The 288,358-nt window shown below is 40.5% G+C and overlaps 2 protein-coding genes and 1 non-coding gene across 3 annotated transcripts; 1 reads left to right on the top strand and 2 right to left on the bottom strand.

Annotated features, from left to right (window-relative positions):
• Nucleotides 1-112,184: 112,184 nt before the first annotated feature.
• On the bottom strand, nucleotides 112,185-222,708 carry LOC148037824 (protein disulfide-isomerase 5-3-like). The gene is made up of 16 exons (XM_087676781.1): nucleotides 222,448-222,708; nucleotides 174,839-174,929; nucleotides 165,633-165,723; nucleotides 165,382-165,476; nucleotides 163,935-163,992; nucleotides 163,632-163,825; nucleotides 154,809-154,866; nucleotides 154,418-154,458; nucleotides 154,213-154,287; nucleotides 148,593-148,649; nucleotides 147,810-147,876; nucleotides 124,141-124,278; nucleotides 113,451-113,663; nucleotides 113,114-113,272; nucleotides 112,896-112,973; nucleotides 112,185-112,798 (listed from the first exon to the last, which is right to left on the bottom strand). Exons 2-16 carry the CDS (start codon nucleotides 174,898-174,900, stop codon nucleotides 112,721-112,723), a joined length of 1,464 nt encoding a protein of 487 aa, XP_087532907.1. The 5' UTR covers nucleotides 174,901-174,929; nucleotides 222,448-222,708; the 3' UTR covers nucleotides 112,185-112,720.
• LOC148037826 (U6 spliceosomal RNA) lies at nucleotides 143,328-143,430 on the bottom strand. Its single transcript, XR_015690815.1, has one exon. It is a non-coding gene; the product is annotated as a U6 spliceosomal RNA (small nuclear RNA).
• Nucleotides 186,973-187,656, top strand: LOC148037825 (uncharacterized). The gene has a single exon (XM_087677163.1). It carries the CDS (start codon nucleotides 186,973-186,975, stop codon nucleotides 187,654-187,656), a length of 684 nt encoding a protein of 227 aa, XP_087533289.1.
• Nucleotides 222,709-288,358: the final 65,650 nt, after the last annotated feature.

Below are 288,358 nucleotides of genomic sequence, written 5' to 3'. Positions count from 1 at the left end.
AGTTGGTGGATAGAGTATTCTTCATAACATACACTATTGAAACCATCAGAATAAGCTGGCATTACTATGATGATGGCACCACAACGATTCGCAGAAGAATGAATTTCGATACCTTCAAAATGCAATATCTTTCCCTCTATAGTGGACTGAAAGCTGAATTTAGAGACATTGAAAAGAAGAGTTCTCCAGAGAGTGAAGTCCCCCTCTGATTCTTTTCTATTGCGCATAGACAAATTGGGTGAAGTTAACTCCCTAATGATGAATGATGCAATCAAGAGGCAAGCATTAGAATGAGTCCAAAGGTACGTGAGAAGAGAAAATGCCAAAATCAAAGTTGAGAATGAGCTAGCAAAAGAAGCCTCCTTTGTCACGCTAGCAGCACTCTTTATAGAAGTCCTCATGGCGACTCAAGGTCCCCTTCCTAGTCAGATCCATCCTGGAAATATTGATGACAAGTCAACAAATGTAGTCACGCTGCCTATCTTTTAGGGAGAGTACAATGAAGACCCCGGCCTTCATGTAGTAGAGTTCATGGTAGTGTTTGTGGCTGACAATGCTAGAACCCCTGAGCATTGGTTGGTAATATTCCCTGCCACTTTCAAAGGCGTGGCGTTTTAGTGGTATGAGAGATAAACAACATGAACTTTTGGCACATGGGACGTTGGCCTTCCTCACTTAACTCAGGCGTGAAGGTTTTGAAGAGCAGATGTGAGAGGACTTCATGAACCTAAGTCATCCTCTAGTGAATGAGTGGAAGCTTATGTCTCTAGAATGGAATCCATACTAAAGAGATGGACTAACCATCAGTTGGATGAAGGCATCTAGAAGGCATTTTTCCCTAGAGGCCTACAACCAAAAGCTCACAAGTTTGTGGAATTGAGAACACCAATCAATCTGCAAGGTGCAAGACTATATGATGAAGTTGAAGCAAGCCTATCAATGACCTCAGGAAAAGGAGTCCTACCTCCTTCCATGCTAGGAATGGCATATCCACCAAATGTAATCCTAGGGACAGCTCCCTACCCCTACCCTCAGATGCAAACAATGGCGTAGTATAGTGCACTGAATCCACAATGGCCGCACACAATAGTATCTCAAATGATGGTTCAACCACAACAACAGTGGCCTCAAACAGTTCCTCCAATGGCAACTCAAAAACAATGGTGGAACCCTACTAATTTTTGGAACCAACAACCCCCAATCTCAACAGGAGCTTTGAATCAAAACCAGAATAGAGGACCCTTTGGATCAACCCAACCAGTCTATGCAATGATTATAAAGGCTTCCCAAAACCCTACTGCAGGTACTCCAAGATGTGAAAATTTGAAGGACTACCTGTCCAATTCAATCGCAAGAATAAAGAAGGAGCTTATGGATGCGATTACACAAAAACTATAGATGCTAAAGGTGAATACCTCCAATATATCCACTCCTATGGGAGGTGGGAGAGATGTGATGTGTTCTAATACATGGTGTGGAAAGTGCCATCAAGCGGGACATTTAGCCACTGAATGTACCCACCAAAAACCAACCATTCATGGAGCCTTCTATTCGTACTATTTGAGGATGAACCATACAGAGGATATTTGATCTTTGAAGGAAATGCACAAAAGAAGAAAGAAAGATGAAGAAGCAAGATTCAACTTGCTAGAATCCAAGATGACCACCTAGAATATTGGACCAAAGCCTAGAGAGTTCCTTCCTAATTTTAGCCCAAGGAGGTTTCCCTCTTAGAATTACAAAGGATGGCAGTTTGGTAGTGGCCAGAGATCAAAGGTGGAGTGTTACAGATGTGGAGAAAAGGGGCATATCTCGCCAAACTATCCAAACCCTAGAAGGTCTATGGACTACAAGCCCTTATGCAATTGATGCAAAGGAGAAGGCCACACTGCAAAAGACTATCCAAGTCGAGCCCCTCTAAAAGCTACTCCTGATACCCAATAGAAGACCCAAAACCTGCTTTCAATTTGGTGGAATTGGAGGTTGCTACAAAATAATGCATGCTAAGAAAGGAGAATCCACACTTCCAAAAGAAAATGTTCCCTCTGCTAAGACAATGAACTTCAACCTTCCCTAGGAGAAACAAAACAATGTTGCACAAAACAATGTAGTACATAGTATTACAGAGCCACAAAGAGCTACAAAGACAGTTGTAGAGATAGGACCAAAGGTCCAGAAGATAGAGGATGCCAAAGTATCTCCTTAAGGAGAAGAAGCACAGAGGTTGCTCTAGAAGAAAAAGGGAAGATAAAAGTGGGTATTGCCCCATTCCCTAGCCTATTGGAGAAGCTTACAGATTCTATCAAAAGAACATGCCTTGGCTAAAGACCTAAACACCTTTAAACCTAACCTAACATTTTGACAGCTTGCTGATATTGTCTCGAAGGAAATTCAAAAGCATACTGATAAGAAGAAGAGTCCTAAGGAATGCTCCCTCAGCAACAACCAAGCCTAACAAAGCGCCAAAGCCTGTGAAGGAAGTGGATGTGGCTAATGCCTTCTTGGATCCTGGAACCCCAGAGATTGGTGTGTGGATTAAAGGGTACTTTATAGCAGACGCATTGATTGATGGGGTTTCATCAGTGAACATTATGACGGATGTGGCAATGAAGGATCTAGGCTTGCAAGGAATGCAACCTATGCATTGGCTTATCAAACTGGCAGATCAAAGCAAAATTAAGCCTTTGGGCATTCTCCCATACATGAAAAAAACCCTCGTAGAAAGAGATTATTGGTTGATATTTCAAGTGGCCAAACCAAATTCCTACGGGACCTCATACCCTCTGTTGTCTGCTGGGAAGACCATGGATTTTTGAAGCAAGGGCACAGAAGGATTAGTTCAAAAGAACCCTAACCGTAGGCATAGGACCCAACAAGGTGGTGTTGAAGTTGTATGGATCACAAAAAGACAACAGATCCACTTCCATCTAAGTCATAACACACTCCTCCAACAAAGTAACAGATGGCATGTCAGGAGACAAAGAATGCGTCAAATAGATCTTTCTTATGAAAACAAAGGCATAGTCCTTGACAGTGGGCACTATAAGCCAATTGACTGCTGAAAGAAGTAAAATCTTTGTCAATGGGTGAATATCTCCTATCTAAATCCGAATTGAATTCTAGAATCACTTCTGACAATGATATAGAAGCGTGGATGTACTATTCTCCCTGTTACATGGCCATAGCAAAGCCAGAGACAGACACAAAGCCAGAGACAGATGCAGAGGTAGAGATAGAGAGAGAAGTAGAAGCAAATGACATAATAGAGAGTCTGTTCTTCTCTTACAGAGCCCACACAGAGGTAGAAATAGAATCTAAAGAGAAAAAACATGGTAGTAAGGAAGAAGATTATGAAAGTGAGCTAGAAGAGTCTATCCTACTCGTAGAAAGCACAGATGAGGAAGAAGTTTCAGAAGCTCTAGAAATAGAAAACCCCATGCTGCTAGACAAAATAACTTTGGTACCCTTTGGACTGATTAATGAGTCATGTCATATGCAAAACATCCATAAGAAATGGATTAAGAAGGATAAGCCTTCCTTCAATAGTGGTTCTTGTCACCATAATCCACCCTTCTCACGAGAAGATGATGATGATGCACCATGCCAACAACCACCGATTTGACATCTTGAACATAATGCAAAAGGTTCCTATTATGTAACGTTTTTGGATGCATCCTCTAAAGACAAGTCCTCAAGCCAAGAAGTAACTCATCTTCAAACCAAATCTAAAGCCAGTTTAATACCCTTTCAACTTCCCAAGGAGCAAGCTAAGTCTCTAAGTGAAAGAGAAAGTTGATTCTAATGGATCATCAAAAGAGGATATCACTCCCTTAAAGAAGTCAGATCTATACCTAGAAGCCATCCATGGGACATTCATCTGCGAAGTGGAAGGAGAAAAACAATTAATGCTTGTTGATGCTGACGGTATTGAACGTCACCTAAAGGTGGGTATCAATCTTCCAGAAGAAGTACTATCAGTCATGCATGACCTACTAAAAGAAAACTTAAACGTGTTTGCATGGTCGTACAAATATTTAAAGGATATTGATCCTACAATATGCCAACATCACATTGACCTAGAACCTAATGCCAAGCCAATGAGGCAAATACAAAGGTGCATGAATCCAAATTACTTTGCCCTAGTGAAGGCCAAATTAGTGAAGCTTCTTGAAGTTGATTTTATCTATCTAGTGACCAATAGAGAATGGGTTTCACCCATCATGGTAGTATCCAAGAAGAATGGAAAGCTGTGAATATCTGTGGACTTCCAAAAGCTCAATTCCAAGACTAAGAAGGATCATTTTCCTATTCCTTTCACATATCAACTATTGGACATAGTGGCAAGCCATGAGCTTTATTCCCTCTTGGATGGATTCAGTGGATACAATCAAGTCCAAATCACAGAAGAAGATCAATCCAAAAACGACCTTCACAACAGAATGGGGAACTTATGCTTACAGAGCGATGCCTTTTGGGCTCTGTAACACTCCTACTACATTCCAATGAGTAATGATGGTCACATTTCAAAACCATCTACATGACTTCATTAAGGTGTGCCTAGATGACTTTTGTGTCTGTCTATTAGCATTCGGGACACCTAGAGTAGTGCTTTGATAGATGTTGAGAGTATGTGAACTCTCTTAACACTGACAAATGCATCGTTGGAGTCTCATCGAGAGTTCTTTTGGGCCACATTGTCTCTGCACAAGGAATAGCAATGGACCCTACAAAGATTGAGAAGATAGCAGCCTTAACAACACCTTCTAACCTCAAATAATTGAGGGGATTCCTTGGCCATGTGGGCTATTAGAGAATATTCATTACACACGTTGTGACAAAGGCAATCCCCTTGCATAAACAACTCTTCAGAAAAGATGTAGAGTTTATATGGACCACTGATTGTGACAAGGCATTCAATACCATGAAGCAGTGCCTTATTGAAGCACCTATCCTACAGCCTCCTAATGATTGGATGAAGGAGTTCCGTGTGCACACCAATGCATCAATTGAAGGTCTAGATGTGGTCTTATGCCAAAAGGCCCCCTCAAAGTTAGATCAACCCATCTATTATGCAAGCTGAAAAGTAATTGACAGAGAATGAAACTATACCGTGCGACAGAGCTTGAGTGCCTAGCAATGGTGTTGTCCTTGGTGAAGTTCTGACACTATCTACTATCAACTCACTTCAAATTCTATGTGGACCATGAGGCCCTATCCTTCCTGATGAGCAAGGCTGATGTGAAGGAAAGAATGATGAGATGGATCATTTTGTTTCAAGAGTTTGACTTTGAAGTGGTTACCAAACCTGGTTGCTCCCATGTCTTAGTTGATCATCTGTCATGAATCCCTCAGAGAAATGAAGAAGAGCACAATAATGCTTCCCTTTTTCTAGTCGAAACTATTACCCCTTAGTACACAAACATAGCCAGCCTCTTGGTAACCCAACAGTATCGCTCTAGTATCTCAAGTCGTAAGAAGAAGAAGCTTTTGTTGAAATCATCCCCCTATACCCTGTTAGGTGGTGCTCTATACAAGAAAGGCAAGGATGAAGTTTTGTAAAGATGTGTTGCAGGAGAAGAGATTGGAATCTTGTTGAAAGCATGTCATGATGAGCCATGTGGAGGACACTTTGTGGGAGAAGTGATAGCCCAAAAGGCTTTACTTGTAGGATATTGGTGGCCGACCCTCCACAAGGATGCCTATGCCTATTGTAAATGTTGTGATGCTTATCAAAGGATGGGAAAGTCAACCAAATCTAGTGCTATGCCAATGCAATCCATCCTTCCCCTAAAGCCATTCAAGAAGTGGAGAATCAACTTCTAGATCCTAGTGATCCACCAACCAAAAGGAAACAAATCAGATACATCTTGGTCTACAGACTACGTGACAAAATGGTGTGAATCCAAAGCTCTAAAGCGAGATGACGGCAACAACATGGCTCTATTCCTATATGAGAACATCATCACTCATTTTGGCAATCCCCTAGAGATCGTAAGTGACATAGGTACTCACTTTTCAACAAGATTATGGAAGAGTTAACAGAGTTGTACAAGATACGCCATTGTAAGTTCACACCCTATTACACAAGAGTCAACGGCCAAGTCAAAGTTACCAGTCATATCCTTTGTTCAATTTTGATGAGAACGATTGCCACACATCATTATGTTGGGATGATCAACTTACAAAGCCCTCTAGGTGTACAAAACCTCTTATAAGGCTGCTACAGGAGGATAAACCCCTTTCCAACTGGTGTATGGGATAGAAACCATCTTTCCTGTTGAAGTAGAGCTACCCTCTTTGCACGTGGCTATCAAAGAACACTTGGGAGATGACAAGTCTCTGCAATGCCATCTCTTGTAGCTGGAATGTCTAGATGAGACTCGCATGATGGCCCTACAGTGCATGGAAGCCACGTAAGCTCGCAGAAAGGCCTATCATGAGAGCTTCATCAAGTCGAAGGAGTTCAAAGCGGGTGACTTAGTCTTGGCCTATGATTCCCAATTTGTCAAGTTTCCAAGCAAGCTTTAGCAACAATTGATGGGCCCCTTTAAGGTACTTGCCGTCAACCCTAATGGATCTGTCCAAGTACAGTAGATAATCGATGCTTCTAATGATCCCTTCTTGAGACTATTGGATATCGCCTTAAGACATATTATCCTCCCTAGGGATCCTGATAATCACCATTCAATAGCTCCTTTGTTCTTTGCATATCGGTTGATATGGCTTTACTTATTGCTCCTGATAGTCCTCCTACTGATCATCCTCATGAGGTGGCCTCATTTTGTTAGCCCCTCCCAGCCACCTTCCATCCCTCCTTGGCTTCCTTTCCATTTGATCTACTAGAGGTGGCGAGAATGGTTTTGATATATGGTGCTCTTTCGATTCTCCTCTTTCAAAAGAACAAAAAGAACAAAAAGAGAAAAAAGAGAAAAAAATAAGCATATATCAATCATGGGAGAAAATGACTTTGGTCCCTGTCATGCCAACCTATTCTAAGAGAAAAGGTGGAAACACCCTCAGAAGTAGGGCAAAAGAAAAGAAAAGAAAAGAAAAAATAATTAAAATCAACACTATTATGGGAGAAAATGAAGAAATTCCATGTCGTCACATAACAGGCCTTGTTCCGAGAAAAGGTGACAAATACCCAGGGAGGAGAAGCTAGCTATGGAAAAGGTGGTAACACCCCCCAGTCCAAGATAGTTGAATTACTAGCAAAACTCTTCCAAAAGAAGTTTTCGAGTCGCCTCCCTTGATGCAATGAATCTTGCAACCCCATCGGTGCTTTTAACTCCTCCAATAGAGTTGATGTTTCTAACATGTAATCCAAGTCTCAAATTTGTTGGCTACCTTCGTGAATACACCTATTCATCAACCATTCCAAGTTGACATCATGTAACGTGCCCGCTCGAGCTTTCCTTGGTGGTACATTCTTAGTAGCCCATCAAGAGATGTCCTAGAAAGTGCCATCTAGAATTTTGATGAAAATCCTCGAAGTTTGCTAACTAGGCTCACTTGAGTCTACCCCATAGTGAAAGTTCCAACCGTTCCCATGAGGATTGACTTGAGTCTTTTTTGTCAAATCAACTACTAATGGTTGACTAGCATCAGAGGTTCAAGATTCCATCCCTTGTAGAAATTGCTGACTGAAACGGGCTTATGTTGCGCTAAGTTCAAAGAGAATGGGAAACGAAGGGAAGTATGGCACTTTGATCCCTTTTGCCCATGGTTCTAAAGTGATGCGAGTTAGGCTTTTTGATCTCATAAACAATGTGCTTTTTATTTCTTCTTAGGAAAGCTCTTGGCTTACCGAGACCACCCAACCATAGGTCTAGATCCGTTGTCAGGGTTCTATCCTCCGGCTTCCCTCAAGAAAGTATTTTTAATTACCTAATTACCTACCACTTTAGGTTCAACATATAAAAACGGCTTCTTTGAATTATCTCCTGATACAAATTTATTACATGCCTTTAATTCACAACACAAAAATAATGTAAAGCAATTCCTTCTCAATGTGTTCCTTTAAGAAAAATAACTTTTTACAATGTTTTTTGTTAGAATTAGAATGATGTCAACCCGAAGGTATTATTCTTTCCAAGTTCAGTTCCTCAACTAGTATTGGAACTTCCACAACACTGTCCAAAAATCGAAGGGTAGTTGGCAATTCATAAGAGCCTAAGGAGTTTATGACCATAGCCCCCTGGTATCCTCACCTCCTCCTACCGACTAGAGTTCCCTATGACAATATCTTTTGCGTCATGATTGGTCTATACTCACTAACATGAAACAAAAAAGAGAAAACCCCTTGGAGTAGATTTTATTCATGTTGGCCTTGGGGAGGTCTAGCGCCATCAAGAACGCTACCTCAGTCATGTGGCATTCTGTGCTCACCAGAATACTACCTCAATCGGTGATCTGTACTCATTCATCCATCTCTTAGCTTGATGATTTTAGGAAAGATAAGTACCTAACTTACAATCATGAACATCATCTTCATTCGAATATATTAAACATAAAATTTTAACAAATTTATTTCCAATACAAAATTTTCTTTCCAAAAATAATAACATCAAGGCAAAACTTAGCATAAATGGCAATACCTTCCAATAGTCTTCTTGAATTTCCCCTTCCTCGGGATCTAGTTTGAACTAAACAAGAATTCTATTCTTGAGAATAACTCCCTTGGAGTTTCGTGGGTCCTTGCCTGCGATAAAAAGAAACTTGGTTAGTTTTATTACGAAAAGTATCCTTTCGACAATTCCATCTCAAGTTCTTTTATATACCGAGAATTAGTATTTGTGATTATTCATCCGAGGTTTTGTTAGATTAATACAAATAAAAAATAGTAAGTCTTTTAGGGACAAAGTACCTTCCTTGTGCTCGCTTAGGTTCATTTCTGAAAACCCAAGCTACCCCTTGGAATTTGCGGTTAAGAATTCCTTTAAAAGATTATATGCACGAAATGAATAAAATCATATTTCATGAATGCAGCTTTTGTTGCCAATTCATGGGATTATGGCCTGCTAGTACCTTTATCATAAAAATGTAGTACCTAGGGAACCATGATGAGTGCTTGGTTGATGGTATTTGTAGCTTCATTTATAATCCTAGTACTCGTCAATCCATTTGTAGTGATTGTGTCCGTAGCATTATTGGTATCTCTTGCCTCGCGACCTTCATAACTTTTTTCTTCGAGGCCATGGTCTTTAATCACGAAATCATAGAGGGGATTTTTGGAAAGATTGCTTAGGGTCGTCGCAATTGGATTGATGGGGATCTGATTGATGGGGCAGTTGGCGATTACTAGGAATTTAGGAAAATCGAGAAGAGTCTGATTCCATAAGAAAGAAGGGTAGAAGGGATGGAGAATTCGATTTCAAGATCTCACGGAGTATCCTCGTTGTCTTCATGACGAGAATTCTCATCCTTGCACTTCTCTTGCCCCATTCCCTTTTGCTCTATACTCATAAGAAGGGCCTCTCCTCTCTTGCTCAAGCTGTCCTCCAACGGCTCCTCATGCCTTGTATTTATAGCTCAATTGAATAAGAAGGGTTGTGGAGCTCTTTATGGAGGATATCTTGGCAAATCAGCAATCTAGAAGCTTTCAATATGTAATCTGATGCTGGAAATTTGATCTTTGAGGTCTAAAGAGGTTGTTAGAGATGCCATGGCGGATTCGCCTGGCTCTCGGATGATCTTGCTTCAATCTAAGCCTCTCAACAAACTAGGAAGAGGGGGATATTTCTTGAGTTATCTACTGTGATACAAAAGGAGAATCTAGGTTTTTTTCTTGGCAATCAGGGACTCCAAATAGGGAGCATGAGGTGCCTTTTTTAAAAATAAAAAAAGTGGGTGGGGGGGAGCAGCCTGTCATCGTCATTTTCATCTTCTTCTTCTTTTTGTTCGTAAATTCTTTAAGCTTTAAAGCTTAAAGCTTTGAGACTTGTCTTGCTTTGCTTAGTTTTAAATGGATTTGGTCAATTTCGACTTATGGCCCATGAGTCGCATTCGCATGGTGACTTTCGTGAAGGATGGCTATAGTCCCTATCAACCCGAGAAAGTGTCGTGCTACGAACCTCAAACGATTTTGCTTGAGAATTTCTCTATTTAGTGGTTTAGAATTCTTCAAGTCCAATTTGTGAGAAGTCAGGAAGATTGAAAATAAAGTTAGAATATCACACATCATCAACTAAACAAAGCTGATCTTCATTGTCAAACCTTGAGCGATGCGAGCTATCATCCTAACCCGATGGGGATGTGAGTATAAGCTACCATTTGTATTTATTAACGGAGCGAGAGACAGAGGGTAGGGTGAGTGACCAGTCCTTGCCCTTTATATTCAACAAAGATGTAAGACGTGTGAATGGCATATTGCATGTACTAGATGGGCCTCTCAATGCACAAAGCACGAATTGTTCATGTTCATGGCACTATAAGGCTCCCTGGCCTTCCATCTCACGTTGTATGTTGGCACAGGGCGGGATACATTATTGCACCATCAACAATTGCACACAAGGCATATAACCTTCGCACAAAGTGGTTAGTGGATTCAATCAACAGGGTGTAAGGAACTCGGTTTCCCTCCTATATTAATCAATAGAGAGTGAGACAGAGGGGGGGACTGAGCATGATTGATTTCCCCTTCATCAACTGAGAGGTGAGGATTGAGGGATGTTCCGACACTTGGAGACAGGTATGTTCTCATTTTTCTATGCACCCAGGGGATGGGCCTCCTTGACCATCACGATACACCCCATTCTGTTTGGCACACTGTACGATCAGGCTCCTTGGCTTTCCTTTTACACCTATGCCAAATGGGTTGGGACGATGCACTATTGCACTATCCATTGTGCATGTTGGCATACTCCCTCTTAATCATTCCTCTTGTCGATTTCCAAACTAGATATGAGTTATGGGTTTCAATCATTATTTTTTGAGTCACGTAAGTCATGGGGTGAACGATTGATCTATCATTTCAACAAGAGTAACTATTCAGAATGTGTGATAGATACCTTGTCACTGACAACCTACCGAATGCTTCATCAACAACAAAGCTACCTCCCTGGGTACTATTGCATGGTCCCTGCCATGCTGGATGAGTGTGATGTGGTGAGTTGTGTACCTCTTGCCATTGACTATGGTCCTTGATGCGACAACAATAGTTTACCTCGACCATTTGCAAAATTGTGTCAAGTTTTTCTAACCTTACCCCTTTTACTTACCAAAGTCAATCATATTTTAAGCGTAGGGACATATGTGTACGAGTTGTGATCAAGTGTCAGGTCTCTGTTGATCAAGTCAATTTGATCTATTAAGGTTTTAAGTGTGGGGATGCCTCCTTGCGCATCCGCTTTGCATACCCTCATGGACACATTCCTATCTAACGATTTAAGCATACCAAGTCTGGATCTTGCCCTGATGGGGTTTCCTTCCCCACCCACCCATCCTCTTTTCAACTCATCTTGGGGTTGTTCCTTGATCACTTGCCTTTCTCCTTTATTTTGCAGTGTTTCCATGTGCACACACCCTTCATTCACCAAAATTACAATCTGACTTTACAATCACGTTTGTCCCTTTGAATTGGCTAGTTTTCCTTTTTACTACCCTCCATTCTGAGCCATGGATCATGAGTTATTAATTTTTAACGAAATTTTTGCCAATTTTACGTGTTTTCATGCAAACACACCTTTTTCACTTTAGAACATCAATCTGATGATACATCCTTGACCTATACCTTCCCTTTGAAAATTTTCCTTTTTATTTTCCATCATTTCAATTTCCAGTTTTTCCATGATTAAATTTTCCATCCTTTTGGGAATTTTTGTGTGCATATTTGATTCTTTGTTCATGTGACCATGTCCTAAACACCTCAAAATTCAATTCTGATTTCATAATCTTGTGTAGCTTGCTCCCTTGCCCACTTTTTCTTTTCATTCATCCTATTTTGGCCCACTGAATTTATATTATTAATTTTTTTGTGTTTTTTGTGCTCTTTTTTTCTCCCATAAGAACCCCCCCTTATTGCCCCCAAAACTATGTTCTAACCTAACAACCCTATCCCACAAATTTCCCCTAACATTTTTTCTTTCGATTACCCTTCGTTCCAATGTATGGATTTTCTCATATTAACTTTCGACTCCATTTTTATTTGTGTTTTGCCGTTTTTTCCATGCGAATGCGCCCTATCACCCTTGGAATAACATTCTATCTTACTCCTCTTGTCTATCACTTTCTTGTGGACATTTTTCATTTTCCTTATTCTTGGTTTCGATCGTTGGATTTTTTTGTCTTAATTTTTATTCCCATTTTCAAGTATATTTTTATTATTTTTCCCATGTGAATAGGTATTATCCCTATTGGAACCATGTTCTAATGTGCTAGACCTATGCTTCACATCCTCCTGCCTCTTTTTCCTTTTCGTTGCCCTTCATTTTGACTAACGGATTTACTACTATTAATTTTCGTGTGTTTTCAAGCCTGATTTTTGCATTTTTCCCATGCAAACGTGTTGATAAATATGACATATCCTAAGTCATATCCTATGGTTTTATGTATTTAAAGTACAATCGTATGTAAAGTTTCCTTAAGTTTGGGGTATCTATCTTTTGAGGATACCACTTGTGGTGTGGACTGTTGGAGAAATAGAGAAGAATAATGAAGGAGAAGAAGACATGGAGCTCCTGACTTCTCATCTGATTTTTCTCATGGACTCCCTCCAGTTTGGTTTTTATTATGGTATTAGAGAAAGATATTAACACTCATGTAACACAAAGAGAGGATCAAAGTAATCCTCCGCCATACAAAAACAAGCCTCTGCCAAGCAAAAAGAGAGGAATCCTTGAAAGTCAAACGGTTCCATTTCTAACGCTTCGATAAGGATGGAGATGCATCCTTGAATCAGTGTGTTTGAGCTGAGACTTGTCACTGAATCAGTTCGTTCCTCTAGTAGAATACCCATCAGAATTGAGATTTGTCTAGGTCGTCAAAGTAAGGGTGCTGCTCGGAGCTACTCATTATTCAACTCCTGTGGACATATGGTATGTTGGTTGCATTTTTTGCTTTGGCTCGTAGGCAGCCGCTTTTTCCTGGGGATTCTGAGCTGCAACAACTTCTACATATATTCAAGGTATTAGGAACACCGAATGAGGAGACATGGCCTGGTGTCAGCAAGCTCAGGGATTGGCATGAGCATCCACAATGGCAACCGATAGACATAGCCAGGGTTGTGCCCCATCTTAACCCCAATGGAGTAGAGCGTTTGTCTAGTATGCTACAACTGGATCTCTGCAAGTGCACCTCTACAAAGGCAGCATTACAGCACCCTTCAAGACAGGGCTGATACCAACTCCTTAAAGTTGTGAGAAGCAACCGCCTCACTGGAGTCAAAGGCTTATCAAGCGAAGAAAATGGATACAATCAATCAACAAGATGGATAAAGCCTGGCAGATCTCACTATGGGGAAAATGTTAATGCTCATCATCGATGGAATATAGAACTGGGTGCTCAACAGACATCATATGGTGAAGTTTCCCGCATGCAATCTGATGCAGATTATATCAATAGATTCAGTGACTCTAATCAAAGGTCAAGACAACATAAAGGCTCAAGTCAATCATCTAGAAACTAGTCAGAATATAATAGAAGTTTTGTTTCATCTCCTAGCTATCAAAAAGTGACTGAACACTACTGGTCCTCCCCCATTTCATGGCTTGTCTTTGTCTAAGCAAAAACATAAGAGACAATTACAACTAGCACCACCTGTTGGAGAATCAACTAAAGCGCGAAAGGATGACATCTTGCAAGTGGGAATGCCTGACCTTCCAAACTTGCAGAATGAAAAGGCTAGACCTGCAATGCCTAACAAACATGAAAAGGGACAAGGTCTGGCCAATAGAGAGTAAACTGCACTTTTTATGAAGAGACAAATAAAGAAGATGAGGAAGAGTCTAAGCTTGATTGTGTTTGGCAAGTTGTAACTAGTTGTATAAGAGGCATATCTAAGCAGACAACAAATATGCGTTGTTGTTGGGTTCAGAAGTATTTCTGGCCTTCCTGCAATGAGCCAAAATAGCTGCAAGCAAAGAGAATGCTGCCCTTTCTTGAGTCTCTGGGACTACTGTCATTGGTGATGCCATGATGCATTTTGGGTCATATGGATAACGTTTGGGATCCGAATTGGATGTTTCTTGTTGGGAACTGAATGTATGACATGTTGGTATCATGGATGGATGTATATGACAAATTTTGGACACATATTGGACCACTGATATTCTGGATTGGGGCATACTACTAAATACTATTTTTGGACAGTTTGTATTGTTGTTTTTTTTTGAATTTGCATCAGTCTTAATGTTTGACACGGCACAGATCACTCAGATCGTGGGAGACAAATTGACCAAAGACAACTACAGCGTTTGGTCTTACAGGATGGAGAATTTTTTGATGGGTAGAGGTCTATGGGACCTCATAACAGGTGATGATGAATGTCCAAAAGTTCTTGAACATCCAACTGAAGAGCAAAAGAAAGTGTACAAGGATTGGATAGGGAAGAACATGAAGGTTTTGCATTGGATCTCCATATGTATTTCAGAAACATTGATTCCTCATATAAAAAAGGCAAGTACTTGTAAGGAGGCATGGGAAATCATAGAAAAAATGTATGGAACATGTACAAAGGCTCGTAAGATACAACTCAAGTATAGATTATATGGTGCATGGAGATGCAATCGCAGTATCAGTGACTATGTAGCAAAAATCAAGCAAATTGCAAAAGACCTTGCATCTATTAATGCACCTGTTGATGATGATGATTTAGTGTCAATGACACTAAATGGACTTGGACCAGCTTTCAAATCTTTTGATACCTCTATTTCAATTAGAGGAGGCTCTATGCCTGACTTTGAGGAGCTTATTGGATTGCTACTTACAAAAGAAATCAAGTTGGGATTGAATGCATCTAGTAGTGGCAAAAATGAAGGTGGAGACAGTGTTTTCTATCACCAGAGAGGTCGTGGTAGCTCATCTAGAGCTAGAGGCTCTTCACTGGGTCGTAGTAATTATGGTTTTGCTCGTGGAAGAAGTAACTTTGGTCGTGGTGACCTCATGCATGGAGGTAGGGGGAGATCTTTCCCTAGAGGTAGAGGAAGGTCTAGTCCTTCTTCACAAAGAGATGGCACTTGTCATTATTGTGGGCAGTTTGATCACTTTGAGAGGGATTGTTATCAGAAATAGAATACCATGTCTAGGGGTCGTGGAAGGACCCAATATGGCCACTATGCAGGCACTCATGGTAGTACAGGCTATGGACCTAGAGGTTGATCACCTAGAGGTCACCTATTTGCTATGGAGCATGTGCTTTGGAGCATGACTCACCCTCTTTGTGAGAATGAATGGTTTTTGGATTCAAGAGCTACAAACCACATGACTCATCATGCTGAGTGGTTTGATAGCAAGGAGCAAATGCAGAGTGATGAATATGTTGCCACTGGTGATGATACTTTATAGAAAATTACTCATATTGGTAGTGTGCCACTTGTTACTAAAGATGGGATTGAAAACAAGCTTTGTGATGTACTTTATGTGCCCACAATAACTAAGAACTTAGCTTTGATTAGTCAAATGATAGATCAAGGATTGCAAGTGAGATTCAATAAGTTTCAATGTTTCATTGAAGAGTTCCATAATGGGAGCACTGGCAGGGTGATTGCTCATGGTAGAAAGAAAGGGAGATTGTTTGCTTTGGATGCAGGTACTCCAGTGATTCAAAACTCTATGTATGTTGAGAGAGGACATGGGCAAGATAAGGATGTGGAATCATGGCATAGAAGGATTGGTCATGTTAATTTGCAAAGATTGAAGCAAATGGAATCAAAATAGATAGTCCGTGGTCTCATTTTGGATATGTGAATTTTGATCATGTATGTGAGGCATGTGAATTTGGCAAGCAGTCCAAATTGCCATTTCCAAAGAGGGGGAGAATAAGCAGCTATCCTTTGGAAATAATACACTCTGATATTTGGGGCCCATGTTAGAATGTTTCCATGAGCGGAAGATGTAGATTCTATATCACTTTCATTGATGATTTTAGCATAATGACTTGGGTGTACTTTATGCAGCATAAAAGTGAAGCATTTGAAAAGTTCTTGGAATTTAAATCTATGGCTGAAAAGCAGTTTGGATGCTACATAAAATGTTTGAGGTTAGATAATGGTGGAGAGTACATGTCATATGAGTTTTGTGACTTCTTGAGAGATCATGGTATCAAAAGGAAATTGACATGCATGTACACACCTCAGCAAAAGGCTGTGGTTGAAAGGAAGAATCGGATTATTGCAGAGGTTGCAAGGGCAATGATGAACCAAATGGACATGCCATTGTCATATTGGGCAGAAGTAGTGCATACTACAATTCACATTATGAATAGAACACCTACAGCCTTGACTCATAATATGTCACCATATGAGAGAATGTATGGCAGGACACCCACTGTTGCATACCTTAGAGTCTTTGGATGTGTCTATTATGTTCATGTTCCGGATGATTTGAGAAAGAAGATGAAACCTAAGGCTGCAAAATGCATTTTCCTTGGATATCCTGATGAGAAGAAGGGATACAAATGCTATGATCCAATGAGTAAGGAAGTATACATAAGCAGGGATGTCAGATTCAGTGAATATGAATCATGGTACAATCCCAAAATTGCAGTGGATGTTGATTCCTATGAAAGCAATGATGATGATGGCTATGGAAGGAAAATTTTAGCAAACAACAAGGCTGAAAATCAGCATGTGGAAGATGCTTCAGGACCTCAAGAGAATGTGGAAAGCAGCGGCAGCTATAGTCCATGGAGTGATAGATTGAGAAATGCACAAAGGAGTGCAGAACTTGCAAAAGGAAAGAGACCTATGGCTGAAAGTTCAGAAGATGAATCTATAGATGATGAGTATGGCATTCCGCATGTTAAAACACCTGGCATTAGAAGTGCAAGAAAGTATGTGCCACCACATGCTAGATCAGATGAGACACATGGTAGTGCACCTCAATTGAGAAGGTCAGAAAGGGTAAGGTATCCAATTGATAGATTGACTTATAATGGGTTCATGAAGATGCATTATGCATACATGGTTTCTTATGTACAACATGTGGAGCCTACTTGCTTTGAAGAAGCAGTAGAGGGCAAAGAGTGGAGACAAGCAATGGATGAAGAGATGGATGCACTAAGGAAAAACAAGACTTGGGATTTGGTGAAACTACCTCATGGCAAAAAATCCATTGGATGTAAATGGGTTTATAAGGTCAAATGTAAATCGGATGGTTCTCTTGAGAGGTATGAAGAAAGGTTGGTTGCAAAAGGATATTCATAGACTTATGGTTTGGACTATAAAGAAACATTCAGTCCAGTAGCTAAAATGACGACAGTGAGATCGGTAATTGCTTTGGCTTCTATCTATAGTTGGAAGCTTTATCAAATGGATGTGAAAAATGCATTTTTGAATGGCAACTTAGAAGAGGAAGTGTACATGGATCAACAAGAGGGCTATGTGGATCCAAAATACCCACATTATGTATGCAGGTTGAAGAAGGCTTTATATGGACTGAAGCAAGCACCAAGAGCATGGTGTGATAAAATCAACAAATTCTTATGCAGTATGGGATTTCAGCAGAGCAAAGCTGATTATTCACTTTATGTGAGGCATACAGAAGGTGGTATGGTTGTTGTGGTCATCTATGTTGATGATCTCATTATTACAGGTATACTTGAGAAGGAGATTACTGAAGTCAAGCATGGGTTACATAAAGAGTTTGATATAAAGGACCTTGGTTTGTTGAGATACTTCTTGGGTATTGAGGTTATTGACACACCTCATGGTATATGGCTGATACAAAGGCAATATGCATTGGAGATGTTGGAAAAATATGGCATGACACGATGCAAACTGGTTGATACACCATTGGATCAAAATGTTAATTTGATGGATGATGGATCTTATGTTGAGGATGTCACTATGTTCAGAAAGATGGTTGGTAGTCTTATCTACTTGACCATTACAAGACCAGACTTGAGTTATGTTGTTGGATTGATAAGTCAATTTATGCAGAAACCATGCAAATCACATTTGGATGTAGTGAGAAGAGTTCTTAGATACGTGAAGAAGACAGCTGGATTTGGCTTATTTTATGAAAAAGGAATCAAGCCTATATTGTTTGGATACTCAGATGCAGACTGGGCAGGTAGCTCTATGGATAGAAGATCTACTAGTGGCTATGCATTCTCATTTGGATCAGCCATGGTAAGTTGGAGTAGTAAGAAGCAACCTACAATTGCTCTACCAAGCACTGAAGCAGAGTATAGAGGCATTGCATTGGCAGCATGTGAGCAGACATGGCTGAGATTGATCTTATATGACATGGGGATAGAGATTGATGGTGGAGTCATTATGTATTGTGACAATATTAGCAGCATTATGTTGGCAAAGAACCCAATCTACCATGCAAGGACAAAACACATAGAAGTGCACTATCATTTCATTAGAGGAAAAGTCATTGATGGAGAGATTGACTTGGTCCATGTGAAAACAAATGACCAAGTTGCTGACAACTTTACCAAAGCATTAGATAAAGATAAGTTTGAGTACTTTAGGAGTGCACTTGGAGTCTTATGTGTGTAAGCTCATTTTGAACTTGAGGGGGAGTGTTGATAAATATGACATATCCTAAGTCATATCCTATGGTTGTATGTATCTAAAGTACAAACGTATGTAAAGTGTCCTTAAGTTTGGGGTATCTATCTTTTGAGGATACCACTTGTGGTGTGGACTGTTGGAGAAATAGAGAAGAATAATGGAGGAGAAGAAGACATGGAGCTCCTGACTTCTCATCTGATTTTTGTCATGGACTCCCTCCACTTCAATTTTTATTAGAACGTCCTTAATTGTCTCAAGATATCCCATTCCATTTTTTCTCCCTTTTCCTCTCGACCTCTGACCTATTTTTCCTTTTTTTTTTTGTTTATCTATTTGGTACTCAATTTAATTGTTATTAATTTTTTCGTCTTTTCATTTTCATGAAATTTGGCTTCTTTCCATGCAAATGACCGCATTTCACGATTTTTCACGCATGGCTACATCCGTACCGATGTCCCTACATGACCCCTCTAGTTGTGGTGCTACCTCCGCCATCGCAAATCCCCCCCCCCCCCCCTCCCCCCACTCGCGTTTGCACTCAAGACGGGGCTTTTTTTTAAAAAAAAATAATCAAGAACCTCTAACACAATCATCCCTCCACCCACAGTCTTTCCCCCCAATTGTACCCCACTCCCTAATGCCCGCCCCCCTACTGTCCCACCCAACCTATTGCCCCCTAACTAAACCCACCCTAATCCCTTGCCCACCATGTTCAATGTACCCTAGCTAGCCCAATACTGCCCCCACCTGCCTACGCAGGTACCATAAACTCAAATACCATAAAGACATTCTCTTTTCAAATTTTAAACCAAAAAAATATTTCACAAACCCACACAAACTACACACACACACACAAACCTATGAAAACACATGCACTTTACCTTCAATTTTTCCCACCACAAAACACACCATAATAAACTTACACAAACACACCCCATTCACACCACATTTCCCCCTCTCCCCACCCCTCAACTTTTGGCCCATTGTGTATCTTTCCGTGCGTGATCGTCCTTCCCATCGTCCCATGCATGTATGTCCCTCTCCTTAGCTCTGTTCACATGCGGTGCTTTGGACCTTGATATGCGTGTTCGTGGTTGTGGTCATTCAGTGCAAGGATGCATGTGCAATTTTTTCCGTGGGGTGACGCGCTAGCTGATTTTCACACACATCTAACATGCAACCCATTTTTGTGTACTTTTTTAAATTTTTAAATCTTTCAAAATTGAAAAACACTAAAAAACACATGAAAATTGAAACAATTTGACACTTCCTAAAAACATTTAGAATTTTTCTCACCTCAAAATATCAACAAAAATTTAGAAAACAATTAAAAATCTTCCATTTCATGAAAACATACTAAAAAATGCTTGAAAGATTGTTTAAAAATCAAGAAAATATTCCCAAAATTCTAAAAAATCATAGTACCTTGCTTTTATATTTTTGGATCATTCGCGTATGCTAAAATTATCAAAATTAATTGGGAATCAATTATTTGAGTAATAAACCCTTATTAAACATGTATATTCTTGGAAAATTCTTTTTCAACTCCGAAAAATGGTTAGAAAAATTGTGAAAAATCTATTGGACCTTTGTGCTTAGCTCTCAACCTCCCTGAATGTACTATATATATATATATATATATATATATATATATATATCTCTCTCTCTCTCTCTCATAGCAATATCAAAATCAATTAAGAAGAAAAAATTCTTAGAAAAATCCTAAATTGACAAATCAACGGAAACATATATAGTTACGTACACCTCTATTGGTTATGCAATGGTCATAGGCTTCCTTGTTTGGAAGGGAAATTAGCATGGGAAATTGTAGATCTAGGTATTACTTCATTGTTCAAGCTACTAATTGAGAGAGGTTCCACCAAGACCAAAGAATGTGTTGCTTTCATATTACTTTGTCTTTGTAGTTACAATGAAGATATTTTTTCTTGTGTGGACATGGAAATAAACCTTTTGCTAAAGAATGTTGAATTGAAGAAGAAATGCTTACATTGATTGCCACTTGGTGCAATCATGAGGGTAAAGTTTAACATTCTTTACAAGATATGATCATTTCCTTGGAGTATTATGATATTGATCACATGTTGAAAACTCAAGAGTTAGCCTATGGTTGCATGTATACTATGTATCATGTCATGATGATGATGAGAATTACTCCAATGCACTTGGACAATATCTCTATGGGAATCAAACAAACATACTACTAAATTATTTGATTGTTGAAGGTGTTGATGAAGAAGAAAAGGACATTGAGCAATATGACAGGCAAGATGAAGAACAAGAAGATGACCAACAAGGAGATGAACAAAGAGAGGTTAATGAAGAGGACAATACATATGACGATTACCTAGTAAGTGAAAAACTACATGGATCATTTGTGAAAGAATATGGGTATGTTAAATCTGAAGATTTTGATGCTTTTGATCACTCTTGATTGAGGATATCTTTGACAATGGGTATTATGATTGGAATGCATATGATGAAGATGCACATGAAGATGATGATAGTTATTGTCACTAAATTGATTGCTTATTACACATTCTCTATTTAATAAATTCATGTCAATAAATTAATGACTCGCTTTTCTTTAAGTGTTGATGATGATCTAGCATGGCCATGAGACCATTTAGAGACCAATATTCCTAGTGTATCACTTAATGGGGTGATCAAAGCACTGTGACGGGGATATCTAGTATAGGCAGTACAAGTTATGAAGGGGGAAAGAAGTGTCTGGAAAGTGTAAGAGTGTACACAAGAACCAAGGAGTTATACATAAATGAATATGGATTGAGTTCTAAGAAGAGGAAGTGCATTAGCATTGTGTTATGTATTTATGTGTGCATCCAGGGATGCCTGGGAATGTTTTACTTGTGTGTAATGAGCATTGCATTCATTTGGGGTCATCCTCTCCCCTACAAGTCAAGGTTTAAGGTATTTTCTTTCATTAAGAAAGACAAGAGAGGGAATTCTCTCACTAAGAAAGATGAGAAAATGTGATCCTTTGGAAGTGAGGAGAGAAGTGATTTTCTCTTTCTAAGGTCTAAAATGACACAAGCTTTTGTGTGGAATTCAATCTTGAAGTTGAGGCCCAAGGAAATCTAATGAACTCTCCTTATCTATGACTCAAAGTGGTTGCATGAACCACAAGTTAAGAGTACAGTTTAACAAGTTTTTTTAAAAAAAATCTATTTTTATAATATCTCACAATATAAAAACGATCTCTAAAAACGGGCCGCACGAGTTATTGAAAACAGCGAGATCTACAACTTTTGTGTTGGATGTTTTTTCATCCAAACAATGCACAAAGAGATATCTCGAAATTAGTGTTGCAGAGTGGAACAACCACATTTTGCATGAATAACAACTCAACTCTCTCTCCAAGAAGAGAAGCTCTTGAAAGCCTATAAAAGAGGAGGCTCTCTTTGGGTGTAAGGGAGGGGTGAAGGAAGCATCACTTTGGAAGTTCCAAGAGGAGAAGAGAAGGTACAAGTGCTGTGGAAGCCCTGCTGAAATCAAGTGCTGCGGAAGCCCTGCTGAAATCAAGCTCCAAGAGGAGAAGAGAAGGTGCAAGTGCTATGGAAGCTCTGTTGAAATCAAGTTCCAAGAGGAGAAGAGAAGATGCAAGTGCTGCGGAAGCTTTACTAAAATCAAGCGCCAAGAGGAGAGCCCTACACATATTGTGTAGGAGAGAAGGAGACTCAAGAAGGATAAAAAAGGTGCCAACTTCCAAGTTGTGCAAGTGTTAGCCAGTTGTATACCATGCAAGGAACCGTGATCTTGTTTCCAAGATCTACAAGTAAGAACTGGCTTATGTGTAACGGAGGAGCTTGCTCCTTATCAATAATATAACTCCACAAGGGGGGGGGACTGGCCCATCTTCTAGTCCCTAGTGTGTTGCCAATTTCTCTACCTCTCTCTCTCTCTCTACATCTTTCTTTTCTCTCATCTATTCTCCCTATGTGCCAACATAATATTCGCCATATATATTTTAAGTATATAAGAAAGTCAAGCGTGTATCTCGGATTTTATAATAGGTTATGATTCGATGGAATATGGATGTGATTATGGGGATACTTCTTTCTACCCATTTGATCTAGGTGATCAAGACCATGTGAGTGATAAAACTTTTCTTATCTTTGATCATTATTATGTTGGAATACCTTTTGATTAGAGAGTATTTTTCATGGCTTTTGGATCTTTTTAGGGGAACATCCATCTTCGATAAAGTTTTTAATCTCTGAGAGGTTTATTTGGTTGAAAACTAGTCGCTTTAAGCCTTATTATACTACAGTTAGAGCTTACTTTTTTATCCCATTTTTAATTTTGATTTGATATACATAAGCAATATATATAGCTTGAAACTATGTCAGATGATCTTTCTTTTGACCTATAGCACACTTGATTTGGATAATTCTATCAAAAGATATTTCAGTGTTAATATAGTAGGGTCCATAGTAGACATCATGATGTCTATTATTTGTAGATATCTTTTTATGGAGTTACAGTGGTCAAGTTATTTTCTTTATCATGTAATGTGGATATACATATAGTGGAGTTGGTATTCCACTATTGATTCCATCCTACATGACACATATTTGAGATTTCTCTATTTTTGTAGCCATTGTAACATAGTAGTACATTTCAACCTTTGTACTAAGTCTCAAATTGTTTTTCAGGACAAAAACTTATTTTGGGTGATCAAATATAAGGGATGGAAAATAGGGTAGAAAATAGTGGAAAAGGGAATAAAATATGGCAAGTATAAAAGATGTAACGACTAGTTATTTTTTACCAATTGAATATAGGATATGCCATTTTTCCACTTTATCTCTCTCCTCCTGCTTTCATGGCTAGCTTCACCTTTCTATTATTGTATTTCTTTCTCTTCTCTTATTGTTTCTCTCACCTCTTCCCTCTTTCTCTCTCTTTTTATAGTCTTTCTCTTTTAGACTCTCTATTCAATGGAGAACTCCTAGAGGGTTTCATTATTGCAAGGGATCTACCTACAAGATCAACAAGACAAATCATTAGTAGATGCTAATTTTTTATAGAAACATGAAAACATCTTACAATGATTAGCAACAATACTACTTATGCATGTAGAAGATAATTCTACCTTAGGGAGGACATAGAAGAGGAACCAAGAGAGCATATATTATGACTACATTAGAGTGTAATTGTGTGTTTCTTGTGGTGCTTCCATAGGCTTCTCAAATGTCACAATTCCACAAGAGAGAGAGAGAGAGAGAGAGAGAGAGAGAGAGAGAGAGAGAGAGAGAGAGAGAGAGAGAGAGAGAGAGAGAGAGAGAGAGAGAGAGAGAGAGTGTGTGTGTGTGTGTGTGTGTGTGTGTGTGTGTGTGTGTGATAAAGAGTGAGTGAGTATATGTGTAACCATAGGGTTGCAAGCTATAACTTTCACCTCCTTCTTCATTTCATTAAATGAAAATTTGATTATTTTTTCATGTCTAGATTACCAAAACTATATTTTAATTGTGTTTAACTATTGATATTCTCTCTAAGATTATTAGTAGTTCTAAATGCCTATTTTTAACTGCCAAAAAGTAATGTTAAGTAGAGGATGCACACTTGTATAATTTATTGCATAAGAACATGGATAATAATAGTACTATCCAAATTTTCTATTCCAATATTTGTGCATAAAGGTGAGCATCAATATGGTATCACGGATGATCCATTAATATATAAGAAATACATATGATAGTAGTAGAGAAATAAAAAGTTTGTTTTACTTACATTGTAGCAAAAATAAAAATTAAAAATGATGGAAATAAAGATGTTGGAGATCAAGAGACATATCTCAATCAGTGTATCCCATGTTTCTATACAATGAGTTCCAGCCAAAAATCATTGACCAAGCAATCTTAAGGTACGAGTTAATAATGGGAAAAGTGTACAAAGACATACACTAATTGTAATGTTCTATAATGTGTTGTGTGTTCTTACAAATCTATATAGAGGGATGATGATGCATTGCAAACAATATATCTCTTGCATCCATCAAGAAGGCTTCATAGGCATAGCATGCAATGATCACCTAAGTAGTTGCATATTTTGGAAGGCAATTCCTCTTATGTACCTTCCATATAGAGGAAATGGGAAAACAGCCAAACTCTTCTCAGAGTTATTGGAGTCTATGATAGAAGATAATCAAGGAACTACTATCCATGGATATTAAGTCTTCTAACCCATTGAAAGAGGAGGCTTCCATACCATTGTACAATGAATTCCATGAATATCGCTTAAAGACACTTCTTATGCTCTTGAGTATAAAAGTATGAATGGTGCCATATAAGTGTTATCAAGTTGTTTAGGCATATAATATATTGTTATTATTATTATACATAAATAAATATTATTTTTTCAAATGATTTTTGGTGTTTTGGAACATTGAAATGCCACATATTACCATCTAAACACATAATGCTTGAGTCTTGATGAGACAAGGTAAGTCTTGTGAAAACTAAGCATTGATTACAACAACGTATATGCCTCTATCAATCATTACGACAATTTTGTGATCTCAAAAAAGCCTAGTAAGACATCCTAGAGAGAGAAAATATTTAAGAAAAAATAATTTTTACTTTTTTGTATTTTTAACTAGATAAATATATCTAAAATCATTTAAAATTTACTATTATTACATTCTCATGGCTTATATCAAACCAAGAAATCTAGGCATCCATCAAGGCAACAATAATTGCCCCAATAAAGATCCTCCATTCTCTTCATAAAAGTGAAGTGAATACTCAATTTGATTTTTTTTGGAATTTTGATTACCTCCCTCCATTCTCATTGTTTTCTTTCCTTCTTTAGTTGGATGGAAGGTTATACCCCCAAAGATCCCATAACAAGTAGCACACCTCTTTTCTATAACAAATCATCATTGATGGGATTTATTGATCATGGTTATAATGGATTTTAAGACTATATACTTTACCTTATTGTAGAGATTTATATTCTTAAATTGGAGAATTAGTTATTGACAAAAAAAAAGATAGTTGTTGCAAAAGCTATAAGATTTTAAATAGAATATCCATTCATTAGAGAAATATGTCACCAACAAAACCAAACTATTTTAGGCATTTGAATCTAAGCAACAATGTACCATTTTTTACTTGAGAAATATTCAATATGATTTTATTTGTAATTTAATTTGATTTGTGATATTAACCTTCTTTAGGTCTATTCTTCAATTAAATGCAAGTGCGAGAGATGCTTCAAAGACATCTTAGTTTTATTATCATATTCTCTCTTTACAATCCTAAAGGATATTCCTAAGAGGAAGAAATTAAAAAATACAAATATAAAATGCTTAGATTCTTTCATTGAGCATCATTCTTAGGATATTGAGGTAGTGTAGAAGACTTTAGAAAGTATCAGTATTAATCAAGATGTGTATGCATATTTTTTTCAATTAATACAATGAAATATAAAATAGATATGGTACTTTCAAGGTCATTTGTGGTGAAGACTATTAGATAAAAAGTCAATAAAAATTATTAGAAGTTTTGGGTGAGTTTTTCCCTAACAAGGCTAGCTTCAAGGGCAAGAAAGAATAGATTCTTTTCAATGAATTTAATAGCATTTTTCTTAACTTGCCTACCTTGCAATATTTGATGATTGAATTCCATCACTTGTCTCTTGAATACACACAAAGAGTAGGCAAGTTTGTGATTAAGCTTGATGAAAGTGAGTATTGAGTGCTAAAATGACTTCTTTTTTTGGTTGATTTTTGTGCTGAATGGTTGATTTTACATGATGATTGATTGGTTTGGAAGTGATTTGAGAGTGTTTTGGATAGGGTGGAATGGTTTTGATAAGCCCATGATGTTTTTCAGTAAAGCTATGAGGTTCTATGATGTTTTATTGATGTCTTAACAGTGTCTAATTGGTTCTAATAGCTTCTGTTTTGTTCTATTTTTCTTTTGAAGAGTGTTTTAGGTAAAATGGAAAAAGTCTCATTTCCAACATGTCCGATTCTTTTTAGATTTATTTAACCCCTTTCTGTCACTTGCCTTTTGTAACCCTTTTTTGTCACTTAGCCTAACTTTTGAGTCATCATGGAAATCTTTTTGCTATTTATCATTCTCAATATATGAGGAGGGCTTGGCTATGCGACCAAGCAAATTGGATAAAGTTGAAGGTGTCAAAATTTAGGATCATTCATTGTTTTTGTACTATAAAATTTAGCTCAAACTTTATTTGCTAGAATCTTGACAAGATAAAGGATTGAGTTTTATGGTCAATAATAAGTTACAATGAGCTTATGGGACCTTAATGTCAAAGTTTTTGGCTTTTGTGTTCCCCTTGGATTATGAGCTTTCAACAAAAATTTGAGACCTTAGCTTGGACATGTATACATCCACCTTATCAAGTGTTCAAGTTGAAGAGCATTTTACTCTTATTAATTAGATTTTGAGCCCATGTTTTAGCTAAGATTGTAATCTCTTTTTTCCACTTAGTAATTAGATTTTGTGCCCATGCTTGGCTATGGAAACATCCATCATGGCATGTATTCAAGTTGAAGAACAAACTTTGAGAATTTTAAGTTTACCCAATGGCATTGAATTAAATTTAGTAGAGAATAGTTTAAAACTCTATTCTTTTGACGTTGAGAATTTTAAGTTTGTCCAACAATGTATTTTTTCAACCTTTGCAACAGAAAGGGTCAATTATAATTTTATGGGCACCTAGTGGGCTTAGTGGGACCTAGTTTACCTTTATTTTTTTTCTTTCAGAAACATGAGACAAAAAATTTGAACCTCTTCGTGTAAGAATTTGTATATTTAATACATATATCAACCTCCTCATTATAAAAACATGATACAAAGTGATTTGTAACTTACCTATGTTTTTTGGCATATTAATATGGTATGCACATCAATATGATTACATATTTTCAACTCTATAAGATGCCTTTTGATATATAAAAAGCAAGGTTGTACTCTCCACCTTGTATACCAATATATGTAATAAGAGTTTAGGATCATGAATCTATTAAGTTTTCTAATAAACTCATTCAATCGGGTATAATGTGACTATCGCTTTGACGACAAAGAAGTTTGATGCAATAACTTACTTCAAATTGCCTTGCTTAAAATATTTTAGGGTATACTTTGATATCATTTTGTTATCATCTTTCAATTTGACATTAAAAAAGTTACTCTAACACTAAAATTGGAATCTTGTCAAGCCATGTGCTCAGACCTAGGTGTACTTTAACTTGATTCATGTCAAGTCTCCTTAGAATAGGATACACTTTTACATGTATTGAAAAATACTGAAGCAGAACATTTATGAAATTGTGCTCTCTTTCAACATTTTATTGATCTTAGGATCAAGATTCTCTACATGTTCTAAAGCTAATCTTAATCTCATAAAGTAAATCATTGAGCCTATCCACAAGGCTATGCTCAACTTGAAGAGAGTTTGATTGTATTATTGAGCTTTATCCATGCTGCCAAGTATTCCTACTGCATTAGTATTAACAACCCATCATTTTAATCCAAGCATAGGGGCATAGGGCATGGTCTTTGTATTACAAGTCTTCAGTATGGAACCAAAACTCATGGCCATGAAGGAATGAATTCATGTCAATACTACATAAATATAGTTTAGTCTCTAGGCACCCATACACATAATCAATGTATATACAATCTTAGAGCCCAACAAAAACATACATCATGGATACATACATGGCTCCACTATTTTCATTTATTGATTTGGTATGATTATGAGGTGTCTTTGGAAGATACTTGAGCATGTTCTCAAGCTCATACCCAACCTCTCCTTATGGGAGAGGAGCTTGTCAAGATGATTTCCCATGTCCCCTTGAGGGCATCGAAAAATAGTTTCTTCTTTATCATTGTGAGATAGCTATGAGACGGCATGCTTGAGAATCAAGTTGTACTCAAGCCCTGCCTATTTGGCATGACTTTTTATGTCTTTTGGGATTTAGCTTATGCACATTCTCAAGCTTTTTTAAACCCTCTCCTTATGGGAAGGAGCTTGTTAATGGGGATTTCCTCTCCCCCTCTAAGGGCATGGAAGAAAGTTTCTCCTCTCTCATTGAGATGGCTATTAGATAGTGTGCTTCAAGTATCCTATTATTTGATATGACTTTTTTATATGCATATGGGAAAGAGATTTAGTGTATGCTCAAGCTTTTATCAACTATGTCTTTGTGGGGGAGGACCTCTATCTCTGAGCACAACATGGTAGTATCCCCTATCTTATTGAGATGTTTATGAGAGAGAGCTTGAGCATGTGCTCAAGCTTGTGTGAGTACTATCTTTCTTATGTGAATTTGAAACATGTATTTGAGATAGATCTTTAGCACATGCTCAAGGTTATATCAACTCTTTCTTTGTGGGGAAGGATCTTCACAAGATAGGTTCCTAGTTTCCCCTATCCCTTTTAGATGTATTAGAGAGAGGACTTCAGTGCGTGATCAAGTCAATAGCAAACTTCTTTATTTGATATGACATCAAGCTGGTGTCTTTCAAACACAAGGGAGGTCATCTTATTATATTCATGTTCCTTATGACTCACATCCACTTGACTTTTCTAATCCTTTCCACACAAGTAATATCAATTATGTAAGCATTAGACCATGCTTTTCCTACATCATGTTAAAAGATAAAATGAGAGTCCTATGATGTGAACATGAACCTGTTTTTGAAGCATTTTAATCATCGAGTGGGAATATGGGTTAGGAATTTGAGTTGAACTTTCAAACAAAATGTCGAGTGAAATTGAAAGTATAAGAAAAATTTCACATATGTCTAGGTGATGCCGAAGTTAGAGTGTGCACATGCCCATTTTTCACTTTCACATCATGAAAATTACTCTAACACTATAATTAGAATCTTATCAAGTCATGTGCTTAAAACTTGGTATACTTTAACTTGATTCATATGAAACCCCCTTAGAATAGCATACACTTTGACCTTTTTAATGAAAGTGAATATAAAATGTAGATAAGTTAATTTAAACTATATTAGAATGCATCCACAATGAAAACTTGTCAAATACCCTTAGAGTAGGGTACAGTATGCCATCTTGACTCAAATCCAAGATTGAGACTATGAACAATCAAATCGTATGAATGATTTAAAAGTGATAAAATATTTGTTCAATCTAATACATTTAGTAATCATAAGAGATTTGTAAGAGATCAAATTCTAGACCATAGTCATATACAATGTTAGAGTAGGATTATAGATTTTTTTCATGGCCTGGGTAAGTATTTAGAGATTGAAAACTTGTCTTTTGTAAGGTTTTTGCATGTCATGATCTTCTTCATGCCTTGTTAGGGGAATTGTAATTGATGACTTCCTACTTATGCCACACTATCTTGTTATCTTATTCAAAAGCACCTTCCAGTCAAAGAATCTTCTCCAAGTCATGTTCAGAGTAACATCTTGGCAATCATAGTCTTTGTGTAGTCCCTTAAGAACATGTTTGTATATAATATCTAAATTGCCGCCACACTATGTATACCATCCTGTGGCCTTGTTCCTAAACACTTTCTAGATGAATACTCTTTTCCAAGTCCTGCTCAAACCAACATCTTGGCAATCATGCTCTTCTTATAGTCTCTTGAGAACATGTTTGTATATGTTATCTAAATTGCCACAACATCATATACACCATTACTATATATTAAAAAACTTAATAGAATTTCCTTGATTGTGATTGTAAAATGGCTTATCATACCATAGGACTTTGGAGGAATTGTGAAAATCCTATAGACACTAAGTAGAAGTGACTTAGTGTAAGCTTTGCATTGCAAAGTGCTCCTCAACCACATGAGTAACCATCATTCTATTGAGGAACCCGCAATATACCAAGTTGATAGTTTAGAGTTCTAGCACCAAACATTGTTTGCTTTCTAATGTGGATATGTATAAAGGTTTGATATGTATTTTGATCATTACATACTTTTACATCAAGGTAAAAAAAACTTCATCATTTATATCCAAGGCAATCAGCATTCTTCTCACACAACTGCATTGCAAAGTAAGATAATAGTCATATTTTTCCATTTGTTTGTTTGGCATTTATATTTGTGGAACCAACAATATAGACAATAACCTAGCAAAAAAATGTTATACCTTCTAATTTCAACATGTGTATTTGCTAGTGAGTTGAGCAAGTAAGCTTTCTTGTCATGTAGATCTACTAAAACAAGACTCCAATGCTTGCTACATTATACACATCAAATTTTTGGATTAATAAGTTTTCCATCATATAGATTCACTCAAACAATAAGACTTTAATTTTTGCTATCACGTCAATTTTTTGAATTAGAATACATTCAATAACATCTAAACTATATATGCTTAAAGGGTAAAATGATAATACATGTTGTTATAAGCAAAAATTAGTTTATCAAAGTTCTTGGATTTGTAATGTTGTAAACATTTGCCAACTCTAGATCCTGATCGCAAAGGTAATGACACTAATGGATCTACAACTAGTAGATTTTTTTGTTGCTCAAGATTCAATTCTGATCTTACAATCTTGTTTTTAATTTTTAACACATCAAAATCTAGAATCTTGAACCATTTAACAAGCATACAAGACCACAAAAACACAAAGTTTTTATTATTACCTCAATGATGCAAGGATTATAGGATCTTAAACATATGCATTCACAAATTGCAATATACGTACATCAACTTCTCTCAACTCTACTTTGGTTAGCCCATCTATGTCACATATCTTGATTGTTATGGCACTAGAAAATTGAACTAAAGCCCTTATATCGTTTTCTAATAGCAACATGAAGAAATATTCAATTTCTTTCTATTGGAAAACTGATAAATTCAGAATTTTGAGTCTCTACAAAATTAACATATCAAATTTAATTTTATATTTATGTGCATTGAGAAATACTAAAGCATCATATCCATTCACCATTGTATTGAACTTAAGATTAAGATTTCTAGATTCTCTAAAGCTAACCTCAATCTCATAGAGGATATCACTGAGCTTATCCACAAGGCCATGCTCAACCTAGAGAGAGTTTGATTGCATTATTGAGCTTTATCCATGCAGCCAAGTATTTTCTACTATATTACTGTTAACAACCCATCATTTTAATCCATTTCAATCCACATATAGAGGCATAGAGCATGGTTTTTTGCATAAATACTATAACATTTATAGGCTTTTAGTGTCAAATCAAAGACTTATGGCCTAAAAGGAAGAGATTCATATCAATACTTCAAAAATATAGTTTAGGCTCCATGCAACCATACACATTATCAATATACACGCAAGCTTAGCGCTCAACCAAAAACATACATGATGGATACGTACATGGGTCACTTATTTGATGTATTTCAGAGAGATCTTGAGTGTGTGATCAAGCTTATAGCAACCTTCTTCTTTTGGTATGATTATGAGGTGTACCTATTTGATGTATTTGAGAGAGAGCTTGAGCCCTTGATTATGAGGTGTCTTTGGGAGGGAGCTTGAGCACCTTCTCAAGCTTGTAGTAGCCATCTTCTTATGGGAAAGGAGTCTGTCAAGATGATTTCCCTATGTTCCATTGAGGGCATGGAAAAATATTTTCTCCTCTCTCATTGAGATAGCTATGAGATAATGTGCTTGAGAATGTGCTCAATCTTGTATCTAAACCCTATCTATTTAATGACTCCTTGATATGTCCTTGGGTCATAGCTTGTGCACATTCTCAAGCTTGAAAAAACCTCTCCACATTGGGAAGGAGCTTGTTAAGAGGGTTTCTCCCTCCACATCAGGAAGGAGCTTGTTAAGAGGGTTTCCCCCTCTCCCTTGGAGGGCATGGAAGAAACCTTTTCCTCTCTCATCACTAACACTGATAGCGCACTTCAAGCACTATTGAAGACTCATGGATATGAAGGAAAAAATTCATTTCAATACTTCATTATATTAGTTTAGTCTCAAAGCATCCATACACACTCTCAACGTACACACAAGGTTAGAGCTCAACCAAAAACATACACGATGAATACATACATGGGTCAATTATTTCAACCAGAATTTTCTAGTGATTGTGTACAATAATGATACACGATGGAAATAGAAAAGAAACCATTACAATGAGAACCTATGCCATCATCAAGAACAATTTAGCACATAGCCCATAATTCATAACATATTTCTCAATTAGAGTATATGAGCTATAAAAGTGTATCATTATCATAAGTGTATAAATGAGTTACAATAAGTGGTTGCATGTTGCTTGATACCATCAAAGGTTTGACAATGCCTTTGTAACATGTTGCTTGATTCCATCAGAGGTTTGGCAATGCCTTTGTAACATGAGTGTATAAATGAGTCACAATGCATTTGTAACATGTTGCTTGATTCCATCAGAGGTCTGACAATGCCTTTGTAACATGAGCATTCTTTTGATTAATGTTGGGATGTATTAGTAGTATCAGCTGAAAACACAACATGAAAATGATATAGTTAATAGTAATTTGCAAAAATATAGAGATTTTATAAGAATTTTAACTTGTTATACACACATATACTCACACGATGGCTTTGGAAATCCATATTGGTGTAGCAATCTTTTCAAAAAGTTCTTCGCAACTCTTGCATTCATCCTACTTCTCTTTTTGCAACCCAATCTTTTTGCTAGCCCAATTAAGTCAATTGGTTTCATTATAGGAATTCTATGTTCTTCATTTTGAAGAACTTGTGCTACTTTGTAGATTTTTTATAGGAGACAACCTCTTTGTGTGAAATTTTTGGTTGTACCATCTATTATTCATGTCATCCCACTCACTCATGACTCCTCTAACTTGGTTGTACTAATTGTGATCTTCAAGTAGAGGTATCTTCCCATATTGAGTGCTTGTAATAGCACTTAGCACATCAGACATATCATTCAACACAAGAAGATAGGGGAGTAAATGTCCCATAAGCATATCATCATCCTTTTCTTTGATATCAAAAGTAGGTGGAAAGATGCAATTGCTACGTGGTGTAATACAATCCCTATAAGGATCATCATCAATAAGGATTGACCGTACAACATCACACCCAAATTGCATAGCTATTTTTGCCAAGGGCTTGAACTGTGCTTCAACACCTAGCTTTCCTAGTCTATACATTTTCATTTTGTCATATCTATAGCAGTGATCCTCACACCATATGGCAAAAAACCCTAAACTATATCCTGTTTTTTTGCTCTACACTTCTAACCATTGATACAACATTATGTTCTTGTGTAGTTGACCAAATTCTGACATTGCACCTTTCTAGAAAAATATTCAAGAATTCTTATGAAGTGGTGATGGTTGGATATAGTGCTTGAACAACAAGCCATTCAAATCCAATACCAGCGTTTAGAATGGATTTCTCTATCGTGCTCAATATTGTAGAAACATTAATGTTGCTACCAAATGATTCCTCCATCACTCCATCCTCCATTTGTCTCTCAGTATTGAAAACACTTGGTGACTCTATCTTATATCCTGCTTAGTTGAAAGATTAGTAAATATCACAATGGATTGAATAGTTGAACTCACATCATCACTTACATTATGCACAACACAAGACTTAAATATTCCTAAACTAACTTAGTATTTCTCTTTTAAATAAAATTTTCAAGCTATATATGTAAGAAAAAATGCGTACTCTCTTTGAAATAAATTAGTCGAGTTGTATATGCCATGTATCCAAGATTAATCAAACTCTCTCTTTTTTATGTGTTGTTTGGTCATGTGCTCAATTTTATAGCAACTCTCTTCTTGGTCCCAAGCCTTAAGTAGGTAGATCTTGAGCATGTGCTTATGCTTTGGGATGTGGGCATGTGCTCAAGCGTTCTTCTATGTCCTGAGCATATATCTCTATTTGAGTTCTCTTTGAGAAATAGTTTGGCAAAGTGCTCAATCTTGTAACAATTGTTGCTTTGGTTCTAGTTCTTAAGGAGCCAGAGCTCACGGGCATGTGCTCACAAGCCTATAGAAGTATGCTACAATTTGAGATGTCTCCAAGATCAAGATATTTCCTTGAGCTTAAGTTTAGGTAGAACTTGGGTGTACTTCTAAGGCCAATCATAGAAAATTGACCTTGATCTACTAATTTAATACGATACCATTTTTAAAACACAAGAACTATCAATACATCAAAAAGAAAACACAAAACACAAAATTTAGAAAAAAAGGAGACACAAATCAAGCTTTATTTGGGTATACGAGATTCATAAAAACATTTGTAAAATCACTACAAAATATATATCTAGTCTATATCCATATAATCCTCATGGGCTACAAGGTTTTCCGCACCTTCTAGATCTTCCGAAAGACTTGGTTTTGGAGTTTGTTTTCCTTTCTCACTTGTAGCCTCTTCTATTATTTGAACCTCGTTTGGTTGTCCTGCCCAAACTTTAATGTTTGGCTGACCATGACATCAGTGTTTCGTGTAACTCATCATGGACTTTTGGTCTTTCTACTAAACATATCACAAGTCTTTGAATTTCTAGGACTACCTCTACTATATATCCATAAGAGAAAGTATCCATGATGTAGTCTTCAATATTACAAAATTTTCTTATGCATGTGTGGATCAAGTGTGTCTTCTTTTGTTGGAGATCGCCTTCCACTAGATTGTAAATATTAAGATCCGGTTTATCTTCATTTGAAACACTCAAATATGTATCAAAACTCTCATAATCATGCTCCTTTGTAATAAAGACAAACACTGGCATGATGTCAGGGACATGCTTGAAGGGTGCATGATTTGTTGTTCTTGCCATCCCAAAGAAGATATTATGCTTCAAAGATCCCCGTTTCAAGGATCGTTGCATCACCACAAAGCTCTCCATTTTAACAAAGCCAATAATAAAAGTCTGCTCTACAATGCGCATGAGTGCCTCGAAGAACTTGAAATACATTTTGAAATCCCATGACATTTTAGAATCACATCCCTCAGTTTGGTCAATTATACACATGCCCAAAGATAGACTTTTTGAGACAAAGCATCTGTCTAGGAAAAAATCACCCTCCTTCTCAATACTTGCCATATATATTTTCCATTTGAGGTCTCCTTGTAGCTATTGGATTGCCTCAACTTGGTCTACTAACCACTTTACATATGCTTTAGCATTTGAAGGAAACTTAACATGTGTTCTTCCAACTTGGATCTTGGATTTGATCCACTTAGTGCACATTTCTTGCAATTGACCATACATATTTTCTACAATCATGAATTTTCCACACAACTCTTCCTAGCTATTACATTTTTCCTTAGCAAATGTGTTGAATATTGGAAGTAGTTCCACTTGCACAACTCGATCTTGCTTGATCTGTTTTACCCTATCATCTATGTCAATCTTATATGTGTCCTTTGTACCCTTTGCAAGTAATATCTTTTTTTGCATAATCTCTCTATGTAACATTATTATATCTTTGTTTGTTAATCCAACCAGACAAAGAAAGGTACTTACCGTTGGCTTTTTCCCATCTAGTTTCCCCTCCATTGCACTATCCAATATATTGAGCCATGTCTTATAGATATTTTCTTCACACATACACATGTGGGAAAACCTTTGTTGAAAGCCTTGGCCAATGCTCATTTCAGAAATACTAACAAATTTTTGCATTGACACAAGTACAAGGATCAATTTATTTCTCATAAAAGCTACATAAACAAGAAACTATAGATTAAAAAATCTAGTTGAGAGAATAGTTGATTGGAGATACTCACATCCCATTGTTGGTGACTTTCGGCGCACTTGGTCACACCTGGTGTAGGTTTTGAAGGTCTTCCAAAGGTTATCCACTGGGATCTCAAGTGCTCTAAGGTACTCTTATAAGGTTGTTTCTGAAGGTGCTCCTACATTTCTTCGTTAGACAAGATGGATACGACCACTGATACCTCCGAAGGGGCATCCACAACAATACGTGCAATTCGTCTAACATAGTGTTTCTTAATGCTCTCATTTTCATGCAAGTTCATTTTAACAAGTATTCTTAATGCATAAATTGAGTGTTGACCACCCAAGATGTAGTAGTAATAATTATCTAGCTCCTCCTCTTTCACCAATTCCCTTGGCCTTGGAACAATCTCCACATGATTATTGTTATATATGGGCATAAATATGCACAAAAGGAGGTTGGAGTGGGCTCTGATTGAAACTTTCTTAGTAGATAATTTACGTAGACATGCTCCTTTGGCCTACAAATGTAATATGGTGGAGCTTCCCTACATTTGACTACAAGGATAGAGTATTGCCTATCTAATCCCCAAATGGAAAGTATTCTGCATATGCATTCAGTCTTGAGGCCCTTTACTTATTTTTGAGCTTTGCAACTTGTCTCTCGTCAAATTTTGGTATCAATAAAGGCTCTTGTTCCTTTATTGGATCTAGTGGATCAGTTGGAATGATTGATACAAGTCCTAGTTGTCCCTCTTTTGATGATTGTTCTTTCTGTGTTGATATCTTAGTTTCGGTATATATAACATGTTTCTTTCGTGAGGTTGTCTTTTTCATAGCGTCAAATGATTTGACTATCTCATCAATGGCTGGTATTTCACTGTCACATGTGAGTTCCCATCCCTTAGTAAACATTGTATCTTCAACATCTCACTGCATTTTTTTCAACCTCATATACATCAAGGAGAACTTGATTAATGAATTTTCTGACACTCACATCAAGTCAAGACAACTCCTCTTGAGTTTCAACCCTCCTAGAAGCAACCTTCTTTACTTGTCCAATATCATCCCAACTCACCTCATCATCCACATGATCCAATATGAATAAGTGAGTCTTGTTGACAAGGGCTGAATATGTCAATGTACCAACTCCTTACATCTAAAGATGCAAAGTTCACTATAGGTGTCTCTTCTACAACAACTGATGCCTTTCTTTTCCTAGTCATATTAGAAGCAATCTATTTGGACACATTAAAAAAACAAGCATATACAATGTGGATTATCATACTCCAAAAGATAATTTCATATATGACATGCATTATAATACCTTAATGAAGTCAAACTAAAATAAAAGCAAGATAAATTCACAAAGATAAGCTCAAATAAAACATAATGTTGGGTTGGACCTACATGCAAGAATATTTCAACTAGTTTCAATTATGCGAACATGAAGTTAAGTAGAACATAATGTTAGGCACATGACGCTAAACCCTCGAAATTCAAATAAGCATACTCGTATAAGACAAACCCCATCTTCTAAGGTTCTCCTAATGCCTCAGGTTGTGGATCCAGCCTAGCTCATACTAGGCAACTGGCACACTATACAAATGAGCCCTTCCCACATATGGGTACTCAAGCCTAACTTGAGGGGAAAGGAGATACTAGGAACCTATCTTGTTAAGTTCCTCCCTTGGAAAGGAAGAGTTGATATAATTTTGACCACATGCTCAAGCTACATCTCAAAGATATCTAAGACATTCAAAGAAAAAGAACGTATTGACACAAGCTTGAGCATGTTCTCAAGCTCTATCTCATGGACACCTCAATAAGAGAGGGGAAACTATCATGTTGGACTCAGAGAGATAGAAGGCGAAGAATATCGCCAAGCTCCTCCTCCATAAAGAGGTGGTTCATAGAGGCTTGAGCTTATGCTTCATAAGATCTATCCAAAAAAGACCCTAAGGTCACATAAAAGTAAAGAGGATCTATATAGGTCGTGATAATCTCTCTCAAATAGTTTTGTTATAGCCTTGACAAGCTCTATCCCACCAACTTGCTAAATTTCCCTCCCCCCTATATCAAAGTAACATCAAAAGTCATATCAAATAAAGAAGGTCATTATATGCTTGATCATAGGCTTAATGATGGAGGAGAAACTATTTTGGCATGCCTTCGAAGGGAGAGGGAGAGATTATCTTGACAACCTCTTTCCCCATAAAGAAATAGTTCATATGAGCTTAAGCAAGTTCCCTCCCAAAGACATCTTAAAGCCACATAATAAAGGAGATGGTTGACAGAATCTTGAGCATGTGTCCAAGATTTGTTGTCTTGATTTCTTGCTAAGCTCCTTGGACCCAAGTGAAAGTATTGATGCAAGCTGCTCAATACGTGTTTCATAAACATCTCGGTGGAGGGGGATAACTTATACATTGCTATTGTCATTGTGTCTCACAAACCTCCCAGTGGAGGGGAATAAACTACATGCTCAAGCTCTATCTAAAAGAGATGTTCCCTATGAAGAGAGGGTTGATACAAGCTTGAGCATCTGGTCAAAAAGCTTTGGCACAAAGACATCTTAGGAAGAAAGGTTTATCCAAGCTTGATCACCTGCTCAAGCTCTATCCTAGAGACACCTCAAAGGTGTGTTAAAAAGAGATGGTTATTATGGGCCTTAGTGTGTGTTCAAGCTCTATCTCCTAAGATATCTCAAAGACAAAGATAGGGTTGGACTCTCTTTCCTTGAGGTAGAGCTTGGCTATGTGCTTGAGTTTGTAGCACCTCTTCTATTAGTGGGCTCTATTTAAGAAGGTAGAGCTTATCCATGTGCTTCTATATAGGACCAAGCTTCTATATCTAAAAAACAGTGTGAAGAGGTATGAGCATGTGGTTAAGCTTGAGAGAAGGTTTGACAACACATGTGCAAACCCAATGTTTTATGCTTTCAAGATTCTAATTTTATGGTGTAAAGTATTTAACCTCACAATGATTGCATTTGAACTTCAATGAATTCCAAGTCTCTTGGTTGTACTATTAAATACCACAAACTTTTTAATTTTGAATTTACATCTTAGCTATAAAGAGGTATATCTTTAACAAACCATTTTTTCATTTTCAAGCATTAGAGTTGTCACCTCCCTCTTCTACGGGCTTCAACTAGTATTCAAATTTCAACACAAGGACCGGGAAAGCTTGAGCATGTGGTCAACAAGCTGACACAACGACATCTTAAAGCCACATGATAAAGGAGAGGATTAGCACTAGCTTGTTCATGTGCCCAAGCTCTCTCTTACCAAGCTCTCCCCCTCCCCAAAAGGAAGAGAAATTTATATAAACTTGATCACATGCTCAAGCCCTATCCTAGAGATGCTTGAAAGGTGTGTCAAAAAGAGATGGTTATTATGGGTCTCAGAGTGTGCTCAAGCTTTATCTCCTAAGATGTCTCAAAGACAAAGATAGGGTTCCTCAAAATTTTGAATTTTGAATTTAGACTTTAAGTACTATGAGGTACATCTCTAACAAACAATTTTTTGATTTTCGAACATTAAAGTTGTCACCTCCCTCTTCTATGGGCTTCCACTAGGATTCAAATTTGGACACATGCCAAGAAAGCTTGAGCATGTGGTCAACAAGCTCTAGCACAAAGACATCTTAAAGCCACATAATAAAGGAGGGGGATTACCACTAGCTTGGTCATGTGCCCAAGCTCCCCCTCCCCCCCCCCCCCCCCCCCAACCAAAAAACGGAAGAGAGGTTTATCCAAGCTTGATAAGGTGCTCAAACTCTATCCTAGAGATGCCTCAAAGGTTTGTTAAAGAGAGATGGTTATTATGGGCCTTAGTGTGTGCTCAAGCTCTATCTCCTGAGACATCTCAAAGACAAAGATAGGGTTTGAATCTCTTTCCTCCTTGAGGTAGAGCTTGGCTATGTGCTCAATCCTATAGCACCTCTTCTATCAGTGGGCTCTCTTTAAGAAGGTAGAGCTTGTCCATGTGCTTCTACATAGGACCAAGCTTTTATCTAAAAGATAGTTTGAAGGAGCACGAGCTCGCGGTCAAGCTTGAGGGAAGGTTTGACTACACAGGTGCAAACCTGATGTTTTATGCTTTAAGGATTCTACTTTTATGGTGTAAATTATTTAACCTCAAGAATGATTGCATTTGAACTTCAATCAATTCTAAGTCTCCTGGTTGCACTATTAAATACCTTAAAATTTTGAAATTTGAATTTGCATTTTAAGTACTAAGAGGTACATCTCTAATAAACATTTTTTTTATTTTTCAACATTAGAGTTGTCACCTCCCTTTTCTATGGGCTTCAACTAGAATTTGAATTTCAACACAAGGCCTAGAAAAGCTTGAGCATATAGTCAACAAGTTGTGGCACAAGGATATCTTAAAGCCACATAATAAACAAGGGGATTACACTAGCTTGGTCATGTGCCCAAGATCTCTCTTACCAAGCTCTCCCCCTCCCCAAAAGGAAGAGAGGTTTATCTAAGCTTGATCACATGCTCAAGCCCTATCCTAGAGACGCCTAAAAGGTGTGTCAAAAAGAGATGGTTACATTTTGGGCCTTAGTGTGTGCTCAAGCTCTATCTTCTAAGATGTCTCAAAGACAAAGATAGGGTTTCTCAAAATTTTGAATTTTGAATTTAGATTTTAAGTACTATGAGGTATATCTCTAACAAACAATTTTTTTATTTTTGAACATTAAAGTTGTCACCTCCCTCTTCTATGGGCTTCCACTAGGATTCAAATTTTGACACATGCTGAGAAAGCTTGAGCATGTGGTCAACAAGCTCTACCACCCCCCCCCCCCCCCCACCTTCCCCCCCCCCAAACACAAGAGAGGTTTATCCAAGCTTGATAAGGTGCTCAAGCTCTATCCTATAGATGCCTAAAAGGTGTGTTAAAAAGAGATGGTTATTATGGGCCTTAGTGTGTGCTCAAGCTTGTAAAAAGCACGGATCTAGAGCATAGCAGGAGCTATGGAGGATGGAAGATGAAGACAAGAATCATGTTGGCATAGACAAGGAGAGACCAACTATTACACAAGTGAATTAGGTTCCAAGATGGAAGCTTGGACTCATAAAGACAATCTTGTGTAATTGACTGACAATGACAAAGACACTAAGTGAAAGTACAAAGCATCATGATATTGTATTCATTCCATATGAAAAGTGGTAGTCTACATTTTTCCTCGCTGTGCATATGGGATTCAATTTGCCTACATGTCCTAAGCCTAGAACTGCCTTATACAAAGAGGCTACAATAGGTGTGATTGCAAATATCTCAACAAAGCTCTATCTCCTAAGACATCTCAAAGACAAAGATAGGGTTTGACTCTCTTTCCTTCTTGAGGAAGAGCTTGGCTATGTGCCCAAGACTGTAGCACCTCTTCTATTAGTGGGCTCGGTTTAAGAAGGTAGAGCTTGTCCATATGCTTTTATATAGGACCAAGATTCTATCTAAAAGATAGTTTGAAGAAGCATGAGCATGTGGCCATGCTTGAAAGAAGGTCTGACTACACAAGTTGTGCAAACCCAATGTTTTATGCTTTCAGGATTCTAATTTTATGGTGTAAAGTATTTAACCTCACAATGATTGCATTTGAACTTCAATCAATTCCAAGTCTGCTGGTTGCACTATTAAATACCTTAAAATTTTGATTTTTGAATTTACATTTTAAGTACTAAGAGGTAAAACTCTAATTTTAAAAAAATTATTTTTGAACATTAGAGTTGTAACCTCCCTTTTCTATGGGCTTCAAAGAGGATTCAAATTTCAACACAAGGGCTGAAAAAGCTTGAGCATGTAGTCAATGAGTTGTGGTACAAGGACATCTTGAAGCCACATAATAAACAAGGGGATTACCACTAGCTTGCAAGCTCTCTCTTACAAGATCTCCCCCTCCCCAAAAGGAAGAGAAATTTATCTAAGCTTGATCACATGCTCAAGCCCTATCCTAGAGATGCCTGAAAGGTGTGTCAAAAAGAGATGGTTATTATGGGCCTTAGTGTGTGCTCAAGCTCTATCTCCTAAGATGTCTCAAAGACAAAGATAGGGTTTCTCAAAATTTTGAATTTTGAATTTAGATTTTAAGTACTATGAGGTACATCTCTAACAAACAATTTTTTGATTTTCGAACATTAAAGTTGTCACCTCCCTCTTCTATGGGCTTCCACTAGGATTCAAATTTGGACACGTGCGAGGAAAGCTTGAGCATGTGGTCAACAAGCTCTAGCACAAAGACATCTTAAAGCCACATATAAAGGAGGGGGATTACCACTAGCTTGGTCATGTGCCCAAGCTCTCCCTCCCCCCCCCCCCCCCCAAAAAAAAAAAATGGAAGAGAGGTTTATCCAAGCTTGATAAGGTGCTCAAGCTCTATCCTAGAGATACATCAAAGGTTTGTTAAAAAGAGATGGTTATTATGGGCCTTAGTGTGTGCTCAAGCTCTATCTCCTAAGACATCTCAAAGACAAAGATAGGGTTTGACTCTCTTTCCTCCTTGAGGTAGAGCTTGGCTATGTGCTCAATCCTATAGCACCTCTTCTATCAGTGGGCTCTGTTTAAGAAGGTAGAGCTGTCCATGTGCTTCTATATAGGACCAAGCTTCTATCTAAAAGATAGTTTGAAGAAGCATAAGCACGTGGTCATGGTTGAGAGAAGGTTTGACTACACAGGTGCAAACCCAATGTTTTATGCTTTAAGGGTTCTAATTTTATGGTGTAAAGTATTTAATCTCAAAGTGGTCATGGTTGAGAGAAGGTTTTGACTACACAGGTGCAAACCCAATGTTTTATGCTTTAAGGGTTCTAATTTTATGGTGTAAAGTATCTAACCTCAAAGTGATTGCATTTAAACTTCAATCAATTCTAAGTCTCCTAGTTGCACTATTAAATACCTCAAAATTTTGAATTTCAAATTTACATTTTAAGTATTAAGAGATGCATCTCTAATTAAAAAATTTTGATTTTCAAACATTCTACAAGCTTCAACTAGGATTCGAATTTCGACACAAGGGCCAGGAAAGCTTGAGCATGTGGTCAACAAGTTGTGGCACAAGGACATCTTAAAGCCACATAATAAAGAAGGGGATTAGCACTAGCTTGGGTGGTCATGTGCCCAAGCTCTCTCTTACCAAGCTCTCTCCCCCCCCCCAAACAAAAGAGAGGTTTATCTAAGCTCTCCCCCTCCACCCCCCCCCCCTCGCCCTCCCCAAACAGAAGAGAGGTTTATCTAAGCTTGATCACATGCTCAAGCCCTATTTTATAGATGCCTCAAAGGTGTATTAAAAAGAGATGGTTATTATGGGCCTTAGTGTGTACTCAAGCTCTATCTCCTAAGATGTCTCAAAGACAAAGATATGGTTTGACTCTGTTTCCTCCTTGAGGTGGAGCTTGGCTATGTGCTCAAGCCTGTATCACTTCTTCTATTAGTGGGCTCTCTTTAAGACGATAGAGCTTATCCATGTGCTTCTATATAGGACCAAGCTTCTATCTAAAAGATAGTTTGAAGAGATATGAGCACGTGGTGAAGCTTGAGAGAAGGTTTGACAACACAAACCCAATGTTTTATGCTTTCAGGATTCTAAGTATATAGTGTAAAGTATTTAACCTCACAGTGATTGCATTTGAACTTCAATCAATTCCAAGTCTCCTGGTTGTACTATTAAATACCACAAGATTTTGAATTTTGAACTTACATCTAAACTATAAAGACGCATATCTCTAACAAACTATTTTTTCATTTTCAAGGATTAGAGTTATCACCTCCCTCTTCTACGAGCTTCAACTAGGATTCGAGTTTTGACACAAGAGCCGGGAAGAGCTTGATACTATTGTTTCCCCTCTACCTTTGAGGTCATGGAAAAATAGTACCTCTTCTCTCATTGAGATGGCTATGGGACAACATGCTCTCGAGCTTGGATCCACTCTTCACTGAGGAGGAGCTTGGTAATATTTTTTCCCTCCATCTCTATGGGCAACACAATATTTTTCTCTTTCTTGTTGAGCTTGAGTACGTGCTCAAGTTGGTATCAACATTGTCTTTTTTGTATTGACTTCCTTTCTCTTTTAGATGTATTTGAGAGGGATCTTGAGCATGTGATCAAGCCTATAGGATCCTTTTATGTTTCATATGACTTTGTGAGGTGTCTTTGAGACATAGAGGAAGCAAACTTGGGAAGATAATGGGACATAGCTTGAGCATGTGCTCAAGCTTATATCAACCTTCTATCTAATAGGAAGAGCTTGATAATATTGTTTCCCCTCTGTCTTTGAGGGCCTGGCAAAATCATACCTCCTCTCTCATTGAGATGGCTATCAGACAACATGCTGTTAATGTTGGATCCACTCTTCACTGGAAAGGAACTTGGTAATATTGTTTTCCTCCATCTCTAAGGGCAATACCATAGTTTTCCTCCTCTAATTAAGCTTGAGCACATGCTCAAGCTGGTATCAACACTGCCTTTTTTTGTATATTGACTTCCTTCTCTTTTAGATGCATTTGAGAGGGAGTTTGAGCATGTGATCAATTCCATAGCAGCCTTCTATGTTTCATATGACTTTGAGGTGTCTTTAAGACATATAGGGAGGAAACTTGGCAAGATAATGGGACATAGCTTGAGCACATGCTCCGAGCTTATATCAACCCTCTACCTACAAGGAAGAGCTTGATAATATTGTTTTCCATCTATCTTTGAGGGCATGGAAAATAGTACCTCCTCTCTCATTGATATGCTCACCTTCTTATATCCATGTTCATTATGATTCAAATCCACCTTACCTTTTATAACCCTTATGGCACAAATAATATCAATGAGATAGTGCTTTAGTATGTGCTCAAGCTTGTAGCAACACTATCTATTTTGTATGTCTTTGATATGACTCAACACTCTCTTCATCAAGGAGAACCTTTGCAATACACATTCATGGTATCTCATTTGCCTCTTTGATATGCCTTTGAATTAGAGCTTGAGCATGTGTGCAAGCTTGTCTCAACCATCTCCTTTTGGCAATAATTTTGGGATACCTTTAAAAAAGAGCTTAAGCGTGTGGTCCACTTTGTATCAATCCTCTCCTCAAGAATGTATAACTCTCTCAACATCTCTTTGGGGCAAAGATTGGCCATGTGGTCAAGCTGATATCTCCCCTTTCTTTATGAGATATATCCCATAATAGAGATAGTTGAAATAGGTGTGTCATATAGCCAATAGCTAAAGGAGATATACTTCATGATGTGGCAAGGATTTCAAATCAAAATAAATCATTTATTAATTTTCAAATTGGTCATGCGGTTGAGCTGAATACATTAACTCTCTTTGAGCTTAGCAAACTCTCATTGAGATGGATATTTTCCATGTTTGGTAGTAAACCTTTTCATCACATTAGATAGAGGTTTGATATGCTCAATTGGTTGTATTTTGATATTCTATGTTTGTTTATCTAGGAGTTTTGCATATCTCTATTAGTTTCATGCTAGCATAGTCTAACACTATTATTTGTGTTTTATAGATTATATCTTACAAGGTGGAGACAACGTTTATTTGCCATTGGATAATGTAGAAGTTGGTTTTGGTTCCATATGCTCAACTTGTCCAAATGCAATCTATGGTGGATCAAAGATTGGGATGGGAAATGTTTCTGTGATAGTGAATGCATGCTTCAAAAATGTCATGGTTCCTTTTCCTACTTTAGATGTGAAATATTTGAAACATAATGTGTGGAGAGCTACTCGATGGCCCTTATTGGGTGTAAGCCTATTAGTTGATAAAGAGCATACTACAACTTTAGCATCTCTAGTTGATGATTGTGAACAAATAAAGCAATGTGGTGTTACTCAAAATGTGGATGTCTTACATATGTATGGAGAAAGTACACCCTCTAATGGTTCTATACCGCTTGATGCAATGTCACCTATCTTAGACCAAGATGATGCAATGTCATCTATCTCACTCCAGGAAGATGATTTAAGGATTCGTCAATCATGGAAGGATCAGTGTGTCACCTTATGGGATGAGAGTAAGGTTCACAAATGCCATGAAGGTGTTATACTATTTGTGCACCTGATAATGATGTACATTTTGACCACTTGGGAGAGAGTTGTATTGGGGTTAGCATAGAGTATACTTTCATTGAATATTCTCAGAAGAACTTGCATAATGTGAATAGTCTTGACATAATTAGATTGCCAATTGATCAAGTGACTTTGTTGGATGGTAGTCCACTACCACGTTCTTCTTTTGGACCAATCACTAGTAGAAAACTTAAGTACTTCAACAGGTGGAATCCTAGATATGGCTTCTAATAAACCATTCTCTAAGAAAATGAAGTATACTTTCATCAAAAGGGTTCCAAGAGACATGTCTCAAACAATTGCTAGCACATATACTTCACTTGATTCAATACAATAAGTAGCTAATGTGGATTGTTGCTCTAATATATGTTTCCAATATGCAAATCGTGATTAGTGTGATGCAAATACATAGACAATTTTGGGGGCAAAAATTTGAATCTCAAACTAACTATGTATATGATATGCTTTCCACTACTTGGCACCATGACAGTACAAGGAAGATCAAGTACACCTTCAAGATAGATGGTTCCACAGTATGTTGCAAGGCATGGTACACAATGCATGGAATTCCTAAAACAACCTTTTATCTTTATAGAAGTAAATTTGAGAGTGGAGCAAGGTGTTATGTCCATGGAAATACAAAAAGACTAAAGAGAATTCAAGCACACATTTGAGGATGGCAATGTCATTTCTTAAAGAATTTTCTTAAAAGAATGGAGAATGCCAAATAGAACTAGGACATTGCTTGATGGGGTCAGAGAAACTCAATTGGTTATTCCAGATACATATAAGCAAGTTGACATTTTACATGAGGTGAATTCATCACTGCAACAATTAGGTTACAAAGAAGGGATGTCAAAGTCAACATTCAATAGAATTTGGAATAAAGAGTATCCACATGTGGCATTGAGCAGGTCTAGTCAATTTTCCAAGTGCACCATTTGTAGCTCTTTAAAAGCTCAACTTGAAGCCACAAAGGATATCCAAGAGAGACAAAGAATATCCACAAATAGACAACTTCATATGACACAACAACTAAGCTGTAGGAACCTCTACTACACATGGCGTAGGTACTCAGAGGTTCAACCAAAAAAATATATGTGCATAATTCATGATAAAATGGATCAAAAAAAGACTACAATCCTTAGATTGACTCAAGTTCCAAAAGAGTTGGATTCAGCATGGCAACTCCAAGTATCACTTATTGAAGAAATCACTCATAATCATGGAGAGGTCACTATGGGCACTTTGTGCTAAATGGTTTATGGCCTTTAAATCCTAATCACACAATTGGATCTCTTGCATTTTGTTTGCATAACTTAGAGAGAGAAAATACACATGAGCTTGGGGATCTAGCGACCAATGGTCTAACAAGGGGTAAAAATTCATTGTTTAATGCTTTGAATTGTAGAAATGCACTAGATTACCATATAGCTCATGGTGACAAACAACAACTGCAACCACCCAATAAACATCCTTGTAGTGCTAAGTTGTATATAAATGGCTACTCATCAAATGGAGAGGATATGGTGATTGATATCAACAAATATCAACAACAATAGCAAAGTACTTCCTCTACCTAGGAGCACTCATTTCGTAAGCTCCTAGAAAATTTGTTACTACAAATGGACAATTGTGCATTAGAGAATAAGAATAGATATGTATTCCCATATCTCTCACTTCTTGTTGCAAGGGGGGTTTTCAAAACTCTGCATCTTGGTTTTTTGATGGTGGGTCATACACATGAGGACGTAGATGCAATGTTTGGTCATATTCGGAAGCCTTGAGAATAGAAACAGTATACATATTCCCACATTTGATGGAGGTACTACGAATATCTACATCGTCAATGTCAGCTCCATTTTTACTTACACGAGTTTCCAAAAACTTTAAGAATTTTGTTGATGGATACCTTTGTGATGGACCCGATGCCCTTGTTGGACACTCAAAGCCACTCCAATTTTAGTTTTTTACGTAGGGAACTAGTCCAATCATGCAATATAAAGTGCATCCAAAAATAGTTGATTGGATGCCTAAGGATGGGGGTATAGAGTTATGAAAGAAGGATGCCCAAGGTAGATCACTACTTCTGATCAGATGTCCTGAAATGTTGCCAATGGCTAGTTTTGTCAAGGATCATGAGTTAGTTATACCAGGAATAAAAGCTCATATTGTCAGAGAGAGAACTAGGGAGAGAGAAAGAGGAGAGAGAAAGACTGCAGAGGAGAGAGAAAGACTGCAGGAAGAGAGAGAAATAGAGTGACGAGGAGAGAGAAAGACTAGAATTGGAGAGAGAAAGACAGGAAAGATGAAGAAGCCATGGAAGCTTGGAGCAAGAAGGGAGAGAAAGATTGTAATTGTATTGATATGTCAAAAAGATGTGAAAAATTACAACTTCTCTCCTTATATACCAGTGTCAGTGTGACATGGCATATTATTAACATTCTAAGTATTCCCAGCTTCTTACAATCCATCCCTTCCCAAAAGTTTTTGTCCCCAAAAACAAAACTAGAAAGAGCTAAAGAAAAGATGGATAGAACAGAGTACTACTCTGTTTTACAGCTTAACAAATAGGGAATGAGTGAAGAATTTATCATTACAAGGGCTGAATTTGAAGTACGAAAAGTGGACCCTGTTATATACATGATTTGAAGAACCTTAGAAGCCATTGGAGCCATAGAATCTTCAACAAATAGTTCCAGAAGAAAGTAGACAGCTTGCTGGAATAACAGTCCCTGCTGGACCAAATCAGCCATAACTTTTGATAGAAGTGTCCAAATGAAGTGTACCACATATCAAAACGAAGCTCTTGAAGAGTACTTTAAGCTCATGTAGATAGCTCAATTCTGAAAATGAAGTACGACAAAAACTGTTCTAAAACAGCGTGCTGTCCTGAACCAGTCTGCACCAATACTAGCTCCATAAGCAATAGGCTTCAGCCACTAATGTATCCTTCAAGTATGGATACTCATCCAATATTGAATCAGGTCTCCAAGAAGCCTCTTCAGAGGGTAAACCTCTCCATTTAATCAAATATTCCACAATAGAACGTGATCGAAGCTTCTTTTCACGCTGACCTATAACAGCCTCTGGGATGTACTGAACAATACCATCTTCATCAATAGGTGGCAGCTCATCAACTAAATCCACTGGATCACCATAATAGGGCTTGAGCTGACTAACATGGAAGACGTTATGAATTTTTGTAGAAGAGGGAAGCTCTAGTCTGTATGCCAAATCTCCAATCCGCTTAAGGATCCTGTAAGGGCCATAGAATCTGTGGGCAAGCTTATTACTGGATCCATCTTTCAATGTAGAATACTTGGATTTGGGCACCTTCAACAAAACCAGCTCTCCTTCCTGGAACTCTAAAGGCCTCCTCTTCTCATCAGCATACATCTTCATCTGATCTTGAGCCTTCCTTAGATTCACCTTGCATTGCTGAAGAAGGGTCTGCATTCTATCCAACTCTTCCTTCCCATGAGGGTTGATCTTTTCGTTAAAAATGACTGTGGGTAGGGGCACCTTGTAACCATACAAAGCCTCAAAGGGTGAAACTCCTATGCTCGCATGAGTGGAATTATTATAGGCAAACTCAGCCAGGTGTAACCAAGAATCCCATGAGGTTTGGACATCATAGCAAAAATGGCGAAGATAAGTCTCCAACCATTTATTAACTCTCTCTGTCTGTCCATCAGTTTGGGGATGATAAGCCGTAGATGGAGCCAACTTGGTACCCATAGATGTAAATACCGCTTGCCAAAAGTTACTCATAAACTTTGAGTCCCTATCATGGACAATCACCTGCGGTAATCCATGCAATCTGAAAATATGCTCCATAAACTGGTTGGCCACCTGAGAAGCAGTAAACTGAATTTTTGTTGGGATAAAATGAGCTGCTTTGGTGAGTCTGTCAACCACCACATAAATGCTATTCCACCCCTTCTTGGTAGTAGGTAAGCCAGTGATAAAGTCCATAGTAATATGAGTCCATTTACCCGTAGGAATAGGCAATGGCTGCAATAAACCTCCTGGCTTATGGGTGCTATCCTTATTTTGCTGACAAGGCATACACTTCATAACGAAGTCCTTGACATCTTTCCACAGTCCTTTCCAATAAAAGCTCTTGCTGATCCTGTCATAAGTCTTGAAAACTCCCAAGTGTCCAGCTAAAGGCGAAGAATGCATCTCCTCCATAATTTTTCGCTTGAAGGAAGAAGTAGAGGGAATAACAATCTTGCCCTTCCACCAAATAAGACCATTTTTAAGCTGGTAGTGCGAGTTTTCTTCCATGAGACCTTGCTGTAATTTCTGAAAGATTTGGCTGAATTCCTCATCTAAGAGATATGCCTCTTGTAGCTCTTCAATCCAATCACTATGTAATTCCGTCATGGCTGATACTTTGCAGGCCCACATACGAGAGAGAGAATCAGCCACTATGTTATCTTTGCCCCTTGTATGAGTGATGTCAAAGTCATAATTTTGTAATGTTGCTACCCATCGTCGTTGCTTTGGAGTAAGATTTGACTGAGTAAGGAAATACTTGAGTACGCGATGATCACTATGCACTCTGAATCGGCTGCCATATAAGTAATGGTGCCATTTCTTGATTGCATGCAGAATAGCCAACATTTCCTGATCATAAACATTCATGGCCATCTCCTTATCAGTAAGCTTACGGCTTTCAAATGCAATTACTCCATGCTCCTGAAGCAAAACAGCCCCAATGCCACGGCCACTAGCATCACATTGTATAGTAAACTCTTTAGAGAAATCCGGGCATACAAGAATAGGAGCGGAGGTAAGTAATTCCTTTAACTGGTTGAAGCTGCTATCTGCAAGAGAATCCCAAAAGAAAGCCTCTTTCTTCAACCTGTCAGTTAAAGGGGCTGCAATTGCCGCATAATGCTTTATAAATCTGCGATAGAATGAAGATAGACCAAGAAATCCTCTAAGAGAGGTAGTAGTAGTAGGCGTTGGCCAATCTTTTATGCATTGCACCTTCTTGGGATCAGCCTGTATTCCTTTTTCACTGACTATATGTCCCAAGTATTCCACTTCAGTCTGCATGAAAGAACACTTCTTCTCCTTAGCAAAAAGCCTATGATGTCTCAACACATCAAAAACCCTCCTCATATGCGACAAATGATCCTGAAAAGTCTTGCTGTAGATCAAAATGTCGTCGAAGAATACCAAGACAAACTGAAAGAGGAAAGGTTGTAGAATCTTATTCATCAAGCTTTGAAAGGTAGCTGGAGCGTTTGTAAGGCCGAATGGCATCACCAAGAAATGGTAAAGCCCACGATCAGTCCTAAAAGCAGTCTTGACCTCATCACCCTCTCTCATGCGAATCTGATGATACCCTGATCTCAAATCAATCTTCGTGAAGAATCGAGCCCCCTTAAGCTCATCAAGCAAATCATCTATCCTGGGTATAGGATACCTGTTCTTCACTGTTATCTTGTTAAGATCCCTATAGTCAATGCACATTCTGAAAGATCCATCTTTCTTTTTGACTAACAGGACTGGGGATGCATACGGTGAAGAACTTGGTTCAATAAATCCCATTTCAAGAAGCTCTTTGATTTGCTTGGCTACTTCCTCTCGTTCGCATTTTGATAGTCTGTAAGGTGGCTTATTGATCGTCTTTGAGTTGGGTTCCAAATCAATGGGGTGATCCACCGCTCTCTTAGGAGGCAATGAAGTAGGTACTTCAAATAGATCTCTGTACTCCTCAAGAAGAGCTGTCAAGGCTGGATGGTTTGCTGAATTTTTGGGCTGATCCTGTGTTTCTTTGTTCAAATGCAATACAAATATCTGTGAGCGCTTCTTGTACTCTTTCTTGAGTTGTTGAATGGTGATAAGCTGAAAATCAGATTTACTAGGGATCCCCTGTAAACGGATGAGCTGTCCATTGGAGAAAAACTCCATATATAACTGTGAGAAATCCATAGTAATCCTGCCTAAGGTCATCAACCAGTCACAACCAAGTACAATATCTATGGGCCCCATTTCCAAAGTGATCAGGTTTACTTTGACTTCAAAATTTTCAGCCATCTGCAAAGAAACCTGTGGACAAATCTGTGTGCTGATTTCCTCTTCACCATTAGCCACTTGTACTCTAATGGGCTGCTGTAAGTCGGTGGGAACACAATTCAACTTGTACAAAATGGATTTATTGACAAAACTGTGGGTACTGCCACTATCTATCAGGATGAACACTGGCTTTCCACATATGCTTCCCTTCATACGAAGTGTATTAGGGTTCTTAGATCCCGTCCAAGCATCCATAGAGATAGAACAATTAGTGGCAGCAGGCAACTCATTACAAAATCCACCAGGATCAAATGGGATATCACCGCCCGGATCAAAAGGAAAAGAGTCAGATGGATCATAGAAGTACTCATGTCCACCATCATCCTCGAAATCTTCATTTTCAGCATTGATTGGGACTGCATTAACTTCATCTATGTCATTTTCAAGGTCCTCAAGAACTAGCATACTCTGAATTTTTGGCTTGGCATTTTTGTATACACACTTTGAAGCATGGTCAGGAGTATACTTTTCTCCACACTTGAAGCATAAGCCTTTGTCCTTTCTTTCCTTGTAAAGATCCATGGGAATATTTCTAGAATTTGTATTGGCTGAAGTAGACTTAGGCTTATTGTCACCTTGCTTAAATTCAACCTTTGGACTGTTTGCTGTCCTGAAATTGCCTTGAAGCCTAGAAGCAATAAATGGGGGATAAGTTGGTATCCGTAAGCTCCCACTAGGCATATGGTTGCTGCCATAATTGTTACCAACTTGCCCTTGCTTTAAAACAGTCCTTGGCTGTCCATAACTTGGCTGAAATGAAGATTCTTTCCTATACTTCCTTCCAAAGCGCTCTGCAAGCTCAATAGCCTTGAAAAGTGAAGTAGGATTTTGCGCCATAACATCAGCTGACAAGGATGGTTCCAAACCATACATGAACTTGTGTAACTTGGCCTCATCACTGATGTTTTCCACATACATGGTCAAGTTAAGGAATTGGTTTGTATAATCTCTTACACTTAGGCTCCTTTGTTCCAAGTTGTACCATCTTCGTTCTAACTTCTCTTTCTCAAGAGGTGAAACAAAGACTTCAGCCATAAGTGCCTTGAAAGCTTCCCAATTCTCAATAAGTACATTCTCTTTCTTGATATACCTCCACCAAGTGTGAGCAAATCCTTCTAAGTGGAGGGAGGCAAAATGTATCTTCATGTCATCAGTTTTAGGAAATATGTCAAAATAAGACTCCATCTTAGAAGTCCATTCCTCTAATTCTGATGGTGAAGATGACTGGCCATTGAATTTGGATAAAACAATTTTATCCTTGAATTCTCTATCATGGAAAGGTTGCTGTCCCAAAACTGGCTGATCGGAATTTCTAAGTACAGAACCCCCAAAATGAGATTGAAATCTTCCAACAGGTGGCTGAGAATTACCCTGTAATCTTCCTGTTGGTAAAGCACCCCTAGAATGCTGAGTATGCAGTCCAAAAGCTTGAGTATTGGCGCCATTCAAACTGCCCAAATAGTCATCATGCCTTTGTGAAGCTTCTCCCACTTCATATTGACTATTGGGTATGCCTCTTCTTCCTATTATCCCATCCCCATAACCATTTTGGTTGGATGGCTGAAGTGGAACTGAGGGGTCACTATTTGAACAAGCCTTCTCATTTGCTTCTTTTGATCCCTTTTGTGACTGCATGAGTTGAGAAAATTGTGCCATAAGTTGGGCATTAGATTCTACCAACTTATCAATGGAAGCCTTGGTTTGGGTAGTTGATTCCATCAACTTATCAAGCGTAGACTTCGTTTGTCCATGAGATAAAACCATATGCTCCATTACTGACAAAATAGCTTCATGACGTTCCTTATGTCTTAGTTCATGGGCACACAAAGCGTCATTGAGAATACTAATCTCTCCTTGTTGAGGCTCTTCAGGGTTCTCTTGAAGTGTGCTTTCCATCATAGAATCCCTGATTTGCTGTGCATAATCCTCCTGGACCTTATTTTTGCCTTTATGCCCTGCCATACTAGTGCAGTCCTGCAGTACCCCCTGTCAGTAAAACGGCTATAACTTTGGCTAGAAAACTCCGATTGCAAAACTTTTTTGTGCGAATCGAAGCTTACAATGCCCTCTTCGAGATGAGCTATAGCACGCTATAACAGGTTTAGGACAGAAAATTCTGTAACTGACTTTCAGAGTCTGAACTGTCCAGTCCTGCACCCTGTTTAGACCTGTAAGTGCCCTGTTTTGACCCTGTAATGCAAGAAAGTAACCTCCAAAGGCTACCAAACCCTGCAAAGGGGTATATAGGACCTGTGGGTACCCTGTAGTACCTGCACCTGTACTTCAGTATCAAAGGGTGTACCTGTATCCACCTGTAAATACCCTGTGGGTAACCTGAAAATGCCCTGTTTTACCCTGTTTTACTCCAATAGGTACTTGAGTCGTTGGAAAGTCTTCAATCTTCAATTCTCCACTCGCTGTACCTGTGTGAGGGATAAAACGGCAGGACGGGCTCCCTACACGGGCTCCGAATCACCGGGAGGTGGGCAAAGTTCCCCCCGGGTCGGTTGGTTGCACCCCTTCGGGATCTTCGATAGTGAGGGAGGGTCACCTCTCTTTTGTCCCACTATCTCCCCCGGCATCCACCTTTTTCCTCGGTGGGAATATCAACATGGCAGAGGCTAGTGTACTAAGCAATCAGCATGATATGCATTTGGAAAATATTCATTCAGCCTTTCATGAGATGCAATTGATTGAGATAAAAGAACTTGAGATGGGAGAAGGGTTTTACCTATGCAATTCAGTGACTCACTGATTGCTAGTACTTACCCTTTACAATTTTCCAATTTAGGCAAAAGAGAATCAACCAATCAATTGGATTAGGGTAAGCAAAGGAATCAATCAATGTATTCAGTCCATAGGATTCAAATGTTATGCTGAAATCTCAAATTAAGGCCCTTCATTCACTGATTGAAGCTAATATGCATTAAGCAAGCATTGCATTCATGAATAGATGAATTCAAGCAAAGGTTGGCTGAGAATTTGATGAAAATGTTCAATTCTTTAATCTCTCAGTCAAATGGCTTAAGCTCAGCAATTGGATTAATGAGAGAGATTAAAAATTGAAGAGAAATACCTTGACATGGCTGGAAATAACTTGCCAAATGCTTGATAGGGCTCCCGGTTGTCCAATGTTAGCAAAATAATCCAAGAAGCTTGCTTATCTGATGGTAGAGACCAATCTTGAAGCTTCAAATGCTTGAAATTGAAGCATTAAACCCGTTTCCCCCAAATTTTTGCTCCATGGAAGCTCTTGATCTTCAATCTTAAGCCATCCCGTGCTTAATCCTTGCAATTTGTTGAAGAATCCTTGCTGAAATGATTCCACGGGCCAAAAGGATGAAGAATCTTCAAGAAATTGTCAAGAAATGGAAGCTTGAGCTGAAGCTTTCATGGCTGCCCATGGACTGTTCATGTAAAGTTCAAGAGATGCTGAAGAATCATGAAAGGGAGCTGAATCCTCCTTTGTTTGCTGAAAATTTTACTTGCCAAGGGATCAGGGAGAGTGCCAAGGGCTGATGAGGAAGCAACCTGAGCAGGATGCAGGCTGGAATCAGCCCGAAAATTGCGCCGCAATTTTCGGGGCTGTTTCCTGCTCCATGGCTGAGGCAACACTGAGCAACCTTGTGCTCATTCTGAAGGTCTTGATCTGGGGAAGCTATTCCAAGTAATGGTTGGCCAAGAAACTCAGGGGTTTGAGAGAGATGAAGTGATCTTTAGGGCTGATCTTCCATGAAACCTGCAGGAAACTCCAGGAAAGGGGAAAGAGAAACCCCTCTTTTGAAAGTAACCACAGTTTGTTCTCAAACTAAGCCCGGTTAACCATCCTTTACCCTAGTTACCTCCATTTTTGCATAAAATTTGATGACGTCCAGCCATTTAAGCCTTTACCCGCCATATCTGACCTTGAATATCTCCAGATGTAGTCATTGCTAACTGTAGTTGTCCTGCAGCACTCCACTAGTCACTGTCTTGTACCATTTTTGTCTGAAATTGGTTTTGAAATAGGAAAATGAGAGTGAAAATGGAAGAAAATAATGGATCAAAGACTGAAGCTCTGATACCACTTGTCAGAGAGAGAACTAGGGAGAGAGAAAGAGGAGAGAGAAAGACTGCAGAGGAGAGAGAAAGACTGCAGGAAGAGAGAGAAATAGAGTGACGAGGAGAGAGAAAGACTAGAATTGGAGAGAGAAAGACAGGAAAGATGAAGAAGCCATGGAAGCTTGGAGCAAGAAGGGAGAGAAAGATTGTAATTGTATTGATATGTCAAAAAGATGTGAAAAATTACAACTTCTCTCCTTATATACCAGTGTCAGTGTGACATGGCATATTATTAACATTCTAAGTATTCCCAGCTTCTTACACATATGAGGTTTTGGGAGAACACAAGAAAGGGTCATGATATCCCTTTGTACTTCAAGCATGTTATTGACTAATGTTATTAAAGAGATTGAGAGTCTTGTTAGTCAAGCAAAGTAAAATTTTGCATCATATGCAGACTTTTGACCAAGGGCATGTCAAATAAATGATTTTAACATTACATTAAAAAATGGAGATTCCAAAAAAGATTAAAAATGGTTAGGATTTGAGCAATGGAATGAACACTATTGTGGGTCACATTCTTTGAAACCAAAGGAAGAATTCAAGCCGTATATTGATGTGTGCAGCATGGAGACTTCCTCCTACTACGTCCAAATGACAGCAATATCTATCCCATTTGGCTTCCAATTGCTAAGTCAAATGTTGAGGTGGATAGGACATCACCAAACCACCAAAAAGATTTCATCCAGTATTGGGCACATGTGCGAAAAGGACCTTCGTATGACTAATGCAAAGGTTTATCATGATTGTTGGAATAAGTATTGGATGGAGAATAAGGCAAACCCAAAGGTATGGGAACATGTTGATTCAATTGTTTAGGCATGGAAATCAAATGGACAAGTTCAGCATAAAATAGTGAAGATACCAAAGGGCGCATGTGAGAAGGCACAATCAAGCCTACGGAACATGCAAATTTAGTTTACGATCACATGAAGGGTAAGTAACAATGCCTTCAATATCACGTTTCCTTAAATTATATTTTGTTAACTATTGAGTTTTGACTACAATGATGACAATGACGTTCAAATTTCATTAAATATATTTTAGTTCTCATTTGAATTTATGTAAGTTTTATTTGATCTTTTGTCTTGTGAAGACTTTGTACCATGACATGGTCTAGTAATGTAACCCTAAACCAATACTTGCGATGACTAATTGGAAGGAGCTCCAATGGTGTTTTAAAACACCATCCACTTTTTCTTAAGCTAGTAGCAATCAAGTGTGCTAATCATATTCAAAGCATAGATGTATGGCCTAGTCACATAGCCAAGCTCAAAATCAAAAGAGAATAATAAGCATACTAAAAGTGATACTTCTCAACCATATTATCCCTTCCTAGACTCATAAAACTAGACAAACTTACTATGAAAAATGCTGACCTTGGAAATTTTAATTTTTCCATAACATGGGATTTTTCCCATTTTACCTAAAATACTCTTTTTGTATGAAGGATGGAGTAATGATTAATGAAGTTTGAGGTTTTTCAAAATCTCGTTGAATATTTTTTTAAGGTTTTGATTGGTTTTTGTTGAGCTAGATGCTTTCTATTTACCTTATATAACCCTCTGTTGAGCTTCTATAGAGTATTTGTTCCTACTTTGTTATGTTATGTATGCCTTTGTAAGTGTTCTATTGGATGAGAGTGTAGTATGGGAAAGTTTTCTAGCCTTGGAAAGAGGTGAATGCAAGCTCAAAAGAGCTCAAGGAAGTCGAAAAAGTACCTACTGAAGACTCAAGAGAAGGTTGGAGTGAAGTGACACTGGTGAGCTATGAAGAGTCACTATAGTGGTTTCGATGACCTTTCATATCAGACACACCTCTTGAGAGGGGTATTTACAACCAAAGAAGGGTTATTGTGATTGATTATTGAGTATTGTAGTGAGAATATGATGTACGAGAGAGAGAGAGAGAGAGAGAGAGAGAGAGAGAGAGAGAGAGAGAGAGAGAGAGAGAGAGAGAGAGAGAGAGAGAGAGAGAGAGAGAGAGTGTGTGTGTGTGTGTGTGTGTGTGTGTGTGTGTGTGTGTGTGTGTGTGTCTGAGTGAGTGAGAGATAGCCAATTCTATGAAAGACAATGTATCTACCTGCTATGAGAGATTGTAAGAAAAAGCTATGGAATCTTTTAAGATGAATCATATGTAATAGCTTTCCATTAAAAGTGGTGTATTCTCTTGTGCTTTTGTGGTCTATCAAAGAATTCTATGAAGAACATGAAGAGTATGATGGATTTTGTTAAAGTTAAAGCCGTGGGAGAATTGTTTCTATGGAGCTACATGAAGATTTCTTATTTGTGGTGTTTTTTTCTTTGTTGAGACCATATCAAATATGAAAAAGATGATTGTTGATGATATAAGATATATTTTCTTGCAGTAGAATCCCCATTTCCTTGTTGTCTCTCTTGGGGTCCCATGTTTTTGGTGCACAGTCGGGGAAGACTGCCATCAACAAGCATCTGAAGAGGCTAAAAATGAAGGAAATGGCATTGCCAAGAAGAGAAGAATTCAATGGATACTTGCAAAGTTCCTTCTACCACTGAAGAGTTGGAGATTCTCATTTTCAAACCAATTTTTACAAGAATTTCATCCTACAATGGCGGAAACATATTACCATCGTGATATAGGCTCTATGTGGTTGACTATTTCCTCTCCTTGTTGAAGCAATAGAGATGTGCATCTTGGTGGAAAACTCTTTAGGAGCAAACTGAAGTGCAAAAACAGAAAGAATGATCATCTATGGGAGATTTGACATTCATTGAGAAGTTTCTAGACATCATCAAGTAGGAGATAGTGAAGAAGTTTCAGGAGTCGTGGTCAGCGGAAGTTCATAAAAACAAAAAAGAAAAGAGTTGGAATTTGTCTGTGGATGCTCAAAAGTAGGACAAATGGGACGCATGGTGCACTGATAATCTCCTATTTTTTCAATTAGCAACCCAATGGAAGTTAGTAGATAGAGTGTTCTTCACAACATACACTGTTGAAACTATAAGAAGTTGTCATTACTATGATAATAGCACCACAATGATCCTCAGAAGAATGAGTTTTAACACCTTCAAAACGGAATACTTTTCCCTCTGTAGCAGTCTGAAAGTTGATTTCATAGACATTGAAAAGGAGGAAATAGAAGAAATGTTGGCAAGAGATTCCTCTAGAGACTGAAGCCCCCTTTGATTCTGTTATGAGTGAGTACAGACTAACTGGGTGGAGCTAACTCCCTGGTGAATGACACAATCAAGAGGCAAGAACTAGAATGATTCTAGAGGTACATGAGAAGAGAGAAGGTAAAAATCAAAGCCAAGAACGAGCTAGCAGCCAAAAGCCTCCTTTGACGCCCTACCAGCACTCTTTACAAAAGTCCCCATGGTGACTCAAGGTCCCCTTCCTAGTCAGATATATTGATAACATGCCACCGATGTAGTTCCATTGCCCATCTTTAAGGGATAGTACAATGAAGACCTTAATCTTCATGTAGTAGAGTTTATGATAGCGTGTGTGGCTAACAATGCCAGAACCCTTGAGCATTGGTTGGTGATACTCCCTGCCACTTTCAAAGGTATGACATTTTAGTGGTATGAGAGACAACCAACATGAAATTTTGGCACATGGGATGACCTAAAGTTGGCCTTCCTCACTAAATTCAGGTGTGAAGGTGTTAAAGACCAAATGTGAGAGGAGTTCATGAACCTAGTCAGTCCTCTGGTGAACGAGTAGAAGCCTATGTCTCGCAAATGGAATCCATACTGAAGAGATGGACCAACCATCACTTGGATGAAGACATCCAAAAGGGAGTTTTCCTTAGAGGCCTACAACCAAAAGTTCGTAAGTTTGTGGAGTAGAGAAGACTAGTCAATCTGCAAGCTGTAGTGGAAAGTGCAAGATTGTATAATGAAGTTGAAGCAAGATTTTCAATGACCTCATGAATAGAAGTCCTACCTCCTCCCATGCCACAAATGGTATATTCACCAAATACAATCCACGGGACAGTTCCCTACCCCTACCCCCAAATGCAAATAGTGCCGCAGTACACTGCACTAAACCCATAGTGGCCATAAATGACAATGCCTCAAATAATGGTTCAACCACAATAACAATGGCCTCAAATAGTTTTCCTAATGGCAACTCAACAATAGTGGAATCCTACCAATTGGAATTAACAACCCCTTGTCTCAACAGGAACTTTGAATTAAAACTAGAACAAAGGACCCTCTGGATCAACCCAACCAATTTATGTGGTGATCACAAAAGCTTCCCAAAACCCTACTACGAGTACTCCAAGAAGTGAAAATTTAAAGGAATATCTGTCCAATTCAATTGAAGCATCAAGAAAGAGCTTATGGATGTGATCACAAAACAACTACACACATTGAAGGTGAATACCACCAACTTATCCACTCTTGCAAGAGGTGGGAGAGATGTGATGTGTTTTAATACATGGTGTAGAAAGTGCCATCAAGCGGGACATTTAGCCATTGAATGTACCCAAAAACCAATCATCCCTAGAGCCTTCTATTCATACTATTTGAGGAAGAACCATATAGAGGATATCTACTCTCTGAAGGAGATGCACGAAAGAAGAAACAAAGATGAAGAAGAAATATTCAACTTATTGGAATCCAAAATCACAACGCAAGACATTGGACCAAAGCCTAAGGAATTCGGTCCTAATTTTGGTCCAAGTAGGTTTCCCTATCACAGTTACAAAGGATGACAATCTAGCGGTGGCTAGAGATCAGAGGTGGAGTGTTACAAATGTGGAGAAAAGGGACATATCTCACTAAACTGTCCAAACCCTAGATGGTCCATGGACTATAAATCCTTATGCAGTCAATGGAAGGGAAAAGGCCACACTGCAAAAGATTATCCAAGTCTAGCTCCTATGAAAGCTACTCCCGATACCCAACAAGAGACCCAAAAACCTGCTTCCAATTTGGTGGAATTGGAGGTTGCCACAATAACGCATGCAAAGAAAGGAAAACCAGCGGTTCCAAAGGAGAATATTCCCTCTGCCACCAAGACAATGAAGTTCAACCTTCCTAAGGAGAAACAGAATAGTGCAGCACAAAACAATGTAGCGCAGAGTACTACAGAGCAATGGAGAGCTATAGAGACAATTGGAGAGACATGACTAGAGATCCAAGAGATAGAGGATATCAAAGTACCTCCTCAAGGAGAAGAATCGCAAATGTTGCCACTCCTAGAAGAACAATGGAAGATAAAAGTGGGTGCCATTTGGAGAAGCCTGTGGATCCTATCAAAGAATATGACTTGGTCAAAGACCTAAACACCTTCAAACCAAACCTAACATTCTGACAATTGCAAATGTTTTCTCCTAGCTGTTGAAAGAAATTCAAAAGTATACTTGACAAAAATACGAGGTGGCTTACAAATTGCTCCCTCTACAACAACTAAGCCAAATAAAGCCCCCAAACTTGTAAAAGAAGTGGATGTAGCTAACACCTTCCTGGATTTTGCAACCCTAGAGATTGGTGTATGGATTGAAGGATGCTTTATAGCATACACATTGATTGATGGAGGCTCATCAGTGAACACAATGATGGATGTGACAATGAAAGATCTAAGCTTGTAATGAATGCAGCCTACATAATGGCTTATCAGATTGGAAAACCAAAGCAAAAAGCCTTTGGACATTCTCCCATATGTGAAGACAACCCTCACAAGAAGGGATTATTGGTTGGCATATCTAGTAGTAAAACCAAATTCCTACGGGACCATATACCCTCTGCTATTGGAAATACCTTGGCTCTTTGAAGCAAGAGCAAGGATGGATTGGTTCAAAGGAACCCTAACCCCAAGCAAAGGACCTAATAAGGTGGTGTTGAAGTTATATGGATCACAAAAAGGAAACGGATCCACGCCCACCGAAGTCTTAACAGACTCCTCCAATGAAGTAACAGATGGTATAAGGAGACGAATATTTTCTAAGAAAACAGAGGCACAGTCCCTAATAGTGGGCATTGTAAGCCAACTCCCGAAAGAAGTGTTGGGAGTAAAGGCACCTCTGCCTTGCCACCCGTGTATTACTCCACTGACAGTACCCACCACTACACAGTGCAGGTGGTGGGCACCCGTCACTGTCACTTTATTATTTATTCTTTTAGTAATAGTTTGAATAAAGAAAGGCCCGGTCACACATTGTGACTGTTGGAGTTCCCATTTGGTCTCTCTCTCTTGCTTGCTCTTGCTCTTCCACCATAGCTCTTCCAAGCAAGCTTTGATCCTTCTCGCCTTTCAATTGGTATCAAAGCATGGTTTCTTGAGCATTCGAGCTTGGTCCGTGACTCCTTCAGTATTCATTCGAATCCTTACACCATTGGTTCTCACTCTTGGCAGCCATATCTGACTCCTTTAAGCTCTAATCACTCCTCAACTTCCCGAGTACCTACTCGGCCCATTTGGGCACCCTTAAGGCATTCCTTCAGAGATATTGAGCTCTCTTTTGTTATTTTACTTCAATCCATAGGTTTTCTGAAGCAGGGCAGCCATGTCCTCTTGCTTTTTGTGATGCCTACTCTCTACCGGTGACTTTGCCCTTCACGAGGGAGCTCCTGGGGGTCCTTGACTACTCCCCTAACCTTGCCTTGACCTTGCCCAACCCTTCCACATGCCCTAGATCACTTTAGGCCAACTTGAAGACCTACAAAAAATTTCGTTTTTTACTTCAGCCCTCCCTTAGCACTCATTGGCAACTTGAAACACTTCATTTGGCACTTGGGAACACCCCCTTGATGCTCGACATTGGTAGTTATCATTGGCATTGATTTGTGGACTAATTTACCTTAGTCTAGGATTGTTTTTCACAGTCCACAAGCAGTCACAAACAGTGTTACGTCAACACTTTATGTTTATGCTTGGTTGGCATTGACATTGGTTGCTCGGTTGGTCTCGAATGCTCCTTGAATGCTAGGGGAATGTATGCCTATGATATTAGATGCTTTTGGGGCTGAATTTACTCAATCATTGACTATTTTACACGATTCATAGGCAGCCCTCTATCATTATACTTTATGCTCATGCTATATAGTCATTTGATGCCCGATTATGCTCGATTGGTGCCTATACATATGGGAAAGTATCCCTATGGTTTGTCTATGGTTTTGAGCTTAGATTGAGCCATTGTTTGCTCAGTTTTGGACATTTATTTGATGCTGGAATATTCAAGGCTGAAGCTTATTTTCTTATGTTTGGATATGCCTGTTGGATTTGGGCTATGTCTTGGATGTATATACATTAATGTAGTGACTCTTGGGGATCGACATAGAGCTTGGATTTGCTCTCGAATCATTGGCTAAGCTTGAGATTGCTTCGCACAGCATTGGGATCTTCATCTCTGATGTACTTATGGCATGTACTTTGATTATGTCTGACCGGTCTTGACATGCTTGGCCTATGCCACTACTACATGCCCATTACATTGTTTGGAGTTGGATGCTACTAAGCCTTACTTTGGCTTGACATTTGATTTTCCGAAGCTTACTTTGGCTGTTCCTTGGCTTGTTAGAGTTACAATTTGAATGTACTTGATGTCTATGGATGCTATGTACGAATGCTACATGGCCTATATGCTCATGAGGTCTTATTGATGCTTGATCTTGGATATTCTGACATTGGTGCTATCATATGTCCTTGTTGAGCTTCTTTTCTTGATATTTATGACTTTTGTGCCAGTGCGAGTGTCTTGATATGCTTGATAGACATTGAGCAGGTGGTTTATGTTACTTGAGCATTCGAATACTTGAGATTGGGATCTTCACTTGGATGTTGCATAGTTGATATGCCATGGTCCTCACTGATGTATTTGGGCTGATTTGGGCTTTGCACTCCCTAAGCATACACCTCTTTGTGTCAGGTCTTTCTAATGTTGTGTACACTTTGGCCTATTACATAGGGGGTGTGTTGGCTTACTCACGGATTCATTTGACATGCTTGGGTTTTTGCTCGATATTCGTATGACTGTCACATGCTAATTTATGCCCACTTGATGCTGGATATGCTTTGACAATTAATGGTTAACTTGGTGCATTCATTTTGCCTACAATTTGCTCTCATTATACCTGGCTGTAATTTATTACAACAAGCAGTTATGCATGGACTGACATGGAATTTTCATGCTGAATCATCCTAATTTTATGTACTTTTGATGGTACTTGGCCCTTGATTGGGAATAAATGGTTTACGACGAACTCACTTAAAGGATAGCATAATTAACTATCAGTTCGTGGTCATTTTGCCTTGGTTTTGGTGGTATTTTGACTGTTTACAGCAGAAAACATCAAGGAGTTTTGAACTGTCTACACCATTTTGGATTGCAGTATGGCATCTTCTTCCACGAATAGTGCTATCTTCAACATCATTAAGCTTGATGGTACGAAGTATGCCTATTGAAAGAGCTGAGTTTGGTAGGTATTGGTGCAAAAATCACAAAAAAAGTCACTAAGAATGCATGGCGAGTAGCCTGAAACTATGACTGATGACGAATGGGATGAGCTTGATGAGTTATGCAAATCCACCCTCATCTTGTCTCTCACTCAAAAAGTGCATTACAATGTGGTTAAGAAAGCACAGAGTGCTTGGCAGCTTTGGGATAAAATTAAGAACCTCTATGACAAGAAAAGTCCAGCAAGTCAAATGTATTGGCTAAAGCAGCTTACAGACCTGCGCATGAAGGAGAATATGACAATGTCTGCTCATTTGAGCCAGTTCCATGTTATTCTTAAGAACTTGACTTTGTAGGGCATTACCTTTAATGATGAGGTTACTCCATTGTTTTTTCTTGGGACTCTGAGTGAGTCATGGGATGTATTTTGCACTGCCTTATGTGCTCTTGCTACTATTTTGAACTTGCCTGATGTAGACAGTGCTCTTCTACAGGAAGAGATCAACCGTAAGTACTTGGATGCCTCTCGTATGTTGCATTCTTTGACTGTTATAGGCAGAGATGGTAATGGAAATAATGAATGTGGGTTTGGACGTGCAGAGACTCGCAGAAGTCTAAGTCTAAGTCGCATGGTAAGTTGCGTACCAAGTCTCATGGGAGAAATACTAATGTGACATTTCATCATTGTGACAAGGGTCATATACACCCACAGTTTCATGAGTTGCGCAATGAGAAGGGGAAAGACAAAGGATAGGAGAAGTCCTCTGATCGCAGCATTATGCTTGCAAAATCTAGTGTGAAAATTGAGGAGATAAATGTCATGCAAATGGATGACTCCGATGGGGAGTATATACTTGCAGCTAGTTCTTGTGATGATATGTGTTGATCGAGGTTCACTCTATGTATGCGTAGTGTTGGCTTTTGGATTATGGTGCTTTATTTCATGTTACACCATGCCATGAGTGGTTCCATTCTTACCGCAATGTCTCTGGTTCAGTTCACTTGGATGATTACAGGTTACTTGCTATTGTTAGCATTGGGGATGTACGGCTGGAGTTCTCTATTGGCAATACTTTTTTGTTACAGGATGTGCGTCATGCACCTGTGCTTACATGTAGTCTTATGTCTACAAAGCAGCTTGATGATGCTAGATTTCATGTTTCATTTGGGGATTCTGCTTGGAAGATCACCCGTGGGGGCAGACTTGTTTTTGCTAGAGGTGCCAAGGCTGGTAGACTCTATCCTCTTGTAGTTGATGGGTCCTCTGTTGACCATGTTTTTTCAGTCAGTTCCATCCCACATGTATCTCTTTGGCATGCACGTTTAGGCTATATGTCCTTGAAGGGAATGAAAATGCTTTCTAGTTTTCCGTAATTACCACCCCTTGACTACACATGTTTTGATTCATGCTTGCATTGTCTTTATAGAAAACAGACTAGGAATAAATATAAGAAGTCTGGTAGGACATGCATGAGTGAGCCCTTGGCATTGGTATATTATTCGGATGTCTGTGGGCCCATGCCCTATCAATCTATGGGCGGTGCAAAGTATTTTGTGACATTTATTGATAATTTTTCACGTAAAGTTTGGGCTTATCCCATTAAGTTTAAGTCAGATGTCTTGGTTGTGTTCCAGATACGGCTTGCATTAGTTGAGAACCAAACTGGGCATAAGCTAAAATGCCTTAGGACTAACAATGGGGGAGAATATGTGTCATGTTCCTTTGAGCAGCTATGTGACAAGAGGGGTATTAAGCGTCAGTTGACCATCCCCTATACCCCACCCCAGAATGGTTTGGTTGAGCGCATGAATAGAACCATCAAGGAGCGTGTACGTAGTATGCTTAGCCATGCAGGCCTACCACAGATCTTTTGGGCTGAGGTAGTCAATATAACTATGCATGTTATCAATAGATCACCTTCCAGTGGTTTGGATTTTAAGGTTGCAAAGCAGGTATGGATTGGGAAACCTCCATCTTATGCGCATGTGCGTATCTTTGAATGTGAGGCATTCTTCCATGTGCCCAAGGATAAGCAAACTATTTTGGATCCTAAGAGTGTCAAATGCATTTTACGTGGCTATGGAGATGCAAGCAAGATGGGTTATCACCTCTGGGATCCACAAACACGGAAAGTCATCCATAGCCATGATGTAGTCTTCCATGAAGATAAGATGCAAAGGCAGCCTAAGAAGGTAGTAGAGATACACATGGTTATATTCCAAGAGAAGCCACATGGTCCTACACAGCCAGTTGGATAGCCTGCAGCATTAGTTGATACACATGGCCAGGGTGTTGGACAGGCAGTAGAGCTTGCAGTGAGATGGTCTACTAGAGCTAGACGTCCACTTGATCGATTTGAGCCCTCAATGCATTATTTCTTGGTTATAGATGCAGGAGAGCCTCTCACCTATAATGAGGCTATGCGCGGGGGTGACTGTTACTCCTGGGAGAGGGCTATGCAGTCTGAGATGGACTCCTTGCATAAGAATATGACTTGGAATTGGATTTTATTCCCTAACAACAAGAAGACTTTGCCACACAAATGGGTGTACAATGTGAAAAGTACCCAAGCCGGCTTATAAGGTAAGACTTGTTGCTAAAGGCTTTAAATAGGAGCATGAAGTTGACTTTGATGAAATATTTTCTCATGTGGTCAAGATGACCATCCTACGCTTGCTTTTAACCTTAGTCGCGCAGTTTGACTTGGATATGTATCAAATGGATGTCAAGACTGCATTCTTGCATGGGGATTAACATGATGAGATATACATGGAGCAGCCTAAGGGCTTTGCAGAACCTGGTAGGAAGCACCTAGTGTGCAAGTTGAAGAAAAGTCTTTATGGCTTGAAGTAGGAACCTAGGGAGTGGTATCATAAGTTTGATGCCTTTATGCAGTCACAGGGCTATAGTAGGAGTGCTATGGATCCGACGCGGTTTGCTCACAACACGCGTAACGCGTTTTTCTAACTCGCACAAGGGAAACTTGGCGCTTGGAGACGCCGGATCGCGCCACGGAAGAGTTCCGGGCTCACAAGGATCCACAATCAACCATCTTGGAACACGGCGCCACGGGGGCGACACGGTTCATATCCCACCTTTCCTCATAAGAAGTCATGGCGACTCGAACTCGGAACAGGGGGCCCGGCTGCCTCGCTCAAATTGAGAACCCTGCGTGCCGGGAGGCTAAAACGATGGTTGCTCCATGAGGCACGGCCTACATGGAGGAGGGGGGGAGACATGGGTTACACGAAGAAAGTTCGTGATGACTCATTGCTTATTTTGGTACTCTATGTGGATGATATGTTGATAGTAGGGAGCTCATAATGAGCTGCCACAACAACTCTACTCATAATCACTACCACCCCTTTTCCCCTCCCCTTACCCTTGTGATTTTTGGCCCCCGCGTCTCTTCGTCTGTCTTCCGCATGTGACCACCCCTTTTTCCCTCCCCTTACCCCCGCATCTCTTCGTCTGTCTTTTGTGCATGACCATTCCTTTCCTCCATGTTGTGCGCATGTGTGCCTCCTTACACTTTGTTCGTGTGTGGGCTTTATCTATCTCATGATACATGTTCACAATTGAGAATGTTCACGTGCAAGGATGCGCGTGCAGCTTTTTCTGTGGGGTCACTCACTAGCTAATGTTCACATCCAGCTGACACGCAATCCATGTACATTTTTTTGACTTTTTAAATCTCTCAAAATTAAAAAGCACTTTAAAAACACATGAAAACTTACAAAAAACCATAAAAATGCCAAAGAAATATTAAACATTTTTGAAAATTTTGCTCCAACAATTTGAAACTTTTTGGAAATTTTAGAATTTTTCTTAATCAAAAATATCAATTGAAAATTAGAAAATAATTAAAATCTTTAATTTCATAAAAAATTATCCAAAAATACTTTAAAATGGTTTTAAAAATCTAAAATTTCCAAGAAAAATCCAAAAAATCATGTTCACTTTTTTTCCTATTTTTTGAATCACTTGTATGTGCTGAAAGGATCAAAATTAATTGTGAATCAATTAAGTGAATAAGGAAATCTTATTTAATGTGTAATTTCCTTGAAATTATCTTTTTTTACTCTGAAAATGACTTTAAAATTTTCTAGAAATTTTTAAAAAAAATTATTGGACCTTTGTGCTTAGCTTTCAACATTCATATCCAAATTCATTAATATTGTTGGACCTTTGTGCTTAGCTTTCAACAATTTTCAAGTCGGATTTTCTCGTTGGATTCCATTATGGTTGCATCATCTCCATTATTGATAGTGCATTCAAAGTATGCTTGCATACACACCCCTCCCATGTATTTCTTTTCTTTCCTTTTTTATTTTGCTACCCCAAAATCCATAATTAATTATTAAAAAGGAATCATAATCAGCACATTTTTCACGTGCATCTACGCTAAACACACACATATTTTTTAAATTAATCAACCCCCTGTTCACTTAGCATGCAGTTTGTGCACTACAAACACATTTAATCTTAATTAAAAATGAATCGATCTTTACCAAAAAACACGCACTGGAAAAAAAGCACCCAAGACACAATTAATTTTTAATAAATGAATTTGCATTTAGAGACCCTCAGTCAAGGTCCAAAGTCTAGGTTACGTTAAAAGCATTGTTTCAAACTTAATAATTTTTAAATAAAGGATAACAAGGAACCGTCATTCTCTTTTTAAGGTTTATTACCTAATAAAATTTCACCCATTATTAATACTTTTATTAAAATGAATCCTTCATTATATTTCTTTCCCCTACATTGCACATTTCCCTTTTTAATGAACACGTTCGTGGGGATGGCAATGGTGGAGTCTTGTCTAGTCCCTCTTGTGATGATGGTGAACAGTTTAAGTATCATATCTGTCTAATCAGTTCTTATGTGATTCTATATTTTTTGTTTTGCTCATGATGACAAGTCAGGGTACAATATATATTTTTCTTTTTCTTTTCTACCTGATTACGAGGATTCAGAGTGTTTGTTTATTTGCATTGCATGAAGCTTTCAGTCGCACATGTGTAGAGGGCATGCCGCATTTTTCTTAGTATGTGGACTCCTTGGGGTGGTTTGTTACTTGGTCGAACGAGTTGTGTGAATTTATTATGATTGATATCTTATATGTTCATATCTTGTTGCTTTGCAGGCATTCATTGTGATTGTCTCTGTGTGTGGTATGTGTATGTGTGTCAACCATCTAAATGGCACATTGAACCCCTCCCCCGATCCAGTATGTGCCTTTGGTATCACATGATTATTCCTTGTTGCTAGATTCGGACCTCATTGTGTTAAAGCGGGATTATCCAAGTTTGTAGGCCTTTCCTTACCCCTAGTTCCAAACGATCCTGACATATGTGGTGATCAATTTTAAACCTCTTATGGTAAGATGCCTGGTCCTATTCGTGGTGCCACTATTCTTATGATGATGCCTAAGAGTCTGGGGAAAGCTCTTTCTTTTTCATATTGTGGGGAGTCCTTCTCTACTGTCTGTCAGTTATTCTCCAAAGAGTATATTTTGAAGCTCTTACAAAAGCAAGCTCTAAATGTTTTGGATTCAAAGAAGGTTATTACCACGTCAAGGGTCAGTGTCTCTATGATTTCAAGTTCCTTATGGAAGCAATTGTGCCAATTTCTTCAAGACAGATTTATGCCTACCAAAACCCCGTCTCCTTACCTCACTAAGGAGTTATTCACAGTTCTCATATGGTCTTGAAAGGTATTACCATCGATTGGAGTACCTATCTCTTGGCAAAGATGGATCAACATTTAAGGAAATGTGACTAATTTCACATTTGGATCTTGCCTTTATGTATTCCTGATACATGCTACCCTTGCAAAGGAAGTACCTTTACCTATGGTTGATCCTCCAGAGGTTCCATGTCCTCCTCATGAAGATGATGATGTGATCATTGAGGATGATGATTCTCCCCCACCTCTAGTCATTTAGAGAAAGCGCCTGAAACGAGCTACTGAATCAGTGACAGTTCCTACTCCTCTAGTTTTAGTTACAATTCTTGCTCAATCTTGCAGCACATTGCGTGCCTTTCTTCAGATGCCAAATATTTTCAGAGCCCATAGGGATGGTATACTGGATATTTCTATTCCTTCTATGCAACACTTAATAATAGGAGATGCCATTCCTTTTTTGTGCAAGGGTATCCAGAGTTCAATTGAACTTTTAGTTACTGCATGTATCCAGCAGCTTTCTTCTTCTTTTTATGAACAAGTTTAGCAGTATAAGGAGGAGTTGTATAAAGCTAATACTAAGCTAGTTTCTGCTCAGGAGAAATTTTCTGACCTCTGTATACAAATGGAGCAGCAAACTAAGGTCACGGATACATAGAAAGATGAAATCTCTACTTTAACAGCTCAGTTGGTAGAAACTCAGTCCCAAGTTGTTACTGTAACCCCAACTATATGCCATTCCACCTTGTAGTTCTCAAATACCTTCACAAATAGCTATTCTCCTAACTTTTGGCTTGATCACATCAGGTATTGAAGCATGATGGAAAACCTAATATATTATATTAAAATTCTCTTTATGTACTTCAAAAGCTCATAACCACCAAATATTGTGCTTAGGTTGAATGCTAAATAACATTGAATCACTACATGGACTTGGTGAAAGTGCTCTATTCATCAAGGTAATAGAGACCCTTTCTAATTTTATACACTTCAGAATCTCATTGGGGTCCCAAGATAGACACCAAGGAAATGGAGATTCTACTTCAAGAAAATATATCTTGTATCATCAACAACTGTCTTTTACATATTTTATATGATCTCTGTCTTTTTCATATTTGATATGATCTCAACAAAGAAAAGAATACCATGAACAAGAAATCTTCATGCAGCTTCATAGAAACAATTCTCCTACAGCTTTAACTTTAACAAAATCCATCATACTCTTCATGTTCTTCATAGAATTCTTTGATAAACCACAAAAACACAAGAGAATACACCACTTTGAATGGAAAGCTATCACATATGATTCATCTTCAAAGATTCCATAGCTTTCTCTCACAATCTCTCATAGGTAGATACATTGTCTTTCATAGAATTGGCTATCACTCACACATACACACACACACACACACACTCTCTCTCTCTCTCTCTCTCTCTCTCTCTCTCTCTCTCTCTCTCTCTCTCTCTCTCTCTCTCTCTCTCTCTCTCTCTCTCTCTCTCTCTCTCTCTCTCTCTCTCTCTCTCTCTAGTACATCATATCCTCACTACAATACTCAATAATCACTCACAATCACCCTTCTTTGGTCGTGAATACCACTCCCAAGACACAGTGACTCTTTATAGCTCACCACTGTCACTTCACTTTAAGATAAATAGCTACTTCTTCCACTTTCTTGAGCTCTTTTTAACTTGAATTCACCTCTTTTCAAGGCTAGAAAACTTTTCCATGCTACAAGCTCATCCAAAAGAACACTTACAGAGATATACAAAACATAAGAGAACAGGAACAAAGGCTCTATAGAAGGTCAATAGAGGGTTATAGAAGGTCAACAAAAAGCATCTAGCTCAACTAAAACCAATCAAAACCACAAAAAACCATTCAATGAGCTTTCAAACAACCTCAAACTTCATTAATCATTACTTCATCCTTCATAAAGAAGAAAAATAAAACAAAACAGAAGCAAAACAAAAGCTATCAGAACCAATAATACACTATCAGAACATCAATAGAGTAACCACTTCCGAATGAATCAATCATCATGTAAAGTCAACCATTCAGCCCTAAAAAACAACAAAAACCAACCAAAAAAACAAGTCATTTGAGCACTCAACATATCCCCACACTTAATAAGGCAGTATCCTTGCAACAATCATCAAATAACTCAACTCGATCTTCTTTAGCATAGTGAGAACACCATCCAACCAAGACCCCATCTTATAACCTGCATCTAATAAGGAATAAAATGAAAGGAAAACCCTTTATCTATTAACATATCTTATGAACAACAAAAAATCATGACAAATTCGTAAAGGATATAAGAGCTTTTGTATATTTTTATCTTAAGCTATCCATCCAACATCACCATCATTGGAAATTTTCAGAAATATATCTCTTTCAACCACCACAAACCCATCACATATAAATTGACACATAGTACAAACACTAAATGCAAAACAATCATTTTAATGGCACCTCCAAAAGAGAGATATATCATTATGAATCATGAAAGATACATATAGAGGTTTCAATGAAGATGATCCCTCTTAAAGACTTGGTGATTGAAAAAATGGTCCATGGATAAGGATTCATCCACAAAAGTTTTTGAAAGATTTTGAAAAAACTGAAAGCAACACATCCTCTCTAGTAAGACAAGGTATCTGCTAGGTAAACAAAGGGCATGAAAATAAAATACATCTAGTTGTGGGGAATCAATGTTCACATTTACATTCATGCGCAGCTTTGGAATGGCCTTCGGATCATTATAGGAATGCCTGTGTATATACGCTAGGTACCAAGCAAAGTGAGACCGTCAATCTCACTAAAGGATCTATAGACTGAGAATGTTGTTGAGCAAAATGTAGATAATTTTGATATGTTTAACTAGCAATCTTCCACTCCCTTGGAATCAATGGCCAATTAATCTGAGGTCTAGTAAGAGAATCAATTGAGCTCCACCCCCGTCTTCTAAGAATCTTTTGGTCAAAATTTGCATATCCACAAACCAACTGAGGGATGAGGAATAGAAGTGGTTGGAGATTGAAGAGGAACTAGTAAAAGAGGATAAAGAGATGGGTAGGAAAAATTGTAAAATGAGGAATGAGCTAAAGAGAGATTAGCTAAAATTTTAGGAGAATCTGTTAAAAAGGATGTTAATAGATAGGTAGGAAAGGTAGAGAGAACACTATAGATGGGGAAGGACAAGAAGGAGGAGGGGAAAAGACACGATCTTCAATGAAATAACAATGAGTAAAGATAGGAATTTGAGGATCACCTTAGGGTTGAAAGAGAAGGGATAAAATGACTTAGCGGTTAGATTGATAAAGGGAAAGATAAATGTCATACCTATGGGCCATCTGTTGATAATATGATAGAGAAGGTACTAATGGAAGGCGGATCTATGATGATAAGCTTCAAAAAGAAAGAATCAAATGGGGATTCCTGGGAAAGCTAGGCTAAAAGATCCACCCTTAGTTGTTAATGTTTTGTGCATGAGTTGAAGCTTTATTTATTGTTGATTCAAAAAGATAGAGTCAATCATGGTATGCTACAAACTCTCAGGACAATTAGACACTTTGGAGGAATATTACTGAAACATCTCATCTATCTACAACTCCAAATATCTGACATACAAAGTAGCTTGTAGTACCACATCCCCAACATACCAAGCTAAATCTTCATTGTCTAGAATCAACAAATCACCTCTCAAATACATATAAGACATAAGCATAGTATTTGAGGTCACAACGTCTTCAAAAACCATTCGGACTACTTCAGTCAACAAGTCAGAAGATGAGGCCCCACTCCGACCATCCTCTGGAAGAGGTAAATCCATAGTGGAAAGCTTAATATAGAAGGCCAACTTCTATTGTTGATAATGCACGAAAAAGGAGTGATCTAGTGGAACATATTCTTGGAACTGCTCAAATGAAAACCACATCAAATCCATTTGAGACTGAAGTCTTTCCACCTTAGCCTAAAACAAAGGACATAATGTGGCTTTTCTTTGAAGAATTGTTAAGTCCCTAGTAGTAGTGGACAAAGAAGGAACTAGCTACACATGACTTTGTGGAGAAGAGCGAGACTGAGCCAACTGATCCTTGAGTTGCTAAATCTGAGCATTGCTTTGGTCTAGGATAGTTGTAATGGATTTAAGCTTCTCAGTTTGGGTAGCTATCAGAGCCTTCATCTCTTCAACCTCCTTCTCTAACCTATCCCTCTCCTATTTGGAGATACTCAAATGCATGTATAATGTATTAAAGGAAGCCAACTTTAAATTTCCATGTCTTTACTACATGTCTCTAGTTATAGAGTTGAACCCAAGCATTTGGAATAGAGCTCCCTCTAGGCATGTCAAATATCAACATTTCAAGCTAATTTTGGATATTCATTTGGCTAATTCTTACATCTATACACTTCGTGCACACTTTAGAGTGATTGAAAAGCTTGTTCATCTTTATATAAGGTTTGCTTAAAAGCTAAAGGCCTTGTTAGCTAGAAAAGATGCTATAAATAGGATCAAGCAAGTCTTATCTTCAATTTATTTGCACGGACATAATATTATCATTAAACTGGATCCTTAGAATCCAAGGAGAAAAGTTGTGTTCCCAAAAAACCATCTATTGGTGGGGTGAAGGCTAGAAGGTCTTTGGGCTTTCATGAAAGTTGGATAAGATACTAGGCATGTCAAAGATCCACACTTCAATCTATTTTTAAATATTCCTTTGGCCAATGCTCACATGTATACACTTCGTGCACATTGTAGAGTGATTGAAAAGCTTGTTCATCTTTATATACAATTTGGTTAGAAGCTGAACCCCTTGCCAATTAGAAAAGATGCTATGACCAAGCTTGAGCAAATTTATCTTCAACTTATCTACATGGAGATAATGATATCATTAAACTAGATCCTTAGAAGTTCAAGGAGGAAAATTGTATTCCCAAAAAAGTCATCTATTGGCGGGGTGAAGGCTAGAAGGTTCTTGGGCTTTCATGAAACCTAGAAAGATAAACTCTAGAAAAGGTACCTCAACCATAAAATATAATCAATGGAAATTGCTACATAATACAATTAAGGATCATGCTGATAATGGATAGGCTCAGAATAGAATAGCCAAATTTGGAAAGATGATGATCTCAAAGACTTCAACAACCCATTAAACCTTTTAAGAAAATACAGATAAACACTATATGGTAAGAAGCTTATATTCTATATGTCTTTATTATCTAGCACAAATAAATTTTCCAATTAACTTTCTTTGTCGAATTGTACAATATACTTTATTTAATTGTGTCCCATCTTTCATCAAGTAATGTGGAAGTCTATATATTTGGTAACGAAGAAATCACATTATCATGCAAGAACAAAATAATTTAGATACACAAGACATGGAGGCAAAATAGTCAAAGTGAATAGCTTATTCGAGGTCTTTGGATTGTTCTATAAACAAATTTGACACAAACTTTAGCTTAAATATACAACTCCTCCACAATGCTATACGTGTATGAGGGATCAAATGGTATGAGACAAGTATCTACATGGGCTTTGGGACTTGGGAGGTGTGTAAATTTTCTCCCCAAGCCAGGTTATGCACCCCTTCAAGATCATCGATGTGACAGAGAGTTAGCTCTCTTTAGTCTCACATCTCACCCGCATCCACTTTTCCTCACAAGAATCATGACATGGCAAGTACATGCCGGACTAATCAAACAATTATTATGTGTATGGACAGAAATAAGTCTTTGATCCTTTCAATGAAATGCAAGTGTGAATAGAAAAATGGACCAAAATTGAATGAAAAAGGATAAGGATTTTATCATTTTGTAGTGTCTCGTTGCATTACAATTTTTTCCCACTTACTAACTTGCATATTTTTCTCTTATGACACATCAATGATCAACCAAACAAGGAGAGTCAATTTTAGGAATAAAATGGTAGCAATGAATCAATGCATAACCTCAATATGGGACACAAACATTTCATAGGTAGGATAGGAAAGCTTTTAAGCATAATCTTAAGAAATCTTGAATTGGTTATATGTGTTGTCCAAGATGAGATTCAATTACAAAAAACTCTTAATATCTCTTTCAGCAATAGGATAGGCTAAAGAAGTGGATAGAAGAGAGACTTAAGAGTATGGGAATTAATGGTACCTCTTGTAGTTGCTGAAGGTAGTTATTGAGCTCCAATTGATTAAGCCACTACTTGATCTATCACTTCTCCATAGATGCCCTTGATGTAAGTAATCAAGATTGATCGATTATTTTATTGATGAAGGGTTGAGTCTTGATTAAATGTCGTCAATGATGGTTGAATAGCAGCCATATGCATGATAAAAGCTTTATTGATGAAGAAGAATCAAAATTTTGATGCAATTCTTGAGTAATCTTTGTTGTCCTTTCTTCTGTTGTAAGATCCAAAGATCCAAGAATGAATCTTCAATGTTGATCAATAATAAGTTTCTTGAGCTTCTCCTCACTTCCCAAGAGTAGAATAGATTAAAAGCCCCATGAATAGAATCATTATTAATCAAGATTTTACAAGAAACTCATGGTACCTTGTTGTAGTGAAGTTCAAGAGAGAGAAATGTCATCCAATCTTGAAGCCAATGTGATAAAATCTTTGCTAAATCTTAACGGCACAATGATGGGAATGATGCCCTAAAGTGATTGGACTCAAAAGCCCTTTGAAATAATCAAGATTTAACCAAGATTTTAAGTAAAACTCATACTACCCTACTTATTGCAGCCATGGGGAAAGAAGAGTAATGCTTCAATTATGCAAGAGAGGAGTATGGCTTGAAGAAGGACTCAATGAGGCTTCAATGTCACAGAAAGTAAGATTCAAATGCTTGAAATGGCTTTAGATAAGGAGTACTTAGTTATTGTCCTCAAAATCTTAAACAAGGAGGAAAAGATTCTTGATGATTGATCTCATAATGCTTAAAGGAAGCTTAAATTCTTGATCATTCTTTATCTAGGAGTGTTGAAACATTAGTGTGAAGCCTCGACTTAGTATTGCATGTTTAATGCTATCCAGGTCAAGCCACAAAATGCTATGCAATTTGCACTGGATTTTCTAAAGTTCATGTGGCCATTATTGCATGCACTATGATGCCTACTATTCTCCACATGATCCTAGGAATCAATCTCTATAAGTCTCTTTAGCATCAAGATTCATGGAAGGAAGATTTAAAAAAAGATCATACCCTATGGCCAAGATCTAATTGTAGCTCCATGACTTCAATGACTGCAACTAGATATCAACATGAAAAATGACAGTATACTAGGATCAAAATCTAAGCTCTGATACAAACATGAAAACTAATTGTAGCTCCATGACTTCAATGACTGCAACTAGATATCAACATGAAAAATGACTGTATACTAGGATCAAAATCTAAGCTCTGATACAAACGTAAGAGAGCGTGTTTCCATAACCAAGAAAATATCAAATAGGCTCAAGAAATTATGGAAACCATGATCAAGATAATCATAGACACTGATCTAATTAATATACCAAAGAAATACAAGAGGTGCCATGATCCTAAATGTCATACCAACAACCACCTTGCAATGGTGGAGCAAGGTATTCACCCCTTAGCTATGGTGGTAGGTCCACATAAGGAAGCCTCAATAACAATATTTAATTAATTGGCAAAAAGATAATGGACATGTGTTCCTCACGACTTTATATACCCCCCCCTTCTCTACTAGTAAGTCATATGCTTCATTACATCTCTCTTCCCCCCTCTCTCTCTCTCTCTCTCTCTCTCTCTCTCTCTCTCTCTCTCTCTCTCTCTCTCTCTCTCTCTCTCTCTCTCTCTCTCTCTCTCTCTCTCTCTACATTGCTCCTATCCTTGCCACCTACTAGCCACACATTCATCACATGCTCTCGCCTACCACACACTTTTGTCACATGTCCACCGCATGATTGCATGTGCCTCACCTTGCTAGATAGTACATGTTTGTGTCTTGCCTCACCTTGTTGATATGATAGCTCGCCTCACTAGACACCACTAAATGCCAACCACATAGGGCTAGCACCCCACTTACCGACGATGATTGCTACCTTGAACTCTCCTTTCTTGCCTTCCCAAACAATGTTAGAGAGAGAGAGAGAGAGATATATATATATATATATATATATATATATATATATATAGAGAGAGAGAGAGAGAGAGAGAACTGTGCTTTCTAGTCTTCTTACCTTCATGGCATCATGAGATAGAGTGAGAGAGAGAAAAATCCACCCGTCTTGTCTCGTATCCACCACTAGAGGGGCCACTAGATCTTGCTATTTTCCACTCCATTCAATCTCCTACCTCAATTGCCACTCTGCTCGACCTGTCCCATAGCCACCCACATATCTTTCCATGAGTGTTACATTTATTTATTTATTTATTTATTTATTTATATCTATATTTATATATAATGAAGCCATCAAAATAGAGAATAGTGTACCTTCATTCTCTCATTATTCCATAGATGCAAAATAACACATGACAATAACTAAATCACACACTATAGTGAAGAGATAGGTCACTAATTGACCACACAGACTAATCATGGTTGAGTATGACCGACTCATATATTATGCCACACATGATAGATGACAACTAAGGCTACAACAGTCTAACTAGGGTTCTCGTCCTCTTGAGTTGACAAGATATATTGATGCAGATTGGATTGGTTGTTCATATGACGAGTGGATATGCTTTCAGCCTTGAAAAATACAATCAAAAGCCACACACCTCACTTTGCTGTAGTTAGGAGGATTATGCAGTATGTTAAGGATACATCTAAGTATAGGTTTTTTAATGAGTTTGGAAAACCTCTTGAGTTGACAAGATATATTGATGCAGATTTGGTTAGTTGTTCATATGACGAGTGGATATGTTTTTTAGGCTTGTAAACAGTATGATTAGTTGGAGTAGCAAAAAGTAGCCTATAGTAGCTCACTCTAGTACAAAGGCAGAGTATAAAGGTGCAACCCTAGCTGCATGTGAAGCATAGTTGAGTCTAATTGAGTCATTTATTTTGCCACACATGATAAAAGACAACAAAGGCTACATCTGTCTATCATTGAGACTGAGCTTGATTCTCAACACTCCCCCTCAAGCTCAAGTCAATTGATGTACTCCAAGTAGCTCTCTAAAGTAGATGAACTTATGTTTATCAAGTGGTTTAGTAAAGATATCAACTACCTGGTCTTCAGTCCTCACATGAATCAAGTCTATCTTCCTCCCTGTAAGCATCATCTCCCTGATAAAGTGATAATATACTTCAATGTGCTTTGATCTAGCATGGTAAATTGGATTTCTAGCAAGAAGCACATTATTCATGTTGTCACAATGCAATGTGATTGATCTATCCATCTGTATGCCCAAGTCATTTAGCAATTTCAAGAGCCAAATTGCTTCACATGAAACTAGGGCTACACCTTTATACTCTGCATTTGTACTAGAGTGAGTTATTATACTACAATTGATCATACTACTTTGCATATCCACTCGTCATATGAAGAACTAGCCCAATTTGCATCAATATATCTTGTCAACTCAAGAGGTTTTCCAAACTCATAAAATAGCCCATGCTTAGATGTACCTTAACATATTACATAATCCTCCTGACTATACAGCCAAGCGAGGTGTGTGGCTCCTAACTGTATCTTCCAAGGCTAAAAGCATATCCACTCAACATATGAACAATCAGCCCAATCTGCATCAATATATCTTCTCAACTCAAGAGGTTTTCCAAACTCATAAAGCAGCCCATGCTCAGATGTATCCTTAACATATTGCATAATCCTCCTAACTACAACCAGGTGAGGTGTGTGGCTTCTGCATAAATTGCCTAATCAATCCCACTGTGAGTAACTAAGGTCATGACGCATAATGGTAAGATACATAAGTTTCCCACCATTTGCTTGTACATTGTAACATTCTCTATCTCACTACCAACGTCAACTCCAAGCTTTACATACATGATTTAGATAATCTAGATGTATATAACCCTCTAGTTGCTCCATATATACTTCCTCGCCTAGATATCCATTCAAGAATGCATTTTTAACATCCATCTGCCAAAGTTTCCATCCCTTACATACTGCCAAAGCAATGATCGTTCTCATAGTTGCCATTTTTGCAACTAGGCTGCTGAAGGTTTCCTCATAAAGTCCATATTGTTATGTATAACCTTTAGCAACCAAGCATGCTTTGTATCTCTCCAAAGATCCATCTACTTTGCATTTCACTTTGTAAACCCATTCGTAGTCAATAGGTGTTTCTCTTTTAGGCAATCTGACCAAATCCCAGGTATCATTTTCAGCCAATACAACATACTCTTCACCCATAGCTAAGTACCAATCTTCATCAACAATTGCTTCACTAAACTTTGTTTGCTCTTTATGACCCATTACTTTGTCATGTAAGCAAAGTGTTTGTCTGAATATCCACTATAGGTCAAACCTATCAATAGGCTTTTTGACTCTCTCCGACCTTCTCAAATGTGGTGCACCATGACATAGAACCATGATTGTATAAGTGACACATCCATGGATTGACAATAGTAGACATGTCACTTGTAGACCTACTAACAGTAGTACTATTTGAAGGATAAATTTTAGCATGAGTATTATCTGCTCGTCCATCAAAAATAACCACATTTTGACTGCCATACCAAGAAGTTAACTCATCAACAGACACATCTCTACTAACCAGTGTCTCACATGTAGAAGGATTGCAACATTTGTATGCTTTCCTATCCTATTCATAGCCAACAAATACAGACTTAACTGCCTTCAAATCTAGCTTCTTCCTTTCCTCATCTAGTACATACACATAGGCAATACATCCAAAGACTTTTAAATGGTTTATACCATATTTATGTCCATAGAGTTTCTCGTAGGGATAATGTCATGAATACCAGTTGTAGGATTTTAATTCAGAACATACACTACAGTCACAACTCCTTTAACCCAATACAAATTTTTATCATTTAGCATAGCTCTTGCAACATCCATAAGCACTCTATTTTTCATCTTTGTTACACCATTCTGTTGCGGTGTATAGCTGCATGTAAGTTGCCTTTTGATTCCATGCTTAGCCAAATACCTATCACATTTATGAAAGACATATTCACTCCATCTGATCTCAAGCAAGAGATATAAGACCCAAAATCTTTTTCAACATGACTTTTGAAATCTTTAAAGACATTAAGCACTTCAACCTTGTGCTTCAAAATATATAGCCAAGTGTACATGTTGTAATCATCAATGAAATATACATAATACCTTGCACAACTGAATGATGCATTATGTGTTGGGACCCCAAACATCTAAGTGCACTAATAACTACAACAGTCTAGTATTGTCCTTACATATGTAACAAAAGAAAATCTTGCTTGCTTTCTAAACTAACAAGCTGAGCATACATGTCCTAAGTCCATATACTTAAATCTCAGAAGACCAAATACAATCTCTTTTTGTTGCATAGTTTTTAGTCATGGTATCTTAACATGCCCAATGCACGTATGCCATATTTCAACATCTCTTATTGCTCCACTTTCATGAGCAAGCATGGCTGCCTTTAGTTCAAGAGTAATAGCATCTAAGGTAAACATCGTGCCATCCTTTTTTCCTTTTGCAATCAGCTTGCTACCATTTATATATTATTTAATAAAACAACCATCTCTATTGAATCTAACATGCAAATTCTGCACAACCATTTGTTGACATCAAGTTTTTAATGACAGATGGTACATGTTAAACATCATAGAGATTCTTTTTCTTTCCATCATGTGTCACTAACAATTTGATACTTGTATGCTTGATATCATGTTGCATATCATCGCCTATACATACATAGCCATGAGAGCTTACAATCATCTCATCAAATCGCTCTCCATGCATGGTCATATGATTTGAGGCACCTAAGTCAATGTACCACTTTTCATTAGCCTTGCCTTGCTTAGGCATATCCTTGAATACATGTGTCATGGACAATAGCCTTTTTGACTAATCATCAATAGCATTACTAGAGGATTCATAGTTACCATGTTGTATGCTCTTAGCATTCATGTCAACTTTCTTTTTATGACAGTCTTTTGCTATATGTCCATACCTACCACAATAATGACAATATTTGTCTCTATTCGATTGATCATTAGACTACCAAGAACCACCTTTGCCTCTAGGTGATCTCCCCCTACCTCTAAAAGATCCTAATCCTCTTTGACCTTGTGCATTTTGATTGTTCCAAGCATTTTGTTGTTGCTATCCATAGTTATTTCCAATGTCACTATGACCTCGATAGGCTCCTCGATCCGTGTCACCTCTAGCTCTCTGATCATTGTAAAATACATTATCTCTAGTCTGAGAGGTACTTGAACGTGTATTCAACCCAAGTTTGACTTCTTCATGCAGCAATAATGCAAGTAACTCATCCCAATCAGGGGGTTCCAATCCTACACAGAAATAGATGTGTCAAAGGCTTTGTACTCTTTACCTAAACCATTCAAGGTAACTGCAATCATATCATCATCCTTAAGCTTCAATCCAATAGAAGCAAGTTGATCAACAATGGTTTTAATTTTAGTTGTGTAAGCATATATGCTTCTGCCATTTCTAATCATGTTATTAAATTGTTGCGTAAGCTGAGTTTTCCTTGCATATGTTATATTCCCATAATTTTCCATTAGAATCTTCCATACATTCTTCGAAGACCGTCAGTCAATTATTTGCATGGCCATATCATCTAGTATGCATAATGAGAACCAATGTAGGACTTTACTTGCTCTTTCCATCCATTGTCTATGAGCTCTCTGTTGCTCAAGAGTTGGATTTCTATTTGGTAGTTTTGGTTCAACTTCATCTCCAATATATAAGTCCCAATAACCTCTTCCAATCAAGAAGTTCTACATTCTAAACTTTCACAAGGAAAAATTCTTATTTTCCAATTTCTCCCCCACAATTTGGGTAATATTGTCTCTACCGATTGCATTTACCATGATGATATAGTCAACTATTCAAAGTAGTAAAGTGGTTTTCTGCTTAGGCAATAGCAATGCCTTTAATAGTCTGCAAAGACCTCTCACAATTTACTAACTATAGCTACTAATATTTCACAACCAAGTTTCTAACTAGCATTAATTGCTCAAAACATATAAGATCAAGTAAGTTGATTGTAGTTCAGTTGCAATCCATTATGAGCATGCATTTACTTCTCATAATGACATAAAGCAAAGGTATTTGTCATAGCTAATAGCAATGTAATCAAGCTCTAAAATATCAAATGCAACTTAGATCTACAACTAGAAGCATTCCATAAACATCCCTATATGCATACATGACAACCAAGGTATGAATACATCCAATAAATGTACTCGAATGTCACGAAACCACTTTGTGCATAACCTATCTCAGATAAGTGTTGGCTATATACTATATTACAACATTAAAATAGCAATTAAAACTGAGAAAAATCCAAGCTCAAATCATCCCAAAAATATCCTAAGACATCATCATAACAACTCAACTTCAACAAATGTTCATATAAGCATCAATAGTTGCATAGATCACATGCAAATATGAAGGAGATTCTTGCAAACAATAGTAACCAGCATACAACCAACTATAACCATTAGTAAACTAGCTCTAAACTAGGTAAACAATGCTCAATGCATCATACATTGCAATATGCATCCAGAGCATGTATAGAATAAATATGGAGTCACTGTCAACCATAAATCAATGCCTTCAACCCTCAATCGATAAGGTACATCAACAAAATATCACCTAGGAGCTCCAATATATCAATGTTCACCATCCATAAGTATTCTTAAGCATTTGCCAAACATTTTATTGACATCTCAAGCCAAAATGAGAGTGATGTCCACTGCAATAAACAACCATTCTGCAGAGGTTTTGTATGGCAGGCCATTTCTCCAAAATCCATTTCTATACCAAGATATGGTTTCTGCAAAAAAGGGGCTATTGAAGGGTTTCTCACAGACTGAAAGTTCATAGGTTGAAGTCGTCCAACTCCACCACTCCAGCTCTTGTAAATCTTTGCTTTGATACCATGTTCAAAGAGAGGGAGAGAGATAGACACATGATGGAGCCATCAAAACAAAGGGTAGTGTGCCCTCACTCTCTCATTATTCCATAGATGTAGAATAACACACAACAACAAGTCATATACTATAGTGAATAGATATGTCACTAACTAACCACACAACTACAATTGACTCAAACCAACCCATTTATTATGGTGCATAGGATAGATGACAGCTAAGGCTACAGTTGTCTAATTAGGATCGGCGGTCACTAAGATTGTGCTAGATTCTCAACAAAGAGAATAACTGAGGAAGAAGAGAAATGGCAAAGAGAGAGATAGAGACAGAGACAAAGACAAAAAGAGATCAACATGGTAGGCAAAAATAAATAAAGAGAGAGAAGCACTTTGAGAGAGAGAGAGAGAGAGAGAGAGAGAGAGAGAGAGAAGCACTTTTCAAAACAAATGTGATTTTGAAAATCCAAATGTCAAGTTTGGGGCTTAGTTGTAAGCTAGGGAGGTCCTTTGGAGGTTCGAGACCTCCCTTAGCCACAATTAAAATAATATATTGTATGGATATAGATGAGTTTATATCTTTTGTTGGGTTTTGGATTGCCTCCTCCTATTAACTTCAAAGGTTTTCATCAACAAATTTTTAGTCATGTTGGATTATATGTTATGTATACATTGCAAGTCCCCTTTGTTTTTAACATATAGAGAACCCTTCTTGAACACGAGCCATGACAATTTCACCTTGAGCAACCTATAAGAAAAACTTGTAGTTGAAGGCATGTTAATCTTGCAACACATTATGAAAATTTCTCAACACTCAACATTGGAAACCTAAAATGTTTCAATGACAAACTCTTGGGTGGCCAAAGCACAAATACCCGACCCCAAAAGCCACCTTAGATGCCAACATGCACTAGAGAGATAGGTTTAAGCTTCAAAGACCCAGCACCAAGCTTGATAATCCACAATAAATAAAGTTGCATCCACAAGCATGGCCAAATTGTTTGCAAAGGTAGATATGTTGCTAAAGGATATATGAGAAACAAGAAAGTAGTAGCTTCATGGAATAGACAACCTCAATGAACAAGGACTGAGTGAAAATAGGCAAGTGTGCAATGAGCTTGAAAACAAGAATGGCACTTGGCTACCTAGAGCAATCATGTGAGAGTCATCATCCTAAGGGGGATGATCTATCACAATTGGTAGTTGAATACACTACACTTTGCCATAAACACAAGTAAAACACGATCTAACCTTAAGCAAAACAAGAACCTCCTCCAAGCAACTTGTGACAATGATAAGCAACTAGTTACACATATAGAAAGTATTGCCAGCTAAGGAGCGGAGAACTTGCTCCATCACTTCTCTATTCACCCCACCGAAGTATTTAATAAAAAATTGTTCCTAAAGGTAGGATAATATTTATATGGGATTAAGTAACCATGCATGTGATTGGATTCCCTTATATGATTTTGTCTCTCTCTCTCGACTCTTCTTTTTTCTTTTTTTTATATGGTTGTCTTCTCATGCAATCTTCATCAAATCCCATGCTCCTATCAACCAAGTATTGGAATGTATTGCATCATCAAAAGGAAAATTATCTTACAAATAGGTTTCACTTACCACATATGAGAGACGATTTGGCACATATTAACACACAAACACACACACACACACACACACATAAATGGGCTACCATGCTTCTATCAATCAAGCTTGTATTGGAATGTATGGCATCATCGAAAGGAAAATTACCTTACAAATAGGTTTCACTAACCACGTATGAGAGATAATTCAACACATGCTAAGTTTTATGAGATCACCACACATGCACGCACGCGCAAGTGCACACGCTCACGCACACACACATAAATGGGCTACCATAATAGGAAGCCACTTGTTTTATCAACCCACTAACTCACGTTCAAATCTCTCTTCTTTTTTCTTATCCTAAGTCATCAATTGTAATATTTAATAAAATCTATCAACCAAGGGCTCTTGGTCCTTCATTCTAACCCCATTGGTGAGGACTATCTATCAAATGGGAACAAACTTGCATTAGCAAAACTAGTATGTGATTGACAAGCCAACGAGCTTCAATCCCATGGCATTGATTGACAAAGTGACTTCAATAGCTTCATCATTGGCATGGAAATTTCGATAATGATGACTAGTAAAATCACTCAATGCATTGTGATGGCTCCACTCAAGTTATATCTATTTTTTAGAAGACCAAGTAAGATGAGTCCCAACTATCAATTCGATGGTGTATTAGAGAAATGCCATATTAGTGCAAGGTACTTAGCAACTCAACCACCACCATCTGGCTTTGGTAGAGGAGACTATTGCATTTCATTGGTGCCCATGAGTCAATTACAAGTTCTAAGGGATTTAGCTATCCATGAGTAAAAATTTATTGCCAAACCTACAAAGGTGATGAAATAACATTGTTTGTAAAGCAATGTTGTGTCATTTTTTAGATAGCTGAGGAATCTCGTTGTTGCAAACTAGACAATAATCAAAAGGAAACTACATGTTTGTACTACTTATAATTTACTCTTAATCTTCTCAGTTATTATAAAGGTAGAATAAGTAATTAGGTACACAATGTTTGCCGCTAGTGAGAAAATTTCTACATCATTGCAAAAGATGACCAAGACTAGCCTCTTTCCTAGCATGGTCTATTTTGCTAATGTGTTGGAGCTAGCAAGTAATACTATAGGGCACTACAAAAGATTCTTCATGTGCCTAGAGGGTACTGAGATTTATGGGCAACAATTTCAAACTCTTTGTTTTTTCAACAATCCTTTCCTAATTTAGACTTCTAATACCCCTAGTAAAGATAAGAAAATGAATAATAACTTGGATCTTAAGGCGAGCATTGCAAATACAATATAGCATTTGCATATCAAGAATCATGCATGATTGTTGGATTTGGGAAACTCCATGTGGGGTCTACGTAAGGACAAAGCTTGATGGGAATATACATCAATAACAGGTTGGCTTCATACAACCCCTTCTAAATGTGGATTGTTCATTGTCATTGGTGTAATATTGATTGGGTGGTCTTCCATTTCTTATTGTCCTTTAAAGAAAATTTAAATGGCTCTAGCCTCTTTTATAGTATAGCTGAGGAGATGCCTCATCATAAGTTTTATCGCTTACCTAATTACAAGGCTACTATTGGTCTCTCTTATCTGAAGTTAGAGACTCATTGCATCCAAATGATTGGGTTATTGAAAATCTCAAATTGGCAAGGTCCATGCAACCACATATACTAGTCTTCCATTTTCTCCATTTTTTGGTCCATTAGTACGCTTAGACTATTTGAAATGCTATCATTTTTAACTCTAGCTTCAAAGTACAAGCATAGCAATTGCTCGAGAGATCTTCAATGGAAATTGAGTATCACCGAGTATGCAAGTCTTACCATGATATGACTACCTAACATATTGTGAACTCTTTATTCACTTTGTACAATTCTTGGAAGCCATATAACTCCTGTACATTCTATATTTCATCATTAATGCCAATATCCATTGTGTATGAGAGAGAGGAGAGGAGAGAGGGGGGATGATAAAGAGATAAGAAAGAGTAAGAAAAAATATGTTGATATGCTTTTCTTTAGTTTTTTAGTTGAAAAATAAGTTGCATTTAACAATAGTTTGAAAAATCCCCAAAATAAACCCTACAGCCTTGCTTGTAAGCAAAACATCCAATCGAAGAAAAAACATCAAACATTAAGTAAAGCTAACAGATTTAGAATATCTATTCACATTACTTGTTGTGGGAGCTTTCGCTCTACCGCCAAGACCCACGGACCGCTTATTACTTCAAGCGTTCCAAGTGAGCTCTAATGGCTATCTCTCACCTAGTCGACACGCCGTTGATCCTATGAGTGTAGTGAGCTTACCTTGATGCTTGATCGAGTGCCCTCCTCTCTCCTGCACTCCAGTAGCTCCACGATTCTTGATGCTAGCTCAAGCATCCTCAATTCTCCTCCATATCCAAGCTCCATCCTCCATAGGCGTGCACGCAAGAGAAGAGAAGAGAAGAGAAGAGAAGAGAATAGAATAGAATAGAAGAGAAGAGAAGAGAAGAAGAGAAGAGGAGATGGTGAAGAGCTTCACCCTCTTGATCCCTCACTCCCACACACTCACTCCTTCACACTCTCACACTCCCTCTCTCAAGAGCACACACAAGCAAGAAGGAGAGAAGAAGAGAGGAAGAAGAATACTCTTTTTTCCACACACCCAAAGAATGAGCTTCTCATTCAATTTTCAACTTTATATACAAAGCCCTAAATCCTTTTTGGGCGGTCATCCCCTTTTCCCTTTTTTACATGGCCAGCCGTAGCCTAGGCCCTTTTTCCCATTTCCCACCATTCTAATTTATCATATTCCCAACTAATGCGTATACTTTGCACATGAGCGAGCCTGGCGCTCTTTTATAAGGATTCGAGAGCACTTCCACATTTAATGGTGAGCCTTTTACTCTTTTGCTGTCTCGAGGCGACACTGAGACTTTTCGGGGGTTGTTCTTGAGCATTTAAATTTCCAGGGCGCCTTTTCCTTCTTTTATCCTGTGCCTTTTTTGCTATTTCCCTTTTTTACTTTTTTTCAATTTCCTGCTCCTCTATGCTGCGGTAAATACGGCAAACATTACCCCCCTCCTAGTCAAGTGCCAGTCCCATGGCACTGCAGTGGGAAGTAGTGGCTAGTTGGATCTGCTGCTAGGCGGAACTGGTAGGTACATGACACTAATTCAAAGGTGATTGTGTGCATGAGAGGTGATGGAGTTGAATGACGATGACCAGGAGAGATTCCGATGTGCTTTAGGCTTCATGAAGATGCTCGGCATTTCTCACACAGTTATGGCTTCCATTCTGCGATGGCTGATTGGGGTTCTAGTTGGCGGGTGAAAACTGTATAGCCGGTCATCCTTTAAGCATCAGAAACACTTGATCAATAAGCAATCCTGTGGGAGGATGGTATTGGAGGGATTTAGCCTAGAGACCCCCCCCCCCCCCTCCCCCCGAACTCTGCCTTGACAAAGATATGCTTTGTCTTCGCATCGAAAATCTGTGTCTTTGATTTGAAGATCTTTGTCTTTGAGTTGAAGATCTTCAATGCTACATTGAAGATCTTCTGCCTTGCATTGAAAATCTTCAGGCTTGTGGAATCAATAAGCGATCCATAGATCTTGAGGCGTTAGGCATGCATCTTTGGAAGATGAGGTTCCAAGATCTATGCCAATGGCAAATCCATTACTGAGTATTCCTTTTGCTTGATTTGGTTCAATCATGGTAGCCATCAGCAGGCAGATGGTTGGTGACATGAAGCATGTTGGTCCTTCCACCCCAATGCAGAAAAGCTCCTGAAACAACGGCAATCATGTCATGTCCGGCACCTGGAAAAAGTTTTGGTCATTAAACGATGCCGGGGGTGATCTTTTTCAGCTGAGCAGCTCGTTCTTGAAACTCGAACATAACCTGCAAGAAAAGTTGTGCACTCCCTAAGGGGTGTGGCTGCCTCTCCGTGTAGTGCGTGGTGCCCGTGGCAGTGGAACTGGGAGATGGGTCTAACCTTGGGCAAGCCCTTGGTAATGTCCCACACTTGAGAACCCAGTTCATGTCTCATTGGAGGTGTGGTGTAATTCTTAGGGTGACAGGTCTAAAAGTCCTGCCCTTGATGTGCCCTAAGCGTGAAGTGGGGAAGGGGCTAAGGAGAACCCTAGGTGCAGTGACTGTGGTGCACGACGAGGCGAAGGGGAGTTACAAGAGCATCTTGCGAAGTTCTCTCTCTCTTATCTTTGCTTAGTAGTAGATGCATCCCTTGGCTTTGCTATTCTTTGCTGTTGTCTCTTCTTTCCAGTTCACCCTTTTCTTTTGTTTCCTTATGGCTTTTTTTTTTAAATAATAATATAAAGAGTCTTATACATAGATGCATGTGATACAAGGGCATGACGGGAGTTTAATCCTCGTCATTCGAATGGCGGGTAGGGGATTGTGGAGGGCGGGGGCCTTGTTAAGGAATCTGTGACTCAGCAAGTAGCCCTTGAGATTGAGATGGGTTTTGAGAGTGGTGGTGGAAAGAAAAGGGTGGTTGCACTGTGTGAATTTGCTATCGCTCATATCCTCAAGTAGTGCAACACAGAAAGATGGCAAAAGAGTAGCGCGCATCATGAGGCGAGTCATGGTGCTGCTGTCTATGGCGTTGGGGTCGAAGTAAAGGGGTGGGAGATGGTGTTCTTGAGGGGCAGGCTCTTGGTGGACTAGGACCCTAATTAGTCTAAGATAATTACAAGTTGTTATGAAGGTGGGGTCAGGACAAGAGGTGAACTCACTAAGGAATCTATCTATAGAACTGTATAAATTAGGGAGGGTAAATACAAGGGCATCCTTATAGGAGGTGCTATTGGCGTTATAGATGATGGGGAAGTCAAACCTGGCGTAGATGGACGGATTAAAATCCATGCCTATCCTTCGAGGATACGGCATGAAAATGGGGTCGTTTCTCTCAGAATAGAGGGTGTTACAAAACGCCATCCAAGCGTCAAGGTTGACATCAAAGATGTGTATTCTCCAGGTGGGTTGGCAATTATAGCCTTCCGCCGATCTAGGCACTTGGAGGACTTTATCATGCCAAAATTCGTGGTCCTCATCTCCCCAAGCAGTTGGATTGGCCTCTCGCTCCGCTAGCCACTTGTCCTTGAGCCTTGCACCCATAGCGATTACATCGTTTACAAGTTCAATGGGCATCACTCTATTTAGTGTAGTGGGAAGCTCAAAGCTCAAGTCGAAGGGGTGGCGAGCACATTCCTGTTGTTCCCAAATAATCAACTCTGTATGGAATTCAACGGGGAGATCCTCAGGGCGCGGTGGGAGAGGGGCAGGTTGTCTTGGAACAGGTCTAACGTTCAGTTTCTTCCTTACCTTCTCTACCATTTCTTGTCAAGATTGTGAGAGAGAAGGAATGAGTCTCACTTGAAGCTTTCTTGCTTGCACAATGGGGGAATACACACAAGGGTGGAGGCTGAAAACAGTTTTCCTCTTCTTAGTTGTGTAAGCCAAAAGAACTCAAGTACAAAGAAATAGAAGAACCCTATATATGGGTCTCAAACCAAACTCAACTAACTAAGGTGGCATACTAACTGAGCCACGAACTAGAGTAGATAAGGATAGCTATCATGTAGCTATTATTCATGGGCGGTGTTGGACGGTGTACCAACCGCATCTACAACTAACACGTCGGTGACATAAATACACAACAGTCACCCTGGCGTATCATGAGTGGAGCTCGATATCTCAACACTCCCCCTCGAGCTCAATCCCAATTCTTGCACACCAAGCAGGTCTCTGAACTTGCGCAGCTTCTCTGCGCCCAATGCCTTCGTGAATATGTCAGCTACCTGATCCTCTGTGCTGACATAAACTAGATCAATAAGACCTAGTAAAACCCTCTCTCGCACATAGTGATAATGCACCTCAATGTGCTTTGTTCTAGCATGATAGACTGGGTTATTTGCCAAGTGTATACTACTCATGTTGTCACAATAAATGACAACTGGCCCATCTGTGGACTGATGCATATCATAAAGTAGCTTATGCAACCAAGCTACCTCACATGCAGCCATTGCTGCACCCCTGTACTCAGCCTCTGTGCTCGACAAGGCAACTATAGGCTGTTTCTTGCTGCTCCAAGTGATTGCAGCACTCCCAAAAGAGAACACATATCCACTGGTAGATCGTCTATCAGAAATACTACCAGCCCAATCAGCATCAGTGTATCCATGCAACTGTATCTGAACCCCATCTCATAAAATAGTCCATACTGCAATGTGGACTTCACATACCTGAGTATGCGTCTAGCCGCATCCAAATGTGGTTTCCTTGGAGCCTGCATAAACTGACTTACCAATCCAACAGCATAGCTCAAGTCTGGCTTGGTAATAGTCATATAAATCAAACTTCCTACTATGCATCTGTACATAGTAGGGTCTTCTAGAAGCTCACCTGTATCTGTGCTCAGCTTCACATTCTGCTCCAACGGAACTGAAATAGGCTTATAGCCTGTCATCCCATATTTGGACAGCATGTCCAATCCATACTGCCTCTGCAAGAGCTGTATCCCACTTGGTGATCTAATCACCTCAATGCCCAAGAAATAACGCAACTCTCCCAAATCCTTCATCTCAAACTTCTGCTTCAATAGCATTTTCACATGAAGGATATCTTCATCACTGTCACCTGTCATAATCAAATCAACATAAATGACAAGTAGCATAATACATTTCTCTGTTTTTCTCACATAAAGTGAGAAATCTGCCTTGGAAATCTGAAAGTCAATAGTTACAAGATACTGTCATATCTTGTCAGACCATGCTCTAGGTACTTGCTTCAAGCCATACAAGGCTTTCTTCAACCTGCAAACAAACTCATGATGAACAGCATGCACATAACCTGGTGGCTGCTCCATATAGACCTCTTCTTGCAAATCACCATGCAAGAAGGCATTCTTTACATCCATCTGATGTAAAGACCATCCCTTTGATGCAGCCATAGCAATGACTACTCTTACGATTGCCATCCTTGCAACCGGACTGAATGTTTCTTCATAGTCAATGCCATATGTTTGTGCATATCCCTTGACTACTAATCTTGCCTTGTATCTGTTCACAAAACCATCTGCATTGTGCTTCACCTTATAAACCCACTTACAGCCAATTGTATTTTTACCTTTAGACAAAGGTGCCAATTCCCATGTAGCATTTGCTTCCAAGGCATCCATTTCTTCATCCATGGCTTTCTCCCATTTTTCTTTTTTCATGGCTTGCTCAAAAGAAGTGGGTTATGGTTCCTGTATCACTTTGACCATATATGCATAGTGAATGGCTGTAAATCCATCATATTTCAACCTATCCTTAGGATACCTAGCTCTCGTAGACCTGCACAAAGTAGGTTCACTCCCAGGTGCTCTTAAAACATCACTGGTCTTCCTTACTCCAGGTGTAACAATAGAAGGAATACCCAACTCATCATCAATGCTCTGTTCTGAGCCACTGGATTCACCATCCATATAAGAGTGACATGCATTCACATCAAACATGGGCTGATCAACCTTCTCTTTTCCTTTTCGTGATACCTGCATACCACTATCTGCATTGCTTTGAGAAGATTCTCATGATCTCAATCTGCTTGTCCATGGCGAAGAATGTGAACCACTGCTAGAGGACACTCCAAGTCCACTAATATTTTGTGACTACTGCTGTGAATTCTGTGCAGCATTACCATTTTGTGCATCTACATCATCAATCACATTAACTGGTTTATACCAGCTACTCATCTCATCAAAAACAACATCTCTGCTCACTGTAAACTTACGAGTAGAAGGATTATAACATCTATACCATTTTTACTACAGAGAGTAACCAATAAAGATGCACTTCTCAGCTTTTTGATCCAACTTGGATCTCAACTCATCTGGCACATGTACATAGGTAATGCAACAAAAAAATTTTAAATGAGAAATATCTGGCTTCCTACCAGTATACCTCTCCTCTGGAGTCATCCTATGTATTGCTACAGTGGGAGTCATGTTCATTATATAGACTGTTGTAGCAACTGCTTCAGCCCAATAAAAATCTGGCAAGTCTTTTTCATTCAGCATGGCACGAGATACCTCTCCAATATGCATGTTTTTCCTTTTCGCAATTCCATTTTGTTGTGGGGTATGACTGCATGAATATTGCTGCTTTCTGCCATGCTCCTGCAGGAACCTTGCAAACTCATTTGAGAGGTACTCTCCCCCTCCATCTGACCTTAGGCATTTTATTTGTAGGCCTGTTTCTTTTTCAACCATAGCTTTAAGAGTTTTGAAATACCCAAAAGCTTCACTTTTCTTTTTCATAAAATACACCCAAACTTTTCTGCTATAGTCATCAATAAAAGTGACAAAATAATGACAGTCTCCAAGAGATGCAGCTTTAGTAGTCCACACATCAGAGTGAATTAATTCCAATGGCTTCTCACTCTCTTGAACATGTCTAGAAAATGGTTTCCTTGCCTGTTTTCCAAACTGACAGGCTTCGCATACCTTATGCATTTCTGCAACCTTGAATTTGGGCAATCTTTCAACAATATTTTGGGCATGCATTGATTTAAGTCGTTGTACATTAACATGACCAATGCAATTATGCCAGATATCAATATCTGCAACTACACTGGTCCCATGTGCAAACATTGTTGCACTCAATTCAGACATGTCTGCATCCAATGTAAACATTCTGCCATTTTTCTTTCCTTTTGCTATCAAGCGACCTTTATTTTTCATATCCTCAACAAAGCATCCATGAGGATTAAATCTGACCTGCAAGCCCTGCTCAACCATTTGACCAACAAAAATCAGATTCTTGGTGATATTCGGGACATGAAATACATCGGATAGGTATTTCTTTTTCCCATCCTGCATAGACAAAGGAATTTTTCCAATCTGCACAATAGGATGTGCAGTATCATCACCACTCTCCACAAATCCTGGTTTTTCCATTTTCCTTGCATCCTCCATCCATTCTGCATGACCTGTCATGTGGTTTGATACACCTGAGTCAACATACCATACATCATTGCTTTCTTCTACACTTGTCACAGAATTGTTCATGTGATGCACCATAAACAAATGCTCATTTCTGTCATCACCCTGTCTACTAGAAGATGCATAATTCCCTTGTTGCAGTTTTCCATTCATGATGTCATTCTGCTTTTTATAGCAGTCTTTAGCCATATTACCCATTTTACCACAGTAGTAGCATTCAACATTATTGTTTGCATTTTGGCCTCTTTGCCATCCACCACGACGTCTTTGGCTCCCCCTGCCTCTAGAGTTACCACGTCCTCCTCCATAGGACTGGTTTTCTTAAGTTTTCTGCATATTCTGATTTCTGCCACGGCCTCCAAATCGGCCTCCTCTACCTCTGCCTCTACCTCTTCTAGCATTTGAGTAGAAGATAGCTTCTTTTGAAGTTTCTCCTGAAGAAGATGCACCACCATTTCTCTACTCCTCAGAAATTAGAAGAGCAATCAACTCCTCAAAATCAGGAAATCTTTCACGGACGGAAATGGACGTTCGAAACTATACATAATCCTTTCCTAGACCATTCAAGGTCACTGAGACTAAATCATCATCTTCCACTAGCGACCCAATGGAAACAAGTGCATCTGCAATCTTCTTCACCTTCATGTGGTAGTCATTGATGCTCATACTTTCTCTTTGCACATTGTGCAACTCTAGCTTGAGCTGCATTTTCCTAGCTTACGTATTTGTGCTATACATTTTTTACAGAGTATCCCATGCCTCCTTTGGCGTACTTGCATCTTGAATATGCACAATCATAGAGTCTGAAATGCTGATAGACAGTCAGTACATAACTTTTCTGGCTCTCTCATACCATGCTTTAAATGTCTGCATTTGCTGTTGATTGGGAACATCAGGAAGAACTGGTTCTTCTTCATTTCCTGCAACAAATTCCCAATATCCTTTTTCCATAAGAAAATTCGTCATTCTAAACTTCCATGCTTGGAAGTTGTTCTTGTCAAGCTTTTCAGTGACAATCTGTGAAAGAGAATCAGACGCAATTACAGAACACTGCAAAAAATTCTGTCACTGCAAAAAACACAGCTTCACCCTCACAAGGAAAAATCTGCAAAACTGACGAAAGTGGTATTTGACCACACAGTCACTTCCTAGTGATGATTTTGCATTAATAGGAACCAAGGATGATTCTGTAACTCCCAATGTCTCTGCACATAAGCATACGATACAATTTCTGTGGTAATTGTTCACCGACCTATAGAACAGTGGTCGCACAGCATAAAACAGGGCCTTTTCTTGAGTGTGTGTAGAAAACTTCCGCCTCCAAAACAAGCCCCGAAATGGCCTCAAATCAAAAAAATAAGGTCGCCAAGGGCTAAAGCCCTTACCCGCAGCATATACTGCCCTCTTGCTTCACCGCGAAGGGCGTCTCAACCTAAGACAATGCACTCCTGCACTTTTCAACTGTGCTACCTGCAGAGATTTGCTCCCAAAACAGAAAATGAAAGCAACACTGCTCCTCTTACCAGAACACCGCAAGTTTGGCTTGCTTTCTTGAGCTCCTTACCACGAACAAGGCTCTGATACCATGTCAAGATTGTGGGAGAGAAGGAAGGAGTCTCACTTGAAGCTTTCTTGCTTGCACAATGGGGGAATACACACAAGGGTGGAGGCTGAAAACAGTTTTCCTCTTCTTAGTTGTGTAAGCCAAAAGAACTCAAGTACAAAGAAATAGAAGAACCCTATATATGGGTCTCAAACCAAACTCAACTAACTAAGGTGGCATACTAACTGAGCCACGAACTAGAGTAGATAAGGATAGCTATCATGTAGCTATTATTCATGGGCGGTGTTGGGCGGTGTACCAACCGCATCTATAACTAACACGTCGGTGACATAAATACACAACGGTCACCCTGGTGTATCACGAGTGGAGCTCGATATCTCAACATTTCTCTCCTGCGCTTAGCCAAGGCTGCTTTCCTCTCAGAGGATGTGTCAGTGGGTTGCGCTTCATCTTGTCGTGGAGGAGGGGGTGATGGGACGTAGTCCTCCTCTTGAGGTCCCAGATTAAACTCTGGTTCACCCCCTTCTGCTTGCACGTCTTCTTGCACCTTCTCTTCTATGAAGCCAAGTTCGTCGATTTCTTGCTCCGTCAAGCTTACTTGTCTAAGATACTTTCTTTGCTCCTCCAGGCTCTGCGGCGAGCCTCCTAGCTGCAGTGGTACGTGCAGGCCTGCTATTAGGGCTCTGCGTGCAATGGCTAGCTTCTTCTGCTCTGATCATTGGCCTCGTTTTCTTCCGTTTTGGTGGAGTGGAGCAGCGTGTTGAGGAAGGTGTGCTGCTAGGCTATCATAGAGAGCTGGGAAGCCTTTGCCTGATTCTCGGCCAACACTCTGTCTCCTTCTGCTTTGGCCAGTAGGTGTGCCAGGTCTCGTACTCTCCTTTCGTTGTGGTCAACCCATTCTTTCACTCTCTTTTCCATATCTTCCAGGCTCTCCCCCTGATGGAGGGTCATAGCCATGAGTCGTTGCTCCTGGTCCTCGAGCTCGCGGTGTAGGCGGGACTGCTCTTAGTGTTCATTGGCGATCTGTGCGTTGAGCTGGTCCAGCTTCACCTGCATCCTTTGCACCTGCTCTCCTCTTAGCTGGTCTAGCTCTGCAGTCTCATGTCTAATCTTCTCAAGCTAGTTTTGTGCCTCCAGGTTGACTGCAGTGAGCTAGTTGTTCTTGCGCCGCAGGTGAGCATTGATATCTCTCTCTCGGTTGAGGTGATCCATTAAGATTTTTCTTCTTCCCTCCCAAGCAGCATCGCATTCCTTCAGGGCTTTTGATTCTTCTGTATCTTTATTGCTTGCTTCTTCCTTTAGCACAGCAATCTCCCTTTGGTATTCTACTATCTGCTTAGTTTTCTCCAGCTGGAGAGCGGCTCATGCTTCTCACTCTGTTGCCAGCTCTTCCATTGCGGTTCTCTTTTCTTCCTTGGCCCTTTCTAGCTACGAGAGCAGCTCCTTAACATATTCATCGTATTGGCCTGCTGGAGGTGGGGGATGGGATATGGTGGCGGTGGTAACAACGGCTTCTGTTTTTTGTCTTTTAAGCTCTGGCCTTAGCTCCATATCAGCCGTGGCTGCCCTCTTCACTCCTGATGCTGGGGCGGCCATGCCCGCTTCTCTTGCCAACTCCCTTTCCACCAGGAACTGTAGCCAAGTGACTATATTGCTCTCATCGACCTTTGGAGTGGAGCCTTGGGTGGCGGTGGCAGTGGGCGTTGTCATGATGAGAGTGGCTGGCGTGGAAGGTACGAAGAGAGGGAGAGTTGGCATCATTGGTTTTTTGCATTTTCCTTCTGCTGGGGGCGAGGGTGCGATTTCCGGCACACTAGTATTGGAACCAGATGCTTCTGTTCTATGTGGGCTCTTTGTGCCTTCCTCGTCTCTTTTGTATTGCTCCTCAATGGAGCGACGGGTGGCCAGCGCTATTTCTTCATTTTCCTTTCTTCTCAACTCCTCTTCAGTCTTCTTTTCTCTCCTCCTCATCCCTGAGTGACTCCCTCCGAGCCCTCTCTAGATCTTCTTTTTCTTTTTTCTTGCACTCTTCTTCCCTCTTTCCATGTAGGACTTTCGTTCTTTGTTCTACGTGCCTTTGTGGACTGCCCTAGGAGTCTCCCTCTTCGTCTTCGTCAGTCTCTGTTTCATCTGAAGACCTATGCTATTCTTCCATGTGAGGTAGGGATTGTGACGATGACTCGTCACTTTCTTCTTCGCCTCCCTTCTTATCTTCTTTTTCTTGTCCTTGCCCTAGTGCTTCTTGGATTATGGCAGTAAGGACGTCTCCAAACCCTATGGTTGAGGCTTTGGAGGACGATGCCTTGTGTGTTGATCTGGACGATGGGGATTCTCCTCCAGCGGCTCTTCCTCCCGTTGCTAGAGCCTTAGCCGAAGCCTCTATGGTTCTCCTCACAAACCCATTCAGGTTTACCTCGTCCAGTGATTGTGCCGCAATGATGTCGAGCAAAGGCACGTTGATCCGGCTCATTATGCTGTTATACCTCTGGCTCGAGAGCAAAGTGTACACCTTTTTTGCCTGCAACTGGATATCTGGGTTTGGAATGTCTACCAAGCTAATCCCATCGTTGGTATGGACCTTCACCTTGTCCATTCCCAACATGGCGTAGACGTCCCTCTTCGGCTTTCTTTCCACTTTATTTGGCAGCCCCGGTGCCCTTTCCACCAATTTCGGGGTCAGCTCAATGTGTACTTGCCGGGTGGCTTCATTCTCGCGCACCGTGATGATGCCTCTATTTCTGTTAAAGGTGCGTAAAAAGTCGGTGCACTGGGTGTAGTCCACCCTCTGGCCCACTGCGTCTAGGTATTTCTACAAATGGCACTGATTTATAACGTGGCGCACTGCCGGCTCTTCGATGGCCACGTCTTCAAGGTTGAAGATGTGATAGAACTTCAACTGGTTGAAGGCTCTAGTCTCCACCGTAAGGCCGTACTTCGCTTGCTCCTCCTCCGAGAAGAGGAGCTTGCCAGCCTTGTCCTAGCTTGCCATGATCAATGCCTGCAAGTTCAGCCATTTCCACTATTAGTGCTTTTTGACAAATAACTTGCTGAAAGAAGAAAAGCGTAGCAGAATTTATTGATTTGAAATATTTTGAGTATAGCCTTAACTTTTCTTTTCAAACTTTTACCATTACATTTTACCATTGCATTTTAAATTTTATTGACATTTCATACTTGGTTTACTTTTTAAATTCCACCTTACCCCCTCCACCTTTGGAACGAGAAGAATCCGTCCCAGGATTGGAGGTTGAGAGGACAAGGGCGTTCAGCATAAAGAGCGTCGGTCTATTTGTGCAGGAGCCAAGCATAGACGTTGGGGTTGTACTCTAGCTGAGCTTCACGGTCTAATTTGAATGGACGGATACCCACGTACGTGATGTATGTCAGAACATCGGTTAGGAGATCACCAGAATCAACCCAACTTGCAATGTGGAGCTCTTCCTCTGTTAAGAGGCGGTCAAGGTAGGGATGCCCCTTGATGTGCTCTTACATGGGTCGCCACAAAGAGTGGTTAATACTCAATACGAGGTTGGCACGACGTGGGTGGGGTCGTACTCTGTTGTTTTGTTTACGCAACACTGCTCAGCGTTTGTCATTATGTGGCACCCCTCAATTTCCCATTGCAGCCTAATAGTGTACCAATGCTTCAAAAATGTGGAGTCAGTATCAGCAAGCTTGGATAACTCAGTGATTTTTTGATCAGTGATAACAGAAGTGGTTCGCTGATCGTAGGATGTAATGAGACATTGTTTAATGGCTTACTCTTTGGATATCTCCATTTCCACTTGCAAGTTCAGCCATTTCCACTATTAGTGCTGTTGAGCGAGAAGCTTTTGCAAATGCGAATTCAAAGGTCTCCCAAGAGCAAGGCATATTGCGCACTTCCATTGCAAAGGGTTCTACCAATAGTCCTAAGTCCAAGTGGTCATAGCTGAGGGCTAGCGACACGAAGGTGGCATCGAGTCGTTTAATGCATTCCACCATGTCATCCCCGATGTCCTCCGCAAGGTCAACGGCTAGCATTAGGAAGAATTTTCTTTCGTAGGAGGGCGTAAGGCCGACAGGTGGTTGAGGTTTGACAGAACAAGCGCCTTTGACAACAAAGATGGGCGGTTGGGAGGGTTCGTGAGTTTGTGGTTGGGCTGTTTGGATGTTGAGTGGATTGGAGGCAGCCATGACGGACGGCGGGCTGCTGCATCCAGGTTGGAATTGGGGAGGCGGATTGACTTCGGCAGGTGATGACTCTTGTGACGGAGCCTGCGGTTTGGGCCGGTAGGTCTGTGCGACTCTCTTGTGCCGAAGCGTAGATGAGTCGGATGGTTGGGGCTCTGAAAAGCATTGCGGCTTATGGTTTTGAGGTGTTATGGGGCGTGGGCTGATCAAGTTTGAGGGTGGCATATGAATAGTGCCTCTGGCAGTGGGGGCCTTAGGGATCCACAGCCAGGTAATTCCCTCGTAGTAGCCTTGCGCATGCAAGAGGCCTTTAGGGACCCATCTTTGCTTGATCATGCGGCGCTTCCTGTGATTGCATCTTGGCCTCCTAGGTTTAGAGTTTTGGGTCTTATGAGAGTAGAAGTGTCGACTCCTAGACGGTGGTTGCAGCTGTTTAGGCACCCATTGAAGACGAGGCTGTTGGGCCTTAGCTTTGGTTGCCGTGGGTTGTGGTTTATGGAAGATAGGGAGTGGCTGTCGTGCACTACCCCCCTCCTTAGTCTTGCCTAAGGTTATTTCTACCAGTGGCTTTGCGGACGGTGGTGGTGTCGCGTAGCCCTTGTTGAAAGCTATGACAATGTGCACGTTGCCTATTGCCAGGTGGATGCGCTGCGACTCATAATCAACATTGCAGTGAGTTTGCTTTTTGAAGGTTCGCCCCAGCAATGACTCTGTGCCTACACCTGTAGCGCTTGGCAATACGTAAAAAAGCATTGGAACAGTTTCAAACTCGATAGAAACAGCGACTCTGCACTTGCCAAGAAGTGCATATGAGTAGGCCCCATAAGGGTTTAATTTGGCAGTTGTGGGTTGGAGTAGTGGTTTGCCAAGTTGGATCCAATGACTGTGGGTTAAGACATTAAAGTCTGCTCCCTCGTCGATCAAGGTGTTGAAAGCACATGTTTGCTTGGCAGTGATCGTGATACGGAGGTAAGTGGGTTCTACGGCTTCCTCCTCCTCTTCGTTGATTTCAGTGATTGTAGCTACTCGTACTTTGACCGACGGTTCTAACAATGGTGGCTCATGCAAAGGATGCGTGGGAGGGTAGTACTTCTTGACACGACTTCCATTGAAGAAGCCTACTCCCTCACCATCTAGTGTCTCAAGCTCGACATTGCCGGTTCAGCTAATTGCACGAACCTTGAAGGGTCCGAGACCTCTGAATTTCATTTTTTGCTTATGTCCCTTAACTTAGTAAAGGAGCACTAAGTCACCCTGTTCGAACTCGCGCTGCTTAACATGCTTGTCGAACCAGCTCTTGCGTCGGGCTTTCTCACAGATACGCGCGTGGGTGGCGTTCAAGCTCGACCAGGCGTTGCGTCCATGCCTCCTTCCCTTCCCATCATTCTTGAAGTGCTATTCTCAGGCTAGGAACGAAGAATTCTAACGGTAGAATTGCCTCAGTTCCATAGGTCCATCAGCTTGTTGTCCTAGTCGCTGCGTGAGGCTGAGACTACTTTAGTCAGGACATTGATAAGAATCTTATTAGTTGATTCTGCCTGGCCATTCGCCTAAGGGTAGTATGGTGAGGATTTGCAATGGATAATGAGGAAGGTGAACAGGAGATGTGCTATCACTTCGTTGATGAAGTGCGTGCCTTGGTCACTAATAACGAGTTCAATGGGGGCAACCGAAGCGCGAGATTACTTGCTCCCATAAGAACTTGGCAATCATCCTAGCATCGTTTTTTTGTGTGGCTCTTGCCTCCGCCCATTTTGTGAAGTAATCCATGGCCACCACGATGTACTTGGCTTGTGAGTACTGCGCCGCAGGATCGATGGGTCCTATGAAGTCGATTCCCCATTTTTCGAAGGGTGGGTGAGCAATAATTGGGGTCAACTCCATTTGATCCTTGCGAATCGGTACTTTTGTCCGTTGGCACTCGTCACAATGCTTAACGAATCGCTTGGCGTCGCGAAAAAGCGTAGGCCACCATAGTTGACACTGCATTACCTTTCGTGCTGTCGTGTCTCCGCTAAAGTGTCCTCTCGCAATGCTGTTGTGTGCCTCCGAGAGCACATCGTGCATCTCATACTCACACACGCACCCACGCAGCAATCCGTCTTGCCCCAACCTATAGAGTTGGCCTGCAATCAGCTGGTAGGGCTGGATTTTCATGATCAAGTGCCTAAGTCGGGCTTTTTCTATTGGTTGCTCAGGCAGTCCGTGCTCGAGCACTTGGACTATGTCGTCCACCCAATATGGCGTTAGATCAGCCTTAAATAAATCTCTCACTGGACAGGTGGAATAGGTGGGCGTCGGGTAACTCATCAACGATGCCCTGTCCAGCGGCTTCTCCTGTGGGGATGCGTGACATGTGATCAGCCATATAATGATGCTTTCCCTTCTGTACTACCCGAAGAAGTCGAACTCTAGAAGCAGGAGGAGCCATCGAGCTATGCACCCTGTAGCACAAGGTTTGTTTACTAAATAAAGTAGGGCTTGATGGTCCACAAAAAAGATGAAGGGTGTGGCCAATAGATAATGCCGGAATTTCTTCACAGTGAACACCATGGCTAATCCCTCTCTTTCCGTTGTCGAGTAGTTCATCTCCATCTCAGTGAGTTGTCTACTAGCAAAGCTCACTGGATAATCTAAGTTGTGCTCACCAAGTTGGCACAAAACTACCCCCACGGCAAACTTAGAAGCATCAATGTGTACATGGAAGGTAATGGTCCAATCTGGGGCTCGTCGAACTGGTACTATTGTTAGAGCCTTTTTCAATTCTTCGTACGCTCGTTGGCATGCCTCGGTCCACTCGAAGACAATCAGCAGCTTGTACAATGGTCTGGCGATTAGCGCACAGTTCAGTACAAACCGCCGATAGTATCATGTATGGCCTAAGAAGCATTGAACTCCCTTGTAATTAATTGGGGGTGAAAGGTCAACAATAACCCTGACCTTCGAGAAGTCAGTGGCAATCCCGTTCTTCAACACCACGTGTCCTAAGATGTATCCGTGCTTTACCCAAAACTGGCACTTCAAGGGGTTCAAGGAGAGAAGATATAAGCAATACCGCTCAAAGACTATGCGGAGTTTGTCCAAATGCTCAATCCAGGTTGAGTGGACACAGAGATCGTCAACAAAGACTTCTAACTCCTTGTGAAGCATGTCCTTAAAGATAGTGCACATGAGACGTTGAAAAGTGGCGGCGGCATTGATCAACCCGAAGGGCATGACTATGTATACAAAGACGCCCCACTCAGTGGCAAAGGTGGTCTTGTGCCTATCCACAGGATGCACTTGCACCTGGTTGTACACTGAGAAACTGTCCAGAAAACTGTAGGCTTCCTTGCCTGCCACCCTCTCAAGCATGTGCTCGGTGTATGGCAATGGATAGTTGTCTCTCTTCGTAGCAGCGTTCACCTTCTTGTAATTGACGCACTCGGATTTTCCATTCTTCTTCATCACAATGACTATGGATAATACCCAGTCCGTGTGCTCAATTTTGTAAATGAATCCAGCCCTCATCAGCTTGTCAATTTCCTCTTTGACAGCATGAGCATGTTTCGAATTCATAGGGTACGGTCGCTGCCTAACAGGGGTTGCGTCCGACCTCATGGGTATGTTGTGAGTCATGACACTCGGATCTACCCCCTGAAGCTCCTCTAAGGACCAGGAAAACACATCTATATACTCTCGCAGGAGAGCGACAAGACTCGTTTCTTCTTCACCAGTCAAGCCGTCGGCAATGAATACTAGTCGTTTCTTCTTCTTGTCCCTCAGTGTCGTATTCTATGGTATCTACTTTGCCCTCTCTCTCGTCACTGAAGGATTGACAGTCTTCATATTCGTTGCTAGAATCTTTATCATCCGACTGCTCATCGTCTCCTAGGGTTTGGTATGTCTCGTGTCGTTGGTCAGGGACTAGGGCCCAGTTATACATGAGGTTTAAATCATGCACCTTGGTCCATTGCCACTTGAATTCCTCTAAGAGATCCTGGAGTGGTTTGAGGTTTGCAGCTGGATTGCCAGCTAGCTTGTCCGTTAGGTATTCCAGTATCCCTTGGAGTTCCCTTTTGTTGGATGGTACTTGGAAAGTGACAGGCTTAGGCTTTCCACGGAGGCTTCCTGCCATCATGCAGACTGGTGTAGAGAGCGCTTCGTTAGACTTGCCGATCGTTTTGATGGCTTGCTCATATGCCTCATGATTTGAGAATGGCAGGTCGATTGTAGCGAGAACGTGCATCCAATCCCGCTCATCCTCTGGGCATGGGATATACTTCGTCAAGGGCCCATAGGGCTTCTTGACCTGAGTATTCCCCTTGAGCATAGCAGAGATGGTATCTAGGTCGACTGGTGAGGTCTTCCAAGTGTCCATCTCTATTCTCACGGCATCCGTTCCATTGCCAAGGAAGATCAAGCCATTACCCCAATCTTCGATGACTCTAGCGTTGCGCATCCAGGGTCGGCCTAATAGGATATCGTAGTCCACTCCCTTCATGACTATAAAGTCAACAGAGAACTAGACACCTACGATCTTCACTAGCCAATTCTTAAGTACCCCGAATGGCTTCACTCTCATACCGTTTGCTAACGTGATATTAAACCTAGCAGTTTCGATAGGCGGGTTTCCCCAAGTCTGGAGCACTGTGTGGCTAAGCACACTAATCCCAGCTCCCGTGTCTACGATTCCCTTTCTTGTTGTGTCACCTAGGGCTAAAACCGGCAAGACCGCATGCATCTCGAAACCTTCCCAAAAGACATTGACGTGCAAGGATTTAGGCATAGAGTGCAGCGTCAAGCTCGGTATTTGCATTTCGGCGTCATTGTCTTGAGGGTCTAGCGTGACCTACTCTCGTGACCCTTCAACCCACTGCTTAAGATTTTGCCATAAGGTAGGATGCTGCCTAAGCAGATCTCCTAGGCTAAGTGTTACAGAGGTAGTCACTAGCGTGGTCAGGAGATCGTTGGATACTCGTCTTTCCCCTAACCTAGATTGTCCTGGCCAATGGCCGCGACTAATCTGCGGCTCTATAGGAAGGCTTGGTCTTAGCGGCACTGCTTGTGGCGCGGTTGCTTTTGCCGACTTAGGTTGAGGCGGTGATATTGGCGTGCTTACGCTGAAGAGATCATCGATCTCGTCCTCTATGATGGGCTCATCGTCCTTGAAATGCTCTTGAGCCTCCTTCACCCATTCCTTCACCTTTTCTATGGCCTCTAATTGTCGCTTCGGATGCGGGTGTTCCCCTACCTTAGTGCTTCCCTTTTCGGCCGTCTTAGGGGCTGAAGTCTCTACCTCTACGTCTGAAACCTTCTTTCCAGCAGGCAGCGTCGTAGCACTCTTAGTTTTTAGTGCGACTTTAGCTTCCGATCTCTTCTTCTTCCCCCTGCCGCTTTTCTTCCCTATCGAGGCTGCGTCAAGATTGCTAGGTCATAGTAGAGAGATGCCGGCCTGCTTTGTTTGGGCTCGAGTCATGACCAGCAATGGGATAGATGTGGCCTCCCCATCGAGGTTTTCGACACCAAACAGCCCCAATGGGACAGATGGTACGTTGGCTGAGCTAGAAGATGGCTTTCGCTTTGGGCAATCTACGAAGAGATGGGTGATTCCACACTCTCCGCACCTTTGGTCAGTCTTGTCTCTGTTTTGTTGCTCTCTTTGAGGGCAACGTGATGAGATATGACCGGGGTGACCACAAGTCCAATAGGTGATTGGATCCTGCGTCTGCCCTCCTAGGCCTCTACCCCGTCCCCTTCCTAACGCCATCACCGGCACGGGTCGATAATCCATGAGGACTGTGTTGCCCTCGTCGTCGTGCGAGACGTAAGGGTATATGTAGATCTCTTGCTCATTCGGCTCCTCCATGTACTGGACTGGAGTGTCACTCGGTGGATGGGTCACGTAAGGACCAGGCGGTCTAGGAATGCCTGTAGAATTTGTCCATTCTAGGGACGGCTGGTTTCATATGGTTAGGCGCGGGAAGAGCCAATGGGGCTCCCCTTTCGAAGAATGGATGCGGCCTGTTCGCTAGGCATCATGGCCAAACCTACCGCAGTTAGCACAAGGTCTTGACCTAGGGTCTTGACACTTGGCCGATAAGTGGTTTCCGTCACAGTACACGCATTGGACGTGCGGGCGCGTTGGTCGTCTCAACATGTCTTGCAACTTGGCTAATTCCATCTTGACCTCAGCCAAGCCTTGGTCTGTCTCAGTGGCCTTCCCCTTATCTTGGGATGATAGGATTGACCGCTCACTAGAGGTTGACGTTCTCTCTGAGCTTCGCGAGTTGGTCTCCTCTAGATTTGAGCTCCTGGCGCTCCGCTCTTTCAGCTGATCATCGACTCTGATGGCTTCCTCAAACACTCTAGCCACTTCGTCTCGCTGCAAGCTTGAATTGCCTACCAAAGCCATGGGTTACGTAGTCGTGGATGTCCTCCTTCTCTTTCTGCTTGGCGTTCATCAAGCGTACTAGTAGGTTATCGGAGTATCCGAGCTCGGCGAATCTCTTGATGAAGAGATCCTTGAGGCCATTGAAGTTGGCTTGCTCTACAGCATCTAGGCTCGTATAAAACATCCTACCCTTGCCGCTTAGGCAAAGCCCGAACGCTTACGAGCATTGAGTTAGGTCGTTGAGGCCGTTGGCCTCGCAGACTTGCTCAAACTGATCAACAAAGTTGTATGGGTCGTCATGAGGTTGGTACTTATCAAGCTTGGCAACAATCGGTATTTTGGATTGGCTCTTTGAGCCTTGGTTCGCTCCTAGTCCTGCGAGCAGCGACGTCGCTAGTGTGGTGGCACTCTGCTCTACTGCTGTATTATCGAGCAGTCGTTTCATGAGAAGCTCGCTCAACGTCAAGTCTCCCTCTAGTGCTCTCTCATGGTGCGTTCGGTTTCGGCCAGCCAAGTTCAGCACTCGCTGCACCTCATACAGCTCCATGCTTTGCCTTTGGCTCCTAGCCTGTTGGTCTCTATTGTACTCGGCTATGCCCTGCAATGCCTTGCGGGCTAGCCTCCTCTCCTCTTCTAGATCTGCAATGATTGCGTCTGCTATCCTGCCACGGTGCTCGTACCGGGTGTGCGTGTCGTAACTGCTCACCAGCTGCTGAATAGCATCTGGGAATACGTTCAACCGATGGTCTGAGCTCTCTTCCATCATGGTCGAGTTCTCGTGCTCCACTACGATGTCGATCATGTTGAATAGACTTGACAGGTCCTCGTCGTTGGCGCTCCTTGCTTGGTCCTACTCTACGCTTTGATGGTTTGTCTATGTCTCAGTTCTCTCCTACTCGTGGGTTCTTTGAGTGGTTTTATCTGAGTGAGTTCCTTGACTTATTGAATACAGTCCTCAATTTATGATCACTCAGCATGTCGTTTCTCGTACACTTGTGGTCAATCAGGCTTTTAGCCCTCTTATATATACTTCCAAGTGCGGAATTCAATGTGAGTGCGGCAAACAATCTCTATATGCTTACGCCCTCTTGTATTGTCTCGGGCCTAATAAGCGTCATTGCTCAAGTCTTGGCCGTACTAGCGGGTTCTAGGATCTGCGTTGCTTCTTACTGTTCACTAGGGGGTCGATCATAGGTCCTACGATTGGATTTCCGTTCTCAACGCGTCAGGTCGCTGGGCAGTGCTCCAGCATTGTCCTCATGTCCCTTGGTTCGTGACTCCTACGTCGGAAACTGCCTACAAGGCATTCGCTATGTTGTCCTGGAGCGGGTTGCGCTTTCAGTCGGTCGTGGGGGTCAATTTTTTACGTTTTCTTTTTCCTTTTTGCCTAAGGGTATGTCCGATTTTGAGAATCGGACATCCGATTTACCAGTGGTCCGATTCTCGGAATCGGACCAGGTGGGTCCGAGTTTGAGCTGTTTGATTCTCAGAATCAGACAGGGGTCAAGTATCCGATTTTCGAAAATCGAACAAGTGGTCCGATTGGACCAAGTGGGTGGTCTGATTTTGTTGACGTGTCCTAATCCGTGGGTCCGATTTCCTCGATCGGACGGAGTTGGTCCGAGTGGCCCGATTTCCAAAATCGGATGGTTGTCCGAACGTCCGATTCTAAGAATCGGACACTGAATCAGGTGTCCGATTCCACCGACCCGAACGCACCTTAGAGCATGAAATCGTCCAGAATCTTTCAGTATTGATTATTGTAGGGTACAAGATTCAACATGAATGATGCTAGAGTGATGGGGAAGAGATCTATATACCTAGGGATTGCCGATAGTAACACAACTCCTCACATTGATCGATCGAAATGGGTCACCCAAGCTCTCTCTCTCTCTCTCTCTCTCTCTCTCTCTCTCTCTCTCTCTCTCTCTCTCTCTCTCTCTCTCTCTCTCTCTCTCTCTCTCTCTCTCTCTCTCAGCTGGTTGCAAATGAGGATTTCCTTACCCTCCAAGAACTTACATCTCTACTAGACATTACTCATATGTTATCGATCACTCTCCTTGCGATTCCTATACATTCAAATGAGCATTTCCTCCATTTTCCACCTGTTTTTCCCGATTTTCTCCATGTTTTACAGCAACAAACCCTATACCTTTCGGGTGCGATTTCCTAATATTAGCCTACTCTAAACGCAACAAGAATCGAAAGCAAAAAACTAAACTAATTTCTCTGTGTTTTCCAATCATCAAACAACCAAAATATCCCAAAATACTTACTTGTTTTAAAGATCAAAAACCCCCAACTTCCTACCTATCTCAAGCTCCGTTTCGGGGATGAATCCCCTACTTTGATGCTCGATATGAGACGTGCAAGTGCTCAAGCTTGAATTCATGTGTCCCGACAACGAAACCAAAATATGGGAGCTTTCACTCTACCGCCAAGACCCACGGACCACTTATTGCTTCAAGCGTTCCAAGCGAGCTCTAATGGCTCTCTCTCACCTAGCCGACGCACCGTCGATCCTACGAGTGTAACGAGCTTACCTTGATACTTGATCGAGTGCCCTTCTCTCTCTTGCACTCCGTTAGCTCCACGATTCATCATACTAGCTCAAGCATCCTCAATCCTCCGCTATCTCCAAGCTCCATCCTCCATAGCCGTGCGCGCAAGAGAAGATAAGAGAAGAAAAGAGAAGAGAAAAAGAGGAGAGGAGATGGTGAAGAGCTTCACCCTCTTGATCCCTCACTCCCATACACTCTCTCACACTCTCGCACTCCCTCTCTCAAGAGCGTACACAAGCAAGGAGAGAAGAAGAAAGGAAGAAAAAGATTCTTTTTGCCACACACCCAAAGAATGAGCTTCTCATTCACTTTTCAACTTTATATACAAAGCACTAAATCCTTTTTGGACGGTTATCCCCTTTTCCCTTTTTTACATGACCGACCGTAGCCTAAGCTCTTTTTCCCATTTTCCACTATTCTAATTTATCATATTTCCAACTAATGCGTACACTTTACACAGAAGCAAGCATGGCACTCTTTTACAAGGATTAGAGAGTGCTTCCACATTTAACAATGCACCTTTTACTCTTGATGTCTCGAGGCGACACTAAGACTTTTCGGAGGTCGTGCCCGAGCATTTAAATTTTCAGGGCGCCTTTTCCTTCTTTTATCCTGCGTCCATTTTGCTATTTTCCTTTTACTTTTTTTCAATTTTTCACTCCTCTATGCTACGGTAAATACGATAAACACTTGTCATTTTTTTCATATAATACAAATGTTTAAATATAATACCTTTAGTGCACCCATCCAAATCACTTGTAACTTTTTTTCAACCATGTAAAAAATCAAATCCCTATCAATATTATTACGAAATTGTTATTTCACTAGCCATGTTTTAAAAATTCTTATTCTTAAGGGCTAATGAAAGATTCATAAGTGCTCGTACTATGCAATCTGCATACTATACACTTTTTCTTTTTTAAATTCTTAAGAGCTAATGAAAACTTAAGAGCTATGTGAAATTCAACCATGCAATCTCTTAACGTCTTGCTCAATAACCCAAACTTTTATATCCAAAAGAGTTTACTAAGATATAATAGCAACCAATAATAAACTCCAAATTGTGAAATATATAATTTACAATAGCAAACTCTAAATCAACAAATCGTGAAGATTTATATTATTGATGTTGACTAGAGACGCACTTATGCTCTGATGCGACTTGTTAGAGTTGCAAGGAGAATGGAAATTGCACAAAGATGGAGAGAAAAAGAGAAGATGGTATGTTTGTGGTGCCTCCAATACTTCTCTTATGAGAAGCACCTTATTGCCTTATCACTCAAATAACAAAAAATTGTATAACAGGATAAAAAATGTTTCTTTGCCATTCTAAAGTTTCCTCAGCCTTACCAAGCATGTTCCTAGAACCACTTAAATCTTAGAAGTAAATTTGTAATTAGCCTCAATCTATTTCATGCATGCATGAAACACAGGGTTCCTCGCTAACTATATGTTACTCATATTGTCACAACAAATGATAACTCTCTTCTCTACATGTATCCCCAAATCATGATGTAGCCTTCACAACCAAGCTACTTCATGCACTCCATAACAATACCCTTGTATTCCACCTCTGTACTTGATAATGTAACAATAGGTTATTTCTTACTACTCCAAGTCACAACCCCACTTCCGAAGGAAAACAAACAATCACTCATAGATTTCTGTCCAACACACTATCTACTTAACCTATGTTATAGTGTAAATAGACACTTGCACCTTCAAATCAGCCTCATAAAAGATACCATGATAGAATGTGATCTTAAGGTATCACAAGGTACATTTCAGGAGTCACAAGACCCCCGACCAAAAAAACAATGGTTATGATTTAATAAAATGAGATTATTTTAGTATGTAGAGAAGAATCGTTTTCTTAACATCACCACTTTATGACTATGCCATCCTGGTTAACAAGAAGACCACATATCTACTAGCATCAAAACATTATGACATTATTTAGAACCAAAAATCAACTATTTCAGAACTTCATGTAAATTCAGTAGCTTCCAAGCAATATGTTGCTACCCATTCACAATGAAGGCAAGATCCGAGAGAAGGTTCTGAAAGAAAGAAGAGTATGAAACATTTACACCTCAAGAACAATACACGGAGGACTTCATAGCATTACTACAAGAGGATGCCACAAAACTTGCATTAGTGCCTTTCTCATGTTTGCATGAGTAATCAGAAAAAATAAATCAGAGAAATTACATACAAAGAAACTGCTACTTGCTCTCTCTATTTAGAAACTTAATCCTGGCCTAAACAGCATGAATAAAAAATAATGACTCAAATGGCCAATTCACCTTAGCTTCGGAGGCACATTGCAGGCATTCATGTTTGCAGGATGAAAATCTGCATTAAACCCATTGAAGTAACAGACTTTGTGCTATCCTACATATGACTTGTATAGTGTACACTGACCATTGTCTCCTTGACTCATGCCCCTTGGACTACAGCTCAGATGCAATAATTTGCCTGCCTGAGACTTGAACCGTAACAATGCAGCACTCTACCATACAGAGCTGCACTTGATTTCGTCCCACGTTTGGGAAGGCAGACTCCTTGAAGCCACCTTTTGAGATAATAACTCCTCCGCAGGTAAAGCCTTTAGTCTCTGCAAAATTGACACGATGATCAAAACTTGATTCTATGGACCAACCCTTAAAATTGCTTTCCCAATTCCATTTTCTTAACCATCCCGATAGCGCCATGTAACATGGAATCAATAATGCCAGCAACCTGGCCAGAAGAGAGCATGGTGTTAGTGTCGCATGAACTGATTCATTGCAATGACTCTTAGGCTAATCCAAATAAAGGCTATGCAGTCTTAACATACCGTGAACACACCACCAATGATAGCACACATGTTGGTAATGAAGTGTGAGAAAGATTTAGTATTCTCTCTTACAAGAACCTGCATAGCAAGAATAGTATGTCTATGCACCAATAGCATGCCACAAGGCAATTTCAATTTATAAAAAACTTGAGTGTCATCTGGCAGTGTTAAGTTTCCCATTTAGCAAAACACAATGCAGTAAGGTTAGATCCACCTACCTGTAAGGGTGAAAGCTCGTAGTGAAATTTGGCTGTTGGAAGGCTTGTAGTTTGTAGTACACTGCTGTGAACTGTATAATCATACTTCTCAAGCACCGTTTCGTGTTTGAATCTGGCGGAGATTACTTCCGTTTTTACTACTTGCAAGTAATGCTCATGCTGAAAAAAGTCCCCCACTCCCACCCAAGGAACCCACCCAACAAACACATGAAACCCCCCATCCCCCACCCCCCCAAAAAATTTTAATTAATTAATTAATTAAAAAAGGGAAGGATAAGTGAGAAATGGGACACAACAAGATGAGATCAGACAGAGAGCAGTAAACGAATCCACTTACAGTGATGTTCTCATGTTCTGACACATATACTCTAACAGGCAGGCGGTCCCCAGGTGAGACTAACTCAGGGGTTAGCCTCCTAACTTCTTTCAACATTCGCCAAGGTAATTTCCTTCCAAGTGAGAAATCTGATACATAGTGTGTCATATTCATCATTGATGCATCAAAGGAGTGAGCTCCTGAGTGAGCCGATATAATCAAGTTGCCAGGAACCTATACAACATGATATGCTGTCAGATTCAGTGACTGCACCCAGCTCCCAGCTTCTAATGGTGAAACAGGTCGCACTTCCATATTTCACAGAAAAAAGTAGCTAAAAACTTTCTAGTTATAATAAACTTGAAATGCTCCAAGAACTTGTGAAGTGCATCATGCATCTTTGTCATTATTGTTGCTTCATACAAATTGATCCTGCGAGTTCAAAAGGTTACCAACCTGTGTGGAAACTTAGTCACCAAAATAAGCTCTATCACTAGTAACTACCCTCTGATGTTTACCATGTGTCTTCTGAGTTTTCGTTCCAATACCTTTGGTAACAAATCCATGGAGCACTCTCATTGACATCTTAAATTTAGATTGGATGGGAAATTCATTTCTGACACCTAGACACTATGCACCTGTTCTACTTAGTTATGCCCATGGGTTGGGTTCAAAGTATAAAGTCCACAATTTAAGAGGCCCTAATTGCCTTGATGGACACAGGATGTTGCTATTCACAGGGAATATATTATTTACCATATCAGTTGATGGATTCCAAACAAAAATATCCACTTCTTGACTGAGATAAGACACACCTACTCAAAAAGGTCCCAAGGGGGAGACCTCCCTCCAAATATTAGCTGAGAGAGCAAGGCAAGAGTTACGCTGTAAAGAAAGAGGTTATTCTCTTGTCACCATGTAGCAACCTCTGTCCATGGACAAGGACATCTTCAAAGACACAGAAAAGGCTAATGTTGCTATTTAATAGCTAAAAGAACTAAGACTATTTAGGCTCAAAGCCATTACCGTGATAAAGTGGAAGTGTTGTTCTATCCAGACACACTTCCAATAAAGGCACTTGAAGAAACACTCATTTTATAGGCCTTATCTACACACATGGATTTTGAGGGATCTTTGATCAAACAAACCCATTTTTATCGAGGTATAGTCTGAAGAGAAATCATATAGCAAACCAAATTGATGTTTACAGACAAAAGGATATGGGACAAACCAAAGGTCCAGGACAATTAGAGATATTTGGATATTATGGATGATTAAGCCAACTTGAAAGACAGGAACTGTTCAATCAGATATAACTAGGTTCTCAAACAGAAAGGAATAATTTCAAACTCCGCTATGAAGACTGATCCCTTCCAACCGGTGGAAAGTTTGGCAATGAGCCTTACACCCACATTCAGGGAAGCAATGCAAGAAAGTACACAACTGGAGAGGGGTTTTCAGAGACCTCATTGGATCCAGTAAAACACATTCACAAGTTAAAAGAGGAACGTTTTTTGCCTGTAGCTGCCTGGACAGGATGAATCTATCCCCATGCTAGTAGCACTGGCACCTTATACACATTATAAAGGTCACACAAGAAACAGAAAATAAGTGAAGAGCTCCCAAACAGTCGCATGGATCTAGTAACACACCATGGTGAAAATGCTTGCATGAAGAATGTGTTTAGCTGCCGAAGTGTTACACATGCATTTTCGTAAATCAACCCTGCCAAACCTAGGGATGTAACATGTTAGTCAGTTGGTGAAGGGTTGGTTACTCTAATTAGTCTCACTGTTTGAAGATCAATTTGAAGTAGAAGAGTACTAAACAACTTACTTATTTCTATTGGCTGTTAGAAGGCTGGTCTAAGGGTGTAGCAAGCTCTCTTAAAGTACTGCAAGGCACTGGGTTGACGTGACAAGGTGAGTGATATTAAGTTCATATTAAACATAAGTTAGTGCAGCTGATTTTATGTCAATTAACTTCCATACTGGTAAAACTTCTTGTTCTCATCTTCTTAGTTCTATGAGACTTTTCATCACTTATGATAGAAGTAAAATGCAATGACTTTTGTTCAAAAGACCAACACAAAAGGTCTAAATGTAAGTACCATGATGAATAGGTAACAGTAACCAAGACCTAAAAGAAGAGGTTTGTCAGCAATACTATGTGGGCTTTTCATCACTTATATTAGAATTAAAAGGCAATGGCTTTTGTTCAAAAGACCAACACAAAAGGTCTAAATGTAAGTACCATAATATTACAGATGAATAGGTAACAGTAACCAAGACCTAAAAGAAGAGATTTGTCAGCAATAATCTATGTGGGCTTTTCATCACTTATAATAGAAGTAAAATGCAATGACTTTTGTTCAAAAGACCAACACAAAAGGTCTAAATGTAAGTACCATAATATTACAGATGAATAGGTAACAGTGACCGACCTAAAAGAAGAGGTTTGTCAGCAATAATCTATGTGGGCTTTTCATCACTTATAATAGAAGTAAAATGCAATGACTTTTGTTCAAAATACCAACACAAAAGGTCTAAATGTAAGTACCATAATATTACAGATGAATAGGTAACAGTAACCAAGACCTAAAAGAAGAGGTTTGTCAGCAATAATCTATGTGGGCTCTTCCTCAATGCCACCCCTCCAATCAGCCCCCATTGTTGGCCAGCCATAGCCATAGTCTCACTGCTAATTCTTAGAACCGCCTTTTTTTTTGGAAGGGGAAAAAAAGTGGTCTTACATATATTTAATGTGTCTGTAATAACAAACATCTATCTTTCTATCATTCTCTCTGTCCCAACCTCTGACATTATCCTTCAGTGAACCAAGGGCAATGAAACTCTAACTTGGAATGCTTTACGGAGATATTGGATATATTTTGTCATATTTGTGAGAATTCTATTTTGAAGCGGTGTTCACTGTTCAGGGTTTAGGGCCGTTTAAAAAAGTAATTGCAAGCTTTGCAAACGAAGATACTTCAAAAGGAAAAACGTTGAAAAACTTGATATGTAAAATTGTGCTGGCTCTCATGAATTGACATGTACTTGGTGGCCGGTTTGTGAGAGTTCCCATTTTGAAACTTAGTGCGTCATATCACCAAAGTATTCAAATGAATCCATTTCAAGCATTGTATGGGCAAGATTGTTTGATGCCACTGAATTTCTCTAATACAACCCTAAAGGTTGAGGTTTCTAAGAAAATGCTAGAAGACATGGATGATCAAGTCAAAACTATTAGACAAGACATCCAAGCTGCCAAAGACTGCGAGAAAGCTTATGCTGATCTAGGACAACAAAAGCATATCTTCCAAGAGGGAGACAATTGGCTCCAAAATCTGGCAGGGGCATCTCTTCCCTTATTTCTTTATCATTACTGAACTGCATGTACAATTGTTCCTGCTTAAAAAGCCCTGCCCATTGGCTTTCCAAACTCAACCCTCTCTGTGCAAATTGAGTACAAGTACGTATGGATCTGCAATGCTCAATTACCTGTCTCCAGATGCTCTCACACGCCAAGACCAATAATACCAAATCCAAGCAAAACCGCTATGATTCCACAGAGGCACAAGAAGACCAACTTGCCCAACACCGGATCTTGTCAGAATACCCTATCTAACAAAATTTATTGCAATGTCTCTCCATACCTCAAATCTTAGCAAAGTAGTGCAAGACCCTGTAGGAAACCCCAATTAGCTCCAAAATCACTCAGACTAGTCCATAACTGGATTGCATGTTTCTCCTACTTTTCCTATGTTTTGTTATCTTTTCAATTGAATAATTAAATTTATCATTAAAATTTGATTATTCAACCATTATTGTAAGCATACATCAAACAGGCTGTCTTCATAAAAGCGAGAGATCATTAATGGACCTGTCAATGTCCAATACAACTCATGCAATGTCCTAGGCCCACCAAAAGATGGAATTGTCCTCAATTGGATCTGAGTATGATTGAAACATATCAGCCATATACTGGCAATATATGTGGACTACGTGTTCTACACAACATTTGCAACTATTGCGTCCATTATAAGCCACATCTATGTATTCCAAAAAGAAAATGAAATGGGAACATCTGACATGCCCATTTTATTTCATTGAGGAAAATAATAAAGGAGTTGGGAATAAAGGGCCATCATGCCTTTTATATGTGCACGGGTGTGAACACACCCTTAGCACATTTGTACTTTCATATATATCTATCTATAACCTAAAGAGGTACACACAACAAATTGTACCCAAGAACATCGTGCATCTCCCTCTTTGACTCTCACTCTCTACTCTTGCTCACGTTTTGCTCTCTACCTGACATTTTCATTGCCGGACATTGCATCGCCACTGCGCATCACTCACTTCAAACTGGTATCAGAGCACAAGTTGTGTTGAATGCTCCAACAGTCGTGCAGGAGTCGGATGTTCAGTAGGCAGAGTTGGAGGTACAGCGGGAGGCAAAACGTGTGGTGCCAAGCATCACGTTGACAAATGTCTGCACGTCACACAATGACTAGGCAGTTGCAGGCGAAAAGTTCAAACGACTGCTGGTCTTGCAATGACTGGGCTGCAGAAGGCGACAGCTGCTGGTTTTGCAGAAGGTGACGGGCAGACAACCCTGCTGCACGAACAATGACGAACAGGCGCCGCGTGAGGCTCCAGCCCGTGGCGAGGAGACAGGTCCAGCACACGGTGGCCGCCAACTGCACGGTCGTGACCCAGGTCAGTGGGTCAACGGACCCCCCTTCCCGTCATATTTTTCTCAAAACAATAGGTTTTTTCTTCATTTAAAATATCCCTTTTACCGCCTTTCCTCTGACAGGCATTCGTGTGTGTACGCATAGTTCAGAATTTTGGGCAGATTTGTGCCAAAATTTTGGGGATTTGTCCAAATTTGATGCGAGCAAGGCCCAATAGTGATATTTGTCTCACAAATTGCAGGAATTTGTGACATTTTGCCTCCAACATTTGGGGCTTTTCATGTACATACAAGAATTGGGCTGAAATTTACCCAATTTCTCGACATTGATGCACATTGGACCCCGTGCAATTTGGTGTTTTTGGTGTTTGGGCGGAATTTGTGCGCCATTTGGTTATTTTATGTACATGCGAGTTTGATTCCATGCAATTTGGACACCTAGCACTTGGAAAAATTTGGGGCTTTTATTGAAATTGCTCTATTTTGGCAAAATTGGCCTATTCTATGCATGTCAGAGACTGTGCAGATGTATGGTTGATGCTTTGAGCACAAAAATTTTGGGTCTTTTGACCGTGCGTGTCAAATTTTGTGCCCGTGGGTACATGTACAACAGAAATTGCAGCTGAATTTTGGGACTTCTCATGTAATGTGATGTATTTGTCCTTGGAACAGCTGTAATCAATTGTGAAGTGCTGTAGCACAAGGTTTAGTGCTTCTGAAAATTTATTTGCAGATCTGAAATTTCTACTTTTACGTGGTTATTTATTGCTGGTTGGTACTTATTTTTACCTTGGTCACTTGTGTGACAGTTTGGGCCTACATTTGCTGAATTTGTTGGTCACATTTGGGCTGAAAATCATGGCTGGCAGCAGTGACAGCAGTCATCTCATGCACATTAAGAAGCTTGAAGGAGCACATAACTTTGCAATCTGGCAAAAACAGTGCTGTAATATCCTGTTGTAGAAGAAGCAAACAAGGCCGATTAAGACCAAAGGGGCAAAGCCCGCAGATAAGGAACAAGAAGACTGGGATGAGTTAAATGAGCTTGCAAGCTCAACCATCGAGCTATCGATTTCTGATGCCTTGCTGTTTAACATTGAAGGTTTGGATTCTGCCTATACTACTTGGACTCGACTGGAAGAACTGTATGCCCAGAAGAGTGCCGCAAGCAAAGTTTACTAGCTGAAAAAGCTTATGGATTTGCGTATGAAAGAAGGTACAGCAATGTCTACTCACTTGAGTGAGTTTAACTCCATTTTCAGCCAGTTGGTTGCCTTGGAGTTCAAGATTAATGAACAATTTAAGGCTACATTTTTGCTTTGCACTCTGTCAGAGAGTTGGGATATATTCAAGACTGCTATGAGCAATTCTAATGTGATGCTTTTGTATGCTGATGTAGAGAGTGCTCTACTCATGGAAGAAATAAATCAACAGAACAATGCATCCAGTAAGTCTTCCAGTGCTTTGCATACTAGGGGCAGATCATTGCAGAAAGGTAAATTTGATAGCAAGGGACGCAATAAATCACATGGTAAGGATGTTGAATGCCATCATTGTGGCAAGAAGGGTCACTTTAAACATGACTGCTACAAATGGAAGAAAGAGAAAGGAAAGGGCAAGAAGGCAGATGATAGCAGGGAAGAAAAGAAAGAGAGTCAGCCTAAGAAGAGCATTGTTAAAATTGAAGACGTGCATGTAGTCACTCACGACAGTAACAATGGGAATGGCGTACTCTTTGTTTCTTCACACTTTAGTATACATGCTTTACTTGTAGATACGGATGATGACATGAACACTTGGATTCTAGATTCAAGTGCTTCCTTTCATGTCACCCCTCATCGTAGGTGGTTTTATGACTATACAGGGGGTCGACATAGTATTGTCCATCTTGGGGACAACTATGCATGTGACATTGCATGTATTGGTAGTGTGCAGATGTAGTTTCAGCATGGTTTTGTCTTCACACTTCACCATGTATGGCATATACCTCAGCTCAAGAAGAGCTTGATTAGCAAAGGGTAGCTAGATGATGATGGATTTCATACCACCTTTGGTAATGGGAAATGGAAGATCTGTAAAGGATGTAGAGTGATTGCCAAAGGTTGTAAAAGTGAAACCTCATATCCTCTCCATGTATCTAGTATGCGTGACCGTGTTGATATCGTGACCGAGCAACCAAGTGTTTCTTTGTAGAATGGCCAGTTAGGACACATGAGTCAAATTGGAATGAAAGTGCTTTCTCATTTGGATTACTTGCCTTGTCTTTGTTATGCTGATTTTGAGCATTGTGATCATTGTGTTTATGGTAAACATGCAAAGACGTCTCATAAGAAGTCTCTTTCATTGAAATCTTCCCCTCTAGAGTTAGTACATTCCGATCTGATGCCAAGGTTATCTTTAGGGGAAAATAAATACTTTGTCACCTTTGTCGATGATGCTACACGGAAGGTATGGGTTTACCATGTTTGTAGCACGAACGAAGTGCAATGACAAGTTTCAAAAATTCTTGGCATTGGTTGAAAATCAGACTAATAAGACACTTACGTGTCTTCGCTCTGACAGAAGGCATCTGTCGTTGGCTTTACGGATGCAGACTATGCTGGTCATGCAGACTACAAAAAGTCCACTTCTGGGTATGTGTTTACCTTCACAGGAGGAGCAGTCTCTTGGATCTCCAGGCTACAACAGTGTGTTGCATTGTCTACTACAGAGGCAAAGTATGTGGCTGCCACTAAGGCATGCAAGGAGACCTTATGGCTTTCACGTTTGGTGGGAGAGCTTGGCATTACCTGTTCTCCATTGTGATAGTCAGAGTGCTATCATGCTAGCACGGAATCCTGTCTTTAATGCAAAGACGAAGCACATACAAGTAAAGTATCACTTCATTAGAGATGTATTTGATAGCAAGAGCATTGAGCTTGTCAAAGTGCATACAGATGATAATCCTGCAAATCTTCTCACGAAGGGTCTTCCAACAGAGCGGTTTGCTCATTGACGACAGATGATGGGACTGGATAGGTATATGTATTTCAGCTTTGTACATACCTAGACTTAGCTTATTCTTTTCTCCTCTTAAGGCTTATTGCCTTTAGGTGGGAGGTTGTTGGAAATAAAGGGCCATCGTCTCTTTTATATGTGCAGGGGTGTGAACACACCCTTAGCACATTTGTACTTTCATATATATCTATCCAAAACCTAAAGAGGTACACACAACAAATTGTACCCAGGAACATCGTGCATCTCCCTCTCTGACTCTCATTCTCTACTCTTGCTCACGTTTTGCTATCTACTTGACATTTTCATTGTGGGACATTGCATCGTCACTACGCATTGCTCACTTCAAAAGGCTCCAATATGTGGGCCCATTTTATTTCAGTGAGGAAAATTATTAAAGCTGTCAAGCCTTTGCTCCATCGCAACTTCAGATCCCTTCTTTGGCACTCATCATAGTCATTCCTTATTCATCAGACACTGCAGAGGCTCTGATTCATGAGTTTCTGGATTCAAAGTGGAGGATCTCCTTCCTCTCACTTGATAGGGGGATTCAGAGTGGATTGCTAACCATTCTAGCTATTCATCCGAAGACTACGTTTTACCCCCTCAATACTATGGCCATCTGCACACCCTGGTGTGGGCCATTGTCTTTGTCCTTCTTGTCCTCAGGGATGTTTGACCTGGACAAGAGCCTTGCGCTTTCAGCTATGAAGTGGTGGCTGCACCTTCACATCTTGTCCAGCATAGAGATGAGGATAGTTCCTCTCTCTCGAGGTCCAAAAAGAAGAACGCCTTCGCATACTCACAAGCATGGAGATGGAGCTGGTGGCTTCTCGTGGTGGCTGCACCTTCACATCTTGTCCAGCATAGAGATGAGGATAGTTCCTCTCTCTCGAGGCCCAAAAACAAGAACACCTTCGCATACTCACAAGCATGGAGATGGAGCTAGTGGCTTCTCCCCCAACGTCAAGCTTCAAGTACCCTCAGCTATCACCTTGTCTGTTATTCTTCCTCACAGGTTTCCTCTCAAAGTGGAGTTCTTGGATTATGAAGCTTTCTCTTGTCGTCAAGACCCTGGACACACAACTGTCCTTTGGGGATGCTATTATGTCTCCATTTACCATACATTCAAAAGTTGTACAGAAGAGGAGAATGTCTTTCTAAGGGCACCTTTTTCAACCTAAAAGGGGGTGTTGAACAACCAAAAACCTTACATACATTACTAATCAATTGTAGTGCACTCACACTTAAGTTCGGTCTTCATTGACAGCCACAAGAAGGCTTTACTTGTATTTGTTGGCACTTATTTCACATGCTATGACAAATGCACCAAAATCCCCTATAAATAAGGCGTGTTGTGGGCATTCATTTATTCTCCTATTCATTCGTTTTCACATCATATTACCCACTCCATCTTGTCCAGCCCCATCAACGCTCCAGTCCTGTCCACACCCCTTCACATAGGACATCTCAAATTGTGGAGCATTCTGAGTGCTGCCCATTAAAGGGATTTAGGCAAATATGAACCACGACAGGTTCATATTTAATGTGCTTGGGAGGAATCATTCATACTCAGTTTCTTACATATGGTATCAATAAAACGCATTAAAGCAGAATAGATCATATTCAAAGCTATTGTCCCTTGCTTGTTTCTTAAGCATGGAGTTCTGCAGTAGGTGTGCTTCCTTAATCATAAGGTAGATCCTGCTGCCTCCGTGTTATACCTTGTAAGAACAGGTAAAGAGACAAGTTTTCTGCACATCTGCTCTGCATTAGGCTTACATCCCAATCTACCAGTGTATCTACTTCTTGGACTTGCTCTTCAAACATACTAACTTGGACAAAGATAGACCCTCTCTGATCCTGATAATCATTTTCCCAATAGTAAACTCAGATAATTTTTTTATTTCTGATTTAAAAAGTAATATTCCCCTTCTGTCACAACATTCTATATGGAGTACCATTCCAATAAAGAAAACAGAACTTTAAGGGTTGGGCCTTGAAAACAGTTCTGCAGCACAATCGGCTGTATTATAGATTCTCTAAACCTTCAAGATAGGCAAGGGGTCACCCATTCAATGCTCCATTCACAAATTCAAGAATCTCTGGATCGACTTATTCTATTGTAGCTCTCTGGACCACTCACTCTGCTTAATCTCAGTGTAAACAACAGACTCTAGAATTAACATTAGTGGAAAGGCAATCCAAACTTCAGATGACCAAAAGAGGAACGCAGATCCACGAAGATGCATCATTTCATTAACCATTTGAAGGCAGAAGGGGTCAGCATATGTCTTCTGTGCTGTTTGATCATCAACACACCATGAAAATCTTGCCTTCACAGATGCCATTTCAGAATAGCTTTGATTGTGAAAATGTGGAGCTGTATGTGCAAAGGACGTTTAGGGGCACATGTATCGCAATGTTTAGCCACAAGCCTCCTCACATCTACTCTTGACTTTTTAGGTACAATAGTCCAAGATTTGTGTCCTTGTAAGCTGCAAAAAGAGGCCACTTTCTAAGTAGCAACTGATTGCCTGATACACTCGAGGAACAGGTCAACACCCAACAGCTCAAAACCACATCCACCCAGCAGAAGCATAGAGCATAGTGCCAAACATAGAAACTCATAGAAAACTGAAAATAAGTATACAAGCTCATTCGAGGCAGAAAGCATGCTTGCTCATAACATTAAACCAATCATACAACTCACCAAAACATAATCTACACTAAACTCTCTGAATACATGGGACATGTCTAGAATTAGGTCATCAAACTGTTTCCAAAAAAAGAGAATGCAAGTGCAATGGCTACAAGAACTATTATAACCCTCCTTACCACTGGCCTTTATAACAGAACATTCCAAGAGCCAGATTTTCAGAAGTTATTATGGTAGAAGATCCTCAGCCATATTGGTCACTCCACTTCAACACAAAATGATACTTATTGGCATCTTTATAGTTAGTGAGGAACCAAGAAAGGCTGCAACATTGTTTCTAAAGGAATATTTGCTTACCTTTTTCACCTTTACAAAGCCTTCTATCCTACATCCTCCAGCACGAGGAGCAGGACCCTTCACAGTTTCATTTGACAAAACTGTCAGCTGAGGATTGCTGTCAAGCTTGGCAATGGGTGCAACAAGCCCCTCCATAGCCTGACATATTAGACATTTAGTTAGATTAATATTGTGTTCAAGTGGTTAACGAGCTAATATCACTTGGAAGATACTAACTTTAAAGGCCACACAAGACATGTCATTTCTCTCTCCACTCCAATGAGCATTTTCCAGATGATAAGAGCATCAGCATAAACTACTAGAGAATCAAATCCTTGGTCCGCACTCATTGTACATGGAAAACACAGTTTTCACCCTGATCTGACAAAAAATGACAGATGAGGACTCCTGGGACACTATCCTATAATAACAAAAACACAACATCGCAAGCCAGATCTTGAGAAAGATACCGGGAGAAAACTGTCTTGGGACAGAAATGCAGCAGGGCAGAGCAGTCCAATGGGAGCCAACTATTTTACAAGGGGCATAGATGGGAAAGTGCATTTCATCCACAAGCCATGAAGCTGAGGGGCATCAAGGGCTGTAGGAGTGTGCCTATACTTTCTCCAGAGAGACTCAGAGGTGTTCTGCAAAGAAGTGATGCACAAGGATGAAGATGCATGATACATGTGGGTCAGAATACACACAAGGACACCATATGACAACTTCATTGTGGTATGCTCTTTCATCCCACAAACTCAGGTTATACTCCACAAGATGGTTTACTGTTTACCCTTTGATGCACTATATGAGGACATCATGAGATATACTAGCATGGGAGATATACTATTGGTAGGGGACTTCATTACTTACCCCCCCCCCTTCTCTCTCTCTCTCTCTCTCTCTCTCTCTCTCTCTCTCTCTCTCTCTCGTAAAGATATTTGAATTAAGTAACAATATTTACATCAGACCATCAAGTCAGCTAAGAAAAACAGACACAAATGAAAGGCTACCGAGCGCACAAATATCACACAGAAAGGACAGCTGGTGTGGAGCAAACAATATCCAGCCAGGGAGCAGCAATGTCAGGAAGAACCAAATCAGCTCAAACCATAGAGGAGATCTGCCATAACACTAAACCACGAACATAGGCCACATGACCATTGATAACCGAGGCTAAATCGAAAATAAAGGCATTCCGAGTACGCCAAATATGACACAGAGCTGTCCATCTACGGAAATGGAAGAGGCAAGAATAATCTGAATGCAAAGTAGACATAGAAGTCATCTTTCCCATAATCCACGAACGAGCTGATACCCACTGCTGAGTCACCGAGGACCACACATGGGAAACAAAACTTCAAATATGTCCAACAACAAGGCAATGTCTCATCACATGTAGTGCAAAATACATAGCGACCACCAGAGATCTTGCGAGCACGCAACCATAGTGACAGAAAACAGCAGGAACGGCCCCCCGGCACGTGGAATCGCCGTCCCCGGCACGAATCCGTCGTGGACCGCATTCCAAATTGGTGGAATGTTCTCTGTCCCGTTTCAAACAGGGAACGCAGAAGGGAACATTCCCTGTCTAAAACAGGATAGCGAACACCACGTGGCACCACTTACCTGCGGCCGGCCGGCCGCTGATCCCGCCTGGATGATCTACGACCGCATCCTGCTCCCACTCCCGCTCCAGATCATCTGCCCAGTGCAGCTGCTCCCACACGAGATCGCCTACGCCCCCCCGTTCCGTGCTGCGCTGCAGCTTGCACCAATCCCAGCCGCCAGCGGCCATCCCCCGTCTCCTTCCACCTCCAACCTCTTCCTTCTCTTCCTTCTTCTTCTTTCTCTTCTTTCTCTTCCTTCTCTTCTTCCTTCTTCCTTCTCTTTACTTCTCCCTTCTCTTCTTCCTTCTTCCTTGAACCTTCTCCCTTCTCTTCCTTCTTCTCCTCTTCTCTTGATTCTTCCTTCTTCTCCAAGTTCCTCCTCTTCTCTTCTTCTTCTCCCTTCTCTCCTTTTCCCTTCTCTCTGGACTCTTGAGTGAGTCTTGACTCTTGAGCCTTCTCCCTTCTCTCAAGCCTTCAATTTTCAGCCTTCAATTTTCAGCCTGAAATGGCTTCATCTTCCCGCACCACTTGTCGGATTGGTGGTCGAGGAATAAGGTCCGATGATTGGTCATGGTGGGAAGAACTAAATGCTGACCGCCCATTGAGTGGTGGATGATCTCGACCATGGACTTGCAAGCTTTGCCCATACAAGCGAACTAGTGGAGCAAACAAGGTAATCCATTGAGCCGAGCATTTGTATTTAAAATTTTTATTGATTTTAATTTTTCAAAGTTACTTAAATATTAGAATATGGAATACCAATTGCCACTTGTTCCATTTTAATATTTATGCAAAATCAGGTCCGAGCTCATCTCCTACACGAGCCAAATTTAGAGGTACAGTTTAGTCCAAATGTGACCTTGGAGAAGCAAAGGGAGCTTCGTGACCGTGTGACCTTGGAGAAGCAAAGGGAGCTTCGTGACCGTGTAGCAGGTCAACAAGCCTATCTTGCATCTAGACCACGACGTGTTGCAGTTGACCCTGCAACTTTTGTGATAGCATCCCCATTAGATGTATCTAAAGCAAGGTCAATATCAAGAAGTGCTACCTCCACACCTACTGCAGGCATTGCATCGGCCATGGCATCAAGAGCGCCACATGTTGCACATAGACAGAGTACACTTGATGCTAGTTGGGATCCCAAGAAGAAGGAAGAGGTGGATACATCAGTGGCACGCTTTTTTTATCATGACCACATTCAATTTCGTGCAGCCAGATCAGAGTATTTTAAATTGATGTGGAAGAAGATTGGTGAGTATGGCCCTTTATATGTACCTCCGTCATGAGAGACCTTACGCACCACTTTGCTCGACAAGGAAAAGCGCCTTGTTGAGCAAGCAACAGTGACTAGAAAGAGCATGTGGGCTAAAAATGGAGTTTCCTTGATTGCTGATAGTTGGAGTGATACACGCAAGCGATCCATTCATGGTATGGTTGCTTATTCCCGTGGGAAAATGTATTTCATATCTTCACATGATGCATGGGGGACAAGAAAGTCAACAGATATACTTGCAGCAGAGTGGGTTACAGGTGTTGAGCTTATTGGCCCAGAGCATGTTGTGGGATTTGTTGCAGATGGAGAGCCCGCAAAAAGGGCAGCAGGTGCTATTATCCAAAGATATTATCCGCATATCACAGTTTTATATTGTATGGCTCGTTGCTTGAAGAACCTACTAAAGGATATTGGTAACATGTCATGGATTGCACCTATCATAGAGCAAGGAGCTCAAATGGTTAGCTTTGTTTTGAATCACCAGTTTCTTCGCCATCACTTGTCTTTGCAGTCGAAGAAGACACTTTTAAAATACTCTGATACCAAATTTGCCTTTAACTTCTTGATGCTAGGCAAGTTAAGAGAATGCAGTGGTGCCTTGAGGCACTTATGACTTAGTGATGAGTTTACCTCATCAACATTGGCAGATACTCCTATAGGTATCTTATGCTTGGAGAAAGCAAATAACTCCACTTTTTGGGATGATGTAAAGCGGATAGATGCTATGGTATCACCTATTGTGCATTTATTGAGGGTTATGGATGATATGCAACCGTGCATTGGCAAGGTATATGAGGCTCTGGATAGGCTGAATGAAAAGTTGCAGGAGTTGGCATCAAATGATGAGGCATATGAGGAGATACGCCATTTAGTTGTGACGAGGTGGAACTCCTATAGATCACCCATGTATGCAGCTGCATTTGTTGTGGATCCTGAGTTCCAAGGCAAGGGTCAAGAGAATGACACTAAGGTTATGGATGCATGGAGACTTATATTGTCTCGTCTAGTGCCTAATCATGGCACTAGACGAACGATTAGAGATCAGCTTTCATGTTATAGGACCTTTCGGGGTTCTTTTGGTTGTGGACATGCACAGGAGGATCGCTGTAAGATTGGGGCATCTTTGTGGTGAGAGGACTAGGGTTCGAATGGTCTTGATCGCTGTAAGATTAGGGCAGCTTTGTGGTGAGAGGACTATGGTTCGAATGGTCTTGAGTTACAGCAACTAGCCATCTGTATTTTGAGTTAGACAGTTAGCTCCTCTTGTTTGGAGCAATTGTGGAGTACATACGCTCACATTGCTTCAAAGAAGAGGAACAGTCTTGGTGTGGAGAGAGCAAACGATCTAGTATTCGTTAGTGCTAATTTGAGGATGTTATGTAACAATATGACAACAAAGCCCGATCCATTCAGAGAGTAGGAGATGCAGCAAGTAGAGAGACACATGCTGATGTTGAGGGAGATGTAGCAATTCATGGTACACATGATGATGAGGCTGACACTTCAGGAGTAGCTAGAGCAGCCTCAGATCATGATCATGATCTTTGAAATAGTTTACTTATCATGAGTCTCATGATACATGATACATGACACATGTACATTGTATATGATATTATGATCATTGATGACAGTGTGACACTTGGGCTGTTGACAGTTGTGCCATACCAATATTATATTTGTACTTGACTCTTACAGTCTTGCAGTTGCCCTTTGGGCTATTTTGGCATGCCGCATTTTGCTTCAGTCTAGAGATTAGACTTTATATTTGTAGTCTTTTTTGGGGCAATGAGCATGTTCTTTCAAAGATTAGACTTCAATTTGATATTTGTAATCTTTTAAGTTTTTTGGCAATGGGACCCGACCATAGGCATGTTCTTTTAGCTTAGACTTTAAAGTTTAGTTCATTGTTCATTGTTTTATCATTTATGGCATGTGTATTATGCATTTTATTATTTATAATTGAATAGCTTACCTCTTGAGCCTTGTAAGTTGCAATTCAATTTCTAATGAGTAGTTTTAGAATGATGCATGATATCTTAAAGTTAAAACTTAAAATGATTTGTCCTTGTGGATTATATACCTTGGTTTTAAGTTTTAACACTTCAGAGTCCACATGGATTATGAGTGAAATATTAATTTATTTTTGTGAATTTTAATTTTTTAAATGCCGTTGTCGTTCCCACGTCCACGTTCCCTAGGATTAGTGTTCTCGTCCCGTTCCCCGTTTCATGTTTCTATGCACGCAATACATCTCCAGTTGGAAGACCCCCAATAAGCAACCTCCACATAAACACTTTACCCTAATAAGGAACCTTAGACTTCCAGAGTTGAATGAATCTTTCCTGCCTCTTCTTTTTGCTATCCCACATATGCCATAATTTATTAGCCTTTCCAATGGCCCATCTCTTGGCCTCAACAATCTGATGATATATCTGATTATCTGACCTTTTCTCGAAATCATCACGAGGCAAAAACATCCAATCTCGCCAGGGAGACGATGGCTGTAAAGTAGGCAAAGGAGAGAACTTCAGAAGCATGTCCTGTATGGACGACAAATGTCATGATATCCTCAAGGCACCCGAAAGTGCTGACAAATACGCTGAAAAGAAAAAACATGGCTGCTCGGGAATGACACCATCATGGACTGTTTGCAACCCCAAACGAGCCATTCAACTAAACTTGTCTCACTGCAAATCATTATCAAGCCAATCCAACAACCTGGAGGTAGCCAGCACTTCTCCTTGCAATGAATTCTCCTCCTTACGAAAATCAAGAGAGCGCCAAACTCCAAAACGTAACATCTCCTGCCAACATGCAATCAAATGAGAAAGGAGAAAAGATTGGGAGACCTTAATAGGCCTCGTGGAATTAAGCACATGCCACCATGAAGCTTGAATAACCAAGCTACCATGAGAGTTGTCAATCTTCTCTATGAAATTTTTTGCTATATCTGACTAAGGATAACTCTCCACACATAATGCCTGCAAAAGTGCTAGTCTCAAAGCAACCATATGCAAATTAACATCCAATAAAGTTGCTCCCCCCATCCTTTTAGGAGTAATCACATCCTGACACGAAATCCACACCTAGCCCAAACGATTCCCTTTCTTTTTCCACAACATGAATCAAATAGGCCGAACCAATTCCAAAAGAAACTTCCTAGTCCAAGGAAGCAATGGCCAAAAAAAAAAGATCATACTAATCATGATGAATTGAGCAACTTTAAGTCTCGCATGAAGAGGCCAGCCTTGAGATTTCCAATACACGAACCGATCATGAATACGGGATGACATCCAATCAAGCAAGGCACATGGAGCTACATCCACACCAATAGGATAACCCAAGTGTCGGATTAGATCTCCTTTAGAAATCACAACTCCATGCCAACCCAAAGCCTACAAATCATTCTTCATACAAGAAAGCAATGTAGATTTCTGAGCATTTATATAAAGTCCCGATATTAAAGCAAAAAGATTCCATGCAGCTAATGCCCCATTAACATTAGTGCAATTAGCCTTAAGAAACATAAAGGAATCATCAGTCAAAGATGACCCAAAAGTTGGGCAACACTGGGAAGAGACAAACCAACAATCTCACCTTGATCAACCAACTTATCCGACAATGAGAGCCTCAAGTGAGTGACCAAAGCAAATAGCAAAGGGCTGAGAGAACAACCTTGCTGAAGAGACCGAGACAAGGCAATTTCATCTATGATCCCTCCATTAAGTGCAATACAAGCCCCTGCACCCTGACTAACGGTATCAACAAGAGAAATCATGCGAGGACCAAATCCCATGGTGGACATTAGCTGCCGCAAGAAAGACCAGCTGACATGATCAAATGCCTTTTCAAGATCAAGCTGAAGCATAACAACCTGCTAGCTTAAGGCTTTGGCATAACCAATCCCCAATTGAACATTCAAAATGGTATGCATTATATTCCGACCCTTAATGAAACTATATTGATGTGGATGAATCAAGTATAGAAATACTCTTTGCAATTTGTTGGCAATGATTTTAGAGAAGATTTTATACAAAGAACCCATAACAGATCCATTGTTTCAAAGAGGTCGAAGAGGGAATCTTAGGCAATAACTGAATAACAGCAATCTTCCAGTCGGAAGGCATCTTACCAAAATTCCACACTTGCTGACACAGGAGAGTTAATGGGTCCTTAAGCTACTCAACATGGGCTCAAACAGCTCATTAGGAAGCCCATCCCCAGTAAGGCTTTTCCTTCATGGCAAATGGGACAGCACATCCTCCAGTTCATCCTTTAAAATAATAGTCTCCATCAAATCAACCCATTTTGGCTTAACCTACTTACTAACCAAATCGCAAATATATCAATGAGCAAAGTGAACAACATCAGAAAGAATCTCCAGTGGACCCAACACAGATTTATAAAAGTCAATACATATTTGAATGATGGAAGCAAGATCAGTTGCCATAACTCGTTGCTCATCCAACAAATGTAGAATATTTTCCTGAGAATATTTTTGGCATAAATGAGCAAAAATTTGATGGGATTGACAGTTATTATCATGCAAAGCTTCCGCTCAAGCCAACAATTTGCATTTAGCATATTCCTCCTATTGAAGAGAATGAACTCTACATTTCAACCATTCAATGCATGTGAAAAAGTCATAAGTAGTATCCCTTGACTGATACAGAGACAACGAGTGGGCCAACAAAGATTGCCCATGCTACAATTCAGCTCGTAAAGAGGAAGCATGCTAAATACCATATTGTCGAGACAACACTAGTGCATTATCCCTAAAAACAACCCATGCTTCCATCCCTCCAGATAGGACTCTCGAGCTAAAAGAAGCAATCAATTGCTGAATACATTCCAAAAACTTATTTTGCATCAAAAAAATTTGGTTGAAACGTAGAGACAAACGAGCAAGGAGAGCCTTAAAGGCATGAACAGGTATGTGGGTCAAATCCAAAACCAAAGGATAGTGATCTGACAAGACATGTTGTCGCTCCACCAACATATCAATGATTGCAGGAAAAGAATCACTCAATGTAGATCCTATCAAGTCTGGCCTAGGTGTTTGGATACTGAAAAGATCGATCAGTATATCCAAACTGTGAAGGATGCATCCAAGACCACATGTCCTATTTCAAAGACAAAGCTGCTAGAGCACCTTAAAATCACCCATAACAAAACCTTAACGAGCTATGGCAAGGCACTGCAAGTCATCCCAATCTTGATGGCGTTTCCGAGCAATAGAAAGAGCATACATGCCCACCAGCCACAAAACCTTTCCCTCATATAGAATTTCCAACATCAGAAATCTGCAACGAGCATCCGAGGGTCTTGAGAAACCAAGGATGGTTGCAAGAAAGATCTAACAACCAACATAACTCCGGATTTATGTGGAACTCAACCACTAAAAAAAAGTGTATAATCCTTATATACATAAGAAGATCCTACTAAAGCATGTTGTTTGTGCTCCACAACACAAAAACACATCCCAATTTCCAACTAACACAACTTTTCACAACCGATATTGCTTACTGCCCAAAGAAATGCATTTCACATTCCATAAAGCAAATCTCATGATAAACCACAGAAGAGAAAACTACTGAATCACCACTTTCCCTTTCCCTTTAACATCAGTCGCTTTAGATGCCTGAAATCTCTCCATCTCACTACGAATCACATCTACAAGATCCGCCCTCTACAAACTAGCAATCAAAGCACGAGAAGAGAGTTGTTGTCGCTGAGAACGGAAAACATCCCGAGGAGGCACAAACCTCCCACGCGCATCAAAGCGCAAAGCAAAATCAGAAGCCCTTTTATCATCCACACCAACTGCAAGAACACGTGAAGATTGAGGTTTCATATAAAACCCCTTACCTCTGCGTTGAAAAGTCTGAGTAATAGGGTGTAAGATGGGTGAGTAGGAATCGAATGAGATTCCTATCTAGGAATCATCCTCAGGAGGCAAATTTCGACCAACCGAAAGCGATGTATGCTCAATACCAGCTTGGGAGATATCCTTCTTTTCATCATCATGTCCATGCAAGACAAGAGGCACAAGATCAACTTCTTGCTGCTGAGCCATCTATTGGGGATGATGCTCTTGCATATCCATGTCAAAATCCAAAGAATTCTACAATACCTCAGGACTTCTATCACATTCTAAAATAAAATGGCCCAATCGGTCACATCTAAAATAGTGTCCAGCAAATGTGCCCCATTTAAGCTCAAAAACCAATGTTTACAACCCAGAAACCTCAAGATGAGTTTTGATTGGACAAAGTTTTCTTGTGTTCCAAAGCATACAAGCCTTGTTCCTATTGCGGGAGGCCAACTAAGGCTCCACCAACACCTCACCAAGGGTTCTCAAAACCAAAGGAAGAAGACACCAAAGACGTGCAGGAAAATCAACCACCTCCACCCAAATTGGGTATGCCTGCCTAAGTACCTCTTGAAGCTCAGCCATAGGCCTCCATGGGACCATATGTACTAGCTGACAGTCCATGAACAAAGGAATATGTTGCATAATGTGAACACGCACTTCCAGGGAACGAAAAAGGACCTCAAAAAACCCTCTTGATCCACCATAAATGTAAACGCCCCGAACAACGTAGTATGCTTAACAATTATGATATTTGCTTGTTTTCGAGATTTAATAGAAAAGAGAATGAACACTTAAAGCTGAAAATGAAAATTACTCACAAAATTACAGCCATAAAAATGTAAAAGTAATGGAGACAAGATTGAGGGTTGAAGATGGGCAACCCCCCCCCCCCCCGAAGGAATGTATTTCTGCTCAACCCAAGTCCCTTAGGGAAGAGCTCAGTTACAATCAACCTGAGAGTGAGAAGAAGTAATTCTCACTCTCACAAGATCATGCAAAGATGTACAAACACACATGCATTATCTATTATGCAATGATAAGAACTGATTTCTTTACAGTATGAGAGAAGAAAAAGGGGAATTCAACCTTTCTCCATCGTTGATCAGCAGTACAGGGATAGAGCTTGCTTCTTGTAGCTAAAATGGAAGAAAGAGCTCAAGAAGGAGGTGCTGTAATGAATTTACAGGCTTGCTGTCTTGTAAAACAGCAGTGATAGAAGAGGGAATATGGAGGAATTTGATAATGGAGAAGTGGGGGATGATGATGGGGATGGATGGGGCCAGTTTCTGGCTATCTGTGGGTGCTGTACATGAGTTTACAGCAAAGAAAAATGATGCTCAATGAAGAAAAACGAGCTCTTATTTATAGGAGAGGGGAGAGCTAGTACAAAAGGGGAAAGTGGAGTAGCACAAGACAAGTGTCCAGCCGCATGTCATGAGATGTGACAAGTGGTGGGACACTTGGAAACTTGTGTGGCAAGTGTCTTGACACTTGTCTCTTCTTTATGGCCTTCCTTTTTGGGTTGAATACTGTCAAGAATAGAAACAACCAAATTTAGTAAGCACAGTCAGAGTACAGAACTTACTATTTTTAGAATGACATCCCTATTTTTTAGGACTAGCATTTTTAGGCTAATTCGAGGCTCCTAAATTTTAGGGATCTCCTAAAATTTAGGGATCTCCTAGAATTTAGGGACCCCCCCCAATATGGGTATCATATGAAAGCTTTTTCCGTGTACATCGCAAAAATGGTATCCGAATCTTCATGTGACTTTCCTATGCAAAGAAATGTGCATTTCAAGCTTTCAGCCCACACATGCACATTATACAAGCATTTCATGATCATGCCATCTTGTTGATTGTAACTGTCTGTTCTGGTGGATCTAGCCCACACTTCAAGGCATCAATCCTTTCTGTGTGCGAGTCTAACCCTGATATGCGTGAGTTCTAGTCACAGGCGCCCAATCGGGTCATATAGGTGGAAGTGTGAACTATCTTTTCTCTAACCCACCATGTGGGTCCACCATAACCTGTGACCACTCATCAGTGGCCAACTCCAATGCACTTTTCTTTATATCTAATTAGTGCAAAGGAAATAAATTTAATAAATCATTATATAGATAAATTAATGAAAAAGGATACAAATTCTGTTTCTATAGAGTTGTGACAATAAATCTCTTCAACGAGAGGGGCCTACACTTGCCCCGAAACATCATCTTGACTCGCCTCGACACTAACAAGCATGGACTGCAGCCAAGCACAAATCTTAGTAATCAAAGGAGTCCTTCCCGTAAAGTAAAGGTGGCTGCCTTCTCATGGAAAGCCGCAATCTGCTGTAAAACCAGGTCAGTTCCCATGACAATGACCACTTGATCCCCTTCCGGTAAAGAGCTCGCTTTACCCTCATTGGCATGAACATAATCTAACAAAAGATTGTTGGCAGTGGCAAGCATAAACCGAAGAGACCCGATCTGCTCGACGCCCGTCACGTCGTATACTCCCCCCCGCTCCGTCGGATCGCGCCCATCTCCCAGTTCGTTCACGCGCCATCGCTCCGACTGATTTCCCTCCGCCCCGTCTAATCGTACCTCCAGTTTTGCTCGTCGTCCCCCGTCTGACCGCTTCCCCCGTTTTTTCCTCCTTCCTATTCACCCAGTCGGGAACGTCCCGCCCTGCTTGGATTCTTCCCCTCCCCTTCCCCCCCCCCCCCCCCCGCCTCTCCGCCCAGGCGAGATAGCGACCCCACCCCAACAGTTCATTGCCCCCCCCCCCCCTGCCTGGCCGCCTTGGAAGAGACTATGCCCCCCGCCCTAATAGCCCGCTGCCACCCTGGCGCGCTGCCTCCATCCGCAACCCCGAATCCGTCCGCAGTGTGTCAAAATAGAAGCGGTCTCCCCCCTCACCATTGATCCCCTACCCTCCAAGTTGCTCCCTCGATTTGTAGCAACTTCCCCCCCTCCAAGTTGCTCCCTTAATTTGCAGCTACTTCCCCCCCTCAAGTAGCACCGCAACGTGATTGGTAGTCCTCACAAAAGGGACGCGCAATGGAAACCTTTGGTCAGACGCCGGCGCACTCAACAAGTGCCCCCCAGTCAAACACCTTGCGCGTCATCCTCTCTAAGGAGCAACTCTTAGCCATCCGAGCTAACGAGCTGGAGCTAAAGGAAACAGCGATTTATGGTCATGTAGTAGGACATTCCCTAGCCATGGCCGAGCTTCGAGACTGGCTTCATTCCACACTGCGCATCGGCATAGTGTAGATCATGGAGGCGGTCCTAATGAGCCAAGGGATCTTCATGGTCCGGCTCAGTTCGGCGGACGCTGCTCACGAGTTACTCGCCAGTTCACCATATGCATCCACGAAGGGGGTCATATACATGGTCCCTTGGTACAGCAGCTTTACTGTGGAGACGTTTGCACTCCACAACAGGTTTCTTCGGCACCCGGTCACCCTTCTTTTCCCGGGCCTAGTCATAGACTTTGGTGGAAGACTTTGGTTGGCTCTTCGGCACTATCCTTCCCGCGTCCTTCGCGGATGCAATGACAACAGCAAGAGTCCCAAAGGTACGGGTGGCAGTGAAAGAGGTCAAGAATATCCCACAGTTCCTAGAGATTGAGGCGAGCGGACACTCCTTTAGGTAGCAAGTCATTGTGACGGGGCAGCCAAGACAGTGTCTGCGCAGCCACAACTTTGGGCATCAAGCAACAGGTTGCACGTGTTTTGAAGCCAAGGTGGCTCCGCCGATAGGCCCGCAAGTGGACACTGATGGCTTCACATGGGTCTAGAGATGATAGAGAGGGAGATGGCAGGGGGGGCGCAGCCAACGTCTCAGACCCAGCCTCAGCAACAAGGAGTAGGAGGGTGTATGACGCCCCCCTGGCATAGCACTCCACAGCCCCCCGGCCCGCCCCACCCAGCAAGACCGCAGTCCCCCCCACATCCACCACCCGCGCCACAGACTACCTCTCCTGAGTCCCCACAACCCCCACACCCACCACCCTCCACATCCCATGCCCCCCCCCCACAACCCACCATGTACTTCCGTCCATCCCACCATCCCTCGATCATCCTCCCCCCCACCACCTCCCGTACCGAGCACCCCCCCCCTGATCCGCACCTGGTTTAGGCGATCCACCCCAAACCCACCCCCCCTCCTCCCACAGGAGGTGATGAGCCACACATGCCTACATCCTCTTCGCACCAGCAGTCCTCCCCCTCCCATACAGCCACCAACTCATCCACCCCTACCGCCCATCACACTTTCCCGAGACAAGCACACCTGTTGCCACAGGAGTTCTTCCGCAGTGATCCATGGTCCTACTTGAGAGTTGCGGAGCGCAGAGAGTTCACACTACCTCTAGAGGTGGGGATCTTCGTGGTTTGTAAGTCAAGGAGGGGCAAGTTTCATCTACTAGCAACACGGATGGACCAAACTATGCTTTTTTTCTTCAGTCCTCTCACTCAAGGGAGTGGACGACGACACAGATAGAGGAAGAGTTGAAGAGTCAGGTGGCAAACCACACCTCCTAGTGGATGGGAGAAGGACTAGCATTGTTTGCACAGCAGTGGCCTGGTTGCATGATGGACATTAATTGGTGGGCTGGTGCCGAGGTCCCTCACCTAAGCATTATCTTTCGAGCCCCTCCACAGTGGAGGGCTCGGAGGGATGTGATCGAGTGGCCCCTGGCACAGGCGGCCCGTTTCTACCAATGCACAGAGTCTAAACTCTCCGCATGACCGATAGATGCATTGATAGTACCACCTAGAACTTCTATCACCCCTATGGTCCGGCCGAGGGCCACCATGGGGGAATGGAGCTCGCCGTCCAAACCAGCGGCAAAGCGCACTGCATGCCTCATAGCTCCTCCTTGTCATCAGCAACCTCCACACCGAAGAGATGCTTGTTCGAGCAGTCACAGGTTTCCCCATGAGCTTACACCTTACATCTTGGAATGTGAACAGCCTCCACTTCAATGGGGCACGTGGTTCCAAGAAATTGATTATTCGACAAGAGTTGCAGCCTTTCCTTGCTGGACGGATCGACATCTCCAAACCAGCGGCAAAGCGCACTTGCATGCCTCATAGCTCCTCCTTGTCATCAGCAGCCTCCACACCGAACAGATGCCTCTTCGGGCAGTCATAGGTTTCCCATGAGCTTACACCTTGCATCCTGGAATGTGAATAGCCTCCACTACAGTGGGGCATGTGATTCCAAGAAATTGATTATTCGACAAGAGTTGCAGCCTGCCCTTGTCGGACGGATCGACGTCTTACTTTTACAGGAGCACAAGCTCACCCCCACCCAGGCCTAGCGGTTAGGAAAGGTACTCCCAAGCAGCTCGCACACTTACTGGGAGCACGCCATAGGTGCCCACGGTAGGAGTAGAGGCGTGTGCACCTCTATTGGTCTGAGTCTTACCACTTGTGTTCGAGACCAAGGGACGATAGTGATAGGGAGGGTGCTATGGATCAGATTGGATATTGGGGACTCGTGCCTTGGAGTCCTTAATATCTATGCCCCTACGAAGGTTAGGGCACGTAGCAGGTTCTGGGTGGAGATCGTGGAAGGACTCCTAGAGGTGGACTCCTGGATTGTTGGAGGAGACTTTAACAACCTGGAGGCTTTGGAGGACCAGCAAGGCAAAGGGAGAAACTACAGGGCATGGCCAGGGAGGAGCAGGAGGCATGGGAGGTGTTTCTACTGGCAGTAGGAGCATGCGATGCCTAGAGAGACCCTGCCTTCCACAAGAGGGAGAGGTCGCTGGACTTCTCTTGGGGATACAGGCGACTAGGTCGAGTCCTACTGGAGTGGTTGGACAGATTTTATGTGGGAGAGTGAGGAGGCTCTCGGGGAGGCCAAATTGCGCAGTTGGCGAGCACCACGTTCTCCGATCATTGCCTGATTCTCCTGACACTAGAGCCCCCAGCATCTGCCCTAGATACACGATCTTGTCGGATCCCTGACTCAATCTACAGGAGGGAGGAGGTGACGAGATAGATAGAGCAGATTTGGACCAGAGAGTGGGGCAAGAGGGGCTAGATCGCAGAGGAGGTTGCAAAGGCCCTAGCTGAGTCGAGCAGAATCTGCCAAGAGGCAACCATACAAGCCAAGCAACAAAGCTGGCAGGAGGAGAGAGCACTCTGGCGGGACCTTGCAGCCATGCAGAGATTATTACAGGTGGCACCAGGGGATCCCACTCTCCACACACAGGAGGTACGTGCGCGAGCAGCCATTGTTTGCCTAGAGAACATGCCCTTTGAGTTCTCTTTCCGCACCTCAGCAGCTTTTTGGGCGCGGAAGAGGGACATGATGTGCAGGGAGTTTTTTCAAATGCAACAGCCTCACACCTCAGGAGAGCAGATACGCAGCCTCCGAGATCAGTATGGGAGGATCCGTTCTAGCCCAGACGAGGTGATGGAGATTGCCACCGACTACTATAGTCGCCTCTTCCAGCAGGAGACAGCCTCAGCTAGAGGACAGCAATGTAGACAGCAGGTCTGGGATAACATCCCGTCCCTCGTCACAGAGGAGATGGGACGCTCCCTCCTAGCCCCCTTCACAGAGAAGGAACTAGAGGAGGCTTTCCATACACAAGACAAGCAGAAATGCCCGAGAGAAGATGGCCTCTCTAAGGCTTTCTTCACTACCTTCTGGGAAGTGGTAAAGGACCCCCTACTATTGGCCTTTTAGGAGATTTTCACTTCAAGACAAATGCCAGGGAGTCTATCGGCAGGCCTTATCAGTCTTCTCCCCAAAGGGGGAGACCGGTTGGAGCTTTCCCAATGGAGACCGATCACCTTACTGTCAGTGGCCTATAAGGCACTAGCAAAGATGATTGGTAGGCGACTACACCCCTTGCTTCCAGACATCATCCATGACACACAGACAGGCTTTGTCCAAGATAGGAGCATCCTGGACAATGTATTCACCTTCTTTGAGGCTACAGAGTGGGCCTAGGACAGCGGGCAAAGACTGGCCGTACTACTCTTGGATTTTGAGAAAGCCTATGATAGGGTGGACTGGGATTTCCTAGAGGGCACCATGGTGAGGTTGGGTTTCCCCCAGGCTTGGATTTCCGGGGTCTCCGCACTTTACAAATCAGCCACCAACAAGGGTTCTCATAGGAGGGAGGCAAGGGGAGGAGTTTCGGCTAGAGAGATCTGTCCAACAGGGCTGTCCCTTGGCCCTGTACCTGTTCCTTCTCTTTGCAGAGGCGATGTCTCACTTCGTCAGGTCACGTGTGAGCGGTTTACGTGGCCTCCGACTTCCAATAAGAGGGGAGACTGAATTGTTAGACTCAGAGTATGCAGATGATACAGCGCTCTACATAGAGGACGACGAGTTGATGCTGGAGAGAGTGAGGTTGGCTCTTGAGGTGTTTTGTTCTGCAGCGGGAGCGAAAATCAACTGGCGAAAGTCGGTTGGTTTCCTCATAGACCCGAACTCTAGCACGGAGTGGGGCGTCCACCTGGGATTTAGATGGGTGAGCAGAGGACAGACCGTCCGATACCTAGGGTTCCAGGTGGGACTCGGCATCACTCCCACCCAATAGTTTCTTCCAATCCTCGATTCTATTCGAAGGAAGCTGACCTACTGGAGCACAGGTCGCCTCTCACTAGCCGGTCGAGCCCTGGTAGTTAACCAGGTCCTCCTAGCGACGGCCTGGTACATCGCCTCGTGTTGGTGCTTCTCCTCCTCCTGCGTAATGCAACTTTGCCGCCTAGTGCGGAATTTCCTTTGGTCCGGGTTAGACGGCTCTAGGGATTCCAAGGCCAAGGTAGCGTGGGCAACCATTATACAACGTCGGTCAAAGGAAGGGCTTGGGATCATAGACCCAAAGTATTAGAGTATGGCCCTCCTGGGCAAGCTAATTGTCCCTGGCCTCACATCGAGAGGGCAAACCTAGAAGGTCCTATTGCAGGAGGGTCTTCAAGACTGTAGACCACGGCTTGGCAGTGAGTGGAGGCTGTCCCTGAGATGGATCTTCACATCAGCCCAGATCACCCTTCCTACATAGCTTGCTCCATGTGTGGCAGGGCCTCCATAAGGCCCTTATCCAGAGGCCCCCCAAGCTGCCACGAGGAGATAGACCATCAGCCGATGATTTGTAACTCCCAGGTTAGGGACTGGGAAGGGATACAGATTGGCGAGCGCCCCCACATCCAGTGGGCTGATTGGGAGGCTGGCCCGGCTCGTACCATCAGGACATGGCGGGAGGTGTACAGGATGGCGGACAAGGAGATGTTGAACCAAGCATCAGGCTGCCAGTGAGGAGTGGAGTTGAGGAGAAGGGAGATAGACACAACGATACCTCAGGATTGGCTTGCTCCCCCGATCCGAGAGCCGATAGAACGCGAGGAGGTATGGGCCGCTAGGTTTTCACTAGCAAGCATCCCCCAACAAGTGGCAGGAAAAGTGGGTGGCGCTCCACCTGGGACCTTTTTCACAGTGCAGGAGGGGGGGCGTCTGGCTCTTGACAGAGGGCAGCAAGATGAGGGGATAGTTGTTCTTTCATGGAAGAGGATTCGGGTGGTTGGCCTTCAGGGAAAGACATGGCAGCAGGACCCTTTGGTCTTTTGACACGAACTCAAGCAGTGGCGTTGGAGTGGGATCCGAAAGAGTGGTTTTGGCCGGCCACTGCGGTCACCAAGAAACCACCAAGATTCCTGAAGTACACCGCCAAGATTGCCAGACATGTACTGATGCAGGAGGACATGGATTGGGCGCCGTCACGTAGCAGGCATTGGCCGGAGCACAGCATCACGGAGCCGTTCCAACGAACCTTCTGGCGCCACCTATAGGACAGCTGGAGGCCAAGAAGGGTATCGTACTTTTTATGGCTAGTGGCACATGGAGGCTTGGCAGTGGGAAGCTGGCTTGCCCAGATGCAGGAGGGAGTTTGTAAAGTGCTGCACACAGCAGTCGATGGAGACCCCAAAGCACTGCCTTTGGTCGTGTGAGGTGACACAGCTCGTGTGGAGAGGAGTATGCCGCATCTTGCGCCGCATAGCACCCAGCCTTGGATGTATCTCTTGGGGTGCTTTCTGCTTGCAGGCAGTCAGCCAGGGCCGCCACCTTTTGTATGAGGCCAGGATGCACGACACAATATTCATGATCAAAGCAAGGTCGTGCGCAATGGTGGGTTTAGAGGCTCTACCCATCCGCCAGGTACTGGAGCCCACAGCAGACCACTCTAAGGTATGGAAAATCATAGGGAGTCTTACTAGTTGAAATATCTGGAAGGCGCAGTGTCAGGTGGCTTTCACTGGAGAGAGACTTTCAGTATAGGTGACCTTAGCAGAGCTCTGGACCTCCATCATCCACTCCCTTCGAGGCCGATGGGATCAGGTGCAGGGCGAGTCCAGGGCTCGTTAGGAGCTCCGAGGTCATTTCATGCGCACTTGGGGCGGCCAGGACCTGTTCTTCATGACTCAGGCAAGCAGCCCCAGATGGCGATACACCCCCCTTCCATGGCTTCTTGCCCCTCCCCCCTAGACCGCCTTGAGAGGCTTGTATATATGATGTATCTGTGACTTTCACCAGCTCCAGCTTGGTCTGTTGAGCATGAGCACTTCTTTGTATTCAGGTTTTTTTCTGAAGTAATATAATTAGCTACACTTTATTTGCAAAAAAAAATTATAAAAAAAACGAAGAGACCCATCAATCTGTGAGCATGAAGCATGAACATCTTGCTAAGGCAAATTCGGAGCACATAAAACCGGTTCATCAACCGACATCTTACAACGTTTACCCATCTCATCCCCATCCGTCAACTGCCCAGAATCCTCAGCCAACGAGTCACCATCCAATTCTGCCAAATCTTTACCATCCCCATGCCCTATATGCTGGTCGAGAAAAGCCACATCAATACCATTTGACACCTGCATATTCACCATAGCACAAATCTCTCTCTCTCTCTCTCTCTCTCTCTCTCTCTCTCTCTCTTTTTGTGCTGGTTACAAGATCTGTTCTCAACCCTGATTGGCTGTCTCAAAGTCTATACAGAACCTGTCTCTGTCTTCAGGCCCTGCGTGTATACTGCACCTGTTATGCAGTCAGGCTGTGCTGGACTGCACTTGTGCAACAAACCTCACGATGTGCCTTCAAAACCTTTGTGCAGGTTGTGAGTCTGCAATTTGTCAGTGAAGCAGGTTGTCAGTCTGCTGGTGATCTCAACAGTCTCAAAGTGAGCAGTCTTTTCAACTGTTTTCCGTCTCCTTCCAGAGATCGCGATAGGGCAGAAAAAACTCCTCTCTGCATGTAGGGCTGTCAGTGCAGGGTCACGTACCTGCAGATTCACTGCACTGCACTGCTATGCAGAACTGAGAAGGGAACCTTAGGCGGGGCACACGACAGGAAAGAGGGCCAAAATCTTGCAGGGAAGATCAGAGCACCACGCAGGGTTGGTCACCATTCCTTTTAGCCTCTCTCTCTCTCTCTCTCTCTCTCTCTCTCTCTCTCTCTCTCTCTATTTGTGCATGTCATCCTTGCGCAGGGGCCATGCTAATCTTCTCTGTATAGTTCCAATTTTATTAGATGTCTCCGAAGAGACTCTCTCTCTCTCTCTCTCTCTCTCTCTCTCTTCGCAAAAGGTAATTGTATTAATTACGAAAAAAGTACAAGTTTACATGATTACAAGATACACGATGGCTGTACGCCAGCGTGTGTCAACTGTCAGTACAAAACCCGGACAGAGATACACAAGTCATGGCAAAGACACAATGGAAATTGCCATATGCTAGGGAAGTAAGTCTTCCCGAGGGAGGAAGTCAGCGTGCCAAATGAGATCTATCTGCCAAAGCAAAAGGCCTTTAAGCCTGGCAATGTGTCTCGGAACATTAGATGCCAAATCAAAAAGAAAAGCATTCCGAGTGGTTCAATTGTGCCAACATCCCCAGCATCTAAGAAAATGGAACAAGATCTTCATATGCAACTGTGCCGGTGTGGGGTATTTTGGGCGTACAAAAACTCAATCGAAAGGGCTCAGCGAGAAACCAACCACCGCTCGCCAAACCGCTGACAAAAGCGACAAGATATGCTTAGCGAGAGGGCAAGAGATAAATCGATGACGGGCTAATTCCACCGTGGTGGTGCAGAAGAAACAATTGCCATTAGAGATTCGACGCTTGGAAACGGCCGAGGCAAGAGGAAGACCACCAATCATCACCCTCCAAAGAAAGACCTTGAATTTGAAAGGTGTCTTGTTCACCCAGCCCTCCATCACAGTTGCCTTCCACCATGAGTGAGATTTCCGCAAACCCTATACAGTATTGGCTTTAGTGACCAGCCATTGATGATCTTTAATCAGAAGTTGGTACACCTGGTTAGCCGAGGCCTTTTCCAAATTCAACCGGCCTGCCAGGACCTAGTCCTGCCAAGGGCGATCCACAGCAAGGGCAGGAAAGGGTTGCCTACTCTGGAGGACTAACAAAAGCTATTCCCACAAATCATGGTATCCCCGAGGGATTCGGAAAATCCGCCTGGCAGTGCGAAACGGTATGAACACATTACGACTGGCAAGGGTGGCATCTGCAACAGAAGTCAAGCCCAATCGGGCCATGCGGTTAAATTTTGGCCTGAGCTCCTGTTTGCCTTCCCATGAAAGTAATCTCGAGGCTGCCAACAATTCCAATTGAAAAGAGTTAGTATGTAAGCGGGCCTCCGCTGGATGCCAACATGCCTTCTAGAGAACCAATTGCCAGGAGCCGACCAAGTGAACAAGCAAGGATGAAGAAGGACTCGAAAACCAAGAGTCTGCATTAAGAACATGCCACTAGGAGCTTCGAATTTGTGTATTACCATGCAGAAGCACGCGGTCCTCAAGAAAATAACGGGCTATCACGGCCCACGGGTGATGCTCCACACACATGGCACGAAAAAGAGACCAACAAAGGGCCAGCATATGAGTTTCGGCATCCAAAATGGCCCCCACCCAGGCATTTGGGAGTACATGTATGCGACCACGAAATCCACGAAATACCTGCCTGCAATGAATCCTTCTTCCATAACATGAAACGAATGGGCCGCGTGAGAGCATTCAAAGTGGTAGGAGTCCAAGGCAGCAATGGCAAGAAATATGTGGGCATTGGCAGCATAATTATCTGGGCCACTTTGATCTCTCTCTCTCTCTCTCTCTCTCTCTCTCTCTCTCTCTCTCTCTCTCTCTCTCTCTCTCTCTCTCTCACACAAAAAACCCAAATGCTGACATGACTAGTAGGACTGGACAAAGGTACTCAATGCTCGCACAATTGGGTGAAAGTACCCCCATTGATGATGTGACTGGCAGAACAGAGTAGAGATACTCTCAATGCTGGACAAAATATCTCCATTTTTTAACGCGACTAAAAAGACTAAGTAGAGACACCTTCTGCACTGGTGTGACTGGGAACAGTGTTTGCAGTGACTATTCAAATAAAAATAATAAATACTGCAGTAAATACTGAATACTGATGCAACATGACTATGAGAACGGTTAGACAGTTGTGTGAATACTAATTAGTAAATGCTGTGAGTATTATAAAATGCAGTAAAGATTGAACGGATCTGAGATGCAACCGATATCACCAGAAAAACAAAATTAATACTTGGACAAACAGCAATACTTCCAAGCCCCAAAGAAGCTCTATCAAAGACAAGGACATGATGCACCCATCCCTACGAGCATCAAAAGATGCTTCAGGGTTGCAAAAATACTAAAGACAAAATGTAAGGGAGGATTGGATGATATGCAATCTCGAATAAGAGCTGAAGTCAAAGAAATATACATATCAGTGTATGATAAGTTAATGCTAGAAATGAAAACATACATCACTGAGTGGAAAAATGAAAAGTACATTGAGATTAGGATTGAATTGCAGGCTGACAAACCATATGGTAAATTGGATGCAGCCTGGAAGAGAGAAATAGAAACACTAAAAACTATACAAATGCATGTATGGAGACCAAAGACAGAGAGATTGCTGAGCTGAAATCTTAATTGGAAGCTCGCAAGAAACAAGTACCAGCATACAAGAAAAACTTGATACATAAAAGCCACCTTTGATTGTAGCAAAGTTAAAGAAATGGTATACCTAAAGAAGGACATGCATACATGGGCAGACATAGTCAAAGGTGCAAAAAGAAGACAGAAACAATGGAACATGGGATCAAAGAAAATACTCAACAGATTGAGGTTGCGAAAAACAAAGGGGTGCATATATGTAGCAAAGCAACCAGCCTCCCTTCACATCTCTCATGATATGTTCTACGCAAATAAAATGGAAATTGTGAACGCTACTGCTCCGAATATATGTAGTTGGATGAACTGAAAAAGGCAACCCACAAGAGGATGCCACAACCTTGATGCAAAGATGGTGACAAAAGAAGTATCTGGTTTTGGTGTATGACGGGTGGAAACCCCAAAAGATGAGAGAGGATGCATTCTCATACTGAAAATTGAAAACATGGACAAGGAAAATGCCTTCATTGTGAAATGGGGCTCTCAAGGGGGAAGATAAATACCTTAATGAGAATCTCACACCCACTAGGTTGGATCATAGGACAACATGCCAAAGATATTGGAGACACATAAGGAGCAGAAGCAAGCAGTATACAAAGATTGTAGGGAGATTATTGCAAAGTACCCACAACAATCATGGTGTGCCACCTATGAGACACTCAGGATGTCAATGTGGAACTGCAATCAAGTGTAACATGTAGATGTTGGATAGTTTGAGGATAGATTTCATAATATGGATATAGCCATGTACATAGAGACACACAATGCAAAGGGAGCTAGCTGCCAGATGTACAGGATATAGATGGAAAAGTGCATTCCACCCATAGGTTAGAAAGTCAAGGGGAACTAGAAGCTCTGAGGATATGGCCATACTGTTTTAGAGGGACTCAAAGGTATTGTATAGGGGATGCACAAGAATGAAGATGCACAACACGTGTGGATTCGGATACATACAACGAGATTGTATGTCATCTTCATTGCAATATACTATTTTCATCCCGCAAAATTAGGTCACAACCAGCCCTTGCTAAACATGTAAACATTTTGTTACTATGAGAGCATAAGTTATTCTCCTCCTAGGCTAGAGGAGTTGGGAAGATACTCCGACAAGGATTTTTCATCTATTGCAAGTATTTCATCAGTGCTTATAGGAGAGGAGTGTGTTCTTCAATTGGCCACAAGACATAGTTATACAGCAGGCCTTCTAGATATCAAGGGTGTAGCCGGATCCTCAACATCAAATAAGTATTAAGAGGCTGTCCTTTGCATTTGTGAGCTAGTATCCATCCATCTCTGAAGAGAAGAAAAATATACCCAAAACCTGGAATTTTCCTTTCATCTTGAAGGTTCTCTCTCTTAAAAGAAGGTCAAACTTCTCACTGTTTAGTCTTTGCTGAGCAACCAAGCCAGTATTCATAGGGGCAACACAACATACAAGTACATTCCTCAAAGAATCACAAAACGGCAAATGAACCTCATTAGCCCTGCTGCAACCTAAGATTATATTTACTTTCTTTTTCTGGAGTCGGCTGTCCACCTCCAGATTTTTAACAAGACTACTAAAATTTGTAAAGAGAATGACAATATAGAGCAACTTCACCAGTATCACCACCAAAGAATTATTCTCTGAAGCATTACACCACTGCATATAGTTTGTTTTACCTCAGGTGACTCAGATACCTAGTTAGCTACACTATTTAAAATCAAAATCCTAACAGCAAACAAGAAAATAGCTTTACCCTTTGTTCCTTTAGCATGCCACAATGTAATTCTTAGTGATTGTAAAATTATTCACATATATGATATGTCATGCTGTTTCAGTCAATAAAGCATTGCTTATTACCAAATCCATGTGTTAGCAAAATTACTAATTTTCATTAGTAAAAGACTGAAAAACCTCAAAAAAGAAAGTACGAGCACAAAAATATTATTACCGTGACTAACGAGTTCGTATCGCGTTCACCATAATATGACTCATGTTCATGATGCCCATGCTCTCCCCTAATCAACACATTTTGTATGATTTGAGAATGATCTTCACATTACAGAATGGCTTCCAGAAGTGTCTGTAGAAGAGTCATATGCTTTATAGATCATGCAGCTAAAGAATATATGGTCTACTTACCCTCTGTTGTGAGAACATGTTGATTGAGAACACCAATCCATGTATAAGCATGCCAAAACAAAGCACAAATATCTCCATTAGAAAAAGTACAGAGAGACATGCAATGAAATTTTCTGTAACTATTTCATGGATGTTGAGGACAATTGATGACCAGCCCCAGCCCAGTTTTATATTACCTGTCCAGTGGTTCTTCCCCCAATGGACTCTTTTAAACCCGTTCTAGACTAGTGCATGTGTGCACATTTGTCCACACACACACACACACAGAGGATCTGCTGGTTATATACTAAACAGTCACTAAGTGTCTGTCAGAAGATTAAAGGCTAAACAGTACTAATTTCAGTTACTCTACAAAAACTGAAAACACCAACCTTAACAAAAATGTGCCCTTCATATCAACTGAAGTCACAAAAATACCCCCACCAGTACACAGTCAAAGCAAACCTCCCAAAAGATCCTATAGCTCTCATACAGAAAAACACCTTAAGATAATTTAGCATTCCATTTGTTATAGCAATAAGTCGGTTAACACATTTACTTGGAGGCATTCACTATCATCATAAATGAAAAAATATCGAAATGAACTACAGACCTTACATCATGGCCTTTCCTGAAAATGCGAATTGATGGGTAGCCTTGGATATGATGCCTGCACAAGATGTCAAAGTGGAAGTCATATGATCTGACCAGATGATAAAATTTAAGTTACAGTGCACAGAATTCTTAGAATACAATGTAGTATGTTCAGTCACTTTAAATTCCCATCTTAGCAAAGACTTCTGTTTGAAGAAGACACAACCTGCTCAGAACTCATCACAGAACGCACTAAGCCTTTCTACCTACCCTCCATTCACTCCACCTCTTGGTACATCATTAGGGGGAACGCCACCCTTTAACACTACCTTCCACCTTTCATCTACCCCCACTTTACCACATCCTTTCACTCTAGGACAGTTGTGATTGGTATCCCCCTTACTACCCTCGGACACTCACAAACTCCTCGCACAACCTTTCAGATGCAGGGATATCCACCCTCTGCTTATGGACTGCCGTCACACATCTCTTGGGTCACTCCTATGCAGGGATTTCCATCCTCTACTCCCTATGCCCCTATCCCTCCACCTTGGGCTCCACAGGTGGTTACAATGTCCATACCCAATCCGCCCTTGTCCACATTTGGTTCTGCTATGCATACTTCTCATATGTATGGTGGGCACTTTGGGCACCCTATCCCCATTACACACCTCCATCTCCTAGCACTACTACTCCTATTGCAATGGCCGAGTATACCTTCATGGATAAGACACATTTTAATGGGTCAAATTTCACTACTCGGTGCAACTTCATGCAACTAGTGCTTGAATCTCAAGGACTTTGGAACCTCATCATTGGTACTGCACCCTATGCCGGATCCTCGATTAGCTCACCTTGATCACATCCATCAATGAAGAGCCCACAATGCCATGGCCAATGTTGAGTTAATTCAAGGGTTGCTTCTTGAGTTCCACTTTGAATTACAACATTTTCCCTTTGCATCACAGTGTTGGAGTCATCTCATTGATTGCTATGCAGCTTGAGATCACACTTGACATATCAATCTTGATTTTAAGCAAAGGAATTTTCAATTAAGGGGATCATCTAAAAGTCAAGTTGGTTGAATATTAGTGATTATCCATCAAATTTTCATTACTGGCTCCCCAAAGTCAAACGACAATCAAAACACATTTTTCTTAAATAAGTTGCCAAACAAATACTTTCATTTTATCCAGCACATTATCTCATTATCTAGATTGCCAACCTTCTACGATGATTGCGAGTTCTTGTGTTACATGAGGCTGCACAATTGACTCCACAAGAAGCCCTTCACATCACATCTATTCGGAGGCGCAAGGGTTGGTTGCCTCTTCTTCAAGCGGAAAAACCAATTGTGGCAAGAACTCCCAAGATACGAAGGCAAGCCAAACCAAGGATGCCACCACTTCCTCCAATGGAACTAAAGAAACACGACCCCTTTGGTAGCAAATTCCTAAGAAAAATAGGTTTTAGGCCATGTGGACAAGGAGTGTTGTACCAAGGCCCAAAGTCTTTCTCCTAGAAAACCACCACAGATTGCTATGACTTCCTCCATTCCGCCTGGCTCGTCTAGTCGGCTATGCTTCCTGCTGCTCCACCATCTGTTCCATTTGTCCGAATGGCTATTGGCTATGTGGCATGCGGACAGTCTCAGTAGCCTATCTCCTTCACTCCTCCTGAAGGATTGGCTGATTGGTCTGCTAGTGGCTCATCTATTGCACTTTACGTATCCATTCCTAGGGCATTCATTGCACCTTCTAGGACCCCTTTCCTAGCTCGCCATACACAATGGTGGCCAGACACTTAGCCTTTTCTTTTTCGGACTCCTAATGCATACTTACATACTCATTGCATTGCACTTAGCCTTGAGTATTTCAGTGTAGGACTAACATGCAGGCTTGAATCAGTCCTTCCTGAGCTTGGAATAGGAGACGCGCGCCGTTCCTTTCATGGTTCCATCTATTTGGAGTTTCGCTCTTCTACCAACACCAAGGCTTCCCATCTTGCGGTGGATTGTGTGCCATCTCTCTTGATGCTATCATGGCGGTGTCTTCTATCCTTGCTCTTCCAAAGGGATGCTTTATCATCTTCATCCATATGGTTCTCGGCACCACACGAAGACCAACATTATCATGCTCTTCTTCCTTCTTTGGCATCGATATCCAAGTTGAGAGGGGGTTCCTGCCCTTCTTAGTATTCTACAAGTTTTGACACTTTTCTTCAACATCGCCCTTTCCCTCCTGTTGTACCTTCCCCTATACATCGCATGATTTCATTATCCTTATACTAGGATACTTGAGCAAGTGAATAATTTTCCCACACGGGACATTGTCTAAGTGGCACTTGCTGCATGAGTATTCTTCAACATGTAGCATAGTATGCATCCCATTGTGTAGAGCACAACTAGACGGATCCTAAGTTGTTCTCACTAGTAGATTACACAACCATCCTTCTGCACATGATACTTTATCACCTTTCCCTCATTATCGACATCCTTGAGTGGTTGGGTAAGCTTGTACTGTTTTGTGATGTGTTGGGTGTACCATCTCTACTTTTGTCTTCTAGGTAATTGTTACTTAATTGGCCACCACCCCCAAAATTAACTTTTCGCCTTTTAAAAAAAAGGTTCAATTTGGTTCAATCCGCCTTTGTAGGGCTTGGTAGGCCACAAGGAAGTCGATGAGCAACCTTTGCCCAATGACCTGTCCTCTCTCGGGTGACTACTTAGACTCCCCTTGTAAGATAATTATCACCTCTCTAGTCTTGGTAGGCCAATGTTTGTTCATTGCCCTAGTTGCTTTGGGGTGAGATGGCTTGGGGTAAACATTGTAGCTTCCTTTTTAGACTCGATTTAGGATCTAAGAGGAGGTATTGAGCTAAAACATGCTTTATAGCTGATAAGCACATTAAAATAGTCCCAAAATACACTTAATTATGAAGAACGCAAATTTGGTGTCGAGCTTTGAGAGAGATTCAACGGTCCCCAAAAACCCTAATTTTTTGGGACACCCTTCAATATCTATAAATAGACGGGCTACCCACCATTCAGCCTCAATCTTTTGTGCAGGTTTACTATTCTACCATGCAAATTTAAGTGAGAGAGAAAGAGAGTCAAAATCGAGTCATTCATGAGTCTCGCTCAAAGATTAGCCTCCACAATCACCGCACGATACTCTTTAGAAAAACACTGGCTCTAATACCATGTGAAGATATGCTAGGGTTTGCACTGAGGAAACATAGCATGTACGACCAAGACTGAAACACAAAGACTTAGAGAAAAACAAGCAAAACTCTAACTCTAAACGTAAAACACAAAAGCTCAAAACTCAAACATAGACACAAGCACAGAGAGAAAAAACTCTGATGTAAATGAATGTTGTAACTGAATGTAAGAGTGTATAGAATGCCCAAGGGTAGAGCAATGCAATGTCGGAGAGTGGCATCCACTCGAGAGAGATCGTAAGTGCAATGTCGGAGAGTGGCATCCACTCGAGAGGGATCGTAAGTGCAATAACCACCAGTCAGAGATAAGAGAGTGCTGAAATTGAAGGACAGTAAGCTAGTCACCAAAACACAGTAGTCGGAGGCTGAAATCTAGTAAACGCAGCAGCGTAACACCAAAGGATGAAAACTGATCACCCAAGACAAAGAATTGTCACGCAACAACAGGAGAGGTATTTGCTGATGTAGACAGCCTGCTGAACAACAAAAACACGGATACTACTATAGTCACCTGGTGGGAGAGATGGCAACAGCCTGTCGCCTGGCTTTGATGACGCAATAGATGGACACCTTCAAACAACAAAGCAACAGCTGAAAACAAGCCACCTAGGGTTGGATAGTGATGGGCTGCAATTGGTGATGGCTGGACATCAGATGATAGGTGGCTGATGGCTGAAATGTGCACAGTAGAGTGAGAAATTTACACAAAAGGATGAGGCTAAATGGTGGGTAGCCCGTCTATTTATAGATGTTGAAGGGTGCCCCAAAAAAATCAGGGTTTTGAGGGAGAACTTAAACTCTCTCGAACCGCGCACCAAATTTGCATTTTTCATTAATTAAGGGTGTTTTGGGATTGTTTTAATGTGGTAATCAGCTATAAAGCGTGTTTTAGCTCAACACCACCTCCCCTATGCATCGATTGCAATCATCAATTTAGTGGATATCTACTCAATGATTTGCAGTGTATGTAGAACTCTAAGAGAAAAGTTTGTTGCTCCTATCAGAGAGCTGGACTGAATGTTCACACATACCATTATGTTTAATAGTTGAAAATGTACACATTCACATGATGTACACGTTAAGAAATTATGGGAAGGAGGTAGCACATACCTTCTCATCATAACCTACAACTACATCGTCTAGGTTGCTCATCCAAGTACCATGGATTAGCTTCCTAGAAAGGATTCTCACGGAAATTGAGTATGGAATCTTAGAGAAAATACTGCTTGTAGATATGAGTCTGGACCCTAAAGCCTAGAGTGATGTGTTGGTATGTACACAAAAGCACAGAGAGTGATAGCAGTCATATGCTACTTGTAAAGGGAAACAGCTAATATATGACCAATCATGGGATCTTGAAGTTATTTTCTAAAAGATCCGGTGAAACAGGGTTGGATGGTTAGTATTTGCAATAGCATCTTGCTGTTTCAGCCTAATCCTCCTATGTCCTGGAAAATACAACATCTGTCTCATGTATACTTTCTTCTTGGTCTTCTTCTTAAGTTTCCTTTGTCTTGCACCAATTTTTCAATCTTGTAATTGGCAGTGCAGTGTAGAAGCCATATTGCAAAAGCTCCATTACTTCAAGTTCAAAGACTAGAAGAGACCTTAGTACTCATGGCAGATGAGTCATCCAAGCACTGAATAGATGAACAAAAATAACATGGAGCCATTCTAGAGATGTGCCATTAGATAAGTATGGCCAATATACTGAGGACATTCTTCGAAAACTTCAGGAAGACCAAGATTTCCCAAGAGTTTTACATTCCCAACCAATAGATCAGGACAAAATTTGTGGATAAGTAAAGCAGGCAGACAGCCATAAGCCATGCAAAAATGAAGATATCCACAAGCATGTTACTTTACAAGGAGATGCTCCAGCAACTAACTAAAGAGACATTTATTGGTAAAAGAAGCTATATTCGGTAAAAGCAAAAATGCACCAAGATTCTCTAAAGAACCTGCAAAGGCCATTGATGAAGGTGACAAGGAGAAGAGAAAAAATCTCCAGAGCACACGTCTAGGCTGTACCCCAGTTTGTACACCCTCTGCTAAAACTGATCAAGAAGCCCAATGAACAATAATCGTGGGTTCAATCTGAAGCTTCCCATTTACCCCTCACTAGCAAATCAAGAAAGTGAATGCTGCAAACTGAATCATAAATCAGTAAGAATGCTTTCACTCCAGGTTTGGTATTGAAATCCCTTCAGGTGTCATCTGCTGGCAATGACAGCAGCATCTTGTTCAAAGAAAAACGCAATCAATCATCACAGCCAACACAGACTTTGGTTTATAGCCTCTACAGTGACACTAAAGCACAATTATTTGAGCATACTAATGTTTGCATATGTAAGATGCACTGACAAAGAAAACAGAGAATTTGGACACTCCAACAATTGTGCTGGAAAGAAAATTACTTTCTGCACAAGTCTGCATGCACAGTACAGTCTACTTTTGCCAACATGATCCTTCCATCAGTTTCTGGATTATATCTGCAAAATTAAAGGTGAAAGTATTAGTCTCTCTACCACCAAGTATCTATTTATGTTTCACAAATTTTGAACCACTGGATATTTGGGAAAAAAGCCAAGTCCAAACAAGATTGTGGATAGATTGATGCACCTCTCAGCAATGATCTTTGCAGCTCTCTCCCAAGCAGGTTTCTACAAAATGTAGCACCAAAACAATTCCATCAAATTTACCTACAGTTAGAAAAAGCTATGACTGAAAGGTCACCATTGAACTTAAAAGTGTGCCTCACTTTTCAAGCACACTTTTTCAGTTCAAACATCTGCAAAACACAAGTCCCAAAAGAAGCAATTAAGCTTTTATATTTTGGGATTCTCCAACTGTCTTTAAGTACAAGGAACTTTAACTCAAAACAATTCTAGCCCTCGAATAGAAATCTCTGGATGCAATTGAACATCAGAAATCCAGTAGATTGAGCATTTAGGTGAATACAAAAACAAAGAGTCAGTCTACAAAGCCAACTAGAGCTCTAAAGGCAACTTACCAGCTTATTACTCCAATAACACCAAGGAGCGTAAAAGTTTATGACCACAATAGGGAACCTGCAAGCAGAATTAATTTAAGTTGCAATCGGAAGAACAATTTGTACAAATAACATCTTTGATAATATCAAGTAGACAGCATGACAAGCATTCTTTAATCAGCTGCTTTTGGGACTCCCCTTTTGGTGACAGAATGTGTCTTCCCTAATCTGCAGACTGCAAAGAAAATTTGATGCAGTTCAAGGTCCGTTTCGTACGACCTTTTTTTTCCAATAACATTTTGTACAATCTTTTCGAGTACAAAGTACAACAACATCCAGGTGACAACTGTGAACATTAAGAAGCATCCATCAAGATTTTTGCAGATCCCAACACACTGAAGTAAAATGTTATACGTCGTCAATTACCAACACATCTGCATATTTTTCTCTTTACCATAAGCCCTATAAATGTTATCCCATGCATTTCTGTCATATCTTGAAAAAGGCATCTGCCTTTCAGAATCTTCAGATTCCATGATTTGTGCACATGCAGTGCTTGGACCAAGACCCACAGATAATGTTCATCATATATCATAGTTTTTTCCATACATGTATGCTTAAAATACCAAGCATTTGGTATTGAAAACATATGAAAAAATACCATATTTTGCCCTGGCAGGAAAAAGAAAGTGGCAATTGCTTTTCTTTGCCCTCAATTTGCCACTTCTTGGGCCATTTTTGCTGTCACCTTGTCTCCAAACATTGCTGCGCACCCTCTGGAGCCTGTCAACTGCAACAGAAAGGCAAAACCAGCCCATGACCAGCTGTTGACTGCACAAACCAGCAGCCTTGGTAATGCCATGTTCCAGCCTGTTTTTCTCTTGTAATCAGTGTGTTTGTTAAGAGAGAACATAAAAAATCTCTCTTTCATTGTGAAAGGCTGATTCACCTACTCATGATCCATGGATGATTTCTTTTCTCCTATCTTGGTCTTTCAATATGGATATTGAAGAAGTTTCTTCCCCTACATGTGGTGAGGATGGGAAGGGAAAAAAGCCAAACATGGGATTTTGTCACCCTTCTCCAAAAGCTTTTGAAAGCCATGTGTACAATGAAATACAAGTATTGTACACATACATGGGATGGTGGCCCACCACGCATAAGAGTGCATCTTTTGGGCATAAAGGGATATGGTGAAAGAGCTTGTGAAACTGCACCATCAGATGTCAAAGAAGTATTCAGAAAATTACACTTGCCAATGCAACCAAGTGAGGCAAATGTTATCACTGAGGTGCCTGATTTGGGTGAGGCACAGGAAGCTTCTATTGGTGCAGATGTCACAAGCATAGTTGTCAGGTACGAAAGGTATGATACGGTACGGTACGATAAAATATGGTACTAAATGGTACCTTAAGATTTTATAAGGTACGGTATGATATTAGTACCCAAAAAAAAAAACTTGATTATTTTGGACTAAAGATGATAGAATAGATGTTTCAAGTCTAAATAGCATTGCTATTAGAGTATATAAGACGAATACTTGAGGGTAACATGCCAAAACCTAATGTTGTGTGCATTATTGCTACCTACAACTTACAACTACATAGATGGGAGTGGATACATCATACATGAATGATCATACAAATAAGAGAAGTGAGGGCTTGAGAGAGGGAAGGTTGAGAGAAATTATTTAAATCTAAAATAACATGATCTCATGGGAGAAAAATATTAGTATAAGGAGCATTTAGCTCATCCCAAAGTGCAACTTAAACAGGAAAAGATGTATCCATTAAGTTGGTACCTTATGGTACTAGTACATAAGGTATAGTACCTAAAGTATGGTATAGTATGAAACCTTTCATACATGGTACTAGTGCAACTATGGAACTTAAGAGAGAGAGAGAGAAGGATGTGTGTGTGTGTGCGTGTGTCTGTGTGTGTGTGTGTGTGTGTGTGTGTGTGTGTGTGTGAGAGAGAGAGAGAGAAAGGCTTCAAAGAAAAAGAGGATGTGAGAAGCTTGAGAGGGGGAGAGAGAGAGAGAGGATTGGGGGAGAGAGAATAAGAAAGAAATAAGAAAAAAAAAAGGAGAAAGAAAAAAGGCTTGAAGAAGAGTGGCCAAAAAGTGCTTAATTTTTTCGTGCTAAATCGCATAGATATATACCATACAGATCAGTCCATACTATGTACGGAGACAACCTTGGTCACAAGTGGGATGCCCTCTTCAATGAGTACATTGTACAATGTTTCATCATCAAAGCATGGAAGATTTGCACTTCTAGCACTCCACAAAGCTTGAAACAGGCATGGAATGTTCAAACAAGAAAGAATGCAACTATGGCTCTACGCAGGTTTTTCTATGCTGAAGATATATCCTACACATTAAGGTGAAATCACCATTTTTTATGGACATGGTGAGATCAAGTGGAGAGGTGAGGCCCAGCTATAAACCACCCACATATAATCAATTGAGGGGCAGGAAATTACTAGATGAAGTTAGGTGTGTTGATGCAAAGTTATATGGTGTACGTGAAAATTTGGTAAAATACGGATGCACCATTGCATGTGATGGCTGGTCGTATAAAAGGCAAAAATCCATTATCAACATCATTGCTACTTCCATTCGTGGCACTATATTTATGAAGTTTTTTTACACTAGTGGTCAATACAAATCAAAGGAGTACATCTTTGGCATTCTCAAAAATGTGATATTGGATATAGGGCCTCAAATGGAGTGCAAGTTTACATGGAAAATGCTACAAAATGTGTTTGTAAAGCGATACTCATTGAGTAAGAATGGCCTTCTATCTTCTTTATCACGTGTACTTGCCATTGTTTGGATTGTTGTCTCAAGACATAGGCAATTTGGCATGGGTCTCTCCTATTTTGCAGCAAGATATCAAACTTGCAAGCTTCATTACAAAGAAGTCAAAGGTTTTGGCATTGTACAAGAAGTGTAGCACACAAGCGCTATTGAACCTATTGAAACCAGCCTTCCTTCTCCTGGGAAGTGATTTAACAATAATTACAGCATGTATAAAATTTATATAAATTGAAATGCAACGTTAACACTAAATCTTGGACACTAGATACTTGATTGGCCCCGAAACTGGCAACCCTTGCAGTATTTATTTATCTTGTATTGAAATTGGAAGAGGTACACTGAGATTGCTTCGATCTCCTTTGCTATACAATGCATCTTGCTATCACAAATGACCAGCAAGCCTTCTTATCAATTTGCCCCTTGATTCACCCAAGGAAGGATTGGCCTTCAATTGACCCTTGGCTGGTCAAATCTAACCCCAAATCCAATTGATGGCTGGCTTCCTAAAATCTCTAGCAATTCCTCGAATTCCAGCTACTGATTTCAAGTACCAAGCTTAACTTTCCAGCTTGCGACCTGAGGTGGCTGCTAAACCCTAATTTCTACTGTAAATTAGCGCTTTCAGCAGCAAAAACACAGCTATTGTTGGATTTCTTAGATATGGCTGAAATCTATTGCTGGATTTCTTGTGGAGGAGAGAGAAATCTCTGATTTCTATCACAAGAAATTGATTTTGCTATCCAATGCATCTTGCTATCACAAATGACCAGCATGCCTTCTTATCAATTCGCCCCTTGATTCACCCAAGGATTGGCCTTCAATTGACTCTTGGCTAGTCAAATCTAACCCCAAATCCAATTGATGGCTGGCTTCCTAAAATCCCTAGCAATTCCTCGAATTCCAGCTATTGATTTCAAGTACCAAGCTTAACTTTCCAGCTTGTGACTTGAGGTAGCTGCTAAACCCTAATTTCTGCTGTAAATTAGGGTTTTCAGCAGCAAAAACACAGCTATTGTTGGATTTCTTAGATGTGGCTGAAATCTATTGCTGGATTTCTTGTGGAGGAGAGAGAAATCTCTGATTTCTGTCACAAGAAAGTGCTTGATTTTGCTATTGCCCTGCTGGAAATAGTTAAATGACTGCAACCCACCATCAACAGGAACCCCATATGCAGTCAACTACCTTGTGGACCCCAAAATTGTTGTCATCTCCCTACAGGCAGCCCATAGGGGCTGGCACCTGCCTCCAATGGCCTCCTAATCAGCTGGGGCAGCTCTTTAATACTCTCCAATGACTGGAAAATTGCAACAATAGCTCTCTCTTCTCCTTTCCCAACCTCCACAATGGTGAAATGAGGCTTCAACAGCCTCTAATAGTCTTTCCCCCACTTGCATAGGCAAGCTTTGCCAACAAATAGCAACCTTCCAATTAGATTTTTCATCCATTTAATTAATTTTCAGAATTAATAATTCTGAAAATTACTTTCAACCCTTGTAGAAAATTAAATGTGCATATCCACAATTAAATTGGCTACGCCATTTTAACTCCCAAGTGATCCTATGCATTAACTGACCCTTGAATTGGCATTAATTAATTAATTAATTCCTAATTCCTAGTGTCACCACTGACACATATTGGTCAAATAGCTGCCCTAGGCCAAAACTAACACCAGGCATCCAATAGTACTTGTTGAGTATAACTTATTACAACTCTTGCCTTTGACACCAACTAATATCTATAGGTCCTTGGCCCATCATTGTGAATAATTGTCTTGCCCAATAAGTGCATCTCACATCTATACATTTGATTAATGCTAAGTAAAGCATAAAAATTCCACATCCTTGTGACACCTACTTCTACAAGATTTGCATATATGTATATTATGCTAATGAACTTGTCTGGCAAAAGGGTATTTAATGAATTGAGAAAAATGGTTGTTAGTAAGGAATGGATGAAAATGAAGGTTTCACTTTGAAAAGACTAATGAAGTCGCATCGATTATTTTGGGGAATGACTTTTGGCAAAATGCAAAAAATTGCTCAAATCTTGAAGCTCCTTCATTTGGCTGATAGAGAAGAAGCCACTGTGGGTTTGATTTATGAGCTCACTCATCAAATGGTAGAGAAGCTTCAATCCCTTGATGATGTTGAAGCAACCAAGTATAATGAAGTGAAGATCCTTTCTTTGGATCATTGGGACATGTTGCATTCATCCTTGCATGAAGGAGTCATTGTGTTGCACCCTCTATGGAGAGGATGTCAAAAGTGGTGCAGCAATGAAAGCATAAACAAGTGCTGAAATAAATTGCTAAACACAAGACGGAAGAGAAGAAAGAGAGAACATTGCAAAGGAGAGAACTTAAAAGGATACTAGGGAAATGGAATCCATATACCAAACACAAGACTATCACGTAAAAACAGTGAGTCATTGGTTGCATAGGCACTAGCACCAGCTTCTCTCTCCAAAAGGAAATCCGCCTGAAGAATGATGACTACTATGTCAATGAGGAGAAGCCCAATAAATAGGCACAAATTAGGCCATAAATAGCAGTTGGTTGGCCAGCATTAAATGCTGGTCGATTGGCATAAAATGCCAATCTAGCATAAAATATCAAGCCAATAAAATACCCAAAATACTAACAATTGTGCCCGGCCCATCAGGCATGCACAGACTCACACATGAGCTAATAATCCTACTAACAACTGTCTCAGATCATGGATGATCTGATACAATACGATGATACAAGGACTCATCACAGTCCATACAACGTAGAAACACCAAAGTAGAACCATGGATACCCAAGCAATGGGTGATCAAGTCACCACCAAAGTGCCTTGGAGAGAACCTGACGTCGATGTCGATTGTACCTGCTCCTAGAAATAAAAAAGAACCATAGCATGTCTTTGCATCCATCATCAATGTCTCGCAATAGCATACAAGACCATCCTATCAAAAATGCCCCTAAACAATGTGACCATGGATTCCCCCGAAACCACCAAAGTGTCCCCTCATGGGAGCACAAGACTAGGAGCCAAGCCCGCATTCTGTCAAATACCAACCCATCATGAGCCTAGATGTCAATCCCAACTCTAGGATTTTAACCTACCAAACTTCAATTGATACATTAGGGAAGTCCCTCTCTGGAACCTATGCACCTATATACCTATATAGATGAGGCTTGGTGGCCCCATCTCACACTCCCTCTTTAGAGTGCCGAGAGAGATGACTACATCACCTGGATTAGAAAGCAACAAAGGAAACGGCAATCAACCCCTTCCCTCGGTCTAAAGAAGTAGACCCCTTCCATGCCTTGGACTTCTGATTGGCCGGAGGATCGGAGTGGAGTCTGAGAAAGAGGAGGAGCATGTATCCCCCTTCTTCTTCTTCTCCTTCTTCTACGAGGCTGCTAACTCCTTGCAGTCCTTCTACAAATGGCCCTTCTTACCAGAATGATAACATTGGGCCTTCGACTTCTTCTTCCTATCACCCCTCTCTAAAGCTATACAAGACTCACTAGAACCTCCATAAGAAGACAAAAGCTCCCCTGTAAACACAAAGATGTCTCATGGTCAAGCAACATCGAGAACATATGTAAAGACCACAGATGTAGAGGATGTCTACACCCTCAAAGCATTTGCCACTCAGTCAAACTTTAGACGAAGCTTATAGAGTACCATTCCCACAAGATTTTCCTCTAAAAGGGCACACTGCATGTGTCGAAGCTGGTCCTGTACGTGTATAATATGAAGCAAAAATGACTGAATAGTGTCCTTCAACTCAAACCTCATCTGCTAAAGTTGACCAAGGTGCCTCACACAACATTTAAAGCTTCAACCATACTTCTAGAGATGTCCTACAAGAGGTAACACTTCTTTAGAAATACACCAAAGCAGTGCAAAATACGCACATGCATTGTCGGAATCCCGTGTAAGCACAGCTTCCTCATGGTTGTCCTCATCAAATCATCAAGAGGAGGAAAAGGACACTAAGGCCGAGGAATAGATTCACTAACAATGTACCAAATCTGCTTCAGCACAAACCAGGCTTTCATCATAGCACTCCATGTAAAATAGTCAGGTCCATGTAACTTATCATCAGTAGAAGTATATGGACAACCCATCCGGAGAAGAGAAGATGGAGAAGGTAGACAATGAGAGAAGGCAATCAACTAAACAACACAAATGGCACAAAAATAGAGCTCACACGCAATATTCACAAGCTGACCATGAAAAAACAAATGCAAAAAATGGAAAACAGTCAACAAACACTGTCAATAAAGAGCAGATGCTGTCATCCAGCCTCCAAGAGCAAAATATGCAGAAAACACAGCAGTTGCTGATGAAAACACAGAGTAACCAGATTAAATCCAAGCAACCTGCAGTAAATATAGCAGACAGGCAAAACGCAGGAAGCTGGAGGAAAAACGCAGCCTTCAGAGGATGAAAGACAGGACGATAGCAGTAGGCAGCAATCGCCAGGTCAGCAGGGTGAAGACAGCCTGTAATTAGCAGAAAAGCACGCAGCAGGAGCCTAGATCCTGCAATCTAATACCATGTCAAAAGTGGTGCAGCAATGGAAGCATAAACAAATGCTGAAATAAATTGTTGAACACAAGACAAAAGAGAAGAAAGAGAGAACATTGCAAAGAAGAGAACTCAAAAGGATGCTCGAGAAAGGGAATCCATACATCAAATCTGAGTGCATTCCTTTACTTGTACATAATATGTGGCATAATAGAGGATGATTGCCCTTTACAAACACATCTAATTGTCCATCGATTGATAGGAGAGAAATTTCAATAAAGCTTCTACAGTGTTGGCAATGTTCGATTTGAGAACTTATCATGATTCACAACATTATTGGGCAAGCCTGCATCAGTGTTTATCTAGTAAATTGATCTCTCCAAAAGTCAGGAGTTAATGGACAGATAAGCTCTAGAATCACTCAAGAATTACAATAATTATCCAAGTGGCAAGGACGAAATTATAATTGACTTAAGAGAGTTTCACAGGTCAACAGAGTCTGTACTCACACATGCATGGCTTAATCTTTGAGATGAGCATTATGACTACTTACAGGTACAACCAACTATGTTTTGTCAGACAAAAATCCATGATGTTGCATGTCCTCACTTGGCATATGCAATGAGATGGAGTCACCAGTACAGATCTAATCTGTAAACATCTTGACAAGGGAAGAATACCTGGCAGGTCCTTAATGAACGCAATCGGCTAGTGTCCTAAGCTGTGGCAAGAGGGCAGGTGGTTGAAAGACTGCCACAGGGGTTCAATGCAACCAGCATGTCTTGTTTCACAGCAACAGGTTTTAGCTGATTTCAAATCAGCATTAAAACAGTGAGTTCATAATTAAAATTCTGCATTCAGGAATGCAGTGTTATTCATAAGACAGGTGTAGACAGTGACAACCTTATGAACCCTACCATCTCATATCTGGATAGCATTGTAGCTTAGGTGATGAACTTTGAACTGTAAATTTTTAAAGTCCCCAGTAACCCCCTTGCTCACTGGTTGCACTTTTGAGACTTTGCGAAACTTCAAGCTTAGATTTTGCTGCTGGTCATGCACAAAGTCACCCAAGTTGGACCGAAGGAAAGCATGACTGCAGGCTTTATTTTCCGCAGTGGACTAAACACACAGCTTATGGACCACAGCTTCACCATCAACGTTGTTGGAGGGCTGCCTTTTAGACAGGTTTTGGAATTTTCTCTGTTGGAGTTTGGAGCAGCTATTTTTAAATCTTATGGGTTGAACTGGTCATTGTTTGCTCCGGTAGAGCTTGAATGACTTGGAGATAACAGCATCCAAATACCTTCTTCACCCAAGAACATGAAATGTTTGAGCCATGTAATCAGATACCTAACCCCAAATGTTTGGATTGTCAACCAGGCTTTTGCAACTCTTAACTAAAACTCAAACCAACATGTCCCTACATACAATAAGACTAACAAAAGCACAATCTTTATTAAGTAACTAGCCATGTATGAGGTAGCAAAGTGAACTTACTCTGCTGCATATTTCTCAAAGTTCTCAGCTGTAAGCACAACAGCACGCTCTCCAAGCTCCTCAACTGATTCATGATCCTCATCCCCATGACTTACTGGATTGGGGATAGGTCCCACATGAAATTGAGGGCCTACTCGATTCAATGCAGGGTCTATGGGAAACTTCCGCACTGTTTTGGTTATGTTTAATCTATTCTGCAGACAGATGAAAGAAAATTCAATACCTGCTCACCATTTCGAAACAGATTTATTAGAGATGGGCATTAGTACAAAGTAAATTTCAAGGAAAACGAATGTCACTCACTGTGCCTAGTACATCACTAACATCAACTGATGCAAACTCACAAGAAAGTGCTGGAAAACTGTAAATACAAACAAAAACAAAGTTTATTAGTGGAACAACCCCAACTCCTCATGTAAACTCACAAAGGAAGTGATGGAAAACTGCAAATACATATAGAGTCAACCCTCTCAATAGAATAATAAGGTATAAATGAGAAGAGTACCCTGCCAGAAAGTGCATCAAAAGATTGTGCAGCAGTCTGCAGAACATGCTGGTGGGCAAATAGCAAGGCAGATACCTGTTTCAACTCGCTTTCCTCGTACATGTTCTTCCATAAAACAGAATCAAACTAGAATACCCCTATCCATTGACGATTTAATTCCTCATTATTTTATATTTCTCTTTGTTACTGCAATAGAGTGATTATCCATATCAATAGAGCTTGTAAAGGATAAACATCATTCCCTTTTTGTCTCATAAAAAGTGGAACAAACAGGTTATTTCTGTACATCCTCGTGCATATCTCATTTACCTTTACATGACATTCATGTGCTTTGGTTGTCTGCAGTATGTGACTACTAGTTCTGAGAGCTAGATCAGCCAGCCTTCAGTATTTGATTGCTAGTTAGTACAGCTAGACCAAGCACCTCACTGACTCTTGCCAGTTCCTCCTCCCACCACCACCTATTGAAGGTCTAACAAAATTTGCTTCTCTTTATGAGAAATCGTATGAAAAGGTTTTCCTCAAAAAAAATTAGGAGATCAAATTCCTCTATCAATGTAATGAAATAAAATCTGCATGGGATGCATTGCTTGAGTGAGTACACTAAGCAAGCAAAAACTCACGTAACCTATCATAATTCTGGTACACCCACTGCCGACATGGCAGTAGGTCACCAGCTTGTTGAATGCCTTCTGTGGGTGCATGAGGGACACACACACATTCAGCCACACACATTCCAGCCATGGACTGCATGGAACAGAGGGTTGTTCCTAGATAAATGCTGGCACTAAACGTCTCACACACACCTATTCATGAGCAAGTGGTATCATATGAGTAAGACACAGCTGATCAGCTCTCTCTTGATAAATAATAAACGAGGCCACTCATTAAATATGCTAGAAAATCCTGAACTTTCCGAAAATGGGATCCTGGAGAAGGTGAAGCAGTGCGAAATGGCAGGTATGCAGCACAGAAACATCTATGAGCAGAAATTGACAAACAAAATTAGCACAAAAAGCATCCAGAGCACATGTGTCTCTCTCCTAGCATATATTAGTGACCTTTATCCACTTGCACCATCATCATAATACCAAAATTATAATAATAATATGTTATTCAGATTATAACATGTAAAAAAAAGGTGCAGCTCTAAGCTTCACACTTTCAGAATAGCAGTTTGCTCAAAAATGATTTTAACTCCCCAAATCTTGGACAATTTCAAGCTGTGAGACTGGCGTCCTTGACCTCATGTTAAAATCAATACGTAGAAAGTCCCCGTCTTTACTTCCATCCAATATGATGTTTGTCGTGGTTGAAACACTCAAATAGTTACTGAGCTCCTGTACCAAAACAAAGGGATGGGAACACACTAGTTCAAAAGTTATACCTATAAAGAACCACCAAAACAGTAAGATAAGCTGTAGAGAGGAATTCAGTCTCCAACAATCATGCTTCTCATACTCTTCAGTTAATAAATTTGAGCACATAATAATTACCATCCCAAACAAAATGATCATGCATAGTGCAGCAACAATCGATAGCCCTGCCCCAGACAAAGTTGCCTCTGTCAGATCCCTTGGAATTTTCCTGCAAAAAAGGTGGTTGGGTCACAACGTATTGTGATGTCATATAAGATTATGAGATAGCAGTTTTTTAAGTGCTTACAGAAATGTGATAATCACAAAAGCAACACACAGAGCACACACTCAAAACAAAATGTATGATTAGAGAGTGCAAAAGGAAGCCTAAGTCATGTTATCATTGCTGATGACTGATTTGGTTAAACCCAGCTCAAACAAGACTCCAGTACTGAAAACCTAGGCTAGTCCATTCAAAACTTCACTAGAAAAAAGACCCAATCAGCATCAGGATTCCAAAGTTTCACTCTCATGATTCAGAACCGATACTATGGTTCAGCTAACTAGGCCTCAACTTGCAAGGCACCATGTACATGCATCACTTAGAACTTACCCATTTTCATGCCTTAGAGCAGGGACTTCTAAGCTATTACCCCTTGTGAGCAAGTCAGGCAAACATGTGTGCCCTAGACTCTCTGGGTTTGGGGACATCTTTTGCTTCATTCTAAGCATCCCCTCCCTGAGGACCCTCATCTTGACATTCATAATCCCTATCCATATCCATATCCAAGTGTGCTCAACAAAGTCTGAGTTAATCCCATCCTCAACACCCCATCTCCCGCACCTTCTATCCTGCACATTGCCGATATTTCCAGGTCTGCCTCTCTCTCTCTCTCTCTCTCTCTCTCTCTCTCTCTCTCTCTCTCTCTCTCTCTCTCTCTCTCTCTCACACACACACAAAATGCAGCTTGGATGGCAGATATAATATTGCCAACAACCCTGAAAGGTGGTGAATACTAATCCCGAACACAATTGTTGAGCCCTCTACTCACAGTGCATACACTTGTCTTGTTGAGGCAGATTATAAACATGCTGCCCTTGCCCTTTAGGTTTTCACACCCGACCAACTCCATGTTGTTTTACAGTGATGGCCCAGCTGATGATGATGGGAGGTACAGCATCTTATGGCGATGACATGGTGTCTGCAACAAGAGGACTTGCTGATCATGTGAAGGACTGTTGCAAATTATCAATAACTGTGCCCATCATGCAGCACTGTATTTTGGATCGTGGTGATCATGGTTGTGGGTCATCAAGGATCGTGATCATCAAGCACCAAAGTTGTCTTCTGTTCTCCTGATCTAAAGTGATCAAGATCATCTCCAGTGAGTCTATGCAGGCATGGGCAAGTGATTCAAGGAATGCAGATTGGAGTGTTTGTGGCTGCCTTAGATCAAGGATGACTGATTGTGACTCTTGGATTGGGCTGGGACATGCTCTGTGGCACGTGGATACAAAGTGAGGGAGAGTGCTAAATCGCCCACAGCTAGAGCTGTCAATAGCCTATATTTTGCACACATTTGATATTATCATCTACTGTAACATAAGTTAGGAGGGCTGTTTTCCCCTTGGATTCACTTGTCTTTCCTATGAGTTGTGTGATTAGGACCTAGTGCCTTACACTCTCTCTTCATGATATTTGATATGTGCAGCAACAAGAGGCATGGGATGCTGGTTGGCACAAACTAGTTCATGGCTGAGGAACTGTGGCCTCCAAACTGATGCCCTACCATTCTTCCAGAACAGCCTAGATGCATTCACCGTGCAACCCAGTCACATTAAGCTGAACTGAGCCATCAGTATGGACCTCATGCAGATTGACATTCAGGGAACATGGATTTATCCCAGGTCCAACATTTTCCACGAAGATTCTTGAGCCACTAATTTCAGGGTTGGAACTTAATCTTAAGTATCATGCATTAACCCCAAGCAGCCCCAAAAAACAAGTAATGCTATTTCATTATAATTAAATGGCAGTATTTTTGGCAGTAGGTCAAATGTGCCCCGAATCCTCTATAAATAGAGGTCTATGTGAGAGCTTCCCTCAATCCCATTCATTCCAGCCAGCAACCTTCAGCTCTCTCGTCATCCACTGCTGTCCACACCCCTACCAGAGGACAACTCAGTCATCATCATTATCATCTCACCCAGCTGCATTCATCCTGCCCCCAACCTCATGACCTGTTTCCCATCACTCACCAACCATGCTCTTCTCAACAATGCCGCCCAGCTGTTCGGAGTGGCTCATCAGACTGTCCACTCCAAAAACCTTGTGTTTCCTGCCTGTTACAGGCCACCCAAGATCACCGAACTCCTACAGCCGTTGCTACTGCCTCAGCATCTGCATTTTTCTTCCTGAAGTCATCGTCATCACCTGTACCTGTGTTTTACTGCCTGACAGGCCGCCCTATTGCTTGCCACTCCCCTACAGCAGATTCAGACTGCTGATGTCATTGCCAGCTCAGACTAACTGCAAATTTGCTGCCTCTTGTCTGCCTACACTGCTGCTGCCTTCTTCAAACATCATCAGATATATTCAGACCACCCAGCATCACTGACACATGTACAGCATCTGCATTTTGCTTCTAGACACCATCATCATCAGTTTTTCCTTTGTTTTACTGCCTGGCAGGCTGCCCTATTGCTTACCAGTCCCTTACAGCAGATTCAGACTGCTGATGTCATTGCCAGCTCAGATTAATCTGCATTTTTCTGCCTCTTGTCTGCTTACACTGCTGCCACCTTCTTCAAACATCATCAGATATATTCAAACTGCTGCTGCTGCATCCCAAGACATCAAGGTCTGAGGCCCATTATATCACTTTCAGCATATAGTTTGATCCATACATTTATTCATTCATCATTCTGAGTTATCTTCATTTCAGTTCTATTGTTCACTATTTTTGTCATACACTTTGAGTTTGCTATCGCTGTTCAAGCATTTCTTTACAAAGATGGCCTTCTACAAGGACCACTCTTTCAGCTTTCCAAGGATGGCTCTACCAACAAGCTAGAATACATGGATGTGCATACGTCATTTAGGATGTTGTATGCTATAGGCCTAATGCGGACCTCCTCATGTGAGCTTCAAGTTGAGATAGGCAAATAAATCACACAAGTGGGATATAAAAAATGCTCAAATCACTCTGCTTATGGCAACAAGATTGCTTCAGTAATATTCCCAAAGTGCATTTCACGCATCAACTTTGCCAAAATCCACAGATTTCAGCAAAAGCCCCAAATTTTCACTATCAAATCTATCCTAATTGCATTAATACATGTTCCCGAGAGTATAAAACGGGCAAATTTAGTAAAGTTTCACAAAATTTTGCAAAAGCCCCAAAATTTCCAGGTCCAAGTGTGCACGAATGTCAGCCAATCTGACTCGGCTGAACAGAATTTCACCAATACAGCAAAAGCCCCAAATTTTATGGGTCCAAGGTTGAGAAATTTCACTAAATTTGGCGAAATCCCAAATTTAAATGCGCACAATGTCTGCAATTTTTAATGCAGATGCCTCAATTATGCACGAACAGCACTAAATCTGAAAAGCCCCAATTTTTTGGGCCTAAATCTGCACAAATATTCGCATTGTGCTTGCACGCACGAACACCCAAAAGAGAGGAGATAAAATAACCCAAAATTTCTGGTAAAAAAATGATCGTTGACCTGCCCGTCAGACGAAACGTCCGCCGTCCAGCCCCACATGCCAAAAATGCGACCCATCAGTCGCATGACCTGGAACCCCGCCGGCGTGTCGCCCGTTTGTCGACTAGGCTTGTCGCCTGTCAATTGTCTAGTCGCCTATCAACTGACCGCGAAGCCGTTGCCCGTCACTCACGTTTGTCACATCTGCACGGTCGTCTACCCCATCATGTCACGACTGCTGGTCCTCGCGAGTCCAATAGTCGTTGCCCCACTGCCACATGCCTGTTGGTCACCTAACTGCTGCCATGTCGCCCGACTGTTGGTCTTCAGCACGACCCGTGATAAACAAGCCTTGTGGCTCAAGCTGCTTGTGCTACAACCTAACACTTGTAGACGTGTCACGTCAACTGTCGACTGCTGTCCAAAGGCAAGCTTCTTCTCTTGTGCAGACCTGATTTGCACTTCTTGGGAAGTGTGAACACTATTACCAATGCTCTGATACCAGTTTGAAGGGGAGAGAGTGCACAATGGAGTGCGAGATCGAGGCGCGAGCTGCAGAGCTGTGGGTACAATAAGGGTGTATTCATATGCGTATGACTATATACACGGAGACAAAGGGACTTTACACCCAACATCAAACCCATACCTCTTATCAACTGCTGCCACCATTGAGTCTCGAACTCAGCATCTACTGCTCCTATCACAACTGTTGCTTGCTAGGCATCAGTTGAACTGATCGCTTCAGCCTTCTTGACCAGCAACCTGTTCAAACATGCAGCCATCTACTCCCGTCTAACTGCCCTGACCAAACAGTGCCAATCAATCACACTACTCCCCTACACATCATGCTGGCCTGTTCTACTGCCCTGCCACATCAATGTGGACTTCAAACTGTGAAGATATGCTAGAGTTTGCACTAAGGAAACACAACATGTGCAACCAAGACTGAAACACAAAGACTCAACCAAAGACGAGCAAAACTCAAACCATAAACACCATAGTAGCCAAAAACGTCAGAAACGTGTTTCGTAAGTTTCTTTCAAAAGGGGGTAAAATAAGAAATGCCAGTTTTTTTATATAGAGATTTTTTATAGTTTTGACTAGGGAAATAGGTTCTAAACCTCTATGGAACTCTCTCTTAAACAAAAAATGGCTAATTGAGCTTGATTGATAATAGAGTCAATTGAGAATAATACATTATATGTTACATATCCATGATCCATTATTGACTTGTCACTTATGTCAAAGTTAGTCTTTGGACAAGCTATACTATGGTTTAGAACTCAAACATTATGATTCATACATATCACACAAAGAAATTTGAAATTAACATGTAAATAGCCTATCTATAATATGGACCGAGTCAAGTTGCAACATCATGATTCTCATTTCAAAACAAAATGTCAAAATCGAGAATGAATCATAATATATCATAAATAACTCATAAATGAAACTAAAGTCGTAGTTGTATAATATTCAAATCTCAAGACAAGAATAGATACTAGATTGACAAAGTCCAATAACTAAACAAAATCACAAAAAAATCAATCTCTTATCCAAAATCTTGAGCCCTCACAAGTCATTACACAACATCATCATTATGTTTAACATTGCCCAATAGTTTTTGTCAAGAAAACCATGTTTTGAGTTCCGACTCACAAAAAAAATTTAAAAAAATAAAAACACCCACGCTTTTTACTCTCAAAAACGTTTCATACTTTAAGAAATGTTTCGTAAGTTTCAAACTCAAAGAAACGTATTTCTTAGCTGCTATGATAAACGCAAAACACAAATGCTAAAAACTCAAACAAAAGAAAGAAACTCTCAAGTGAATGAATGCAGTAAATGAATGTAAGAGTGTACAAAATGCCCAAGGGCAAAGCAATGCAGCATCAAAGAGCGACATCCACCGAAGACAAATCCCATGTGCAATAACCACCAATCGGAGATGAGAGTGTGCTGAATAATGAAGGGCAGCAGACTGGTCACCAAAACACAGCAATCAGAGGCTGAAATCTAGTAAATGCAGCAATGTACCACCATAGGAAGACTAAAAACTGGTCACTTGAGACAAAACTGTCAAGCGACAACAAGAGAGATATTTGTTGATGTAGACAGCTTGCTAGACAGCACAAACGCAGGTACTGCAGCAATCGCCTAGTGGGAGAGATGACAAAAATCTGCCACCTGGCATCAAATGCTAAAAACGCAGGCTGATCAGGTGCTATGATGATGTAGTAGATGAAGACCTCCAAACAGTAGTGCAATGAGACTGAAAACAAGCCGCCTAGGGCTAGATAGTCATGGGCTGCAATTGATGATGGCTAGACAGCTGATGGTAGGTGGCTGATGGCTGAAATCTGCACAGTAGAGTAAGAAACCTACACCAAAGGATAAGGCTAAATGGTGGGCAGCCCCTCTATTTATAGATATTAAAGGGTGCCCCAAAAAATTAGAGTTTTGGGGGACCATTGAAATTCTCTCGAACTACCTAATAAAGGATATCTGCTTCAAGAGCTTGCTCTACTAAAGTTAACATACTGAAAACCATCCAAATCCTAAACACCAAAAGGAGAAACAAAAGAGGCTTTTGGCTCATATGACTCAAAATAGTTATACGAACCTAACACAAGGCTTGGCTATGATCAAGGAGATGTATCGCCAAATGCGCCGAATGTCATGGTCCCTCCAAGCTCAGAGAGATGGCAAGTCTTACCAATCGGTCCAAACGAAGTAGTAGGACTCATTGAAGGGCTGTAAACCGAACTATACATACTGCACAAGTACTCCTCAAACTCTTCATATTTAGGTGACCAAAACGAGAAGAAGAAGATAGTAAAGGTGAAGGTGAATCTATCTCCTCCTCAAGACCACAATGCCTTCTCAAAGCCTCCAATGATGAAGAAGCCTGATAAGGATTCATAGGATCCTTAGAAGAAGGTGCCTAGGACAGTATGAGTTAAACTTGAGATGTGTCTCATACAAAGACTAGCCTCCACAATCACCGCATGATACTCTTTAGAAGAGCACTGGCTCTGATACCATGTGAAGATATGCTAGGGTTCGTACTAAGGAAACATAGCATGTACAACCAAGACTGAAACACAAAAACTCAAACAGAGACAAACAAAACTCAAACCCTAAACGCAACATGCAAAAACTCAAAACTCGGGCATAGAGACAAACACGAAGAGAAGAACTCTATGTGAATGAATGTTGTAATTGAATGTAAGAGTAAACAAAATGCCCAAGGGCAAAGCAATGCAATGTCAAAGAGTAACATCCACTGGAGACGGATCCCAAGTGCAATAACCACCATTCGGAGATAAGAGAGTGCTGAATAATAAAGGGCAACAGGCTGGTCACCAAAACACAGCAATCAAAGGCTGAAATCTAGTAAACGCAACACTATACCACCAAAGGAAAACTGAAACCAGATCATCCGAGACAGAAAACTGTCAAATGACAACTAGAGAGATGTTTGCTGATGTAGACGGCCTGTTAGACAACAAAAACGCACGTACTGCAACAGTCGCAGGGCGGAAGAGATAGTAACAACCTAGCACCAAATGCTGAAAACGCAAGATGATTAGGTGCTATGATGACGCAACAGATGGAGACCTCCAAATAGTAGAGCGATGGCTGAAAACGGGCTCCCTAGGTCTAGATATTGATGGGCTGCAGTTGATGATGGCTGGATAGCAGATGGTAGGTGGCTGATGGCTCAAATCTGCAAGGTAGAGTGAGAAACCTGCACCAAAGGATAAGGCTAAATGGTAGGCAAAGCCTGTCTATTTATAGATGTTGAGGGGTGCCCCAAAAAATTAGGGTTTTGGGAAACCACTAAAACTCTCTTGAACCGCGCACCAAATTTGTGTTTTTCATAAGCATGTTTTGGGGCTGTTTAAAAATGTTAATCAATTGTAAAGCATGTTTTAGCTCAACACAGATAACCCTGAGGGACATTACAGTTACCTATCCACGTCCTTGACATCTCCAACAGTCTTGGCAAAAGGCACGGACAACTACACGCATACTCATGTTTACTCCCCTCAACTTGTGCCACATCATCATCAACATTAATTGCCTCCTAGTCTTCGCAAATAGTTGCCGATGAGCTGTTTTCCACTCATTTGGTGTGTATGTGCTGGTCCCGTCTCTACATAATAATTTTTTTCATTAAAATATTCAGCTCCTCAAACCTTAATCAACATTAAGCCTTTCAATTGCTCTGTTCATGCGTAGTGTCCCTACGAAGCACAAAATTTGGGGATTTTGCAACGAATCCCAATTTTCCCCAAATTTCTTTCCGAATTTTGGGGCTTTTGCTTGAAAATGCCAAATCTTGCAAACATTTTGGGGATTCTACACTCAGTGCTCAAAAATTGCTCAATCTTGCACTGAAATTTGGGGCTTTTTATATTTGAGATTCAATTTCACCAATTTTTTTATTAAATTTGGAGCTTTTGCAAAATTTTCATAAATCCATCGGCATTGATGTCAATTACACCTTCTACATTGATATTTGCCTACATAAGAGCTCTTTCAACTGCAATTTCTTTATCGATGCCATCAATTCTTCGACAAATTGTGAATTTTTGGTATTTTCTTTAATTTCTTTTTGAGCTACACCTACATTTTACTTAGGACAACAACTGGTTATAGAAAAACCAGAAATTTCAGCAAGCAATGGCCAGGCGAAATGATTTGCTCAATATGTTTGGGGACTCAGACAAATTAGATGACACTAATTATCCCATGTGGACGTATATGATGAAGCATGTACTTGTTGCCAAGTAGCTTTGGGATTTTATATGAGGTTCAAAAGTTAGGCCTACAAGCCCTCCTACACAGAATGTCACAGGTTCTTCGAGCTCATCCACAATCACCAATAGATCTTCAGCTCCAACTCCTCTTGCAACTCCCACAACAAATCAGTTGAGATGAGGTAGATGTGATGCACTTTTGTGCAAGAAACAAATTATCCTACATATTCGATCATGCACAACGGCCAAGGCTGCTTGGGATAAACTTGCCTCACTATACAGGTGCACAATGAGGCTCGTGTAGCCTACTTGCATAAGCAACATGAGATGGAACACACAACAAAGGGTGATTCTATGGATGTCTACATAACATGTGTCAAGGACATTAATCAAAGCAGCTTGCTAAGATTGATGAAATCATTTCCAATGCATCTCTTTATCTATGGTTTTGGTTGCTCTACCTAATACTTATTAGAGTTTTGCCACTACACTTCATTTACTTACAAAGGGAGATGCTAATGCTTACACATTTGATGCATTGGTATCACTATCATTGAAAAAAGAGCAATCAAAGCTGAATCACTCTAATATAAGTATAGATAATCAAGCATTTGCAACCAGCCATCATAACAAAGGGAAGTCGTGGTAACCCTCAAACTCCAAAGGAAAAAGGCAAAACAGCTTCTTCTACGAACTTCTCAAGCACCAAGGATGATGATGCTAAGAAAAAGAGGTGCAATTATCGCAAGAAGAAGGGGCATGTAATTGAAGAATGCAAAAAGAGAATGGCAATTGGTTTTTTTTTTTAATTTAAACAACCAAACATGAGTGTTGCTGTAAATTCAGCAAATGCAAAGGATGCAACTGTACCTTTGGCAAGCTTGGTCATTGGTCAATCTTGTACCTTTGTTGTGTGTTGTTCGTATGATCATTCTTCACATAAGCATTGGTCTTCCAATTGCTGAAAATTGCAGCAGTTGGTATTTTGACAATGGCGCTTCTAAGTGCATAATGTCCTTTCTTGACTTATTTGTATCATATGCAAATTTACAAAAAAGAAAATCACTTGTATATACTAACAATGCTTCATATGCCATTCAAGGCATTGGTTAGACTTCCATTATTGCTTTCAATGGGAAAACTATCATGCTTGAGAAGATCTTGTATGTGCCATACATAAAGAAAAACTTGCGTTCAATTTCAGCCATTGCATGTCTTGGTTTTGTGGTCAAATTCCACATGGATCAATGCAATGTCTATGATTATAGTGATGGGGATGCCCTCATTGTCACTGGTACTTGTACAATGGACTTTATCAAGTTGATTTATACAAGAGAGCATCGGAGGATGCATTACATGTTGATGCCACCATTGTGGATAACATTGAGTTATGGCATGCTCGGTTTGGTCATCTTAATTATGGCAATTTACTATGTGTAAGAAGCAAAAATATGGTGCTCAATCTCCCTCTATTGAAAGCACCTACTCACAATGTATGTGAAAGTTGTGTACTTGACAAAATGCATGGTGCTTCATTTCCCAAGAATGGTACTATGCGTGCTAATCAAAAATTACAGTTTGTGCATAGTGATGTTTGTGGGCCCATCCATGTCAAATCCATTTAAGGGTACTTGTACTTTGTTACTTTCATTGATGACGTGACCTATCATTGTTCGGCGTATGCTTTGAAGCACAAATCTGAAGTATCTATATGCTTTAAAACTTTCTTGGCCTTGGCTGAAAATGGCACTAAATACGAGCTAATTACACTCTGTACCAATCGAGGGGGTAATATATATCACAAGAGTTCAACTCCTTGGTTGAAAGGGGCATTGTCCATCAATGTACTACACCTTACACACCTCAACAAAATAGTATGGCTGAAAGAAAAGATTGCACTTTGATGGAAATGGCATATTGTATGTTGTCGCACAATAAGCTACCCCCAAAGTTTTGGCTTGACATTATCATGTGTGCAATATATATGCTGAATCGCAGCCCAAGTAAAACATTGGCTGATTGTACGCCTTATGAGGCTTGGAATGGCTAGAACTAGTGGTATCACATATCCTTGTCTTTGGTTGTTTGGCATATGCCTTAGTGCCACAACCACAAAGACATAAATTGGAAGACAATACTGTCAAATGCATCTTTATTGGTTGTAGTCCAAAAAGTAAAGGATATTGCTTGTACCAACCCTCCACCAACAAGATTTTTGTTAGTAGAGATGTGGTATTCGTTGGACATGCTGGCCAACCCTTCATGGACTGCAAAAATCAGCCCAATGTGAGGCCCATGGACATGTTTGACAGTTTGTTAACTTTATTTCAGCAAAGGGGATCCAATTTTGGTCAATTTGAATAGCAACCTAATTTTCAGCCCATTGATCAAGGCATTGCTGATTATGAAGTGGCTGATGAGAGGGTTGCTATTCCAAAAGCTAAAACAGTCCCTAGATGGCTATTAGATACATTACGGGGCAGCAAATAGCTCCTTCCTCTTCCTAGTAGAACTAGAGCAGCCACTCGCCATGTACAGGGTAACTTGGTTTTATAGGCACTTGTAGCTATTGCATGCAATGAGGTACCTTTTCTTTCCATGATGCTTTACAAAACGAACATTGGATGGCAGCTATGCAATCAAAGTTAAACTCTATTGATAAAAATGGGACATAGGAGTTGTATGACTTGCCTGCTGGCAAGCGTGCTATAGGCACTAAGTGGGTTTACAAATAAAAGCATAGATCTGATGGTAGCATTGGTCCCTGGAAGGCACGTGTTGTTGCTCAAGGGTATGCCCAATAACATGGGACTGACTATGATGAGATATTTGCACCCACTTCACGTATGACCACCGTTCATAGTGGCATTGCTTTGGCTACTCATTATGATTAGCACGTGCATCAATTGGATATGGAGATTGCTTTTTTGAATGGTGATCTTCATGAGGAGGGTTATGTCACTCAACCTCCTGACTTTGTTCGAAAACGGTCAGAAAGCAACGTGTCTCGTTTGGATAAGGCCCTCTATGGTTTAAAGCAAGCACCTAAGGCATGTTATTAGAATATACATGCATACTTGATTGCTCTTGGCTTCAGTAATCCACACACTGAGAGCACACTTTATGTCCGCAAGCATGGGGAAAGCCTCTTGATTCTCATTCTTTATGTGGATGACATGTTGACTAGACCTCATGAGACACATATTTCAGCTTTGAAAGCTGAATTGCAGCATGCTTTTGATGTGACAAATCTTGGCCACTTGCACTACTATCTTGGCATATAGTTTACTGCAATTGAACCCCAGGCATTATTTTGCAGCAATCTAAGTACATTGGGCAGCTCCTTGAGCGTTTTCAAATGCTAGATTGCAAGCCTATCTCTACTCCCATTGAGACAAGCCATTGGTTTACACTTGAGGATGCAAGAGAACCTTTTGATGCTTCTCTATATCAGCAAGTTGTTGGCTATTTATTCTATTAGTGTAATACACGCTCGGATATTCAATTTGGAGTCACAATTGGCATGCTTTATACAAAACCCTAGTATTACACATTGGCAAGCAGTTAAACATGTCTTTCATTATCTCAAAGGCACTCAAACATTGGGCCTTTTTTATCCTAAAGGCACTACTCTTTGCTTGCATGCCTTTACAAATAATGATTGGGCTGGTTGTTTTGACGTGAGGGTGTCTACTACTGGCAATTGTTTCATGCTTGGTAATTCATGCATTTCTTGTTTGAGCAAGAAGCAAGTCTACAATGGCCACATCTAGTTGTGAAGCTGAATACATAGCATCATTTACAGCTACATTGGAATGTGTATGGCCCAGACACCTTTTGGTCTTGGGACAGCAATCACCCACTCCTATCTACACTGACAGTCAGAGTGCCATGGCAATTGTGAGGAATCCAGTTTTTCATGCTCACACTAAGCACATTGAGGTACATTATCATTATGTCAGAGAAAGGCTCTATGCAAGGGAGATTGACTTGGTTTATGTACCTATTCAGGACAACTTTGCATGTGTGTTTACAAAAGCTCTCTCCAAGAAGAGGTTCGAAACCTTTTGCAAGGCTCTCAGCTTGAATACTATTTAGGGATTGCTTTGCCTATTCCCTGTTTATGTTCACATCATTCACTCGAGGGGGGTTTGTTACACTTATCATATTCCTCTTATGTTCTAGTGTGAACACTACCTTACGTCACAAGCAGTTTTTACCTTCTAGCTGGAGAAGGGTTTTTTTTCCTGTGTAAACACCCATCAATGGGTGTGGTACTTAGTACCTTAGAGATTGTACTTTCATTCATTCTCACATAGTGGATGTGACCTTCCAGCACTCTCCTCTCTTGTTGTTCAGTTGTTCATTGTGAGTGTGTGTAAATGTGTGCATGCAACTTAACCCTAACGTAATAGACCGCAGTAGCAACACCAGAGACAGAGTATGCCCAAAGTCGAAGGAGCAACCTGTAAAAGATCATGGCCAAAGTGGGAAGGGACCAGCTATAAATAGCTCAAGTCCCCCAAATCTCGCCAACCTACATAAATAGGCCACAAATATGGCCAACCAGATGAAATAGCCCATAAGACTGCCATAAATGGAATCCAATTGCATGGAAAAATGCCACAAATAATGCCATGGCATACCGTACAATCTGTGACCGGCAAGAGGTGTAAACCGACTGACAAACATAGGGAAAGGGTCTAAAACAGGAGAAATGCATGCTAAAATGTCAAAGCTCCCATGTCTCTGTTAGACCTTGACAGGAGCTCACAACCCGGAGATGAGGAATTCACAACACTAAAAGTGATAGGCTAACACCCCCTCTCAAATTCTAGGAGTGGCTAGAGGCCCAACAATCTCATGTGACAAAACATGGGAGCCTTGGGCGAAGGATTCATGAAGATATCCATTGCATTGTCCTCAATGAAACACTATGCCACCACTAACTCAGAGTCCACAATCCACTCCCGAACATAGTGGTACTGAACCTCGATGTGTTTCATGTGAGCAAGAAACACTAGGTTCTTGGCCAAAGCAAGCGCACTCTGGTTGTCCACGTGCAACTCCATAGGTCCTATCTATGGAAAGCCAGTCTCCACCAACAAACGATAGAGCCAAATTGTCTCCATAGCGGTAGAACAAAGGGCATGATACTTCGCCTCTGTAGATGAAAAAGCCATAGTAGGCTACTTCTTACTACTCCAAAAGATAGCTCCCGATGCAAGGGAATAGACATAACCAGTAGTGGACCGCCGCAATCCACATCACCTTCCAAATCAAAGTCACTCCATATTAAAAGATTGGTCCCCTCTCCATACATAATCCCATGGGATTGAGTCCCCTGTAAGTAGCGCAAAACACGCAAAGCATCTCGCCAGTGAGCTTAAGTAGGAATCTTCATGAAAGAAGACAGCAAAGCCACCACAAAAGAGATGTCCATCTAAGTGTGGATCAGCCAAATCAAATAGCTTACAAGGGACCTATAACAAGTGGCATTACTAAGGGGGTCTCCTACTGCCAAAAGCCTGGACTCTGGGCCCATGGGGCAAGAAATAGGCCGACATTCGACTATACAAAACTCCAAAAGAAGCTCGGAGATCTATATGTGCCAGGAAATAAAAATCCCTCATGCCATCTCATAGATCTCTAATCCAAGTAAGGAGTGTAGGATCCCAAGATCCATCATGTCGAACTCCTGGCCCAATATCTATGGACAACGATCAAACTTTTATGTGTTTCTCCCTGTTATAATGAGGTCATCAACATACAAGATGACTAAGACACACTTGTCCTCTACAACCTTGTTATAAAGATTGGGGTCATGATTCGAATGGAAGCCACTGTCTAAGAAGAATCGATCAATCAGCTGATACCAAGCCTGAGGAGCTTGCTTCACGCCATAGAGGGTCTTCCGCAACCTATAAACATGGTCCTCCTTCCCTTGCACAAGAAAACTAGGAGGCTAGGAGACAAATCTCCTCCTCGAAGATGTCATTTAGAAAGGCCAACTTTATGTCCATGTGGTAAATGGGCCCATGGTGATGGGCAGCCAAAGCCAAGATAGCTCGAATAGTGGACATCCAAGTTGTCGATACGAAAGTCTCAAAATAATCCAAACCTACCCGCTCAGAAAATCCCTTGGTAACAAGCCGTACCTTATGCTTGTCCAAGGTCCCATCTACAAGATACTTGGTCTTGAAGACCCGCTTCACACCAATCACCTTCTAGTTCTAGGGATAAGGAACCAACTCTCAAGTTTAGTTCCACTCGATAGAATCGAGCTCAGCCTACACAATACTAAGTTAAACATCTTGTGTCATAGCCTCATCAAATGTAGTAGGCTCGTGGTCCTGAAGAATCTAAGACATAAAGGGATAGTTCACACAGAGTGAACTATCTCGTCAGGCCTGTAACCTAGTTGACCTACGTAGGCCTAAAGCCATCTCAAGAAACTAAGTAATCCCTAGATTCTACATGAGCCATTGATACCAAAGGAGACCAAGAAGCCTCCGGTACTTGTAAAGCACCTGTCTATGTAAGGGACTCCCCCTCACTAAGGGAAGGTGGATCCTTCTCACCCAATGAAGAAGACTCCCCCTCTGATAGCCCAAACCCTCTCAGAGAAAACCTGAGGAGATGGGACAGAGGTAGAAATACTCGAGGAAGGAGTAGATGAAGGAGACATCAAGGGTGGAAGGGGAGAAGGTGATGGAGAAGAGGAAAGAGAGGAAGGAGTTGCAAACGAAAAAGGGGTGCCAAGGAATAACCTACAAGGAAGGGGAGGGGCTGATGGCTTTGGGGAGGGAGGGGGAGTCAAAGACGAAGAACCCCACCTGCAATAGAAACACTATCAATCGAATCTTCAAAAGCTATAGCCTCATCGAAGATCACATCCATGCTCACCTCCATCTTTCAAGTCATCCGGTCATGGAGGCAATAGCCCTTTGTGGTCATGTTGTAACCAATGAAGATAAGTTTCTTCGACTTGGAATCCAATTTGCTCCGTCTTTACTTCTTGTCCACATGGACATATGCCTTACATCCAAAGACCAAAAGTGGGACACTTAAGGCTTCTTCCCAAAGAAGGACTAGTAGGGAAAATCTTGTAATGCCGAAGTAGGTGACCTATTGCAGATACGGACCACAACAGCCACGGCCTCACCCCATGAGAAACGGGGAAGACCCCTGTGCTCCAACATCAATCAGGCCATCTCAAGCATGGTCCGATTGGCACGCTCCATCATACCATTTTCAGATGGTGTGTTCAAATGGAAATATTCCACGTGAATATCCTAATCCTTGCAAAACCCCAAAAAAAAAAAAAAAAAAAGATTAGAACAAAACTTGCCACCATGATTGGCTCAAATACCACGAAATTCGAAGGAGGTTTACTTCTTCACAAACACCTTCCACTCACAAAAACAAGAGTGGGCCTTGCTCTTGTACTCTGAGAAATAGGGTCATACATAACGACTAAAGTCATCAACAATCAACATGAGGTACTTGGCCTTTCCAAGGGAAGTTGTGCCCATATGTTCACAAAGATCGATATGAACCAACTCAAGCAATGTGGACGCCCTTTGAGTAGCAACTTGTGGATGAAGCCACCTATGTTGCTTGCCCCTCAAGCAACCAAGTACATAGTGTGTGAATGGAAGGAAAATTTGGAAGTCCCTCAGCCATCTTCCTCCTCGAAGCCTGCTAAATAGCATCAAGATTCAAAGCGCTCAAAGCTCGTGTAAAGAAAAAAAGCTATCATGCCTTCCTAACCTCACATATGCACGTAGGATGTGTGTGTGTAGAGTCCACCCTCCTGTGTACCTATCCAAAGAGCAGCTCCTAAAGAGGCACCGTCCACCATAACTACATCCTAGGTACAAATCACTCAATTACCTAGCTATGTAAGACCGTAAAGAGACAGAAGGTTAATGTCCAAATCTAGTACGTAGAGAACTTTGGCCAAAGAAAAATGCTAATCAAGCAACAAGGGAATGGTCCCCACTAAACGGACGGGAACTAAAGAGTTGTCACCAATGGTGACGAATCCCTCTTTGGATCGCCTATCTTGAAGCCAATCCTAGCAATAAGTCATGTGGAAAAAGGTCCCACAATCCAAGAGCCAAGGCTTCTCCTCAAAAGAAGAACCAAGAGCCTTATCCTCCACTTGAAACAAGTGCACAAAGACAGACTTGGTGGTAGCAAGTGTGGCCTTAGAACCCTTGGACCTCTCCTTAGGCTTCAAATGGGGATACTTCTGTAAGCACTTCTACTTAGGATGAGTGCCCTTTCCACAATGTGGGCACTTGGACTTTTTCTTCTTCTCATTCTTGGAACCATCCTTTTTGTCCTCTTGTTTCTTAGCCTGAGGCTTCCCCTTCTTCTTCCCACCCCCTAAACCTGTAGTAAAAGCCTTTGTGAAGCCAAATCAACTAGTCTCCACCTCTCTCAGATGCTCATCCTGCTCCGAGTCAAGCAATGAAAGCTCCTCCCAAAGAAGTGTATCTTGGATCCTCAAAGTGAGAAGACCAGTGTAGAAGGCATCATACTTAGAAGATGGGAGCTAAGTCAGTATAATCATGGCCATATTCTCCAAAGATATCATCCTCCCAAGGAACACAAGCTCATCCCGCATATCCTCCAGTTTGTTAATGTGATCCTTCGTAGAAATAGAGTCATCAATATTGAGCATACAAAGCTTCTTTTCCAAGGAGATCCTGTGGGCAAATGTCTTCCAATGGTAAAGAAATGCAAGCTTCTTCCATACCTCCGTTATCGCCTTCAATCTACGAACATGAAGCAAGACAAAATCTTGTAAACTCATAAAGAGAAAGGATCAGGCTTGAGAGTTGAGCCGATCCCAAAGGGCTGCACGATCCATTGATGACCCGTGTGTCGAGTCTTCCATGGGCCAAGGAATAGGGAGAGAAAAAAACTCCCAAAGAGCAAAGGTATCGAGAATGCATTTTTACGTTACATGACCATAGAGAATAGTTGGAACCATCCAACTTGTCTTCTCTGGGCAAAGAAGAAAGCACGGGCACCTGCACAATGGGTGCCATATAAGGCATCTTTACATCGGTAGACCGTGCCTTATGGGAAAAATGGAAAGAGAGAGGAGAGAGGCGCTCCGAACTAGGAATTCAAGCAGGGAACTCTAACCTCTAATAATCTCAGCGTCACCCAAAAAAATGATGAGAGACCACATCCTTAGTCAATAAAGCCAAAAAATTGGTGTTGGGGAATCTTCGAAACTTGCAAACACCCAAAAAAGTTGTGTTTGGTAGTAAGCAACACTGAGCCAAGAGAAAACCAGCTACAGGCGAGATGTAGATGTGTTGCCTGCACAGGAGATGCTATCGCCTACTAGAGAAGATAGTTGGATGCAGAAGAAAACCAACGTTTTCTGCTAGAAAGCTGTCAGCTAGTGGAGAAAACTTGTCACCTATAGTCAAATGACTATTGCCGCGGCTGGAAAAGCAGTTGCTTGCAGTAGAAAACTATCACCTTGTATGCAAAACATGTCACCAACAAGTGGGTAGGGAGTCAGAATGTCACCAAGTGGTGATACTTTTTGAAGTTGCTTCCCTTATTTACTTATATAAATATTTTATTTATCTTTTCTTAAGTTGCAGTTGCTTTCTACCCCCATTGCTTTTTACCCCCAAAGTTCTCTTGGATTAAGCCAGGATCTTTGCATGGCTAGAAGAGGCAGCCATTGGGACAAATTGGACTGATGGTTTGTCTGAGCCTTGGGACCAGTTCCATATTGAATGGGCACTAAAGAATAGAATGCCAATGGGTTGGGATTGTGTGCTTAGCCACTGGAGATGGTGCAGAACAATGAGCCTAGCCAAGACAGAAGCTGCATAAGTGAGAATGCTCACAGAATAAAAGTCACCGTAAGCTGAGCCACATTACACTTTTTGATGTGGTTGCAATGATAAAAGTTGCTCAGAACAACTTGAGGAATGCAAGGGGTCACCATCCCTAAAATTTAGGGAGTTACTATTTTTGGACCCCAAAATCTATTCACGTCATTATCTTCGTTTTTGTACGAGGATCAATTCTCTGGTCTGTGCCGAGGTCAAATTTTGCACCGATCATGGAGAATTTTAGACCGAAAGGTTTAAAAGGGAAAATTATTACATGTATGCGATATGTCACAATTTGGGCATAAATTCCCAAAAGAGAGAAAAAGAGAGAGAGAGAGAGAGAAAGAGGGGGAGATCTGAGCCTAAAGTTTCAAGGGCTGAGGGCAGATTGTTGCAAGTACATCAGCTATGGAGAGTACTTCGTCGTCTCTGACTCATGTACGGAAGTAGAGAGCTTGCTCCCTCTGGTCAACCCTCTCTCAATTCTCAGAGGAAATGCTCTGTATGATGGGCTTATACAGTTCTGTGTTTTCTTTGCTCTTCTCCTAAGGCAAGAGCCTCACTGTTCAGGTTCAGAAGCAGCTGATTGCTCCTCCAATGCAAGAACTAAATAAAGTGTTGACCACGCCACACAGGGTTTTCAGCTCTGATTTGGTGCTCTTTGTGGGACTGCTTTACTGCTGGAATGATTCCAAGGTTAAAGGGTTTGTAGTCCAACTGGTATGGAACAAATCTGGAATGAAATAAGGCTGAAAACAGGACAAGAAACAGGTGAAAAACAGTAAATATAGGGTTCTACAGATTGCAATTCTGCACTTGAATTATTGAGTTATGGTCACAGAAAGTGTTTTCTTACTTGGCATGTTGTTCTAGATATGTTATATTGTCCGTATGCAGCTGAAATTTACTTAGAAAGGGATGTTGTTCTGGATATGCTGTGCTATCCTTATGCAACTAAAATTTACTCAGAAAATATAAAAGCTAATTGTTCACAGATTTTGCTTCTTCTTTTTTGTAACCTTCCATCTTTTAATTGATAAAGAAATACCAAGACGGGCGCCGGTCTTCGAAGCACTGTGGAATCTCAAATCTTTCCCCAAGCTCTGCACAATTCTGTAGCATCATCAGCTGATTGATCTCCCACCATATCAGGCACTAAGCCAATGCTGGCCTTCTTTTTACTTGGCACATCTTTATCCTCCTCATCTTTAGAAGATTGTTGTGGGCACTTAGAAGTAATATGGGCTTCCTGTTCACATATAAAGCATTTCCTAGCTATCATTAAAGCCTTTCTTTCTTCAAATAATTTGCCAAAAAGTGGCCCTCTTTTGTCCTTTGCCCTGTTTAAAAGAAGTTTGAGGCTGTTGTTGAAAACTTTTCTTCCAAGAAGACTTCTTTGTAAAGCTGGTCTTTTCTAGAAATTGCTTCTTCTTCTTGCCAGGATCCTGCTTAAACTGAGAATCCTTCTTTTCAGTGCCTTTAAAGCTGTCAACTTTTCCTTTCAACAATGCATTTGCCACACCAGCATTTTCAATTAACTGTACCATATTTGTAACCCTGCTCTTGGTACAATAATCCATGATGGCTTCGGGCAAACCGCAACAATATTTTTGAATTTGTTCTGACAAGGGCACTCTCCTGTAAGAACTCACGGGCAAAAGTACTTCCCAAAATTTCTTATTGTACTCTTCTAAATCCGCACAATTTGCCGCGTCCACTTTTTGCCATATAGTCATGATATTTACTTCAAACGTGTTAGTTAACCATGAAGCTGCAAACAACTATTTAAAATGGACCCAAGTAGCAAGTGCATGTCCTTGCATCAACAATATGTTCCACCACTACAAAGCATTACCTATCAATAAAGTTGTAGCCTTCCGCACCTTAGAAGTCTCAGTAAAATTCCCTCCAGTGTAAGCTGCATCAAAGTGTTGTATAAATGTCAAAGCTTTTGGTGAAGGTTTCAAACTTTGATATCCGACCACCCTCTTTATAGTCTTTAGGCTTTGCACTTTTTGGTGTCAGGTTGTCATAGAGAGGTGGCTATAAAAAGGGGAGTTCCTTAGGCGCATTATCAACATTAATTTCACCTGTCTTACTTAGCTACCATATGCCCACTAAGCTAAGAAAAACCAGCCGCTGCATTTTGTACTCCAGGCATCAAATAAGGACTCTGCAAAGTCTGATAACCGGGCTGCAAACCAATATTAACATAAAGTGGGATCACTGCCTCAATAGGCATAATTGCTGGTGGCCCTCTGGGCAAGTATCCCTAATAACCAGTGGGTAATCCAACCATTGCTTGAAAAACTGACGCACCACCAAAGTAACCACGATAGGTAGCAAACTGAGGAGGAATAGTCTGTTGCGCCACTTGTGCATTACTGCCTTGACCATTCACTCCTTGGTCCTGTGCTTGTGCTTCTTATTGCACTAGACCTGTCTCCATGTTTGGCGTCTTTTCCACATGCTCACGCACATTAGAGGTTTGCCTTTTTTAGTGCTCCATGGTATGATGTGATGACTCAGCCTAAAAATCCTCATTATGTGACTTCAAAATTTTTTACATCCAAGGATTCTTTACAAGCTGTTGGAAAGAGCCAACCATACTGAGGAGTTGTGCCATAAACAAGTCCTCCTATTCTTGCTCCTCATCCTGTGGTTCAATCTCGGTTCTAGAAGGTGCTAACACCTGTGCACCAATACTCTCTCTTCGGTGTCTATGAGCAAAAGAACTCTCTTCTTCGTGAGGAAGTTTTGCTTTGCCTTTGTCCATGTCTGCCATCTCTCTGGTCTTGTATCCAGCAAATAATGTATCCAAGAAAAATCTCATAGTCTTTCTCACCTATAATCTCTATAAAACCTGTGTGTATGGCCTTTTCACCCAAAACTGTCCGAGCTTAAATTCTTACAGAAAAAAATTCAAATCTCAGGGATGGAACCATGAAACCAATCTATGACTCACATAAAGTGGTAGTCCCTTCAATTAATACTTGGTCTTTTCACATACACGCACAAATAGAGACCTCACTCCCTCGCTCAACACCAGATATTTTCTTTGATCCTAGAGCTCCTGCAAACTTTATCTCACCGGAATTGGCAACTAAGCGAGGTATACGTCCCAAGGAAATGGGACCCGATGAACATGCTGATTTGGCATGCCCAGGACATACTGAACCTGTCACCCCCATTCTTGGCAAACTCCATATGTGCATCCAAAGCTATGTGGACACAGAGGAGTTCCATATTATGCCTTTAGAGGGCTGTGATGTTCTATTGGGTATTCCATGGTGCCACAGGAAGCATGCTATCTTGGATACTTACAACAGAACGATTACTCTTGTATATAGGAGCAAGACTCATGTGTTAGATGTGAAGCTTAAAGGAGAGTCTGTCCTAGTTGTTTCTGATTCTACAATTACTTCTGTAATGAAAATTCATATTTCTGCATACTTGATTTTTGCAAAGCAAGTTAATGAAGTTGACAGTAGTGTGTCTGTACTAGATGAAAGTAGAAGGACTTTCTTGGATAAATTCAATGACTATTTCTCACATTCATTACCAAGAGAGTTACCCCCTGAGAGGCCTGAAGATCATACCATAGATCTTATTCCAAGAACTAGTCCGCCCAATAGGCCACAGTACATGGTCACTGGAGCGCAACAAAAAGAGATTATAAGACAGGTTAATGAGCTTTTAGAGAAGGGACTAATTCAGCCCAACGGCACATTGAATACACGAACACGCACTTTCGAGAGTATGTGGTGTCCTTTGAGGGATCCCAAGAGAATTGGGTCCCTCTTTATCTCTTGAAGTATAGCAATGGAGATGAGGCCTTTGAAAAGTAGCTCTCTAGGTTTGTGAAGAACCTGACTCCTGCCAATTACGTTTGTTGTCTACAATAGTCGCCTTCATCCTATTGATCATTCTCAAGCTGCTGCCCACTATTCCAAGCTAGCACTACGGTGCTCAACCTGAACTAGACTTCCAAATCTATGTTTGCAATTGTTGGTCTCATCCGCATGCTATCTGCCGCATTTTGGGATCCATACAAAGTACGAGACACTCTCTACTGTGCTCAACCTAAACTAGACTTCCAAATCTGTGTTTGCAATTATTAGTCTCATCCGCATGCTATCTGCCGCATTTTGGGATCCATACAAAGTACGAGACACTCTCTAGCTCATCTCTTTGCCCTGATCCTTCAAAAACATGGAAGTTAAAGGTTTTGTGTTTACTCTATATAGTGTATTCATTGCATTGAGCATTGTATCTATTCATTATTCATTCATCTTTTGTATTCATTGTCTCTAAGTTACTCTTCACCTCAAAGTTCTATTGTCGCACTATATTTTGTCACGTACTTGTGTTGATGTTATATATTCAAGTATTTCTTTACAGGTCAAGCACGCAAAAAAAAGATATATTGTTGCTTTGTGGATTTTCCTAAGGCATTTGTTACACTGCCACGTGTTAGACTCACAAGGAGGCCATAGGATATTTGTGTTCCTGAGGAGATACAATGAAGTATCTATGCTCTATACGAGCGAATGACAAGCACAGTATTGGACCCTAGGGGTATCTCAATTTCAATCAACAACACTATCAAAGTGAAAAAGGGATGCCTGCACTCACCCTATTTGTTTGGGCTCTATATATATGAGGTTTCACATTCTACTAATAGAGAGGGGGGTTGGAGCCAGTTTTGCCAGGATGTTAGTGCTGGAGTTACTTTATCCAAATAACATTGTGCTTATATATGACTTACCCGAGGGACTACAGAAGCAACACTATCTAAGTGAAACAAGGATGCCCACTCGCACCCATTTGGTTTGGCTCTATATAGATAAGGTTTCACATTATATTAATAAAGGAAGGGGTTGGAGCCAGTTTAGTTGGGATGTTGGTACCACTGTTGCTTTATGCAGATGACATTGTGCTTATATCTAACTCACCAAAGGAACAACAAAGCATTTGAATGCACTATCGACTTTCTGTAGAGATAAAGCCCTTAGGGTGAACCTTGAGAAATGGAAGTTATGGTGTTCAACACCTTAGCCACTTGGTGACAAGATTGGAGTATCAATTTACTCTTGATGGAAATCCAAATGCTCATTACCCACTACATCCTAAAAACTAGTGGACTCTATATCCTACACAACCTTAGCTCCCCACCTGCGTTTTTACTAACCTGCTGTACATGTGTATTTTCAGTAGCAAATAGCTGCCTACTCAATATTTTGCCAGAATCCAAACGCTTGGAGACAATTGACAAATCATCAGCAGCAGCTGTGTTTGGATGCAGCAAGCCAGATTCTTCAGCATGTTCTATATTTTACCTTTCCTAAAGGGCTGCCCAACAGTCACCTAATTTCAGCCACTTTTTTAGAGAGATCTTCACCAACACTTGTGTTTCCTCCTCCAGTTGGCTGCCCGGCAGTCACCTTGACAGCAACCATCATCCTGGAGAGATTTCAGTATCTTCTTTGTAACCAACAGCTCCTGAGGACTACATTTTGCTCCCTCTACTATTGCTCTTCATCACCAATGTCTACTCCAATATCCCATTGCTCACACAACTGCGTTCTCCTCCCTCCATAGATCATTATCTCCAAGATCTACTCACCTCAATACCGGTACACAGCCAGCCTAAGGCTCTCTCTCTCTCTCTCTCTCTCTCTCTCTCTCTCTCTCTCTCTCTCTCTCATATTGTATTAGCATGATTCAGTGTCCATTATTCATCTTCATTCTTCTTTAATGTTTCTGAGTCTATTTGTCACAGTATTTGCCATACACACTCCCAATTCCTCCCTGCAAACTGTATTGTTTCTTTACATTTGATACACTACTTACACCCATACTCCTCTGTGGGCAGCCATTTTGGGGCCCAAGCCTCTACCATACAAGGAGACATCCATTGATAGATAATGAAGGACCAAAGAGGGAGTTTTATGATGGATGGGAGCATGTGGAGCAACCATTGTTATGATGATATTACATATGATGCAAGTGAAGAGCTCAACAGCACACAAGATTGTTAGAGCGGAGATGGCAAACACATATAGCAGTTGAGGCCTTGCTCCAAGCTATGACTTTCATACATAGATTATGGGAACTCCCTTAAGATAGATACCTACAACTTAACATTGGCTTCATCTAGACAATTGGTAGCAGAGGGTGATAGATATTGCTGGTATGCTCAAGTGGGTACATACATGAGTTTGCACGGTCTGCGGATTAGCAAATTACCAAGCCTGGATTGCCCTACACAAGCTCAGTTGGTTAGAGCTGAACTATTTGTTCACAGCAGACATAATGAGACTAGATACAAAGAGGACTCAGATTAGACCCCTTTCCCCACATGGCACAAGGATCCCACAGTACCAAAGTAATTTCCTCTAACTCTCTGAGAATAGATTCATCATTCAGCCAAGCTATATGGATACTCAACTACCACTTGGGCTAGGTACAGCATTGGGAAAATCTGTATCTCAACACAGCATCTAAGGATTGAGACAAGCAAATGGGAGGTATGGAGACACAAGACCAAACATGCCAACTCTATAACTAGAGCTAGAGACAGAAGCATTACATCTGTCAGTGTACAACATATCATGATATTCACGATAGATGCCACTATCAATTTTGAGAGGGTTTTGGCCCTCTACAACGAGTGATATATTCAGGATCAAAGGTGTTTGGGACTCTTCCTTTTGGAGCTTTAGAGGTGCATGAAACCAACCTTCCTTCCGGGCAAGGGTGGTGAATGACCTGATTTAACTCGAATTACAGCAAGCATTAAATACACATAAAATGAAATATAAATATTACCACTTAATCTTGGACAGCCAACACCCCCTTGGACCCATCAACTGGTCCCCCCTTGCAGTATTTCTTTATCTTGTATTTCTTTAAGATTGAAGTACAATTATATATAAGCTGATCTCCTTCAATCTTCATTACACTGGCTGTCATAAAGTGACCAACACTACTTGGGCACAATTAGCCCCTTGATTGTACAACAATTCGGGCTCAAAATGGGTCTTCAATCTCTTGTATGCAAGCAACAATAATTAGTGAATGGGATACCCCTTGGTTCAATTGCAAATCTCTTTGCCTCGAGCTGCAAAACAACTGCTAGGTCTTCATAATCGGGCACGGATCCTAAGGTGGCTGTGGAAACCCAGGTTTGTGCTGTAAATTAGGGTTTCAGCAGCAATTTCTACAATTGCTCTTCACCCCAAGCTAGAATTGTCTGAGAACTGCTGAGAGCTAATAGATAGACGAGAGAGAAAATCAGCTAAAAGGAATATCTTTTGATCAATAGCTCTAATGATAATTTTGATGGTGCCAACAACTTCAAAAGGCCCTAGTGCAAATGGGTGCAGCTAGCGAGCCCTCCTCTTCTACCACTACCTCTCATTGAGGCGGAGAAGGAAACTTGCTGCCCCTATCTTGTCACGGTACACAATCAACTCTCGCTTCTCTTGGATTTCATTCAACTGCTTCTCCTTTCTCCCTCAACCTCTGTATGTTGGAATGACCCTCAGACCACAACCAACCCTTAAACAGCCCTCCTTCAATTTGCATGGGAAGTTTGTGTGAAGATATGCTAGGGTTTGCACAAAGGGAACACAAAATGTACAATCATGACTAAAACACAAAGACTCAAACAATGATGTACAAAACTCAAACCCTAAATGCAAAACCTAGCATATCTTCACATGGTATTAAAGTCGGAGCTCCTATAAAGAGTATCCTATGGATATTGTGGAGGCTTGGTTTTGTGTGACGTACACAAATAACATGTAGCTAATTCATCATGTCTTAGACACCTTCTTCTCGGGATCCCACGATGTCTTATCAAGTTTCTCCATCATTGGAGACCCTAAGGAGGCATTATGGACTCCGCAGGGAGGACGACACCCCATTTTCGCCTTCGCCTTCTTTTTCTTCTCCTATACCAGATTTCAGTCAAGCTTACACCCCTCCTACCAGCTTTGCTACTCCATCCAAACCAGTAGGTAAGGCTGGCCACCTCTCCAATCATGGAGGATATATGACATTTGGGATGACTGGCGACCCATCTTCTTCATCTCAGCCATACCCAATGTCAGGTTCATACAACCCCTTTGAGTCGTATGAATCAAAACCCTCCTTGTTTCTTCTTTTGGTGTGTAAGATCCGGATTATTTTCAATATGTAAACTTCAATAGAGGGGGCTCTCGAAGCAGATATCCTTCATCAAGTATATGTACATCTTCTGTTTCATTTGAGCATGTAAATCACTCTTCTCAAATCCCTACTATCCCACCCTCTTCTAATCCACAACTTGATTTCCTCTCTTCGTCATTCCAAAACCTCACATTGCGCTCCACTTCTGCATCCAGCACTCTAGGAGTTGGATCCTCCATCTCTAGTCCTAGCACATTCTCTTTCTTCACATTGCACTCCACTTCCGCTAACAGTACACTAGGAGTTGGATCCTCCATCTCTAGTCCTAGCACATAATCTTTCTTCACACCATCTTCTATTTACCCTCACTTCACTACCTCTTTGCATTCAATACATCGTTAGGGGGAATACCATCCTTTAATACTATGTCTTCCACATAACCACAAGTGAGCACTTCTTTTCACCCTTGGATGGCTATGATAGGCATCCCCCTCACTACCCTTGAACACTCACATTCCCCCTAAGAAAAATAGGTTTTACACACATTGCCAAAGATCGGGCCATGTGGACGAGAAGTATTGTACTAAGGCCCATGTTCTTCCTCCTAAGAAACCTCAACAAATCGCTACAACTATCTCCACTCCTAGTCCAATGGGGCTACGCCTCCTGCTGCTGCCCCATCTACTTCATCTACCCTAGAGACCATTGGCCACGCAGCAAGCGGACAACCTCAACAACATATATCTTTCAATACTCCTGAAGGATTAGTTGATTGGTCCACTAGCTCCCCACCCATTGCACTCTTTGCATCCATTCCTAGATCATACTCTATACCTTCCTCTAGGCCCACTTCTTTAGTTCTTTTCCTTAGACTTCCGTTGCATTCACTCATTCATATACAATCATTGCATTGTCTTTTATTTAGCTCTCATTTTCTATTTTGTTCTGCTTTGGAGCATCTTACTACTGACCTCTATCTTACAGATTTTTTTTCTTTTGCAACGTTTGGTATTTCAATGTAGGGCTCACATGTAGGTTTGCACCAATCCTTCCTAGACTGGAGCAATGGGATGCGCGCTGCTCCTTTCATGGTTTCATCTTCCTAGGAGATTCACATTTATATCAGCATGGAGGCTTCCCTTTTCGAGACAGATCATCCAGCATCTCTCATGATGCTATCTTCATCTTCTTCATCATCATCTTGGTTCTCGACACCACACGAAGACCGACATCAGGCTTCTCTCTCTCCTTCGGCATTGACATCCAAGCTTAAGAGGGGATTTTTTATCCTTTCATGGTATTCTATAGGTTTCAACACTTGTCTTCGTTATCAACCTTTTCCCTTGTTGTACCTTCTCCTTTGCATTGCATAATTTCATCATCTTTGTAAAGGGTGCTTGGGCAAGTGAGCAATTTTTCCACAAGGAACATTGTCCAAGTGGCACCTGTTGCATGAGCATTCTCAGCATGTAGCTATTGGAAATGGAGAAAAAGAGTGTGTGTATGTGAACATAAGACGATAAGCAAGAGTAAACAACAATTTCACACTCAAAAGAACTAACTCTAGAAGTGGTGACACAACTTATTAATGTAATTGTATTCACACTACAAACCAACTAACTAAAACATTCAAAGGGTAGCAAGTTCAAGGACTTTCGACAAGCCTCAAACTTCTCATGAGAAAGTGCTTTGGTAAAAATGCTTGCAACATTCCTATCTAGGGACATACATCAAACCGATCTCTCCTACATAGCATCTCTCTCTAACATAATGGTAATGTACCTCAATGTGTTTTGTGCGAGCATGAAACACAAGATTCCATGCCATTGTAGTGGCACTCTGACTATCACAAAGAATGTGTATAGGACTCTCCAAAGAAATCTACAAATCAACCAATAATCTACACAACCATACACATTCCACTATTGTGGTGAAGGCTACCCTGTACTCAGCCTCACAAAACGAGGTAGCCACTGTAGGTTGTTTCTTACTCAGCCATGAAATGCATGAGCAACTTGAAAGAAACTGTGTCCACTAGTAGATTGTCTAGTGTCCGCATCACCAACCCAATCTGAATCATTGTAAGCCTATAGATGCAAGTCTCCCCCTCCCCCGGAAAATAATAATACATGTGACTAAGTACCTTGCAAATATCTAAAGATCCGCTTAACAACTTGCCAATGTATGGTCTGTGGACTGTGCATATATCTGCTCACCTGAGATACTACATACTGAATGTCAGGGCATGTGTCACAAAGATAAATGAGACAACCAAACAGCTTGGCTGTGACTTGCAACATCAGACATCTCTTCACCATCATGCATAGACAGCTTTAAGCATGGCTCCATAGGAGTGAATATAGATTTGCAATCTTGCATATTAAATCTATGTAACAACTTATCCACGTACTGTGACTATGACATGATGATACCATGCTGATTTTGGGTGAACCGAATCCCCACTAATAGTGTAGATAGACTATATCTAATATAGCAAATGCATGTTTTAATTCAACATTAAAATCTGCAATTTTTCCCTCTATAGATCGAGCAAGTAGTATGTGATCTACATAAAGAATGATAATCAGCAAGCCTCCCCCTTCATTCTTAATGTATAGAGTGAGAGCAATTGGACTATTTTTTAACCCTTTTTTGGCCAAATAAGCATTAATTTTAGAGTAGCATGCAGTGGCTTAAGAGAGCCGAATTCTCCACGGTGCAGAAAAGAATTTGCAAGTCTATGAGAAAGAGCTCTTGGCTATAATTCATGCACTGTCTACATGGAAACATTATTTGTTAGGGGCTGATTTTACAGTGTAGACAAACCATCAAACTTTGAGGTACTTTCTGACATAGACAAAGTTGTAAGAGAAGCATATGAGATGGGCAAATTTTCTCTCTATGTTTCATTTTCCGATTCTACATATTGATGGTAGAAAGAATGTTCTGGCTGATGCACTGTCACGTAAGCCACAAATTTCAGCTGTCAACATGGTTTATCACACTGAGTTGGATGCCATGAAAGAGCAATACGTTGCTAATTTGGACGTTGCTAATGTTTATGATCAGCTTTGCAATGGCCAAAAGCATGGACACTTTGTGCTAAGAGATGGATTTCTGATGATGCATGGACAGCTATGTGTCACAAAGCAGTTAAGGCCTATAGAGTTATCACTGAAAGTCATGCTCCTTCATATGCAGGACACAGAGGTATTGATGCCACGGTCAAGGCAATGGAGCATTTCTTTTATTGGTCAGTTTTGAGGCATGATGTAGAATACTGGTTAAGACATGCATTGTATGCAAGAAGGTAAAGCATGATAGGCAAAAGATGCTGGGTTTGTTGCAACCCTTGCCTATTCCAAATAGGCCTTGGCAGAGCATTGCAATGGACTTTATTTTTTAGCTTCCTAAAACACCTACAAGGAATGATGCAAGATGGACTATCATTTGCAGGTTTAGCAAACAAACCCATTTCATTCCAATGAGGAAGAAAATAAAGGCTGATCATATGGCATGATTGTTTTTGCAGCACATCTTTAAGTATCACGGTATGCCAAAGTCGATCATTAGTGATCGAGACCCCCGGATGACCAATTTATTCTGGAAGGGCTTGTTTGAGAATATGGGCACCACGCTGAAATTCTCATCATCCTTTTATCCGCAGACAAATGGTCAGTCTAAGGAAGCAAATTCCACAGTGTTAGATCTCTTAAGGTGCTATGTTTCAAACCACAAGATACAGTGGAAGTAATATTTGCCCTTGGTTGAGTTTGCTTACAACAACGCAGTGCATAGTTCTACGAGTAAAGCTCCATTTGAGATGGTTGAGGGTGGCAAGAAGGTACCACCTATTTTGCAAACTAAGGATAAGATCTTTAAGGCTGATCATTATGTGGAAAACTTCGATATAGCCTATGCAAAGATAAAATATGCACTTCAGAGATTGCAAAAAAAGCAAAAGATGACAATTCATCACCACAGACGTGCTTTGCAGTTTGCAGAGGGTGATTATGTATTGCTGCATTTTGAAAAGGCAAGACTGAAAAAGATGAAAGGAAAAGAAAGATTGTATCCGAAGTTGAGTATGAGATACTATGGGCTCTTCCAGGTGTTGGAGAAGATCAGCAATATGGCAATATATCAGCTGAAATTACCTCCACGTTGGCGGATACACAATGCCTTTTATGTCATTTTGTTGAGGCATTTTCATGGTGATGTGCAGAGGATATGTTTGCTGAAATTCAGCCTGAGATTGAGGAGCTAGATGAGATTCTGGTACCTGAGCAGATTTTGGCATATAAGGAAAGAAAGGTCAAAGATAAAGTTTCCAAGAGATACTTTGTGAAATTTCAAAATTATTCACCAATGGATGCCAAATGGATGGAAGAGGATGACTTGGTAGACTATCCTCAGTTGTTACAGCTTTACCTAGATGCCTTTCAGTTAAAGCCAACTTTAGTTCATGCTCCATCAAGTTCAGCAGAGCAAGGGTCCCTTGAGTATTGTCTGATGCTCAAGGGGGAGGTAGCACTTCTCCTCCTCCAGTTATGGACAACTCTTGTATGTAGTGGATCTCGGATGTATTCAGCATGCATCCAAGGTGCTGCGCTGACAGGATGTTTACCATGAGATTACTACTTGGTGTACTAGTCACTGTGAGATGTATGCAAATAAGTATGAGTTTCACCCGAGCACTAGAACTATACTTTTGTATCAGCTTATGATAAATTTAGCATGAATTTTGCCTCAATTTTGAGACAAAAATTCTGATCAATTTCAGCTCAATTTTTTATCAGCTTGAGAACCGTTTATGGTCAATTTTTGGATCAGTTGTGCATCAGTTTTTGCACCGATTGCTGGTTAGTTTTTGCAATGTTTGTGATCAGTTTGGGGTCACATTTGCAATAGTTTGTGATCAGTTCTCAGATTAGCAAGTAATCAATTTATGATCAGATTATGCTCAATTTTCAACGGTTTCCATCTAGTTCCATGGACAACAGCATATGTTATGATGCCATTGATGTTTTAGCCATGGTTTATGCTTAGTTTTCGCTATACTATGGTTTGGTTTTGCCAAATGAGTTAAGCTCATGAGAAATGGACATGTCACATGATAATCTAGTAATGTTTTTGAGATTCTTTGTGAGTCTTATGCTATGTTATGTTAGCTGGTAATTTTCAGCATTTGTTGGGCATATGAAATGATTGAACAGTAGTGCACAATGTTGTGTTAACTATGATGACCTATGGAAATTCCAGTGTAGTACTTTGCTTTTGATGCATTTGGCAATGCAATCGAGAACGATTGCAAGGATTTCAAGGGAAAGGACTATCATAAGGACATGTATTTTTGAAACGTCACTTAACATGTGGATTAATTTTTAATCACATGATTAAGTAAAATATTGCACATATGAGGTGCAGCCGGGATTAAAGTAAATTTACAAACCCAAGACCCAAAGAAATCATGGGATGTCAAAGGCAAAAGTTACTATAAGTTGTGCCGCACAGATACTTGGTGGTACCCGGTGCCAGTTATTGGCCTAGGTCATTCATTTGGCCATAAGTGTCAATTAGTAATACTAGAGAAGCCATGTTTAATGGTACCTAACGCCAATTTGATGGTCAAAGATGACGCAAAGACACTCGGGAGTGGAAGATGCCTAGCCAATTTAATTATTGCCTAGTCAAGTTATTTTTCAAGGCACTGAAATAATTATTACATTAATTTTCAGTATTTAAAGATTGAAAATTAATATTTAAATATGGATAATGTTGAAAAAACCATTTGGGAAGATTGCCACTTGTCAAAAATGCCCATGCAAGATTGAAAAACGTCTTTAGAAGTTGGAGAGAGGCATTTTTAGTATATTCAGCTTGCAAGAGAGAGAGAGGAGATGTTGCTGGTCCTGTTTACCATTTCTTTTGGATGAGTCATCCTACATATTGATCTCTTCGATAATCATGAGAAAGACCAACTCATCAAAATCTAGAAATGGCTTTTATACATATACAAAAGTGACAAATAATCTCCATGCCTTCTTATTATTAAGACCACTCAAAGTGGATGAAACCAAATCATCATCATCAGACATTGCATCAATCGCTGCTAAAGCATCTGCAATGCTCCTTACTTTCAAAACATACTCATTAACAGACATTTTTCCTTTCTTCAAGGTATTTAACTCTTGTTTGAGTTGAATCTTTTGTATCTTTATATTAACTGAAAACATGTTCTTAAAATTTGTCCAAGCTACATGTGAAGTTTCTACATTCTTAATATGTCCCGACATAGTATTATCCATGACTACAGATAGCCAATACATCACATTTTTGTCTTTTGCATTTCATTATTTCCATACCTTTAATTTATCTATAATCTGAGAGATACTCAACTCTGGTTCCTTTTCTTCATCTAAAGCAAACTCATAAAGGCCCTTTCCAATCAGAAAGTTCATCACATAGGACTTCCATGAAGAGTAGTTATTTCTGTCGAGCTTCTTAATAATGGGATTTTCACTGTTCTATGCTATTATCACAAAAAATGATACAATACAAAGCTATATGTAATCTGCAACCTGTTTGCAGATAAACCTTATGTTTGTTTTCCGGCAAACACCTCCAGAATTATATATTCGAAATCTGTAACTTATACACCCAATTTCGCTTAATACAGCCGAAATCACAGTATACCTTGAAACTACTATCCACAACCTTGTGGCTCTTAAAAATCCTGAATTTTAATAAGGTGACCTTGCATAGCATCAACTTCTTTCATCTTCACACTTTCAAGCTCCTTCTTCAAAAAAGAAATGTGTGCCTCATTCTTACCAACAAACATATGCTGAAGTGTAAGCCATACTACTCATGAAGTAGTGGCAGAACAAATATGCAAGATTATTGACCGCTGAATTGCCAATGAAATAGGTGACAATGCTTGGGCATACCCAGTGTCCCAGGCCCTTTGAGCAACAGTTCTTTGGGTTGATGGTTGTGCGGCAACGTCTTGCCTTTGTCCACGTCCTACTGCTTGTTGAGAAATTATTGTTGCATCCTCTTGCTTTGGTCCAAGATCTCGTGCTTGTGGAGGGTTTGTAGGAGCCAAATCACCAAGATATACTTCTTCTCCACTAACATAATCCCAAAGACCTTTTGCAACAAGCACATTTTTCATCATAAAGGACGACAAAGAATAGTTAATGTCATCCAATGTATCCTCTTTCGAAACATAAGTGAAGACATCATTCTCTCCATGAGCTCCCACGATAAATGCTACTTAATCAAATGCAAAAAGAGCAATTACAAAAGCTAGCTCGCTTGAAAATCTTCAAATTTCCAAAAATAACAGCAAATGCCAAGCTATAATCGACCAAATTAAGTCAAACGAACTACCAAATTGTGTCACACTTATATAAGATCAAAGTACAGCAATGGAGCAAAAAGAAGTGAATACAACTGATAGAGAGAGGGAGTGGTCACAGCACGACAGTCTGCATAATAGAATGTGAAGTGCAAAGTACAAAGTACAACCCTTAGACTTTAGGGTTGTGAAAGTGACTTATAGTGTGTTCACACACATATGTGTGTATTGTGTAGTAAGTGACCAAAATGTATAACGTAAATACACAGATGAAAATAAAAGTGATTGGGAAAAAAACCTCTATTACGGAGAGTAAAAAGTACCCCAGTGTCCTACGTGCACATCACTAACACTCTTGTGTAAGCATAAGCATGAGTAAAACCCAACATTATCTATAATCTTCCTTATCTTCAACTTGATGCCTCCTATTGGGATAATCCTTTGCCATGTGTCCCTCTTGTTCACATACAAAGCATTTATTTACAGCCATTAACTCCTTGCATTGTGCAAGTGATTTCCAAGTGTTTCTTTGCTGCTTTTGCCTCCTCTCAACTCTATTTCAGATCTGCCCTTGTTTTCAACCTTGGAACACTTTCTAAGACGACCACTTTGGAAGCCCGAATCCTTACCACATAGCAAAGCATTGGTTGTACTTGCCATCTCTATGAGTTGTGAAATGTTGGTAATGGTGATCTTTATGCAGAAATCCCCGATGCCTTTAGGTAGCCCACAACAATACTTCTTGACTTGCTCATGAAGGGGCACAGCTCAATAAGAAGTAACAAGCAACGATGCATCCCAAAACTTCTTATTATATTGCTCCAAGTCTTTGCATTGTGATACATCCAACTTGTTCCAATTTGCCATAATGCCCACTTCAAATGTGCTTGTCACTTAGAAGCAAACATTTGCTTAAATTGTACCTATGTTGACAGAGCTCTACCTTGCATTAGATGCGCAGACCACCACTGTAATGTATTTCCCTTCAAAAAAAGTTGAAGCCTTTCGAATCTTAAAGGATTTAGTGGAGTTGCCTCCGCATAGGCTGCATCAAACTGTTGAATGAAAGTCAAAAGGTTTTGGCCTATCTTGCACACCACTGAAAGCCTTAAACTTCATCTCTTTTCCAACCTCATCGTAGCCCTTTGCTAGCCCCTTGGAAGTCAAGTTATCATACACCGGTTGTTGTAAAAAGGGTGCACTTGCTACATTTGCATCATAACTAGCACCATAAGAAGCATTCGCATGACCAACATTCATCTCTTGAGTCCCATACATACCAAAGCGTCCAAATATATTATCATAGATGCCACTTTGTGCTCTAGGCATTATACTAATTCTACCATATACATGGGATTTTGCATTCCACTAGCCATACCTAGATACATTGGGTATTGTATTCCATGCATTGCTTCCTACATACCATAAGGAGTGGTACCATACATTCCTATATGTGGTCCTTGACCCGAAATAGCATTAAAAATAGTACCACCACCAAAGTATCCTGGTTATCCCATACTCGCATACATACCTTGGTATCCATAACCCATTGGATTGGCACTACCAAGATAACCTTGCATTTGCATATCCTACCCTTCTAGCAACTTATTGCTTTTGCTCATTGACGGCATTAGGAGCATCTTGAGACAACTTAAGCATTTCCTTCACTACAACTTGCTGTCCTGAAGCTCTAGAACAAGACTTCCTCTTCTTGGCCTTGCTATCCTTCTTGGAAGAATCTAAAAATCAAGTAAATTGAGGATCCTTTGCCAATTGTGCAAACATATCACCCACTGTCCTCAAATGATCTTTGATTTGGTCATTAAATTCATCTTCTTGCTGATCATTAGCATGAAGTGACCTAGAGGGTCCGGTTTCTTGCTCTAAATTTCTCCTTGCTGCCCATGCTACATGCCTATTCCAAGATTAGGCATTGCATTTCTTCTAGTACTTTATGTACCTGCAAATAGTGAAACATCATCATGGCTTGAACCCAAATCGTCGTACAATTACATGCTTGCTGTAAATGCACTCAGCTGATCACAATTTCAACAAGATGCAACTTCACTAACTTGCACATAAGTGCCTCCAACCTACTCAAGGAAGTTGATAGTATCCCAACAACAAAACCATAAAAACGACATTCCTTCTGGGCAAGGGTGGTAAATAACTTGATTTAACTCAAATTAGAGCAAGCATTAAATACACATAAAATGAAATACAAATATTACCACTTAATCTTGGACAACCAACGCCGATTGGCCCCAACAACTCATGCCCCTTGTAATATTTCTTTATCTTGTATTGCTCTAAGGTTGAGGTACAATGAGATATAAGCTGATCTCCTTCAATCTTCAATAAATTGGCCATCATAAAATGACCAGCACTACTTGGGCATGATTTGCCCCTTGATTGCACAACAATCCGGGCTTAGATTGGGTCTTCGATCTCTTGCATGCGAGCCACAATAATTGGTGAATGGGCTTGGTTCAGCTACAAATCTCTTTGCCTTGAGCTACAACAGAAGTGTTGGGTCTTAAGTAATTGGCCACAAATCCAGAGTTGGCTATGAAAACCCTCTAGGTCACTAAATGCTAATGATCAACAAGAAGATGAATTTAATGACCAGTTCAAAGATCATTTGAGGACAGCGGGTGATATGTTTGCACAATTGGCAAAGGATCCTCAATTTACTCGAGGATCCTTAACTGCAGAAATTGCAGAACTTGGGGTTTCAACAGCAATTTCTGCAATTGCTCTTCACCCCAAGTTGGAGTTGGCTGAGAACTATTGAGAATTGATTGATAGACGAGAGAGAACCAGCTGAAAGGAGTCTCTTGCGATCGATAGCCCTTATGGAAATTGTCATGATGCCAACAACTTCAAAAGGGGGGTAAAACCCAAAAGTGACTAGCAAGCACTTCTCTTCTACTACCACCTCTCAATGAGGCGGAGAAGGAAACCCACTGCCCCTACCCTCTCATGCTGTGCAATGAGCTGTCGCCTCTCTCAAAGCTCATCCAGCATCTCCTCCTTCCTCCTTCAACCGCTAAATGTTGGAATCACTCTCAACAAACCCCCAAACAACCCTCCTCCAGTTTGCATTAGAAGTTTTAACAAGTCGCAACCTGCTTGCCATTTGGTAGCTTTCCAAAGTAATTTCCAGCTTTAATTATTAATTTCTAAAAATTAATTAATTATTCTTTTGACCCTACCCAAGAACTAGGTAGTGCCCATCCACAATTAATGTGCTTACCCCCATGGGACATTTAATGTCACAACATTAATTGGCCTTGGACTTGGCATTAATTTATTAATTGATGCCTAATCCCTCTAACGTCATCACTGGAGATTTATGGTCCAATTAATGGCCTTGACCCAAACTGGCATCAAGCACCCACAAATACCTATCCAACATTACTTTGTACAACTTTTACCAATGTCACCCACTAATTACCCGGGTCACTACGGTCTCACTATCATTTTAACTGATTTGCACGGCCTCGTGGAGGAGGTGGGGAGACATGGGTTGCCCAAGCCTCACACTCCCTTCCCTCATACCAGCTAAGCATTAAAAATACATGTCCTCATGATAAGTGCAAAGCAACTATTTTACAAGGTAGGAGCCCCGCACAACCAAGTCCCACCTAGACACATTAAGCAACAATGGGTTAACTAACTTTAATCCCATTTTTCAACTCTTTTCAACTCATTACACATTCCCAAAACTCAAATAATAGATGTACCGAAAGTGTCCAAGTGTCCACATTTAATATGCCCAAATTGTCCAAGCACCACCCTTGATAGTTGGCTTATGTGTCTAAAACTAGGGATCTATCCAACAACTTTGCACATCCTAGGTCTTGATTCTCTCATTCCTGCAAGTCATAATTCAGCCCTCTCATCGCCCACTACTGCCCACAACCCTTCTAGAGGACATCGCCAGTTCATGAAGCCTTGTTCAAGTGCTGCCCAGCTGTCTACAGCCTTCCTCAGCTAGGCGGACAGTTTCCAGCCATCCTGCTGCTGTGTTTTCAGGTTTCTACTGCTCCCTACTGGTTTGGGATTGTCCTACTGCCTGGCAACCTGATCAGCGCCCTCTTCATCAGTTCCAGAACTGTGTTTACTGCTGTTCCACAACCCCCAGCATCTTCCCCGCTGCAAATCAGAGTAGACCTGGCTGGGCTTGCTGATTTTGAGGTCTTTTGGGGTTGCTGTACCTGTGTTTTCTGCCTAGACCGGTCACCTTTCTGGTCCCCTGGTTGCTAGAGGTCGCATAGTTGCTGACATCATCACTCACCTAGTCAGGTGCTGCATTTTCAGCCTGATCTTCTGTCTACACTGCTGCTAGCATCTTTGATGATCATCGACACTGCTGCTGCTGCGTTTGGGATCCATTCAAGTATGACACACTCTGCTCCATATCTTAACCATTTATTGGCTGCCATCAACACCCAATCCTTCAGCTACCTCTACCTTAGCCCCAGAGACACGGACATTTCAGACCCGCTTATTATATCATCTTCATATTGATTATTCATTATTAGTCTTCAGCATTCTACAGCCTCTGTTCTCCATGCTGTCATACACTTTTGCATTTCTATGTTGGCCATACTGTTTCTTTAGGTGGCATTAAAGCAGAGGTGCTTAGAGAGCTATAGATCCTCACCTTTCATGAAGAAAGAAGTTTGGCTTTCCGAAACACAAGGACACCTGTTGAGATATCTTCCACATTATCACCAAAGCATTGTTCCTCCTGAATCCCAGCCTATGACAATGGCTGAAAGGGATTGGTATTCTCAGCTATTTCCCTCAAAGCCCATGCCCTCACCTTTGAGGGAGGTATTCTGAAAGAAGAATGTATGAACTCACTCATGAGGAATATATGCTGCTTTGGATTAGATATGGGAAAGATCACGTTGGAACGAGCTTGGATGCTCTTAATCCACCTCACAAAACACCTTTGTCACACAAGTCTATCAACTAAGTCTACAACCCAAAGGACCTTGCACATCAGTCAAAGAACCATAATGATGTGAATCACAGGCTGCCAACTAAAACAGGGCAAACCAAGTTGGGAAACATTAGTTATAATGCCATCTATTTCACCAAATACAGTGCAAGGCATGTATGGTTCAAATTTCGCAAGTTCTTCATTTATTTCTCCTACTGAAACGCAGGTAATGGGCGAAAGTTATCAAGCAAATCCAAAGCCGTACCAGTATGTAAATGCAAGAAGAGGTGATTATAGAAAAAGGCTAGGTAATATCTCTGCATCTCATGCTATTTTAATGAATTTGCTTTTGGTGCTTTATTTTCACAAACTCAAAATCCCACTTCACAATTTGAATCCCCAACCATCCCACCCATTTCCCAAAGTCCTCTTGCATACACAAATTCATCTATTCTGTAATTCACCACACTGGGGGGTTACCACATCATTAGGCACATATCTCGTAGGTCACATTCTTATCCCTCAACCAGGTGGTTTTGCAACAATGGTGGTGGGAGTTCCACTCCTAAACCAAGCATCGATGGGTACCTACACACAAGGTTATCCCACCAACACATATCAAGCCCCACCCATCCCTCCCATATCCCAAGTGGCCATACAATTTGCCAATATGTCAATACCTAGTGGGCCAACTGACACCTTTTCAGAACATGCACCACACACTAGTCAAACACCTTAGTCAACACCTCAATTCACCGAGTTGAGCACTTGTATACCACATGTAGCACCTAGCCACTCACAATTTTATTCTATGCCATTCACTTGTCTAACTCCTTACACAGCCATCCATACATCTTCATCAGCCAAGAATGCATTTACAGATAAGACTTGTTTCAACAAGTCGATCTTAACCACTTGGTCAAATTTTATGCAACACATATTAGATTCACAAGGCTTGTGGAAACCCATTCAAGGGCAAAAACCTATGAGAGTGCACAACGGAAGAAGGAACAGGAACACGGAGAGAAGGAAAGAGAGAGATTGATATGAACTGCCAAGAAGTGAATTGAAGAGAGAGAAAGAGAAGAGAGAAGACTGCATAAGTGAGAGAAAAGAGAGTGACGAGAATAGAGAAAGACAAAGAAGAAGCCATTGAAGCTGAGAGCAAGATAATGAGGAGAAGGACAGTAATATATTAATGTATCAAAAGATGAGAAAAATTACATGTCCCCTCCTTTTATACCTATATCAGTGTGACATGGTATTACTATTATTTTCACACTAAACCATTATTCTTCCCAGCTTCTTACAATCCATCCCATCCCAAAGGTTTTTGCCCTCAAAAACAAACTTACAAAGATTGGAAAAGGATGGATAGAACAGAGTATTACGCTGTTTTCAGCGTTACAAATGGGAAAATGAATGAAAGATGAGAGACATATGGACTAAAATGAAGAAATAAAAGTAAGCCTCAACTATATACATGATTAAGAGTGCTTCAAAAGTACTTGGAGCCTTAAAGTCTTCAATTGATGAACTCAAAATGAAGTAGACAGCTTGTATAAACAGACCCTGCTAAACCAAATCTGCCATAACTTTTGGTAGAAGTATCCAAAAGAAGCATGTTAGATGTCAAAACGTAGGTCTTAAAGATAGTTTGACCTATGTAGGTGGCATAATTCTAAAAATTAGGTAGAATGAAAATTGTTCTAAAACAGTCCGCTGACAGGTCTCTGTCTACATCATACCTGGCTCCATAGTTAGTAAGCTTCAGCCACCAATGTGTCCCTTAGGTAAGGAAACTCATCTAATATGAAATCGGGCCTCCAAGAAGCTTCCTCAAGTAGCAAACCTCTCCATTTGATCAAGTATTCAATGATGGAGCGCGAGCGAATCTTCTTCTCACACTGACCTATGACAACCTTTGGGATGTACTAAATAAGACATTCAGCAATAAGCATCAACAAGATCACCATAGAAAGGCTTGAGCTGACTAACATAGAATACATTATGAATCTTAGTGGAAGAAGGTAGCTCCAATCTATATGCCAAGTCTCCAATGCGCTTCAGGATCCGGTAGGAGCCATAAAATCTATGAGCAAGCTTGTTACTGGATCGCCATCTTTCAAAGTAGAATACCGAGACTTAGGCATCTTCTTGGATCTCTAAAGGTCGCCTCTTCTCATCCGCATACATCTTCATTTGGTCTTGGACTTTCCTAATATTCATCTTACACAGCTAAAGAAGGGTCTACATTCTTTCCAATTCTTCTTTTCCATGAGGATTGATTCTTTCATTGAAGATAACTGTGGGTAAGGGCACCTTATAACCATACATAGCCTCAAAGGGCGAAACTCTAATGCTAACATGAGTGGAGCTATTGTAGGCAGACTCAGCCAAGTGTAACCAAGAATCCTATGAATTTTGGACATCGTAACAGAAATGGCGAATATAAGTCTCCAACCAATTATTTATCATTTCTGTCTGTCCATCGATTTGTGGATGATAGGCCGTAGAGAGAGCCAATTTAGTGCCTATGGATGTGAATACCACCTGCCAAAAGTTACTCGTGAACTTTGAATCCCTGTCATGAACAATCACCTGCAGTAATCCATATAATCTAAAAATCTACTCCATAAACTAACCGGCCACTTAAGAAGCAATAAATTGGGTCTTGGTTAGCATGAAATGGGCTGCCTTGGTGAGTCTATCTACCACCACATATATGGTATTCCATCCCTTTTTTATAGCAGACAAGTCAATAATGAAATCCATAGTAATGTGTGTCAATTTGCTTGTAGGAATGGGTAATGGCTATAAAAAACCACCTGGCTTATGGATGCTATCCTTATTCTACTGACAAGGCATGCAGTTCATGACAAAATCTTTGATATCTTTCCATAATCCTTTCCAATAAAAGCTTTTGATTATTTTATCATAGGTTTTGAAAACTCCAAGGTGTCCAGCTAAAGGTGAAGAATGCAACTCCTCCAAATAAAAGAAGAAGTAGAGAGAATCCCAAACTTGCTATTTAACCAAATTAGGCCATTTTGAAGCTGATAATGCGAGTTATCTTCTATGAGACCTTGCTGTAATTTTTGAAAAACATGGCTGAGCTCTTCATCCAAAAGATAAGCTTCCTGTAATTCTTCAATCCATTCACTATGTAGCTCAATCATTGCTGAAACTTTGCAAGCCCACATACGAGAAAGAGAATTAACCACTACATTGTCTTTGCCCCTCGTATGAGTGATGTCAAAATCATAATTTTGCAATGTAGCTATCCACCCACGTTGTTTAGGAATATGATTTGACTGAGTAAGAAAATACTTAAGGACTCTGTAATCACTTTGAACTCTAAACCGATTGCCATACAAATAATGGTGCCATTTCTTTATTACATGCAAGATAGCCAACATTTCTTAATCATAAACATTCATAGTCATTTTCTTATCTGTAAGCTTGCGACTTTCAAAAGCAATCACTCCATGCTCCTACAACAAAACAGCCCCTATGCCTCAATCACTGGTATCACACTGTATGGTAAACTCCTTTAAAAAATCCGGGCATACTAGAATAGAAGCAGAAGTAATAAGTTTCTTTAACTGGTTGAAGCTACTATCAACAAGAGCATCCCAAAAGAAAGTTTATTTCTTCAATCTATCAATCAAAGGAGCTGCAATAGTCGCATAATGCTTGATGAATCGGTGATAAAATGAAAATAGACTAAGAAATCCTTTAAGTGAAGTAGTGATAGTAGATATTGGCCAATCTTTAACACACTATACCTTCTTGAGGTCAGCCTGGATCCTTTTTCACTGACAATAAGTCCCAAGTATTTCACTTCACTCTACATAAAAGAGCATTTCTTCTCCTTAGCAAAGAGTCTGTGATGCCTCAGTACATCAAAAACCTTCCTCATGTATGATAAATGGTCCTGAAAGGTCTTATAAATAACTATAAATCAAAATGTCATCAAAGAAAACCAAGACAAACTGAAAGAGAAAAAGCAACAAAATCTTGTTCATCAGGCTCTGGAAGGTAGCTCAAGCATTTGTAAGCCCAAATGGCATCACTAGAAAATGATAGAGCCCTTGATCAATCCTAAAAGCAATCTTAATTCCATCGCCCTCAAGCATATGGATCTGATGATACCCTAATCTCAAATCAATCTTCGTAAAGAATCTAACCCCCTTAAGCTCATCAAGCAAATCATCAATTTTGGGTATGGGGTACCTGTTCTTTACTGTGATCTTATTAAGATCCCCGTAATCAATACACATCTTGAAAGATCCATCTTTCTTTGTAACTAGCGAGACCAGAGATACATAGGGTGAAGAACTAGATTCAATGAATCCCATTTCAAGAAGCTCATTGATTTGCTTGGCTACTTCTTCACGCTCACACTTGGACAATCTGTAGGGTGGTTTATTAATTGGCTTTGAGTTGGGTTCCAAATCAATTGGGTAATCCACTGCTCTCTTGTGAGGCAATGAAGTAGGCACTTCAAACAAATCCATGTACTCCTCAAGAAGAGCTTTCAAGGCTGGATGACTTGTTGAATTTGTAGACTGATCTTCAATCTCTTTATTCACATGCAAAACAAATATTTGTGAGCGCCTCTTGTACTCTTTTTTGAGTTGTTGAATGGTGATAAGCTGAAAATCTAATTTACTAGGAATTCCCTATAAATGGATGAGTTGTCCATCGAAGATAAACTCCATATACAGCTGTGAGAAATCCATAGTAATTTTGCCCAATGTTATCAACCAATCACAACCAAGTACAATATCTATAGGCCCCATTTCCAAGGTTATCAGGTTTACTTTTACTTCATAATTTTCAACCAACTGTAAAGAAACCTATGGGTATATTTAAGTGATGCTTTCTTCTTCACCATTGGCTACCTGAACTCTTATGGGCTGCTGTAAGTTAGTGGGAAGACAATTCAGCTTGTCCATAATGGAATTATTTGAAAACTGTATATTGCCACTATCTATCACGATAAACACTTCTTTCCCATGAATATTATCCTTCATACGAAGTGTATTAGGACTCTTAGAACCTATCCAAGCATCCATGGAAACGGAACAACTCGTCGCAGCAAGTGGCTCATCATAAATCCCTCTTGGGTCAAAAGAAACACTCCCACCTAGATCAAAAGGAAAAGAGTCGGCATGATCATAAAAATATTCTTGCCCAACTTCTTCCTCAAGATCATCATTTTCAGCAATGCATTGGCCTCATCAATGTCATCTTCAAAATCCTCAAAGACTAACATGCTATGAACCTTGGCTTTTGCATTTTTGTATACACACTTTGTGGCATGATCAACTGTATACTTTTTCCCACATTTGAAACATACGCCTTTTTCTTTTCTTTCATTGTAGAGGTCCATAGGAAAAAACTTTGGATTCATATTGACTGAAATAGATTTAAGCTTGTTGTCCCCTTGTTTGAAATCTACTCTTGGATTGTTTACTATCCTGAAATTGCTTTGAGGTCTTGAAGCTTTGAATGATGGATAAGTCGGCACTCTTAAGCTCCCACTTAGTACATGATTACTGCCATAAACATTGTCAACTTGTCCCTGTTTTAAAACAGTCCTTGGCTATCCATAACTAGGCTGAAATGAGGACTCACTTCTATATTTCCTTCCATAACGCTCCGTAAGCTCAATAGCTTTGAAAAGAGTGGCAAGGTTTTGCGCCATAACATTAGCTTATAAAGATGGCTCTAAACTATACATGTACTTGTGGAGTTCAGCTTCATCACTAATGCTCTCTACATACATGGTAAGATTGATAAATTGGTTGGTATACTCTCTTATACTTAAGGCCTCTTTGCTCTAATCCATACCATCTCCGTGCTAATTTCTCTTTTTCAAGAGGAGAGTCAAAGACCTCAGCCATAAGTGTATTGAATGCATTCCAATTCTCTACAAGTATATTCTCTTTCTTAATATATCTTTCTTGATGTATCTCCACCAAGTATGCGCAAATTCCTCCAAATGCAAGGATGCAAAATGAATCTTCATATCAGCAGTTTTAGGGAATATATCAAAGTAAGATTCCAATTTGAAAATCCATTCCTCTAGATTGGATGGTGAAGATGATTGACCATTGTACTTTGCCAATGATCTTATCTTTCAGCTCTCTTTCATGAAAGGGTTGCTGCCTCAAAATAGACTGGTCATGAGTATTAGGCATGGAACCCCCAAAATAAGATGGAACCCTCCCAATAGGTGGCTGAAAACTAGTATGAAGCCTTCATGTTGATAGAGGATCTCTAGGAAGTTGGGTATTCAGCCCAAAAGCTTGAGAATTAGCACCATTCAAACTACCCAATAGTCTTCATGCCTTTGTGAAGCCTTACCTACTTCATGTTGGCTATTTGGAATACCCCTTTGTCCAATGATACCATGACCTTGACCACTTTGGTTAGATGGCTGGAGTGGAACTGAGGATTCATTGTTTGAATGAGCTTTCTCCTTAGTTTCTTTGATTCCCATTTGCATTTGAATCCACTGGGAGAATTGAGCCATTATTTGAGCATTAGATTCTACTAACTTGTCAATGGAAGCCTTTGTTTGGGTAGAATCCACCAACTTCTCAATGGAAGACTTCAATAGACAATACCATCTACTCCACTCCTAATAATAGCTCCATATGTCTTTGGGCATACCTATTCTCATGTTCACACATGGTATTATTAAGTGCACCAATTTTCCCATGTACTTGAGGCACTTCGAGGCCCTCTTGAGCTGTATTATCCGATATGGAATCTCTGATTTGTTGTACATACTTATCCTGGGCCTTATTCTTGCCTTTATGACCTGCCATAGTAGTGCAGTCCGACAATATCCCCTATTAGAAAATTGGCTATAACTTGAGCTAGGAAACTCCGATTCCCAAACTTTTTTATTCAAATCGAAGGCAACAATGCCCTCTTTAAGATGAGCTATAGCACATCATAATAGGTTTAGGACAGAAAATTCTGCAATTCAATCTTTGAGTCTTAACTGTCCAAGCCTACACCCTGCTTCAACCTGTAAATAGCATGTTTCCACCTGTAAGAGTAAAATGGTGGTCCAAAATGAATACCAAACCCTGTAGAAGACTGAGTATGACCTATAGGCACCCTGTAATACCTGCACCTGTACTTCAATAATGAAGTCGGTACCTGTAATGACCTATATACCTGCAGTATCCTATAAATCCCTAGTTTTACCCTGTTTTGCTCTTGAAGGTACTTAAGTCTTTGGAAATATTTCAATCTTCAATACTCCACTCGTTGTACCTTTATGAGGGATAAAACAACAAGATAGGCTCTCTACACGGGCTCTGAATCACCAGGAGGTGGGCAAAGTTCCCCCCGCATCAGTTGGTTGCACCCCTTCGGAATCTTTAATAGTGAGGGAGAGACACCTCTCTTTTGTCTCACTATCTCCCTCAGCATCTGCCTTTTTCCTCGATGGGAATATCAACATAGTAGTAGAATACTACTCTAATCAAGCAGCATGAGATGCATTACTAAAATATCCATTTAGCTCTTTTCGTGTAATGCAAGAGAATTGAAATTTTGGCAAAATGGATGGAAAGAGGGCCGTAAGTCACCAGTGACTCACTGCTGACTTACCCTTTTACATGGGGTTATGATATATTTTGTCATGAAGGAACAATCATCAGCAATCAATGGATAAGAGTAAATAATCTTATCAATCAATCAATCGGATTAAATGCAATGCTGGAATTTTCAGTTTGAAGCCTCTAATTCACTGATTAGATCCAATATGCATCAAGTAAACATTGCATTACATTAATGGGCTGATTTAAGCAATGGTTGGCTGAGATTTGATTGAAATTATACAATTCTTTAATCTCTCAATCAATTGGATGAAGCTCAGCAAACGGATGAATGAGAGAGATTGAGAATTAAAGAAGAGTACCTTTGATATAATTAATGAAGACTTGATTAATCCCCAAATACTTGATGAAATCTCGGTGGTTCAATGTTGCCAAAATAATCTTCAAGGCTTGTGTATTTGACCATTTGTGCTCAATCCTTACAATTTCTTCAAAAATCCTTACTGAAATGATTCCATGAGCTAAAATAATGGAGAATCTTCAAGAAATTGAAGAGAAATGAGAGCCTGAGCTGAAGCTTTCATGGCTGTCCATGGTTAGGGTTTCTCATAAATGAGAGAAAGGGAAAATGTCAACTTTGCCATGAATTTATGGAAGCTTCAGCATACCAAAGGTCAGTGACAAAGCCTCAAGCACAATGATGATCAGCAAGAGGAGAACTGAGCCAAGAATCAGCCCGAAAATTGTGCCATAATTTTCGAGAGCAAACCTTGGAATGCAATACCAAAAAAGAGAAGGAGCGAAAGAACTTGACAACATAGGACTCCAACAGAGGATGCAAGATGTTCAAAATAACTCCATGCTTGTCCACCAACTATGCACAAGACGTAGCAATATTGTCATAAAATGGTATGAAATCACAACACAGATCAGCACTTCTCGCATGCTTGTGACACATTGGCACCCATATTGGCATGTGTGTTCAATAGAGTAGTATGTGAGGGATTCCCTGAAGGTTGTTCACACCATACCATCGCCCCACTCTTTCAGAGCGGTGACCCTTTGCTCCCCAGTAACTACAAGACCATCATGATTGGCCATACATTGGCCAAGATGTATAGATCTATATTGGAATAGGGAGCAGTCTGGTTTTAGACATTGATACACCACACTGGACCATATCCTCACACTCAAGGCAATCATTGATCCCAAGACGGAGATTTATTGCTGCTTTGGGGATATCAGTAAGGCATTTGACTTACTACCTCGAGCATTATTCAAGTAGACATTGTAAGAGATTTGACTGCCACAGGGTGTGCAATGGGGCATTTATGCATTATACGAGCAAGTGCTAGGCCGAATGTACACACCTAGAGGGATGTCTGAGAGGATTGATAGCACCATTAGTGTAAAACAAGGATGCCTGCATTCACCCACACTATTTGGACTATACATAGACCAAGTGTCTGACTACATTGATTCAAGCATGAAATATCTGTGAAACCTCATGATTTGAAGGCTAGAAGAAGATCTCTGCTGCAAACTCCATGAAAGCTTGACCAAAGCTTGAAGAAAGAGGAAAGAGAAGCCTCTCTTGAAAAGTAACCACACTTTATTTCTCTTCTAAGCCCGATTAACTCCCATTTGACCAAGTTACCTCAAAATTGCATGAAAATTTGATGACAACCTGCTATTTTAGCCTTCCACCTCCATATCTGTCCCCAAAGATCTCCCAATATAGTCTTTATCTAATTGTAGATATCCTACAAGCCACTGCTAGTCACTGTCCATGTCTAGTACTTGTAGTACTTGTCTAAAATTGGTTTTTATGGTGAAAATTTGGATTGGAATAGAAGAAAAATGGATCAAAGACCAATGCTCTGATACCACTTGTCAAGAAGTGAACTAGAGAGAAAGAAAGAGGAGAGAGAAGATTGCAGAAGATAGAGATGGAATGCAAAAGTGAGAGAAAGAGAGTAACGAGGAGAGAGAAAGACAAGAATAGGAGAGAGAAATACATGAAATAAGAAGCCATTGAAGCTAAGAGCAAGGTAATGAGGAGAAGGATAGTAATGTATTAATGTGTCAAAAGATGAGAAAAATTACTTGTCACCTCCTTTTATACCTATGTCAGTGTGACAAGGTATTACTATAATTTTCACACTAAACCACTATTCCTCCCACCTACTTACATGAACACAGAGAATAGAAGTAAAAATCTACACTGATCCAAAAGGAATGTTGAATACAATCTAGACTGATCAGTCCCTACACACCACCCACGACATCAATGAGGGATCAAGCTGACGACAGAGGAAGTATGCAGGCTGACAGAGAGAGAGTGCAAGAATCTGCAAAACAGAATGGGAGAGAGGCTGTCTGTTGCTGCTATAAATAGCAGCTGCCCCTAAGGATGGCCGACCTGCTAAATCAGGTGGCCCTAGCCTCCTCCAGTGTGAACTGGAACCAATTCCACTAAAACTGAAATGCATGGGAACCAATTCAACCTGTGGCAATGGGAACACACTAAAATAAACTAAAACCTGAAATGCTAAGGCTGGAAAATGAAACGCATGAACAATCAGAGCTCCTCCATCTCTGTCAAACTCTAACAGAGCTCACAACAAGAAGATGACAAGCATGAAAAACACAAAAATGCTAACACCCCTTTCAAATCCTAGGGTGTGTCTAAAGACCCAACGATCTCATATGATGAAGCATAGAAACTTGAGACAAAGGCTTCGTGAAGAGATCCGCTGCATTGTCCTCTATGGGGCAGTAGAGCATTGCTAGTTCGAAATCTACAATCCGCTCCTAAGCATAACGGTATTGAACCTCTATGTTTTGTATAGGCATGAAATACGAGGTTCTTCACCAAAGCCAATACACTTTGGTTATCCATGTGTAGCACTGTGGGTCTCATTTGTGGAAAACCAATCTCTACCAACATGCGGCAGAGCCATATCGTTTCCTATGTAGTAGAGCAGAGGACACAATACTCGGCCTTTGTAGAAGATAAGGCCATTGTAGGCTACTTCTTGCTGCTCCAAGAGATAGCTCCTAATCCAAGGGCGAGAGGAAAACCTATAGGGGAACATTGAATGTTGATATCTCCAAGCCAATCTAAGTCAATCACTCCAACCTACTAGAGTGGCTCCTTGAGCACATGTGCATATTTGAGCTTCTCTCGGAGTTAGTATGGATAAATGCAAGCCCATTTCATGCCCCATGGATCCAGAGTCCAAATTGTCTTCTTATTGTAGGTGATCCCCTTTCAGATGCCACTCATACAAGTGTCTTGTCGGCTCTTTGATCTTTAGTCGGCTCATTTATACGAGGCTAGATATCTCTTATATAGTGTCACTCTTTGTCTCCTTTCACGAAGACACCTTTTCAAGCGCAATGGAGAGCCACTTTGTGTGCTATGTACTATTTATATGGGGACTCAATCCTGCAGGATCGTGTATAAAAATACCTTGTGCCACCTAATAGATTTCCAATCCAATGTAGAAATAAAAAATGCCCAAATCATCATATCAAACTCTTGGCGCAAGATCTACCACATACAGTCGACCTCCTATGTGTTGCTATCTATAATGATCAAATCATCCACACAAAGGATGACCAAGTCACACTACTGACCCTCACATTGATAGTAGGTTAGGGTCATGATCTAATTATCTAAAGCCACTCTAAATAAAGAGCCTATCAATACGCTAGAACCAAGCCTCGAGAGCTTGCTTCAAGCCATAAAGAGCCTTCCGCAAGCCATTGACATGTTCCTCCTATCCAGACTCTTGGAAGCCTGGTGGGCTACAAGAGCCAAGATAGCCCGAATTTGAGAGATCCAACCCAACACTCTGAGCAAAACCCTTGGTGGCAAACCTAGCTTTATGCTTGTCCAAGGTGCCATCAATCAAGTATTCGCCTATAGAGACCCACTTCACACCAATCACTTTCCACTTGCTTAGATGCAGAACCAACTCCCAAGTCTCATTTCGCTCAATGGAATCAAGCTCCTCCTATATAGCACAGTACCAAACCTCCTAAGCTAGAGCCTCCTCGATGGCAATAGACTCTCTATCCTCCAAGATGATCAGAATCATAAGGCCATAGTTCACACAAAGTAAACATCCCTGCTATGCATGTATCCTAGTTGATTGCCATGGGCTTGCCTATATCAAGAGATAAAGTAACTCTTGAATGTTGCATAAGCTGCCTTAACCACCATGGACTACCCTTACTGTGGGGAGGCCTAAGGGCCTCCAAAACCTCTGATACATTTGTATGGGAAAGGGCTTCCCCTCTCATCAGGTAAAGAAGGCTCCCCCCTAACGGCTCAACACCCCTTGAAGAAATGTAAGGGAATGGAGATGGAGCTCATAGAAGGAGGCGGCGGTAAGGGAAAGAGGAATCAAAGACAAAATAGAGGTGCCAATGAGAATATTGGAAGGTAACCCTGGTGCCAACAATAGAGGAGAGGGTGGGCTTGTAGAAGATCCACCTGAAGTAGAAGCACCATCACAGAGAGGATTGGAGGCCATAGCCCCATCAAACACAACATCCCGACTCACCAAATTGACAAGACTCCTTTGCAAATTTAGCAACTTTGCCAATTGGGGCAAGCACTCTTCTTCATTGCAACCATAGTCAAGGTCGTAGACTCTCAAACTAGTTTAGTGATTACTTGGGCTTTGAATTTCATCGCTTCGATGGCTTTAACCACCACATGGGAGCCTAAGAACAATGAGCATCTCTAGCATTACCACTTTGGACATCTGGAGTATTATTGGGTTAGGCAGCATGAGAGAGTGTGTGTGTGTGTGTGAGAGAGAGATAGAGAGAGAGCTAAGGTGGGTGCAGTTCCATGAGAGAGAGAGAAAGAGAGAACTCTTGCACAACAAGCTGGATAGGTTAATGTGATAAATGTTGATGTAAGTACAAGTGATAGGGCATAAATATATAGGCTGAGGTACCCATCTACACCTTTGACCCTTATTTAATGCTAAGTGGTGTAAACAATGTTCACACCTTAACACGCACTTTTACACACAATAATGTGTGTTCACACACAAGGGGATAAATAAATATAAATCTAACAAACCAACTCAAAGGTCATGTGGTAAGTAGTTAACAATCCCCCTTAAAATATAGCTCCTAATAGAATCATAATAAGAAAGCATAAATCTTTTTGGATAAAAATCCGAGCAAAGTACCCCACATAATAAATGGATATATTTGGAAAGGTCTTAACACATGCATTGGCATGGTCAATGTCTAATTCCAAAACACTTTATTTATGTATTTATGATCTAGTTCAAAACGTGTATTGTTAGGGTTCAACATTGTCAAGATGATTGAACAAATACATTAAGGGTTTTGTCAAAAGTGATAGGTGGCTCACAGGGTCACTATCTGATAAGATATTAGCACCGGCATATTGAGGGTGTTGCTTATCTTGCTGCTTGTCTTTCTTCTTGTAGCATTGGTCAATAGTTTAGCCAATACACTTGCAATATCAATACTTGGGCGGTTGTTTCTTGGTGTAGAAGGCGACCGGTTTCCATCACCCATCATCAACACACAAACTACCTCTTACCTGCATTTGACACTCCATCAGCCACGCAATAGTCGGTGGCAGCCCTTCCCACCTCTAAGTGACCTTCTGTTGTCAACATTGGCCCCTCCCTTCACCTAGCGGCAGTTGGTGACCATCTCTATCCTCCTAGCAGCTCCTACATTGCTGCGTTTACAGCTTTCTGATGTCACCTTCCTTCTCAAACACCATCCTAGCAGTCGCCTCAATCTCCTACTCTTTGGTGATCAATGTTTGGGGTTTTCCTCACCTTTCGTCACTCTGACCAGTGGTCACAACACTTGGAATCCATCTCTGATGGGCATCACTCTTCGACACTCCATTGCTCTACCCTTGGGCATTCTATACACTCTTACATTCATTTATAGCATTCATTCACTTCAAAGTTTCTTCTCCATGTGTTTGTCTCTGTGTTTGAATTTTGAGTTTTGCATTTGCGTTTTATGTTTTGTATTTAGGGTTTGAATTTTGCTCGTCTCTATATAAGTCTTTGTGTTTCAATCTTGGTCATACATGCTATGTTTCCTCAGTGCAAACCCTCGCATATCTTCACAACTTCATCATTAGACACTTCAAAGGCCGTGATCCATGAGTTTTTACATTCCTTCTCTCTATCAAAGGGGGCTTCAAAGAAAGATCCTATTTCTCTATTTTCAAAGGGGGTCACTCCTTATCGTGTGGTCCTTCACATACCTTAGCGAAAAGCCTTTGCATTCTTCATTTTCCTCTAGATGGGGTGGCTAACATCAAGATATCATCTCACCTATTGAAACCCAAGATCTATAGGTTCTACCTAGTTTGGGGACTTGGATGTTTTAGCTACAACTTGGTGGCTAGAGCCTAGGCCTTTGTATTCTTACTAGCATGAAGGCATAGGGCTAGTGGCTTCTCTCCCAAGGTCAAGTTTTGGGCACCATCAGCTCATTCTTTCTATGGTTCTTCCACGCAAGTTTCCTTTCATATAAAATACTTGGATTACAAGGTGGACCATGTCTCTCTCTCTCTCTCTCCTCCTAGGGCACCTTTGGGCCTAAGAGGTGTTGAGAAATCCCATGTGAAGAAAACTACTAAGGTTTGCACTGAGGAAACACAGAGTGTACGACCACGACAGAAACACAAAGAGACAGACACAGACATAGAAAGCAAAACTCGAATCCTAAACACAAAACTCAAAACTCAAACCCTAAATGCAAAACTCAAAACTCAAACACACAAACTCAAACACAAACAAAAGAAAGGAAAGAATAACACAACTCTGAAGTGAATGAATACTGCAAATGAATGTAAGAGTGTACAAATACTCAAGGGCAAAGCAGTGTGTCGGAGAGTGACGTCCACCGGAGACGGATCCCAAGTCTATGGCCACCAGTCAAAGTGTATAGTCTGCAATACGATGATGCCAAAAGGGCCTGGAGCACCAAACGCACATAGGAGAAGCTGTGGAGATGGAAGGCGGCCCCCAAATGAGTATAAACGCAAACTGTGGATGTTGCTTGGATGAGGAGCACCAACACCTGTCGCCTGGAGAAAGAGACACCAAACACAAGCAACTAGAATTTATGAAGATACTGGCAATGGCTACAAGATGCCAAATGTAGCCTAGAGGAAGGTGCCAAATAGTGGCCAACAGCCTAGAGGAAGGCGCCAAGGCACTGCAAGGGCTAATGGAGAGGTGGCAGCAATCTCGAAGGCTAGACAGCCACGTAGAGGTAGACTAATGGCTGAAATTTGCACTCAAGGGTGTGAAACCTGCACAGACGGAAATAAGGTTGAATGGAGGCAGCTTGTCTATTTATAGATGTTGAAGGGTGCCCCAAAGAATTAGGATTTTTGGGAGACCACTGAAACTCTCTCGAACCACTCCCCTTCTTAGGGTTTTTCATTAATTAAGTGTGATTTGGGGCTGTTTAAGGATGCTAATCAGCTGAAAAGTGTGCTTTAGTTCAACACCCCAATCATTAAGTGCATTACATTTTCTTAATTTCCATTTGATTTCCATTTACAACCCCAAAAAGGCTAGGCACCCCATATTCTAAGCCCTATCCTAGAAAATCCAATGCCTATAAATAGGAAGCAAATTATTCATCATCAGACAGTCTTTGATTCATCATCCTGATTCTTCTTCACATCATTTCTCCTACGCCTGGTGGATACGTCTCACTAGAGTGGCTTAGAGTGCTGTTGATTGGAGCTGTCTACTACCACCCAATGTCATCTAGAGCTGTTGACATCATCAGCCAGCCGTCATCCAGCCTATCACACTATCAGAGGTTACTCGCCACCTACATTTTCATCTTTAGTGCAGATTCCTCATACGTTTGCTATCCAAACTAGCCGCCTTGCTCTCAAAGATCATGTGGATGCTATCGCCATCATCAACAGCACCTACATTTTATAGCCTAGCAAGCCACCCTACTACTTAACAGTCACTTAGAGCTGATTCAGGTTGCTGATCACTATTTCCTCTCAGCCAGATCTGCATTTTGTTGGTTTGCTTGCTGATTCTCATTTTCTTTACTCCAACAACCCTTAAGGACAGCATGCGCCCTCTACAACTATCCTTCCTTCCACTTCATCTACTTTGATATCCTACTACCCAAAGGACTGCAGTTCAGTCCCTTCATCGTGTAGATTCCCTTCAAGTGCTATTGCTGGATCAGCCAGGACAATGTAGTCGTCTCAGAGCTCAGCTCCATTGTATCAGCACGATTCAATGTTCATTATTCTTCATTCATCTTCTTCAATGTTTCTAAGATTTTTTGTCTCAGTGTTTGTTGTACACTCAGTGTTTCTCCCTACAAACCCTACCGTCCCTTGATATGGTATGAGTGCATACCATCCTGTCTTTCAACAAATAGTGTGTGGAATGCATGAAACGCTAAGCAAGAGAATGATGTGGACCTGGTGTCCTTTAATCCAATATGACAAGCATGAAAGACTACAGGTTCCCTTCAACAATAAACGAACTAGTTCCTTCAATAAGCTTCAATATTCTCAAGAGGTGAATGACAAGTCTTGTCCTTTGTGTAAAAATTTACATAGCTTTTCACAAACTAACATTTGAGACTTGCAATCGAGATTACAATATAGTATAAAGGGATATCCATGTGGGGGTTGATGATCAAGACACTCATCAAACACAAATTCATTTCAGTACCTTTCCATGGACAAACTTGAGAAATGACCTCCAAACTTGCTAACACACCCCATCTCTACTAGAATTTACGCCTCTTGATCTAAACTTCCAACGAGCTTACCACCTATTGACAGCAAGTCTCAACAAGATCCAAATGAAGCTAGCAAACTGCACGATGTCATTCTATTTTGCATGCATGTGCACCTGCTCCACTCCAACTATTACAGCTGCAACCCTAGAGAACGAAAGAGTTTAGGCTAGGCTCCTTTAATTACACAATATGGTGTGTACATTGCCACACTCCTCATTTGGAATGTATTCTGGTACAGCAGACTCTATCCAATAAAGATGCAAAGGTTACTAGACATCTTGGTCATGAGGCTCTAATTGCTTTACTATAAAGTAAGAAGGCCTCCTTTCTTCTTTTGGAGCATGCTACTAACTCCATACTCTCACAGCCCACCAAGAAAACCCATTCATGATGGTGTACAGGCCGGGCATCTGGTCAAGAGTCCTCAAAATTGACACTTAGAGACTGATATCGTGTATGGATAGCAATTCAGGAAGGGTGACTAATATTAATGATTATGTGGCTGATTATTTCATATAAAGCATAGGTCAAAGAAAAACTTAGATAAAGCCCAAGCACATCCAAACTGTGAAGGAGTTATGTCCCTCCAAGTGATCACATTTATTCAAATTAAGAAAAGCTTTGGATCCAAGTTGGTACTCCATTCAACGCAATCAACAGATTGATTAAAGAAACTTGTAGTTTAAGTTCACCCAAGGACCTCTGCTTCAGTGCGTGGGAGAGTAATCCATTGATCAAGGTTACCCAGCACCTGAAGCAGCCAGAATGATGCGGCAATTAGAGTGCAATGTAGCTAACAGCAGGAACAGCGGAACCCTTTGTATGCTCTTACATCCAACCCACTTTCTAAGTATCTGACCTGCAACTGACCTTGCTAGGGTTGGATTAAGTACAGTATGGATGACCTAACCTGATTCCCATGTGGCAAGTTGGACAAGACATGGAAACTTTCTAACGAGCACAAGAAGCAGGCAGGGCCAGCAGCAAACAAGCAAGCAGGAGTAGCAACAGTGCATGCTCAGCAGCAGCAGGTAGGCATTTTGTACCTACCTCTCAACCCCTCTCCAGGTTGCACATGTGTGCCTGCACTCTCGAGTATGCAGTATACTTGCCCTAAATCGTGGAACAGATCGACGATTTAAGGAAAGAACTTAACCCTGCCAGATGCCATATCCCGCACTAATCTGTTAACCTGAGTCCCAATTCTTCGACATTGACCTATTTATGTTATAGGTTTACAAGTGTTCTCTTGCCTTTCGACCGTCCTGCCACACCCCTTTCCCTGCTTTTCAGGAAAAACAGCACTTCGAAGGAAAAGAACCATCGTGCATGATGTCATCTCATAATATCACTGCATGCGCATGGGTGACCATCAACCAAACTTGCTTGTTCAAGGCACAAGCATCAAATACTGCAAGTAATATGACTACTGAACCCAAGAAACACGACTGCAAAATCCCATCAATACTAGAACGAGCGGATCCGAAAGAAATGTGGTCGAAACGCAGATTAAACTTTAGCAGAGAGTGATCGAGAATGTCGAATTGAGTTATGAATGGGGTCAGACAAAAATCATTCACGTCAAAGAGTCACGGCCATGGAGCTCTGGCGTCTTTTTTATTTCTTTGAAGACGGACGCAGAAGTGAGCAGAAGTAAACTGCAGAGACAGATCAAGAGAGAAAAGCAGCTGCACCAGGGCTACCTGTAGAAATCGATCGCCTTAATTTTGCTTGGTATCGTCATGTCTGCGTCTCCGATCAAGCTTCAAACCAAACCAGTTCACCCAGTCGAAGCGTGTGATTAACTGCTAAACAATTGTCTGTCTGTGTGTGTGTGTGTGTGTGTGTGTGCCCCTTCTTATTTTTACCCTAGGCATTTTCTCACGTCTTTGCTATCCGACAAACAGCAATCAATGCTGTTCTACTTTCTTCTTAGTGAATTTCTTGATGCCTCGATGCCAATTCTCGAGAAATGGGAATGCCACCTTCTAACAAATACACAACTAATGTAGGGTATGAGAGCTCATAGAGTGGGGGCTCCTACTCCTACACCTTGATTGATTCCCTCCCCCCTCCCTATAAAGGCTTTGTAGCTATACCATGGCGTTGCTACCAGAAACACCTATATAAAGAGTAGTAGTGACTCTAAGCCATGCTTGGTTTCCACTCTACATGTGATTCCCTATACCCAATGGTGAATCCTCTTATGTACAGTGTCACAGGGGTGTAGTCCTGGGATGCACCTATATTGTACCGTTTCTTTCATTGAATAATACAAGAGTATACCTTGCTCTCACATATCATGTCACCTTTCTGTGTCGTGTTGAGTGAGTGAACAAGTGCAGGTGCATCACACTTCCTCAATCCACTTCGCCACAAGCTACACACCCTTTGAGCCAACCACCACAGAAAAAGAGGTCATCATACCCCTTACCTTAGCCTCAAGAGATGCAAAGCTGAAGATCAGGATGCAGAAAAATCCTTGATTGAATGGAGAGACCGCAATGCCTAGCTAAGCAAAGTCTAGAACAGAGCAAAATCACCATGACAAAATAGGCCAACAAGAAGCGAAAGGTGATACACTTTACCAAGGGAAACTTGGTCCTCATTAGCTCCACGCATATCTCCCTCCCAAAGATTATGAGCCCCAAATTCAATCACCGCTACTATGGACCTTACCACATCACCCAAGTGCTAAACAAAGTAACATACAAGTTCGACCTACCTGAAATCATTTGTGTCCATAATGCATTTCATACATATCTTCTGCACAGGTTCTATCCCAACACCCAATGGGGACGGCACATTCCACTACTTCACTCCAATGCCCCCTTCGAAGTAGAAGCATTCCTTCGGCAACAGGAACACAAAGGGTACCCCGAGTATCTCACCAAGTGGAAAGGACGCCCTCTCAAAGAAGCCACTTGGATTTTGGAAGCGTATGAACGTGGCAACAACACCTTCACCACCTAGCTCAAGAAGAATCCCAACAATTCTTCCAATGCCCCTTGAGTCATCACGAAACTTATCATAGGCTCAGTAAGGCCTCCACTCCTCAAATGTAATTGAGTGGAGGGTGGATTCGCATGGTAGCCTGAATAAACCAAAGTACCCAAACAATCTAGTCGGGCAGACACTAACCAGCTTGATAGGAAAAGCTGTGTTAAGACCCCCAAGTCCTAGTGCAATAGACACTGACCAGTCTAATAGTAAAGGCTGCATTAAGACCCTACTAAAGTGTCAAGTCGTAGACTGCCAAACATTGGCCAGCTTGTTAGAAGAAGCTGTGTTAAGACCCTAGATGAGTCAAATAACCTCTACCCTTAGATTGTCAAGGAAAACAATCCAATAATCGAGAGTGAGTATAAGGGCTTTGTAGCTACACCATGGCATTGCTACCAAAAACACCTATATAGGGAGTAGTAGTGACTCTAAGCCCTGCTTGGTTTTCACTCTACCTGCAATTCCCTATACCCAATGGTAAACAATCATATGTGAAGCATCACAAGGGTGTAGTCTTGGGATGTGCCTATATTTTACCATTTCTTTCATTGAATAATAAAAGAATATACCTTGCTCTCACATATCGTATCACCTTTCTATGTTGTATTGAGTGAGTGAACAAGTGCAAGTGCATCACACTTGCTCAATCCACTTCACCACAAGCTACACACCCTTTGCGTTAACTATAGGAAAAGAAGTCATCACACGCCTTGCCTTAGCCTCAAGAGCTGCCCAAAGCTGAAGATCAGGATGTGGAAGAATTCTTGAAGAAATGAAGAGACTGCAACGCCTAGCTAAGCAGAGTCTAAAACAGAGCAAAATCACCATGACTGACTAGGCCAACAAGAAGCGAGAGACGATACTCTTTACCAAGGGAGATGGTCCTCGTCAGCTCCATGCATATGTCTCTCCCAAAGAATAAGAGCCCCAAATTCAATCATTGCTACTATGGACCTTACTGCATCACCCAAGTGCTAAACAAAGTAACATACAAGCTCGACCTGCTAGAAAGCATTTGTGTCCATATGTCTAGTTGGACAGACACTAACTAGCTTGATAGGAAAAGTTGTGTTAAGACCCCCAGGTCCTAGTGAGTAGACATTGACTAGTTTGATAGTAAAGGTTGTGTTAAGACCTTGCTAATGTGTCAAGTCCTAGACCGGTAGACACTGGCTAACTTGTTAGAAGAAGCTGTGTTAAGACCCTAGATGAGTCAAATAGCCTCTACCCTTTGATTGTTGAGGACAACAATCTAGTAAGCAAGGGTGAGCGTAAGGGCTTTGTAGCTACACCATGGCATTGCTACCAAAAACACCTATATAGGGAGAAGTAGTGACTCTAAGACCTACTTAGTTTCCACTCTACATGTGATTCCCTATACCCAGTGGTGAACCCTCATATGTGTGGCATCACGAGGGTGTAGTCCTAGGATGTGCCTATGTTGTACTATTTCTTTCATTAAATAATATAAGAGTGTACCTTGCTCTCACATATCATGTCACCTTTCTCTGCCGTGTCAAGAGAGTGAATGAGTGCACTCGAGGAATGTGGTTGACAGGGTGTGTTTACCCAACTGGGTGAGCACTCGTCTGCACTCGAGGAATGTGGTCATGGGGCATCGCCTTGTGGCAGCATTCCTCGCCGAGGCTATGCTGAGGTACCTAGGAGCATTATATGTGTGATCCCTACCCATTGCGGGTAGGGAGATGACGATATCCTTCCTTTGCGATCTTGTGTGCGAGCTCGTACTCGTACCAGTGATGGCACTGCCTCGCTCAAGCAAGCGAATGCTATCAGGAGACAACGTTTGCTTAAGTATGACGGGACACCACCTTCGAGCCGACACCCAACCTTGGGGTATGGCATCCCTTTAAGGGAACCCACTGGGATCGGCGGTTTTAGCTTATGAGAGTCCAACACTACCTAGACCCCTAAATCGGGGTTCTAGGTGCCTACCCATGCTCCTTCCCTTGGGAGGAGTCTTCCAAGGACCTTGGTCCTGAAGGAAGTAGTGAAATCATAAGCTAGTGGCACAGGGTTCCACCTTCGAGTCTAATTAGGCACCCGGATCAAAAAACAAAAACAAAAACAAAAGTGAGCAAGTGTAGGTGCATCACACTTACTCAATCCACTCCGCCATTGGCTACACACCCTTTGAGTTAGCCACATGAAAAGAAGTCATCGCACCCCTTGCCTTAGCCTTATGAGTTGCCAAAGCTGAAGATCAGGATGCAGAAGAAATGGAGAGACCACAATGCCCAACTAAGGAAAGTCCAAGGTAGAGCAAAATCACCATGACTGAACAAGCCAATAAGAAGCGAGAAGCGATACTCTTTACCAAGGGATACATTGTCCTTGTTAGCTCTAAGCATGTGTCCCTCCCAAAAAATATGAGCCCAAAATTCAATCATCGCTACTATGGACATTACCGCATCACCCAAGTGCTGAAGGAAGTAACATACAAGCTCGACCTACCAAAAAGCATTTGTGTCCATAATGCATTTCATGCCCATCTTCTATGTAGGTTCTATCCTGACACCCAATGGGAGCGGCACATTCCACTACTTCACTCCAATGCCCCCTTCGAAGTAGAAGCATTCCTTCGGCAACAGGAACACAAAGGGTACCCCGAGTATCTCACCAAGTGGAAAGGACGCCCTCTCAAAGAAGTCGGATTTCGAAAGTAGAGGTGTGCAAACGTGGCAATGATGCCTTCAACACATAGCTCAAGGAGAATCCCAACAATTCTTCCAATGCCCCTTGAGTCATCACGGAACTTATCATAGGCTTAGTAACGCCTCCACTCCTCAAATGTAATTGAGTGGAGGGTGGATTCGCATGGTAGCCTGAATAAACCAAAGCACCCAAACAATCTAGTCGGGCAGACACTAACCAGCTTGATAGGAAAAGCTGAAGACCCCCAAATCCTAGTGCAATAGACACTGACTAGTCTAATAGCAAAGGCTGCATTAAGACTCTACTAATGTGTCAAGTACTAGACCGCCAAACACTAGCCAGCTTGTTAGAAGAAGCTATGTTAAGACCCCTGATGAGTCAAATAACATCTACCCTTAGATTGATAAGGAAAACAATCCAATAAGCGAGGGTGAGTATAAGGGCTTTGTAGCTACACCATGGCATTGCTACCAAAAACACCTATATAGGGAGTAGTAGTGACTCTGAGCCTTGATTGGTTTCCACTCTATGTGTGATTTCCTTTACCCAATAGTTGATGCCAGGAGGCATATTCCACGAAGGATTCCGTGAGGTTTTGCGGTGGATTCTGTAAAATTATATTTATTACCGAGGCTCGTATACAAGGTGGATTCATTGTGCGAAAAGCTGATGGGGACGCTTGTCCTTTTCGAGCGTCTTGTTAATTTAATGTGCAAGTGGATGATTCCATAGCAAGTGATTCCACAAAATACATATTTAAATTAATGGACATTTATGAGTTTAGAGTGCGCACTTATATTAAATTAAGGTTAGGACTGAGTTCCAACCTATTTATTTATTTTGTAACTGAAGACTACTAGGTATTCACTTTTGTCAACTTAATTTTATTATTTTCTAAGAATTGTGAATGCTTCAGTTGATGTGTAGAGCGGGTGGCGGTGGCACTGGGAAGCACTGGGCAATAGCGTGTATTCAAGTTATTTAGAAGAAATTATCATTTTTGATGGGCGCACATCTTAGACGTGGCATCAATATTTATTTTGATGCGCTTATTTATCAAAGCACTTGACATATATTTATTATTTTGTATGCTCATGGATGCACGATTTAAATATTCATTATAGGACATTGTATTTGGGCACAATCCAACTCTTTGGGCGCTCAACCACCTTATTCTTTATTTGGATAAAAGCAAACACAAAAGCTAAAGCGTGCTAATTGTAAATTTGGGCTATTTTTTAGCTTGGAGATTAATAATATATTAAATACATACTTTGTGGAGCGCTCACACAAGGCATGGGGGGAGATTGTACCCAATTAGTCTTCTTGCTTCATGTCGTGTAAATTTTCTCTCTTGGTTTTTGAGCAAAAAGTAGAGTTCTTTGCTCTTGGAGACCTTCCGGCGCTCGCTACGTATGCATACGACATCTAATTTGCGCACCAGTGGTATCAGAGTGAAGCTGAGATCGAGGGCTTCCAATTGCTTACCATCTCGCACGAAGGCAAAGATCCTAGAACAATCGAGCTCTACAGTCAGTCTCACGACAATCCGTCAATACCAGCGCGTTCCCTGCTACGCACTTAGATTGTGAAGGACCAGCCTCTACACGTGGAGGACCACCCGGGAAGTTCCTTTGCTAAGTCTTATTCTTCTTAGACAAACAGAGTGTCAATTAAAAATTACTAAAGCTTAAGAAAAGCTTAAGCTGATCAAATTTCATTAATCGGCGCGGTGGAAGGACGTATTGCCAGGAGACGAATTCGGCGATGACATGCCACCGTCCTGCACGCTGAATTTCAGGACTACTTAAGATTTTATTTAAAAGCTTAAAACTAGGCTTTCTAAAGCTTTAAAACAAAATTCAATTCTAAAGTCTAAAGGTTTAAATCTCTCCCATAGCAAGAGTTCATACACAACAACTCTTGAGCCAATTTTTAACTTCTCTGCAAGCCCCTGTTCGCACTTGCGCTCTGGCAGAGCCAAATTCCAGCACTTAGATTGCTATACGTAGTCTGCACGGACAAAGTATTTTCTTGGAAGAAGTTCGACATCAATTTCCATAGCCATGAAGTAGAAAGATCATAAAAAGCCTTTTTTTTTTAAAAAAAAGCAAGCCTTGTAATCCCGAACTTAAGCTACGCTCATCTCGCTAACAAGATTTCAAGCATATGAGGTTGTTTTGAAATTTTGCAGGATGACCGATCAAAATATAGAAGATTTTATGGTCGAAGGTGATTTACCGGAACCAACGATGGAGCAAAAACTGGACCTAATTATGATGCAGCTTTAAGAGGAACGAAGAGCATGTCAAACTTTGCAAGCTTAATTGGCCAGTCTGCAACGATCTACTGCTGATCAAGATGGACCGCAATCCAAATATATTATAAGACGTACGATCGATGCGACACTTGAAGCGCAATCTATTCGGAAAGAAACAAAGATAAGTTTAAAAAATATTAAATTTCATACTTTCAATAGGTCATGCGAGGGAAAGACTGTACTTGCTTTTATTAGCAAATTTGATGATTATTTCCATGAAGAACAGTATGCTGAAAAAGACAAAATTAAGTATGCCACTAATCATTTAGTGGACAGAGCATCCTTATGGTTGACTGTTGTCCGCAAAAGCATTGATTGTCCTACTACTTGGGAGACTTTCCGAAAGTTTTTTTTGCATAATTTTCTTCCACCCCAATTCCACGAAAAAGCAATCAAACAATGGGATCTTCTGCAACAACAAAGAGATCGCAAGCCTATTTCCCAATATACCGAGAGTTTTTGGAATGCTTTATTGCAACTACGAATGCTCGAACATGTACATGAGGCGACCCATAAGCACAAGTTTATGTGTGGGTTGGTCACTTCTATGCAGAAGCGAACATGTTCAAGCCAACGACTCTCAAAAATGCAATTTCCTTGGCCCATGATGTTGAAGACAAAATTCGAGGACGAGAGAAGTGACTACAACAATTCTCAAACAATGGTAACTTCGGTACAAAACAATTCAATTCTAATTTTTGAAGATTTAATAAAAACTGTTTTCTTCCATCTTCATTCCGTAAATCTTGGACACGACCCCCTGCTTTATAATCAAACACAAATCCAAATCCTAAGCCATCTCTTCAGCCAAATCCCAACATTCCTAAACTTCTCGCTATTACCAATAATGTGTCTAAAGCCAAATCCATAGTCTATTATAAATACCATCAACCTGGATATCTAGCGGCGAATTGTTAATCCAAAAAGCCAACTGTTCACATCAACTATTTGGGAGCAACTAAAGATGAAGACCATGAAGAAATGCCAGATTTCACGGAAGACGACGACGATAACGGCATTACTTCAGATACTTTACCAGGTATACCAAATTTTCATTCTTTATTAACGATGAAATGTTTTGTGCATGGTAAAAAAAAGACTATTTTACATGATGTTGCGAGGACTTTATTTCTGCAAAATTGGTCAAAGAATTGAAATTACATACTGTTTCTACTCATTTTCGCATCAAGGCTGCATTCTAAGGCACTAGATACAATGGAACACAATAAGTGCATTACTTAGAAATTAAAATTGGTGATTATATTGAACATAGAAATTTTCTAGTTGTGCCTCTACAATCTAGTGACATTATTCTAGGCATGCCTTGGCATCATCAGTATAATCCCAATATAGATTATTCTGCATATTCAATGAAGATTCATTCTCATGGAAAACAAATCACATTGCATGGTATGCACACTTTTGATAATTTTCCATTGCTTAGTCATATACATGCTAAACGTGCATTAAGAAAAGGTAGCAAATCCTATGTAATCTAGGTGAATGAAATTGAAGTTAAGGAAAATAATATGCATCATAGGCACACACAATTTCTTTCACAATTTAAAGATTGTTTTGCTGCTGACTTACCACCTGGTTTACCACCCACACGTCCTGAAGATCATAAAATAGACTTAATTTCAAGTTCTCAACCACAATGTAAAGCATCTTATCGACATAATCAAATTGAACAAAAAGAAATTCAAACTCAAGTTGAAGAATTGTTAACCCGAGGACTCATTAGACCCAGTAGTTCTCCATTTGGTACACCTGTTCTATTAGTTAAAAAGAAAAACAACACTTATAGGATGTGCATTGATTATCGTGTCCTAAATAAAATCACTGTCAAAAATAGATATCCGATCCCTAGGGTAGACGACCTTATGAACAAACTACAAGGAGCTGCAATATTTAGCAAAATAGATCTTAAATCTGGATACCATTAAGTATGACAGGACACATCTGACATTTTCAAAACCACATTTAAAACTCAATTTGGGCATTATGAATTCCTTGTTATGCCTTTTGGATTAACTAATGCACAAGCTACATTTAGTTGTATGATGAATCACATATTTTGAAGCATCAGCATTGTGTCATTGTTTTCTTTGATGACATATTGATTTTTAGTAAGAATGAAAATGAGCATTATGAACATTTATCTTTGGTTTTCAAATTACTAAAAGAGAATCAATTATATGTTAATCCTGAAAAGAGTGAATTTTTCCAAATACAAATTGAATACTTAGGACATATTGTTTCATCTGAAGGCATTAAAGTTGATCCTAAAAAGATAGAAGCAATTTTGAATTGGCTGATACCTAAAAATGTGCATGAATTACGTTCTTTCTTAGGTCTTGCTAGCTTTTACAGAAAATTTGTGAGAAATTTTTCATTGCTTGCATTACCTTTGATAAAATTATTAAAGAAAGGTATTGTGTATCATTGGTCTGAAAATCAACAAAAGTCCTTTGATTTACTGAAACATGCTTCAACTCATGCTCCTATATTGCAATTCCCTGACTTTACTAGACCATTTTTCCTAGTAGTCACAGACGCTAGTGGATTTGGAATAGGAGCTGTCGTTATGCAAGATTCCCATCCCATAGCTTACTCTAGCTACAAGCTTAAACCCTCTAAACTTAAGTATTCTATCTACGATAAAGAATTGCTAGCTATAGTATAAGATTTACGTCAATGGAAACACTATTTAATGGGATCTGAATTCATGATTAAAACTGACCAACAAAGTATTAAACATCTTCTTAGTCAACCACAAATATCTGACAGACACATTAAATGGGCTGCTTTTATTCAAAGCTTTCATCCACTTATCTAATATAAACCTAGAAAAGAAAATGTTGTTGCCGATGCCTTAAGTAGAAGACCAACTATTCATAATATCTCTGTGATATCTTTTGATTCTCTTATCCCTATGAAAAATACATATGACCAAGACCCTAGTTTTCAAGCTGATTGGAATAAATTAATTGCCAATAACTAGATTCCAATTGATTCATTGTCTTATGCTGATGGATTTATGTTTTATGAGAAAAGGTTATGTGTAATTGTTCTATTTAGATCCCATTTAGATCATTTGTGTTGCACGAAATTCACTGTCCCCCATATCAAGGCCATAGATGTAACGTGTCCACTTGTATTTTCAAAACACGTCTTAGCAGTCCATCGGAAAGGATGTCTAGAAAGCTCCACCCAGCACTCCCATGGAATGTTACGAGATTTGCGATCTAGGGCTTTTCGTGTTTGCCACATAGCGGAAGTATTCTGATCGTTCCCACTTAGGATGGACTTGAATAAGCGTTTTCCTAATTGGTCATTTCGTAACAGCAACTAGCGTCAGACCCAAGTGAACTACTTTACGCAGAAACGCCAGGTCCGAAGCTGATTCACGCTGTACTTGGTTCAAGGAGAATGGGAAACGAGAGGGATGCAAAGCTCAACCTCTCTGCCATAAGGCATAGTCCCATTCCATTCCCCTAAAACAGCTTAAATCGGGTTCAAATATAACTCTAGGTCAACGCTCTTGTTGTTCATGTTCTTTGACGATCTTCCAGCTGTCCATCGTGATTTGAGAAAAGTTCCCGGCCAACCGAAACCACCCATCTGAAGGACAGACCTATGATCCATCCTTCGCACTTTTCTCGGATTGTTTTAGTTATTTAATTACCTAACACATTAGTTGGACATGTAACAACTAGCTTCTTTAATTAACCCGTTAGGCACTGGTTCTTTTACGTAATCTTATCACTTGACATAGAAAAACAATGTCAGATAAGTTTCTTATTAACACGTTATCATATTTATCTTTGAAATACAAAGAGTCCAGCTCGTAGGCTTATCCACAATCCACCCAAAGGCTATCCAGCAATCCACAGGGATCACTAATCCAAGTTCTCGCCCGTAGACTAGTATGCGGGTCTCGAGATCCAATCTCGAGTCACGTTAGCCTCTTGTGCAGGACCCGGAAGGCGAGGGATTTATGGCTAGAGCCCCCCATGGCACCCAAGCGTCCTCCTTCTCTAAGTAGTGCTCAACGGAGAGACCTCTCGCGGCGGGTTCGGTCTACTTTCTCGGCGCGGTCAACAACCCCCTTGGTTAGGGTTAGGCAGGCAATCAGGGCTAACTGAAGTTGCCTCTCCCTTTAGGCCTTCAACTTGAAGTATAGATATCCATTAATCTTTTAATTCATTGATCAAACAAAGCCAAACAGTGCTCTAAAATATGTAGCAAGCACAAACATTTCCATTGATCGTTTTTGTTGTTGGCAAACTGCTAAGGAATGAATCCTTCCTTTCGAATGCATCCAGCACTCGATCCAGGATGACTTGCAACTTGGCAAGATTCCCTATATCTTGGGTCAGGGCGTACCCTATTAACCCGACTTCGTCAAACCTTAAGTTCATCAGTTATTTCAGTTTATCGGCTGGTCTTTAGTTTCCAATTAATCTTCCTTACTCAAGAAGGATACTAAAGTATTCATCCTCTTGCAAGATAACTTGCGTAAGGATCCGCCAACCTTATTGCGAGAATTTGGCCATTCTCTTGTGATCCAATCACAAGATCATATGACTCCGCACTTGCTATGCAAGCGTCGCATCGAAATATGAGTCAATGGAGTCACGAAACAATCTGTTTCAGGTTACTAGACTGGCGTTGTTAGACCTAGGGTTTTCAAGTTTCATATTGTAAGATTCTTAGGGACAAACCCTAGCTCACTTTACGATTACATTTCACTGTCCCTACATTCAGTGAATGTGGGCAAGTATTTAAGGTATAGGTGTTTCTTGGAATTTAACTTATTCCGAATGAGTACTCCGCGGCTTAGGTGTTTTAGGCTTATGCCAACTTGGTTAATTCTAGAAGATAATTTTGAGATTACTTCCACATGATTCGTTGACTATGTGTAAATTGATTTTTAAAACCCTGACTTATCGCTTTGAGGTTAGGCATAGGTTAGGATAATTTCAACTAATCTTCCCTTTTCTTTGCGAACAAAATTCATGCTAAATAAGCAACCTTTTTCTTGCTAATTTATGCAGTTGACAACGATAATTTCATAGAGTTTATGCATCGTAAGAATCGTTTCATGCGTTGCACTTTCCATGATGATTCATTGCGATATGGGTTAATAGTGCGAGATGCAGTTTATACTTCTAGGCTTAACCGAAGTATACTATTTTAATGGATAATAATCTAGTCTTATAATTCATTTCAATGCATAAGCTATTTGCTAGAAATGCGTTTATACTTTCTTAATTTGCATGTTTCATTTAAAAGTATTGATGACTAAGTTCCTTCGTTGTGAACAACTAGGACGAAAATATATCCTATTTCTAATAATTAACCTTGCATGATTGAATTACAACAATATCAAATAAAAATTAGGAAGGAAAACCTGGGCTTGGGGTGAGATGTCCACGTGGATGCCCGGAGATGACCCTCCCGTGGCTACACCTTGGACTTTCTTAGGAGGCATTGCAATTGTAGTCTTTCGGACGTGGAAGTAGCTTTACAATTCCTCTTTGGAATTCCACCGTCGATTCCTTGCACCGTCCGTCGGAAGTAGTTTTAGAAGGCTCCCTCCTTAAAGTAGGGATTTCGAACGAAGGGGTGTTTCAAAATCTTTTGCTGATAAGACCTTCAACACTCTTCTTCTCTTTTACGAGTGGGGAAAAAGAACAAATGCCCAAGGGTATTTTGCATAAAGGCAAGGAACGGCCTAAGGGGTTTAACCACGGGGGAAATGGGGAGTAATCCCTAAGTCCAAGGGAAAGGGCTTAAGGAAATTTATAAAGCACAGGGTTTTCAAAGCCCACGGGAAGCATGGGAAGGCTAAGGGGAAAAAGGGCTTATGAGCTTTAAACACCGGGGGGGGGGGGGGGGGGATTTCAATATCCATGGGAAAGGAGGCTTAAGGGTTTATAAAACACGGAAAAGGGGGCTAAATGAACTTTAAAAGCACGGGGGGAAAGGGTGGTTTTCCAACATTCATGGGAAAGGGCCTAAGGGCTTGTGAGGGTTTTAAACACCGCGGGGCGGGGGGGGGGGGGGGGGGGGTTTACAATATCCACGGGAAAGGGGGCTTAAGGATTGATTTGATAAGGCACAGGAAGGGGGCTTAAAAAGGCCCCCACCTTGGAAGCTTCTGAGCTTCCAGAGCTTTCCATGTGGGGGGGTAATAGGGCCGTCTGTCGATGGCGATTGGCAATTGAGGGCGTGGCAGCTCCACGTTCGTAACAGGGCGACAGCCTCCCTTCGTCCTCCTTCAGGCGGCAGCAGCTCCACGGGGTCCTCCCAACTTAAAAGCCCTTCTCTCTCTCCCTCACCATTTTAGAATGGCGGCCCTCCCTTCGTCTTCTGTCTCTCGTACCTCCCTTCCCGATAGCAGCCCCCTTCGCTTAAATAGGGGAGGGGAGGGATCCTCCCTCTCCTTCGTGTCAGCATGCATGGTCGTATTACTCTACGAGCTCCACCGAGGAGCTTCTGCGTCCCTTCTATTCCCCTCCCCTTCTAGCACAACAGTCGGCTGGGGAGGGGAATAATAAAAAAATGTGCATTATCCATAAGAAAATGTTATATATTTATCCTCAAGAGGTAGTTTACATGAATGTTACATTCTCTTCCCCTTAGAGGAATCGAGATGTCCTCATCTCGAGATAAACTGGGGATATTGATGGTTGAGAGTACCTTTATCTACCTAAGTGGCATCCTCTTTGGGATAATCTTTCCACTGGACGAGGCATTCTCTCAAGGTTCTGGATCTTAACTGTCTCTCCCTAACATCTAAGATCCTGTCAAGCCTTAGTTCAAGGACTCCTTGACTAGGCATTACAACTTGTTGATCGTCAAGTACATGGTTAGGGTTAGGTACATACTTTTTCAATAAGCTGATATGGAATACATTGTGAACCTTTAGGTTCTCTGAAAGTTGCAGTTTATAAGCATTAGGTCCTAGGCACTTGAGGATCTTGTACGGTCCACAATACCTTGGACTTAGCTTCTTGCAATCTCCTAAGGATAGGGAACTCTTTTTAGGGTGTACGCGAATGAAGACCATGTCTCCTTCTTTGAAGACTCTATCTTGACTCTTCAAATCCGCGTATGCCTTTTGTCTATCCTTGGCCGCTTGGATGTCCTGTCTTATTGACTTTATTTGGTCATCCATCTCTTCCAACACCTGCCTTGAAGCTTCAACCCTTAAGGTTGGATCTGAAAGTTTTAGGGGACTTCGATAGTCATGACCATACAATACTTGGAAAGGGGTCATCTGGATGCTTTGTTGGTAAGAAGCATTGTAGGCAAATTCAACCAAAGGCAAGTATTGAATCCACCTCTTCGGCTCACAACATCAATATGCCCTTAGCATATCCTCCATGACTTGATTTACTCGCTCTGTTTGGCCATCTGTTTGGGGATGGTAAGCGGTGCTAAAGCAGAGTTGAGTCCCAATAGCTTCAAAGATAGCTCTCCAGAAGTGTGACGTGAAGAGAGAATCATGATCACTAATGATTCTTTTGGGTAAACCATGTAGCTTGAATATCTCCTTGATAAACAATCTTGCAATGTTTGAGGCTTTATAGTTTGTCTTTACTGGAATAAGGTGTGCAACCTTAGTAAGCATGTCAACCACAACCATGATGGAGTTGTATCCTCCCTGGACTTGGGGTAGGCCTACAACAAAATCCATACTGATGAATTCCCATTTCATTTGGGGAATGTCGAGCAATTGTAGTTTCCCTGGCATCTTGACATGTTTGGCTTTGATACGTTGACAAGACAAACACTCGGTGACATATTTGAGAACGTCACCTTTGAGCCTCTCCCAATGATAGCTCTTCCTGACTGCATTAAGAGTCTTGGCATAGCCAGGATGTCCTGCGAAAGGGGAATTGTGAGCTTCCCACAATATCTTCTGCTTAAGTGACTGGCTTGCTGGTATACACAACCTTGTTCTATAGTGGACAAGCCCACTATTGATAGAAAATTCATGATACTTAGCATGCAGCTTTTGATTCTGATCCTTGATAGAGATCTCCCTTAGCATTGTTTGGTAGGGCGGATCATGGCATGCATCCTCTCTAGCTAGCTCAAGTGTAGGGTTGTTTGGCATAGATACTTATGTAGCTAGAGATCTGGCTATTGATGGATTTTGCAAGATTAGGGAATTAAGGAATGCCTTGCGACTAAGTGCATCGGCAACTACATTCTCTTTTCCTGGTCGGTACTTGATTTCAAAGTCATATTCCTCCAACACTTCAATCCACCGACGTTGCCTCATGTTGAGCTCGTTCTAGGTAAAGATCCATTTGAGACTCTTATGGTCGGTTACTAGAGTAAACTTGTTACCCAACAGGTAGTGTCTCCAAAGCTTTAGAGCATGGATGACAGCTAGCAATTCCAGATCATGTGTAGCATAATTCTTTTCATGATTCTTCAATTTCCTTGAAGAGTATGCTATTGGATGACCTTCCTGCATGAATACACACTCCAAGGCAAGTATGCTAGCATTAGTTACTACCTCAAACTCTTTATTGAGGTCTGGAAGTTTTAGAATAGGTGCTGATACCAAACTTTGCTTCAATCTGTCGAAGCTATTTTGTTCAGGAGTTGATCATGCAATGGAAGTTTGCTTTTTCAGTAAGTCCGTCAGGGGTGCTGCAATCAAAGCATAGTTTTTTATGAAGACCCTATACCATCCTGTCAATCCAAGAAAGCTACATATTTCCTTGACAGATGTTGGTATTGGCCATTCAAGCACATCTCTGACCTTGGCTGGGTCCACTAAGATTCCTTCCGCTAATACTATGAATCTCAAGTATTCAATCTGACGTTTGAAGAATGCACACTTCTTAATCTTAACATACAGCTTATGCACCCTCATTGTCTCAAGGACCATCCGAAGTTGGGGTTCATGATCTTCTTCATATTTAGAATAGACTAAAGTGTCGTCGAAGAAGACAAGCACGAAATCATCAAGATATGGCCTAAAGATATCCTGCATTAAATTGTTGAAGGTGGCAGGTGCATTCGTAAGTCCAAATGACATAACTAGAAACTCAAAGTGTCCATATCTTGTATTGAAGGCCGTCTTGGGGATATCTTCTTCCTTGATCCTTATCTGATAATAACCCGACCTGAGATCAATCTTGGAGAAGATCTTTGCATCTTGAAGATGATCAAGAAGCTCATCTATTCTAGGAATAGGGTACTTGTTCTTGACCGTTGATTGATTCAACCCTCGGTAATCAATACATAGTCGAAGTGTCCCATCTTTCTTTTTCTGGAATAGTAATGGAGCTCCCCACGATGAACTGCTAGGCCGGATGTGGCCCTGATCTAGTAGTTGCTTAAGTTGTTCCTTCAGCTCAATTGCTTCTAGTATGGACATTCTATAAGGTCCCTTTGCAATTGGCGCAGCTATGGGTACTAACCTAATCTCATGATCCACTTCTCTTTGAGGCGGAAGTTCAGTCAACTCTTCAGGGAATACATCCGCGTATTCCTTTAGCCAAGAAGGTCCTTCATTAGACTCTTGTTTCTGATCTAACTTGTTGAGTTTGATCAAGTAGATAGGTAATCCTTTTCTGACTCCTTTTATGATCCGAGATACTTTGGCCAATTGGATTCTTGGCACTCCAGCCTCACCTTGAGTTGTGACTAATTCCCTTTCAGAGTTTTCAAAGGAAATTTGACCCTTTCCACAGTGAATGTGGGTGTCATTAGGCTTAAGCCATCCATTTCAAGTAGACACTTATGGATACCTAAATTCATGACTCTGAATTTGACTAAAGTCTTCTTTCCTCCCAGGAAGAATTCCACCTTAGCAGTTTGCCTAGTACAAGTAACCTCACGACCATTTGCCAATTCCACAAGCAAGGTAGGTGCTTCTACTGTGGCTATTCCTAATCTTTTTGTACAAGCTGGTGAGATAAAGGAATGAGTACTGCCACAATCAATCAAGGTCTTGAAACTTTTACCTTGATAGTCCGATGGTGTCTGAATCACCAAGAACTGGCGATTCGGCCCTTTCTTGTGTAGAGCGGCATGGATTGTCGCTCTTTCAAACTCTGCTTCCATGGTCGGATCTTCTTCTTCTTCTTCGCACATTTGCCTATTGGCAATGCATGCAGTTCTTCCACTACCTCGGGTAGCAGCTCCTTGACCACGGCCCGTTCCTTGGAAAGGTACTTGGCGGTGTCCCCCACCAAGCTTGGGACATTGCCTCTTGAAGTGACCGGGTTCGTTGCAGTGGAAACAACGAAGTTTTCGACCATTGCTTTGAGTAGAAACAAAGTTGTTGATATTGTTAGTCCTTGCTTTCTTTCTTTGCCCCTAATTATGATCTTGAACTCTCTTCATTTGAGGTCTGAATGCTCCTCTGTTCGGGTCATTATAAGACCAAGCTTTGTTACCCCTTGGTCTAGACTGCACCTCTTGAATTATAGGTGCCGCTCGAATGAGTGCGTCCTGAAGATCTGATGGACGCATAGATTCAAGACGGGTATTGACTGGTGGATTTAAACCCGCACAAAATTTGGACACCTGCTGTGTCATGTCCATCTGCGGTGTATACTTAAGAAGTGAGACAAATTTAGAATAGTATGCATCAAGCGTGAGCCCCAGCTGTTTTAGCTTGTAGAACTCATTCATTTTCTGCGTCCGATAAGCAGGTGGTAAATATCTTCCTTGCACAGCTTTCTTCATCTTCTCCTAGGTAACGGATCCCTCTGCGATCCCTTGATCCCTGCACCATTGCTTCCACCAAAGCCTGGCTTCGCTGGTGAGCTTTAACTTGGCGAGCATAGCCTGATTGGCGAGTGCAGTACCGGCTGCTTCGAAGTAATCCTCCATGGATTTAATCCAAATTTCAATGTCCGCTTGGACGGACCTGCCTCTCCGTAAAACTCGAGTGGCTTAATCTGCTTGAGAAGGAACTTCTTTTCTTGGATTACAGTAGTACTTGATGTAGGAGGTGAATTAGGAACCTGTACCTAGGGTTGTGCCTGGATAAAGGTTTCTTTATGTTATTATATAATAATCGTTATTGATTTATATTACATCTTCAATTCAGCTATCACGTAAGCAATGTAGCTACTTAACTTTTTATCAATTCTCATGCACAATCAGACATTGATAAAAAGAAGTCTTATTTGTATTTATATGGGCATAGCTCTTTCGGAATACAACATTTCTTGCGATGATAAGCTAACTGTTACATTTAGTTTGGGGAGAACAACATTGTATTACATTTATCTACAGGAACTGTATAGTAGTATGGTTTCGGGTCATGGATTTTCAGGAATCGGTAAATCATTGGAAGTTCAGAATATCCTTTCCGTTGGAATCCATTCTTCTCATGGTGGCCCAACACTTTAATCCTGTCGGCGGGGATTACACGGGTTACTTCCTCATATACATATGAGTTCATCTCAACCGTCCAACCTCGAATATGTAAAGTTGAGTTTACGTGAGCTTCTACAAAAATGAACAGCTTCACGACTTTCAGATCTTCCAACCACTTGATCCTTTTTAAGTTGGTTTGTAGGTAAGCAAACCGGTGGGCGGCTATATAGTAGATTCCTGAGGCACCCGTCCATCTTCGTTCCATGTACAAGGGTGATGGATTATAGATTTGCTCTAGGATGTTCATCATCTCAACCCTTTGTCGATAATGTGGAGAATGCATTGCAGTCATAAACATGACTCGAAATACCAAGAACTTGTTCCACGCTTTGTAATTCTACAAGACATCATTGAAGGTAAGGAAATGTTTGGAACATCAACATTTGCTTTACTTCTTCTTATTAAGATTTCATAAAACAATTCCGTTGTTGGTTCGCTCTGATACCAACTGTAACGTGTCCATTTGTATTTTCAGGACACGTCTTAGCAGTCCATCGGAAAGGATGTCTAGAAAGCTCCGCCCGGCACTCCCATGGAATGTTACGGGGTTTGTGATCTACGGCTTTTCACGTCTACCACGTAGCGGAAGTATTCCGATCGTTCCCACTTAGGATCGACCTGAATTAGGGTTTTTCTAATTGGTCATTTCCTAACAGCAACTAGCGTCAGACCCAAGCGAACTACTTTACGCAGAAACACCAGGTCCAAAGCTTATTAACGCTACACTTGGTTCAAGGAGAATGGGAAACGAGAGGGATGCAAAGCTCAACCTCTCTGCCATAAGACATAGTCCCATTCCATTCCCCTAAAATAGCGTAAATCGGGTTCAAATATAACTCTAGGTCAACACTCTTGTTGTTTGTGTTCTTTGACAATCTTCCAGCTGTCCATCGTGATTTGAGAAAAGTTCCCGGTAACCGGGACCACCCATCCGTAGGATAGACCTATGGCCCATCCTCTGCACTTTCCTCGGGTTGTTTTAGTTATTTAATTACCTAACACATTAGTTGGACATGTAACAACTAGCTTCTTTAATTAACCCGTTAGGCACTAGTTCTTTTACGTAATCTTATCACTTGACATAGAAAAACAATGTCACACAAGTTTGTTATTAACATGTTATCATATTTATCTTTGAAATACAAAGAGTCCAGCCCGTAGGCTTATCCACAATCCACCTGAAGGCTATCCAGTAATCCACAGGGATCACTAATCCAAGTTTCCACTCGTAGACTAGTGTGCGGGCCTCGAGATCCAATCCCGAGTCACGTTAGCCTCTTGTGCAGGACCCGGAAGGCGAGGGATTTACGGCCAAAGCCCCCCCTGCCACCCAAGCGTCCTCCTACTCCAAGCAGCGCTCAACGAAGAGACCTCTCGCGGCGGGTTCGGTCTACTTTCCCGGTGCGGTCAACAACCCCCTTGGTTAGGGTTAGGCAGACAGTCGGGGGTAACTGAAGCTGCCTCTCCCTTCAGGCCTTCAACTTGAAATATAGATATCCATTTATCTTTTAATTTATTGATCAAACAAAGCGAAACAGTGCTCTAAAATCTGTAGCACGCACAAACATTTCCATTGATCATTTTTGTTGTTGGCAAACTGCTAAGGAATGAATCCTTCCTTTCGAATGCATACAATACTCGATCCGGGATGACTTGCAACTTGGCAAGATTCCCTATATCTTGGGTTAGGGCGTACCCTACTAACACGACTTGGTCAAACCTTAAGTTCATCAGTTATTTCAGTTTATCGGCTGGTCTTTGGTTTCCAATTAATCTTGCTTACTCAAGAAGGATACTAAAGTATTCATCCTCTTGCAAGATAACTTGCGTAAGGATCCGCCAACCTTATTGCGAGAATTTGGCCATTCTCTTGTGATCCAATCATAAGATCATATGACTCCGCACTTGCTATGCAAGCGTCGCATCGAACTATGAGACAATGGAGTCACGAAACAATCTCTTTCAGGTTACTAGGTTGGCGTTGTTAGACCTAGGGTTTTCAAGTTTCATCTTGTAAGATTCTTAGGGACAAATCCTAGCTCACTTTACGATTACATTTCACTGTCCCTACATTCAGTGAATGTGGGCAAGTATTTAAGGTATAGGTGTTTCTTGGAATTTAACTTATTCCGAACGAGTACTCCACGGCTTAGGTGTTTTAGGTTTATGCCAATTTGGTTAATTCTAGAAGATAATTTTGAGATTACTTCCACATGATTCGTTGACTATGCGTAAATTGATTTTTTAAACCCTAACTTATCGGTTTGAGGTCAGGCATAGGTTAGGTTAATTTCAACTAATCTTCCCTTTTCTTTGCGAACAAAATTCATGCTAAATAAGCAACCTTTTTCTTGCTAATTTATGCAGTTGACAACAATAATTTCATAGAGTTTATGCATCGTAAGAATTGTTTTATGCTTTGCACTTTCCATGATGATTCATTGCGATATGGGTTAATAGTGCGAGATGCAGTTTATACTTCTAGGCTTAACCAAAGTATACTATTTTAATGGATAATAATCTAGTCTTATAATTCATTTCAATGCTTAAGCTATTTGCTAGAAATGTGTTTATACTTTCTTAATTTGCATGTTTCATTTAAAAGTATTGATGACTAAGTTCCTTCGTTGTGAACAACTAGGACAAAAATATATCCTATTTCTAATAATTAACCTTGCATGATTGAATTACAACAATATCAAATAAAAATTAGGAAGGAAAACCTAGTCTTGGGGTGAGATGTCCACGTGGATGCTCAGAGATGACCCTCCCGCGGCTACACCTTGGACTTTCTTAGGAGGCATCGCAATTGTAGTCTTTCGGACGTGGAAGTAGCTTTACAATTCCTCTTTGGAATTCCACCGTCAATCCCTTGCACCGTCCGTTGGAAGTAGTTTTAGAAGGCTCCCTCCTTAAAGTAGGGATTTCGAACGAAGGGGTGTTTCAAAATCTTTTGCTGATAAGACCTTCAACACTCTTCTTCCCTTTTACGAGTGGGGAAAAAGAACAAATGCCTAAGGGTATTTTGCATAAAGGCAAGGAACGACCTAAGGGGTTTAACCACGGGGGAAATGGGGAGTAATCCCTAAGTCCAAGGGAAAGGGCTTAAGGAAATTTATAAAGCACAGGGTTTTCAAAGCCCACGGGAAGCATGGGAAGGCTAAGGGGAAAAAGGGCTTATGAGCTTTAAACACGAGGGGGGGGGTCAAGAACAAGTACCCTATTCCTAGAATAGATGAGCTTCTTGATCATCTTCAGGGTGCAAAGATCTTCTCCAAGATTGATCTCAGGTCGGGTTATTATCAGATAAGGATCAAGGAAGAAGATATCCCCAAGACGGCCTTCAATACAAGATATGGGCACTTTGAGTTTCTAGTTATGTCATTTGGACTTACGAATGCACCTACCACCTTCAACAATTTAATGCAGGATATCTTTAGGCCATATCTTGATGATTTCGTGCTTGTCTTCTTCGACGACACTTTAGTCTATTCTAAATATGAAGAAGATCATGAACCCCAACTTCGGATGGTCCTTGAGACAATGAGGGTGCATAAGCTGTATGCTAAGATTAAGAAGTGTGCATTCTTCAAATGTCAGATTGAATACCTGAGATTCATAGTATTAGCGGAAGGAATCTTAGTGGACCCAGCCAAGGTCAGAGATGTGCTTGAATGACCAATACCAACATCTGTCAAGGAAATATGTAGCTTTCTTGGATTGACAAGATGGTATAGGGTCTTCATAAAAAACTATGCTTTGATTGCAGCACCCCTGACGGAGTTACTGAAGAAGCAAACTTCCATTGCATGGTCAACTCCTGAAAAAATAGCTTCGACAGATTGAAGCAAAGTTTGGTATCAGCACCTATTCTAAAACTTCTAGACCTCAATAAAGAGTTTGAGGTAGTAACTAATGCTAGCATACTTGCCTTGGGGTGTGTACTCATGCAGGAAGGCCATCCAATAGCATACTCTTCAAGAAAATTGCAGAGTCATGAAAAGAATTATGCTACGCATGATCTGGAATTGCTAGCTATCATCCATGCTCTAAAGCTTTGGAGACGCTACCTGTTGGGTAACAAGTTTACTCTAGTAACCGACCATAAGAGTCCCAAATGGATCTTTACCCAGAACGAGCTCAACATGAGGCAACGTTGGTGGATTGAAGTGTTGGAGGAATATGACTTTGAAATCAAGTACCGACCAGGAAAAGAGAATGTAGTTGCCGATGCACTTAGTCGCAAGGCATTCCTTAATTCCCTAATCTTGCAAAATCCATCAATAGCCAGATCTCTAGCTACATAAGTATCTATGCCAAACAACCCTACACTTGAGCTAGCTAGAGAGGATGCATGCCATGATCCGCCCTACCAAACAATGCTAAGGGAGATCTCTATCAAGGATCAGAATCAAAAGCTGCATGCTAAGTATCATGAATTTTCTATCAATAGTGGGCTTGTCTACTATAGAACAAGGTTGTGTATACCAGCAAGCCAGTCACTTAAGCAGAAGATATTGTGGGAAGCTCACAATTCCCCTTTCGCAGGACATCCTGGCTATGCCAAGACTCTTAATGCAGTCAGGAAGAGCTATCATTGGGAGAGGCTCAAAGGTGACGTTCTCAAATATGTCACCGAGTGTTTGTCTTGTCAACGTATCAAATCCGAAGATGTCAAGATGCCAGGGAAACTACAATTGCTCGACATTCCCCAAATGAAATGGGAATTCATCAGTATGGATTTTGTTGTAGGCCTACCCCAAGTCCAGGGAGGATACAACTCCATCATGGTTGTGGTTGACATGATTACTAAGGTTGCACACCTTATTCCAGTAAAGATAAACTATAAAGCCTCAAACATTGCAAGATTGTTTATCAAGGAGATATTCAAGCTACATGGTTTACCCAAAAGAATCATTAGTGATCGTGATTCTCTCTTCACGTCACACTTTTGGAGAGCTATCTTTGAAGCTATTGGGACTCAACTCTGCTTTAGCACCGCTTACCATCCCCAAACAGATGGCCAAACAGAGCGAGTAAATCAAGTCATGGAGGATATGCTAAGGGCATATTGCTATTGTGAGCCAAAGAGGTGGATTCAATACTTGCCTTTGGTTGAATTTGCCTACAATGCTTCTTACCAACAAAGCATTCAGATGACTCCTTTCCAAGCATTGTATGGTCATGACTGTCGAAGTCCCCTAAAACTTTCAGATCCAACCTTAAGGGTTGAAGCTTCAAGGCAGGTGTTGGAAGAGATCGATGACCAAATAAAGTCAATAAGACAGGACATCCAAGCGGCCAAGGATAGACAGAAGGCATACGCGGATTTGAAGAGTCAAGATAGAGTCTTCAAAGAAGGAGACATGGTCTTCATTCGCATACACCCTAAAAAGAGTTCCCTATCCTTAGGAGATTGCAAGAAGCTAAGTCCAAGGTATTGTGGACCGTACAAGATCCTCAAGTGCCTAGGACCTAATGCTTATAAACTGCAACTTTCAGAGAACCTAAAGGTTCACAATGTATTCCATATCAGCTTATTGAAAAAGTATGTACCTAACCCTAACCATGTACTTGACGATCAACAAGTTGTAATGCCTAGTCAAGGAGTCCTTGAACTAAGGCCTGACAGGATCTTAGATGTTAGGGAGAGACAGTTAAGATCTAGAACCTTGAGAGAATGTCTCGTCCAGTGGAAAGATTATCCCAAAGAGGATGCCACTTAGGTAGATAAAGGTACTCTCAACCATCAATATCCCCAGTTTATCTCGAGATGAGGACATCTCGATTCCTCTAAGAGGGAGAGAATGTAACATTCGCGTAAACTACCTCTGGAGGATAGATATATAACATTTTTTGGAGCCCCAAGAGGAACACCAAGGAAAAGGGAATTCTCTTCAAGAAAATCTATCTTGTATCATCAACAAGCTTGTTTATCATGTTTTATATGATCACAATGAAGAAAAGAACACCAGGCACAACAAATCTTCATGCAGCATCATGTAGATCTCCCACGGTTTTGATAGAATCAACCATATTCTTCAACATCTTCACAAAATCCATCAATGGAACAAAGAAAGCAAAGGAATACACCATCTTTGAATGGAAATACATCACATAGTATTCATCTTCAATATCTTCATAGTCTTCTCTCTCAATCTCTCATATACAATCACTCTGTTTTAGTAAAATTGGCTATCTCTGGCTCTCTCTCTCTCACTCCATCAATAATACATCATATTCTCACTACAATCTCTCAAAATCACTCTCAATAATCCCTCTTAGGTCGTGGATACCCCTCCCAAGAGGTATGTCTGATATGAAGAGTCACTAGAGCCATTACAGTGTCCTTTCATAGCTCACTACTATCACTTCACTCTAGTCTTCACTTGAGTCTTCAGCAGCTACTTCTTCCACTTCTTCCAGCTCTTTTGCACTTGTATTCACCTCTTTCCAAGGCTAGAAAACTTTCCTAAGCTACACTCTCATCCATTCCAAACTCTCACAAAACAGAAGCATACAGAATAGTCTTGCAAGAAACTCTTACAGAAGCATACAGAATAGTCACAGAACAGTACCAGAATAGCTACAGTACAGAACAGAACAAAACAGAAACAGAGGCTCTACAGAAGACCTACAGAAGGTTACAGAAGGTCATCAAAACCACATAACTTATACTCAAACCATTCCAAACTCTCACAAACCATTCAATAAGCTTTTAGAAGATCTCAATCTTCATCAATCAATACTCCATCCCTCCTTACAGAAGACAATCAGAACAAAACAGACCAAAACAGAGCAAAATAGAAGGTATACAGAACCAATCAGAACATCACAGAACCACCAATAAACATCATGATCTTCCACAACTCAATCAATATCATCCAAAACACTCTCAAACCTCTTCTAAACTAATCAATCATCTCATAAAATCAACCATTCAGCTCTCAAAAACAACAAAAATCAGCCAAAAAACAAGTCATTTCAACACTCAACATTTTCTTATGGATAATGCACATTTTTTTATTATTCCCCTCCCCAGCCGACTGTTGTGCTGGAAGGGGAGGGGAATAGAAGGGACGCGGAAGCTCCTCGATGGAGCTCGCAGAGTAATACGACCATGCATGCTGACACGAAGGAGAGGGAGGATCCCTCCCCTCCCCTATTTAAGCGAAGGGGGCTGCTGTCGGGAAGGGAGGTACGAGAGACAGAAGACGAAGGGAGGGCCGCCATTCTAAAATGGTGAGGGAGAGAGAGAAGGGCTTTTAAGTTGGGAGGACCCCGTGGAGCTGCTGCCGCCTGAAGGAGGACGAAGGGAGGCTGTCGCCCTGTCACGGACGTGGAGTTGCCACGCTCTCAATTGCCAATCCCTGTCGACAGATGGCCCTATTACCTCCCCACATGGAAAGCTCTAGAAGCTCAGAAGCTTCCAAGGGGGGGACCTTTTTAAGCCCCCTTCCTGTGCCTCATCAAATCCCCTCCCCCGGGTTTTAAAATCCTTAAGCCCCCTTTCCCGTGGATATTGAAAACCCCCTCCCCCCCCCCCCCCCCCCCCCCCGTGTTTAAAACCTCACAAGCCCTTAAGCCCTTTCCCATGAATGTTGGAAAACCACCCTTTCCCCCCGTGCTTTTAAAGTTCATTTAGCCCCCCTTTTCCGTGTTTTATAAACCCTTAAGCCTCCTTTCCTGTGGATATTGAAAACCCACCCCCCCCATGTTTAAAGCTCATAAGCCCTTTTCCCCCTTAGCCTTCCCATGCTTCCCGTGGGCTTTGAAAACCCTATGCTTTATAAATTTCCTTAGGCCCTTTCCCTTGGACTTAGGGATTACTCCCCATTTCCCCCGTGGTTAAACCCCTTAGGTCGTTCCTTGCCTTTATGCAAAATACCCTTGGGCATTTGTTCTTTTTCCCCACTCGTAAAAGAGAAGAAGAGTGTTGAAGGTCTTATCAGCAAAAGATTTTGAAACACCCCTTCGTTCGAAATCCCTACTTTAAGGAGGGAGCCTTCTAAAACTACTTTCGATGGACGGTGCAAGGGATCGATGGTGGAATTCCAAAGAGGAATTGTAAAGCTACTTCCACGTCCGAAAGACTACAATTGCGATGCCTCTTAAGAAAGTCCAAGGTGTAGCCGCGGGAGGGTCATCTCCGGGCATCCACGTGGACATCTCACCCCAAGCCCAGGTTTTCCTTCCTAATTTTTATTTGATATTATTGTAATTCAATCATGCAAGGTTAATTATTAGAAATAGGATATATTTTCGTCCTAGTTGTTCACGACGAAGGAACTTAGTCATCAATACTTTTAAATGAAACATGCAAATTAAGAAAGTATAAACGCATTTCTAGCAAATAGCTTATGCATTGAAATGAATTATAAGACTAGATTATTATCCATTAAAATAGTATACTTCGGTTAAGCCTAGAAGTATAAACTGCATCTCGCACTATTAACCCATATCTCAATGAATCATCATGGAAAGTGCAATGCATGAAACGATTCTTACGATGCATAAACTCTATGAAATTATCGTTGTCAACTGCATAAATTAGCAAGAAAAAGGTTGTTTATTTAGCATGAATTTTGTTCGCAAAGAAAAGGGAAGATTAGTTGAAATTATCATAACCTATGCCTAACCTCAAACCGATAAGTGAGGGTTTAAAAAATCAATTTACGCATAGTCAACGAATCATGTGGAAGTAATCTCAAAATTATCTTCTAGAATTAACCAAGTTGGCATAAGCCTAAAACACCTAAGCCGCGGAGTACTCGTTCGGAATAAGTTAAATTCCAAGAAATACCTATACCTTAAATACTTGCCCACATTCACTGAATGTAGGGACAGTGAAATGTAATCGTAAAGTGAGCTAGGGTTTGTCCCTAAGAATCTTACAAGATGAAACTTGAAAACCCTAGGTCTAACAACGCCAGCCTAGTAACCTGAAACAGATTGTTTCGTAACTCCATTGTCTCATAGTTCGATGCGACGCTTGCATAGCAAGTGCGGAGTCATATGATCTTGTGATTGGATCACAAGAGAATGGCCAAATTCTCGCAATAAGGTTGGCGGATCCTTACGCAAGTTATCTTGCAAGAGGATGAATACTTTAGTATCCTTCTTGAGTAAGGAAGATTAATTGGAAACTAAAGACCAGCCGATAAACTGAAATAACTGATGAACTTAAGGTTTGACGAAGTCGGGTTAATAGGGTACGCCCTAACCCAGGATATAGGGAATCTTGCCAAGTTGCAAGTCATCTCGGATCGAGTGCTGGATGCATTCGAAAGGAAGGATTCATTCCTTAGCAGTTTGCCAACAACAAAAACGATCAATGGAAATGTTTCTGCTTGCTACAGATTTTAGAGCACTGTTTCGCTTTGTTTGATCAATGAATTAAAGGATAAATGGATATCTATACTTCAGGTTGAAGGCCTAAAGGGAGAGGCAGCTTTAGTTACCCCTGATTGCCTGCCTAACCCTAACCAAGGGGGTTGTTGACCGCGCCGAGAAAGTAGACCGAACCTGCCGCGAGAGGTCTCTCCGTTGAGCACTACTTAGAGTAGGAGGACGCTTGGGTGCCATGGGGGGCTCTAGCCGTAAATCCCTCGCCTTCCGGGTCCTGCACAAGAGGCTAACGTGACTTGAGATTGGATCTCGAGACCCGCATACTAGTCTACGGGCGAAAACTTGGATTAGTGATCCCTGTGGATTGCTGGATAGCCTTTGGGTGGATTGTGGATAAGCCTACGGGCTGGACTCTTTGTATTTCAAAGATAAATATGATAACGTGTTAATAAGGAACTTATCTGACATTGTTTTTCTATGTCAAGTGATAAGATTACGTAAAAGAACCAGTGCCTAATAGGTTAATTAAAGTCAAGGAACGACCTAAGGGGTTTAGCCATGGGGGAAATGGGGAGTAATCCCTAAGTCCAAGGGAAAGGGCTTAAGGAAATTTATAAAGCACGGGGTTTTCGAAGCCCACAGGAAGCATGGGAAGGCTAAGGGGAAAAAGGGCTTATGAGCTTTAAACACAGGGGGGGGGGGGGATTTCAATATGTCACAAGGGAAGGGAGATAAGGGATTTTACACACGGGGGGGGGGGGGGGGGGGGGAGGGGGTTTCAATATCCACGGGAAAGGGGGCTTAAGGGTTTATAAAACATGGAAAAGGGGGTTTAAGGAAAGGGGGGACTAAGTGAACTTTAAAAGCACGGGGGAAAGGGTGGTTTTCCAACATTCATGGGAAAGGGCGTAAGGGCTTGTGAGGGTTTTTGATCCTTCCTCTCCTTCGTGTCAGCATGCATGGTCGTATTACTCCACAAGCTCCACCGAGGAGCTTCCGTGTCCCTTCTATTCCCCTCCCCTTCCAGCACAACATTCGGCTGGGGAGGGGAATAATTAAAAAAAATTGCATTGTCCATAAGAAAATGTTATATATTTATCCTCAAGAGGTAGTTTATGCGAACGTTACAATAGAGGTATTATTTCTACTTTACGTACTTGGATTGAAAATTTTTATTGGCCAGAGATGGAATCTGATGTTTCCAACTTTGTATCTGAGTGTTTAAATTGTCAAAGAATTAAGCAACACCATGGTAAGTAGTATGGTTTGTTAATGCCTTTACCAATCCCTGAAAGACCATGGGAGCATATTTCAATGGATTTTATTACTGGTCTGCCTAACACTCAAGCTAATCACGATATGATATGGACTATTGTAGATTAATTTAGCAAACATGCATATTTCATTCCATGCAAGAAAACATTAACTGCATCTCAAGCTGCTCAATTGTTTCTGAAAATTGTTTTCACTAACCATGGTTTACTAAAAGTTATTATTTCTGATCGTGATTCTAGCTAATGCAATAATTTTTGGACTACTTTGTTTGCTGACTTAGGAACAAAGATTGATTTTCTATCTGCATTTCATCCTGAAATAAATGGACAAACAGAAGTTACAAACAGCACAGTCTTAGATCTTTTACGTGCATACACAATTTCAAAACTACAAACTTGGGATACTCACTTGCATTTACATCAGTTTGCATACAATAACATACCACATATAGCTACACGAAAAGCACATTTTGAAATCATTTATGGATATAGATTGCCTACACCTCTTACTTCATTATCAAACAGAGTTAAAGTTACTGATGATATTGCCTACATGCATGCTACTATTTCGATGAAGTTAAAGATATGATTGCGGAAGCCCAGCAATCATATACTAAACAAGCAAACAAGAAAAGAAAAGCTATGAATTTCACAGTTGATTATTATGTTTGGTTACGAATTGAAAAGCGAAGATTACAAAGTATTGAGAAATACCCTGTTGTAAAGTTAGCTCCTAGATTTTACGGACCTTTTAAAATACTTCACAAAATCAATGACAATGCCTTTAAACTAGAACTACCCCAGCACTTTTCATATCAGTTTGTTACGATCTTTCAAAGGCCAATTACCTGTCCACCCTGTTTATGAAAATCCTCCTTTGTTAGAAGAAGAAACTGAAATCCTTGAACCTGAGACTATTCTAGATATCGACTTTCTGACCACTAGAATCGGCCGCAGATATTCTAGATATTTGGTGAAATTTAAAAATCATCCTGTTGAAGAGGCCCAATGGATGCACGTTTGTGACCTAAGTGCTTACCCTTCATTGCTCCCTCCACATTGAGCTAATAGCAATTGAGGACAATTGCTATCCCACCCCAGGGGTATGATGCCAGGAGGCATATTCCACAGTGGATTCCGTGAGGTTTTGCGGTGGATTTCGTAAAATTATATTTATTTCTGAGGCTCGTACACAAGGTGGATTCCTTGTGCGAAAGGTCGATGGGAACACTTGTCCTTTTCGGGTGTATCGTTAATTTAATGTGCAAGTGAGTGATTCCATAGCGGGCGATTCTGCAAAATACATATTTAATTTAATGGACGTTTATGAGTTTAGAGTGCGCACTCGTATTAAATTAAGGTTAGGATTGAGTTCCAACCTATTTATTTATTTTGTAGTTGAAGACTGCTAGGTATTCACTTTTGTCGGTTTAATTTTATTATTTTTTAACAATTGTGAATGCTTCAATTGATGTGTAGAGTAGGTGGTGGCGGTGGCACTAGGAAGCACTGGATGATAGCGTGTATTCAAGTTATTTAGAAGAAATTATCATTTTTGATGGGCGTGCATCTTAGACACAGTGCCAATATTTATTTTGATGCGCTTATTTATTAAAGCACTTGACATATACTTATTATTTTGTATGTGCATAGACGCACGATTTAAATATTTGTTATTGGACATTGTATTTGGGCACAACCTGACTCTTTGGGCGCCCAACCACTTTATTCTTTATTTGGACAAAAGCAAACACAAAAGCTAAAGCGTGCTAATTGTAAATTTGGGCTATTTTTGAGCTTGGAGATGAATAATATATTAAATACATGCTTTGTGGAGCGCTCACACAAGGCATGGGGGGAGATTGTACCTAATTATTCTTCTTACTTCATGTCGTGCAAAATTTTTCTCTTGGTTTTTGAGTAAAAAGTAGAGTTCTTTGTTCTTGGGGACCTTCCGACGCTCGCTACGTATGCATACGGCATCCGATTTGCGCACCAATGGTAAATCCTCATATGTGCAATATTACAAGGGTGTTGTCTTGGGATGTGCGTGTGTTATACCATTTCTTTCATTGAATAATACAAGAGTATACCTTGCTCTCACATATCGTGTCACCTTTCTATGTCGTGTTGAGTGAGTGAATGAGTTCAGGTGCATCACACCCCCCCCCCCCCCCCCCCCCCTCCCCCCCAAACAAAAGTAATGACAATTTTTGTCGCTTTTGAAGAAAGTTGATTGGCAGGATTTCAAAATAGATGTTTGATTAAATTTATCCTTCTTGCCCTCAATTGTCACCTCATTTGTTTCTAAAGGATTCTTCATCAACAAGCCCACCAATCAAGATGGAAGCAATTTCCCAACTTGTCTATGGCTTTACAATGCTCAGCACAAAAAAAGTTTGAGAGATGGCTCATCACTAACCCTTTGCAACAAGGCTATTATTTATTGGCAATCTACTTGCCCCAATACCCTATACACACTTTTTGTTGTTTTTTGCAATAAGTTTGTGCACTAATATGCATGTTCTTTTTCTTTGAAATGCACAATATATATTGGTTAAAATGTTTACACAATGAATATCATCTTGGGAGGCCCGACTTTCTAAATTAAAACACCATTAGCCCTTTAAAGAGTTGAGCCAGACTAAGGACTATAGGGTTATTATAGTGATTGGAACACATGTTTGCAACTATAGTCGCACCAAGGGGCTCAAAGCATAAGAGGGAAAAAAAATATTAACAACTTGTCAAAGCAAACCCACAATTGGCTCATTCAATTGCAACTTCTAACATGAACAAAAATCTTGCAAATCAATTGGACAATGCTAGATCCTACCATTTTTAATAGGATTAAATTCATATTAAACAATCTTTGAGCTCTCCCCCACTAAGAAGAATGAGCCTAGCCTTCCTTTGATCAACTAGTCAACCTGAGAGAAGTGAAGTTACACTTCAAGTAGGACATCTACTAAAGCTTTCTATGCAACCACAATATTTGAATTTTCATCATAAAAATTTGAGAGTAGAACTTATCGCCTAAAGGGAGATGAAGCCCTTTGATAACACCATTCAAAACTTTTTAGAGGGCTAACTAACACCCCTGTCTGATTGACCTCCTAAGAGGAAAATAATCCATACATAAATCATTCACAAAAACCTAGGTTTACTGCTTAGGTGAAGAAAGTTTCTACCATCTTAGAGCAAAGTTGTATAGCTTTCAAAGTGGAAATAATATACCTTTAACTTACCATGTTGTAAGTCTTATCAAATTCCATAATGAGGAGGACAAAATCCTTATCCATATTGATAGCATAATCCATCGTAAAGACCAAGTTGAGTATAGCATCATGAACTTTTTGACCATTATTAAGAGTGCAAATTTTTGGAAAGCAAGATTTTGATCCTATAATCTAAGGTATTTGCGATGATCCTATAAGGTAGATTCAACATAGTTGTAGGAAATCGATAAGATATTACATCTTTGCAAAGCTTAAGGAATGAGTTTAATCAACCCCATTCGAAAATCTTTTAGGTCACTTTAGGTCCCTCCCTCACCTCCTTACATCAACGAAATGTGGAGAGAAGAATGTCTTCTCATTTAAAGTCGGTTTTTAACAAAATTTATACCCAAGTAAGCTATAGGAGTGTGGTGCTACTTTTTTATCCCATAATAATCAATATTTTGTGTGTAATAAATATTGTGGGCTAAAGAGATAAAAGTAAATTTTTAGAGTTTCTTTTCTTATTTGAAAGGGATTTTTAATATCTCAAGTCTTAGTCAATAAATACACCTTTTGGGATACTTTGTGCTTTTTAGAAATATTATCGGGGGCTAATTGACTATTTTAGTGGAAAAATCACATTTTACTTCCTCTCTTGGCCTCTTTTCCCTTCCCTCTGAGCTCTTTTGCATCCTTCTCTCTCAAGCTATTCTCCATACCTCCATTGGGCTAAGCTTATTTCTCTACATCCATTAGGCTCAATCATTCACTCCATTCTCTCTACGTCCATTAAGCTCTTCGTGTTTTTTTATTATCAATATGCACATTTGATCTAAAGAGTTCCAAAAAGAAGCATCTACATATCCAAATAGACGTTGAATGTGCTCTCTTGTTGATGTAAACACAACTTCTTGAATCCACACTAACAACTATTTGAAGCACATTAACATATGGGCGGATGGAGCTATATACCAATAGATCTTCCTACTAGTATCCCTCCCACTTTCTATAGGCTCACAATCTTTCTAAGATATGTTTGTGATGGTGGTAAGTAGTGGCTTGATTATACCAAGTGCCTAGGTGATCAAGGAATCAAGGTTTATTATCGCCACCAAAATACAATCAAGAACTATCATCCTAATGTCAATGGACAATGTGTCATGATTCAACAATTGTCAAAAGTTGAGCTATCATATCCATGGAGTACTAAATGGAAGAATCAACAATATGAACACAATAGAGGATATCATCCATGATCTTAGCATCCAATATGAGAAGATATAGACACAATCAAATGAGCTTAAAAGGATCAATTAGAAGTTGACATAGGAGTGCACGTGAAAGAGGGAACCAATCGTAGAGTTGAGTGGGAATAGTGGACAATGGAAGCAATGCTTGAAGGCTTGCAAGGATGTTGAAACTTTAGGTGGAGGGAAGTGGGATCATCCATTGATAGGTTGATGAAGGCAAGAAAGCTAGAACCCACTTTGGATAACCCTAAGTTCAAGATTGTGAAGGACAAGGTTATGGAGTCCACTTTGAAGGATGTGTCAAAGCAATTCTCTAGTATGGATGCATAAGCTATATGTGATAGGGCATTATCACAATGACATGCTTCAAAATTTTCAAAGGTGTGAATGAGGGAATTGGTCATGTATTAAAGGAGAACAAGGTCATGCCTCTTCACAGACCATCAATATTAATAAAAGCATAAAGATGCTCAATACTAAATTTCTAGATTTGATAGGAGATCATATGCATATTACATGTGTGGAAACTTTGAAGCCAAGGACAAAGGATGCTCACAAGGTCAAGTTCCCAAAGGATAGCAACTACTTATTGGATCTATGTAAGGTGGAAGCCACAATGGTGATGTACTACAACATGACTTTGGAAGAATATGATGGTAAACTATAGTTTATTAATCAAGTGGATTTTTATCCTATTTACACATAAGTTTTAGGGTTAGGGCTTTCCCATGCCCCTTGGGAATCTTGCCCCTTTTTGTGGCATTTTGGCCGATCATGCCTCCTATTCTATGCTTCTAGACCTTAGTCTTGATAAAAATGTTGATTAGTACAAGCTATAACTTCAAAGTGAAATCTAATTAATACAATTTGCATGGGAGGGATTTGCTCTCAACAAAACAATAGATTAATTTTTACAAAATCATTTTGCTTTTCAAAAATTGTAGGTCATTTTTCTCTTTGCAATTAACATTATCCCCCTCATAGGTGAATGCTAGCCCATGGCACTTATGCCAAAGGTATCTTGTTGTTGCTACTGGTGAGAGGCTAAATAAAAACAAATGAAGGATTTTGGTAGAGGAAGGATGGTGTGTTCATGCAGAGGAACTGGGAAGTAAGCTCAAAATGGTGATGTTGAAGAACTTGATGCTTGGTAGATTATTTTGAAGAAGGAAGGAGTAATGGTTGGCCTCAAACGATCATGATGATTATGAGCCACTAATGTTGATGGGACCTAAGGGCTCCATTGTACCTGTTCAGTCACTTATGCTCTCCCTACAGGGTATGCCCACCTTGTTTGTGCAATGATTTCTGCTCATGCATGTGTAACTAGGGGTTGGGTTGAATCCCAAACTAAAATTAGAATATTTTCTCACACTTAAGGACCTAGTTGGTGTGAAGTTGTGATGTTGTGCTATTCTCAGGGTGACACATTGTTGAAAGGATGCACATGTAGACTAGAAAGATATGGGGTCTCTGTGAAGAGATTCAGGAAAGAGGAAAAAGAGAGGTAGATCTAGCTAAGCAAGAAGAGAAGATTTAATTATTATGCACAGCAATAATGAAACATCCAATTACAACCCCTAACAATATCTTTGAATCCAAATCACAATTTTCTTATGAGAAAGACTTGGATGTTAGCCTTGCATTACTTCTAAGCACTTCTATAGCTTAGGAGTGATCAAAACTAAATCCAAACTTTGCTTAGCCCTCCATTGCATCCAAGCTTTCTGTAGCTTAGGAGTGGTTGTAGCCAAGCCCCAAAGAGTACCTTGCGCAAGTCTCATCCAAGCATCTAGCATTAAGTGTATACTTCTTTAGACATGAGATAGAACCCGATTCTCAACACTACATCCTCTTCATAAACCCCAAATTGCAGGCAATGTACAAACACTACTTTGATTCTAGCCAACTAGATAATCCAAATGAACACAAGTCAAAGTGAATTTGACCCATCACAAAAACACATGACTGCAAAACACAATGGCTTCTAATAACCTACTTTTCTCAAATTGTAGGCAATGTGCTAACACTACTTTGATTCTAGCCAACTAGATAATCCAAATGAACATGTCAAGTCAAAGTGAATTTGACCCATCACAAAAACACATGACTACAAAACACAATGGCTTCTAATAACCTACTTTTCAGAGAGAGAGACAGAGAGAGAGAGAGAGAGAGAGAGAGAGAGAGAGAGAGAGAGAGAGAGAGAGAGAGAGAGAGAGAGAGAGAGAGAGAGAGAGAGAGAAGTTATATTCAATGAGAGGAAGCCACCATAAAATAGAGCTTTTAAACTCATGCAAGAGATTTGAGCTCATCGATTTGATAATTCATATCCCAAAAGTTATGTGCTTTTGAAGGAGTTTTAGCAATAAGAATGTGAGCAATTGAATGAAAGGATGCTCAAGATTCATGCTAGAGATATGCTTCTATTTCTCCTCTTACTCATTGTAATTAATGCAGTCTCTTTATGTGTTGTGATGATTTGATTGTATTCAAATGCATTAAGAAGAGGAAGAGTAGTGGCTTCATCTTGATGAGATGGCAGCCACTTTCTTTAACAATTAGTGTTGTATGTGAGCTATCTCTCTGATGATGTTCACCTTTTAAACTTCATATCCTTCATGCAAGCAACACTCTTCTTCATCACATTTTCTCATCACCTCAGTACATCCACAATTAGCCTCTACAATTATGCTCTAGCACTGTTATTTCTCTCCCTCTCTAATATCGTCTTCCACCCTTTTATAGCGCATGTCTCCTTTCACTGGCACAACCACTTCTCCTCTTGCACTCACAATCTTCTCTCCTTCTCCTTTAAAACTCCTCTCCCTTTCAAAGTGCTATAGTTGTTTATCATAATGACAAGAACTCACGAGTGAAATTGTGCATCTCCTCTCATGATGATGAACTTATAACCCCCTCTGCAAAATCCATGAACTCGATAGGTCCTCCAAGATCAAATAGTAAACCAAAATTCCATTGCAACATCTTGTATCCAATAGCTTCCCCTACATAAACCATTGCCACATTTTTCCCATTCACATCATCTTGTATAGGAAAGCATATGATCCCAGCCTCAAGAAACCACAAGGAAACACTCTCCTTGACATATATCTCTTTATGCAATGCTAGAACATGACTTCAAATGCATCTTCTTTGACTTGTATAGTTGGATTGATCATCTGCACAATCAAATGCGCTCCCAAAACATATATTTCTTTTTCATCCTCGTTTGCCAAATGGATTTTCCCTCTCTTACACAATAGTATCACCACACTCCATCATCACATCATCAATAGATACTATTCCAATAACCTCAGTATAGCTAGCCGATATACATTATCAACTACAATATGTATAGGACCTTCCACTAACACTACATCAGTCAATGAATATTTGTCTTGAACATCAACCAAGATAGTAGAAAACATAGTAGCATCCTCAATCAAAATCTCTACATCTTCACATCCCTCTAGCACCATGTCTATTACAATCAATACATTTGAATTTTTAGCACCGACTTGCATGTCAAATAGCATAGAAGCATCCATAGGTGAAATCTCTGCATCATCAATACTCTCTAGCACTATGTCCACATATGCAATATCCTCCTTCTTCTCTGCATCTAGTGATGGAAGCCTCAGACAACCCATTAGATAAGTCACGATTTGGCATACAAAACTTGACTTTATGTGCATTCTTAATTTCTTCCCAAGATTCAAGAGTATGCTTATTCTTCCTAGGTTTTTCCATATATCCTCTGTATCTCTTGAACTTGTGCCTTGATGTAACGTGTCCCCCTGTCCACTTGTAGGACATGTCTTAGCAGCCCATCGGGAAGAGAGTCCAGAAAGCGCCTCCCAAGACTCCCAAGGAAGGTCACGGGGTTTGCGATCTAGGTCTTCCTAAGTCTGCCACGAAGTGGAAGCATTCCGGCCATTCCCACTTAGGACCGACCTGAATCAGGGTTTCCCTAATGGTCAAGTTCCTAGGAGGTAACTAGCGTCGAGTCCCAGACGAACTACTTTGCGCAGAAACATCAGGGTTGAAGCGGATTTATATTGCACTTGGTTCAAGGAGAATGGAAAACGAGAGGGATGCGAAGCTCGACCCCTTTGCCCGTAAGGCATAGTCCCATTCCGTTCCCCTAAAACAACATAAATTGGGACTCTAGTTCTATAGTTTCTAGGTCATTATTACCTCGCTGTCAAATCCTTTGAGAAAAATTTTCGGCCAATCGAGACCACCCTTCCGTAGGACGAACCCAGAGTCACGTCCACCACACTTTCCTCGGGTTGCTTTAGTTATCTAATCACCTACCACATTTAGTTTGACAAGCAAAAACAACTTCCTTAATTAACCAATTAATCACCAGTTCCTTCACGTAACTTAAGCACTGACACAAAAAAAAATGTCAAGTAAGTTCCTTTTTCAATATTTGATCTTTAATTATCAGTCTTTGGAATACATCAAATAAACCCGCTCGAAGGCTATTCCAGTAATCCTCAGGGATCTCTATTCCAAGTTCCGCCCGTTGACTAGTATGCGGGCCTCAAGATCCCATCTCGAGTCACGTCAGCCTCTTGTGCAGGATCCAGAGGCAAGGGATTTATGCCTAGAGCCTCCCCTGGCACCCAAGCATCCTCCTGCTCCAAGTAGCACCCACGGAGAGACCTCTCGCGGCAGGTTCGGTCCACGTACCCGGCTCGGCTAACAACCCCCTTGGATAGGGTCAGGCAGACAGTCGAAGGTAACTGATGCTGCCTCTCCCTCCAGGCTTTCAACCTGAAGCATTAGTTATTTTTCGGCATTAGTTCCTTGAGCAAAGAAGTACAAACAGTGCACTTAAGTGTACAATCAAGAACATTCCAGTGGTCGTTTGTACGGCCAACTGCTAAGGTATAATTCCTTCTGCCCGAATACTTTCAGCATTCGATCCTGGATCAATCGTGACTTGGCAAGATCCCAAGGGTTTTGTAAGCTAAGTTTCTTGTTTACCCTCTTTCCTTGGGTTAGGGTTTATACCCTGTTGACCCAAATTGTCAATACCTTAGGTCAATAAATCCTGAGCAACCTCGTCGCCCTAACTTGGTTGGTCAACTGCTTTCTTGGCAAATTCGTAACTCCCCTAACTTGGCAAATCAGCCCCAAGGAAGGGTGAAATAGCAGGATGACTACTCATCCTCTAGAAAATTAGACTTGTACTTAGAACTCGCCAAACTTGTTCTAAGGAGTGGCAATACTATTTTGTGATTTAGACACAAAACCATGCGACGTTGCAACTTGTTGCACGAGATAGGTGTCATACAAACTTGTGGGATTATATCTTTCTTCGTACAGTCTTTCTTAATCAAGAACACCTTCAATCAAGATAAGGGCTTGGGAGTCCTCTTGACCCAATCCAACCCTAACCCTACTAGGCCGACAAATGTTTTGGCTCTAGGGTTCCTAGATTCCTTGCGGGAGTCTAGCATTTGGTCAACTGATCCTTAGGGTGAGAACCCTAGATCATTTTGCACGGTGATTAAATAATCCTAACATTTTGTGGATGTGGGTAGGACCTTTAAGATTGGAAGTATTAAATCGGCATCCCAAGTGCGATACTAGGCAGAATTTTAACATCGCTTAACCCTACCTAGCACATTGAGGTGATCGTCATATGCTAACTAATCATACCTTTATGATTCTCATGTAAGCTACTCAATTATACACGAATTACTTAGTTGATCCAACCAACCCACAATTTAAGATGATCTTCCCTTTTAAAGATGCAAATACTTTCTTCTAAATTTGCGAGTACTTTTTCCCTAAAAGATGTAAGTAACTGCAAGATAGGTGAGATGCATCATTCCATGCGAATATGCAAATTCAAGACCATAGACCTTTTTGCAACTATAGGATCTATAGTGATATTTTCTTTTCCTTGCCTTATGTGACGTTGATTTACAAAAACTATTCTTATAAACCCTACGTTTAATGCATTGAATTCAAGCTTTAATATGAAGATGCATCCTTTCCCAAATTCAAACTTTGATGAAAGAACTCCATGCATGAGCGAATGCCGTGAGTCCATGATTGGTTTAATCCTTCCTTTATCACTTAGCCCGACCTAAAATGTAACTATCATCGCATGCAATTTGCAAAGTTCATAAAACCTTTCCATGCATTGCGTCTATTTGGACATTATTTAATGGGTGTCTACGGTTATCTTGTACACGAGTCACAACTAGGAAATTATTACATAAGTGCATTATGCGTTATATCCCTTGTCCTTGGTGCCATGCAACAAGGATGCCTTTGCACCATTCCATCTTTTTACTTATGCATCATATGTTCAGAATTTTCAACTACCCTTGACCATGGAAGTGCAAGCAATTGCAAATATACGACATGCAACTAAACTTTGTAGATCAAATGAGTATGTAAATTTCCCAATGTGTTTAAACTTGCCTACGAGAATTAAACATGCATAATGCATCCTTTCCATGCAGAATTAATTTTCGAAACCTGGGTATTCAAAGTCGGCCACTCTCGTACTCGGGTTGGAAGCTCCCGCGTGTGCTCCTCTCGCCTTTTGCTTAGGAGCCATTGACGCAACAGATTTCGACTTAGCGAACTCTCCTTGCCCTTTATCCGATTTCCAAAACTCCCTATTGCCCGCGAATTTACTTCCCTTCGCAGGAATCGGGCCTTGCAAACTCGATTTTTAAAACCCGAAAAGCACGGGTGAACTGGGCTTAGGAAAGCTTCAATAGAAGCTTCCAAGCTTCTGTAATACAGGTAGATGATATGGAGAGAGAAGATGATGAGGATGACGATGATGAAGATGAAGATGATGACGATGATGGTGATGATGATGATGATGACGACGACGACGATGATGATGGTGGCGACGACGGGGCGCAGCAGCCTGGCGGCAACAGACTGGCGACGGCGGGGAGCTATCGCGGCAGCAACATGCAGCACGATCAATCCCCCTCCCCTCAAGCTTGGGGAGGGGGGGTTCATATATAGTGTGAGGGGGGGGGAGGGTATCCACACAAGTGGCGGGCTGCATGCCTCCTCCCCATGCCCTCCACCACTCAAGGTCTATACATACTCCCTCTCCCTGCCATGCAATGACTGAAGGGGAGGGAGTTAATACATAAATTTTTTTTGCACTTAATTCATTATCTTTTTGTCCCATGAAGGGATGTTCCCGCGTGGGCTTGCGGTTTCGAGCCATGGCTTCCTATACACGACGCGGGCATGGTAATGATAATGCGCGAGGATGAAGCACTTAGGCCAAGGTTTTTCTGATGCGGGAGATCACTTGAAATAGCTCTTGCACAGGATCAAGAGTCGTTAATATTTCATAGCGGAAATATTACACTTGATCATTCTACTCGATTGCATTCAAAATATCCAATCTTGTAGTCCTCTAGGGTACCTTATTGCTGCATTATTTCATCAAAGACTCTGAGATAGTTGGACATATCCTACTCATTAAATAGACTCACTTCCTTTGCAATCATCTAAATTGCTTCCATTACCAAATCCTCTATCCTCTCAAGTTCTTGCTCTATAGTTTCATGTTATTGCATATTTATAACTTGGTGTGGCAATTGCATTAGTATTGCCTCCACAAATACTTGAACTACTTATACCTTGCAATCCATAACCAAATATTTACACTTAGCCACCTCTACATGATCTTTTAGTATCAACATTTGCTGCATGCAAATATTTGTGATAAAGTCCCTATGAGCTTCATGATTTCGAGATCTCCCATCTTATAACCTTGATGCGGCATTTCACATCAGGTTCAGTAGAAATGTCAGAAGGATGCACATGTAGGCCGGAAAGACACATGGTCTTTGTGAAGAGATTCAAGAAAGAGGAAAAAGAGAGGTAGATCTAGTTGAGCAAGAATAGAAGCTTTGATTATTATGTAGAATAATAATAAAACCTCGGATTACAATCCTTGACAATATATTTGAATCCAAATCACAAATTTCTTATGAGAAAATCCTCAATGTTAGCCCTCCACTCCTTTCAAGCACTTCTATATCTCAAGAGTAATTGAAAATAAATCCAAACTTTGCTTAGCCCTCCACTACATTTGCAACTTAGGAGTGGTCATAGGCAAGCCCCTGAGATTACCCTCCACAAGTCTTATTAAAGCATCTAGCATTAAGTGTATACTTCTTCCAACATGAGATAGAACCCAGTTCTCAAATCTACATCCTCTTCGTAAAACTAAAATTGTATGCAATGCGCTAACACTGCCTTGATTATAGCCAATCAAATAATGCACTAACACTACCTTGATTCTAGCTTAAACTATGGGCAATGCACTAAAGTTACCTTAATTCTAGTCGACCAAATAGTCTAAATGAACTTGTCCAATCAAACTGATTTTGGCTCATCACAAAAACATGATGGCTTTTGATAATTAACTTTTCTCTAAGAGAGAGACAAGTTATATTCTATGAGAGGAAGCCACCATAAAATAGAGTTTTTAAACCCAAATAAGAGGTTTGAGCTCAATGATTTGATAATTCACATCCCAAGAGTTAAGTGATTTTGAAGGAGTTTTAGCAATAAGAATGTGAGTAGTTGAAAGGATGCTTGAGATTCACGCTGGAGATATGCTTTCGTTTCCCCTCTTTCTCATTGCAATTGATGCAGTCTCTTTTTGTGTTATGCTGATTTGATTAGATTCAAATGCACTAAGAAGAGAAAGAGTAGTGGTTTCACATTGACAATAGCTACTTTCTTTAACAATTAGTGTTATAAGTGGCATATCCCCCTGATGATGTTCACCTTTAAACCTTTGTATCCTTCATGCAAGTAACACTCTTCTTCATCATATCTACTCGCCACCCCAATACATCATGATGAGCCTCTACAATTATGCTCCAATGTTTTTATTTCTTTCCCTCTTTGATATGATCTTCCATCCCTTTATAACACCTATTTCCTTTGATTAACATGACCACTTCTCCTCTTGCACTTGTTGGAGGTAAAGGCGCTTGTGCCTAACTATGAGGTGTCGGCCAGGATCAATTCAAGGTGCATCTTTTAGTAGTCCATCAATAGGTTTCCAAATGATGCTCCTCGGTGCTCCCTTGGACTATCACGTGCTTTGTCATTTAGGTGCCTACATCGCAACGGAAGAGTTCCAACCAAACCCACTATGATCGACCTGAATTTTTGGGTTCCTAAAATCAGATGGGTCTCCTAACAACTAGCTAGTGTCAGTAGTTTTGAGTTCCCATTTCCTACAAGATTACTCGAATTGAAGCAGACTTGCCATTGCACTTGGTTCAAAGAGAATGGGAGACAAAGGGGAGTGTGATACATCAACCCTTCTTCCTGTAAGGCGAAATCCCATTTTGGCCCCCTAAAATAATGCAAGTTAGTTCTACCTAGCGACTAGTTGGTCAATTTATCATCTTCCTATTTCTATCGCTAATTTAGAAAAGCTCCCAACTAACCGGGACCACCCTACTATTGGATGGACCCCTCGGGGGTCACGCCCACCCACTTTCCTTTGATAACGGTATCATCTTTAGTTTTTTAATTACCTACAACACATTTATTGAAACATATACAACCAACTTCGTTAATTAGTCCCTTAAATCCAGGTTTCTTCACATAATTTATCTCATGGACACACATATAATTCAAACAACCCTTGAATAAAAACAAATTCCTTTATTATATTGGAAGTTTATTACAATTTCTATCTTTTCGATATTGCAAAAAATATACAAAATTCCACAAGAGTATTCTGCCCACCAAGTTTCCTCCCTTGTAACTAGTATTAGGGTTCTAGGATCCCATCCTGGGTCACGAAGGGGCTCATCACATTCTAGGAGTAATGCAGAATTTATTTTTTGGTGGTAAAGAAGATTTTGATGATTGCGGTAAAGGAGACAACGATAAAGAAGAAGAAGATGATGATGAGGATTAGGGGGGCGCCCTTTATGGTGGCCGTCAGTTTGACAGCCCCCCCTTTTTTATAAATAACGTTAGTTAGTTAGTTGTTATTTTTACTTTAGTAGTAAGGTTAGTTATTAGTTATTAGCCTAACCTTACTTACTAACTTTACTAACTAACTTATTACTAACAAGTTGACTGCGAACTAACAAACTAACTTTTAATTTTTCCTAATGCTCATTGATGCTTTACGGGATACTTAGTGGATGTACCACTACTTCACTTGTTATGTATACTTCTCAAATATGCAATTTCTACACTAGAACTTGCCAAAGTCGTGCCTTCCAATAGTTGCAATTTATGCCATCCAACTTCTCAATGTTAAAGATATCACTATCATTTGACCCACCATCCATAATGTAAGAAATGAAATCACAATCCAAGACAAGCATGCTACTATAAATGATAGCAAAAGAGCCCCAAAATCATAGCCAAATCAAGGGTTGAGCAAGAGAAACTGCTAGAAGAATGAGTTGTCCACTAATTGTGATCAAGTAACTATCAACACCAATTTACTACCCTTGGATAGAATGCATAAACTAAAATGACAGGTTGCTGTAATAAATTGTTGCCAACAACGAGGTATGAGTAACCAAGAAAGAAAGACTAGGAACATCTGACATTGAAGGCTATTACAACTATAGTGTTAATAACCATACATATGGTAGGCATAGAATCATGCACATAGGAGATCTTAGGGTAAAGAGAGGAGAGCTGCCAAATGTATAACCCATTGAGCAAAGCTCAATACATATCCTAGAAGCATATAAATATCACTGATCACTAGACATAAGTGCCAAGTCCAAAGTAAGTGATCAAATCAGTCCACTGTAGGGTAACTACATCCAATACATGTCAAGAGAGTATGTATGTACATGAAGTGTCCAATGAACTTAATAAAGGTAAGCTTAAGCTCAATTGCATAAATCCAAAGCTCTATGTGGAATCCAAAGTAGCACAGATAACTCCCACTCAAACAAAATCGAATGCCAAATGAGCAATGCAAGCTCAAAACATCAAGTACATGGCATCTGAGTATCCAATATATATGAAGCATAAGCCGAGAGCATAAAACCTAATAGATTCTTCGAGCCCATAACTGCAGAAGCCACTAAAGTAACCATAAGACATGAGGATATAAATCTTGAACACTTTGATACAAAGAAGTGGGATAAACTGGATGAGTTATGTAAATCTACAATCATTTTATCACTCTCTAAACAGGTCTACTATAATGTTATCTCTAAGATGGGCGAACCACATGGGAGTTATGGGATAAGATTCACAGTGTCTATGATAAGTCGAGCCCTACCTCTTAGATGTATTGGCTGAAGTAAGTCATGGACCTTCATATGAAGAAGGGGATCTCAATATCTGCCCACTGGAATGAGTTTCATTCTATTTTCAGCCACTTGTCTTCGCAAGGAATTGAATTTAAGGACAATCTTCCTTTCTTGTTTGTGTTGGTTACATTGTGTGAGACATGGGACACATTTTGTAGTAGTGCTAGTAGGTGTGCAAATATGCTTATATTGATGGGTTGAAATTGCAAGATGTAGAGGGTGTGCTCTTGAATCAAGAGGTTAATAGAAAGAATGTCAATGTTTTTTTCACCTCTCATACTTTGACAGTTAGAGGTAATAATGGTAGGACTGGTAATGACCACCATGGGAGAGACTCTTAGACTTCTCATTCTTAGTCACATGGACAATCTTGTAGTAAGTTCCTGGCCATAATTCCACATTGAATTATCACTGTTGTGGGAAGTATGATCATATTAAACTACAGTGCCTTAAAATGTGTGATGATTGACAAGAGCAAGGAAAAGGGAAAGGATAAAGTGCAGGAAAAGAATGATGATTGCAACATTGTCCCAATCAAGTCCAATATCAAGATTGAAGAGATTAATGTCGTGAAAATTGATTCAAATGATGACTACATACTTGTAGCTTCATCTCTTAATGCTTTACAATTGACAAATACCTCGTCTACCTATACTTAGTGTTGGTTGCTTGATTTAAGGGCTTCATTTCATGTCACCCCTCATCGAGAATGGTTCCATTCCTATCACAGCATGATAGGATCTATTAGATTGGGTAATGGCCTAGCCTTGGATATTTTTTATATTGGAGATGTCTAGCTACAATTTCCTTCAGGCAGTATGTTTACCTTGCATGATGTATGCCATGTTTTGGCTTTGACTAAAAGCCTACTTTTGGCTAGACAATTGGATGATGCAAGTTATGTTGTATCTTTTGGTGATTCCTCATGGAAGCTTATCCTTGAGAATCTTGTTCTAACATGAGATCACAAGTTTAACGCTCTTTATCCCTTACTTGTATCTGGGTCTATCAACCATGTTTGATAGTGGTTGTAGTACCGCATGTATCATTATGGCATCATAGCCTTGGGTACATGTCATTAAAGGAAATGAAAATGCTTATCCATTTGTAGTGCCTTTTTCCCCTTGACTATAAGTGTTTTGATTCTTGCGATTATCATATTTATGGTAGGTAGACTCATAATTCACATAACAAGTTTAGCACTATGTGCATGAGTGAGTCTCTCGCTCTTGTTCATTTTGATGTTTGTGGACCTATGCCCTGCAAGTCTTTAGGTGGTACGAAGTATTTAATTACTTTCATTGGCGATTACTTGCAAAAAGTTTGGGCATGCCCCATAAAGCATAAACCAAAAGTCTTGGCTATATTTTAGTGTTGGCTTGCTTTTGTTGATAACTAGTGTGGATATATGTTGAAATACCTATGTTTTGACATTCAAGAGTTGGCTTGCTTTTGTTGAGAACTAGTCTGGGTATAAGCTAAAATATCTATGTTCTAACAGTGGGGGAGAGTATCTCTCTAAAGCCTTTGAGTAGTTTTGTAATGAGAGGGGTATCAAGCATTAGTTGATTAGCCTATATACCCCACCCCAAAATGGTATACCTGAGTGCATGACTAGGATGATTCAAGAGCAAGCTCATAGTATGCTTAGTCAGACAAGCTTACCATAGTACTTTGGGTCGAGGCAGTTACTACTGCCATACATTTTATTAATTGATCTCCATGTAGTGCTCTTGATTATTAGGTTGTAGAGAAAGTATGGTCTCGAAGACCTCCATCATATGCTCATTTGTGTGTCTTTGGTTGCAAGGCTTTCTACTATATTCCCAAGGATAAGTGTAAAAATCCGGATCCTAGCTGTGTGAAATGCATCTTTCTTAGTTATGGGGATGTACACAAGATGGGCTATCGCCTTTGGGTTCCACAAGCTCGAAAGGTCATTCATAGCCATGATGTTGTTTTCCATGAGGAGAAAATATATAAGTAGCCTGAGCAAGTCATTGAGGTATGCAGGGTGATATTTCAAGAGGAGCCTCTTGTTATTGTAGAACTAGCTAGATAGCTTGCAATAGCAATTGATGCTTTACTCGTCCATGACCATAATGTTAGACAGGAGGTACGTGCCTCACAATCTATTTTACAGTAGTCTACTGGGGATAGGCGTCAGCCTAATCAATTTTCACCATCTATGGATTATATTATGGTGATAAATAGTGGTGAGCCTCTTACCTATGATGAGACCATATGTAGAAGTGATAGTCACTCTTGGGAGAGGGCCATGTAGTAAAAGTATGACTCACTGTTGAAAAATCATACGAGGGATTTGGTTCATTTTCCCAATAAAAAATGTGCTTTGCCATGCAAGTGGGTGTCTAAGTTGAAGAGTACCCTTGGATGTCCTAAGCCATCCAATAAGGCTAGATTGGTTGCTAAGGATTTTAAGCATTTATTATTGAAGAAGGCTGATGATGGTAGCCTTATTACTTTGGTACTCTATGTTGATGATATCTTGATTGTTGGGAGTGCTCATGATGAGTTAGATGCCTTGAAAAATCATCATAAGAAGAGCTTTGGGACGAAGACATGGGATAGGCCTCACATATTCTTGGGATGCATATCATGTGAGATTGCTCCAAGGGTCTCCTTTACTTGACATGGAAGGAGTACATCTAGAAGGTTCTTGAGCAATTCATATGCAAGATGTTAATCCTTTGGTTGTCCTTTACCTTGTCATGTAAAGGTTAAGCACAATAATATTCCCATGATAATACCCTATTGATTCTTGTGATATTACTAATTTTCCTCTCCAAAGTTGATTGCCACCTTCATTACTCATCAATTTAAGCATTATATATTGATTGATGTTATCATTGTAGTTTCTGTGGTTGCCACCTTTTGCTAAAAACACATTATGTGCTAATAGCTCTTCTCATATGTGCTTCTTGGTTGCTTGCTCCTTGCATTGACGATGGTGCTCCACACGCTTTGTTCCACCACCTAAAGAAATGCATACCTTAATCATAGAAAAGCCCAGAAAGCAACATCACAATTGCTCCTTGTAGCATGCTAACCACAACTAGCCAAAACACAAGAACAATTGCCCGTGTAGGTGATCACCATCAAAATTTTCCTTCACAACACTATGCAATTCAAACATGCCTAGCACTTATAGTCCAGTAATATGTTGCCCTTTTCTCTCTCCAAAAGCAAAGCCTCTTTTCCATAAAAACACAACCCCCCAAGAAAGCACTCCCCCACTAAAAATGTGCCAACCATTCATAGCATGGAATTTCTCCTCCAAAAATCTAGGATCTCTATAATAAAGCTCTTTCCATAATACATTAAACACCAATGGAAATCCTTTATCCATTTCATGTAAACCCAACATGTCATGAGTATGCCCTTATGACCAATGATTAATAAGACCCCAAAGCATGCATTTATAGACAACTTCAAATGAGAATTTTGATGCCATTCAACATCTAATGTTTCGTAGGCTTTATCCATTGCTCTTTGAAGGAAAACTTGATGTCTTTGATGCTTTAGGGCCATGCCAAGGTGAAGTGATACCATCTTCTACTTGCTATTATATGGTTATGTTGAAGAAAGGTTCCATATATAGAACTTTGGATGCATGTATATTCTATCTTCACCTTATGCAAGTGAAGTTTCCAGCTTATTTAAGATAGATCAAACTTTCCAAAAAACACATGACATATTTAGCCCTTTCCTTAAGGTTTTCTGCAAAAGTGGATGCATGGCATCACAACAATGCCATTCAAGTATGCTTAGGATGCCCAACCTTTGATGCACCTTGAGGCTATGATGTGGGGGATTGTGCTAAGATATTGCCCTAGGTGTAGTGGAGGTGCAATGTGCTTTTCTACTTTATTTTTAAAAATATAATAAATAAACTAAATACAAGTGACTAAGTAAGGAAAGACACATCACTTAGGAAGTGGCACTAATTTATGCAACTATAGTGATGACTCCAAGTAGAAGGGATGTGTACAAATGGTGAATCTACTCTCCATCATGTATTTTATAACTGACTACAAAATGTTGGTAGTAGTAGGTCTTGAAGGTGAAGGTGAACCATTGCCAGTTGATCATACATGTATTTATATCAAAGAATAGCAGTGGTAGCCCATCTTCATAGGGTGTTATTGGTTGTTGTAGAAGCTTGATGAGGAGTCTAAGGTAATTGCAAGTAGTGATGAAGGAGAGATCTGAGCAATAGGTGAATTCTTTTACAAAATAGTTGAAGGAGGGCACTAGATCTATGGGTCAGAACAACTACTTCTTTTTTTTTTGGAAAAGGCTTGAAATTTGAAAGATGCAAGATGCCTCGAGGTTGTATCTAGGGTTCAAACTCACACATGCATGTACACACCCGCACACTCAAACCACTTGGGCTACAACTCATTGGGAACAAGTAGGTTTTATCGAGGTGGGTTAGTTTGACATTGGAAATGTTCAAGAAGTTATACCTACCATGTTCATTCTCTTAGTACTCCTTGCCATGCCACCATGGGTAGGGGCTGTAGAGTGGATCAACTCGTTCTTTTTCTTGTGAATAATGAAATGCCTCCCAAGTCCTCTAGTTATTTTCCAAAATATGATAGTGCCATTTTGGTAGACTTGGCCATGCTACTCTGGGCTTTAACTTAAGGTATCTTCCCCTCCTTCCTTGTGCTCTGCAATAGGAGTTCCGATAGATTGTGACATCTAAGGGATCTAGCCACTTTATTGCGATATTTTCAGTTGTTCATATGAGTAGTTGTACTATGCACAAGGGATTCTAAACTTAATGTCTTCATTAACCTTAAAATCTAAGACTACTATAGTGCTAGAGTCTTGCTTTTCTTGATATCTTTGCATAGTCTCTTATGGGTTTTCTTTGTCTTCCTATGGTAGAAGCTCAGTAGTAGTGACTTAGCTGGAATGAAAACTAGTGGTGGATTTGCTACTTTATAAAGATGTATTAGCCTAGTTAAGGCCATTTTTGGTTATTGATGGATGTTTGAAAAGATGTACGTCAAAGGTCAAGCAAACAAGTCACAAGAGGCAACACTATGGTGGGCATGTACTCTCCCCAAGGTCTTGCCATCATGGCTTACATCCACCAACCTATTTATATCTTCTAGAGTGTAGATTACCACCTAGACAAGAGGTCAAGCATACAAAGAAGGTCCATCCCTTAAGGTGGTACAAGAAATTGTGGGTCTCTGGTAATAATACTCAAATTGATCCTAAGGTAGAAAGAGAATCATTGATGAGCATAATGCATGGTGGGGCCGATGCATTGGAGAGACCCTAAGAGGAAGAGTTTCCCTCCTATGGCAACATGTAACCAGAGGGGTTTGGTCAAAAAAGAGTAATTATTTAATTGGTCCTAAGATGGAAAAGAAATCCATATAAGTATGATGTGATGAGCATTGGGAACCCATGAATTTATAGGTTAGTTTATCACTCTAAGAAGAGAGTAGGTTTTTTTGTATTTGGCTCTATGAGTAGGAATCCAAAGTAAAGATTATTGATTAATAAAGTAGATGTTCTGGAAGGATTGTCTTCATTATTTTCATGTTGTGCCTAACAAAGATGTTAGATGAACCCAATAGCAAAGGATAATTAAGGAAACTGCTTATATATATCGAACAATGTGTCAGCTTGGTTTATTTAGAAAACTAAAGAAAGACCACACTTAAATGGAAAGCGAATGATCATCTTTCCTTGATAAAAATGGTTGAAAACTAGGCGTTGGACCTCATAAGCTAGGTGCTTTTCTCATACGAAAACTTTAGGACAATGAGCTATATGCAAACTTTTCCTAGGGTTCAGTCTTAGATCCTAGTCACGCACCATTTTAGGGGAATGAATATGAGATTTTATACCATGGATAGAGGGGTAGAGTTCAACTCAGATCCCCCTTATCTTTCACTCACTATGAACCAAGTGCGACAATTCACCTACTCTCAGTCTTGTAGGGTTATAATGTGACCACCTAGACAGAGTGCTAGAATATTGTTAGAGACTATTAGGTCTTGTAGAAACTTTCAAGTCAATCCTCCCAGATTGAGGCTAAGGGACTACTGAGTAAGACCAAAGTCTGATTATTATTATAAAGTGTGGACAACAACAGCTAGGACAGACCCTAGACGACTATCAAATGTTACTTTCCAAAATCAAGTGGTGGGTACCTTACAAGGCTATATGGAATAGCATTGATGAAGCTCTCCAACAACCTAGGTGTAGTATTATTCAATGAAAGCTAGCACAAAGTACAATTAGAAGTTTATAAATTTGTGATCGCTATGGAATATGAATTATTTAGAGAAGCAACATAGATGGCTTGTACACCATATATGGATGACCCTAAAGCACTAAAGGCTCAGCTAGGGTTGATCTCAAATACACAACCTCATCAACCTCTTCCATCACTCTAGAGCTACCCATAGTCATGATGCCCCCAAATTAACATGCTAGAGAGAAGAAAAGGAAAACCCAAAGCAAAAGGAGGCATATGCAACTATGATAGAACATTAAGAGCTCAGTCTCATAAAAGGTAGTAGAGCATATTTCATCCAATGCAAGTATTAACCTATCAATCCTTTTCAAATTGTATTTTATTATTTAAAGGAGAAGGGAGATTGATACATTTAGTATGAGCATGTTTCCTAATTTAAACAATCGTATCAATCAAAAGTCCTAATATTCAATCTTTTGATAAAAACACCACTAGCTAGAATTACATGCTTTCATCAACACATGGCTAGGTGCAATCATTCTGTTTGATTTTTTACAATAATTACTAAGTATTGATCTAATAGATCCTATTGTCATGTGAGATTTGTTCACAGAATTCAAGAGAAATAATCTATAATTTCTTTATATAATTTTATATTGGTTAGATTAGGCACTCTACCAGATTCTAAAGAATGATGACAATTCAAGATATGAGCTAAAGAAATGAACTAGTTATCTACGAATTATTTTTAATACTAGGTTCATGCTTCATGCAATAATGCTAACATCCTAACTTTTTCCTAACTTATTAATGTACATATGTGAATGTCATAGTGATATTTTAATCATTAAAAGTGCCATAAAAGATGCACCCTATTGTTGGATAAATCCTATGGTTTTTTACTAAGATACAATAAACACCAAATAAAATATCTATTAACTTGTTAATAAAAAGTCAACAAAAGCTTCTATTTATGGTTATTTTTAAATTTTTGAAATTTAACTATTGAACAAGTAGATAATCGATTATTCCATGATCATTTCCTAGGGATTATATGGTTTATTTTGGAAATTATGTATGAATACTTAGGAAAAAAATACCTCATTTTGTATGTTGGAATGAATAGCATCATTGGCCGCCATTCCCCTTGTGTGCTAAGTGACATGGAAGACAGAGACCCGCCATGTTGGAGGGCCTTGCCTCGTTTGACATGTCAGTTGGGGCTGATGGATAAAAAAGGAAGCAAGTAGAATGGTAGTTAGGATAGGATGAAGGAAGAAGGTAGAATGAGCTAGTAGATTGTGGATAAGAAAACAAGAAGGTGGTAAGGAATCACAGTCAATAAATTTAGACTGGCTTATCACTCTCTCTTGAATGTGTGAGTGTTTTATTGTTCCATCACTCTACTCTCACTTGTCTCCCACTTGTCGATTACTCTCTACTATTGGTCTTCCTTTTATAGATAAAGGGGGGGGGGGGGGGGGGGGGGGGAGGGAAGGGGGATTCTATTGACATATTGGGATCTTGACGTGTCAGTGTGTGGCATAAGGAGAATAAAATATCTAATTGTCTTTAATGTAAGAATCCATCTATCAATTAGGAGAGGATTAGGACAAAATGCCCTTATAAATAGGGGGTGGGATTTTGCTTATGTCATGGGATATTTGGCGTGTTAATGTATGGCAAAAGGAGAGCAAAAGATCTAGTTGTCTTTAATGCAAAATTCCACTTGTTGATTGGGGGATACTATGAAGTATCCTCATAAATACGGTGGAGGGGGGGAGAGGAGTACCTTTTATTTAAGAGGTTGTTAATATGGAGGAAAATTTTTGGGAGAGAGGTAATGGTGATGGGGATGAGGTGGCAAATGAGGGGTGAGGGGGGGTGGATGGGGATGCACTACTTATTGGTTAGTAGCAGCCAAAATCAAGCTGCCCCTATTCCTTTATTTTTTTTCTTTTTATTTAATTAAGATATTTAAAACCTTATTAATTAGCACTTTTTCCTATGTGCTTTGTATTATTTGCTCTTGTTCTCATCCATGTGTTTTGCATGCATCATCTCATGCATGCAACTCCTCATTCTCTCTTGAACCTTTATTTTAAGGTTTATATCATTGGGAATGATTTTCATGCGGGTTGGGATGGGAGATCTATGCGAAAGGTTCATGTGCGGTCTCTCTCTTTCTCTCCCCCTTTGTTATCTTCTCCCCAAAATTTTATTTTTAAAACCTTGTGTTATTAATTCCTTGTTCACATGTGGTCCCTATGGGAGTTCATAGATGATCCTTGGGGAACTTAATTCCAACGTTCATAATTGCACACAAGGAAGAACTAGTGCATATTCTGGGATGAAATCCTAATGGCATAACCAAGGGTGAAATAACTGTTTGGGAGGAAAAACAATTATTCATTAATAAGATGGGGTTATTATATCCTTTTCCCCTTAAAGAAATTGAGATATCCTCATCGAGGTGGTCTCTCTTGAGGATAGAATCCTTGATCCATATAGTGTCCTCTTTGGGGAAGTCTATCCATTGGATAAGATATTTGGAGAGAGTATGATTCGTAAGAGGTTTTTCCATGATCTCTAGGATTCGATCAAGTTAAACTTTCAAAATTCCTTGAGTTGTCATTGCATATTTTCCATCATCTAGGACATAATAAGGGTTGGGGATATAAGGCTTCAGAGGATTTATATGAAATACATTATGAACTTCAAGATGAGGTGGAAGATCCATCCTATAGACCAACACCCTAGTTGTTGGTTGGGGCATGAATAATAGTTATTTGTTTGACTTCTGTGTTGAGAGTTGGATCTAGTTCATTGTCACTAGCAATAAGAATAGACAAAAACTCCAACTCCATGCCCTACTCCTTTCCCTTTCCCCTATAATCCAACCATTGGCCCAGCTCCATGCCTTACCACTCATTTGCATCCTCGATTATTAAATTTTTCTTTCCTAGGAGGATTTTCAAGTAATTCATGTTGTTATTGTTGCCGCAGATTTAGGGATTAGCTTTGCAAGATTTTTGTGGCCATGATTAAAGTTTCCATGCTGGTAGTCTCTTTTAGCTCTTTTAGCATAAGGAAACTTGTTGAACCTATTATGTTGCCCTAAAAGAGTAACCACCAATGGTTGTGCCCTCATCAAAGTATCTTTTAGGTCAATGGGTCTCATAGCTTCCAATTACCCATTGAGAGGTGGGTTAAGGCCATGGCATAAATGCACCACTTGTTGGCTCATAAACACATAAGGCACATACTTTTGTCGGGTAATAAATTGAGAATAATAGCCTTTAAGAGTCAACTCTTGTTGCTTGAGCCTAAAGAACTCATTCATTCTGAAAGTTTGATAAATATAGAAGACAGATATTGGCTTTGGACTACTATCTTGATTTGGCTCCATGTCATGGTGGACTAAGAGATGGCATTGTCACATTACACTTGTTTCCACCATAGCCATTCTTCTCTTGTAAGTCTCAACCAAGTGAATATTGCCTAATTGACTGGACTGGTTTCTCCAAGAGAGAAATAATCCTCCATCTTCTCGATCCAAGTTTCAACACTTATTTCTACCCTTATTCCTTTGCCATTAAATTTAGGTGGCTTGACTAGAAATTTCCTTTCTCATTTAACATGTCACCAACATCTAGAACATTGCTAAGGGTGTTCCAATCAAAGGAACCCGAAAAACTATTGGCACCGTTTACCTCAATATGTATTTAGATAAACTGATTTCTTATACAAGGCAGCTTACATTAGAACTCAAAAGAAACTATGTATAGGATTTTGGATTTGATAGAACCTAAGATAAGAACATATCATTCTCATGAAATTTCCATGTAGAGATTTGAAAATAAATAGGAGGTTCATTCATAGTATGGAGTCCTAAGTATTTCCAAGGTAAATCAACAAGCTCTTATATTTCATAATTATTGGCATGAGCTTGACGTGCAACTACAACTATATGATTGGACTGCACAATTGTAATGATTTAACGATAAGCCCACTCAATCAAGGTCATTGATTCACCCTCTCTTTGTATTATGGGGTTTGTTTGACTTGAGTTGAATATGAAAAATTAAACTAACTATAGATGCTCAACCCAACCATCCCTCACAAGTCATATTCTATATCGCTTACTAAATCGGCAAAGATGGAGTAATGGATATGCATCATACTCGAGCAAAAATAGTTAGACTAGCTCTGGATATTGACAGATTGAAAATTGGCAGGAGTGAAAATGTTTTCCATTTTTGAAGTATTTCCTCTCTCAAATCTGCAATGAGATGGAGATTGATATACTTTGAGAAATAGCTCATGCAACACTTATAATTCTTCTTGTAAATAATTTTTGTAGTGAGCTTTGCTTAATCCTCACGTCTTTCCAGCTACAAGGCTAATAAAAATTTTTGTTCTTGATAATCAATTAGCCTTGCATTGTTTTATTTTATTCAGTCCCTTGATCCTATCAATGCTTAAAGAATTGCTCATGAGATAATGCATATCCCGGATTCTTTTTAGGATAAATTCTAGGGACACAAACCTTTTAGTGGTGTACTTAGTTTTGTTTGATGAATTCTTCTAATGCTTTTTTTTTTGTCAATGCTTTATCATGATTGTAATAATTATTTGCTCCGACACTAGTGTAATCTACCTATTGCTAGATTGCAAGAGGTAATGTTTGGTAGTCATTTAGAGTCTATTTCAACTACTGCTATCTACACTCTATAGAAATAATCAGACTTTGTTTTGGGTAGGTGGCCCTGGGTCTACCTTAAAGAGCTTAGCCTAGACCCACAAGGATCGACCTGAAGATTCCTACAAGACCTAACACTCTCTAACAACATTCAGACACAATCCAAGAGATCACATTGTGACCACAACTCACGGTTTTAAACCAGATTTTAATATGACCTATGGACAATAAAATACAATCTACATGGATTGAAAGCACTTGCAAAGAGCTCCATTTTGATATGTGGTATACCTTGATTAGAGGTTTTTATAGAAAATTATATCAAATTTACTATAGCAAGGTAGACATATATGTTGTCCATTGTTTATAGGAATCTTTTCATGAAGTTGTAGTGTCCAAGTTTTCAATTTTATCATCTGCAATAGATGCACATATGGTCTACTTGGTTTCCACTATTATTTCATTTCATTACATGGTACATATTTGTGATTTCTCTATTTTTGCAGCCATCATAATAGAGCAGTACTTTGACTTTTCTTACATTCAACCATTGTAACAAGTCCCAGATTGTTTTTGAGGACAAAAATTTATTTTGAGTGGGGATGGAAGGTAAAGGATGGGAAATAGGGTACATGACACTAGTCATTTTGTACCAATTGGAATATAGTACAAGTCCTTTTCCTACTTTATCTCTCTCCTCCAACTTTCATAGCTAACTTTTTCTTTCATTTCTTGGGTTTCTCTCACCTCTTTCATTTTTCTCTCTCTTTTTATAATATTTCTCTCTCCTTCAATAGTTTTCTCTCTCCCAATTGACTTCTAACAAATAGGAAGACCAATAGAGAGTAATTGGAAGTGGGAGACAAGTGAGAGTAGAGCAATGGGAGGAAGAGAGGAACAATACCGGGCTTCTTTATCATATTTTAGCCACTTCCTTTTTCTCCATCCATCATGCCCCTATGCAAAAAGGTCAATTGAGGAACCATGTAGGGCCCACTAACGTGGTGAGTCCATCTTCAACAATACTTAGTGTAGGGAAAATGGCAGAGCCACCAATGATGCTATCCATTCCAACATATAAAATCAAGAATTCTTTTGCCTAAGTATTTGTACATAATTTCTAAAATAAGTTGTATAATCCCTAGGAGTGCTATTCAATTGGCCAAGAATCCAATCTTCCATGCGAAGACAAAGCACATAGAGTTGCACTATCACTTTATTAGGGAGGTGATAGAGGACAAGTTTGTTGAGCTTGTCAAGATCTCGATTGACAAGAATCTTGTAGATCTACTCATTAAAAGTCTCTTAGTGCAATGTTTTTAATTCTTTAAAAATATGATGGACGTAGGATGATATGACATCTATTTCTCATCTAGTAGTTGTACTTTTTCACTTTTTCTTGTTCTCTCCTCACTAGAGGCATGTTCGCCTTTAACTAGGAGGTTGTTAGGGATAAAGGTGCATGTTCCTATGTTGTCCTATATTTGTTCACACACCATGATTGCACACATGTATACTACTATAGGTGGTGGGCATCCATCACTATCACTTTATTCTTTATTCTTTTAATGACCATTAAATAAGGAAAGGTCGGTCACATATTGTGGCCGTTGGAGTTTCCACATATGGTGTGTGTCTCTCTCTCTATCTCTTTCTCTCTCTCTTGCTCCATTTGCCATAGCTCTTGCTTTACTCTTACTTCTTCGTGTGCTTCCACTCAAACTCTACCTTTCAGTCTTAACCAGGCTAAAATAGTTTCATCAATAGCCCTAATTAGGAAAATCATAGCCAATTTCAATCAAGAAAAAAAAAAGCTATTTTCAAGTCATAATTTCACTTTTAAATAGCCATTCTTAGTCATAACATCCTTTGCAATATTTCCCACTTATGCTAGGACACATCGCTATCTTTACTTTAGTACATTCATGTATCCACAATATTGATTATTGCATAATCCCGATCAATGGAATTCCCATGCATATCCTAGTATTATTACAAGTAACATTGCTCCTATGGGCACACAACATTTCAAGGTTCTATTCTTGCAACAACAATCCTATGCATGGCCCAACCTTTGCATGACTCGACTCATTTATCCATTTGCATACCAATGTATGATTCTATCTCAATGATGTATGGCCATGCATGTACTTAATCGTATCTCTCTAGCACTATGCATTAAGATGCAACCTTCTCTATTTATATTATGTTTCCTTAGTTTCAAAAATTTTATATTTATTTTCCTCTCATGTTCTTAACAATTTGAGCTCACATAATTCCAAACCTATTTTAATTGAGTAGTCAAGTGATCTTTTTCTCTAGTATTTGTCTCTACATTAATCTATCTCACCTAATTCTTAGGCCCAATATATCTTTACTTTTTATGATGAATTCCCTGATAGGTATTTTCTATCATTCCAACTAGTCATCAAACTTTGCTAAGTCCATCTCATCATTTTCTTCTTCATTATGATTTCCTTCTTTTCTCTAAATATTTAATATTTCATAACAAATCAATGTGAGAAAAGAACTTGAAACATAAGTGTGACCACACTCTTGGGTTGGTTGAGTGTGTCTTTAGAATAGTCCCACGAGCACCTTGCATACCACTCTCACTAGTGCTAGCTCATCTCAATATAGCTTTGCTATTTGCTTCCCATGATCTCTTCTTCTCCCCTTGGTCTCTATTTATATGAGAGGGAGAGGGGGGATGTTGTTGATGTCATTAGTATAATTGAGGTCTCACAAGGTGGCATAAGGAGAGAAATATTTTTTTGGTAATCATAGGAGAGTATCCACTTGTCAAGTGGTGGTATAAAGAGGAAAAGATATTTTCAGAAGAAGCCTATGTGTCATTTGCATGTAAAGTTTCACTTGGATTTGAAATTTTTCCTCTCAATGAAGAGTTTTAGTTAGAATTGAACTTTTATTTTCATTACTAATTAATTGAATTTTCTTTTCTTCCCTTTGTTATTTGCATATACACCACAAATTCTCATGTGTTTTCTTGATGAGATCAAGGAGAGAGATGCGCATGGACTCCTTTATTCACATGCAAGAGGAGTTTTTTATTTTGCTTTCAAAAATTAGCATTTTCACATATGTTCTCATGTGTGCAATTAAATGCATGTCTATATTTGCTTAAGGACGATTTCTCATAGAGAATTTTTATTTTTGTATAATGAGTAGGTATGCATTCATTCATGTGCATGTAAGTGAAAGTATGCTCGTGCACACTCAAGGAAGTATTTACATGGAAAATTTTTACTCAACGATTGAGTATGTTACATTCTCTTCCCTTTGTACCCACTCTTCTTCTTGGGGTCTCTCCAATGCACTAGCCCAACACATTATGTTCGTTGAGGATTCTTTCCCTATCTTAGTACTAGTTTGAGTATTATTACTAGAGCCCCACTAGTTCTCATACCACCTTAAGAGATGAACCTTCCTTGCACATTTGACCTCGCATTTAGGTGGCAGTCTACACTCTAGACATATATAAACTAGCTAGGTGTAAGTTGTGATGGCAAGACCTTGGGGAGAGTACATGCTGACCATGGTGTTGTCTCAAGCGAAAAATCTACACCATTCATAGTGCTGCCTCATGCAAGGAATGTGCATTTCCTTAGTGCTACCTCTTGCGATAAATCTACACTACATTATTACATCTTGTATGCTCGATATTTGACACACATATTTTTAAATAGATCTTAGAACAACCATATTTATCCATAGAAAGAAATGGCATTGACTAGGCCAAAACATATTTATCAAGTAGATGTTCGCAACTAGACATCCACCATAATTAAGCTTCAAGCATTTCAACTAGAGAATTCCATAACGAGTCCTAACCAAGCTTAAATAGTTTTATCAATAGCCCTAACCAAGAAAATCATAGCCAATTTTAATCAACATTTTTTAAAAATTTCAAGTCACAATTTCACTTTTAAATAGCCACTTTTAATCATAACATTCTTCATAACATTTTTCACTTGTTCTAGGACACATCCCTATCTTTACAATAGTGCATTTATGTATCCACAAGAATGGTTATTGCATAATCTAGATCAATGGAATTTCCATGCACATCTTAGTATTATTATAGTAATATTAGTCCTATGCGCACATATTATTGCAAGACTATTACCGCAACAACAATCCTATGCATGCACAACCATTGCACGACTTGACTTATTTATCCATTCGCATGCCAATGTATGATTCTATCTCAACAGTAGTACTTTTATGCATATACTTAATTGCATTCCTTTAGCATTATGTATTAAGATGCAACCTTCTCTTTTTATGTTATGTTTCCTCATCTTCAAGTTTATTTATTTATTTTTTTCTCCTATCCTTAGCAATTTGGGCTCATATAATTTCCAACCTATTTCGATTGAGTAGTCAAGTGATGTTTTTCTTTAGTATTTGCTGCTACATTAATCTATCAACTTATTGCCTAGTTCTTAGGCCTAACATATCTTTACTTTATGCAATGATATTTTTTGTCACTTCAAATAGTTATATCAAGCTTTGCTTACATCCAATCATTTTCTTCTTCATTTTGGATTCTCTTCTTTTCTCTAAATATTTTATGTTTCATAAACGAATCAACATGAAACAAGCATTTTGAACTTTAGTGGTGACCATGCTCTTTATTTCATCAATTGTGTCTCTAGAATAGTTAGACGAGCACATTGCAATGTCCAAGGAGTGATAGATAAATAAGGAAGAAGAGGTGGGACAATAGCAGCTTGGCATGTGGTCTTTGCTACTACATGCATCCCCCTCTTTTTCTCTACTTCTTTCCCTCTATTTCTCTTCTTTCCTATATCTATTTTCTCTCTATTCTTCTTATTCACTCACTCACTCACTCTCTATTCTTCTTATTCTCTCTCTCTCTCTCTCTCTCTCTCTATATATATATATATATATATATATATATATATATATCTCAGTGCATGCAACTCTCACTAACATTGGCTCATCTCAACATGGCTTTGCTCTTTGCTTCCCATTCTCTCTTCTTCTTCCATTGGCCTCTATTTATGGAGGGGGAGGGAGATACTATTGATATCATTGGTAAAATTGAGGTGCATAAGGATCACAAGGTAGCATAAGGAGAGGGAGTTTTTTTTTGTAGTCATAGGGGAATATCCATTTGTCAAGTGGTGGTATAAAGAGGGAAAGATCTTTTTGGGAGAAGCCCATGTGTCATTCTCATATAAAATTTTAGTTAGACTTGAACTCTTCCCTCTCAATAAAGAGTTCTAATAAGAATTGAGCTCTTCTTTTCTTTACTAATTCATTGACTTTCTTTTCTCCCCTTTTTTATTTGCATACATGCCACAATTTCTCATGTGTTTCCTTAATGAGATCAAGGTGTTCTTGCATCGACTCATTTTACACACATGCAATAGGAGCTTATTTTTTTTGGCTTCCAAAAATTAGCCTTTTTGCACATGTTCTCATGTGTGTAACTAAATACACGTCTGTATTTATTTAAGGATGAGTTTTCATGGAGAATTTTTATTTCATATAACGAGTGCATTCATGTACATGTAATGGAATGCATGATTGTGCATGCTCAAGAAAGCATTCACATGGATAATTTTACTCATCGGTTGGGTATATGACATTCTCTTCTTTGTAGAGAAATCAACATGTCCTCATCTCGATTAAATTAGGGCTTTCAATCTTGAAGCACAATTTGTTTAAGTCTAGTTACAATCCATTGTTTGTTTTTGCTTTGATATGTGTGATGTAAATGCCTTTAACTTGATATCGTGTGTAATGTACCCATTGCTTGATTGAAGGTAAGTTTGGTAGTCCTCTTGGGCTTATTCCACCTACTTTCATCCATGCTCCACAATAATATTTATACTTTAGTCTAACTAGGCGACCCTAGGTCCACCTCAATGTGCAAAACACTTGAGGATTGATTTGAATGTTTCCACAAGGCTTAATAGTCTCTAATAGTATTCTAATGCTCAGTCTAGGTCAACGCATTGTAACCCTACAAGACTGAGAGTAGGTCAATCATCACACTTGGTTCATAGTGTGTAAGAGATGAGGGGGAGCTAAACTCTACCCCTTTGCACATAAGGCAAATGCCATCTCCATTTTCCTAAAATGGTATATGAATGAGATTTAAGAGATTGAACCCTAGGAAAAGTTTGAATACAACACTTTATCCTAAATTTTCCATATGAAGAAAACACCCAACTTATTAGGTCTAGTTAGAGCCATCAATCATTTTCCATTGGGAAAACATGATCGCCCACCTTCCATTTAAGTGTAGTTTTTAAAAGTTTTCTAGACAAAGCATGCTAATATACTGTTTGATATATATAAGCAACTTTCTTAATTATCATTTATTACTTTGTTCATTTCACATCTTTGTTAGGCACAACACAAAAGCAATGAAGATAGTCATTCCAAAATATTTGATTTATTAATTTGATAATCTTTACATTAGATTCATGCTCACAGAGCCAGATATAAAAATACTCGCTCTCTTCTTAGGGCGAAAAACTAGGCCATAAATTCTCAGCCTCTTTGATGCTCATTGTATTGTACTTGTATGGATTTCTTCTCCATCTTTGGACCAACTATGCAATTATCATTTTCTGACTAGAGCCCTCTGGTTACATGTTGCCATAGCAGGGGCAACGTTCTATATAGGACCTCTGGTTACATGTTATCATAGGAGGGAACCTTTTGTATAGGACCTTCCTCACCTTACACACACACACACACACACACACACACACACACACACACACACACACACACACACACACACACACACACACACACACACACACACACACACACACACACACACACACACACACACACACACACACACACACACACACACACACACACACACACACACACACACACACACACACACACACACACACACACACACACACACACACACACACACACACACACACACACACACACACACACACACACACACACACACACACACACACACATGCACGCATGCACGCACGCACGCACGCACGCACACACACACACACTCTCTCTCTGTCTCTCTCTCTCTCTCTCTCTCTCTCCCCCCCCCCTCTCTCTCTCTCTCTCTCTAGTGCACCAAACCCATGCAATGTGCTTGCTGATGATTATTTCCCTATCTTAGGACTAGTTTGAGTATTACTACTAGAGCCCTACTAATTCTTGTACTGCCTCAAGGGATGAATCTTTCTAGCATATTTGATTGTCACATATTGTTTATTTGACTTTTGTCATACAACTTTTCAAACACATCCAAAAATAACTATATCCATCCATAATTAGAAATAGACTTAAGTAGGCTAAATTATATTTATCAAGTATAAATCCACCACTAGCCTTCATTCTAGCTAAGACACTACTGTTAATCAAATAATGCTTTTTAAATAAATCATGGATATACATTACACATAATATCCAAACTAAGTAGTAACCAATCAATCCATCCCAAAAAGTATTTTATTATTTAAATGAGAAGGGATATTTATACATTTAGTATGATTTCATTTTCTAATTTAAGTGATCATATATCAAGTATAAATTCTAGTATTAAGTCTTTTGATTAAAACATCATTAGCTAGAATTACATGCTTATGTGTGACTAAGTGTAACTAATTGCTTTGTTTTTTAGAATAACATCTAAGTATTAATCTAATATATTCTATTATCATATGAGATTTATTCTCATACTTTGAAAGAAATAATCTATAATTTCCTTACATAATTTTATGTTGGTCAAATAATGCGATCTACAAGATTTTAAAGAATGATAAGAATACAAGATATGAGTTAAATAGTTTAACTAATTATTTATATATTATTTTAAATACCAAGCTCATGCTTCATGCAAGAATGTAATATCTGTATTTTTTTTCTAAGGTATTGATGTACATGCATGAATAGCATAGTGATATTTAATCACAAAAACTTTCATAAAAAATGCACCCTATTGTTGGGTAAATCCTATGGTTTTTGACTAAGGTACAACAAATACCAAATAAAATATTTATTAATTTGTTAATAAAAAGTCATTTGAAGCTTCTATTTATGGTTATTTTTAAATTTTGAAAATAATCAATTGTTCCATAGTTATTTCTTAGGGATTATATGATTTATTTTAGAAATTATGTACAAACACTTAAGTGAAAGAATACATGATTTTGTATGTTGGAATAAATAACATCATTGGGTGCCATTTTCACTATGTTAAGTGTTGTTAAAGACGGATCTGCCACATTGGTAGATGCTACCTCATTCCTCACATTGACATTCTTGCATTGGGACTTGATGAATACTAAATCTATCTACAATTGTCCAAATCATATCATGATTAGATTTAGTATTTGGTAAGCCTGTAATGAAATCCATAGATATATGTTCCCAAGGTTTAGATGGAATGGATAAAGGCATTAATAATCCATACTGTTTACCATGATGTCTTTTTATTCTTTGACAAATCAGACATTCTGAAACAAAATTAGACACATCTGCATCCATATGCGGCCAATAAAAATCTTCAGTTAACATGCGTAATGTAGAAATGATACCTCTATGACCTTGATATGGGGGACAATGAATTTCATTTAAAACAAAAGATCGGAATGGAATAGTAACACACAGTCTCTTTTCAAAGAACATGAATCCATCATTATATGATAATGAATCAACAGGAATGAAATTATTTTGAACTAATTTTTGCCAATCAGAATGAAAAGTAATATCCTGGTGATATGTGTCTTTCATAGCAATCAAAGAATCAAAAGATGGGATAAAGAAGGCGGGTAGGATGAGATGAAAGATCTAAATAAGGAGAAAAGAGGGCGGTAGGAATTATGACTTGGAGAAATATACTTCTAGAAATTCAGACTTCACCTTATCATTCTCTCTTAAATATGTGAGTATTTTGCCATTCCTCTCTTTCTTGCATCTCTCTATTCTCACTTATCTTCCCCTTTCGATTACTCTCTAATGGTATTTCTTTTATAAATGAAGAGAGGAGGTGGGGGGTTGGGATTCTACGAATGTCATTGGATCTTAATGTGTAAGCATGTGGCATAAGAAGAATAAAAGATCTTATTGTCTTTAATGTAAGAACCCATGTGTCAATTAAGAGAGGATTATAACAAAATACCCTCATAAATAGGCGATGGAATTTTGCTTATGCCATGGGATATTTAACATTTCGACATGTAGCAAGATGAGAGTAAAGGATCTAATTGTCTTTAATGTAAAATACCACGTGTTGATTAGGAGGGGGATAGTATGAAATATCTTCATAATTTGAAAGGAAGAGCACTATCATGAATTCCTAAATTAATGGGGGGTACTCTATATTAATGGTCAATTTAATAGAAGGAGAGAGAGTACTCTATATTAATTGTCAATTAACAAATTTTAGGAGGGGAGAAAGTATCTTTTATTAGTGAATTTTAGTGGGGAGGGATGTATCATTTGTTAAAGAGGTCATTAAGAAGGAAGTTTTGGGGGAGGGGATGGTGATGGGGATGAGCTTGCAGATGAGGTGGTGGTGGGGGGGGGGGGGACCTACTATTGGTTGGCAACCAGGCCACTCCCATTTCTTTATTATTATTTTGTTTCTTTTTATCTGATTAAGGTTTTCAAAAACCTTATTATTTAGTACTTGTTCTTACATACTTTGTGTTATTTACTCGTATTCTCATTTGCGCTCTTTGCCTGCATTGTCTCATGCATGCAACTTTATGTTCCTCTTTAACAGACACACACACACACACACACACACACGCACGCACGCACGCACGCACGCACGCACACGCACACGCACACGCACACGCACACGCACACATGTACATACATACATATGTATGTATGTATGTATTCATATGTTCTTGGGAGTGATTTTCATGTGTGTTGGGAGAGGAGTTCTATGTAGAAGGTTTGTGTGCAGTCACTCTTTTTTTTTCCTTATTATATTGTCCCTAAGGTTTTATTTTAAAACCTTATATTATTAACTCCTTCTTTACACATAGTCCATGTGGAAAATTTTTCACGTGTGGTCCTTACGAAACTTAATTCCCATATTTTTAATCAGGCATATGGAAGAACTCATGTGTATTTAAAAAAGAAGCCTTGATGGCGTAAGAGGGGGAATATAATTATTTGGGGAGGAGAGAACAAAACATGGGAGGAAAAATAGTTATCCAATAAGATGGAGTCATTATATGGGAGGAAAAATAGTTAAAAAATATTTTATTGATAAGATGGTGTCATATAATGATCCTATCTTATCAATGAATAACTGTTTTTTCTCCCATGTTTTGTTTAAACATTTATTCATTGATAAGATGGGGTCATTATATGACCCAATATGATCAATGAATAACTATTTTTCTTCTCGTCCCCCCCTCAAACAATTATATTTTCCCTCTCTACCTTGAGTTACACCATTGGGATTTCTTATTGGAATAGGCATCAATTCTTTCCTGTGAGTACTGTCAAAGTTAAGTTCTTGAAGGACCACCATGAAATCCATCATAGAATGCACATGAATGAATTCTTACATGGATTGCATGTGAATAAGGAGTTCATAACATAAGGTTTTAAAATAAACCTTAGGGAGAAGATAATAAGAAAAAAACCCACACATAAACCTTCCATATAGAACTTTCCTTCCAACCCGCACGAAAATCACCCCCAAGAAGGAATATATATGTGTGTGTGTATGTATATAAGAACCTTAATATAAGGGCTAAAGAGGGAGCAAGAAGTTGTAGGCATGAGACAATGCATGCAAAGCACG

This window comes from Lygodium microphyllum, chromosome 4, assembly GCF_053477565.2.
Source record: "Lygodium microphyllum isolate KBCC chromosome 4, Lygodium_microphyllum_v1.1.10, whole genome shotgun sequence".
Classification (NCBI taxonomy): domain Eukaryota; kingdom Viridiplantae; phylum Streptophyta; class Polypodiopsida; order Schizaeales; family Lygodiaceae; genus Lygodium; species Lygodium microphyllum.
This window is presented reverse-complemented; position numbering and strand designations above follow the sequence as displayed.

What these genes read in the sequence shown, in the direction of transcription:
- LOC148037824 (XM_087676781.1), bottom strand. Translation starts at nt 174,900, where the DNA reads ATGATCATACGAACAACACACAACAAAGGTACAAGATTGACCAATGAC. An exon ending in AATGACCAAGCTTGCCAAAG is followed by an intron (nt 165,724 to 174,838) that starts GTACAGTTGCAT and finishes CCTTTTTTGCAG; the next exon opens with GAAAATTCCAAGGGATCTGA. An exon ending in CAGAACATGAGAACATCACT is followed by an intron (nt 113,273 to 113,450) that starts GTAAGTGGATTC and finishes GACTTTTTTCAG; the next exon opens with CATGAGCATTACTTGCAAGT.
- LOC148037825 (XM_087677163.1), top strand. Translation starts at nt 186,973, where the DNA reads ATGGGACCCGATGAACATGCTGATTTGGCATGCCCAGGACATACTGAA.